This window comes from Phalacrocorax aristotelis, chromosome 5, assembly GCF_949628215.1.
Source record: "Phalacrocorax aristotelis chromosome 5, bGulAri2.1, whole genome shotgun sequence".
NCBI lineage: Eukaryota > Metazoa > Chordata > Aves > Suliformes > Phalacrocoracidae > Phalacrocorax > Phalacrocorax aristotelis.
The window spans coordinates 31,377,992-31,653,353 of record NC_134280.1 but is presented as its reverse complement, the minus strand read 5'-3'; the positions used below and the strand labels follow the sequence as shown (position 1 = coordinate 31,653,353).

Genomic DNA, 275,362 nt, shown 5'->3' with positions numbered 1-275,362 from the left:
TGGGAAAACTGTCATAGCCTTTAATGGGAGCAGACTGAGTGCAACTTTTTTGCTGCCTTTGAAGTTATTCGGTTGGAAATAGAGGTGAACTAAAATTAGATATGCTGTAGTTTCTTTTGTGTACCATATCCTCCTTACTCTGCTGTCACAGAACAGGACTCTTGAGAGTGAGCTTGGTACTGTAGTGCTCAGGACCTACGAGGGAAAGGAGGAGAACAAAGCAAGCCAAGTGCATGTGGCAAGTAAGGTCAGATCACAGTAGTGTCAGGTTGTTAGGACAAGGTTGTCCACATTGTTGAACCTGCCTTTTTGGCACTGGAAACCTTCTATCCCCGATTTGTTCCTGTTGCACCTGGCAGAGGAGATGGCATTTCACCAAAGATGCAGCCCTTTGCCTCAAGGACATGGGAGATCTGGTGAGATAGGGAAACAAGTGGTGACTTGAAAGTTCCTCTAAATTATATTTTGCAGTTGACAGTAACCTTTTATGTAACAAGCTATATTTCTACTCTGATTTGTGTGTGAGGGAAGGATCTAAGTTTCCAAGAGTAGAACTGAAGCCCAACCTTAAGTTTGCAAAGATTTCACAATCTGATTAGGGAGACATGGGAGAGGCTGCCCAGGTAAAGCTGTGATAATCAGAGCCAGATAGAGGCTGTCTCTGCCTTACACTAATTAGCAGCTGGCACATCCGTAGAAATCACGAATGAAAAAGGGAGGGGAGGGAAATGCCTTGATAATCCTTCTCTTCTGAACTTCCTGGAACCACTTGGCAAGTGCAGCATCCATAACTTAAGTACCAGCTGCCAAGTCTGGAGACTAAAGCTTCAGTGGTGCAATTTGAGTATGTGGGTAGCCTTGTTAAATCCCGTGGATCTGTCAGAACATCACTTTCTGTGCTTGCTGCTGGTGGTGCACTGTTTGAGGACCTTCAAACTTCTTATCTGCAGTACAGCCAAACAAGGTCATTGCTTGTGATGTTATTTTTTGTAATGTGTATATTATAACCTGAGAACTGGTAAATATAAATAACGGTTTGGGGGATTTTCTATATATACTTTCAGAGGGAACAAGGTTGAGAGACTGCAATATAAAGTGAAGAGCAACCTAATGAAAATGAATTTGTGTAGTCTGTAACTCATGTCATGCAAAGTATTGACCATTAAACAGATGAGCATCTAATAGCTTCTGGCTTGATTGGGGTGGAAATTAAAACATGAAGAGATCCACATTGGATTGGCAGCTGCCTGAAATCTTTCATTTCATATGTGTTCAAAGTACATGTATTATTAAAATCTGTACTGAGCTCAGTCAGGCACCTTGTGCTTTTTAATTACCAGTGGGGTGACTGTTCCTTAGGTCTACCTTAGGCTTAACCCCCTATAGTGGAATCAGCTGTGAGCCTGTTCTACATTTTTGTCATTAGTGTCATTAGTCACCTTTTTTTTTTTTCTTTGAGATAAGGTATTTTTCATAAGGCAGAGCAATAGAGAAATCACTGATCCTCTGGGTGCAGTGCGTACTGCTTCTTGGTATAGATTAGGATTTCGATTATTAATACACAGAATTCTGTATGGACTTCTGAGAAGTGATTTCAGAAGGCATCATTCCTGCTGTTGTAGTTCAGTCTGCGCCTATGAACGCATGGTACAGCTCACTGGTGAGAGAACTAAATTGTGTGATTTCACTTTTGCCGTAAGGTTCCAGCCCTCTGTCTAAGAGGATAGCAAAACACTTGCACAAGTACATGTAAAGATGGTAGACTCATTGTGTCTTAGGTTATAAACTATTAGATTGTGTATCTACTTAAAAGTTTCAGAAGCGAATCGACAGCCTTCAGCTGCAATAAAACAGTAATTATAATAAATTCTTAGGTAGTGGGATTTCTACTGTAAGGGTGGGCTTTTTCTGTTATCATTTACACTACTCTGTGGTGGTTTTTGTTTGCTCGTGTTGTTTTTTATTCTCTCCTAAACACCAGCAGCCAGTCAGGGCTGAAGAAAGCATTGCATTGCTGGGAGGTAGTATAGACACCTAAGGGAAAAGTGGATTCTTTACCCAGTCAGTCATTCTTACATGTTTCATATACTTCCAGATTCTGGGTTGGAAAGGAGGTTTTTTTTGAATGCTGGATTGATAAGGTTCGCTCTCTTTCTCTGCAGTGGAGGCTGTCATTTCCTGGTGGATTCATCTGTGTGTATTGTGCCCAGTTTTTTGCCAGTACAGTGTTACTGAGTACAGCTCGTGCTGCAGGGTCTCCTGCAGCATACAGTTCAATCTCTTGCTTTCATTTCACTGAAGTGTATGGGTTTTGGCTGAGGTGAAAGTTAGTGCCTGCATTATACTGAAGATCTGCTCAAGTGATCTAGTGGCTCTTTCTGGAAAAATCTGTGAAATCATAATAGCAGAAGTAGAGAGAGGAAGGGGATCAAAGGTGGATTGTAATGCAAGATTCATATAAAGAGGAAGCTGTGTTCCTGCCTCTTCAGAGCAGAAGCTGTAACAACTCTGAAATGGAAGTAAGTTTTAAAAAAATGAGCAAAACAAAAATATTGTGAGAGGGTCAGTGTTCTGACTGGATGTTGTTCTCTAGCTGCTCGTCTCTGCTAAAAGGTAGGTGAATATTAATTTTCCTCAGAAATTTCAGTGTTGTACTTGCTCTTGTCAGGACACGGCCTCAGAATCCTACAAGAAATGCTGCTTTCCACTAGCATATTGGCAACCTAGTAGGCAATAGAATTTGTCTTGATTATATGATAATAGAGGATAATCTGCATTTATTAGAAAGAAACTAGGTCTAGAGGATTTACAGTGACTTCCCTCCGTTGTGAGGAAAGTCCTCAGAAAACTTCAAAATGTGAAGGCACATCTGCTGAAGCCTTCATTTGCAACACCCCAGGTTACTTCTTTTTAGCAGCAGTCAGTGCCTTCTCATGAGACTGATATATTCAGCCTGCAGTCAAATAGCCTTCTTGCTTTTCTCCTTACTTACTTTCACACAACCCTCTTTCCTAACCTTCTTGCAGATCTAGCATTTGTACAGCAGCTAATTCAGGAGGTTAGCTGGTGATACTTGTTCGCAGATAGTGTAAGCTCGTTGGAGTCTCAGTATCATTTGACGTCTTTTCTCAAACAATTCAGTGCCTCTAATAGCCTAACCAGAGCTGAGCACACTACTGCAGATGAGCCTGCTGTATCTATCTGGTGCTGGAATAATTTCCTAATTCCATACTTCTATTTATATATCCTCAAGCTTGGTTTGCAAGATCTCATTTCTGCTCTTAAGCATAGTAGCAAAGAGTACTTGAGATTTCTCCCTAGCATTGTTTCTGATCCTGTGTGTGACCAGTAAGGATTTTGTTCTTTGGCTTGGTTGGTTTTTGGGGGGGTGGGGGGTGTTGGCTTGGTTTGTGTTTTTTTGTCCAATGACACATTACCACCATAGTCTCTTTTCACTTTGTTTTTAAATCTGTGTGTTCCTAGTGCTTCTGCTATATTCAGTATGTTCGTCCCTTCTTTCTTGTTCCTTTTGCTTTCTTTATGGTGCATTAACCAATGATTTCTTTCATCCTGTGCCCAGGAAAAAAAAAATCTATTTCAAAGATTGTGTCCAAAGCTAATAAAAATAAAAAGTTTGCTGAATCAGATATTCAAAAAATGCCAGAGGAAGGCCAGCATTAGTTTCCTGTTCTCAGGTTTTCTTGAGCTCTTATCTTGCTGCTTGTCTGCATGTCTCTGCTGGGACAGGCATAGCTGTGTCACTTGAAGTCAAGGCCTGTCTGGATGCAAGTGATTCTGAAAATTGACCAGGGTACCATGTGGCAGTGCATGCCCCTTCCTGCACAGGTCTCTAGTCATATTCTTCTTATGTAAATCGATATCCTAACTCTCAATACTGTTTATTTGATATGCAAAATTTCTGTGTCCATTCAAGCACTAATCCAGGGAATTGTTTGAGCACAAAAGGCTTAATTGTTTGCTTTAGCTTCTGTGCTGCTTTACTAAGACAGTGCCCCTGTAACTTACATTTACATGATCTTTCCTTATCGCTAGAATTTTTCTTGAACTTTCACTAGACATCTACCTAAAGAACCCTTCCTGTACCATTTGGGTGTAGAATGAGCTACAAAGTAAAGAGGATTTTAAAAGGATTCAATTAGATATATGGTGTTGCTTGCTTGCTTCTTAGCTGGTTTGCTGGACTTTGTGGTTTGTAAGAGCTATTGTGGGGGAGTTTTGAATCCCTTTTGCATCTCTCTTAGTTTCTTGTTTGCATTCACAACAGGCTGCCTGTTTTAGTAGTCTTCTATATTTCTCCCTAGTGGACTATGTTTCCTGTTTTCTTTGTGAACAGCACCATATGTAATTGTTTTACCATTCTTGCTTTCTTCCTGAATGATTTGGGAACTATTTTGGAGCTTTTATCCAGATATACATCCCTCTCCCAAGTGTGTTAGTTCTCCGTGTTCCCAACTTAGTTCTGAACAAGACTGGTTTGAAATCCACATATGCACTTTCATATATTTCCATTTTCCTTGCCCATGTTTCTGCTGCATTTCTGTGTGAAGTCCTGACAGCACTATTGCAGTGTCTTTACTGACTCCACAGCAATTTGGAAGATACAGGTGTCTGAGGGAAGTGGCTTGACGTTGTCGCTTCAGGTGTTCTTAAACTAGTAGTCCTGATTATTGATTAAGACCACATTTATTTTTCCCCAAATGCTGCATCCAACATGATATTTCATAAAGTAAATCACTGAATAACTTAGTAACTTATGTCATCAGGGCCCTAAATGCCTGAGGTGCTTCCTGCTGTATATTCACAGGGCTGAAGTTGCACATAATTAAAATCCTGTCACTTCAGCATGAAGTATTTTATTAAATCATATTTTATTCACATGCCTTTTCTCATTCAAGGTTCTCTGGTATGCATCAAATAGTTGCACATTAGTCCTATAGTCTGCTGTTAGCAGCTTAGATTAATTTCTTATGCTCCTTAGTTTGTGAAACAGCTCTAGCTTTGAGTTTTAGCTTCTATTTTCCACACTTTCTCCTCCTTTGTTTTTTCTTTCCCTTAGAAATTGTCCAGAAGGACTGTATTTTCAGTGGATATTTGAATGTGTGGCTCCTAAATAGGAAACACTGTATGTGTTCAGGTGATTTAGATGTAGCATGGTTACTATCACTTTATAGCTTCCATCCCATTATTCTCAATGCCTTATTCCATTCTAGTATTCTTAATGGTGATTTCCACCAGTGCAGACAAGAGCAACACCAAGTAAACGTGGAAGGAAAGTAATTTTGTGAATCAGGGGTATTGTCCCTGGTAAAAGAGTACTGAGGAGAGAGATGGATTTGTAATTCTTCCCAGGCAAGGGTGGACTGTGCTGCATAGAATTTCTTCAGACACTGTGCAAGCTACTGCACGATTAATGTTATACTGGGATGAGTCTGCCAAAATTCTTAAACCATGCACTGTAGAGCTGTGTGCGGGAGTCCTTAGAGGGGTCAGAAGGCATGTGTAGATATATGACATGCTGGCAAAATAATCTTAGTGTTTATTGTTTCCATTTTGCTCACCTTCATGCTTAGTTCTGGGTTCAACTTAGTTCTCAGAACAACTGTCCTTTATGCTTGCTGCAGTGCTTCATATTTTCCTGGATTTATGGCTGTTTAACCAGCTCACAACCAGTGGTTTAATGGTGCATATTATGCACTAACCCCTCAGTGTATTTGTAATGAGTATAAGGTACAGAAACCTAAAAATGTGTTGTATACCTAGAGAAGTGTTAACGTATGCGTGCCCTATAAGCCAACCATTGGCCTACAAATCGCTGAGAAATAAAAAAACGGTTTTGCATGCAGGTTTCAGAACATTTTATTTAATATGTTCATTTACAGATGGAAAGGAGGGGTGGGTGGAGGAGGTCTTGAATATCTAGGTTCCCTTGCTGAGCTGAGGAGAGAACACAATTCTCCAGTCTCAGCCTAGCACAGTTTCTGTCAGGTCACGGTCTACCTCCAGTGTTTGTGCTTCATTAGCATGTTATTTTAAAGCATGCATTTTGCTTGTTTCAGGCCTGATGGCTCTATTTTTCTGAAGGCCTGAGTACCTAGGGTTTTTCATTGACTGAGTGAATGGTATTAGGCAGTTGCACTGCTGAAGTCATAAGACATGACTCAACCTATTAAGTCTTATAAATGACTCCCTTTGATTTTAGCATGCTTCAGAATAGGCTGTGATTCACTGAGGAGCCTGGACACTCAACAATATAAGGTGCTGCTGAGTGTACTAGCACCAGGCCTACCAAATGTCCTGTAGAAGTACCATGGATTGCATAGTTTTACTCTTGCATTTTAAGTGTTGTGGATTTCTAGGGAGTTTGGTTTTTTGGTTGTTTGGGGGTTTTTGTTTTGTGTTTGGATTTTTGGGTGGGTTCCCCCCCCTCCCCCCCCCCCCCCCCCATTTACGACCAGAGTGCCTGTCACGTTGCAGACTTCATAATTCCAGTTTTACATTCCTTTTATAGATCTGTGCCTCAGTTTACCAGTTTGGTAAGTTTTTCTTAAGAACTACTTGGAAGATGTTCTTGAGTATTACTGGGCGTGTTGCTTTGTCACAGAGCAGGAGCAATGACTTCCCTCTCTTCCCTGAGTGCAGCCGTCCAAAGCCCAGTTTTGCATGAAACCAGACCTGTTCTACCCTAGCATGGTCTTAGAGCAGTAAAATAGCCTCTATGGCAGCTATTATGGGGGGTTATGTGGGGGACAGCCTGGCTGCCCAGAGCAGCTGTGTGCTGCCTCCATCAGAGCAGTAGAGCTCCCTGAGCCAGCCCTCTCCATGAATCAAATTGCCCGATGTTTGTGCTTCGAATACTTCCCTGACCTATATAGCAGACTAAAGCTTCCTGTTCTAATATTGATTTAAGAATTAAGTATCAGTGGATTATTTTTCTACATTATAATTCTCTTTCCTATTTAACAGTCCTCTGGGATATGCAGAGGGCCAAAGTCAAGTCAGTCCTGGCAGTCAAGATGGTGGGGTTGGGGGAGGAGGCATGTGCAGGATATTGATGAAAAGAGGCAGAGCTTGAATTACAGTGCAACACAGGGTATTTTGGTTCAGCAATCAAATTGTGTACTGTACCACTTGCCAAAATAAAAGAAACAGCTCTCATTCTCTTGCAAGCTCTCTCGTGTATTTGTTAGCTTACCTTTAAAGCTTCACCTTATTTGTAATCTCTGACTCAGACTTCTCATTAACTGTTCCCAAAACAGTAGAAAAGGAAAGTAGAAGATACTTCCTGCTTCTTGTAGCTCTCTTAAAGAAAAGAGAAAATAGCCAGTAGTGATAAAAACTGACCGTGCTCGCCCTCATGAGTAAAGAGTACTGCTGCAGCATGTGCTGTTGCTCCCTGGGATCCTCATATGTTAGCAGTCAGCCCAATGATCCTAAGTGCTCCACACTGCAAACAATGTAATTGTGGGCAAAAAAAGGCTTACTTCTCTCCTTTCTCCGTCTTAGCTACCTATTCCCTCGGTTACTTCTTTCCTGGTTTTAAAAGTGTCCTAGACTGGGCTCCCAAAGGATTACAGACTGCCTAGAATTCATTGGGTTCCTGGCTCAGATATCAGCCTGGTCCGGTAGTTGTGAGCTTTGTGGAAGTGTGAGAAATCATTTATATTCCACCTCTGCATGTGATCAGCCCTACAATACTGGGTTGCAGGATTGTGCCTTCTTTCAGCAGCAGCTCTCCCTTGTGCAGTTGAACCAGTGCCCCCAAATGAATCTTATGTCAGACCATCATCTGCATAGTTGTTGGTGTCCTGGTGTTACATACTAATGTTCCCCCTTAGTTTTTTGCTGTTATTGTTCTGATACAATATTGCTTACCACAAGCGGTCGAAAATGACGGTAGTGGCTTAATATTTGTAAAACTTAATTGTAAAACAAACTAAACTCTGAGATATGACTGCTTTTAGTTTGCTTTATTCTGGCTTTCTGAGCCTGTATGCTCATTAAAGGCACCTCTTTTCTTGAAGCGTTTCTCTGTGTCGTTGAAGACTAGGAGTGTGTACCTTCCAGTGCCACCGAGACTGTCCCCAGTTCACATGCTTGTAGGAAATAGGAGTTTAGGATCCATGCGAGGCATGATAACAATCACTGGCGCCAATAACAGTGCTTACTCATGTTTGTAGGTAGAGATGATACATAAGCATGAGCTAGTTGACCAGCTGTGCCTGCGAAACAAAACAAAAAAAAAGGGCCTTAGGTCTTTTCATCTGTGTGTTGGCATTTGAGATCCTCTTTTACCTTTTTGTAAGTGGCATATACCTTACTTTAAGGAGGTGGTGGCATTCTTCGCGAAACTGTATTTTGTAAGTCAAAGCAATTTAAATGCAATTCTACTAGCTGCTGTTTCCGAAGACTTAAAATTTTCCACCTTTCTGGTTAAGGGAGGTTTTAAAGTACTATAAGGAGTTTACCCTATGTGCTTTCTTGAGCCCTATTTAGGAAGGGAAAGCATTTCTAATCCTCCCAACCCAGGAGAATTTGGATGCACTGGGAACACTGACAGTCTCTCAGTACTCCCATTATGTGTGTGTGTGTGTGTGTGTATAAATATACATATATGTAAATATATATAATAAACCTTTTAACAAAGCTCCCTACTACTTATTAAAATTACATCTTCCAAAAGGCCAGAATTCATAATAGTCCCTTGAGTATAAGCAAGATCAGTAGCTGACCCGTTACTTTTTCTGGTATGAAGCTCACAGTGCAGGAGGATGCTCTTGTATGGCGAACTGTTCCTCAAAATGTTTTATATATGTACAAATGAAAAAAAGGATGCATTTATATTTAAATCACCCAGTTTGTATTCTCCTATCTAGAATATTACAGACAATTTTTGTAATCATTAGAGAATGTGTCTCACTAGACAAAAAAGTAGCCTATGCAATGAAACTGGATCACTTTTTTCAATGAACAGAAAATCCTCTTGGCCAGTTTAGTTCCTGCCCTACAATAAAATTTGTATGGTTCACCTCTACTCATGTGTGTATATACACTTACACACATCTGTGGAAGGTTGGAGGAATTAATAAGGATTCTGAAGTAATGTAGGGAATTTTTAAGAATTAATTCCTAATGCTTAGCCTGCCTGTTACCTGGAATTTGTTACTGCTTCTAGAGATTTGACTGAAAGAGGCAGGCCCCAAACTGAAAAATGGTTTATTTGAGCTAGCTTAAGGTAACTGGGATCAAATTGTTAAGGATGTTATTATTGGTTAACGTGACTGTTAGAAGATCTGGAAAGGGGTTATCTTGATGACCCCAAGGCTGTGCTGCTGGCTGCCTGAGTAAGTAAACATCTCCATGGAGGTCCATGTGTGACTGGTTTAGTTACAATTGAACTTCCAGTTGTAAATCTCTTCAGTGTCTCTCTTCAAAAGCCATCTTACCTTCATTCCTTTAAATAAATAAAAAAACAAACCAACCCACAAAACAAACCACCACAAAAACCAAACCACAACTTTTTTCTACAAGGCAGTGACAGTCTTTTATGGGCACTAATTTTAGCATTATCCATTTAAGATGCTTATGGGAAGGGTATTACAAAGAAACAGTGGATGGAAGTGTTGGTCTGAAAGCTATGAGTCATATGCAGTCCTAGGTTTTGAGATGCAAAGTTTAAAGCTATGCAAAAGCCAGACTCTCTTCTGACCGCTGCCAGCCAGGCCCCCACCTTGTCTGGATGTAATAGAGGGCGTCAGAAGAGACATGGCACATCTCTTCTCCCTGAAGTGATCGTGTTTCACATGGAGAAGCAGAGGAGACAAGGATTGGAGCAACAATGTTTCAGACAAACTGGCTTGGGTTAGGGAACCTTTCCTGGAAGAATCAAGGCAGCACAGGATGTAATGAGCATAGCTCATTGGAAAGGAAACTGCTTCAAAATGCTGCAAGGAACAATGCAGCACCAGTTCAGGCAGACATTTTTGCATGCTTCTCCCAGAAGACTCCCTGTAATTAAACTAAACTGGCTCAGGCTGAAGAAGAAAGAGAATCTTGACAGACAGTGTTGGAAAGTTTTTATTGTTTCTATATGGAAAGCATATGTTTTTCCGTAGCATCACATTTACATTCTGTGAGTCTGTATGCACTAACTTGAATTGACTATTTATGAAGAATATTAAATGCTCCCTGGTGGTAGCATTTATCCACTCCCTGTTTTCTTCCTGGGAAATGAATTGCCTTTCTAGTAAACATTGTTTCTGTGGCTGCAAGTATCAGGGAAAATGAGTTTGTGGGTGGGCTCTTTGATATTCCTTGAATCGGTAAAATATGTTTGTGCCACATGCCTAAAAGATTCTATTTGCCTTCTTGTTCAGAAGGGAAAAGGGAGGTTTTACTCATGGACAAGGAAGAGCTCTCACAAGGGTGAGGAAATATTACAATGTAAAATATCTCTAAAATGACAAGACCTGGCAGTGAGGCACTAAGGTATTTGTCCTTCATAATGTCATGGTTAATTGCTTAGGATTATGATGTAAAGCTGTTGTAAACCTTCTGCCAAGGTTTTTGCCTAAAGTGGTGCTTTTGATGCTCCCAGTACAAGCTATTGTTGTGAATGTTGTACGGTCATCTATCACTTAAAAGCCTGAGGAGCACTATTGGCTGTAGTTGTGAACAGTGACGCTAGCATTATGAACTGTCCAATGCTAAGTTGTTTTGTTCATTTGCTTGCTTACTTGCATTACAAGCTCAATGAAGTTAACTTCCTTAATAAAACATTTCTTTCAATCAGGCAGAAGGCACCAATGCTGTCTTTGACTTGAAATTTCAAAAATATTGAACTCTGGATGAATAGATGTGTACATGACTTTTTAGGGTTTTTTTTGCATTGCAATTAAGGTGGTTTTAATTTGGACCAAAATAATCTTTGCCGTACCTTAAAGATATCTTTGGCCTTGTATATTTGTGGAATTAGCCTGCTGCACTTGCAATGCTTGTTGTAAGGCTTGTCCTCCATTGGTTCAGGTGGTTCCTGCTATAGTAATTGCTATAGCATGAAACTGAAATCATGGGTTACACCAACTTAAAGATCTATCCATCACAATCTCCACCACTGGTCCCTTTGGGCCAGACCATAGGGTTTAACATCACAGTCAGTTCCTCCCCTTGCCCCTGCTATGGCTTGGACTTAAGTCCACAGACTGAAGTCCCTTAGGGGTGTTCCTGCTCCAAGTAGAGCCTTATTTATGAGCCACAGACTCTCCAGGGGTATACCTACTGCAGAACAGACTTTTCCACAGCCACAGTTGCTTTGAAGTACACCTGTTCCAGCGTGGCCTTCTCCATGGGCCACAATGCCTTCAGAGATACACTTGCTCCAGCGTGGCCTTACCAACAGCCACAGTCCCTTCAGAAGTAAACCTATTCCAACATGGTTTTACCATGGCTGCAATCCCTCCAGGGGTGTACCTGCTCTGTCGTGGTCTTATCAATGGCCACACATTTTGAGGTGCTCCAGCATGACCTCATACACAGCCGCTGATGCGTCCAGGTGTACCTGCTGCAGCATGCTCTTATGCACAGCCACAGACGCTTCGGGGTCTATCTTCTCCAATGTGGACCTTTCCCTGGGCCACAGTCCCTTCAGAGGCATACCTGCTGCGGCACAGACATAACCGTGGCCACAGACACTTTGAGATGTACCTGCTCCAGCATAGGCTTATCCATAGCCACAGGCGCTTCTCAGTGTTCTGCTCCCGTGTGGACTCATCCGCAGGTCACAGCCCCTTTGCCTCATGTTCATGCTGGAGTTCCAGCCTGTCCAGTACAGCAGCATGGAAATAGTAGTGATGCCCTAGCCATCTGCCAGCCCAGGCACATGGCCATTGCTGTTATCAAATGTTCCCAGACACAACAGAGTCAGATGATAAGCAGTACAGCAAGCAGCGAAAGCAAAAAGCAGCGACTAACGAGCACTGGACTCTAACATACAGTAAAGCAAGCAAACCCCACGGCAAGCACAGCAGCCTGCTGATTAATAGCTAAATAGCAATAACAGCTATAAATTCGATTTAGAATGTTCCGATCAAATCTGTCATTAATCTTGAACCCTCTAGGCCCCAAAAAGGACTGTAATGGTTTAACCCCAGCTGGCAGCTAAGCACCACCCAGCCGCTTGCTCACTCCCCTGCAGTGGGATAGGGGAGAGAATCATAAAAGTGAGAAAACTCATGGGTTGAGATAAAGACAGTTTAACAGGTAAAGCAAAATCTGCGTGCAGAAGCAAAGCAAAACCAGGAATTCGTTCACTCCTTCCCATCGGCAGGCAGGTGTTCAGGCATCTCCAGGAAAGCAGGGCTCCATCACTTGTAACAGTTACTTGGGAAGACAAACGCCATCACTCTGAATGCTCCCACCCCTTCCTTCCCCTAGCTTTATATGCTGAGCATGGCCTCTTATGGTGTGGGATATCCCTTGAGTCAGTTGGGGTCAGCTGTCTGGGCTGTGCCCCCTCCCAGCTTCTTGTGCCCCTGGCAGAGCATGGGGAGCTGAAAAAGTCCTTGACTACTTAGCAACACCTAAAACATCGGTGTGCTCTCAACATTATTCTCATACTAAATCCAAAACACAGCCCCATATTAGCTACTAGGAAGAAAGTTAACTCTACCCCAGCTGGAACCAGGACATTAATTCATGCTGATATTAGGGAAAAATTACACAAGATCTGATGCAGTTTAAGCAAAAATAGGTAACATAGTTTGCTGTTTTTATAACCACCATCTTTTTCCATCACAGTGAAGAATTGTCTTATGAACCTCTGACGTTTGGTCACAGTGTCAAAAGCCTTGTGGGATAAGTAAAGCAGATGCCTTAACTTTTTTGTGGTATTTTCTCACTTATCGGCATACACTTATATAGAGAAAAAAATGTAACTCAGATATATTTTAAAGTTTAACTATTTGTATGCACGTCTCTGCCGATCAGATGAGACAGTAAAGAACCTGGTTTATGGTTAAAGGAAGGTAATTTGTTTCACTGTTCCCTTCCCACACCAGCCACTTTAAAGTCCTTTATGTTACTTCCGTCTGCAAAGTTGTCGATATCCAGGAAACAGAAATACTATAATTTGCTTTATCAAGTGATGTGTCACAGATGACAGATAATTGTTAGTGATCTTGTTACCAGCAAGACATGGAACAAACAGTTTTGTACATGGACAATGTTGATAATATATTTATGTAAAACATATTTAATTCTGAGAGAATTCATGAGCAAAAGAAAACTCCAACCCATCTTCTCCATGTTTTTTTTTTGTTTTGTTCCAAATGACTTGTCATAGCTGTAGACATTTGCAAAACTGTTTATAAATGGCTACAAATTAATACTTCTTTTCTTACAAAATTTTATAAGGATGATTTTACTTTGATCTTGGAAATTTTTTAATCACTAAAGTTCATAGGGATTATTTCACCTTTCTGTGTGAATAATATTAGAAACAGTTTTGTAAAGCAATGCAACTGTATAGAAAAGGAAATGCTGTCTAATCTTAGAAATTGTAGGCAAAATATAAGTTGGCAGGGAGCTCTCAATGTAGCTTGAAATGTGGCAAGGTCACTGTGTCCTTCCGGCCTATGATTTGCTGAAAGACTAATTCCTGGAATCCTTGATTATGGTCAGAACCATGAACTTCTTATCTGAAAGCCAATATGTGGCAGTGTGATGCCTTTAACATTATGTTTTGTGATTAGATCTTGGTGAAAAGTGAGAAAGACGTAAAGACTCATCTTAATAAAAAGGTTTCATGCACTTTTTTTCCCCTGATATTTGGTCAAATGCATTTCAAAATGTCTCTAACTAGAACTCGTATTCCCTTGTAATAATGTATTATAAATAAACTTTAAAAACTCAAACACTAGGGAGGAGAGCAGGCTTGAACAATGACCAAGTGTTTTTGCCTTTCTCTGGGTTTATGTGGAAGAAGTATGTCTATTGCTCTGGATCCATATACCTGATAACAGCATATAAATGTTTTCTAGGAATCCTCTTCAGAATTGCATGTTACAATTGCATGTTCTCAAACCCTCACGAGCATAGGAAATGAAAGGTACTTCCACCACTCTCTGAATGTTAGTAAGGATTATGGTGGACTAGTACGTTTCATCACAAGCCAGGAACCAGTTCTAGAGGCAGGCTCTGAGAGGAGGCTCAACGTGTGCCAGCAAGTTTGGAGCACATGGTGCCTCTTTAAAAATCCCTTCTCAGAGAAGAATGATGCTTAAAATAGACTCCTTTTCTGTAACACCATATGCAAGCCATTATCAATCAAAACTTTTCCAAACTCATCATTGAGCATTCTATAAAGGGGACCTTCTCAAGCAGCAGGGAGCCCCTACCTCATGAAATGCAGAGGAAATGTGGTCAAAACAAAGGAGTCCTCCATTTTAAAACTCAAAGAAGGGTTTGGAGGTACAAGCAAACAAGTTTCTTATGATTGTGTTTATGTATTTTATATCTCTATCAATGTGCCTTTTAAAAAACATAAAATCACATGATGTTTTGAAGACGAGGGCTGTCTTGTTCTGGTTTTTTTTCCCTATGTTTTATAATAAGCTAGACAGTGGCTGATTATTGAAGTTAACAGAGTAACTTCATAACAATAAAATTTTCCTGATTCTTTAAGCACAAAGCAAGCTCTTCTACCTGTTCAATACGAAAGCATACAGTTTATGAAGCTCTGATTCCTTTGTCTTACACTGGTTGTCTGCATAGTGTAAGCAGCACAGAGAAGCTAGGCTGTCTGTTGGCAGTACCTTGAGGCCACCACCATGCAGAGTCCGAAGAGCAGCTCTGGCTTAGCAAGCAGTTCTGAGCACAGGGCAGAGCTGGTAATGGCAGCTGTGCTGCCAGCTGCATCATGAGTAGCTTGGGACCTTCAAAGGGATCTCCAAGCTTCTAGAACTATTGCTGCGGTATTTTTTCTTCATGGTTGCGGTAACAATGTTTATTTCTGTCTTGGAGGTTTGCTGCAGAGGAAGCAATATTAAAGGCATCAGGTAGATCAGAATAGTCTCTCACGCTGTATTGCATAACTAAACTATCATTTATCTCTTCTTGATGAAACTTGCAGTGCAAATATTACCCTTCTCAGTGAAATGGTGGCTGAGTTGCAGGTCTAGACTTCAGAAATATCCAAGTGTTTCAGACCAGCATTCCTTTTTTCTGCTTTCAGTCCTGGCTTTTTTGGAGGTACATAAATCCCTGATGCATTAAATTAGTGTCCTTTAAAGCTGTGTTGCTACAAACACGTAGCATGTCCTTACGTGATCTGCTGTCCCAGAACTGGGCAGAGCTTGCACAAGGTAAGCCTTCTGAAGTTACTAGGAAGAGTCAGTTTGCAAGACCATTTCCTGAAAATGTGTTCTGATCACATCTTAGAGGTTTCTAGGACTCTGGGTAAATACTAGGATTTGGATATATTAATTTTGTGGGTGAATGACATTTTTGCTAGGAACACTAGGGCTTTTAGGACGCTTCTCTCAATAGTGTGTGTTGTCTGGCATGTATTTAATCTTCAGTACGATCTCTGTCCATGTTGCATACTGTGAAAATTAATAAAGAACAAAAGGCAGAGTTTCTTTGCACCAAATAGTATGTGCTCAGACCCTCAGACTCTACAGGGCTGGACCACGCTGGAAAATAGAGTGTGGCTGTCTGCCATCTTCTCGAGACAGGAACATGTATAAATACTCAGTTCAGCTTTTAGCTGTGAGACCTGAAGTTGGACCTTACACACTACTTGGTCACAGAATGAATCTGATATTTGCTTAGTAAATTTTTTAGTACCAAACCTGGCTAAGTGCTCTTGGAAAACTCAGAAGATATTTAAACAGATTTGTATGACCAAGCCCCTGATCTTTGGATAGAGGCAGTAGGGACTTGCACTTCTGTATTCAAAGACCCTGGGCTTGGTATTGAAATTATGTCATCTGGGACTTCATTGTGTAGCTCCTGTGAAGTGGCTAATGTCTTGAGACTTTTTTTTTTTTTTTTAAAAAGTATATATAGAGAGAGAATTATTATGCCAGTTTTTTTAACTCTTTGATATTGTGTTTGGATGATACACTGTGTGAAGGTGTTAGTTTCATTAGTTCAGTTTTGTAAACGCTGCATTAGCTCTAAAATGGGACATGTAACTCTTCAGGATATATTTTCTAGAACTGCTCAGCAAGCAATGCCTTTGAGACTGGTCTGATTTATGAAGTGGTCTGTGCATATCCACTAGCTTAATTCTTTGAGTTCTTGATAGATGGTGACTGACATTAGTTACATGTGCCTAATGATCATCCAGGAAGCATGCCTAATCCAAGAAGAGGGGGAGAGAGGCGTGAGAGGCTCTGTCTGAAATAGCGTACTAAAAAGCTTCTGGCTGAATTTTGCCATACTTGCAATCAATGTCCTGTAACACACTAAAAACTGAATCTACTGAGGTTGGGAACAGCATTTCAAAAATAAAATTCTGAGGTTTTCAGGTTCATGTCAATGATTGATTTAATTATGACTGCATAATAATGCACTAAGAACTGAACAAAGTCCCATGCTCTGCGCACCGAATCTGAACGGTTGCAAATGAAAAAGTAAATTCACTGTTGTAAGGAATCATGCTTTAAAGCTGCCACTCCACCCTTTAAATGAATAACATTTCATTACTTTTGGAAATGGTGAATAATAAAAATAACAAATTTGGTCAGTGGAGAGAGTCCACTTCCAGAAAGCTAAAAAGGGAAAATAATTTGGCTCAAGGAAGTTCTTTAATACATTATTTTGGACAGCAGTCCAGTTAAAAAAAAAAGGATCAGATTCACAAATCAGAATGTTGCATTCTTCCACAGAGCTGAATCCCTGCAAAGAAAGAAGAGCACTCATGGGTTGGGAGTACCTGTTTTCTCTCAAACACTGCTAGTCTTCTGAAAACTCCAGGGCACACTTCATTTTATTGCAGATTTCATTGGGTCCCTGCAGGATTTCACTAAATCACTAATCTTCCCTAAAAGGAATTTTTCCTTTCTGATCTCTGTTATAAGCAGTTAAACCAAATAGGGGTTAGTAATGGGAGCTCAAGACTGATGATGGAGCACATTATGGGGCTGGGCTAGAAAGGGGAAAGTACAGGTGTTCTGGATACAGTTCTGACCATCCTGTTTGTAGCATCTGTAATCTAAACATGGGTGCAAGTTAGCCAGGCTGGCTGTCATGGTTGGGGCAGCTGCAGGAGGCCTGGCTGGCTCCAGTCATGCTGTAGAGCGCTGGATGGTGCTGTGTGGGCATGTCCCACTGTCGGTGCTGAAACTTTGTGCAAAGAGCAGCTGTGGCACAACCTGTGCTAAGTGATTTGGCAAATGCGCTCCCAGAACTGATCATCTTGGTCCTGGAGACATTTGGGACACTGGAGAGATGACTTAGAATATTGAGCTGTAGCCGGAAGTTGTTATCTGAATAATCACATGTAGTCCCTGGCACTGCCTAAGGCTACACCTCCTAACTTGTAGGACTCTCTTACTAAACTAGTTGTGGGCTTTTTCTCCAATAATATTAACACGAGAGTGTTCCAGATCTTTAGCAGGTGCTAAACATTGAGTATAAACATTGCTTGGCTAATTCTGCCCTGGCATCACCTCCTTTTCACTGCTTGCTGCACCTTGAGTACAAGAATGAATCTGTCTTCTTGAGATATATTTGTGCACCTTCAAGGAAGCACAGATGGTTGTGGGTCACGGTATGGATAGGTTGGGTATAATTGGGACACTTCTTTGATGTGGACCGAAGACTAGTTTAAAAAAATCAAGCTTCTGTCTCCCTTGTATAGAATCATAGAATCGTTAAGGTTGGAAAACACCCTTAAGATCATCGAGTCCAACTGCTAACCTATCACTGCCAAGTCCACCACTAAACCATATCCTCAAGCACCACGTCTACCCTTCTTTTAAATACCTCCAGAGATGGAGACTCCACAACCTCCCTGGGTAGCCTGTTCCACTGCTCTGTCAGCCTCACAATGTCTTTCTGGAAGCTTTTTGAATGCTTATCATTAGTCTGTACATTTTGGAGCCCAGAAATACACTTTTAAAAGCACGAAATAACTTGCTGGTTGAGCTTTTGCGTTTGTTTGTTTGCTTGTTTTGGGATTTTTTGTTTTGGTTTGGGGTTTTTTTGTGTTGGTTTGGTTTTTTTTTTGTGTTGGTTTTTTTTTTTCAGTTGAAGCCTGTATTTTGCATAGCTGATAATTGTGATCAGTTCTTGCCATTTCAGTCTCTGTACCTTTTTCCCTTTCTCAGCCAAGGCACTTAGGATTCCTACAAAACCTGCAATTACAGGGAAGGGGAGTGAACAGAATAAGAAGTGTTTCTATAGGGGTGCTGGATCTTATAATAAGTCCTATAAAGATAAAACAGTTATAGCTGATTTTTGGATGTGTGTATCAATGTTCACTAACATGTAAACCCTTTGGTTGTTTAGTTCATTGAGCATCTCTAGGTTTATGATTGACGCATCCCTGTATTCAGTCACATGGCCATATGCCCCAAACTTTGTTGTTTTGCAGAATGAGTGGTTTGATAGTACTGCTCCAACATTGTGTGGCCTTGTCTGCCCACATGTGCCTACATGTACAAAGCCAGCTGTGTGCAAGCTTCTTCATGTCACGTGCCATGTTTTAAGGACGGTGTCCTACTGACATGCCAGTTCCACTCGTGGCCACCTCTCTTTCCAGATGGATTGTAGCTTCTCCCAGTGGTGACCTCAGTTGGTACTTACGTAGAAGAATAGTTAAAAGTGTTTGATGGGGCTTTGGCTGCCTTTAGCACAGCAAGCAATTTGTCCTACTTGAAGAAATTCCACTCTTTTTTTTTTTTTTCACTCCTCTTCTCAAGACTGTTTCCAAGCAATTTGCACATTCTTCTACTCCTGCTTAGATCTGCAAAAATCACAGGTAGAGCTATGGAAAGCAATGAAGTCATATAAGAATAAGCTAGGAAGAATGAGAGTAAGGTCTGTACTGTGATGTGTCCTTTTCTTGCCAAAGCAACCTGTATGGGCATTGATTTCTCCCTGCGCCTTTCACTCTGATCCTATGAAGTGCTTTTGCTGCACTGGTAGTAAGTAAAATTCTTTGAATGTGAATTTAGGTTGTGCAAGGCTCCTGCATATCAGAAATATAAACTAAACCAGTGTGTGCCTAGTCCATCACAAATGCAAAGTAAAATGACTTAGTTCAATCCACCATGAAGGCACTTGAGCAGAAGGTGATAGTACCCTATTTATAGGCTGTAATTCTTTTACCATCATGGAAGCCTACTCTTCATTTGCACAGAAACCGTAAATACTTCAGTCTTCAAAATATAAACCATGGAAATTAGATGGCTCAAGCTACATAGCTGACATTTGCTCTTTGTTATTGATCAGTTTTTTTAATATGCAGAACAAGGAAAACTAACTCAGATCATGTATCCTTGCTCATCTGTAAAGGTTCAACCTTCTTTTATTGCTGTTGATTTTTCTCTTTTTCTTTCAGACATTTTTTTTTCCCAGCAGCATTTCAGCAAACTGTGCCCAGACAGATTTAGATCTCTAAGGAGTGAGAAAAATGTCCAAAGCTGGATGCACATTCGCATTCAGTGGCATTCAATTTATAGTAAAATATGGCCATTAATGAGGTGATAGAGAGCAGACGAAACAAAAAGGATGCCTTCTCTTTTTCAGTCGCCTGATAAAAGCATGAAGGCAGTATAACCCATCCATCATGGTTGTCCTTTGACTTTATAGCCAGGTCTCCAGGCTGTAATTGCTGAAGATTTTGTGGCAAGAAGTCACAGCTATTTTTGCTCACATAATCCTCAAGCCAGTCAGGACTTCTAACTACCTGTAAATTAGAGCAGGTCTGAGGCTTGTTTGAAGGTACATTTGCTGCCCACCTCGGGGCTGCACGTCTAGCTATGGTTGACTGGAACATTCCTCCTCTGGACTTGATGGGAAACGCTTTGAGCTGAAGAAAGTAGGCTGTATAAATCCAGGTCTAAAAATATGTTGATAACTTTTGACTAAGTAGAAACTGTACAGAGATCACCTGACTCTCCTGAAAAGAGGTGTCATCAGCGAGGAGTCAGCTTATGGTCCCTGTTGAAGTGAAAGTTAGAAATACCAATGTAACTTGTAGCTTGCCAAATTAAAATTTTCTTTCCAAGAATGCACATTTTTCTGTGTTTCACAGGGGGCTGTTACCAGCTTTTTATACGCACTGGATATTTAAAGCAATTTTTCTGCTCATTAAAAAAAAAAATGAAGAGGCTGACAGCAATAGCCAAGAAGTGCATAATGCACACTGCTTGTCGAAACACATTCCTCCTAAATTACACCATGTCCTTTTAGTCCTTCCTAGATCTTGTATGAATGGATAAAGCAGGATGGAGGTAACCAGCACCCTAAGCTTTTTCCAAGAGAACTTAAACTGCAATTCTACCACCAGGACTATTCATTGGAGTTGGCCATAGTGAGAGTGCGAATGCAGATTCAGCTTTGGACATTCTTCTCACTCCTTAGAGAGGATCCAAAGTAAGAGTGAGAGATTCTTAACTTCAAAGCAAAACACAAAAAAGGACTCCCTTGGGTAAGCCTAAATAATAGCTCCTCTGAAGTGATTGACTTGGGATTGCTAGTAAGGCTAATTCTTGTGATTAAAATCAACATCTGAGAAGAGGAGTCCTGCCCAGTGTGTGACAGGGAATAAGCACTTAGCTCAGGCTCAAGTCAGAATTTTGGTCACGAGTAGACAAGATCTGTGCTGGGATGAATCTCTGCCCAAAATGAGCTTTCCCTTGGGGAGTTATGATGAAGACAGTGATGGCAGCTGTGTGATGAGCAAACTTATTTCCACTTTCCATCTATCTGAATGTATTTCCATGGGCAGGCAGCTATGCCTGTACAATATAAATTAAATGTATCACCACTAAGCACATGGCAGGAGTAATTTTGTTTATGATAAGGAGAGCAAAAAAGAAGTTCCGCTAAAGTCCTTAGAAGTTTGTTTCAGACTTCTTGCTCTTTTTCCCCTTCCCACCCTTCCCCGAATTCAGTCTAAGCCAATTCCATGATGGTTTCCTTCATAAATAGTCTTACTCTTTTTTGAATGCTTTTTCTTCATTCATCTTCAGACATAACCCTCAGATTGTCACAGAGCTGTATGTATTCATCATTGTGGCATTTGGAGGTATGTAAATGACTTGCAGAAGCTCTACCAGACTGTAACCAAACTTGGCTTGTGCCAGTTTTAACATACACATGACAAAACCACGTTGGCTCTGAACAGGACTCAGCATAATAAGCTCTCTAGGTTCTCATTCTACATAAACACTTCTATGTCCTTACTAATTAGAAACAAGAGCCTGTTTCTCTCAAAGTTCATGTGATAGCAGTCAGGCCGAAGACTGAGGCACATGCAATATCTGAAGGTTTTTATAATCATATTGCCAGGGATCTGAAGTTTGTTTTTTGGGAAATATATTTTTGTGTGTGTGTATGTAGGAGTTAAACAAGCATAACCAGTGAAGCTTCCTGGAATATTTAATGTGGTAAACTTACAGTTCATGCATTTCAGTATATATTGCACATGGCATATCATTGACGTTGAACTTCAGTGAATATTTTCTTGCCCTTATATCTTAATGTCTTTCAGCATGAACAGATCTTGAAGCTGCTTTATGAATTGGCAACAGCACTGTGGTTTACTGAAATAAAAATACGAGAACAATCTGTTATTAATTATAAAAATCTCCACACAAAAAGTCCTTCGAGTTGGCTGTATATTAGGAGTATATATCAGTAACTTTCATCTTATAGTGCTACTTCATAATATGGCAATATTTGAACATGAAGTACTTAAAATAGCTGTAGCTAATTTAACACTGGACAAATGGGAAATAACTTCATTATTGATCATTTATTGACAGATAAACTGGCACAAGTAAGTAAGGACATGGTTTGACTACAACAGTCCCATTACTTAAGAATTTCTTGACAAAAATTACTCACCTGTGCCAATCAGCAAACAAATAATTTTAAAAATTTCCTTTGATTATAAATCACCACAAACTGTAACTTTCTGTGCACTGATATCACATGAGTTGCAGACTGGTAGGTGGTACATAAACCAGGAAAGAGGATGGAGAGAAGGCAGGTGGTAATGAAGAAAGTCATCTCTTGCATGAAAAGGTGTGTTTACAAACTGCAGTGATGATGAGTGTAATGAACAGAGATTTCATCTCCTTAGTAGACCCATCTCTTGGGGCTGTAATGTTGCTGGAGAAGAGTGGTAAGTTCAGAGAAATGTTGTCAAGAATTCCCTAAGCTGACTGAAGAAGCCAGAGATGTTGATGAATTGCACACTAGTTGATGTGGACTGCTTCATGAAGCTAAAGATGCTGCTGGGCTTAGTACATGTAGGTGAATCTGGTTCCTTTCAATAACTCATCATGATCTGTTTCAGTCCTGATAGCTTTCCATCTCCAATTTATACCACTTCAAACTCCCCCAAAAGACCAGATCAATATTTTCTTGTATGAGTTTCCCTTCCCACCAGAATCCCACTCCAGTAGAAACAAATCCTGCTGCTTCTGTCCTGCAGTAAAATTTATCCCAGGTGAACTTCTCCATTTAACTTTTTGAATTACTTTACCTGAAAGGATTGTGCAATTTTTTTCAAAGTCCTAAAATTCAAGCTCTCTTGTTTTTCAGGAATATTATTCCTTGTACTTTGTAATTCACCTCTGTGCTTCTTCAGAAAGATGTAAAAATAGCTGTTTCATGTAGCTTGTTCAGTACACCCGTGGGAGCTTCTTTCAGAATCTGGGTTTACTGCACTGTGTCCACCACTGATGTGAAAGGGATGATTCTGTCAGCTACCTGCCCTTCTCTTGACTATAATCATACACATGAAAAAGCTGTGTATAAAGATGTGTTCTTACCATGTTGTTGTTATTCGCAGGTTGTCTATCTTCCCTGTCTTTTCATCTCTCTTTTAGAAAGAAAGTATTTCAAGTGCATTCTGGAAACTAGGACTGTGTTTTTCTCCCTTTTTTTGACTGTGTAATTAAGAAACACTGGCTGTGTTATCACAACTCAATTTACGGTTTTCTTAGTCTGGATTGTGGCATGTATGTAATACAAAGCCTTGAAAGTGAGCTAGCTGTGAAGTTGCAATGCTGGATCAGAAGAATCTGGGTTCAGTTTCTGCTCCTTCTGTAATTTTACATGACCTTGGATAAAGTGGTTGCATTTTTATGCCTCTCGTCCCTCCAGACACTGAGGACTGACTGTTCTGCTTGTCATACAATACTTAGTGTGTATGTGTGCGCACATGTGCTTAGTTCCAAGCAACAGAGCACTTAGAAGTGAATGTGGCTTTATTGATTCTGAAGTGCTAAGATAACTATGTGTTTGTACAGCACCTAGCAGTTGAAAAGCAGAACATCATTTGGGACATCTAAACACTATGATGGCACAAATAATGAATGGTACAGTTTACCATATAACAGAGGGAACATGTACTCTGGCAGTGAAATATCTTTTAGATAATTATCTGCATAGCAGATTGAGAAGAATTTCGATTAGCTGCAACATATAAATTGAAAGGCATGACACTTTGACAAGGAAACATTAATTTAGGAGATTAACCTGCAAGATGGATGTTGTCTGTAATTTCTGAAGGAAGCAAAAAGGTCAATATACTAGAGTTGGTACAGTGTTAAGATAATTAGATTGAGGTATCTTTATTTTAAAAAAAAAAGTCTTTTAATAGCAAGATAATATTAGTTCTGCAAAAACTGTCTTACACTGAGGTCAAAATATCATAATTAGGTTTTTCTTGTCAGTTCAAAAACTCATGCTGGATAGAAATCATTGGACAGGAAACGAGGTGGCTGAGACACTCAATGGTGTTCAGACATTGTACTATGCTGTAGAATTTGTAGGGTTTTTTCATCTTCAAAAATATCAAGCTCTCCCTCCCAATGAGCTTCTGCTGTTCCACTGTTGCTCCACTGCTATTTAAATAAACATCCATTCTGTGCAAACTACAAGAAGAATAAGCATTTCTTGGAAGTCTCTGGTTAAAGCAGAATAATGACTGCATTTTTTTCATGGTTTGATTCTGTTTGTCATTTGTCCCTGGCTCTAATAGATAACTGAGGAGAGAGCCTCATGTGTCTAATGCTAGTCAGCAAAGTAAACCCTGTGTGTCATAAGGGATTTTTTTTTTTTTAATTCTACCTTTGTAGGTGGAGCCAAAGAAATTGTGTTGTGCAAATAGAACCTAGAATAGCATGTATCGCTTTCCGTTTGTACTGGGTTTTCTAAGTTGAAGTACTCACTTTTTTATTAGTGTCTGTCTCTTGAGCAACAGAAAATTAACCTAGATTTTCTGATATTAAACAAAGTTTTGTTTACCGCTTCTTTGGCATTTACAGTGGAAGTAGTATCATCATTGCCTCAGGGTTGAAGCTGGAATGCAGTTAAGGCTCAGACACACTCTGTACCAGCTTAGCGACAGCAAATGAAAGAGGGCACAGACACTAGGTAAAAAGCATGGGCCTAAAAATCAGTAAAAGCAGTTCTAAATGTTGTTTTTCTTTGTGCTTGTTGATCTGCTTACAACTCCTACTGCTCTTCAGCGTGTGCCTAGTCATAGCAGCTGTGGCAGTAACAGGGTTGCACTTAGCTCCTTCCTCAGCATTTCCTGTGCTGGACTGTTGTTGTCCAGGGCAGGTGTTTCTCTGCAGTGCTGACACTTGGTATGCCAGAATAAAAGTTCTACTACAGAGTGTCCTAATACAGCATTGATAGATTACTTGCTCTTGACCTAGTTAGTGGTGCTCTTTGCTAGTGTTAGATGCTCATGATATATTGTCCCTCTTTTGAACTCTCTCTCACTGAAGAGAGAGCTCTCTTGTGGGCTTCAACCATGGTTTGATTGCTACTTGCTGCAAGGCTTTCAAGGATCCATTCACCTTTCCCTCCTTTACTTCTTTTTGTCTAGTCAGACTGAAAGTCCTCACTCGGATAGGCTCTGTCTCTCATTTGTACAGGTAGCAGTTGGATTAACAAAGCAACTATGTGGTACTGTGGTGGCACTGCTTTTTCAGGTCCAATTGGTGTATTCAGAAGCATGGGCATCTTTGGACAGACTCACCAAATGGTACTCAGGGACATCCACCTAGTCTTGAGAACTCATCTGCCTAGGTGACTGTAGTTTGGGTTCTGTGGAGGAACTTTCTGCTCTGACTTGGCCCTCAAACATGCTTCTCTTCACTGATGCTAGACACCAGTCAGGTAAGGTGACATAAATGACTTTCAGTGCAGGATAGTATTTTATGTCATTTGGCGTTAATTTTGGTACCCACAGCAAAAGTCCCTGTGGCCTGATTCACTTTGCAATTCTGTATCCTTTTCATCCCAACAACCAAGTGCTTTGAATATGTTTTTGTTAGTGCAAAATACATTTTTTTACCTGAAAGCAAGCATCTATTCAATCCTGTGCTAAGGTGCTAGTAATGGAAAGAGTGCCCAGAGTCATGGATGTCTGGATTTACAGGTGAGGTTTTCCATTCGACTTTGATCAGACCAATTTTGCTTATATGGCCGTGTTTCTAACATAGCATGGTCTAGCTGTGGGCCAGGTAGCAGAGAAGATTATCGTCCCATAATTTATTTTTATAAAGATGGGTAATTTCAAAGGAAAACAGAGCCGATTCCCTATGCGTTCTTCTACAGGTCATAAAAATACTCTTATGTAATAATTAGGTACCTCAGCTCAGTTTTGAGGTAAGCAATAAAAAATGACAAAAAATCCTACTGCTTTTTGACACTTACTTTCCATGGTAACAGTGCAGATAGATAGGCAAAAGGAAATTTTGGTAGACAACAAAGGACACTAAATATTTTTAAAGTCTCAGCTGATCCAGTGTGTGAAGAGCTACCTGTCTGTGCTCAGTCCTCTCTCCATCTGCATCAAAGCACAGTCTTTTTCCACAAAACAACTGATTCATGAGACAACCTTACAGGAGTTTAATTAGCAAAGGAGTGTGCAATATGTGGCCATGTTAGATTTAGCAGGTGTTTGGAAAAGAAAACCTAACAGATGTTTGATTCAAACGTGTCCAGTGGAAACATGCCACAGCTTATGCACTTTCTCAGGCTGGGATAAACCTGGCTGAAAAAAGCCTTTTTGTTCTCTTTAGTGACCTGCATTACTGTGTGTCCAGTTTCATCTCATTAAGTACAGAACACAGATTCTGCAAAGGCAGAATCTGGCTCAACAACAGAACTCAGAGGGTCATGATCAATGGAGCAGAGTCTGGATGGGGGCCTGTCACTAGTGGTGTTCCCCAGGGGTCTGTGCTGGGTCCAGTCCTGTTCAACATATTCATCAATGACTTGGATGATGGGATAGAGTGTAACCTCAGCAAGTTCGCTGATGATACCAAGCTGGGAGGAGTGGCTGATACACCAGAAGGCTGTGCTGCCATCCAGCGAGACCTGGACAGGCTGGAGAGCTGGGCCGAGGGGAACGTCATGAAATTCAACAAGAGCAAGTGCAAGGTCCTGCCCCTGGGGAGGAACAACCCCATGCACCGGTACAGGCTGGGGGCTGAACTACTGGAAAGCAGCTCTGTTGAGAAGGACCTGGGAGTGCTGGTGGACAACAAGCTGACCCTGAGCCAGCAATGTGCCCTTGTGGCCAAGAAGGCCAGCAGTAGCCTGGGATGCATTAAAAGGAGTGTGGCCAGCAGGTCGAGAGAGGGTATCCTCCCCCTCTACTCTGCCCTGGTGAGACCACATTTGGAGTACTGTGTCCAGTTTTGGGCCCCCCAGTTTAAGAAGGATGTGGAACTGGTTGAGCAAGTCCAGCGGAGAGCTACAAAGACGATCAGGGGACTGAAGCACCTCCCATATGAGGAAAGGCTGAGAGATCTTGGGTTTGTTCAGCCTGGAGAAGAGAAGACTGAGGGGGGACTTCATCAATACCTATAAATATCTAAAGGGTGGGTGTCAGGATGATGGGACTAGGCTCTTTTCATTAGTGCCCAATGACAGGACAAGGGGCAATGGGCACAAGCTGGAACACAGGAAGTTCCACCTCAATATGAGGAAAAACTTCTTTGCTGTGAGGGTGCCAGAGCAGTGGCACAGTCTGCCCAGGGAGGTTGTGGAGTCTCCTTCCCTGGAGACATTCAAAACCTGCCTGGATGCGTTCCTGTGCCCCCTGCTCTAGGTGTGCCTGCTCAAGCAGGGGGGTTGGACAAGATGATCTCCAGAGGTCCCTTCCAACCCCTACCTTTCTGTGGTTCTGTAATGTCTTTGCACTCGGTCAGGACCCACCAAGGCAGGCACCCTTTCCTCACAGAAGGTTCTCCAGGGTGACTTTGCAGGCCTGGGTTTGTGATGGGCATCTTCTGACTTAGAGAAAATTGAGATGTATGAGTACCAGGAGAAAGCATAATATTTTTGCTTTTCAGCATCATCTATAAGCTTTACTCCTGACACTAGAAGAATGACAGTAAAGTGTGCATTAGATCCATAAACCCTAGTTTGAGATCTTAAAGCCTTTCCCCAATATCTTTTTATAACACAGAAGTTTAATGAAAAATAATATATAAATAAGACTGTAGAACAACTACTTTCCCCTTGTGCTTCAGGATACAAGTTGCTTGTTCCACCACAGCATCCTGATACCTCAGTCGGGCAGAAGGACAGCAGGGCTCTGACATGTTTTCAGCCAAGCTTGAGGTGCATAAATTCCTGTCTGAAGGGTATGTGGCACTTTCAGCACTGAAAATGCACAGTATCAGGTGAAAATCAGTAAAATAACCTTTACCTAGCTCTTCATGAAATGCTCCACTTTTCTTCTTGCTTGTAGAACTTGATTGTTTCTCTAAAACACATAGTCCTGTCTTATAATTAGATGCCTTTATATGATCCCAGGGTCACATATTTATGGAATATGATTCTAGTTACTCTGACAGTGATATCAACAGTTATGCTGGCAGCAAGCTCTTCTGTTAGTTACACACCCACATCTCGGAGCAAGGAAAGCTAGCATGTTTCATTACCACAGACAGCGAAGAAAACACTTTCTCCTTTATTAATTCAATGAAATTCCATGAAGGTGAAGGGCCAGGTTAAAGTGAAAGCTGAGTTAAAATAAGAATTCAAGGGAGAAAGGAAGCTGGTGCCAGGAATGCTTGAATAACCTTTATCTGCCTCAGTGTTTGTACCAAAGTAACCTCTTAGCTTCTTAGGCAAAAAGGCTGTATTTGTTGCTTACCATTCAGTCACTTAGGGAAGCATTTAGTCCCACATTTCACATGTGCTGTGATACAGTAATAGGATTTGTGTACCACTGATAAACCAATGTGGGAATAGTGTCCCATCAAGAAAAGCTTTGAACTTCTCTCTTCCTTTGGGACAAAATGAGCAACTGAAGTAACAAATCTGGTTCCTATAGATTTCTGCTTCATGATTTCTGCAAACTTTGACTTTTTTACAGTTCCAAAATTTATAAGAGTAGTCTTCCAGCTGTGTTCTCTGATGTCTAACAAAAGCTGTTCCCTCAGTCAGATGCTGAAGATAGTGTCCTCTATCTAGCTGCCTGTTTTCTCTTAATTATTTCTGAATTGCCTACTCCTCCGTCAACTTTGTTTCAAATCTGCTAATAAATTTATAACTTACACAGGATGTGAGCCTACATGCACAAAAAATTACCTCTACATTGTGACTGTTACAGTCCCATTTCCCTTAGGAATCAGCTGACTAACCCAAAACAGAGAGAACTCCTTGAGCTGTCAGGAGATGCTTTGTAGCCGAGAGCTAAAATTTGTCACATGGCTTTGCAAATTAGTTCTCTCATACCAATTCAGTGACTGAGGTCAGGTTTTTTTGTTTGTCTAAAGGCTGGGTTGTGGGATGTACATGGTGGTGTATAGAAAAAACCTGCATGTTTGTTGTGGAAGTAGGTCCATATCTTGTGACAGACTCATTGGAAAACAGGGCTCCAAGAGAACACCAGAGTCTCACAGGCCATCCCTCCCACCTCACGCTGGGCTGATACATGCTTATATCATGGTTTGCAGCAGTTTGCCTTTCTTATTCTGAAATAACTCCATTATCTCCCCAGGCAAGATATTTTCAGAACTTCCCTACTGTTACCAGAAGATTTTGCTAATAATTAACAGACTTTTGAAAGTTGCAAGCTTTACTATGAGTTATAGCCAAGTGAGAGTCTGTTGGTCTCAGGGTCATAGAGGAAGATATAAAGTATTAACTTATCAACTGTGGTTAAACCACTAATATACACCATCCTAGCAGGGCACCTATAGATTTCTTCCCTATAGTGAGGCCTGTGAAATATCATCCAATTTCTGTTCTGCACTCCTGGTTCTATGCCTCTGGAGGGGAGCAGCCTCTGATGGACCCAGGCTTTTCTTTCCACTTCTCGTCAAAGCAAATTCACTTTTCCCTCTTGTGTGTCCCTCTGTGTACTCATCTGCTTCTCTTTCTCTTGCCCATGCCAACGCTTTCATTCCTAGAGCTCTGTTGCTGTAACAAAACAAGTGGGCTAATGATTGAGGTATAACTACACATTGTTTTAAAGATACCTGCAGCAAGCACAGACAATCACTTGTGAAAATGGCACAATAAAGATCTCACTGGTTTCTCTTCTAGATGAGGTTATTCTGCTTGCTCTACAAAAAATGCCTCAGCTATTACCTCAGACAGCAAAGCTGAGAGAGTAACAAAATTATTATAAACATCTACTACACACTCCACACAAACGTCTAAACCTTCTGGTCTGTGCCCTGTGCTAGAGATGTGAGTTCATAGGGGTGCCAGCTCTCTGAATTTCAAGAATAACCTAATTCACAAGGGCAGAAACGTGAGAAAAATTGCTGTGCTAGCCCTGATAGGAACGTCCATCCTGCTGGCGGAGAAGGTTGGTTTTGGTGGTCAGTGATATCTTTTCCCCAGAGTTGGTGGCTCATAATCTTCCCTAAAGCTCAGATCAAGCTACTCCGTGGAGCCAAGGAGGTGTTTGCTGCCTGCTGATGCATCTGTGAGTGCCTAGTAACCAGCTGATCTGCAGAAACTCATACAAATGAAGACCTTTCCACGTTGCCTGCCTACATCATTCTCTGGGATTCCATCTGGATGTTATTCAATGATCCTTTGAACATCTCTTTGTGTATGGGGGTTGTCAGGGTTCTTGCCCTCAAGGTGTACAGCTGCTACTCTTGTGATCTGCTGTCTCTGCGCTGCTCCACTGACCACCCATACGCAGATATGGAGCCTCCTTTGTTAAGAGCTACTTGTTAAGAAAGGGACTGTTGCATAACAAACAGTTGCTAATATTTCCTGTCTTGCATTATCAATCATAGTAACTTAGTTATTGCTACCTCATGTACAGCTTAAATATTACCTGGGAATACCTAACTGGACAGATGCCTCTGGAAAATCTGAACATCCCTACCTGTCCGTAGTGTAAAACTTAGAGTTCTGGAGAAAAGCATGAACTTGCGCGGTAGAACAGGAACTGAACGCCAAAATACTTGGGTACTGTTACAAATCTGCAATGGACTTATGGATAGATCATTTTGCTTCTTGGATGCTCTGTTTCCCTTTACCTTTTGCCTGTTTAGATCATAATTTCTACGAGGAGTGTGGTCCCATATAAAATATGTTATCTTACTTCTCTCTCTGCTATAATGCAATTAAATAATACTTTTTAGTGTCTGCAAATAAGCTGAAGTACCTAAGTGTTTAACGGTACTCCTTCAGTGATAAATGTACAGTGGTCACAGAAAAGCAAGGTTAACTTCAGTTAAGAGACTAGCCAGAATTATCATTGCCTCTTGTCAGTCAATCATTCTTGCCTACATAGCTGCAAATGATACAAAGCATTCTTACACTGCTGCATCCTTCAGGGTGAGTAAACACATGCCTTGGAAGAGTAGTTTTGGCCACTTGTAATTGGAGGCCAGCTCACTGTAAGGTCATTTATTAAAAAGAGAGTGTTCTGGTACAGGTCTGTCCTACCTTGGCACCTCAGAAAATGGGACAGGTGAGTTCAGTGGCTTCTGGGCCAAATCTAGGACTGCTAGAAATGAGTTCAATTCTGTTGAGACACATGGAGTTATAGTTACTTGTTACCATTTTTAATTAAACAGGCAGAGTTCATTATTGCAGTGCAGTAGGGAGAAATCTCGAAATTAAATAGGCTCATAGTTATTAACAGGTTAATGGCTTTTTAAAATAAAATTGCCATGTCATTAATTCATACGTTACCTCAAGGTTATTGTGTTTTGATGCAGGTGTACTTCAGAGCAAGAGTTTTGTCCTGTGCAGTAACCTAGTTATGTCACTTAGCACCGAAAAGTATGACAACAGTGGTATCTGACGTATGAAAAATATGCTAGAGAACAAGTGTGTAGAAAGCTGATACAAAGTGTGAAAATGTAAATCAGGTGGTTGCCAAGCCAGGACACGTGCAAAACAAATGTTATAGCAGTGGCGCTGACAGGTGTTAGCAGCAGCCAGCGTGTGGGGTTTCTGCTAGTGCTTTTTATTTACATCTTTCTAAGAAGTGAATCCCAGCTCTCACTTTGACATGTGGAAAGCTTCTGTCCTTTTATTTTTTTTGTATAACAACATATAGGTAATGTAGTGGTGTCTGGTTCTGGAGCTAGTCCAGGCCCTGCAGCCTCTGGAAAGGGGTGGGGGGTCCTGCCTTCCTGCCTGCCTCTGGCTTCCTGTGTAAACCTTGAGAGTTCATCCATCCTCACTAGCACAGAAAGAAATGGGTTAAGGTGACTGAATGCTGACATGAAGTACAAGTTGTGTTAGGTCTGCAGATGTTGCGTTGTGCATCTCAAGAGGGTCAGCTTCTATATCAAGAAGCAGAAAGCTATGTGGTGAGGCAGGTGGGAATGAATTCTCTGAAATTTTGGGGAGGGGATGGGGAAAGAAAAGGCACAGAGACATTTTAAACCTCAGCCCGGCGCATATATTTAGAAAAATACAGAAGGAACACAGGAAGCTAGAATGGGAGCAGGACATAGGGACAAGTTGATGGAGAGATCTGAAGGTAACCTGCTGGTTCCCATTGAATTTCAGCGCCAGGTTTCTGCTTTTTGAGCGTGAGCAGGAATGTGTCCCCAAAGGACACTTCTATGTACAAACATGAGACTTAATACTCACTGTCTCTGAGCCTGTTGCTGTGTCATCTGACTCGGTATGAAATAACTGAATTGTTTCTGGAAGACAGGAGGTAGTTTGGCATTGTTCATATACATGGCCCAGCAAAATCTGAAGTAAAGGCAGTTAGATACAGTGGTACTAGAGAGTCTTGCGCCTTCCATATCTTAACCTGAGGAAAAAGACACCTGTGGCAGTTTAAAATGAGAAATGAAAGCCGTTCTTATGCTCTGCAGTCAGACTTCTGATGAGCACTCCCAGAGGGCTGGCTCTGGAAAGCCCTTCAGGAAGAGCTGGGGCTGAAATACTCTTTTCCGCTGCTGAGGTGGAACATCGGTGTTGCCCATGTTTTTTCTACCCACTGGTTCATGATAAGGGATTTCTGACATCAAGGTGCTGAGACCTGAAGACACACAAGGATCTTCACTACCCAAGCATCTGCTCAGAGCTTACTGAACCTGGTCAGAGCTGGTACAGTGCACACAGAGCAGGATATGCCTGGCATGAAGTCTGAGTTATGAAAAAAATTCTGGGTAGTAAAAGAGGAGAGGATCTTTGACACTGTGCAGTAGAGGCTGTGCAGTCTCTAGGGATGATATGTCTGCAAATGGATCTCCTAATTTACCTTTCTTTTTGTGACTCTCACCTTTTCACCAGCAACTTGGTAGCCAGTGGGAGTAGACTGTAGGTGTGATGGTGTGATGGGAGCGTTGCAGGTGATATTGGATATCTGTGGTGCAAATGATGGAGCAGCTGACTGAAAGCCATACATTTACAATAGAAGCTAAGGTGAAAGTCTGTCCAACTAGTTGGGCAAATAAGGAGCTGATTAGCCCCTGACAAGTACCTTTACAGAGACCACAGGAGGCTGGACTGGATAATCTCAGCACAGAGGTAACAAGTCCTGCTCTTGCGCTTTGTTCCATTGTGTTGGCAACAGGATTTTGTGAACAGTTTAATTGTATCTACACAAAACAAAGGTGTCCTACACCTTTGCTGCAAGATCTGGAGAATTTTCCTGTGTACTAAGCAGCTGTGTGTTCCACTTGCAATGGCTTGACAAAAAAGGGCTAGTTGTGGTTTGTGGTCTTCTGAATGTTGGACTAAAGCTATTCCGTTATCATGTGTAAGCATTGCAATGAACTTGGAAGTCATTCTTCTGTCTCAAAACTTATCTGTTGTAGTCAAAGGTGACAATAGGAAGTTTTTGAAAAATGCTTCTCTAGAATATTTTTTTCAGTTAAGTTTTCTTGCATTTGGCAAGGATCAAGATGGTATTGGACAGGTGTTATCCTGTCCTGTAGGGTTTCCTTGGGGAGGAGGAGATCATACCGTGAAATGCAGGGTCTGTGTGTTGATCAAAATTCTCAGAGCACTGTGTTAAGTAGTACTGGAAGGGACTGAGGGTCCATCTAGATGAGCAATTGCATATGCATTCCCAGCGTGATTCTGCAGCTCCGTGAAGTAGAGTGAGTGTTGTACGTGTAAGGAAGGAACATCATGTAGTTGCAGGGAAGAGACATTAGTTATAAAAAGCATTAGCAAAATCATTCCATGAATAACTTGTCTGGGTCTTTGGTGTCCATGCATTCAAAAGTCTGATGGACATTTGGAATACGTGTAGAAAGAAAAAATTGTTTGAGAGCTAGGAACAACTTTGGGTGAGGGATTACTAAGTAGCTCTCAATTCAGCAGAGGATAATATTTAGGATCTAATATTTGGAAGCTAAAGCTAGACTATTTCAGATGAGGACTATATCACAGGATTTTAGCTGTGAAAGACCAATTTACTTGGTATGTGATGGTCTTCAGGTGAGAAGTATCTGGAATCCCAAACTAGATTTCCCAAATACCTACTCTAACTCACATGAAAGCTAGGTATATAGATGGAAAAAAGAAGTAGAAAGTAGAGGGGGAAAAAATTAAAAAAACAAGCAGGACATTCCAGCTGAGGCTTTCTCGGCATGAGAGGAACAGAGTATTTATCCCATGCGTCATGTAAACTGTTCTCCTCAGTGTGTGTCCTCAATGGGTGCATCTCGTTATCTGATCAATGCAGGCCTGAGGTACCTAACCCAGCCTCTGGCTGAGGAGACATAATCCATTAGGGTTTTCCTCAAGAGCATTTGCTGACAATTTAACTCCCTGTCTTTCCAACAGGACCTTGCAGTAGGTTCAGTGTGATTTTCATCTCTAGAATCTTGTTCTGTGAAATGCAGGTTGTGGCTGCAACCTGCAGAAAACAGAAAATGGCTGAGCTACTGTCATTTGATGTTTCTTGGGTTGTTACTTATTAGGCTGTTATCTGCCTTTCTGCTTGTTTCTTCCCAGTTTCCCTATTCAACTGAGCAAAAACATTCCCTCATTTCAGTACGTGGGTATAGCTCTAATAGACGGGTCATTATTCATAACCACAGTGTTGCCCCCCTTACTTATTTTAATTATTTGCTGTAGCAGTCTGCAACCTTGTCATATTTCCCTAAATTGCCAAAAACATAAAACCAAAGCTGACTGACTCTTTTGGTATCCTTGTAACTCATCTTAAATGGCAGTAACATTACCTAGAGAAAGAGTCAACAGAATAAAAGAACACCTTATGAGCTCTTCTGATAAAAAACTGCACCAATTTTTGCCATATGAGAATCCAACTCATTGTATGGGAATCTGTTATATATTTTTCTAGATGTATGGTAAGGCCTGGGTCCTGTGGACATGCACATGTGTGTAATTTTATTTACTGGTTAGTGCCATTGCTTTTGTGATTGTCGGTCCCCTTATTCAAACAGGATAATATTAGAAAAAGTATTGCTGAATAAAGAGATGTAAAAATCTGCATTGGAAGGGGTATCCAAGCTCTATTCCCCCCAAATTATAGGACCCATCCAAGTCATATAGAAATGCCCATGGTCATTAAGTCTGTTGTGTGAATTGATGGATGAGCACACACAGAGTTAGGTATTCCATGCTTTTTAATATTCTCAGTTTGCCACAGCTTTTGTCCATGGGCACTAAAAATCATTGTTTAAAAAGATAGTTTACATTGGGAATAATTAAATAAGGTTACTGTTAGTGTCGAAATAGAGTTGATTATGTTGTAGCATGAACCCGATTTTTCTTCTTGTGGCAAGACCCTTCCAGCTTCAGATTTAAAAACCTTAGGCCCTGATCCAGTCTTTCCAATGCTTTTGCTGACAGCTGGAATAGGCCTCCAGTGCTCATATGTTGGCCCACTACCTGCTAAGTCCTTGGCTCCTCCATTTTCTGGCATCTTCTGCAATAGATTAGACGATACAAAAAAAATGCCTTGGCTTCTAGTTGCAATTTCACATATGGTAAAGTGAGCTCAGCACTTAGTTACATTGGTCTTGTTTTTTGGTTTGTTTTTTTTTTTTTTCTCTCAATCCTGCCTCCTGGTGACGATTTCAAGAGCATATTTGGAAAATGGAAGTGGAAAATAGGAAAAACTGAAGCAAATAGTGAAGATCTGAAAGTAGGGTGGTCTTGATTCAAGCATGATATGTCAAACATAAAAACCTCTTCAAACCACCTCTGCAAACTCACAGAAGAAAATATGATGCATGGGGTTTGTGCCAAAGATGAAGAATCTGGAATGTTAATGCTCTGAGCTAATTTGGAGGTATCTCTGCTGCCCTGATGTAGAGGCAATAGCACGAATGAGAAGGATTAAAACCTATTAGTTAGCCAATGCTTGTTGGAAACACAGAAGTTGAGTGAAGCATTAACAGAGCCAATAGGACAGGAAACATCTGTCATGCTGGCACAGTCAGCATTGTATCCGAAAAGGACCTTACCTTGCAGTCTTTGCTAGGACAGGCAGAATAATTTACAGTTGAACTATATAGTGAACATTTTAGAGAGCACATTCCAACTGCTTGCATCAATGACAACTATGTGTTATTTTAAGCTCATCTTTGATGAACTGGAACTTACTTATTTGATCCTGAATATTTGGTGGGATCTTTTTAAGCTATCCTCTTGATAGACCACTACTAAATGTCTTCCTCACTCATACACACGTTTGCAGTTCAGCCACTGAATTTAAAAAAAATCTGTAGTCCTGACCATTATGTCTAAACATTTATCTGTTTTTAAATGCTTCCTAAAGTCAATAAGTGGGGGTCTTTTTAAGTGACAGAAAAAGCAGAATTCCTGCTGAAAGTCAGGCACTGAATTTAAAGAGATATGTCAAAGTACAGTAACCACAGTGAGTCCAAGTCCATCATCAGCTCCACTCTGTGGGGTAATAATAGAAAGGAACTTGCTTGTTAAGACCATGTGCAGGTGGCATAACCAGATCACTTTACACAGGCTTACTGAGCTATTATCTCAGCTCAGTATGTAATTACCACTCAACTCACAGCATCTGTCAGGACATGCATGTTTTTGACAAAGCTTATAACAGACATATCTGCCTTTGAGCCCACTCTTAATTTTCTTTTCATCCCTAACCACTGCTGCTGGTTTATACTGCAAGATCATATTGCTGGAGCTGAATGTAACGAAACTCACATCAATACAGGATTTGGAAGAATAAAAGAACTTTTCAGATTACAAACATCGAAGAGCTGATAAGTGCTCCCTAACAAACCTCTCCTATGTAGCTTTGTTTACATGTTTCATTTAATGGGCAAATGATTAACCAGCTGTCTGTATCAAAAACCTGTTTTAGTTTGGCTTGCTCCTACTGGTTTTCTAGTAATTTAGGAAAGTGCTCCTAGCCGTTCTGCAAAGCTGACAAAAGAACAGACCCATGAGATTTCAGAGATACAAGCAAGTTCCTGGTAGCTTGAAATAAGAAATGTGTTATAATGTCTTCACATTAGGTTGTATTTAGAGTTCCAAATATATCACTCTGTGGGAGATATGCACCTCCCCAGGGATGCTAGGCTCTTCCAAGGTCACGCAGTGCTTTCACTCTTGCTCTGTGGTGGGTTTTCCTCACTGACATGTAGTGTCAGCACTCTGCCCACAGCCAGGCTCTGCACATACCCGAGGGAGAAGCTTTGCTTCTGCACTATGCTGTATGGAGTTGAATGCTTTAATGCACCCTGGCGTGTTGGCATACCTCAGACTTGTCTCTGAGACCATTATCTTTGATGGCACACTCTTGAATGCAAACATCAAACAGCAATGATACCAGCTGGGTAATTCTTTTGAAGAGGAGGGTGCTTGGCTCCTGACGAGACTTGAGACAGCTGAATCTGTTGGTTGTGGATACACACAAACACTCTCTTTGGGGGAAAGGAACTGCATATCGGTGTAACCGGTGGGGCCGCTACCACAGGGGTCCATCCAGCAGACGGCTTCCCCAGTATAATTACATTGGTTGATGCAGCTGTGATGTAGATGTAGGTATAAAAGAGGTCTGTAATGTCACTGTAGCATGCCCCCAAATGTCCTAGGAGTATGTGTCCCATGTGACACGAGCTGAGAGGGAAGGGACAGCCTTCTCAAATCCTCTCTAGTAAGTCTGCCCCTGGTATGGGACTCTGGCTAGATACTATGGCTGCAGTGGATTTGTGCTTGCATTAAAACTAACCTTTAACCCTTACAAGAGAATTGGGTAAAGGAAGCAAAAGCTTTTTGATCCATGAAGTCCTTTATTCTGAAATCAATACCTACATTTCCTGGAACCCCTTGGCAATGATGGCTAGGGATTTCTTGAAATTGAATCTTATCAGCCTCATATTTGCTTTTGCTGAAATAGTATTACATAGGTGCATCTTGGGACCATATCTTTCTTAATAATGCAAAAATTAAATCAGACTGATGCTTTTTGAACCAACATTTTTATCTGCATGTTCCCAGTTCTCAGTATAGCATTGGCATATGCAGTGTGATTTTTATTCATTTTCATGAGAAGAATGGTCCAGCGATTTGTGGGACCTTAGCAGGACGTTTTGCATACAAACCTCTTAAAATACAGGAGTTATTGTTCTTGAAGCTTATGATAGCTGGAACTGCCTGAGATCAACTTAAGACTAAGCTTGTGGCCTACTTCTGCAGCAGCAGCACAATGAACTCTGTTACCTCTATTACCTAGCAAATGTTGGTTGTTTTAAACAGGTGTCATTAGCATCTAATAATTATTAAAGTTTTTGTGATTATTGTATATTCAGATGGAAAAGCAAAATTTTGCCCTTGAAAATTGTTCTTTGAAATTAATGATATAACGGATAATTGCTGGACTAGTTAAAAGAAGTGCGGGTACTGATAACACTAGAGTTGAAGATTTTTGTTATGGCCAAAGTGATTCAGTTTTAAGTGCTATATATTTTCCTAATGTGAGATATGTTGGTATGTTTGATGCATCTGACAATGTATTGAAACCAGTAGGGAATTGTTAGGATACAGGTTGTGTTTAACGGGTCACCCAGTAAATGGCTGGTTCCTGCAAGGACTTGATGACAGAAGACGACTTTTTGTTGCATGGGCTTACGCAAGGTATCTGAATTTTTGCAGTGTACTGTGGTACAACTTTGTGAAATGAGCCACTAGTGAAATGAGTTCTGAGAATCTATATAATTAAACTGCTGAGTGCTGTAAAGCTGCTGTGTTAAAGTACAACATGTACTTATTGTAAAGGAGGATCTGTAAAGTTTCTGGAATAGAACCTAGCTATAAATTGCCAGTAGTTCTTTAAACTCTTATGCAATGTGGTTTCATATTTGGAAATTTTTATAGTTTGGCATTGATAGTAGCTTTCTTTAAAAATTTATGCGTCTGTCCTCTCTTGATGCAACCTCTTTATTCACATTTATCTAGTGAAAGTTAAAACTATATAAGATAGGAATCTGAGGCTACTGCTCTTGCTTCTAATGTACAATAAGTTTTTGGTACAACTAAACCATAAAGTGTTAGGTTGTAAGGTGAAACATCATGAAGTATCTAAAGCTTTGTCATGAATTGCTTTGTATATGGACCATGACTGATCTTCCATGGTGCAGGTGTCTGACATGGAAAGAGGTGGGGGAATGAGGCAGATCTTTCCTGGCCTGTGACTGTGGATATGTAGGAGAAGGCTGTGGAGATTACTGGAGCCATGAGTACTGAACTGCTTAGCAAGTAGGGGAAAGGAGCATTCGCCATTCCAATTCCCTGAAATAAACAGAGCTTATTCAGGTTTTTACACAGGAAGAAGAAACGGAATCATTTTTACCCATACAGCAACATTTTATTGCTTTTAGAAACTGGATTTTGCCACTTTTACGTGCCACCAAACAGTAACAAATCCCAGGTTTCCAGTAAGTCAGTTCATGGAATAGGACACAATCTAAGACATGTGCATTACTGTAAGTCTTGCCACTAAATGTTTAACAGAGGTTTTAGATAAAAGGTAACATATATGTAGTGAGGGTACCTTGTTTTTCTTGCGTCACAGAACTGGAATAATAGGATGTTTTTGTCACCATCCACTGAGCTGCTCATTTGCATGTGGAATTCATTTGCATGCCATTGACATTTTGGGGAGAGTGCTGGGAAGCGTCTGGGAGAATGCACACTTGATGCAGAACAGATCTCTGGCTGCAGTTGGATGGGAACAAAATTAGCTTGACCTGTGGGAGAAATTGACAAATTAAACTTGGCTTCATGAAAATGTTCCTCAATTGTACATTTTTGTTTGGAAAGACGCAGCAGTGCAAAGTAGGTAAGGCACAGATATTAGGTATTGGTAGGAAGGAGAATTTCATTGCAAGTCAACTTCTGGGCTGCATAGCTACCTTCCATCTTTGAGAATTTCTTGGGGATTCAATTTTTCCATCTTCAAAACACTTTTCTGTTTTATTGAAAGGCTCTATAGAGTCCAAAGTTCTGTTCCTTACTGTGCCAACCTGGTTTGTGATCTTGTATGAAAGAGTCTTTTTCAAAGATAGCTTGTGAATGCTTTCTGGGGTTCTGAAATGAACCAGCTACACGCTTGTGTTCCTTTGGTTTAATGAGTGCAGGAGCCAGGAAAATTTGTCCCATGTTTACCAGGACCAAACAGTCTGGTGGAGTGAGTATTCAAGGTAGTGAACCATAGCTGGAGTGAAGGAAATGTGTGTGGACACCCACAAAGCTGCTTTTCTGCTTGGGGTGAATGTTAGTGACATTTCCATGTTTCATGATGCATTCATTCAGATGTTAAGTCACTGGAAAAAAATACTCTTTGAAAAATATGCACATGTTCCTGCTGATTCAAAAATCTTGTTATAGCAGCATGCTTACAAAAAAAAAAAAAGTAAAGCTGTTGTTATTTTGTGATTTTAAAAATCAAATATTGCCAGAAAATGCCTGGATTCTGACTGAACACATGATCATTTCAGCTTGTCCAGGACATTTATCTTCCCTGTGGCTCGGTTAAAGACTAGGAGCTGGGATGTCTGTGAGTGAAGGAAGCGGCCCCTGTTGCCTATAACCACCGAGGACTTTGGAACAATTGGTGAAGTTGGACTGGAGAGAAGATATTTGAATTAAATTACTGTATTTGGTAAATCATTCTTTTTAAAAAAATATTTTTCAAAGATGATAACAGGGTGATGGTGGTGATTTCATTGATTTACTTACTTCTATAATTGCTTTAATTTCTAGACTGGCACTGAAACTTTATCTAATCTTAATTAGTGAAAGACTACTGTCAGAGCAAACAGAGCAGCACCTTCCGGGACTGTACCTGAGGTGCATATATTAGGACATTTTCAACACAGTCAATCAGTAAAGGTAATTGCTCAGCTTGTGCAGTTGTGGTGTGAATATTCTTGGCAAGGAATAGCCAGCTCTGGATTTGATGAGTCTTCTTATATGATTTTGGTCATCTTCTACTTGATCTTTCTTGCCTCAGGTCCATCTGTTCAAGAGAATAACCATTCTTCTAGATTTCACAGAATCACAGCCTGTGCCACTGCTCTGTCACCCTCACAGCAAAGAGGTTTTTCCTCATATTGAGGTGGAACTTCCTGTGTTCCAGCTTGTGCCCATTGCCCCTTGTCCTGTCATTGGGCACTAATGAAAAGAGCCTAGTCCCATCATCCTGACACCCACCCTTTAGATATTTATAGGTATTGATGAAGTCCCCCCTCAGTCTTCTCTTCTCCAGGCTGAACAAACCCAAGATCTCTCAGCCTTTCCTCATATGGGAGGTGCTTCAGTCCCCTGATCGTCTTTGTAGCTCTCCGCTGGACTTGCTCAACCAGTTCCACATCCTTCTTAAACTGGGGGGCCCAAAACTGGACACAGTACTCCAAATGTGGTCTCACCAGGGCAGAGTAGAGGGGGAGGATACCCTCTCTCGACCTGCTGGCCACACTCCTTTTAATGCATCCCAGGCTACTGCTGGCCTTCTTGGCCACAAGGGCACAGTGCTGGCTCAGGGTCAGCTTGTTGTCCACCAGCACTCCCAGGTCCTTCTCAACAGAGCTGCTTTCCAGTAGTTCAGCCCCCAGCCTGTACCGGTGCATGGGGCTGTTCCTCCCCAGGGGCAGGACCTTGCACTTGCTCTTGTTGAATTTCATGACGTTCCCCTCGGCCCAGCTCTCCAGCCTGTCCAGGTCTCGCTGGATGGCAGCACAGCCTTCTGGTGTATCAGCCACTCCTCCCAGCTTGGTATCATCAGCGAACTTGCTGAGGTTACACTCTATCCCATCATCCAGGTCATTGATGAATATGTTAAACAGGACTGGACCCAGCACAGATTTGTTGGTTTGGTGGTTCTGTAAGGATCACATGTTCTTCCAGGCAAAGCTGTCTCCTTCCTACTCATTATGTGTATAGCAACTGGCACGGTATGTCCTCATAGGTGCCACTGTAATATAGAGCTCATATATAATATATATAATATATAGAGAGCTTATTAACAGTTCTAAAGAATCTCCATTCATACTGGCAGGAACTGAGCCTCAGTAAAACCAGGGAAAATGCTTGATTGGCCTCATGCTAGTGTCACCCAGAAAAATGTTAAGTGGCTGCAGCATGAAGCAGGGCTGGACATTGTGTAAACCTCCAGGATTTTTTTCGTGTGAGAAAGGTTCAGGTTCAGGATGAGCTTTAAATCCTACATTTTGTTCAGGCACCTGGAATGTTTTATCTATGGTGCACGTAGTAGCTGTACTATGAGGGTTTAAGGGAGTTCATTTTAGGGTAGGAGTGGGAGAGGAAGAACTACAGCTATTGAAAAGTTTCTCTCCATTTCTACGAAGATGCTGGTCACAGGACCAGTGGCTGACACATCCTATAGAGGGGATACCTGCATATGTGCTTGTATATGAGCAACACCAGCCCCCCCCCCCCAGATGCTTTCTGCTAAGACATGCATAGCAATATGCTTAAGCAAGGAAGTGATAAATCCATCACAAAGTAGTGGCTTGCCATTTTCTCCTTGCAATTTTTTTAACATGAATGCATGTTGTTTATATGCAGCAATACATAAGCTCATGTGCAGTTTTAAGCATGTAGACAATACACACCAGCTTACAAATCAATTCAAACCTAAGTGCTTGGGTAGAATCAAGGTTTGAAGGTTAATTTGCAGCAGAAGCTGCTGCTAGCTGAACACTGAAAGGAACATTAGTTTCCACTTTCTCCTTCAGTGGGTACTAAGAGGAACATGGATCCCTCAAGCCTGACATTACATAAAATTGTTTTTAGGATGTGGATTCCAAATTTTGTGCCTTTTGGGTTCTATTCTTTCAGATTTAAGCATATAAAGCCAGACCTCAGAAAAGTCCGATTACATCAGTTAAGGATTTGGTTCAGGAGGCACGTCAGCATCCTGACTTGTACAGATTCTGGTATGAAGCAGTTATCATCGGTTCCTGTATTCCTGTGGTGACTAACTTCGATTTTCACAGAGCACTGTAACTGAAATGTAGTTCAGAGTTAACTCAAAGTAACTTCTGAAGAACTTTCACAAGGGAGTTTACTTAAGTCTGAAAGACATACAGGCACTTAGGAATGGCAGGCAAATCCCTCATTGCATTTGAAAATCCCATTTGGTGCTTATTCCCTGTTGACTTCCATGGGAATTGAGCTTGTCTGTGGTTTTGAAAAATCCCATGGGTAGTTATATACATCTTTTATCTGCTTAAAAATCTGGCTAGCAAACTGAAGAGTTGATTTGTGTTCTTGTCCTGGATTTCAGTGGTTGCTAACATGGTTCAGTCTACAGGGTGTAATTTACTCTTTAGTTTAGGATTAAGATTACCTTCTGGCAAATGCAAATTGATTGTTTTTGGTTTTTGTTTTTTATTTATTTTGCATTTGTGGTATTTCTTCTGCTGTGTTTTAAGGTGTGTCAGCTACGTGAGACAGAAAGGATTTCTGCGCCTGGAAGTTAAAGGCATACAACAGAAGAGTGTTTACATATGTGGTTCCTATTGCATTAAGCAAATTTTCACAAAACCAGAGCCTGACCTTTAGAGTTGACAGCACTTTATTTAACGTGCTTGTAATTTATTTGAAGGCTTCACTGATTTTTTTATTTTAGCTTTTAATATCTGATGCGTTCCCATTACTAAGGGATTCTGCCAAAAGCAATCCAAATCACAGTTAAAAAGGAAAAGGTGCAGAGTCGAACGCCTCACCCCCGTTCACTCTTCATAGAAAATCTGTATAAATGGAGATATCAGGTATCTCCCTAGGCTGAGGGGGTGGTGATTTTTAGAAAGAGTATCAGCCAGCTTGCACATGTGAAAAGTGTCTCTTTTCTAAAGGTCAAGTAAATAACTAGAAGTGCAGGGTGAATTTTACGTTATGAAGTGTTGATAGTGAAGAAACTGACAGATCATGAAAGTCATCAAGTAAAACTAAGTTGGATTTCAGTAATTTATGAAAGTTAAGAGTAATTTGTTCATTGAGTGCTAGCAGGAAGCAGTAGGCATGGCTGTTTGTCTTGCTGCAGTGATACTCTGCAAGAATAGGCAGCCAAGACAGGATGGACAACTGCAGCAGATGCTGGCTGCTTAGTGAAAGAGCTCAGATGGTTTTTAGCCCTCTGGATAAAGTTTTCTTGCTGCAGTTCCAGACCCTGAACTGCTTTGAGACAGCAAAGCTTCAGCAGGAAACAGAAAGTCACAAACACTGCAAATAGGAAGGCATCACCTGATCTCCTGCTATCCTTTCTAACAGGGAAGGTCTGGAGGCCTTGGAGCAAAACAGAAGAGTTTTTGCATCTTTGTTGGGTCTCACCAAATGTCTGTCTAACCTATTACTCTTCTTGGCCTTTTGGCTAGGTTTGTCATGTCTGTTATTGTCTGTTTAATATCTCATGGGCCTTTGCTGTGAGGGCTTGCTCTGTCTTCCCTCTGCACTAGTGGCCCATTGCAGTAGAGTACAGTAGGAGAACAAGGTGAGCAAGGCAGGGAGAACACTGCTTCCCTGGATATTCTCCCATCCTCCATCAGTTTGGAGCTCAGGGATTTCCTAAACCAAAGTTGTATCCTTGTGGTTAGCTCTTGATGGAATCTAATAGTCATCTTAACAGACTCTTCATCTCTTTGAGAAGCTGGGATACACGTGGTAATCAGGAACAGTATCTTTTGCTGTCTTTCTCTCTGGACCTCAGTGGATTGCTGAGCTGCAGCGCTCAGGTACGTCTGGGTTGCAGAGGCTGACAAGAGCAAGCTTGAAGGTGGATTGTACTAAGCACCAGAGCCATCTGTGGGATCTGTCTCTGAAACAAAGGCTGAGCTTTCTTTTAGCACAGCAGTGCTTTGCAGACTGTGGTCACAAGGATTGTTTGCAACAGAGCTGCTAGTTTATAAACCTACACGTGGCAGTGGGCAAAAAGTGAGCCAGTGGTACATGAGGCAGCTGTGAGTAAAGTGGGAGTGTCTGGGGACTTACAGTGTGGGCGAGCTAGAAGGCAGAAACCGGAGGCTGGAGTGCCTGTTACCTGGACAGAAAACTTAAAAAATGTGGTAGAGCAAATGAACCCCACATCATGCAGTATTGCTGACTGACATGAGAGAGTTATTTGGCTTCAGAGATGAGTAAGGCTGCGAATACAGAAAAATAGTGCTGAAAATGGAATTTCTGCCAAATTCGAAATTAGCAACTGTGAGTGACAATTGTTAGCAGATGTCAGGTTTCTATTTATTTACTTGTTTTCTGGAACATTTATAGGTTTCATTTTCATCTTTTTTTGTATGTTAGTCTTTCAAATTTTTGTCATGTGAGGTGCAGAAAATTTGCATACCAGCTCTTTAAAATGGCAACATTGAGGTATCTGGGTGAGATTGTATATGACAAGGAAAATTCTGTGTATGTTTATTGCTGCTGTAGATTTTGTTTGTTTACAGAGTGAAACATTATTGAACAACTTGGGTGATAGGCACAATAATCAGTCTACCCTCTCTGGGCTAGTGTTGACCATTATCACCCACCTATCTTCTTTGTAGAGCCTGCTGATAAAATTAACATCCCTCCAAAATATAAATAGCTGTCAGACAAGAGTCTAGGCCCTAGCAAGGCAATAGCAAAACTGTTCCCCTCCCCGGAAGAGAAGAGCAAGGACTTGAACTTCAGCATGCCACTGAGCCACAGCGGCTTGGTGCTCTGGAGCCATCCAGCGAGCTGGTGTCCGCAGTGCAATTGCCAGAACAGTGGGTCTCTCTGCTGATTCTTCACATTTGCAAGGAAAACATGAGGGGAAGAGGAAAAGCTGTATAATTCTCATTCCCAGATAATTATTTTCACTCAAATCTATTGACACTGTTCTTTGTCCAATGAACACTGCAGAAATCCACGTTAGCAGCTGTTTTCCCTATCAAAGCATTTTCGTTGGATGAGAGTGTCAGCTGGCTGAAAACTGTCTCCAACCATTTGTCTTTCCATGGTGGGGGTGGAGGTGGGGGTGTTCCTTTTATCACCAATAAAATATGAGAACCTTTAGATGTGGTATTACCTGGCTTACATATCCTGGTAAAATTTCCAACAGCTCTTTTTTTTTGTGACTGTCAGCTTAATTTAAATCTCCTAATTTTTTTGTGCAGGGAAATAAGCAGAAAAGCTGAAGGGTGGATTTTTCAATGTGCTTCTTCCCCAAAAGGGCATGCATTTTGCATGCTGAGCCGGGGGGGAGAGGGATCGGGACGAGTCAGGATGGGGCACAAGCTTACTTCTCTGCAGTTTCAAAGGAAACTTGAAAATTTATTCTCAATTTATGTGCAACTTCCTTGTGCAGGCAGCTAGACCCTTGGTAAGGATTTTGTGTCCTTCTTCACTTCAGGAGTTTTGAGAATTTTACTTGTTGACTCTCTGGTTTTGTTCCATTTTAGAAACATATGGAAGAGGTGGGAAAAAAAAGTTCAACAGCCTACTTCAAGAAACCAGAAAGGTGGACTAGAGAGGACAGTATTCTGGGAGGCCAGAGACATAGGTCCTATCCCCATATCTGTCATCTGATGCCTAATTGAAGGCAAATCACTTTAGGTCTCTCTCATGTTTTCTTCCCGTGCTTTTTTCTCCTTTCCTATTGAGCCTTGGAAAGCACAGCACCTTACACATAAACCAGAGGCCTGGGTGGGGCTGCCATTATCGGTAGTCATGATGACAGTGTCTCTACGATGTTTCAGCTGTGTAACATCTGCCATTCCTTACCCATTCCTATTTGGCAGTAGCAGACTGGTTTTCTTACACGTATTATCTGATCAAAAAGGTAAATTTCAGTGATCTGGAAAGTTCTACAATAGTGAATACTTTGGCCAGCCTCCTGGATCCAGATAACTCTGTCTAGCTTTCCCATGCTAGTTAAATTGTCCTCAGGCTTAACCTGTCATTTACATGCTTGTTGACATCTTGGTTCTCCTGGATAAAAGGTGTTATAAAGATCTCCTAGATACAAAGGTGTTACTGAACATATGCCCAGTTAGCCTCTCTACTACAAGTACTACCATGTGTTTGACATTGCTGTGGAGTATATGGAGAACAAGTGGTATGCTAGAACATTATGTAATTTTCCTGAAGCCTCTTTATGAAAAAATATTGAAGTACTTCATAATGCTCCTTTCTTTTGGTGGGCATTGAGAAAAAATGGTGGAATTAACATTTGATAAATACCTTCTTTCGTCTTGATGGGTGAAATCATACCTCCAGGCAAGACAGCAGAAGATCTGACAAAGACTAAACTGGCAGAAGAGCTCACCCTCTGATCTAAACCTTGTTGCAAAAAAGAATTTTGGATTTCAGGCTGCCTGCCACTGCAGCTCTTGCTTATTCTGCTTATTCAGTGCTCTAATATCCTGCAGAGACTGGAAGATAGTTACATATTTTTCAATACACAGGTACTCAAAAGCCTGTCTTCATTTCAGTGCTGGCATGCTCCCAGCCATAGGCAGGGGTGCCATTGCATAGCATTGTCTGCACCTGCCTGCAGAAAGGCATCTTCCGTCTGTGCTGTCAGGCTGCTCTGCCTAGTTGGCTCCGATGGTTTCAGGGGCCTCCAGTGAGTTACATCAGAGATGGACTTTGTCCAGGGATTCAGCCTTAACTTGAATTTACCATGTCCACTCCCAGAAGCTAGGCTCTGAGATTACTTTAGGAGCGTATATGTATGTGTGATAACTCTCATGTGTTTGCCTCAGCAGGGTCTGATAGACTGCTGTGCTCTTTTCTTTATTTTCCATCTTTGACATAATGAATTGTAGCCACAATTGCATAAAGTCATCTACTAACTAATTTTTTCCAATGGTGACTTTTTTTTCCCAAAAGGTCATGGACTACACCGCAGCTCACTGTTTACATAAAGAGAAAGAATGTAGTCACATATGTTCACATATATAAACCATAACTTGTCGCATACTGTACTGTGTTCAATGCTTTTTTAAAATAACTGAAAACAGAGCAGCACATGTAGCTTCAAAAGTGGAGTGTACAAGGAAAAATGAGGAAAAAAGCTGAGGTGGGTTTGGTTTTTTTTTTAAATCTTTTACCAAGTATTGTGGGTGCTGCAAAGCAAATAAATGGGTAACTTATTTGACGTTTCTGCCCAGTCAGGATATCGCTAACTGATAACACTGAAACCCTGTTGTAAACATTTGGAAAGACAGTTATACTGACATGAGATCCCCTGGTACAGCGTAGCTGAAGCGTATCTAGCACCAGTGTTTCTGAACAGGGCAGGGATGGCTTTGTAAAATCCTGCTTCACTGGTGATTTTTGAAGAAAACAGGCCAGAGACTCTTGATGGTATTCTTATTAAGAAATCTTTAGTGCCTTAAGATAACTTCAATGCTTAGCTGAATGGGCTTTGTATCTTCCTGCCAGAGGAGGCATGGCTTTCAAATTAAAGTGAATCACACCAGTAAGTGATTCCTGAGGTCTGAGTTATGACAGCTCTGTTCCAAAGGCTGAGGAGCACATTTCCAGCTATCCAGCTCTCACTCCAGGACTGTCAAGTAATTTGACTGGTGTGGTTCCAGGGATCTGGCAGAAGCTTCTTTGCTGAAAAAATTTGCTAGCGTGATTGCTGTAGCTTTTAGTGTAAATTGCAGGACATGAGATGGACTGTGCAGAAAAACATCAGGTTATGGATAAGACACTGAGCAGGGATGAGGAGGAAAATAAGCCACGAAATGTTGTAAAGGAGTAACATGGACTAAACATGGGAAGTAATGTGGGAAGAAAATAGCCCATCATAATCTTTGTCTACATTCAAGAAAAATTTGGTGTTGATTTATCAGAGCCTGACCTGCATCCCAACCGTGGTTTATTCCATGCATTATGTAATGCTCAGGGGACATAAACCACGCATCTGTGTGGTTCTTGTGAAAGCTTCTGAAATGTCTGGTTCCTCTCCTGGTAATTCACAACTGATCTGCACATGCAGACCTTGCTGCTTACATCATAGTATTGTCATGTGAACTCTTCTTGTTTTGCTATCAAAATAAGGAATGAGAGTTACAGGAGTAAATAGGAGACCTAGTACAGGTCATTAACTAATTTTCTATTCCTGTTTTTCCAAGGCTTATAAAAGACATATGTGTGTTGAGATATGCTAAGTACATTACATGGATGTTACAAGTGTATACACAGCATATCAGTGACCATCGAAGTGTGCAAAAACTTATCCATACTCAGCTGAGAATGCACTTCACTAGGACCATGTACCCTGGCAGTAATGAACATTTCCTGCCTGTTTATCTTATCGTATCTGAATTTACTTAGATTGCTTAGTGTGCACACTGAAGAGAAATTAACACACTGATGTCCTCCGAGTATTCACCTTCCTCTGGATTGAAGGGTTGTGCTGTTGATAGTGAAATGATGCACAAGGACAGAGAATGATCAGTTAAAATCCAGTTGGAGTAACTGATAAAGCTTAAGAATGCTGGATTTGATTGACAATGTCATTTAATGATAAGCACAGAGGAGTCCATTGTTGGACTGGGAACTATGCAAAGAAGATTGCTAAGTGATGTGCACTGTCTTTCCTCTCTGGGGTAGTTGTGAACAGACTAAACTAAGACTAATTTTGCTTCTTCTGAAGACCTGAGAACAGGATGTATAACTAGCATAGGATTCTTTAAAATAGCAGGGAAGAATGCGTCCTTCAGATAACCCTCAAAACTTGCTGAAGGACAAAGGGCCCTTTTACATACCAAGGCCCAAAGTATTGTAGGACTCTGGTACATACTTAGTTATTTTGTCTTTCTCCTTCCAATTTATGCACTGTACTTTCCTCTGGTGTGTTTATTTTAAGTTGTCCATCACACAGAATTCCTTGTAACTAAGTAAAATAGGTTGAGGCTTCTTCAGAGCTCTTGGCTATCTCTCTGACTATAAGGGAATTCAGTGAAAAATTAGGGCCATCAAGCCCGAACCATTCTTTCTCTGACTCCAAGACTTTTCTTTTTCTCTGGATGCTGTGCTTGGGAGAAGTGTTCCTTTGCTGTTTTTTAAGGGATTTCAAGGAGAATTTCAAACCAAATACTTACTAAAAAAACCCCAAACCATACATGCAAAACACTTTCCTCACTCTGCTGTGAATATTATGACAGTGGGTTTAGCAAGAAAAATATGTGCCCATTTAGGGAAGTAAAAAAGGAAGGCATTTAGCAGGAATCCATTTGAACTTATAAGAATATAGAAGGAATTTCTTCTTTGAAACAGGAGTAATTGTGCTGACAGAGGGAGGCTGACTTATTATACCCAACTATTTATCATGTGACTGCATTACTCTATAACATCTCCTTCACAACTGTATGCAATATGATGCTGCAAAATCAATCCTTTAGTTTCTGTATGCAATGTACTTAATGGCATTAAAAAACACAAAAGATTTTGTGTAAAATAGAGAATAACTTTAAGTCAGTAGAAAACTAAACACAGCTTACAGTGTCATCCAAGGTCCACTGAAAGAAATAGCATGGTTTGTATCAGGCCCAAAGTAACTAACTTCAATTTATAGGTGACTAACCTGTCAATTTTCTTACTGACTTTCTAATGGAGTACTAGATTTTTCCAGTAAAACTGAAAACTGACGTAATTGTTCTACTCATGAGGGGGAAAGAAGAACCTCAGGTTACACATTGATTTCTGTATGCATAATGCTACATAGTCATTTGAAATTACTAAGCATTTTCCATAGAAAAAGTGCCATTCACATGCTTAGAAAGTGAGACAATTTTAAAGATAATTTACCTTCTGTCAAATTTAAAGAAGAAATCCGCAACTGTTGTTAGTGAAAAAAGAATAAATAATAGATGAAGAAGACATTTAGAAGCATAACATTCTTATTCCACATCATGAGCTATAGTTGTAAAAGGCTGTTAAAACAAATCTGATTTCTGTAAATGTAAACCAGCCATCTCATGACACATTTTTCAACTGCAGTTTGTAATCTAACTTTAGGCCCAGTTAAAAGACTGATTTAGCAGTAACGTAACCAAGGTTACACCATATGTGTGTACATAGTCAATAGATTCATAGTAAACTGCGCTACATAATACGATGTGGATTACTGTGAGTTTGGCAACTACGAGGAATGTAGCTTAAAACAGAAATGTAAGCATTGTTTGATACTGTTTTGGATATGTGTGTCTGTGACCTTTGCAACAGTTTTGCTGGAGGACTGTTAATTGTTCAGCTGCTGTAAATCTACCACATTCCAAAACCATCAGTGCATCTGCATTCTTTTGCACAAGTTGACACTCTCTCAGAGGTTTTTATATTCTCTTATCCTAATACTAATAACAAAAGCATGTAAATCCATTTATTAAGGGGAGTAGACTCATGAAAAAACTGTTGGATCGCATCCTGTAAAATTAAATTCAGCTTAACTAGAAAAAATAGATCATTGTTTTCTAAAATGGATACTTAGCAATAGAGTATGATATTCATATCTGGGCAAATTCTGTGAAGGAAGGTGCTGAGAATTAAATTCTCCTACTCATATTAGTGGGATTTCTACATACGTAGCATACTAATCTGCCAGGCCATGCAAAAAAATAAGAGTGCTTATCCTTCAAGAAAACAAGAGCTGGCCCTCTTAGTGTAGTTCCTTAAGTTCAGTTTAGTTCACTCTCCTCGCATTGTAGGACAGCTGCTTAACATTTCCGCTTGTTCTATCAGTGTTAGTCAACAGTGTAAAGTCATTTCACATTCACAGGAAATAACATTTAATTCTACAACAAACACCAAGTATCTTACACTACTATAAATTGCAGTCTATGAACCTGAGACTGATATATGAAGCAAGAGTGGGGTGGGAATCTGAGAAACAGTGAGCAATGGATAGGTTGTTTGGCAGTCAAAGAAAAGTACTCGTGATTCTGCCATCAAAGGAAGAAGCTTTGTCTGTATAAGCAGCCCTGAATCCTTTTGAATGAGATTCTGCAGTCTCCACTGTAGTTGAAGTGGCAGCAACATTGGGCCTTCCCCCCAGCAGACCTCAGCCAGGTGAAGAAGCCCTATGACTTCTTCCAAAGCCAATTCTTTGTGGAGAAATTTCACTGGGCTTCAGTCTCTCTTGCCAAAGGAATATTTTGAACTACTAATTTTTGCTTAGTCAGTTAAAAGTAACCTAGAGTGAATTCATGGTGTTGGGCTGAAAGTAAGTTGATGCTCTTTTTCCACCTACACATTACATGCCATGTTGCAGCAGAGGCAAAACCAACATCCCACAAACGCAAAGTGAAGTACTGCAATACAGTAAAACCCTTGCTGAAAAGGCACTAAAACATTAGCCATGGCTGTTTTCTGTTCCAAAATCTCAGTACCCAACAGACTTGCAGGAAATATGCCACTGAGCTATGGTTAGCCCACCCATTGTGCCCTGGCCTGAGAGCACCAGTGGTTCAGTGAGCAGAGCAGTCAGCTATGAAAGGCAAAATTTTCTGGTTTGAGTTTGATCTGTGTTGACATGCAGGATATGCATGCTGTAAAGTAACCCACTGGTAAGCAGTTCCACCAAAATGTTTACAGGCATTATGGTGTTCTCCCATCAGCCAGGCATGCAGCGAGTCCATCACTAGGAGCTGGAGCATGCAGAAAAAGGGAGGGACCCTTTGTGACACAAAGTTGCTGTACCAGAAGATAGAAAGATAGGCTGTTTATGAAATTATGTGAGTTGTTTGGATATGAAATTAGCATAATCATTCATTTAGTGTCATCTTTTCCATCCCTAATAGATTGTAGTTATTAAATATTCTCATTTTGAATTATGTATATTTTTTCTATATAAAATTCATTTGTTCATATCACAAGTACCTCTCCAAGTTTATCTGCGTATTCCATTATAATTCATGGTTTTCTACTAAGATAACCCGAAACTCATCAGTACTTTACAAGCTAATCAGCTCATACTGTCACAAGTGGCATAATGCAAGTAATGATGCTTTAATTCAACTTCTAAACAAGGAGGAGGAAATAGCAGGTTGAACAGAAAGAGGCTTATCGTGAACTCATTAATTGATAATCATGATTAATGGGGGATCTTCTGGGGAAGATGTGGTTAAATCTCCTGCCTGTGACCCTTTCAATGGGCGTGGTGGAAAAATAAGCACGTGTATGTATGTTGACCCAGCCAGCAGCCAAGAATGTGTTATCTCCAGCATCGTCTCCTAATTAAATCTGTTATCACTTCCGTGTACTAAAAAAGTTATTCTCTCTTAGACAATCTCACTATCAAATATATATCTCCTGGTTTTCTATATATCACATATTCATTTGTGTGAAAGGACAGACTGTTTCTCTAAAAATGCATAATTATGACAGTGAGTGAGGATTTCCAGGTCCTGTTCTTCACTGTGTTCCTGAATCCCAGTAAACATATGGACAATAATTCTGTCTGATATTTATATTGAGATCTGCAAGGAAAGATGATATGAGCACAAAATAGTTTTGCTAGAGAAGCTATCTTTAGTAGGGCTTTGTTTTAGAAAAATGCTTTTGTGGTTTGGCTGATAATTCAACAAGACTGAAAGACAAAACCTCTATAACCTTGCCAGACAAGCCAGGTGTGAGGGGAACGTTTGAAAGTAAAGGGAAGTAGTAAAACTTCCACCTTTGTGTCAAAAATGAACAATATAGTGCCTACTGTGTCAGAAAACAAACCAAATAAACCTTGTTTCCCTGGAAAATACATCAATATCAAGCCAGAAGTTCCATTTTATTTAGCACAGGTATGAATTATTTCTAACTTGTGCCCATTAGGCTACTTAGAAGTCAGCCACTAATTCAGTTAGAACTTCTGTTGCATTAAAATTGGTGTTTGAGGAATAGATGGATTAGACTTCACTTGTATAGTTGTCTTTGCCATTCTGCAAAAATAATGAATGGCTTAAAAAGGGTAAATTAGGATAAGACCCAGGCACACACAGTCTGTCAGCTCTGCAGTCTAACTTCCTTGGAAATGAAATTGAGATCCAGCGTGCCAGAAGAGAGCACGGGGTTGCAAATGCAAACACTTTCCTATTTCTCTAGACAGAGTCTAGTGTAATACTCAGGATTTTTTCCTGTGCCAAGAAATTCTGCATTATATTGTTTTTTCAATCTTCTTATTTTCAGAATTTACTTATCCTCTATAAACTAAAAGAACAGAACTACAGTTATCTGATGAGACTGAAATCAGCTGTTTTAAACCAGTTAAAATGAATATGCTTTTGTATAATATATAGTGTCTTTTGGCAATGAGTTCCATCAGTTTAAGTCCCAGAGATTAACAGGATTTAAAAATCATTAAAATGTAGATGGTGAAATCAAAGGTTACCTAAGCTATTTAAGATGAGGTTATATATTCCTGAACCCTCCAGCTGGAGGCTATGAGAAGAAATCTCACTTTTATCAGGTCTCCATTAAAACCAACTGCTCAGCTAACAAGACTAGAAATGGGAGAACTTGGTTTTTCTTCAGGAGTTGGCGATGCACGATCTGAATGTGAAACGCACTGCAGAACTGAACACCAGCCTCCATTTGCTGCATTCAGCAAGCAGCTGGGGGCTTGTCTAGGGTGCCAAATGTACATGACCTACATTAGTGGCTTGAAGGTATTTGCTGAAATGAAATCTAAGATGTTGCATCTTTTCACTTGGACTTCTTTGAAATTATTATATATAGAAAAATGGTGAAACAGATTATTACTTCTCAGTCTCTTATCTTTTAAAGGGTTTATTAGTTTGTGATACCTTCCCCCCCTTCTTTAAATCTTCTGCTCTGGCATACTTTCTTCCCCTTTTTGCTGCCAAATATTTTCCTGTTCAAAGAATAAACACTGTATTTCTTCCTTCTCATCACTAAAAAAGTGTCCCTGATGGCTCTGGACCATGTCATGCTATAAATGTTATTCCTCCAATTTGGCCATTGTAAAGAATTTTACTGCTTGCATTTCAAGGACATGAGCTTAGTCGATGAGATATTTTATTAGTCTTTCTGTATTTGTAATTTCCTTCTACATGGGTGATACATTCATTGCTTTTCTGGAGAATGAAATAATAACTGGAGAATAATTTGATTTGTTGATTTATGACTTAGGGTTTTATAATAGGCATATGTATAGGTAGAGTACTCTTAAAACTACAGTATTGGATATTGAAGGATTCTTGAACTGTGTGAAGAAAATCCAGTCAGGTTCTGTTCTGCCTGTAATAGTGGTTGCAGGTCTGGGTAGTTGGAGTAAATGCAAACACTGCAGTTAGAATTTTTTGTTTTCTTTTCTTTTTAAAGCCAGGTAAGCTCTGTTAAAGCAAAGTACTAAAGTGCCTCATCTTCTAACCAGCATCTGACCCCAGCTAGCAGCCAAGCACCCACACAGCTGCTCATTCAGTCCCCTCACCAGCTCCTCAGACTTGGGAGAAAATAGGAAGAACAAAATCAAGAAAACTATTGATGTTTTGTTAAACAGTTTTATAGGTGAAGAAAAGATGGTGGAAAAAACAAGCAAAACAAGGGAGATGGCACACCACCTCCCACAGGCAGAGCGATGCCCAGCCAGTATCCAAACAACAGCCACCTTAGAAACAAAAAAACCCCACCTTCTTCCTCTACCTCAGTTTTTATTGCTGAGCGTGCGAATACGTGGGGTGGACCATCCCTTTGGCCAGTCTGGGTCAGCTGTCCCAGCTGTGTCCCCTCCCAGCCTCTTGCCCACCCTCAGCCTACTGGCTGTCGGGGTGTAGTGGGAAGCAGAGAAGGCCTTGACACTATGCAAGCACTGCTCAGCAACAGCCAAAACATTGGTGTGTTATCACCACTGTTGCAGCCACAGATCCAAACCAGGGCACCATATGGGCTGCTATGAAGAAAGTTAACCCCATCCCAGCCAGACTCAGGACAACCCCAAATAATACTACTCCTTTTTTTCCCCTTTTTTTTTTCTTTTTTTGTTTATTTTTGCATATCCCAGTTCACAAATTCCAATTTCCCATTTTCTTTGGGATCATCTTCTCACTGTAGAGACATCAAATACTCAGTTTACCTCAGGTGTTTACCACATTTCATTGCTGCTGTGCCTTCTTGGCCTATTCACTTGTCACGTTATTATTTCTGAACTGTTTTCCACCAGCACACTGGGGCCCCTGTTTCCTTATGTTACCAGCAAAATCTGTCTTGCTTAGCCTGGCTTTCATCTTGGTGTATGTGGTAGCTCTTCACAGGTTCTTCAATACTCTTCATATAGGGCCAGTAAAAAAAGTTACTAGCCCTCTTTGGTTTATTCAGTCCCAAAATGTCTTTAAAATCTCTCTCTTTTATGATTCTTATCTATCTAATATCTCCAGATTATCTCCATTAAGACAGACATCCGCCCCTGTCTTGGCAGATCATGGACTTGCAGGCACAGAGAACATACTTGCTCTATGCCTGTTGTCAAAATCATTATTATGAGATTCTGGGGCTATGCTGCATCCCCGTTTACAGTTTACTACTAGACAAGGTATGTCTTTTTTTTAATCAAATTGCCATGTATAATGTCTAGGTGTAGACTTTGCGTCACTGCATGTGCATATCATCTGTATTTTTCTTCGGGCATTTTTGAGCAACTTACTTTTATCCTTACTGTCATGTTTCCCCATGACTGGAACCCACTTAATTCCTTCAGTTTCTCAATGTTTTTATTAAAGTTGACAGCCCACATCCATCATCATCTTTGCACAGCATTTCTTTCAGGTTACTGGATTGAGCAGCTGGATAACAATTTCACTAACTAATTCACAGTGTTATGGAGCCTTTGTAACCCTTATTTGCCTGTGGGAGCAACCCCAGCCTTGCACTGACCCACTTATACCTATTACTGTGCCAAGGTCTCCCTGCTCAGATGTTCCTCGTGGCCTTGGAACAGATGGCTGATTCCTTCTTCTTAGGTGAGTTACAATCTCCCCTACAGCTTTTCTGCATTTATTTTCCTATCTTTAGGTTAAAAAACATTTATTATGGTCTGTTTTCACATGGAGTGAAATTAGTCGTACAATTTGCCCCCTTCATCTGCATTAGGTGAAAGATACTGCACATACTTGTTGGATCTGTGGAAAGGACATCTTTTGATGTCTTCTCCTTTCCTTGGCATCCATGGCTCAGGACTTTTGAGCTACTCCCTAGGCTTCTGTCTGAGGAGAAAACATTTACATTTGTTCCAGATTTCATCACCTTTATGAGAAAATGAAACATTCCAGTAACTTTAAAATGTTTAACATTCAAAACTGCTAGTGATACTATGCATGGATTTTGAATATTGTCTTAAATGTGGAAGGTACATTACAGAAGAGACATAAATGAAGTTCCTACACCAAATGTAATTGGAAAAAAATACTGCAGGACAAGACAAAGATTGTTGTGGAGGGATTGTGAGTCTTCTGGCAGTGATGAGATTGTTGACTGACAAGTTAATATAAATATATTGAACTGTAATCTTTTTTGATTGATTTAATGTTGTGGTGCTGTTTATACATGTACTTCTTTGGGTATTCATATATAAAGTAGGTCACCAGTTTTTGTGAGAACTGTACAAAGAACCTGAGCCTGGGGAAGCCGGGATAATAACGAAAGCTAATAAAATACAGCTTATAAGATAAAGCGAGGGAAAGGGACTTTTTAGTCTAAAAAAGAAAAAGCTAAGTGAAGATACAAATGAAAATACAAAAATTCTTCTAAGAAGAACAATGATAAGTTGTCCTTCCACTGGACATGGGATAATTAGTTTAATTTACAACAAGGAAAACAGAAGTTTGATATGAGGAAAGATTTTCTGACTATACAGGCTTTGAAACACTGGAGTATTCAAAGAGGCTGAGGAACTTCCCTCAGCAATGTTTAACAGATATCTGCCAGGATAGACTAGGGCTGTTCTGGGAGTCTGTTCTGCCTCCCATCTCTTTTTTCTCACACTAACGTGACTTTTAATGCTATGGTATAGGCAAAATTATTCCTATTTTTACTCTCATGGAAAGCTGATTCTTAATAATGTTAATGTTTGAGTAATAACAACAGTATAAAACTTCCGGTTTTCTAATGTTCCTATTTTTTTTTCTAATTTTTTGATGCTTAGCTCAGGGATGCTTCTCTCCCCTCCCTCCCCATTCAGTTGTGTTTTTCCTGAAATGAGTGTTTCCGTTCATTCTCACAATTTTTATTTTTATTTTTGCAATACATTACACTTTTCTTCAAGTTCCAGCTCCTTGCCAGCATATGATTAGGCAAAATGTTGCTTCTGACTTTTCTAAACTAGTAAAAAAAGTTATTCATCAGGGGAGTGTTTGAACCACAGCAGAGACTCAAAAAAACTAAACGGTAAACAAATTATTTTTGAAAGATACTACAGTTCAAAGACAACCTCATACTCTTGGGTATGCCTGTATCACTGTTTTTGAGGTAGACAGTGCTGAGCCTGTCTAGACTGTGCTAAGTTATTTTAATGTTTTTTTCCCAGTGTTTCAGAGAGGAGAACTGACTGGCACTTACATGATTTCTTGTGTCGTCGGTTCCTATGCAGCAAACAGGAAATGTCTCTACTTTGTGCAAATGGCAAAAGTGCCAGCTTTTGTTAAAGCAAAAGAAAAGATTGTCAGGACAAGGACTTTGTAAATGGAGAGAACTTTATACTGATACAAGTTGCTTTCACTGAAATCTCTGGGTAATACTGTCTTGCTGAGAGCAGCTGTCTATTTGATTTACATAATTTGGCTGTTTCAGTTGTATTGTTTGTTTGCAGCATACTGCCTCTCCAAGCAGCTTTCTCCATGAATAAATAGCAGCACTGGATTAGAACCACCTCTGCTATATTGAGGTTACATTTTAGAGGGGAGAAAAATGGGAAAATAACAAATTTTTTTGTATGTATTGCGAATTATTATGAAATATTTCTGCCCTGCATATGATGAAAAGCCAAACCTGATGTGTTTGGCTCTTTCCCTGGAATTTGAGTATGTAATAGTAATAATTTCCATTTTCCTTTAATTCTGTGTATACAAATTTTAGGTTAATATAGAAAAGTATAGAAAAGTATTTCTCCCCTTCATCTATCTCACACTCAGGACAATATTTTTCTGACTCATTTTACCGATGGCTTTAAAAAACATCTATTTTCTTCTTTGCAGGAAGCTCTGAATCCCAGACTTTTTTTGGTCTCTCAAACCTGTATTCCAAGAGGCAGTACAAGACATGATTATTCAATAATTAGTATATATTTAGTGTGTTCAGGAACTGGGGATAAAATTCTCCCTTACTAAAGTCAGTTGCCTCCAAAGGGGTTAGATTTGATCCAAGAAGCTGGGTTATTTCCTTTCCTAGGATTGAACAGAAGTATGTTTTCCTTGTGAGCTTCATTAACCTTAGGGTGAAATATTATAATGCTTACATAAAACCTTGTTAAAGTTCTTTTGAAGTTTGCAGAATTAGAATGAATAAGATCTCCAGAGTCTGGCCCAGTGTTTCTCCAGAATATACCTTTGAGTACAGATGGCTTTTGTAAGTATTGAGAACATAATGCGGTTTAGACTTGCCTTTTTTCAAACTCTGGCAGCCTCAGAGTTAAATCAGCCAAGACTAAGAAAATGTCCTCCTCCTCCCACTGTCTCTCAAACTTTAATGTTTCAGTTCTGCAAGTTCTTGATCCAGGCAACTATTTGGACTTTGGGAGTTGTCACCCATATAAAGTGACACACTCAAGTGCCATTTGGTATTTCCCTTGTTCAAACCCTGAAAGATTAAGATCTCGATCCTGATAATTTCTGCCATGCCAGAAGAAAGGTGCCCAAGCTGCACATTTCTGGAAACTGGGAAAGTTTAATGGAGAAGCCGTGCTGTGCGCTTTCTCTCTTGTCACACTCTTTCTAAGCGTCAGTTACTGACTGTGACTCTGAGAGATGTGACACTGAGGTCAGACCTGGTATCTGACCCCGTACCACTGACGTTAAAAAGTTCAAGTGCTCTTTTCTGGCTGAAATGTCACTTCCTCAGCTGACAGGAGGTAAGTCTCTTCATCTTTAAATTCTAGAAATGAGCGTGCTTTACTTTACCAAGCAAATAACATCTGAAAACCCTGAGACTGACAAGTATGCCAAACTGCCAGGTTGCCAGGGCACAGAAGGTGAAATCCTGGTGGCACTAATGGCACTGGGCCGATTAGTTTTTCTGTATTATTTTCAAGGGACCAAGTGTTTTAGATGATAGGTTCAAAATTTTACTGCCTTACTTATCTTTTAACTCTTCTATTCCAAATAAAAAGTGGGAAACAAGTACTTTAATAAAACATATTTTGTAGGAGATGTGAAATACTAAGAGCACTACTCTTATCAGTATGAAGAAATCTTCCACTGCTCTGAACCACTTGTGAGTATATTTAATGTCAGTGCTATATGTCTGATATGATGGGAAAAGATTTTGAGGTCTTAAAGTTGCTGGTTTCTGCACAGTTAATATTCTTAAGATATGTGTTTTTCCAGACCTCATTTCTGGAGTGATCATTCTAATCATTGTTAAATGCGAACAGTCAGAAAATGGCAATAAATGTAACTGTAATGAAAGATTGTTTCAAGAACGCTCATAGAAACTTCTTGGTTCATTCAACTATCAGATGAGCAGGTTGGCTAGCAATAATTCACACTTTTTAAGTGACAGTAGAATATATTTTATTTGGAATGATATTTAATCAGGCAAGGGTAAAAGTTGTCAGAGAACATTACATTTAATTGATACATCAAATGATTAATAATGGGTGAAATTTGGAGGGGTTTTGATTCAGTGCTGTACTTTAATGGAAGTTTGCCTGAATAAACATTAAGTAACAACTGATTCTGAACCTCAAAATGTGACCCAGTAATACTTACCACTTATGTTGTGCTCTAAACTTTCAGAGCTCTTCTGTGGGTCAAATCTTGAACACAAAGGGGCTATTGAAGTGAGCATGATTTGGTCAATTAACCTGTTAAATCTTTGTGTGCAAAGCAGTCAGAGGCCCACTGTGGTTTTGGAGAGGGGTTACTCAGATCCAGCAATTTACAGTATGTTGAGAATCCCATAGAGGTTGTACCCAAGTAGGGGCCTTGTCGGACCCGTGCTCCTCATGGAATAATGAATCACATGGTACTTTTCCAATTGGAAAAACATATTAACACGTCTGCTACTCCATCTGGAGAGAATAAAATCATAATGGTTTATGATAAATTGCATAGATTTCTTGTATCCATACCATTTGTGAAATATTTTTCTCCTCAAGTTGAAACCACAATGACACATAGAAAGGGTTCTTTATAATGCACCATCCATGCAGACTGGAGGAATATTAAGGACTAATTAAAAGCATAAGTTACCGAAGTTGATTAGAATACAAACTAGGCCTCATTTCATGCCAGATCCATTAAAGGCAGGCAAGGTTGTAGCTGAGAGACAAAAAGGCTGAAGAGGAGCTGCTATATTTAGATTTAAAAAATGAAAACTAAAGCCAAGAATCCCACAGATAGGAGAGGAAGGGTCAAAGTGACAAAGGCAATAGGAAGCAGAAACCAAAGGGGGGAATACTGTTTCTGGATTTTAATCACACTGAAGGCTTCTCTGAGGGGACTTACCAGCGCAAGCTATGCAGGGTTTGGTCAGAACCTTGCTGAATGTCAGACGGATCCTGCTTTCATGGAGACAAAAGTCCCAGATTGCTTTTGCACAGACAGTCCACGCCGTGTAGCAGGCAAGATAGAGCTGAAGTGATAGCTGTGGCCCCAGGCGAAATCAATTTTGTGTGACAGTGGTATTCCTACTGCCCACCCACAAAGGCCTTCTCCAGTTAGTTTGAATTGTCCAGCACACTGATTCTCTGAACACTCCTACCCTGAACATAGCCTGTGACTGTAGCTGCTGGAGGCTTAGTTCTTGTGAAAGCACTAGGTGTAGGGCAGCAATGGGGAAATCACTCACATTGCTCAGTCTGGACCTGGACTGACATTGACTGGGAAGAGAACTGAGTTTTTCTGCCCATACCAGGTGAAGAGATGTGTAGACACACCTTTGTTTAAATTGGAAGCAGCAGGCCCAAATATTTCTCCTTCAAAAACCAGCACGACATGATTGGGTTTGTTTTTAATAACCCTTTTGATATTATTCCTGTGTTGTGGTTATTAGCAATTACCATGCTGCTTTTCCCTTCATCCAAAGCTTTCTACACGCTGATAGCATCTTCACATATTAATTCCTAGCACCATCCCTGCAGCCAGCTGTGTCATCACAATCGCTCAGCCATTCAACTCAGTGTGGTTATTGGTTTGATGGATTACAGTCAGGGTTTTGATGTCAGAGTAGCTTTGCAATAGCAATGAACGCTGAGCATGACAAATGATACCTTCCTGAACCCACATTTGGCTAACCGCCAGCATTTCATCTTACTTGACCACTGTGTAGCTTTCTATCTTGTTAATCACAACACTTCACTAAGGGGATTGTAGCCAGTTGTTGGTATCCCTGGAAAAAGTACCAGAACTGCATTTTGCTGTACCTTTAAGTTCCACCTTCGTTTTTATTCTAAATCTGGTGTTTCCTCCCTTCATATAGCCATTTTAGAAGAAATATGTAAAGGCTTGTCTTTTCTTCAAAGCCTTTTGTTGTTTAGGGCTTTGCTCCTGGAAATGCAGCTGTTCCTTTATGTAATTTAGTTAAAACTAACAACTGCTTCCTAGCCTGTTTCATTACAGCTCTATACTTCTGGGACTTAAGGTTTGATATTGCATGTAGTCAGCTTTGCAATCCTTAAATTACAGCTGTTACTTACAGAAACACAAATACACAGCTGGCATTTGGTGAGGTCCTCTTCATCATCCATTGATGTATACAGTAGACACAGACCTTTCATTTCTCATGGAGAAGGTAAAACTTTAGGAATTCTGACATAGATGTAAGTGCCATCAAATCTACAAAGTTCTGGAGATTTCATAGGTGGCAAGGGGGAACCTTTTAAATACTGAAGCAAGATCTATACAGTAGAAAAAAAACCCAATGAGGTTCTCCCATTGTTCTCTGTGGACATTACTCAGCATTTTGATAGCTCTGCTAAGGATGCCTCTTCTTCAACTTTCTGTTTTTAACAAAAGAATAGATTGTATGGATTTGATTGGCAAAATTGCCAGACTTCCTCAGGTAAGTGCCAACTTACTTGGCATTTAGAAAGTTATTTGCACTTCTGCTTGATATTTGTAGTCTAATTTCACCAGGTGTAGGAGACAGAAGAGGAGAGTGCTTTGAAACCCAGTTCAGCAGCTACAGCATGTATTTGCTCATATGGTATATTCTCTTGTGTGCCTCTTGAAGATCTCTTTGACAAGTGAAGCTCACAAATATGGTACATTATTTTTTTTCTGTAGTTAATTCAGACCTTTCAATTGTGGAGCTATACCATTCAGCTTGTGGTTTGTAGTGATCAAGGTAGAGTTTCTGAACTGTGCCTGCAGAACAGTGTCAGCTGTTAACTGTAGCACTTACTACTGCTGCAGCTAGTTAAGTGTTGGATGCAGCATGGAAGCTGTGGGAATGGTGGGGGTCTGCACATAAATTTTCCACTGTTTTTTCAACACTGAATATCCAGTTTAGAGTTCAAGTGGAGTCATTTTTGCAACCATAAACAATGATGCATACTGAAAATCAGCTTTTTTTTGACATAAAAACCCTGTTCTACTTCAAAGGCTTTATTTAAAGCTGGGAATCAAATGGCATAACTGTTGCAGCCTGCAGCTTTGCTTTCTTTCTGTCTGTCTGCCTCTGTTCCTGTGGGGAAATTAACCCTTACTTTGCTGTAGACAAAACAGTTTATGTAGTGCTTGTGACATAATGTGGGGAACAGCTAAGTACTTTGTTATTTTGTGGTCAGCTCAGCAGGGTGAACTCTGATGATGTAACAAGTTTTACAAGAGGAAACAGGTTGTTCAGGTAACTGTGTCTTCCAAGACCTACCTGAGCAAACTGCAGTGTTGGGTGGAGAAGACCATTCTGGATCTCTCAAGATGTTCGCACACACACACTGAACCTCTTCTCCAGGAGAGTAAGACCTGCTGCGTTCTGCTCCCCCTGCACCCTCTCTGTCTTCTCATCCTTCCATTCCAATAGTTTTCCAGCCTGTTCGTGCCACAGTTCTGTTTCACTGAGCCTTACTCTTCTGACTTCTCTACCTCCTTCTAATTGTTTCTACCCAGGAATGGTGGGAGAACTTGTACCAGTAGTTTTACTCACGCAGCTTTGGTGACTGGGATTGGAGGAATTTTTTTAATGTGAGAGGGACTCCTTAATTATTTGACCTGTGTAGAGCTAGATAAAGAGCCTGAATCAGCTCAGAAGTGGTCATATTCCTTATGATATTTGTCTGTAGCATTCTCTCCCTCTGCTTTTTATTCTTTAGATGTGGCCTGTGTGCAAAGTGTCAGAGTAAGTCAGAAAATGCAATTCTGATGCTCTAGCAGCCTCCTTCTGCACCAGCTGTCATGTTAATATTTATAATTTATTGGATATGCAAATCAGAACTATAATAATGGCTGGTATGTTACATGTTTTTGACTACTCCTTACTCCCCAATTACTCTTTTACACACTTCCCTGATGAACCTACTGTCATTTCACTGTACCGTGCTCACTCTTGTTGGACATACATGTCCTGTAGGTAGCAGCAACATGCCGATTCCCGCGCTTGTCTGTGAGCAACAAAAGACGATGCAGGTAGTTTTTTGGCACATTTTACCACAGCAAATGCTTGTTTTGAGTTTTGTGTGATTCTTTTTATGCATGTTGTACTGCAAACAACATTGCCTCCTAATATTCAGTTAGCCTTATAAAAGGACAACCTTTTGTTCCACTTTTCCTTTTCATTAAATTTCATATCAGATCAAGCTTTTAGGACACAACACAAAATCTGGACTCAAACATTAGTTTGAGTTAAGATTCTGAATTTAGAAGTCAACTGGCAGTTCTGCTGAGGGAGGAATGGGGCAGAACAAAATGGTCTTTGCTGCGCTGTCATGGTAATGGCAGTGAAGTGCTGATAAGCAACAATATGCATCTGTGTACGTTAACTCCTTACATATCCTTTAGGGAGAAGTGCTCTGGCATAGAATAAAGATATTTTTCTCACAAAATTTTGAGGCCAGCCTAAGGATTTTAATTAATAAAGAATTATATTCTTGTATAATAAAATGGATTGCAAATGGGGCAAGCTCATTACATTCTAGAAGATTTGCAGACCATGTCTACAGAACTATTTTCTGAATTTTGTTACATGCAGTAGGGCACTTGTACAAAGGATGGCCCCAAAGTTGGTGGTTCTTTTATAGTGTGTGTGTATATGTGTGTTCCTTTTTCACAGAATCACAGAATTACAGAATGGTAGGGGTTGGAAGGGACCTCTGGAGATAGTCTTGTCCAACCCCCCTGCTTAAGCAGGCACACCCACAGCAGGGGGCACAGGAACGTGTCCAGGCGGGTTTTGAATGTCTCCAGGGAAGGAGACTCCACAGCCTCCCTGGGCAGCCTGTGCCCCTGCTCTGGCACCCTCACAGCAATGAAGTTTTTTCTCATATTGAGGTGGAACTTCCTGTGTTCCAACTTATGCCCATTGCCCCTTGTCCTGTCATTGGGCACTAATGAAAAGAGCCTAGTCCCATCATCCTGACACCCACCCTTTAGATATTTATAGGTATTGATGAAATCCCCCCTCAGTCTTCTCTTCTCCAGGCTGAACAAACCCAGGGTCTCTCAGCCTTTCCTCATAAGGGAGGTGCTTCAGTCCCCTGATCATCTTTGTAGCTCTCTGCTGGACTTGCTCAACCAGTTCCCTGTCCTTCTTAAACTGGGGGGGGCCAAAACTGGACACAGTACTCCAAATGTGGTCTCACCAGGGCAGAGTAGAGGGGGAGGATAACCTCTCTCGACCTGCTGGCCACACTCCTTTTAATGCATCCCAGGATACCGTTGGCCTTGTTGGCCACAAGGACACATGTTGGCTCATGGTCAGCTTGTTGTCCACCAGCACTCCCAGGTCCTTCCCAACAGAGCCACTTTCTAGTAGTTCAGCCCCCAGCCTCTACTGGTACAGTTTTGTCTTCTGTTCTTTTAATATCAGCTCTGTCTTCTCCTAGCCCATGAGCTGTACTTTCTGGTCTTTAAAAGTAGCAAGCTGTGTTTGTGCACTAAATCAAGTAATTGCACCTGGGCAGATTTTGTTCTTGTTTTAGCCAGAGTGCTATTTAAAGCAGATTTAATTTTAGGGTAACTTTCAACAGCTACTATAAGGTAGGGTCCTGCTGGAGGGCTGCGTTCAGTCCTTGGTTCTCACATAGCCTTCCCATGCAGCTACTTCTGAGCAGGGATTCTCTCGCTGTTAAATGGAGGTGCTGCCTTCCGAGCGCACAGAGGCATGGAGACACTTTCCTTTTGCGGAATTTGGATTCTACTGTGTTGAGCTACACTTGAGTCTTTTCAGAGACAAACTAAATCTGTGCTTGGCATCATTCCAAATTAAACCTTAAGTTACCTTGGTAATTTCTGAATCACACTGCTGGCGTATTTTCTGTTACGATCATGGTACTTCTAAAGCATACTGCTGGTTGATCAAACCTTGTTACTCCTTGGTTTTTTGATACCTTTTAGTTTCTTCTGTCATTATTACCTATTTTTTACTACTTTCCTTTAAATCCCTGTGTGCTCGTAACAACACTGTAACTGTAATCCTCGCATTTATTGTTTTTTCCAACTTGATTATATGTTTCTGGCTGTTGACCAACCCTTTTTAAAAATACTGTTAGACATGTCACTGTATCAACAACTGCCAAACTCCTGACTCGACTAGTTAAATAATAATTTAAATGTGCCACTTCCATTATTTACATTGCTTCCCAGATAAGTTTCATGTCGAATTCTAGATTTTGAAACCGCACTCCAAAGCACTGAATATTTTTGCTCTTCCTGTTTTCCTTCTGGCTGGGATTATCTTGTGCAGATGACTTCCTTTGATGTGAAGGAGACCAGAGTAATGTCCATATGCAAAGCCAGAGCCCTCAACTGTAGTCCCTGCTTTGCATCATTCCCTGTTATGCACAATTGTTCATTACACCAATGTAAATGTCAGTAACTCCCATACATCTCCAAATAGCAGTGGAATACTTTGCTATCAGATTCAGTGTTTAAGGGAAATTGTCTTAATTTGTGTGATCAGTAAATGATATGGCGTTTTTTACCTCAAGACTGTTGTTTGAATTGAGCCTAGCTTAGTAGTAGCAGAAAGTAAGTTGCCACCTATAAGTTCACCTAGTCCCTGTGGAAAAAACTTCAAACTGTTGTAAATTATTTTTGCTAGCAGAAAGGAGAAGAGGGCAAGGGCTGAAGTACCATATTCTACACCACCTAGGACAGAAATCTTATGCAGAAATTGGAGTTGCCACACTTTTTGTGGAACTTTTTTTTTGTCCAGTGGTGTGGGAGAAAGGATGGTAAATAGTTTCTACCATAGATCATCTTGCACTGCAAAACTTGGAAGCAGATCTACATCTTTTAGATGTCAAGTTTTTTCATCTGCATCTGTCCTTAGCTCCCACATGAGATTAATCAGGCGCTAGGAATGAATCCACTTTAGAGAAGTGGGACAAGATTTAATAAATAAATAAATGAATTAATTTAAAGTTGTGGAGCACAAATTAAAGATTCTCACAGAGTTGCAGCATTTTTATGCCCTATCTTCAAAGCTGGAGTAGTTTTCTCATGGGACTATGACACAACACTGAGTTCACATGTTTTAGAATTGCAGTGATGTGAGAGAGAAGGGCTTCTTCACTAAATTTTGTTCAGTCAGTGTGTTTGCTTTACCATCAACTCTCCAAGTTGGCTGTACTTCTTGTAAAGCTGCAAGGGGAGAAGTGACCTGTGTCAAAAGAGCCAGGTCTCACAGTACCTTACTTACTTGTGCCTGGAAAGACTGGACTGCTGGTTATAAAATGGAGACTGTAATGTTCAAAAGCTCCCATTTAGCTTACGAACCTCAGATTTTCTGCTCACAGTATCGAGTCCAGATGGAGGACAGCGATCTACAAGCGCTACCAGCTAATGGAGGTTCCCTGTTCTTTTGTTGCTGGAGTTCTGGGGGTGGACCAAGCCCTTTTGGAACATAACGCAGTAAGCTGCTGGAGTCAGAGAGTGGCAGAGTGCCTCTGGGTTACTGAGGGTAGTATTCCTTACAGGCAGGTGCTGCAGGAAAATAATGCAAGTAACACTTAACTGTTTAGGTTATCCCTGCACTGGAGTTCTTCACAGTCTAACTTCAGGCACCTAACTCTGGTAATTATGAGGCTGAAAGCTCATGTAGAGTCAGTGGGACATCTATAGCTTACCTGACAACCTAGGCACCAAGGCTGCTGGCTTAGGCACCCAAGTTAGATGCCTGAATCTAAAGAGTGTGACTAGCCTTTTTAGCCCAGGGTCTAGTCCAACCACAGAGCAAAAGTCTACCACTGCTAACTAAAGGAAGTACCTCTTCCAGTGCTGAGCACATACCAGCACCCTGAATGCATGGTGGAAGTCATCAAAAGACGAGCATTAACACAGCTTCAACATCCTGGAACTGCAAGCCATTATCAGAAACTCTTCCAGCCAACCACAGGCTTCTTTTGGATTGGCTGGTGTCACTAGGAGCTGTCTCTGTATCTTTCCCCTCCTTTTTGGATGCCCCTGCAGGAGCAGGAAGGCTGTGGTCTCAAAGAATCCCATGTATAAGTATAGAGTATTTTTTCTTCCTATGCCTTTCCACCTATTGATGAATTAAGAGCTTGTGCAAAAAAGAAACACCTATGATGGGAGTACCAAAGATATGAACCCTCATCTGTTCACACACTCTGCTACAGCCCAGAATCTGCTGCTATGCAGAGTGCCCCTCTCTGGAGTCCTGGGAACCGCAGTGAGGAAGAAGATGAGGTTGCTCACCCTGTATGTTGCTTGAGCAAGAATAGGTGCCAAAGTCAGAGTCAGAATCCCAGGACCTGATATATCATGGTGTATTGTTAGCTGTGTTTGTTTTGGGGGCTTTTGGTAATTTTTCTTCTGGGTTTTTGTCTCTCTATTTAATTATCCTTTTCATTACTGATTTCCTGACTTAATCTGAATGTGCATAAATCTCCACCATAGATTTATCATCTCTATAGAAAGCGCTTTCAGAGTGGTTGTGCAGCTTCCCAGAAAAGGGACACTGTTGGAAAATGAAGCTTTCAGATTCAACAATAAGCCTACTATTATGCTGATTTTTGCCAAGCTTTCCCTCACTTCTTTCCCATTTACTACAAGAGTGAGCTCAAGGCTTCTTTTTGTTTGTTTTCGAACTTCAGTCATTCTTAAGTGTTTACCACCCTGCTCAAGTCCACTCACACTGAAACATTAGACACCATAAGACGCTGCTGCACTGCTTCTGGAATCAGAAAATGCTCTGGTTCTTTTTTCAGTTGCATGTTTCTGTGAAGGTTTTAACCAGCCTGTTTGCTAGTCTTAAAGTAAAACTAAAAATCTTTCTTAGGCTATTGTACTTCGACCGTCATTTGAAGACATTTTATTTTTAACCAAATAGGAGATCTCAGAGCAGCGGTTGAAATTATCTTTGATATAAATGATCTCATTGCAAAACAGATTTTTGTTTATATAGTATATAGTCTGCTTGCTTATAAGCATTTAATCAAATTCAGGCTTTGTCTGAGCAAACATAATGGCCATTAACTTATGTGTGGGTTGTGAATTATCCTTTCTGAATTTGACCTGTAGCTTTGAGAGCCAAAAAAGCTGCCTTCCTTGATTTTTTTGTTTGGGATCACACATGCAAATGCAGGGGCTTTTTGGTTTCTAAAAATTTTCTGAATGTTGAATACAGCTTTCTGCTGATAACATGTAGAAACCCAGCCTCGCTAGGTTTTTGGTCCATTGTGACTGAGTGGCAGAATTTTTGCTAGTTATCATGAATCTTCTTTTTCTTGCCATGTTAATACTCTATGTAATGCTGTTTATGGCTCCACACAGGTCCCTTGAAAGGACCTTCTGTCTTTTCTTTGCTTGGCAGCTTTCTCCTAAGCCGAGCATGTAAACATCTATCTCCTGAAGACATACTCCTGTTAATCACTTCTGGTGCCTGTCTTTGAACTTCTTTCCATTAACGCTGCAGTTTTTAACTGCAGTTAACAAAAGCCAGGATAAAATGTTATTATCAGCCCTTCTCCTGGCTTAAAAGGGCCACGTTACATTTATGCCCTAGATTAGCAACTGCTGTACAACATGAGCTACGTAATTCACTTTTTTCTGTATCTTCACCCTCAGATCTGTTGCCAGACCGCTGTGACTGTACCAGTTTATTTTCAAATTTCTGTGTTGAATCAATTTCCTCCTGTTGCGAGCCAGAAACAGTTTTGTGCCAGGGGCATTTCAAATGATTTAATTTGTTGCTGATTAAACAAACTTTTAATAACTGATTCTGGTATTGAAGCCAACAAACAAATACGTACTTAGAGAGGCACACCTCAGCTCCCCTCCAGATACCTCTCCTCCCTGCTCCTTGGTCTCCAGTCCTGCCACCGCACGTGGCACCCTGTCCCTTTGGTGAGGCAATGGGCCTCACCAAATAGGAGGAGGTGAGCCTTTGTAGCTAGTGCATTGGGCAGGACTCAGAAGACCTGTGTCTCATTTCTGCATCTGGGAAGTTCTTTGCACCATTTCTTTCTGTGCTGCTGTCTCTTATCTGTAAGCCAGGAAAAATGGCAGTGACCTGCTTTTGGGTAGTACTGTGAAACTGATTGCCAAGAGCAGTCCAAGAGGACATGGTGTTCCTGATGTAACTAAAGCTTTGGAGTCTGTCAGTCTTGTGGGAGTTTGAAGAAGCAAGGAGATAGAACAATTACATAAGGATATTTAGATACATAAGGATATATTTTATGACCTTTGCATTCAGTTGGTTCCTGTCCCATCCATAGCCCTAAGGAAAGCAATAGCAATCAAGTGGAACAAGTTACAAACTCATATGTGGTGGTGTGTTCTTCCCCTTCAGAAACAATGAATTTACAAATATTCTGTTATGACATCCCTCTGGATTATCACATCACAAATATGACTACGGTTGTATAGGAAATACTGTGAACGGAGGATTTAATGCAAAAGCAATAGTGCTCTGACCAGGTCATCTCACTTCTAATATATCCTAAGATTCCATCTGGGACATTTAATTGTTGTTGATTATCATTTTACCTTGATCAGTGAATAACCTCTGCATAGGAACCAAACACTGCAACATGTGTTGACCGTAAGGTTCATACTGCTATTTGGCATAAACAGAAGATGAGGACTAAACTCTGGGCAGCTGGTGTCCTCTTTTTGAACATGTAGGCTCAGCATACAGCCAAATATACCATGAGTCAATGCAGATCTGCACGTTTGCTGAAAAAATTAAAAAGCCGGTGGAGTAATGCTAAAACTCCTTCAACACTGATGTAGAATCTGTGGCACCTCGTCTGGAGATCAGCCTCTACATGTTAGCTCTTTAATCCCTAGAAAATGTTGGCAGATACTGCATCAGTCTCTGTATGAAGGGCTCCTGTTTCTTGAAGGTTCATCTGAGGCAGCCATTCATGATCCTCACTGCAGAATATTCATGATCCTGTCTATGTTCCCATTCTGGCCTCTACTTTCAGTTGCTGTGGATGGCAATTTTCTTGTGGCAGCTTTTGCATGCACCTGCAGGCTTCCCAAAGCCATTATTCCTTCTCTGATTGTTTACAACTCAGCCTAGTACTTACTATTTTCCTCACTTGTGTTTAGTGCCCAGACAACTTGCCTCAAAACTGTCCAAATATATTATTTCTCACCAACAGTGGTAGATGGAAAAAAAACACACCAGGAATTAATTAATTTCAGTGTACACAGGGTACAAAAACTTTTTTGGAAAATACATAAAAAGTAGACTACTTAATTTTTATTTAACTTTTCTAAGTAAATTTACTGTTCATCTTAAATAATTAACTTTCTTTAAGTCACTACTTTTTAAAAAATCAGAAGTAAAGATATGGCATGAAGTTACAGCTCAGGTTTTTCTTCCCACCACACTGTCACAGAAAAACCTAAGCTATTTCTGGCTGTTTTTATTTTTAGATTGTTCTTCATATACCATCTACCATCATTTAAATTAATGAGAAAATAAAAGGAGTGACCTTTGACTGAGCACATACAGTTTATGCATGAGCTAAACAGCAGGATCCTTTTTCATTCTTCTTTTTCCCACATTCTCTTTCTCTCTGCTCTCCCCCATCCAAATATAATTTGTAAAGCCTTTAGAGCCTTTCATCCTATGTGTTTCCACTGTGTTCCTTTAGATGAGCCTCAGGTCCGTGATTCACATGTATTCTCTTGTGCTGAAAGGTCAGCGGTACCCTTGTTTTATGAATATAATGCACCGTTCTCTTGAACTTCAGGATCGTTTCCAGAACTCCCCAGCAATATTTGTACCACTCAGGGTGCAGATAAATGGCAGCAATACTATAAAGAGCACTCTCAGCACACAAATACGAGCCTGGACATTCAAAGTTACGTTGTTTAAAATAAACCTGCATTTACCTAAGATCTGAATAGTTTTGAAGACACAATTCCAAATGAAATGTTAATTCTGAACCTGTGACCTCACCACAACGTTGAATAACTAAATCAAGCTCAGCTTTCTGCAGCAAGTGGACACGTATTCAACAGACACTTGTTCCACGGAGCCACTGCAACTGAATAGAAACTGCCCAGCAAGGCTCACCTGGGCACTACCATTGCAGAGAACTGCGTGCTATCACACTGAGGCGGTTCTCTGCCAGCCCACCTGCCTGCCACAAGGAAACGCTGCCTGCTCTGCCTGGTTTGGAGGGTGGGTCGGATACATACTCATTATAAATCTCACCTTGAATTAACTTCTATGCTGTGGTTTTGGAAGCCTTGGTTGAAAATAATAAGGATTGAGCGTGGCCTCCAAACTCTGTTTGAAGGTGTAAGAGGTTATTTTTCTGGATGGAGAGTAGGGAGTTCAAGGAGAGGTGCTTTATGACCAAGAGGGTCTCCTTTGTGTTAGCTGGAAAAGAGGTATGCAATGATTTTGAGAGGAAATGCCATGATTTTCCAGCACTTGTGGCTCACGTTGCTAACAAAAATAACTGATATGCGTTTGGGTAAAGGGAAGTCCTGATGATGGTGTAAGGCACCAATACCAATAGTATATCCAGATTACAGTTGTTTATGGAAAACTTGCTCTGATGTTTTTTTTTAGTTTCAAGTGTGCGGTTGTACCTCCATGTTCTAGCATTTAAATTTAGAGTGGATAGTTGTTTATTGCTCCTTTAGCTTTGTGTTAACAACCCTGACTATGTATTTTCTTTGGTGCTTTTAGGTAGTACTTTAAAACATTGATTACTGAAAAACGTGTGCTAAGTTTTTTCTAGCCTGGTTGTTTGCTGAAAGTATTCACAGATGGGAAGATTCACATGCGAGCAGTTATATATGTTTCCCGTTTCATTTCACTTAGTGAGAAGTTCTTGACTAGGTCTTTACGTGAGGACCAGTGGTGTCACCGCATTTATTTGTAGGTGGCAAGAGGAGCACGCATGAATTATGAACCTGCCGCAGGAGTAAACCACGGGAGCCCCGGGGGCTGCTCTCCGCCCCCCGTAACTCTTTCCCTCCGGCACCCGGGAAGCACAGGACAGGCCCGGGCCGATGGGAGCTCCCGCTCCCCGCCGCCCGCGCCTCTGGCTCTTACGCCGCCTTGTGCCCCCCACCCGCGGCCCCGCGGCCGTTGCTGTGGGCGGAGCCAGTTGCGGCCGTTACTGGGGCGGGGCGCGCGTGCCCGCGCGCAGGGGCGGGGCGCGGCGCGAGGCGTGTCCCCGCGAGCGGCCCCACAGCCGCCACCCGCTACCGGCCGCTGCGCCCCGCCGGTCTGCAGCTGCCTCCCCGCTCTCCTCCTCCGCTGCGGCGGCACGGCCGCTGTGGCCCGACGGCTACCAGGTAAGGCGCCGCCCTCCCCTCTCCTCGGCGGCACCTGCGCGGGGCGGCGGTCGGGCGGCGGAGGGCCCGGCGGGAGTTTCCTGCCGAGGGGTGCCGGGGAGGGGGGACGGTCGCCGCGGTCCCGCGCGCCACCATACCCGCTGCTTTAACGCTTACGGGTCCCGGCGCCGAGACCGGGCGGAGGCGGACGAGCCCCTCCCGGTGGCGCGGGAACCGCAGTCGGCCTCGGCCCCTCGGACCCCGCCCGGCGTGCGCTGGGACCGGCTCTGCCAGCGCCCGGGAGCCGCTCGCCGCCGCGCTCCCGCTGCTCCGCCGGCTCCCAGGCGCCGCCGGAGCCGAAACTCGGCAGTGCTGTGCTGTTCAAGGCTATTCAGTAACAGCCCTGGTCATAAATGATTAACTGCCCACCCAGGGAACGGGGTGCTGGGTCTTTCCGAGCGCCGCCGTTCATCCCCGTCTGTCTTGGTGGCCGGGCGCGCTGAGCCAGCGGTACGTTTGTTCCTGAAATGCTGCCGTGTGTTTTCGCCTGGGCTGTGAAACGTTGCTGCGAGTACTGACATACCGCAAGTTAGGGGCGAGGGTTGCTGTGCCCTAACTACTGTTTCTGGGCAAATCCACCGTTTGAGGATTTGTTTTATCAGCACCGAGGTAAAAGACCGCTAAGGTCATGTCTCGTCTCGTTCGTCGTCTTTCTTACTGGGCGTGAAAAATGTGATCATTAGGTGTGCAAGTCGTTGATAAGCAGTGGCAGCTGGCAATATTCTTTTATTCTCCTTCAGAATGCAATGCTTCCTTTGTTGAGCTGTAAATGAATAGTGTAAGCTTCTTCCTCAGCCTCATCGCCCTGAGATGTGAATCACTTGTACTACCAGATTTATTTTCTTCAGGAGAGCTAAGAGGCACCACAGAAAATCCATCTGTTTTATTCCCAGTCACATTCCCCTGGATTGATTTTGTTGATTCCAGCTTGAAAACGTGCAAATGTTTCACATACTTCAAGGCAAATAATGATTTTCTGTGGGAATTCTTTTCTGTTAACTTTTAAATTTTAATTACCAGAGTATGTATAAAGTATCTTTCTTCTGTGTTTTTTTTTTAAAGCTCCTAATGCACTTAAAATATTTTCCAAAAGGTGACGATTCAAGGAAGGTAAACTAAAAGCTTTCTAAACAGAAAGTAGAAAAGACTGCTGCATGCGGAAGGTCAAGGTTAACCAGGAACATTTGCACTGGCCATGAAAGAAATACTGGGTGGTAAACTGTTGAATGGCACTAACTAGAGCCTTTAGGCTGCTGCGAGCAGGACACTGCGCCCTTGCCACAGTTGTTGCTGTGAATGCCGTCAAACTGTGTAAACACGGAATGATTTCCAGGTCAGAACAGGTTGATGAATTTTGTGAGGCGCCATCACGACCTGCTGGAGCTGAATGCTGCTGTGAGTGTTCTCCCACTAATTGTGTTGCAGGAGTTGAAGGAGTTTGACCCTTTATGAGAACAGTAGGATCTATTAAATGTAATGAGACACCAATCAAGATAAGGTTTGTACTGTGTCAGGTGCTGTATAAACATGTAAGGAGGTAAGGTTACAACTCTGGGAAATTTACTATGTAAGAAGGTGTTGCGACTAAGAAGTAGTAAATTAAGTACCCTTCAAAATGTTGTCCTTAAGTGAACGGCCTGTTTCCACGGTCCTTATGCCCAGGCAGATGCGTGAGAAGGAACATGTGCTTGAGGCTTATTGCTTTGTCTGATATATAGTAGTGAGCTTCAGAATTGAACACAAGCATCTCCAAGTACTTTCTGTGTTGAGGGAGGTTTGGCTCTGAATCTAGATCAGTTTTTCATACCTAGTCTGTCTTGCTTGAAGAAATGGAAATGAGGCCTTCCTGCCACTTCCCAAATTTTAAGGAAATATCTGTCCAGAACAGAAACCTGCTTGCACCTATTTTTAAGATAAAGCACAACAAGATTCCAGTGGCCTGCAATGTATTTTATATTTTCAGTTTCTTCTAGCAATGGTGGAAGTACCAAAGCTGTGCCTGTCAGCAGTTGTAGGCAACCTGTACTTGGTATTAATTCCCCAGGCTGTTACATTTGTGTTCCTTTTCACCCACACACATTGCCTCTGTCATTCTAGGGACTGTATTTCCTACTGTGTTTTCAGGGCCTGTGTATTAGAGGTCTTTGGACACTGTTAAGTAGTGCTAGTCATGCAGAATATGAAAAATCCTCAATTGTTTTCTCAAAATAATCTGGTGTGGTGCTTTACACATCCAAAGGAAAGGTCGAACTCCACATTTCACTGTGTGCCAGAGGACAAAAGTAAAGCTATGTAACAATTTGGAGCAGAAGACCCAGGAGCAGTAAGGCTTTGCACAAAGATCAAGGGAAGAAAAATAATTTATAGTTAACTACAAGTTAACTACAATTAACTGTTAATATTAAGGATTTTTCCATGTTACTCTGGGGAAATACGACCCCATACCTATGGCTGGTGCTACTGCCTTCTCCATCCTCCGTGTATTTCTGCACTGTCTCAATCCTTCAGTTTCTCTCTTCTTCCTCCTGCCTTTTCTTCCGTCCTCAGATGCTTCACCAGCTTTCTCTTGCAGTTTTCTCCTTTGTGTACAATAAGAAACAGTAGTGAAATAGTTAACTTCATTAGGATAGTGCCTTTATTTTAGGCTGGGCCCCTTCCCCTGCTAATAGTTTTTTTTGAAAGCAACACTCTGTGGCATTATTATGTCAAAGAATTTGGCCCTGAACTTCACTGAGGTTAACGGGGCTGTGCAGTTTGCATCCCTTTGCCCTGGTTGCTTCAGAGCACCTTGAGCTTCAAGAAGAAGGTCCAGCATTGTTTTACCTCTACTTTGCATTTGCAAGATTCTCTTCACAGCCCTGAGGACTATAAGCTGGTGTGTTACAGAGCGTGAGATGATGGGGTATGTAGTTACCTTGGGGGTGTATTTGGCATGGCAGGACTTTTATTTTTGGTATATATCTGAAAGTGGCATTGCGGGTGATTCCCGCAGCAAAGATTTTGGCTGTGGTAGTGCTGTCTTGTAACACACCAAAGACTAGCTCCTTGCCTGATGTAATTTGATAGGGTGGTCAGGAGAGCTAAATGCAACTGCCACCTTGACCAATGGTGTGTGCAAAATATACTGCTTCATTTCAGGAGGGGTTGTGGGAGCACAAGGAATTAAAATTCTGGGATGCAGAAAGAGGCTGGAGAGTGAAAACTGACATTTTTTTGACTGTTCAGTTTCACAGATCGTGGGTGGAACAGATGGGTGAAGAGGGCAAGTCTGACAGCTGTGACTTTTGTGTAGTAATTCCCTAGTTCTGGATATGGATTAGAAGAAATCTGGTTTTGCTTATTAGCCCCACTGTCTTTCCTGCTGAAAGTTTGTCCATGTAAAGCTTGTTTAGAAACTCTGTCAGGAAGCCATGCATGCAAATCCCATTTTGGAGGTGTGTGCATCTGAGTGTAAAAGCTGAGAACCGAAAATATGATTGGGGCGGGTGGAAAAGTTAAACATTTCTTACTTCTGAGAAGTGGTCAGCAGATGTAATCAACCCTTTTTTGTGAGAGGCTTCAGAAACGGACTTCAAAATGAGAGAGCCAAATGCTGGTTTCTCAATATAAAAAATGTTGTCTTGTTGAATAGACCGCCATATACTTTATGGGTGATGGCAAATTTGCTCACTTACTAAAGTGGTTATTAAGCAACAGTGACAATACTTTCAGTTGTAATCCCAGTGTGATTGTACTTGTACTAGATCTTGTACCAAAAAAGCTCCTGTTGCTTTTCTGTTTAGACAAGACAAATAGTGCTGCAGACCCTGATCAGGGTTTTGGAACAAAGTCAAAACTCTGCGTGTGTGTTAAACTTCTCTCATAAAACAATAATATAGAATGCCTGCCCATCTTTTTGTAATACAAAAGGACTAATCTAAAAATATTCTCTGCATATACATAGTAGGAAAGGGTTGTGGCATAACATTTTCAAAGACTGTTCTTTTCTTGGTTTGCTCTTAACTGAAGCTATACAGTTTCTTCAAAAAACATGAGTTACAAATGAATCTGCAATACTTTGTGACTCCTTGTCCTTTTCCTTCAGACAAAAGGCCCTTTCAGTCCATTGTGGAACAGTCACCGATTTTCATGTGGTCATTCAAGAAAAGGATAGTGATTGGCCTTCATAATAGGCCTTTCAGTACCCTCTCTAGTGGTTTGCTGACTGAAAAAAAGGCCTATGGCTGTGTACTGTGTCCAGTGTTTAAATTACTGATGAACCTAATCTGCTAAGTATTGAAAAGGTAAGAGTTCAAATGGCAAAGAAGCCTCACCTGTTTGTGAATACCAGTGTGCTGCTGCTCAGTGTTGGGGACAAATTTTGGCAGTGTGAACTGCTACAGTTCATTGAGTGAAGGTCTGGTCTATTCCTTTTTTTTAAAAGTGGTAACTTAAATCTGATGTTTCCATGAAATGTGCTTCTAAGAGGACTGATGCTGTTTTATATTCTGAGTGTTGTTGGGCTATGTTACCTGTTTGTGCTGTGCATGGCCAAGTGGCCTGTGAGACAGATTTCTTGGGAGGTGACTATCCTTGAAAGTTGTTGGCCTGTTTTGAGTTAGTGTTAAAGAAGCTGCTACTGCTGTTGTGTTGACAGTGCAGTCTCACTGAGTTGTTATCCTTCTCTGCTGGTAATGGCCAACCTGTCTGGCAGCATTTCAAAATAAACACTCCACATTCAGGGCAGGTAGGCTGGTGTTTGTTGTCCCAACCTTATGCAAAATCCATGCAAGGACTTAGGGTGTTTGAATCTTAATTGGAACAGCACTAAAAGATAGTGCTTGTGCTATGAGATGTTTCTAAATGATGGTAGCTCTTCAGGGTCCTGGTTGGTTTTGTTAGAAACCTGTGCAGACCCTGCCCTGAAGGTTCAGCGCTGGGGTGTTCACCTGAGTGCTCTCTGTGGCATGTGGCTTTTATCGCTGCTGAAGACGATGCATGCTGGCAGATCAGGACTTGAGGCTTTCTTACTGGTTTAGGTACAACTGCCAAGAAAGAGTATTTGAGCTTTGGATGAATCTAAGCTCAAACATGTACTCAAATGGTCATTTCAGACAATTACTTTTTCGTAATGTAAAAAAACAGCTTTCAGTGTGTACTGTCCTACATGGATCCAGTTTGTGGATTCCACTTCTGCACTACACTTAAACGGTCCACTTTTAGTATTTAAATTATAGTGCTGTGTATGGTTCTCTGTGTAAAATTACATGCAACAAAAGCCTTGCATGTGAAGTCTGGGTGTGGTGGTACTTTGGAGTGGGAATGTATTCAGAGACTGTGATTTATACTAGCAGTGGAAAAACCTGTAAGTCCCAAAATTTCATCGCTGTGGGACTTCTCCTTTCTGTGTTGATGGAGGGAGTAACTATCTTGTGCAGTAATACTAGCCTGTACAGAATTTGATTTAGTGATCTTTAGGACTTGGTCTGAACGAAATGTTGCCTTACTTGTAATTCTGTTTTCCAATAATAACTTAGTACTGGCTAGAAATAATTTTGAGTTGGCTGGTTTGTTAAGCTGCTGGCATGAAGTTGTGCTTTGTTAGGATCAGAGCTTGTGTTCCTTGCTCTGGAGTAATGAGGAGAGGGATGGTGTGGAGATAGACTGCTTGCACAGCACTCAGGTGGAGAGAGGCTTCCCCATCTGTTCCCACAGCTCCTGAGGTTTCCCATGTACTGTAGCCACTTTGTTACTAAAGTGAAAGAAAGAAACCTACTTCTCATTAAAATCCTCAAATAACTTGAGGGTTTCTTCCTCCACAGTAGCCAAATTATGTTGTGTACAAACACAGTGGAAGCCAGAAAGGGTTGGATGATTCATCTTGCCAGCAGAGAGGCAGCCAGGTCTGAAACATAAGGAAAGAGCAGCAGAAAGGAGTCAAAAGATCAGGTGTACTATTAGATGGACAGAGCTGTAGCATGAGTAAGGGCAAGAGGTGTATCTGCCAATGGTGCCCTGAAGCGAAGAGGTCTGCAGTACAAGGCAAATACAGGTGAAGTAGAGCAGCTGCTGTGGCTGTGTAAGAAGAGTGCCTGGAGGCTTCTAGTAGTGAAGAGAGCAGAAGATAGTGGTTCAAAGGAGCCCTGGTGAGGAAGAAAGGTCAGCAAATATCCCAGGAACTGGAAGGAGCTCTGGCAGTCAGAGGGCACCAGGTTTTTGTCCATGTCTGTTTAGGTACTCAAGTGAGTATGGAAGTTTGTGAGGTGAGGGTGAAAAGGGGCAATTACAGGGAATATTTGTTGTGTATAGTGGTAATACAAGATCAGGGCTTCCCTGGCCCTGATGGGGTTTTCCACAGGTTAGGGCCATTTGGTTAAGGATCTGGTAGAAATGATGGGCTTGCAGCAGTTTGTATGTTATGGATTTAGAGTGATATTCTCCTGGGGCTTATGCTCACTGAAATCCACAAGTACAGAGCTTGGCCTGTTATCATTGCTTCCTTGTCACTCAATAAAAACAGTTGTGCCTTTATTATCTGTTGTTAAAAACCACACACCTGTTTAACATCTGTCCTCTTGTGCCTTGTTGACCCACGTATGCTGATTCTTTACCGAATTGCTGGTGGATTGGAAGGTTTTGCAGAAGGCTAGAGAACATGGTTGGCATAGAGTTGATTGTGATAGCTGCACTGACTTTTTTTAATTGTGGTAATTATTTTTATCCTAAAAGAAGTAAAACAAATATCCAACTAGTGATGTGTTGGGGAAACCTTAAGCTGAGCAGACAATCAGCTTTACATCAGCTCAGCTCTGACTCTCTAGTGTTTATCTTTGTGTGAAAGGGGACTATGGAAAATGTCATAATTTTTCTGGCACATGCTGAAGACAGGAAATACTCAACATCAGTGGAGTTGTACTTCTGTGATACTGGTGTAAAATCAGTATCTTGCCTTATGATGTTTTTAATATTAGTCTCGGGTTTTGTTGTGTAGTTATTTTTTTTACATCAAGTTTACTGGGCTTTTTGATACAAGATGATTCTAATGGTGTACTATTGGGTCTGCGTAACAGCACGGCCTGTAACCTCACAATTTTTTCCCGTCATGAGACACAAATCCTTCACATGTCTGAAATAAGGGCAGTCTGTGTCCTCTGCAGCTTAGTTTCTGGGGAACAGATATTTCAAACTAAGGTCCTGTCAGAGCTCTCTCTGTATTAGAAGTTTTGCAGCACACTTGATGTGAGTAGGAGTTTGGCTCTATGTCATTAGCCAAGAATACAGCATGAGAGAGACAGCTGTGGAGCAGGCTGCAGCAGTGTGCTCCCTTTCACTCCACTAGTCTTGTGTTTATGTAGTGCTCAGTACTGAAACTTCTGGCAGTTCTGTGAGCGGGTTCACAGTCCACAGAGTGTGTCGGGATGAAGAGTAATCTATGATGTGAAGTGTTGTATTTTATTTTGTAGTAAAGAGAGTAAGCCTACAAAACCAAGGAAGTTCTGAACAAGGGCAGGCATTTGGCAGTCTGGAAGGGCACTCTGCTATTCCCTAATCGGGCAACAGATGGTCATGTACGTAAATTCATCCATTGCACTGCTATCACTTGACAAAGAATGATGGGTTGCCTTTCTTTATACTAATGGGAATGAGCTGAAGTTCCCCAGTTAGCATTTTAACAAGTGATGCCCTTCTCTTAAGTTACGCTGTATCCAACCCTGAATATTTTGCACATTACCCTATAGATGAGGAAAGGTTGGAAGCTTCTAATTGCCTTGCTACTGTTGGATTTTCAGAGATGGTGAGTGCAGAAAGTTCTAACTGGAATTGTGTGCAGTCAGGTCCTCTGAAAATCAGGCTGTAGGTGAATGGTGGTACCTTCCAAAGCATTTTAATGAGAATTGCCAAAGAGCAAAACCAGATTTATTAAGCTATAACAAGGGGCTTATTAAATGGAAGAGGGATCATCTTGCAGTTGCAAGGTCTATTAAACTGCAAAAAGGTTAGTCATTACCATTGTTGCATCATATTAAAGGAATGAAGTAACGTAAATGAAATAATTAAACTGAATAGAACACAAACTATCATTCACGACTAAAGCAAATATCTTCCTTTTGGAGAGCAGGTTAGCCTGATATTAAAGGTTCCTTTTCTGTAAATTAAAAAGAAAAAAATCAAGATTACTGGTACTTAGGACAAAAAATAGATATTGGTACCATGGTAGAGTGCTTATCCTGGGCTGAACTCAGCCTATGAGGCTCAGCATCCTTACTGAGCTGCCTGTGAAGTTGGAGCCCAACTCTTCAGAAGTGGTTTAATAGAGGGAAATGGTCAAATAGCATTGTAGCAAGGGCTGTTTGCTGCAGTGCCAAAAGACCTGGGCATAACTCACTTTGAAATCTTGGGCTGTAAGGTAGGAGTGTGATGAAGGTGCTGTGCCACATGTGTATGGGAGCAAAGCTCTTGCGGAGCTGCATTCTTGCTGCAGGCCTTATGGCAGGCACAGAGAACTGCTGGAACTGGCGCCAGCTGGCAGCTGGAATGGTTTGGGATGACTGTTGCTGAGTGTGCTGGTTTTTTCCTTAAACAAATTTGGTACCAGACTTCATAAAAGGCTTCACCTTTTGCTAGTTTAGGATTTTCTGGGAGGGACCTCAGGGACTGTTCCACACTACACTTTTTTGGACATTTTCACGTTGCAGAACTGGCCACAGGAAAGAGCTTTGGGAAGGAATCTGCTGTTAATTGAAATGGAAAATATAGGGATACACTATATAGGCTCTTGAACAGCAGACGGACTCCTTAAGAGACAAGCCATAAATTGTTAAGCCTCCATGTTAACACAAATATAGAAAGGTACCTTCTAATGGATTAAAGTTCAAAAACAAAAACAAAACCTCAACTAACCAATGTCCCTCACCCCCCCCACCCCCTCCCCCCCCAAAAAACCCCAAACCCCAAACAACACCACACACATACACAGAAGTATACAAATAAACTGTGTATTTAAAGGAAACACCCAAAGAGCTGTTGGATGGTGGCAATGGGATGGGAATGTATCAGCCACTCGTATTCTGCACTATTTGAACTCTGCTACTTAAGCTTTTCAGCACATGTGATACAAGGAAGTCTTAAGAAGTATGTGTATGATCTGTCTTGTTATACATACAGAGATAAAGATAGTATTTACTCTGGTCTGGCTCTATGCTTTCTTATGTGACAGGTTTAAATTTTTGTGTAGCTTCTTCCTTGAAAGAGTCTACCAGATTAACCTCCCACAGCTTCATCCTGCATCAGGATCAACCTAGGAAGGGGAGTCGGGCCCAGTCCTTGCCTGTTTCTAGCTGTCTCCCCAGGTTGTTTGGGATGCTGTTTCCATATTCAGAATATAGGCTGAAACCTGGAGCCATCCCAGAGTCTATTTGCTTTTGATTAGGATTTTTTTGTTGTTTTTAAAACAAAATATGAAAAAAATAAGATGTTAATTTTTGCCTCAAAGTGGCTAATGAATTCAGGCTGATAATTTGTATAAAAGATTTGGCCTGAAATTGTGTGAAGTAAATGAGCTCTCATAATTCCTTGAAAGGAGAAGCCAAGAAGAGAACTGCTAATAAAGTCCTAACCATTATGTGTTAACAGCCATGTGATAGTATTAATGTGATTACTGACAGATGTGAGCATTCCTCTGTGAGAAACATAAGGAGCTTAAGTGTATTGGACCTCTCATCACTACAATGACAGGCCATATGAAGAACACTTACACAGAGTGTGCATCTTTCAGAACTGTTACAAAATGGCTCTGTAATTCAATTTTTCATATGCAGTTTGTATGTAAACAGTAGGGCCAAAGCAACACCTCAACCTCTGGAAACTTGTCTGTGTTGCTATGAGTTGTAGTTTCTTAGTAATGATTTTTCTTTGGGCATTAATTCTTTGGAATTCCCGTTCTAGTTGTATGGGAATTGATTTGGCAGTTTCTAAGTTTGTCTCTTATATAAAACATGAAAAAAATACATTACTTAACAGTGCTCTGTTCTACTGGTTTAGGTAATGTTTATTAAGCAACCTGGATTGCAGGTCCTGCCCAGCCCTGGCTACATTGCCTCTCTCATCCTGGCTCCCTTGCTGGGGCTTTACCTTGGTCAGGTTCTGAATTATTATTTGATTTATTGTTGGGTTTTTTGTTTGTTTTTCCCAATGGCTCTATTCCTTACTGCCCCATGATACCATAGTAGTCAAATTTAGGTCAAAGTAGTATCCTAAGGAGAGGCTATGTTTCCAGAAGTCTTCTCTTACTCAAATGCCCGGCTGGTGAGAGGAACCAGTTAATGGTATTTCTAGTAAACTGTTGGACTTTATATTCTAGTACCAGACTTTATATTCTAGTTCTACCTTCAGGCTTTAAAAATATATTTTAAAAATATTTTGATTTTAAATAATAAATAATATAAAATAACGATATATTTATATATTTAGACATAGGTAAAGTTTGAAGGTTTTTTACTTAACCATAAGGCATCAGTGCTGAAGAAAGGCAGAGTGGTTCATGTTTGTTCCTTAGCAGGCTAATGTTATATACTGTGTTTGATGATAGTTAATGTTTCTGTTTCGTGTTTGCAGCATGTTTATTTTTGTGGGTGGGGAAGGAGAGATCAGTTGTGCACCAAGGTTTTTTTCTTTATTCCTTGCTTTATGCTGGAAGTTCTGACAATGATCGCAGGGAATTGGGTAAAAAAATGGCCTAATAAAATGAAGAGTGGCTGGTTTGGTTTTATCTGCTACACTTTTTAAAATATGAGAGATTAAAATAATTTTCTCACCTACTACCCCCACATATAAAATGTCCTTCCCATGTGAAAAGTATTTGTATTGCCTTAAAAAAAAATCTTAGAAAAAATCATGTTTCTTCTCATGTCCCTTTACTTTCTCTTTAGAAAAGATCATAGAATCATAGAATTATTAAGGTTGGAAAAGACCTCTATGATCATCAAGTCCAACTGTCAGCCCAACACTACAATGTCTCCTAAACCATGCCCTGAAGCACCACGTTTACACATTTTTTAACACATCCAGGGATGGTAACTCCACCACCTCTCTGGGCAGCCTGTTCCAATGCCTGACCACTCTTTCAGTAAAGAAGTTGTTCCTAATATCCAATCTAAATCTCCCCTGATGCAGCTTGAGGCCATTTGCTCTCATCCTATCACTAATAGCTTGGGAGAAGAGACCAACACCCACCTCACTACAACCTCCTTTCAGGTAGTAGTAGTAAGCGATAAGACTCTCCTCAGCCTCCTTTTCTCCAGACTAAACAACCGCAGTTCCCTCGACCTCTCCTCATAAGACTTGTTTTCCAGACCGTTCACCAGCTTTGCTGCCCTTCTTTGGACACGCTCCAGCAACTCCGTGTCCTTCTTTTAGTAAGGGGCCCAAAACTGAACACAGTATTCGAGGTGCTGCCTCACCGGTGCCAAGTACAGAGCCACAATCACTTTCCTACTCCAGCTGACCACACTATTTCTAATATGAGCCAGTATGCTGTTGGCCTTCTTGGCTACCTGGGCACACTGCTGGCTCGTGTTCAGCCAGCTGTCAACCAACACCTCCAGGTCCTTCTTTGCCAGGCAGCTCTCCAGCCACTCTTCCCCAAGCCTGTGGCATTGCATGGTGGTGTTCTGACCCAAGTGCAAGACCTGGCACTTGGCCTTGTTAAACCTCATACAGTTGACCTCAGCCTATCAATCCAGCCTGTCCAGATTCCTCTGCAGAGCCTTCCTACCCTCAAGCAGATCTACACTTTTGCCCAATTTGTTGTCACCTGCAAATTACTGAGTGCACTAAATCCCCTCATCCAGATCATTGATAAAGATATGAAACAAGACTGATCCAAAAACTAAGCCCTGGGAAACACCGCTTGTGACCGGCCACCAACTGGATTTAGCTCTGTTCACCACAGCTCTCTGGGCCCAGCCACCCAGCCAGTTTTTTACCCAGCAAAGAGTGCACCTGTCCAAGCCATGAGCTGCCAGCTCCTCTGGGAGGATGCTGTGGGAGACAGTGTCAAAGGCTTTGCAAAAGTCCAGCTAGATAACATCCACAGCCTTTCCCTTATTCGCTAGGCAAGTTACCTGGTCATAGAAGGTGATCAGGGTAATGATGTTAATAAGAGTAATTAAAGCATATGTTTTGGAAGTCATCTACTCTAAATAGGGATTTAAATTAACATTTTAGAAGTCTGCTTTTTTTTCTTTCTCCTAAGCTTTTTCCTGGAAATCATGTCAAGCCTCCAGTCAATTCTGCATGCATAGTAGCATGCACTCAGCACACCATTTCTCATCTAGTGGGTCTCATAGTCCTTTAGGTATGTCTGCTCCCTAAACGGATACTGCTGGCAAGAAATAAATGTGAGGAGTGACAGCAGTGAATTTTCAGCCATGCTTCAGGACTTGATAGTTCACTGTTAGTATGGTTTGTGTTAAATGAGGCATTTCAGTATATACAAGATGTGAAAAGATGTAATTGTTTCACTCTTATTTTGTTACTTTGTAATTCTGCTTTTAATGGCCAACATTTACAATGTGCTGTAGTCCTCAACCTACATCAGGAGTTGCTCTTATGGCTTCTCAAGTTCATTGACTTCAGTAATTCCCTAGGAGAAGAGATGTAGTTCTGTACAAAGGAGGCTAAAATAAATTTTATTTTTTAACTTATTGGTCATCAAGGTGGATATGAGGTGGTCCGGCAGTGTGCATGTTTGAAATCCGCAGGGGTGGATATTAAGGTATTTGCTGACATGTGAAAGCTTCAGTTGATTATACTGAGGACTAGAGTTAAAAGGATGATGTTGATCTCATGGGTGATGTGAGCAGGACCTACACCATGCAGGACTGTCTCTGAAAGTCAGGAGACCTTGGAAACAAAGGTAGGTGTAGCCATATTCGTTTTTATTGTGCCGCTCCCTTCTTTTACTTAAGCAGCAAATTTTAGGAAATAAAATGGAAAAATAAATAACATCTACATACTGTGAGTTTGCAAAGCTAAAACAGAAGTCTGATAGTTTGCAAAGCAAAGGTTGGGTTAGAGATGGTAGCTTGGCCACGTTGCATGCACATAACGTTTTCCATGCAACTTTCTGTCATTAACTGTAACATGTTACTATTTTCAGTGTACCATAAAATAAGCAGACACTATCTTGTGGGTGAGTGGGTAATACTGGAACAAACTTTAATCTTGGTATCTCAAAGGTACTTGGAGCAGAGGTGCCAAGTCATCAGTCAGTTGCTGAGGCTCAGCATCAGCAGTAAATAAATACAGACAGGAATTCTGAATAAATGATCCCTACAGAAGGTGCTATGCCAACCAACTGAGGCAAACTGACTTCCTTTAGCAGAGGGTGTATCTGAGTTCACTGAAGGCATTCCAGGTTTGTACCATCATCACTCACTTTTATCCAAACTCATTAGCAGAAAAGACCAAGCTGTATTTTTGCTTTATATTAGCCAAATTCCTTCATAAGTAAAAGACTGCACAAGTATTTCAGCTGAAGCCCAGGCCAAAATGTTTTAAATCATCAAATAAAGAGTAAGTTCCAGCGTGAGAAGTTTGCTTCAAAACTTTGGGGATTATTTTTGTTATTTGTGTGTCATTCCCATGAAAAGGCTGCTTTGACATACAAACTAGTGTTTCATGAAACCACCTGACTCAGGGCTCAAGAGCTCTGCATGATTTCCTTTGTGATGTGAAATACCGCATGGGAATGAGATCTTGTTTACACCCATGACTGAGTCTGACCAAGATCCCCTGGGTAATTTTGCTCCTCCTTCCTATTAAAACTTCAAAAGAGACTAGAGATATATTTACAGTTGTAAATTGATTTCATTATTTTGTTCATTATGATCCCATTCTTAGAATTTGTATGCAACAAGAAAAGAGGGTATTACCACATTCTCAGTGGAGAGAAATAAGGATTGGAGTTTTATATAAGAAGGAATATATCTCATCCCGGGAGCTCTATATTATAAAACATGCTTCGTGGTTGTGTTCAGCTCTCTTAGGGCACCAGGAAGGAGAAGAGAGTAAAGCTGCTTAGACAATAGCTGGCTTGGGAGTTCTCGGTCCTTCTCCTTTCCAGAGATCAGGTCAACTAGGATGGAGTGAGGTGAAATCAGACTTCAGGATCCTGTTGCTGCTGTAGTACTAGATGCTGGGCAGAGTGGGTGCTCTCTGAGCAGGGTGCCATACTTTCTCCAATGGCTGATGCAGCGTGTACACCCCTCTGCTGGGCTACCTTCCAGTAAGGATTCCCAAGGCGATGCTGTCTCCTCCTTTGGACTTTGTGTCCATTTAACGTTGTTATAAAGGCAGAATCAACATTGTCATTATGACATGACAGTGTTGATGAAAAGTTCTGCTTTTTGCATTCATGGTGTGATGGCTTTTTTTCACAAGCACAGTAAGGTTGGCAGTAGACCAAGTTCACTGACGCCCGCTTATCTCTGTGTCCAAGTGTAACTTGAAGGGACGTCTTTAGATGTAGTCTCCAGTTGGGGCTTTTTCGTGATTTTAGTTCTTATTTATCGTAGTCTCTGATATTGGGTAGTACACAGTAAAACCAGTATTGACTGGGTATCAGTATCAGGAGAAGTTGTAAAGCTGTTCTTCAAGATTGAGCTTTTTAATGCACTCTGCAGATTTCACAATATCTGCATGTTCCATGTGTAAAGTGTGTGTCTGCTACAGCTATACTGTGTTGCTTTTGGTACTGATATTAAGCTGCTGTAATGCTGTCTGCTAAATTGCAGCATAAATTCAACATCCACAGCCTTGATGCATTATCCATCATGCATTATGTTCTGTAGATACCCTTTGTCTCCTAAAATAATTCCTCATTTGCTTGAAAGTGTATACACTCAGACATATTTTCTCTGCCTACTGCGTATTTGGATAAGCAAATAACTTTAACTTTTTTAAAAAAGCATCATTTCCATACTTCTGCAGAATATGATTATGTCTTGAAATGCCTATTTTGGTTTTGGAGCAGATAAAAATTGCTTTCTAAAAGTGCTGAATAAAAAACATTTGACAGAGTGAAAGCACAACTGACTTTGCTTAAGTGTGCAAAATATGAAGTACTACTTCCTTCAGAAGCTTCTGTCCTTCTGTTGGGAGACCAAAGACAGATTACAAGGAGGATGTGCCAGTTTTAAAATAGAGATGATTGCACTTTAATTGAAAATGAGTTATTTCAGCTGTCATTAAATGTAGAAGCTGTAAAATGCTTAATTGTTCTGATTTGCTAGAGATGAATGGGAGGATAGTTTTTGCCCAGAAAATGACTTTGTGGATATTTTTTTGAACTTTGTTACGCTTTTTTGGATCATCTTTTAGAATTAATTACAAGGTCATGTACTGTGTAAACTAACATACTCAAATTTACATGGGTCCACACTGAATTTTCTATTAAATCTGTGGAGGTTATTTTTAACTTATTAACACTTATGCTGTCTGCAACACAGTATTTTTTTTTTAGTTCCCCAGCCTCAGTAAGAGGAAGCTTTCCTGGCAGATTAACCTTTCAGTGTGCAAAAATAGTGAGTAAAACTCACAGTGGGCTCCAAGTAGCAGCAGAATTCAATTCAGAGGAGGCAGTTTTCACCCAGAGGCATGGAGAGTCCATAGATTGTGCAAAATCTTTTTCTCATTCTTCTTAGGATCTTGTGGCCCCTGAGCTGTACAAAAATGGAGATCCCATAGCTCCTCTAGGCACTGAACTTATACTGGCTCATCAGGGTATCAGCAATTGTCTTAACCAGGGCTTTCCAGCTTTGTGGTGTTGCTTGGTTACCATCATTCCCACAACTCTCAAATAAAGCAAAGCAAATGTAAAAAAACCTGGTTTCTATTTATGGGCTAGGCTACTATACAGATCCAAACAAAACAGAATTGTAAATCCTCTACAGCTTCTTTAATGATCTTTTTTTTTTTTTCCCCCTCAAGTATTCCACTTGGCTACTCACAAAGGCTTTCTATTTTAAATATGTTTTTTCAGTATATTGGGCTACTTCTAGGATTCTGCACAAACTCATTAAGTTCAGAAGCTGGAATCCTGACTTGGAGCAAGGAATAACAAATAATGGTTTGTGTCGTTGGGCGGTCTTGGTAACTCCAGCTGGGATACTGCCTCTTCAGATATACTTTATGTGCATCCTCAGTTTAGGGCAGGGAAAAGGGTAAAGCTTAGCTTGGAATGTGTTAGGGAATACTTTCTTTAGTAATTACAATAATGAAGAACTGTCATAACAATTTGGCTGAGGATCTCCTGTGATTTTGTGAATATTTCTGGATGTAGCTTCAGAAGTCCTCTCCTGCCCTTAGGGGAATAATTTTGGCATGTGGGCTCATGTGTTTCAGGGAAAATTCTCATCTTAAATCCAATTCACTAATCTTAACAAAGTATACAGACACTTTGAGAACTGAATATAGCATAGGTGCCTGTGTAGCTATTCCATTGTCATCCCCATTCCACGGAGGAATTCTGCAAAATTAAAAATATCAATTTTTTTTATCACCTTCAGGCTGAAAGAGATAACTCAGAGATAGCCATTCCATTGATATATTACAAATGAGTAAAAGTTTATTTTAATGAAGTTAATTCCCATATAAGGCTTCTCTGGGAACATGTGGGTGAGTTTCTTGGTGAACAGAGAGCTTTCCATAAATCTGCTAGGGTCATTAACAGTGTACCTAGAGTCGGTTACATAAATCCTCTTACTGTTTCTGAGAGTGGAGAAAACTAAAATAAATGGAGATATCTGTGAGTCAGCCACAGATTGAAGAAAAATAAACACATCTAAGTAAAACATTCCCAGCTGTGGAAAAAACTATTCCCATCTATCAGAAGTATGGAAAGTGCAGGAAGCAGACAGCAATTCTTGTAGGAAGTAGAACTTCTAAGTGTTGTCTTATGCTTATTGTTTGACACCTAGTGCTTTAGTGGGGCCCATAACTCAGTCCTCTAACCATTCTGGGTTTCCAGTGGGTCTGGTTCTTCTGACAGCGGACTTCTGAGCGAGATTTCTCATCCAGTGAGATAATAGGTATTTAACTGTGTGGTGTTGAATTTCCGGTGCTGTGGGGCTCATGTATGTGTCTGTTACCGGTCCATTCCAGCTTCAGTTCTGTCAGTAGGAATTGGATTAGGCCTTTAATGCTTTGGGAGGAAAATGTTGTCTGGCATTAAGTTAGGAGGAATAACAGATGGAAATAATGGCAGAACTCTTAGAAGAATAAAGCTGTTTACAGACTCTACATGTGGAGCTGTTTTAAAAAAATGTATAGAGGCTGAGGCCCATCCTGATGCTCTAGCTCACACAAAGTTCCCACACAACCAGGAAGATTTTCATAGGCTAGAACAACTGGATATTCAAGTCATTTAAGACATATAGATTGTAGTAAACACCGGAGTGGGTTTGTTTTTTAAATCATGCTATTTCATGCTGGCTGAAACTGAAATGGTGCCAGTTGTATGTCTGATTGCATTGCTAGCTCTCTGCTATGACAGCCTTCAAGAACAATTTTTCTCCTTGACAAGACCACACAGCATTTACAGGTTTTCTTCCTCATTGCAGCTGTTGTTCATTTACTATAATTCCCTCTTGGACCAGTGTTGAACATGGATCCTCTCCTTTGCCCTCCTGTGGTATTGTTATCCCATTTGTGTCACTGGACAGAAATCTGGCATAGGATGAGAGCTGATCCAATCCTGAAACTTTTATTTGGTTGTTTCCCAATCCTAAAGTCAACAGATTTTTATTTTTGCTATAAAATCTTTGGCAAATACCAAAGTTTTAGTCAGGGAGCTTGTGCTGCTTTATAATCATATGCATCTTTTGTTGTAGTAAGAAATGCTCATTGTAAATGTCCATATAAATTGTCCTCTGAAGGCTGAATCCAGCTGATCCTTAACACTGCATTCCCTAGCTGGAGTTAGAAACTGCACAAAATGGAACATGGTGGGTTAGTTGTAAAGGCAGGCAGAATTCAGCTTTGGAGGATGTTGTTATTAATTGGCTGAATACTGAGATGCAAAACAGGAATCTTGCAACTGTGTTGAAGTGTAGCACTGACAGGCAAGGAGCACCCCTTATTTACTTAGGGTAAGTTTGAGACTAAGTATCTTAAGGTTTGACTAAGTGTCAAAGACACGGAGGTTTGCTTTACATGTGCTAAATAACTGCATTGGTAACTGGAGAAGTGATTGACACTAACTCACTAGCTAGGCCAAAATCAAAACCCCAAAAAGTCCAGAATCCTCACCAAAATCTCACTCTTTGTGTGTGTGTACCAGCAGACTCCGAATAGCCTATGCACTCCATCATGTCAGCATTTGATAGAAGATCCTATGCCTTTTGTTTTTTTACACTAGAAGTTTCATCAGTGGCTTCACCAGAGAAATATCCTGGAATGAAAACTAGCCATAGTCCATGGTATCCTTGTGTTATCGGCATTCATACCAGCTCAGCATGCCTGTGATTCCAGAAAAAAAAAAAAGCTTTTAATTTTTGAAAATAAAAACCACCCAGCCCAAAATAAAACCCAAATAAACTATTCCTAACATTAAATGTAGAAGTGACAGGTAAAGGCGTTAGAATTAAATGTGAGCGTTGGAGCCTGCAAGCTAGCAGAACTGTAGTCTTGCACTCTTCCTTATGGTAGTCTTTAGCTGAGCTTGTGAATATGTAGTTTTGAGTTCAGTTTAATGTTCAGCCCTGCAGTATCTCTCTGCTTGTATGCAGGCTACTGCAGGCAGGATCTCATGGCTTCTGCTTAAATCTGGAGTTGTGTTGGATGATAGCTCTGCTTAAGTTGGGGTTTTTGTTTAGAACTGGAGGACTTTATTTTGCTGCTGGCTCCCACAAAGGTAAGAGCTGATTTAGACACAGTCAAATAACTTTCAGTTAATTTCAGTGCTAATCTTTGTCACCGGGCTATACCTAACACTGTATTTTGGACTGTGTTTAGGTTATGTACTCAGTAATGGAGGGCTGAAGGTTATGTTTACTGTTAGGCTCTAGAAGGCTCATAGGTCTACAGTGGAATTAGCAGAGTGGAGTGTTTAGTTTTTTGATCTCTTCTGCATGACAGGTCTGTTGTGAAACCTTAGGTTAAGGTCAGGGTCAGGGCTAGGTATCAGAAGAGAAGTGGTCAAAGAGCTTGGTTTAATCTTCCAAACAGTAAAGATTATTCATATACGATTAGGACTCATGTCCAGAGTGTTATATAGCTCATGGTATGCTTTGATTCTGCTCTTTAGATTCATTAAGGCCCCACCTCTATGAATAGCTGTTGTGACCTAGATTTAATCTTAGTATCTGGTTCTGGTGCTCGTATGTGTCATGTGTCACAATAATAGGATTAGGGAACTGTTAAAAAGGTGAGAGTTCAAGATGGGGAGGGATTTAAGTGCTTGGTTTATTTGTATGTTCTCCAGGGCTGTAGAGCTGTGGTGAGCACTGAGTCCTGCTGCTTCTTTTGGCTTATGTTAGTTTTGGTGCAGTGGTTTGTCACTGAGCTCTGTCTGATGTGAGGTTTGGGGATGTGCTATCTGAATCCCTGCTTTTTTTCTCTTCATACCATGCCATGGGGGACAGTAGGTTGAAGGTTGTAAGAGGGTGTTTCATGTTATCTCCACACACATGGCCTTCACTGGCCACAGATATGCCACAGAGGGATATGGACCACTGTGTTTAAAGTCAGTACTTTTATCTGCAGAGTCACAGCATGCTTTCCTATTTCAGCATCTTTTCTGCATGAAAATAAAAATCACTTTAAGAAATGACCTTTTGTTATGATGGGAAATTACCTTAAACATTTGCAGACGTTAAGCATTGGTATTTTCTTTGATAATACAGAAGTGTAATAAGTTTCCTTTTAAGTGTTGTACCTTTACTCTTGATTTCCTTTCTCCTCCCTTGAGTCATTATTTCCTGCATAATGTTTTCTTTGATAATATGCCATGGAACATTGAGTAAGGACAAAAAGGTGAGTTAGGAAGGTAACCAAATTATGGAGAGATGTCCCATAAGAATCCTTTTCTCTTTTTTTTTTTTTCAAGGTATTACATCTCATCTGGTCAAACTTGATAGGTGTGGTATTGTTTAGAAAGAGCAAACCTTTACAACATCCAGTAAAACCTTTCTTTTTTAATTTTACATATGATATATAGCTGTCTTGGTTATCTGCTTTTTTTCTTTTTACTTTGTGATGCAAACCAAAAACTTTTGATTTAGTTTTTTTGCTTGTGTTCCTTTGTCTTTTAAAATATTCTTTAATAGTAGCAGCCCTCAAAGTACAAGAATTACAATTCTAGCATGAGTAATTCCATATCAGTGACTGTATTTCATACCTGAGACCACATGAAGAAAAGGGATTCTGAGATTACCTGTCACTTTGGCCTTCAATATTTCATGAAGTTCAAGAGGACAAAAATGGTCAGAATTCACAGAGCAGAAAAAAAATATTTTTTAAGTTGTAAAACTCTTTCTATTTGATTTTTCAGTTTTTAATTTTCCACTGAAGTTGGAGAGGAAACACTCCTACAATTTGGGTTGAAAAAGATCAAAACTGGGGTTTAGCAGATGGTGTGTTAAATGGTGGAGAAAAGCAGAACCGGTAGGATGCCTCAGTACAGTAATGTGCAGGATTTAATTTGTTCTGTTTAAATCTTAAAAATACCACCTGCAGACTACAGACATTACTGGAAGGAGTTAGCTGTCCATATGTCGGTATAAGAAATGCAGTAACTATTAGGAATGTTGCTGTCTGTCTCTAGTCAGGTGTTCACTAGACAAAAGGCATGCACAGCATCTCCCTCATTCTCAGCCATTCCTTGTGACCCATTGAATGGCATGAATAGCCAAGCCTTGCCCTTGCTTGAACGAAGTACTGGTAGGGACATGGCATAGGTCTCTTCCCAAGCTCTTGGTTAGGGTATTCTGCCCAAAGTTATGGAGGTGCGTATGCTTCCCTCACCAGATTTCCAGCCCTTCTATTCATCTTGTGGATCTGTGCCTGTTGTGTAGATTCCAAAACTTGGAAGTGCTCTTTTAACACTGTGACATGTGTGAGTATTTGTATTTCATCATTGAAGCATCACATTTTAAATTGCTCCATTCATTCCTTTGATTTTGAACATATCTGTGACTCAGCAAGCCATGCGGCAATGTGTGTTTAGATTGCAATGGACTTTGGGACCTAAGCTGTGAGCCTTTGCTGTGGGAGTATTTGCTAAGTGAAATGCTTTGGGGAACACCTGGCCGTTTAAGGTGCAGAAGCAGTTAAGAGCTTTCTACCTTGCTTTAAAATAAAACCTGTGACTCTGGCAGGACTTTTGCACTCTAAAACTTCACTTTGGCTTTGGCAAAATTTGTAGTTTCAGTAAGGATGGAATGGATTAAGCAGGACAGCAGTCACAAAATTCAGAGAGAATGAGTATTTTGTAATACAGAAGGAAAAATAAGTCTGCAAGACAATCCAGTCATAGTGGCTTAGTAGAGGCTAATTTCAGCAGTCAGGATGTTCAGAAATGTTATACTTCTAGGGTTAGCTGAGGGACTGCTGAACTGGTCTTAACCCAAAGCAAACAAGGACCAGTGTGCAACTCAGGTAGCAACTAGAAAAGAATAATTCCTGTCTGGCATGCATGGTTAAATCATAGACCTGTTTATGACTGCCTTCTCCTTGCAACTGCAGAAAAAAGTACAAAACTTACCTATTACTTCTTCCCCCCTCCACTCTGCTGTTGAAATTGGGAAATCAGTTTCTGTTCATCTGTGTATGGACATAGGCACTCAGCTGTCCATGTGGTTCTATGTCTTTAACTTTGGGGACAATTCCTCTGAAATTTATGTGCAAATCAGAAAGGCCTTGTATTGCAGGCAAAGTGCTTGTGTCAGTCTTTGGGCTTCCCTTTGTTTCAGCTGAGTTAGTATTCTTGAGACGATAACGTTGCTTATTGGAGAATGACCACACTGAAACTGCACTGGTGCTGGTGAAAGGGATTTGACTAGTAACTGGTGAGTCACTGTAACTTGCACCTACATCCCTTTTGCATTAATGGGTAGAGTGGTATTTTAAGGTTTATCTTTCTGCACATCCCAGTGTGGTGGCTAGTTTGAGTTTAAAATATGAGTTAATTTTTAAAATGAGTTTGTTTTACTGTGCTAATTGTATGTCTGGTCAGGAATGGGGCTAACAACAAGCAATAGCATGCTCACATGACAGTGAAGATAAGCCCTGTGAAAATTGGTAAGGGCATCTATCAGCACCCTTGTATGTTGACCAAAGCAGTAAGGGAATGAGGGATATTTTTTCACAAAAGTCTCCTGTAAAGAGAGCAGTAAAGTAAATCAAAACTAAATTAACTAATAACTTTCTTTTTAACTTCCAGCTGTTTTTGCAGGAGATACAGTCTATTGGAGAAGATAGAAAAATAAGAACAGAAACTGGAGTCATTCACAGTGGTAAGATACCTTTTGTAGCTCTCTCTGCTCATCGTTGTGACTGGCATGTGACTGGGTAAGTTCAGAAACTTGTAAGTCATGCTTTCAACCTATACTTTACAATTGAGTTCATCAGGTTTCTTGAGCTATCCTGCTAAAGCTGATCATAGTTCCACATGCCACAGTGATCACAGGGGAAAAAAAAAAGACAAATGCAACAATTAGTAAAATGGTGCTTTCTAAATTCTTTACTGTGTAGCTTTGACTTCTTACAAAGACACAGGTTAGTGGGTAAGTGTGCCTGCTTTCACATTGCACATGTGTGTGATGGATAACAAATAGGAAGGTATGTTGTTTGTAGATCTGTCAGTGTGGGGCCAAGAAGCCAGGAACTCTGGGGGCTTCTTTCACCAGGGCAGTGCAGCCTATTTGAGCATCTCGAAAGCTGCTTTGGTTCCTGTTTTGTTTGCAGTCTGTTCTTCACCACTCTAGTTAAATTTCTCCTTTATCTTCTTTCTCTGTGTCATTAAGTTGATCAGCTCATATTGTATTGTCCTACTGCTTCTCCTCATCTTTTTTTAATTGTTCGAACTGGTGTGAAGATGTATTTTGGTTTGCAACTGAAAGTTCTGCTGAAATGGTGTTCTGAAACATCTCACACTAAGTATAGGGTCCAAGGTGATGTTCAGAGGATGGTGGGAAAGGACAGCTTCATAGTAATTAAAAAAAAAAAAAAAAAGATAAACCTGTAGACTGCAAAACTGGGTCAGTTCCTGACCAGACCTTGAGCAGTCAGAAATAGATGGCCTACCTAGAGAGCAAGATACCTTGGAAGCATCTCATCCCTGCTCAGCAATGTTACACAGCACAGGGATTTCTCAGAAGTATAGTGCTAGTGTTCAATAATTTCAGTGAAAAGATGGTAGTTTTTCAGCTGTACTTGGTCTTGCACATCAGAATAATGTCTCGTGGCTCTGAAAATAGGGAATTTGTTGCTGGCCTGTTAGTAAAGGTCCAGATTTGTGGACCAGATCATGTACTTGGAGGGTCAGTAGTAGGGAGGTCAGTAAAGCCCTTGGACTTGTAAAGGACTGGTTTTCCAGCTCTGAGGAACCTTTAGGTTGTTAAAAGATAGCTGGTGTGTGTAAATGTTCTTTCTGGAAATGAGGCCAACATTTTTAATCAACTCTGAAAATGTTTTGCTATCGTGTCTCTCCACTTCTCTACTCATCAGTAAAATGATAATACTAAATGCTTCCCCAGACTGTAGAGTTGTGCTGAGTATTATACTCAGCTCAGATATTTGGATGTAAAATGCCATACAAATATGGACAGAAATAATAAAATATTGTAGACACTGAATAGTGGGGCAAGTTCTTCATTGGAATCTGAAAGGAGTGTAGTACACCAGTCTGGAATGGGTTTTCTATATGACTTGCTGTGGTGGGTCTCCCCTGGCCAGCAGCCGTGCAGCTGCTCTTTCACTCCCCTCACCAGCTCTCCACAGTGGGACAGGGGGAGATAATATAATAGGAGGAACAAAATCAAGACAAGTTTAATAAGTGAAGAAAAGACAGGGGCTGGGGGAGGTGGGAGGGAGAACCAAGGAAAGGAGATGGCACACCACCTCCCACAGGCAGAGTGATGCCCAGCCAGTATCCAAACAACAGCTACCTTAGAAACAAAAAAACCCATCTTCTTCCTCTACCCCAGTTTTTATTGCTGAGCATGCGAATACGTGGGGTGGACCATCCCTTTGGCAGTCTGGGTCAGCTGTCCCAGCTGTGTCCCCTCCCAGCCTCTTGCCCACCCTCAGCCTACTGGCTGTCGGAGTGTAGTGGGAAGCAGAGAAGGCCTTGACACTATGCAAGCACTGCTCAGCAACAGCCAAAACATTGGTGTGTTATCACCACTGTTGCAGCCACAGATCCAAACCAGGGTACCATATGGGCTGCTATGAAGAAAGTTAACTCCATCCTAGTCAGAATTAGTATGCTTACCTACTTTTAATGTAGTACTAAAAAAAACCATCAGAAGAACAAAATTCTATTATAAGATCTTAAGAGTTTTCTTGATTACAATTGTTTTCTTGCATGTGCAGATGTGACATTGTCATTAGTCCCGTGGGCCTTTCTGAAATGGTTCAAAAAGACCCTAAGTATGTGAAGTTCATTTTACTCTGAAAAATGTCTCAAAACATTGAAGTTTCATGGAATTCAGGAGTACTTAAGTGCTTTTCTGAATATAGGGGCTGCATGTTCAAGCTGCCTCTGTCCTGCAAGAGCAATCCTGAAGGAAGGGCTGATGTTCACACTGGGCAAAATATCTCAGAAATGGGTAGTTCTGTAACTACCTATAGATGCATCTTGTTACTGTCTGTATAAATATGTAAATTTGTACCTTAAAATAAACTCTAAAAGTTTTCTGAAATGAATCGTCTGCATTTATCGTGAGACTGGACAGATAAAATGCTTTCAAAATTAAAGCATTAAGAGTCAGAATTATGTGATTATCCTAAGAGATTGAAAAATAAATGAAAGAAAAGATCTGACTTAGGGATGAAATCTTATTTTGCTTCTGAAGAAAAAAAAATTTAGTGAATCACTACTGGAGGTGTCCCTGTTCTTCCCTGTACAACTTGATTTTTGATCATGTATGCTGCTGTCAATGAAAAATAACTGGCAGCTGTGTGACGCAAAGAGCTCAAGAATTAATTCAGATTAGATTTCACTGATTGCTTTGATCAGTATCAAAGTCTGAACCTGAAAGGTTGAGCTTTCACATAATTTTCTGAGGAAATCAGCGAGGTTAAAGGAGAATCTTGGGTTCTTGAAGAGATTCTTTATTTTTAGGATGTTTGGACTTCTCTGTTGTTACTGCTGGCCCTTTTTCACTTCTGTTAATATTAAGATGGGTAAGCATTTGTGATGAAAAGCATCACAGTCTTTGAGCGTAAGCAGTGTGGCTGGTTTGAATGTAAGAGTTCGAGGTGGCCATCTTCAAATCTCTTAGTGGATTTGTCAGTTGATGCTATCCAATTCCAGGAGAGAGATTACATTATGGGATTTGGTTGGTCATGTGGTAAGCACAGTGAAACTGAAACTTTAGTGTCTTTGTAAGAGTTGTTATGCAATTTCTCATGTCTTTTCGATACTGAAGTGCTGATTTGAATGAAGATTTCCTTGAATGATGGGGAAGAGTGAACATATTCATAAAAAACAGCCTACAGTGAAGGCAGGACATAATTGCCCCCCTCCAGTATGTTCTGAAATGTTTCATGCTGTAAAGGTTCCTGATGACAGCAAGTGGTTTTTCTTTGCTAGTGGTAGCTTGCATTTTTGTTCTGTCTGTGGAGCATGCACTTAGAGTAGGTTAGAAGAATTACGGGTATCTTTATCCTCAGCAACAGAGGAACAAACACCTTCTCTAAGGGCAGTAGGATGGAGTCTTGTGTTCTGCTACAATGGAGAACCAGGGCAGTAATTTGTGCCCTGTCCAAAAGCAGGGTGTATGTGGGGATAAAGTGGTGAAAGAGTTCTTGTATTTTTTCTCCAACTGCATAGGTCAGGCAGTTTAAAAAGAGCCAAAGCATTCCCTGTTTGCTGTGTTCTGATTGTGAGCAAGGTGGCTAGACTGTCTGGTCTCAGTTAATGAGCAGAACCCCTGGTAAAATAATGATGGATAAAGTTCAGCTCTTGGAACAACTCTACCTGTGTCAGTATTATTGGGAACTCTGCCTGTTTAAGGAAGACAAGCCAGTGGAGCCGAATCTCATCCTGTGTAAATTGCTTCTCATATATGGGTGGGTTTTTTCGTTGTTGTTTTTTTATTGGTAGAGAGGAGAGTCCAAATATTGAGCAACTGTAGAGCCAGCTCTCTTCAGCCAGAATCCTTGGTTCTGTGGATGCCAGCAACAGAGCTTTGTTAACCACAGAATCTAGTCACAGCTCACATCTGCTGCCTGCAGAGCCAGTCCTGCGCATTTTAGTATGTGGCTAAATTGGAGATGTGAATTTGTGGCCATTCTGACTGTGTGGCTCTGTCTACAGTAAGAAATCTGTACAAATGATGACCAGAACTGTTCTTTGTGAATGAAGAGGATAACTTTGTGCACGGCTTCATGAAAATATAGTCAGAGACTTAAAATAAGACTAGCTGTTCCGGAAACACCTTTGCCTTTACTTGGGGTGGCTCTAGAAGAGCGAAGGAAAGGCATGACTGATACAGGGCCTTACCTGACAATAAACACTGTGGGCAGCTCTTCTGTGACTGCACAAGTCACAGTAACTTCCTGCTTTGATAAGTTGAACTTCTCTTATCCCAAGTTTTTCTGTGATTTCAGCTCTCTGGGGAAGGATAACTAGCTCACAGGGAATTCGATTAGATTTTTTGGAGAAACCTTGTTCAGCAGATGTTTGACAAATGTTTCGGTTATGACGAAGTAACTCAATCCACCCCAACAAAACCCCTGTTTGATTGGAAAATTCCTAGCCGAGCCAGTTTATTGTCTGCCAGTTCTTACCACTTACAGGATGGCTAGAGCAGTTGAGATACTGAGAATTTAGCTTGCTTAGTGTGGTAACTGTTAACTGGCACCATTTCTTTGGTAGTGTCTACATGCAATATATAGGAGTTTGTAAGTACTATTGAATGTTGCTAATTAACAGCAGTGGGACGAGGGATTTAGCAGTTAAGGCAATTCTGAAGTTCCCATACAAAACATGTTTTTCTGTCCACTTATCTGAAATGTGCTGTATCCATGTTTGCCCAAGTAATGTGGATATGGCATCCTTTATCACACTGACAGTTTGAACAGGTAGAGCGTTGCTGGTAGCTGCAAATGAGAGCTTAATTTGATGCTTTTGAACACTAGATTCTGTGGAGCAAATAGCATGTTATTTTATCCTACAAAGCTATGCTAAACATTAATTTGCAGAAATTCTGGACAGATGTAAAGTAAAGGTCTGTCTAATGTGCCACAGATTTTATCAGTTCATGGATTGTGGCATGCCAAAGATCACCTCCAGCGAACTGGCAAAAACAGATGAGCTGAGAAATGCTCTAGAGTATGTATTTGTGCTGTACTGTGTAACTGATCTTACCTGTCTTGGAGAAAAATACACTCAAAATAAAACGTACATTCATTTTCTTGAAAATGTTCCCCGACAAATGAACAAAATACCTTCTTTTTATTCTGTTGATAAAATTACTCCATTTGCTGTCCACATGTTGCGTTCATTTCCGTGGCTAGTCAAACAGCTTTCTTTATCAGGGTTGCCCTTGCCAAGTTAAGAAATCTGTGATTTTTTTTTAAAAAGCTTCTTATATGGCTGGCTAAACAAGGGCCTTCGTTCATGCATGTCAGGCAACACATCATATGCTATTGACCTTCAGAAGCAGAAAGTTTTCTGGCATTGTCTCCTGGCTATTGGGATGGGGGTGGGAGAGGGGGCTGCTTAAGGTGCCTTTGCGTATTTTTGGCAGTACACAGTCTGCATTGACTGACTGTAGTTTTACAATTAATTTTGATGTACCTGGGTAGTGTGGGTTTCATCTGAAAAGAATAATTTTTTTTGGGGGGGGGGGGGGGGGGGGGGGGGGGGGGTGTTTCTCTAAAAAAGTGTAGTTCAAAGTCCAATAAGTACTGTAATAGTTACTTACTTTAATTTGTAACAGCAATTAGGTTGAAGTGCTATATGAACAATTAGAGGTTAACTTATTTATATGCTTTTGTTGTTGTTTCCAAGAATACCTTTTGTTAACATAGGAAATCCTTGGGGGTAGGAAGGTGGGGGAGGAGAAGAGGAATGGTAGCATTTGTCGTAAATCTGGGTATACCAAAATGTCAGTGGTATTGCTTCCAGTGTGACTCTATGGGTTATGTTAACATGGGAATACAGCTGGGCCTGTGTCTGTTTGTCATGGGTATACATTAGGTCATTTTAATTGAGGAACTTGTAAGCATTGGTTAGGGGTTTTATGTACATTTTTGTGTACAGGTACATATATATCTATAAAAATAATTTAAAATACTGTTTAAGGAAAAATATGCATCTTCTTCAAAGGACCTATATGGTGTGACTTGGTCTTAGAAAATGAAAGGCTGTATTTAATTTCAGTGTCTGGTTTTGGGAGGTTCAGACTGCTCTGGCACATTTAAATCAAATACTTTACCTTCAAGTATATGCATAACCTCACTGACTCATAAAGTATGCTTACATTTGCTTTGAACATACGTTAGTCACTTGAAGCTTAGCTGCATTAAGACTTCTTTAGGTCTGTCTTGCCTCCAGTTGAGTATCTGGCTTTATCAGGCTTCATCAAAAGCACTTCACTTCAGGGAGCTCTCTTGGAGCCCTGGTAAAGTTCCCTTTCCCAAGCTCGCTGTAAACTTGCCAACTCATCATCGTGAATGCAGTGCTTCCCTGCATTCTCAGCCAGGGCAGCTCTGACGACTGCGCAAGATGCCACTGCCCAGAGGCTTCTTTTCTATGTCTGCAGCTATGGTGGGGGACTCTGCTGTCCTGTTCTGTGGCACCAGCAAAAAGCTGGTTAAAGCCCATGTAGCTCCTTGAATTCGAAGTTGTTGTTCCAACCTGTATTTGCTGAGAATCAGTCCTTCACATCTAGGAAGGGTAAACTGACTCTTCAAAGATGTCTGAGAAGGAAAGATGGTGTGGACTTAAAACACTTAATAGAAAGAAGGCTGAAAGGTGAATAGCTCCAGGACTTTCTTTGAACTTGAGATTTATTCCAAGATAATGAGAATTTACTGTAACAATTATACAGTACCAGTCTGCTGGTAGAAGTTTGATTGCTTGTGACAATTTTATTGCTTACCATCTAAAAGAAGTGTGAATTCAAACACTTCCTGACATTGACTTTTGTCCCTCTATTCTTTGTCTAGAGAAACCACTGTGACTGAGGCAAGGTATACCACTACGTTACATACTTTGCTATTAGCATGCCCATGCCATACCCTTCTGGCAGTCCACATTTGGGCAACCACAGAAGCAGATTAACTGACACTGTGTCTTGGCATACCATTCTGAGCTGAAATAGGAGCCAATGTAAATTACTTAATGACTCGGGCCCCTGGCAAGAATGACTTGGAAGATAATACTTAGTTTTTTAAAACTGAAAGTTAACCTTTATTTTGTTTGCTTTTTTTGCAAGGGGTTCATGCAAATGTAGAATTTTAGTAGATTGCGTTGTGCTATTTCAGTGCTCTTTATCAGTATGTTTGGCAAGATTCCTTCAGGCACTTGAGGATGAGCAAGATGGTAGTGTTTATTTTGGCAAGCATTGCTGTGGAAAGTGCGTTTTCTCAGTCTGAAATTTTCTTTCCAGATCCCCCATCCCTACCTTCTGCATATCAGAGAGGACCATTTTACTGGCCATGTAGCTGAATTTAGCTATTCTGAACTGGGCTCATATCTACTAGTGAGATATATGTAGTAAAACTGGGAATTTTGGACAGCTTCAGTTTATGCTGAATCAGTGGTGCTCTTCAGATGCTCCTCTAGACTGCCAGCCAGCAGAACATAGGCTCTAGGCTCTCAGCAGTGATTCTGTTGCAGTGTGGGGAGGGTGATGAGGGAGTCTAGGTACGTGTAATGTGCCTGCCTCTGTACAGAGAGATAGAGATACATACCTCGGCAGGTACATACAGACTATCTACTTTGTACTGGTACCAGTTTGTTCTAACATGGATACATTGTTCTGCACAGGATGCGCGTCTCACCTTCTGTGGCCCAATTCTTCATTCCAATAATTTGCTGTAATTAATGCAGAGCTGGCCTTCTGTCAATGTTGTGATTCAGGTGTCTCATATGGCAGAGTTCTTGGATGTTTCATTACAAATACAGTAAGAACAGGGACCACATTTTGCAATGGGAAAACGCAAGGAGGTGGCAGAGATGGCTTTAGAATTCAGCTTTAAGCATTAGTAAAAAGAAAAGTAATTTCTAATGTTTGGTATTATTGAGCACATTAGGTTAAACTTCCTGAACAAACTGCTCAGAAGTGCAAGAAAAGATCAGCAAAATGTTACCACTTACTATCTCTTTTTTTATTATTAGTGCAAATGCGGGCATATATTCTGCAGCTGTCTCTGTGTTTGGCTGTTTTCCTGAATTTTCTGCCCTTGTGAGCCAGGGGCTATGAGAATAACTTTGATTTATTTCACTGCAGTGTAATGCCACTTACACTGTATTTAAGCTTGAACAGTATTTGCTGTGTAAAGGCTGACTCTGAAGGTACCAACATCTATACTTTCTTAGGGTTTTGTTGTTTTTTTTTTAATTGGTCTCCACTGCTCAGATGCAGGGATGGTGTTAATGACCTAAATATAAGGAACTGTTTTGGTTCCTTCTCAGCTCAATGTATATTCTACAAAGTTAGCAGATTCTTATACATATTTGGGACGGTAACTCTGGTGGTAACTGTCACATGGTGTCAATCACTTGGCACAAATGAACATCAGCTAGTACAGTGACACTCGATGATCTTCTGGGGATGTCACGCTGAAACGTGTGTTAAAGAAGAGCTTAGCTTGCATAGGACAGACTGAGCATTCAAAGACTGTACAGCAAGAGGGTTTGCAAGCAGCCTTTTTTGCTGTAGTAACAAGGGTGTGTTGTTTGTCGACCAATGACAGGAAATAACAGCCAGAATCTTTTGTCATATCTGTATCAAAAGATATGGTCATATCACTGAATACTTGTAAGCTCTTTGGTTGAAATATTAATGAAGTTTGGGGAAGATGCCAGTCAAGTAGCTTTCTTCTGACCCTCTCTCAAACTGATCTTGATAAGGGCTGGAACATCCCTCTGCCCGACTCCCTTATAGTGGGGGCTGCAGCACCAGGTGCGTGGAGGACCTGAGGATCCACCACATGCCACATCATGCTCTTTCCAGCATGAAAACACAGATGCTTGTGGAGCCCACATATGTAGTAGCCTGGCTTTGCTCATGCACTGGGACTGGGAGAGGGAAGTGAGCTAGCTGACAGGAGAGGGTAAGCCCAGGCTCTGCCTGGGTTATATTAATAGCACTGTTTCTGCTTAGGAAGAGGAGAGCAGAACAAGACCAAAGAGCAACATGGCATATTATAATGAGGTACAGGACTTACTGGTGCTTAACTATTTTGTTGTGGTACTGGTTGGACATCACGGTGTTACTGTGATACCTGCCTAGAACCACTTCTGCCCTTGGCAGAAATCTGAGGATAGTAGACAGGCTTCAAAGGATGCTGACCTAGGTGCTAAGGACTGTCCTTCCTCTCATAGCCCACTCTAACCTCTGTCCCTTTTCTGTTTATAGAGGATAGGTCCATGCTCTCTCAGGTATGGATTGTATAGTGTTAAATAACATAGCTGAGTTCCTGATGCACCATTGCCTGTTTTCCAAACTTTTATGCCTTACTACCTGTTTTCAAGCAAGCAGTCTGCAAGGCTGTAGTATCTCTGAGATCTCCTTTCTCAGATTGTAGTGTCAGTCATTTCAGAAATCCTCAGGGAGGAAGTGATAAACAATGGGGGAATATAAGCCTCTTTTCTGTAGGAATCCAGACCTATGTATGGAATCAGTGAGATGTTTTATTTCCTGCATCTTGTTTCTGGCTCTGCAACCAGTAGGTTTCAGGCAGTGTGGCGACCATCAGGGAATCAGACTGCATTAACTGAGCTGAGCAGAAGAGAGAATGCAGAGCCAACTGCCGTGTTATATGGTTGAGACAAGCATGACCAGGGCATGGTAGTGGGACTGGGCCCTGGAAATGGGGAATATTCTGGAGTGTATAGGCACTCCAGTACATGTATTTATGCCTGCATTTAAAGGAAAGGATACTAAAGGCCTTGATACCGTCAAATTTACCTGGAGACACTTAAACCAGGCTGAAGTGGCTGATCTCAGACTTCTGAAAACCAGGAAATACAAAATCATAGTGTGTAAAATTTCTGGATACAATCTTTAGAAAAACAAAAACAGTACTGGAAAAATAGCAGTTCTGTGTTAATTACACTTTACGTTGTTTTTACTAAATGTATTCATTTATACTGACACAGAAGGCTAAAGAGACAGCTAGGTGGACACTTGTTTAACATGTCCTAGATGCATAAATATAACCAGTGTCAAGAGCATTTATTTTTTAGTTATTATGTTTATCTTTAGACAATAGACTACAGCAAATAGAAAATCATACCTGTTGCTAATCTCAAGATAGTGAAGACAAGTGTCTAAATCTAATGCAGTTTTGCAGCCATGGTGGCAGGGCTTTGTGCACAACTAAGGACACTAATTTTTCTAACTAATAATTATATGCACGCTAATGTTTCACCTTTGACCTAATAGTGTATTTTTTCTTCTGCTATTTAAGTAAAATCTGAGTGAAGACCAGAAGAATTCCTTTCTGAAAGACTTGAATTTTGGAATCACAGTCTTGCAGTCTTTCTGATACAAAAATCTTAACTTAAAACCACAGCAGAAAAGGTGTGTTCATCCCTGCCTTCATCTGCAATACACTGGTAGCATCTCTTTGTAATAAAGTCAAATGTGGAATGGAGGCCATGTGTCTTTGATTTTGCTGGTTTTGCCTTTACCTTAGGGCATGTGGAAGTCTGCAGGCAAGACAGTGTAATATAATACACATAGATAGTAACCCCATTTAAAAATGAGATGTAATTCTGTAAAGGAAGTAGAAAGCAGAAGATGAAAGTATAGTGCAGACTGCTACAATCTCATTAGATACTTAGCATTTACCTCTTATTTTTTGAGGTTGACTCTAAAATTGCATTGTTCTGTACCTTGCATGTTAGCTTTTTGGAGCTGGGAGATTTTGAAATATTTTGAAATGTGTAAATGATCCTTAATTAAAAATATCCACATTCTAGCACTGATCTGATTTATGAACATACTTGAGTGACAAAATTGTAAAGTCCCGTTGCTCTGTTAACAGAGGAAGCTTACTCAGTGACTGAGTGTGTATAGTCTTGCTTAGTAGGGCTGATAACAAGTTTATCAGTGATAGGGCCATGTATCTATTTGTCTTCTGCCTTGTGTTGCTGTACTGTCACCTATAGTGAAAAGGTTAGTCATGGGACATTTGAAAGAAATTAACACAATGAAAGGAAGGACTGGGTTAGCACAAGGTGCAGCAGATGACTGCAGAAGCAGATAGGAACTAGAGAAGCAATGGCAAGGGTCAAGTCAGTTAGACCTAGGATTCCTGTTGTGCTGGGGTGGGGGGAAGCATTATGAAAGGAAACAGTTGCAGTGGGCAGATAAGGAAATGTTACATTTTTGGTGTGTAGGAGGCTTCATCCATAAACTTAGAGATGGGAAACCTTTCCAGCACACGGATTATTCTATGCTGTTTCATGGGGAGTTTTCTGTTCCCTGCTGCCAAAGATAAGTTGTATCTTCAGATGTCAGAAATGGTGGAACAGGTGTCACGCACAATCTCCTCCACTCTGATAGAATTTACTGCTGGGGTATTTTCACAAACTGTATCTTTCTGGCAACATTTTCATAAACTCCTTTCTTTTTCTGTGTATTTGCTAGGAGATTCTTTTTTGTTTTGTTGGAGGGGAGCATGTTTCTTCTTTTTCAGATATGATTTCTAAGTCTGCTAGGTTTTTAAATATGCAAGGTGGAAATTGCCAGGTTTTGCAGTAGGGATAGGGCACAGACTTGGTCTTGTGATTCTCTGATGCTTGAGATGCAGGCCATCCCACCCAGGCAAAGTGCCATAGAAAATTGAGTGTTTGTCAGCCTTACCCCAAGATCTGTCTAGCTGGAAGGTGTCTGAGAGCCAAACACCTCCAAAGGTGGTACTAGTGGAAAGGCGGCAGGTGTTCTTTGGGAGCTTGAATGCAGAGCACAGTGGAATTTCAGAGCTGCTTGAAGACAGAAAGTAAATTTCTGAATGGGCTGGGCAAGCAGCCGCATAGTTAAGGATGTGACAGTTGTGAGCCCTGGCATACTTTGCTGCAGTGGTTAAAGACTGTTCCTAACTGTCTGCCCTGCTGGACATTGCTTGCAGTAAGGTCAGCAGGACAGAGCATGTGCCAGTACCTTAGCTGCCCTGGTTCAGTTTCATGTTAGCTTAAACCCGTTTAGAGTAATATGAATTGCTTCATTTGGTAGGGGAGAGAAGTAAGATTCTACCAAATTTAATCCAGCCTTCTCTTCAGCATTCCTTGAAATGCCTGTAGTATATTTTCTCTTTTTGTTGTATTGAATTGTTTCATTTTATAAGGCAAATAAAATGCCTTGTTTATATACCTTATTTAATGGGTATAGAAATAATACCCTTCCATCAGTATTTGAGGTTAGGATGTAAAAAGCAACTGAAAGTAATCTCCTTTTCCAGGTCACACATTTGGAAATTGGTCTAAGAAACTAATGACCTATTTACATAAGGGATTCTGTAGTATTTTTTTTCTTCCACTCCTCTTTCATGGAAGTCCTGTTGGTACGCCATGCAGTGACATTTCAGAAGCATGAACACAAGCAAGAGATGTGGAGAAGGACAAAGCATGTAAGCTGACATTCAAGCTGAGAACCTCTCATGTACAGTATGTTTTGTGCATTATAAATTCAGTGCTTCTGTTAACTTAATCTCAGCCACTGCAGAAAATCTTCTGTAACAGATTTTCTCCAAATGTGTGTTTTGTGTGCATGTTGTTAGTGATATGCAAAGCACTGTTCTCCCCTGGCTTTAGGGGGCTTTAGGGCTCAATTGAGGGCTGTATTCTGATGTTCCATGGCTCAGTGGAAAGAAGCTTCTCTGAAGAGTTCAGGAAGAGAATGTAGCAGCTCAAGTTTAGATCCAAGGCTGGGGCTAAAGCTTCTAAACTTCAACGGGACTATTTTGTTCATAAAATTATTCATGTGCTATAATCTTCTGTCACAGGAATAGAAATGCAGTAATTGTTCAATACAAAGATTAAAATATCATCAGAGGAAAAATACCAGTTAACTCAATAAATCAGTTTGTGCTAACAATGAGAAAATTAAATTGATTAGCTGTGAAGTATAGCCATAAAGGATATATTTAAAATTGGTGCTACATGGACATTTTCCTTTTAATATATCGTTTGTATTTAATGTAACAAGCAGTGCTGGACTGAGTTATATAAATGAGCAAGTGTTTTATGCAGGTTATTTCAATTATCTGTCCTTGGAGAAGGTGAATGAAAAATAGCTCCAACTCAGTTTTAGCATCATCACTTTGGCAGCTGTAATATGCATATTAATGAAGAGTCTAAAGTGTAGAGGAATTAGTCCATTTGTAAAAGCTTGTGTCCTCCTAGTTCTTGATCTTTAAAAACAAAAAAGAGGAAGAAAGAGGGAAACCAAGGGTATGTTTTGAATGGCTTGCCAAGTCTTCTTGAAACAGCTTGCAGTTGCAAGCTATCTGAATTGGTGCCATGTTCAGCAGCAGAAGCCTGTAATAGTAATACCTGAAGCATACAGCAAAGAGACAAGTCAAACCTGGCAAGGTGTTGTATGAAGTTTTTATGTCTGACTTTGAACTGAGTCAGAGCATTGCTACAAAGAGTAAATTTGGTTAAGTAGGGTGTAATCAACAAATTGAATTTATATTTGAAGAATTACTTAGCTACATAAGTAGCTTTGAAGCAACATAAATTGAAAGGTGTGGGGCTTTTACAAAGTATGATTATTGGAATTGATTTGCTTCGTACAAGATCCAGTTTTAAAATGTACAGTTTTGGTACAAAATTAGTAAAATATATGCTGAAGGAGCAACACCTGAAATCTTAGGGTAACAAAGATATTTTCCTGTCATTTATTGTTTTTTACAGATTAATAGACTTTTAAGGCCAGAAGGGTTTGTTAGCTATAATCCTTATTGTACTTGTTTCTGTGCTGTGTGTTGGTGCCTCAAGAACATTTTTTTCCTATTTTTTGTTAATGTTGTTGTAAGGTGTTGGATCAGATTAAGTGTATTTAAATAGGTATGCAAGAGAGCAGGCTTCTATCAGTTGTCTGTAACATTACAAAAGTTGCCAGATAGTGAATATAAGGGCAAACTAGTCAAATTCTTTAACTATTCCTTAACACAAATTATGTATTAAACAGAGAATAATATCAGTCCAGCATAGTTTTCATGTCTCTAGGTAGAAGGCATGCTTTTCTTCATCTCCCTTACCACTTTTCAGACTTAGAGTAATTTTAGAGCTAAGTTTTCCTGTCTGCATGGGAAATTTGATGACCTATATATCTCATGTTCTGTGCCCATTTGGCATGAGAAATAGCTAACAGCAAAAACCTAGTAGTACATTAAAAATGTTACAGACTACAGTCGTTTCTCAACACTTTCTTTTAGTCGTTGGAACACACTAAATATTGGAAATGGAGTTGCCCCAAGCTCGTATGCTATGTGATCTTCCTGCCTGCTCTGTCCACACATTTCATAACTCTGCTTTTAGCCATTGGGTAGGTTTGACAAAGAAACTAATTTGAGCTGTTTCATCCTTGATTTAAGGAGGGGCAGGGAGGGGACCCTTCTGATCTGAGATACCCGTGGACAGTAGGCATTCAGAGTGGTCTACTTGCCAGGAAGAAGTCTTATCGGATGTAGTGAGACCCCAGCTCAGTGTCTTGGCAAAGTGCTTAAGCTACTGACTAAAGACAGATTTAAGGCATTTGAGTTTTAATAGAGAATATCTATTCATGGTATAATAAAATAGTGATGGCGTGTGGAACCTTAGTCATTTCAAGCTTTTTTTTTTAATGACTGACAATGGAAAGGGTTACTTTTTCTTCTGGCCCCCTGTTTTTGAGGGTTTTCATATTTCAGTGTCTGTTCTTCATCAGACCAAAACTCAGAAATGCATTCCTTTTTCTTCTTCCTATCATCTCTTCCCCATACACCACAAAGTCACGTTATTTTTGAAAATGTTCTTCCTTGAATCCCACCTCTTTAATTAGAAAATGGATGCATACAAGAATTAGTAACATGATTTAAATGCTATCAGTGGATACTGTAATAGCACTTAGTTTCTGGAGTTTGAACTCCACTGAAGTGCTATGTTTCAAAGCAGGACTTAAGGGAGGATTGTTTAAGTGCATTAAAAGAGATTTAGAAGAATTATAGGAACTGTTATATCAGTCCACCTAGCAAAGGGCTCAAATGGCAAAAAGAAGTGTTTCAACTTAAAAACATGGAAAGAACTAAGATTTCATTCTCATTTATGTACATCTATACCTTCTTACTGGTGTACCATAGAGTTAAATTTGGTGGCCAAACCAAGCTTTTATTCTATTTGACTTGGTCTTTGCTCTATTCTTTGACTTAAAATTAAATGTGAAGATTCAAGTCTCTTCCGTATGGAAGTCTAAGGCAGTTGGTTTTGATGGAAGCAGGATTCGGCAACTGGACTCTCTTCCCTGTGTTAACTCTTCATGTGGTGCAGTGTCTCTCACTCAGCCACATAACTGGAAATAGAAAACATATCGCAAGGTTTCTTAATCACATGCAAATGACATTCATTTGCCCAAGTTTTCTGAGCAGACTTGGAGATTTAACTCTGCAGACCCTGTTAGTTTCAATAGGAGCTGCGTGGCTAGTCCTCTGATTTAGTTTTTTTTGGGAAAAAAACCAGCCATGCAGCACTTGTCAGCCTAATCTCCTGGCACATTTAGCTGCTTTTTAAGGTGGGATCTTCAGACAAATTTTCTGGCAAAAATTGAGGTTGCTGGTGAATGAGAAAACAGGATCTGTTGAGTTCGTCTAAGGTATACCTCTGAGGCTTTAAAGAAAAGGAATCAAGTAATAATGACTAGGGTCTAAGAGACGTGGCTGGGAGAAGCACGATACCACTTCTATCCAGATTCATACCTATGAGGCATTTTTCAAATGTATTTGCAGGACTAATCTAGGAAAAGTATGACATTTGGACTAGCTTTTCTTTTTGGCAAGATTGAGCACTGCTGTGCAGGTCATTGTGTTCTCATGTTTCTCTAATGCTTATAGGTAAGCACATACAATTAGTCTTATAGGTGTAGCTTTGACAGGTTCGAATTAAAACCTTCAAATTAATCTCTTTGGTTTTCTTCTCCTTTCACAGACAATATTCTCACCAGAAGAGGCATGGCAGAAATCAATTCTCCTGTAAATATCAAGGAAAAGGTAGGTTAAGGTAACAGTACAGTGCAAACCAAAATGATATTTGCATACATATTTATCCTTGTTCCTTCAAACACCATTCACATACTTAACTTTAATATGGTTGACTCTATGCATGAAGTTAAGTACACAGGCAAGTATTGATAGGATTAGTGTATTAATCTTGGTTGATGAGAAGCATTTTTGCTTTTCTGCAAAGAGACAACATTTTGTCGGATAGAATTCTCTTATTCCTTTGTGATTCCTGTGCATGCTGATGCTGTGGAGAATAGCACTTTGATGATTGCTGCTGTACAAAATGCAACCTTTGAAGAAACACACTCTTTAGAAATTTTTCGGACCAAAAATGTCATACCTATACTACTTAAAGGCAATTCTCAACATTACAGAGCCTGAAAAGAGTAGGGCTTTTTCTCCCCTATGTAAGTAGCTCTGCTTTTAACTGCGTTCTTTGTGCTTGAGTATGTCCTCTCCATATCCTGGCTACTGCCAGAGCCTCACCACCCTTTCAGGAGCAGTAAAGGATCTAACGCTAACTAGTATACAAATATGAGGTGGGTGAGGAGATGTTTTGTGACTCCCAGCAGGCTGATGAAGTTTGTGGATGACACCAAATTGAGTGGGGAAGTAGACACTCCAGAAAGGAGAGCTGCTCTGCAGGAAGATCTGGATAGGCTGGAAGAGTGGACCAACAAGAACCTTACGAAATTCAACAAGGACAAGTGTAAGGTCTTGCACCTGGGAAAACATAATCCGGGAGTGCAGCACAGACTTGGATCCACCTGGCTGGAGAGCAGCTCTGTGGAAAGGGACCTGGGGGTCCTGGTGGACAGAAAGCTCAACATGAGCGAACAGTGTGCTGCTGCAGCCAAGAAGGCCAACAGGATGCTGGGTTGCATCAAAAAGGGCATCAGCAGAGATAAAGAAATCATTATCCCACTCTACTCAGCACTTGTCAGGCCACACCTGGAGTACTGTGTACAGTTCTGGTCCCTGTGGACAGGGTCCAGAGAAGGGCCACCAAGGTGATCAAAGGACTGGGAAGCCTGCCATACGAGGATAGGCTGGGAGCCTTGAGAAAAGGAGGCTTAGAGGGGATCTCATCACCATGTACCAGTACTTAAGGGGTAGCTACAAAGAAGATGAGGTTCCCTTTTTACAAGGAGTCACATGGAGAGGACAAGGGGGAATGGATACAAGTTGCTCTTGGGGAGATTCCAATTGGACACGAGAGGAAAATTTTTCAGTGAGGGCAGTCACCCATTGGAATAATCTCCCCAGGGAAGTGGTTGACTCAGCCACATTGGACACCTTCAAGAGTCGTCTGGACAGGGTGCTGGGCCATCTTGTTTAGACTGTGCTCTTCCCAGAAAGGTTGGACTAGATGATCGCTGAGGTCTCTTCCAACCTGTGATTCTGTGAGACCTATAGATACTGCCCATCAACATAAGTAGGAAACCAAGACATCTGCCAAAGAATAGGAAAAAAGGAGAGAGTGAGAGAGAAATGGGAATACTGTAGGAGTATAACATGATGGGGTTGTATTTTAAAAGAAGTTGATTTTGAGAATTTGCCTGAATTGTCGTATTTATAAAGGTTTTGTTCTATTTCATGTTTGGGAGGAGAAATGGAGCTTTGCATTTAAGAAATTCAGAGAAGACTAATGAGTTCCTTGATTTACAGCTTTGTTAAGCTCAATATGGTGCTGTGATACAGATTTTTAAGGCAGCATGATAAATGTTGAAGCCAGAATCCAATTCTGTCAATGAGCTCAAGTTTATCCAGGTATCAGTGAAAAGTTGATTAGGTCCATTCACTTCATGAAAGATGCACAAGGAGAAAGGATCAAGACTGATTAAATATCAAGGCAATACAGAACAGTGAGGGCAATGTGAAACTGAGAAATGCAGTAATCTCCCACTGTATGATAAGACGTGCCTGTGGCACATTATAGACATCCTGCAGGGCAGCAGGCACATGAAATATTCTCTTCTCTAAGTCTGTCAATGGAAAAGGAAAGAATAAAACTTTGTGTATGATTCTGTGGATAAACTCTCTTCCTGAACTGACACAAAAAATTATTCAGCAGGAAAAGATTGGCCTGACTTCAGTTTTGCAATTCAAAACTTATGTTTTGCAATTAGGTGGACTGATTGATATCAAGGAAAAAAATCATTTGGCCTGAGGAATGTGTGGAAGTTACTATAAATGTAGCTTTCCAATCCAGAAAAGTCCCAAAAAGTGTTAGAGAATTAAGATGTAATGTAACACACCACAGCATGACCGAGAAAAGAAATAGCCTTGAACTAGAGGTCAGTGGTCAGATTTTTAGTTAACTTGCTTTTTTACTTCTGAGTTCACAAATAATTAACTTTTCAGTCGGGTAATGTATTTCTTAGAACTGATCATGACTAGTAGTTAATGGCATTTGGTTCATGAGCTGCTAGGAAAATCAGACACAATTAGTTCAAAACATCTGGCAAATAAGGTATGACCTAAAAACATGTATAACCTACCTTATACCAAAACCAGTCAGATAGCTGGCTTCCTCCCACACAAAACTCGTGTCTTTGACAAATACACCAATACACAAAATCCTTTCCCTCTGATACAATCTGGAGGTGATTAGTGCACCCACATAACATATACTCATGCTATCAACCCATGCACCACAATTCCTCAGGGTCAGCCCTGCAAAGACAGGAGGGTGAGCTGGCGCTCCACTCCCCTCTTTTCTGCTCCCATTGTGGGAAAACACTGGTGGAGGTATCTGGAGGAAAAAAAAAGGGGGGGGAGCCACAGGGACCTGGCTGTCAAAAGAAGACCTGACTTTACCTGCAAGAATAAACAAGAGAGATTCTGAAAAAAAAAAGTCTAACCAAACTCCAGAAAATGTAAAAACTGAAGAAGGCCAAAAAGACAGGACACTACCATGCAGCAACCGAGACTGCCCAACAGATGAAGCCATGAAGATGAGAGGTCCCACCACAAAAGCAGCTTGAGACCCTTGAGCCTGATTACCTACAAAGCCCCTCTGGGAATTACAGCAGCAGTTGGCCGATGGAAAAACCACAATGGTGTGACATGGTGACTCGGATCTAAAACGGACACGACTACAGAAACTGGTGCTAAAAACACAATAGATGAACAAGAGAACATAACTGCCATCACTGATACTAGAGCAAACCTCATTGGACACAAGGGAAAAGGCAAAAAAGGGAATCACAGAAAAAGCTTGCATGTCTGGGACTGCAATAAAAGACAGGCTCCTGGCTGGAGATTTACAAGCACAAATAATACACATCCTCTTCTCCAAGAAGTTCCAGGGAAGACAGTGACACAAGCCTGCATTGGAATAAGTGACTAGTTAATGCCTCTAAGTAACAATGACTGTGACATACAGATGGACTGTGAAGGGATGGTTGCAAAAATTAAGTCAGGGAATGAAGTACATAAAAGGCACAGAGGAAGGGAGACCTCGGAGTTCTGGAGCATGCATTTTAATGTACCTTAATGTACCTAATGTGTTCTGAGATGAGACTTGTCTGACATTCAGCCTTGCATGTTGCAGTGCAGAGGCCCGGACAGTTTATGCTGCATCTCTCGTGACTTTGTCATGACCTCATGTTGGCTGCAGAGAGATAAAAACAGAACAGACCTCATCGACACCTAAATCCAATGGCAAAACTCACCTGAGAAAAGCTGATGAACCTGCCTCCCTTTCCCAGCCATCCCCTGGTCCCAGAACCTTAGAAACCCCATGTCTTTTCCTGAACTGTCAGGGAGGGAACCCCACTCCTTCCTGACAGCTCCTATTCTGTATTTGCACACCTAAAGCCCTGTATCTGTCGCTCCCTGATAGCTGCTCTTCTGAACTGTGCCCTGCATTCTGTGAGCGCTTCCTAGAGGCTCTGGGCTCTGCCACAGTCCCACAAAATAAGTGAAGTCACAGAATCACATAATGGTAGGGGTCATGAGGGGTGTCTGGAGATCATCTTGTCCAACCCCCCTTGCTTGAGCAGGGTGCACAGGATTATGTCCAGGTGGATTTTGAGTATTTCCAGAGGAGACTCTACAACCTCTCTGGGTAGCCTGTTCCACTGCTCTGTCACCCTCAAAATAAAGAAGTTTTTCCTCAAGTCCTGATGCTTATAATCTATGAGGGGTCTGCTGCAAGCTGTAAAAATTCTAGGGACAATATGATACTCTGTGGGCACTTGGGAAGGGCGATGAGCCATTCCATACCCTTGAAGACACTATGCCTTACATCTCTGCTGCTTTCTTCAGAAATGCCAAAACTCGATATACAGATATCACTGTATGGTGGCTCTTTCTGTCAGCAACAAACTGAGTAACTATAAAGCAACTGTAGTTTTAGAACCTACTGAGTAATGCCCTAGAAATACAAAGAAAGGGTTGAACCGGTAAGTCCTGTAAGGCTCTGTAAGACCCTACCCCTAGTTTGAGTCATAAGAGAATGCTACTGTAGTACTGATACTTGCATAATTCATTCTTGGCATTTCAGCTGAAATAGTTCATAAATGCAATAGATTAAACATTCTGTTTTCTCCCCCTGCCCCCCCCCCCAAGAGATTTATATAAATGTTGGCCTGTGATGTCAGGAAGGCTAATGGAAGTTTCCATAGTTGGCAGAGGCTCCTGCAGCTGTGATACTCTTGTGGGGAGCCAGGACTGTTCTGATTACGATATTTTCATGCATATTTTCTGGAATAACACAAGTTCTGCATTTCAGCAGCCGCAAGGGTCGTTACATGCCTGCATAGCTAGTACAACCAGAAGTTTACTGTCAGGATCTCAGAATAATTACTTCTGCCCTGATCCTTGCTATAGTCCTCCTTCACTAAGCCACTCTCCCTCTTGCCTCTGATTATACTCATCTGTGCCTGAAAATGGAGTATAACTAAGAACTTGTTTTCTAGTATCAAGATTTTCAGAGGCTGAGTGTTATACATAGGTCATATGAGCACAAGTTCACTGGATTAAGGGATAAAATTGGCCAAACTCATTGTCTTAACTCCAAAATAATTTCATAAAATCAATGGAGATATTCAAGCATTAACCTAGTACATCACCAGAAGAGGTACTGAGATCATGAATGACAAGGCCTCCAAAGAAGAAGCAGTTGGAGTGAGGAATACAAGTGATGTATTGTCTCCTGCAACAATCAGACCCTCTTAGTTTAACAAGAGAAGGGTGAATATCAGGCACTCCCCAGGATAGCCATTCAGCTCTGGCATGTGATTTTGGTTTTGATTCAAAGAAATATTGGGAATTGTTCAAACTTCAGGACTTGCTGTTGGGCCTTTTTTGTTGTTGTTGTTTTGTTTTGTTTTTTTTTAATTGTGTGTCTAAACATGTTTGAACAAGTGAGATCTGGTGTGAGCTGGAACTAGGAAAATACTCATTCAGATTAAAATCTTCCTCTTGGGATTCTGTTAGGAGTGAAGTTTTGCTGAAATTCTTCTGAAAGTCTTATTTTTTCATTTGTCATTTTAAGTGTCAGAGCTGTAGAGGCAGATAGGCAGGTTTCTTTCATAAACTGCAAGAATGAAATTTTATTCAAATGTGTTTTGGGGGATTGCAAGTTTTGTTTACATTACACCATAACTGTGGTTTTCATAAGTGATAGTCAGCATGCAAGGAAATAGTAGGATTCATAGTGGAAGGAGTGGAAGCAGTATATAAATTTAAAATCATACATTACAGAGGCAGATAGATAGTTTCCAGTCTGATTTCACTAGGTCTCCTTAAAGTTGACCTTTGTAGCCGTTCATTACCCATTGTTGAAGTAGATGAACTTAGTCCAAAGACCATCAAAGTTGGTCAAAATGCACTTGTGTCACCTGATGAGCCATTTAACTTGGGTTAAAGATATTATAGATTCAGGTCTCTAAATACTGCTGTCATTCAAGCAGAACAGATCTTACAGAGCAAAACTTTTTAATATGTTCTTTCAGGATTCCTGAAATGCCTGGCTGTTCCATTTAATTAGTTTACAAATCTGGGGGATGGGGGCAACATAATAAATCCATTATGATTGCCTAAAGTAGTTTACTGCAGCAAGTAGAATTTGTTTTGTCCTTATTGGGGATAAATGATCTGAAGATATCAGTGTGATAAATAGGTCATGTAGTGGAAAAAGAGGCGCAGACCTGATCAAAGCTGTTATTTTGCCCAAAAGGGATGTTAACAACACTTGTTCAGTGTCTCGTGATGAACTTGGTTAGTAAAGCTTCTGGAAAAATGTCTCAGAAGTAAGAAATAGGCTCTTAATGCAGTGAAGTCAAATATATTTATGAAATATATTTGTGTAGGAGTTCTCAAAAACCTTAAAAAATTCTGCCATGAATTATTTTTAAAATACATTTTCCTGCTTAATGTAGCCAGGACATATGCTAATGCTAAATTCCTAGATTATAGAAACCAGCAGACTTCTGCAGATAGCCCTCCTTCTTCTTACAGGATTCTTACAGGGTCAACCCCAATTGAAGGTGTAATCTAGTTGAATGTGGACTACACTGGTACCTGTCCCTTGATTGCAGTGGATATGTGGTGTATGTGTGTACATAAAGATTAGCTACTGACATGCCGTAAAAACGAAGTAAGGAAATGTCTGGGTATTTGTTGATCACCATAATTCTAAATGAATTTAGCTCTCAACATAGAGAAAATCTCTTGTTCTTAATGTTTAGTACAAAGCGAAGGTGGATCTGCATTGGTGTTCCTAACCAAGCATAAGTAAGAATATTTCTAACTGAATAAATGACCATAATAGTAACTTACTTGAAGTGGCAACTGTGTTCAGGGGTTTCAGAACAGCCGTGAGCTTTCAGCAAAGGCTAATTTGTCACTATGTCAGAAATATATAAACAAATTCTCTGAACCCCGGATATACTACTTACTCACCAGACACATCCTCTCTGAGATGATGCCAAGGGGGAGCAGATGGAGTAGAGCAGCAAACAGGCAACCATTGATTCCATGTTGTTACAGTTGCCTGGGAACCATTTGAAACTTGACAGAGAACCTGAAGAACTCGGAGGAATACACAGCAATGTCACCTTGGTTCTGGGTGTGGAGCAGGTAATCTGCTGTCACAACTTTTCAGGCAGGCTGTGTTTCATTTTGAGCTTGACTTATCAGGAAAGTCTCATGAGATGGATGTTCATGAAAGCTTCAAGTAAGATACCATGAGAGGTTAGAATTTCAGTGTCTTCCACTCCTCTGTGCCATGCTCCTCAGAAGTAACCTGTTACTGAATTTGTTTATTTGGGGGGGGGGGCAAGCCAAAAATTTTCCCCAAGTGAGATTGCCTATAGTTTAACAGTAATCCTCAGGAAAAATAGTCAAGTGTATCTGAGCAGACCTTGGGGATTTTATTTTGGGGTAGAACCAGCTTATCAGAGGAGACTTGGAACCTTTTTCAATTTTGATATCAATTCTGGGCAGTCCTCAGCAACTTTTATGAGAGACTGATAAAAATAACCTCATGGCTGTGGAATTCTTTTCCTAATGAGGCACAACCTGGCTCGATGTAGCAACTTTAACAGGGCTTGAGCAAGCTTTTCAAGCTAAGTGTGTGCTTAAGGCTTCAGCTCAGAAAAGTGGTTCTAAAATCTTCTAAACTTTGAACTAACTTTAGCCTTATCCAGAAGAGTAGTTAGGTCTGCAGGAATTAAATGCACGCTTGCAAGTTAGGTCTCTGGGATCATGGATTTAAGTGGAGGTGGATGTGAGTTCTGCCTTCCATGTTCTTGAGCATACACAGTTGTTTTCAAGATCACAGCTTTATATTTTAGATCTGTGATTGCTTTAAAGTAGCTTTTGAAAGCTGAAATTCTGAGCAAGTCATCTTAGTAGTAAACAAAGAAATGTGCTTTCTGGTCAGGCTACAGGAGGGAAAGCCTAGGAATTTAACTACTGTCAGTGAAGGCTTCTCGACTAATGCTGACATCAACAAACAGTACAATTATCTGTGGTTCAGAAGGTATGTTACTGAATTCCCTTCATGTCCCAGAATGTTTGTCTAGCATCCAGATGATGACAGAAACTCACTGGGAATCTACACTGGGTAAAGACAGGATGATTCACGAAATCATTAAAATAGTTGAATTCCTTGTAGTCTGTCTGGTAATGTTGTTCATCCTATGATCAGGTTTCAGCAAGTAGGAGGAAAATGTTTTCTCCCACATACACGGAAATAAATCTAATAAAGTAGACTGCTGTGAGTTTGTTCCTGCAGACTGTTAGGTATTAATGCAGTATCACTGCATGAGAGGCGATTCTTTGGCTCTTGTACTTTTTTTTTTTCATCCTTTAGGATGTTAAATATTTTTAAAAAGGAATTTGTTGATGAGGAGTCATACAATATTGGATTATTGTAGTTCCATAATCTGTTGCTTACATGTTGAGAAGATGGACCTTCTTGGAGAGTTTGAGGACTGTAAGTTTAGAGAAAGTTGGGAATTATCTCCTGACCTGGAATCACCCTATCATACCCTTAATAAAAATGAGCTCTATATAGTTTTGTGGGTTAGGAAGTAACTGACTTCTCTCAATCAGCTGGAGACTTGTAAGCAGTTGAGGTGTGTAAAACGTACTAGCAAAAGGGCTGGTTTATCACCTGAACTAGTAGGTGAAGCAGAGGGTAGCCAGCATACCTGGGCTGTTCACATCCAGCCCTTTAATATATCTCCTGCTTGTCATCTTGTATTTGTCAAGCATTCCTGGAGCTTTGCTGTGCCTCTGTTCGTCACACTCTGTGATACATCTCTTATGACCTTCAGCTGTAGAAGTGTATTTGTGTTAGGTTTATGCTGTCAGGAAGGTTGTCTACCCCTCCCTCTGTCATTTTCTTTTGTATCGCTGTGTCCCTTTCCAGAGATATATGGGACATGTTTTGCATGTGTGGACAGACCTGAGCTTCATAGAAATCTACATGTTTTTGAAATCAGGGTGAAAGGACTAAGAGGTGGAGTATCGGGGACCTCAAAATTTGCATTTCTAGGCTAAAAGTCTGTTGTGACCTAGTCTCCCTCAACATGCCTTGTCTTCTTCCCAGATACAGTGTCAGCTCACGATTTGGGGCTTGCAGCCATTTGTCAATAAATTCTGGATGTCCAGAAATTGCTGACGTTTTCATTGCCTGTGAACAACAGTTCCAGTGTATTCTGGATGAAAGCATCAAACAGTGCATATGTTGGAGACCTGATGTCTGGCACACAGATGTGTCTGTCCTTGAAATTCTAGAAAATTCCATTTTGTTCCTAAAAATTTTTAAGAAAAAATATTTTATTTCAGAGCAAAACCTTTTGGGATTTCTCTTCTGAAATTCTGGGTTTGTGTCTGCTTTTGATGTTTCAGAACAGAGCAGTGTATCTATATAATTTTTCCTAATATTGACATATCCTACTGGTTGCAAATTTTGGTTTTCATTTATCTTATCCCACATAAGTCACTGCCGAAATCTGGAAAGCAGAAACACTAACAACTTGTAGGTATCCCGGATATCATAGCATACATATACAAGAGAAAAAGATTAAGATCCAACTTCTGATGTGGAATTTCCTAAGTTCTGGATACTTTACTTTGCAAGCTGATGTTCTTTTCCTGAGAAATTTTTTCATGAAACTTCTTAACTTTTCTGTTTTCTAAATGGAAAGATAAACAAATCTATATTTTGTACAACGGTCAACAAAGGATGTTGTTGGGTTTTGGCAGTAGAACTGTTGAGCTCTGCAGTATGTTAATGTTCCCTAAACGAAATTTTTATATAATCCCACTAAAATGGGACTGTGTCCAGTGTTGGTCATATGCTTAATTTCTTCTCTCTGTATTGGCGAGTATTCCTCCTAAGATCATAATCTTGCCTTTTTTTGGGTTGTCTTCACAACTAGAATATTTCCATAACCTTTTTGTATTTAATCAAAGAACTAGTTGGACGAAGCACAGTTTAGCTTTTAATTCTGTTTTTTCTATTAATCAAAAATTTCTTAACAAAGACCATACAGTGCAAACAAAGTCTTCAGTAGATTCTGTAGTCTAAAACATAGTCTGCCTGGTCGAGTTCTTGTGTGTCAGTGGTCTCCACCCCACAGATGTTCTTCTTAATGTCTTTAAGAAGTTTCCAAACTGCAGTGTGTGGCGAGTTGCCTGATCCATCCTGTGGTCTTGGCCTCACTTTGTTGTTTCCAGATGCTTCTTGAGGCTTCCAGACCTTTCATAGCAAAAAAGAACCTAGAAGCTGTATGAAATTCCCATGCTTATATTTAAAGATTATTAGAACACACTAGATATTTCCTTTTACTATTTTTCCTGTAAGCAGTTGCCACAAGGACATTACGTAATTTTGAGTAGGCAGAGAGATGATCCACATGATTGTGAAAGAATAGGGGAGGTTTTTGTGAGAATGTGAAGATGTAATCCACATGGTGGAAATGTTTGGCAACTACCAGCTTGAACATAAAATGGACTGCTGCTTGTGGTCTGCTCTGTCCTAGTGTCTTTGCCAACTTTTATTGTTATGGAGCCAGCTCAGTTCATACTTGTAGCTTTATCAGTTAATAGTGCGCCTGTGCCCACAATCAGAAGATAAATAAAATTGCCTTTTCCAGGGCTTTCTCTGCACATCCTGTTGATTTGGGTTGGTTTTCACTTGAATGTCTGATGTGCATAGGGAGCTACGCTCGTTACTTCCCCCCACACACATACATATCAGCTGACAAGATACACTTGAGCAGACAGATTTTCTGGATAGTTTCTGGCCTCTGGTTCAAGTGGTCCAGTTGACAGTCTAGCCTGTCTGAACTTCCAGCATAAAGTTACCTGTGTTTACTAGAGACTCCAAAGCAGCTAGCTGTTGGGTTGGGACCTAGCTTGTGGGCAAGCTTTGTCCAGTCATAGGGTGCCAAATTATTAGATAGGCCTTTGGAAAGGGTCCTTGGGAAGTAGACAATCAATTTAACTCCACTGCCCTCCAAATTATGGTTGCAGCCTGAGTTAACCAAGGCTAGACTTGCCATTTGAAATGTGTTGTGGGCAAATATGAAGCTGCAAAGAGATACGTGCTAAGATGATGGACAGAAGCAGAGTAAATCGTACTCAGTTGATGTACTAAAGTTGGGTGCTTAAGTTAGAAAGTGGCCTTCCTTACACAGTGGAAGAGATGAGATCATCTAGAAAGCGTCCTCCAGGAAGTTTGATGCTGTGTGGATTTAGCTGAAGCAAGTATCAACCTTTTGCAGTGCTGACGCTAAGTCCAGCAGGCATCATGAATCAGAGCCCTCAATCACTACGTTAACAGAATCTGAGTTGAGTCATGGCTTACGTTAGTATACAGGACAGGGAAATAACAGTGGTTGAAGAGTGGGGCGAACATACTACAGCTAAATAGGATTTTTGGTTATAAATCTGAGCATTTAAGTGTTCTGAATTACCTTGTGGTGTATCCACTGATTGAGACACCATAAAGGGAACCTAGATAGATTGTTCTTTAGCTGAGACAACGTAGTGCGAATGTTCTCACCATGTAAGCCAGCCTAGTTCCCTTAAACAGATCTATCTTCACATATTATTTTTTCACAAATTTATTTCACAGTATAATAAAATGACCACCAGTGCTTCATAATCAGAAATTAGTGTGATGACATTGTGATGCAGTAAACAAAGTACACCCTAATCAAGGATGTATTTCCACAGAAAGATGGCAAAGGGTGCCAGATAAACATTTGCAGTGGAATAACAAGTTTCTAATAGTAAATACATGCTGGATAGTTTGACACAGAAGCTCACAAAGCTGATCTGGAGCAACTAGACTGGTTTTGGCACCAATTCTCTTGTTTTTTTTCAGAGTACTACTGTAGGCTTTTGTTAGTTTTGCTAATTATATTTAATCAAGTATTTTTATTTTGGTACTACCTAGTAAACCTTATCTAGCATTAAAACAATACTATAATTAAGTTTCATGTAACTGTTTACTTTCAGCTATATTACATGGGCATGAGAAAGTAAATCAGCAACATGATTCCAATAGGAATATTTTATTTAAAATATAGGACTTTGAATTACCATTTGGTATAAGTGGATACTGAAGGCAATGCAGCAATAGCAAACGCTGTGAAATTGAAGCATGGCATGCCAGAATCACTGTGGGTGTAACACCTCATCCATCAGCAGAGCTTCCTGAAGGAAGCATTTCGTTTCCCATGTCCTTTTTTCTGGATTTTGTTATACAAGCTTCCTGGTCACATATATATATGGAACGGCAAACCAAAATTGTGCTGAGCAGCCACTAGAGCTTTTAAAAATCACACTGTTTTCTTTTAGCTTCTGACTATTTTCATTCATATGGCTGTTTTCCAGATGTCAAAAAGACACAGTCATAACTTGGATGTAGCAAGGCCATGCAGCAGCCTTGTTGAAGTAGTTGTGTACTCCGTAAGTTTGTATAGGTGGTGTGTCTTGTTAAGTTGCATGGCAGCAAATGGAACATTCGGGAAAGAAGCATAAGGCCAAACTCTGTAAGTTTAACTAAACTAGTTCTCCCACTGTGATTGAGGGTAGGACTTGGTTCAAGGCTTACTGGCTACAAGTTCTGTGATTTGGTCTCTTGAATAAATTGTTTTCATTAGTTGTATGGGCCAGGTAGGGAGAGCATGGGTATTGCTTCATACAGATACATTGTTGTATACTTGTACGCATGTTGTGTATAGTGTGCATTTATGTAAACATGCATTGGCACAGAGGTACTTTGTTTCTAAAGGAGTATGATAAACCCATATATTATTGTGTTCCATTTTTTTCCTTCCAGATTAATGCAATCCGATCAATTGTCCCGAACAAAAGCAATAATGAGATAGTTCTGGTGTTGCAGCAGTTTGATAACAATGTAGACAAGGCTGTTCAAGCTTTCATGGATGGTGAGTACAGTGTACCTTTTTCACTAAGGCATGAGGGATTCAACTGCAGGCTAAAATATTTGTTGTCTCTAGTGGCTCAAAATACATTCTGTTGTTCTGTTGAAATTCAGATGATTGTGGTGCTTAGAAAGTTCATTTTTTTTATAACTGAGCCTCCTGTCTGTCATTGCTTCTTCACAGTATGAATTTGACATGGCTGTACTACCTGACTTTGCAGTTTTTGGTGCCATTCTTGTTGCAGACCTTCTTTATTCTGCATGAAAGTTAATGCTCTTTACAGTAAATGCGTGAGAATAAGATTCACTGTTGAAGATACAGTAACTAAGATGAATTTGGGATAGTTGTGAAGCAGATAACCAGGCCCATAAACCCTGAACTTGATGCATACATTGACATTCAAACCTCAATCTGAATTTTGTAAATAGCCTTGACATTTATAAGGGCTGAATCAAGACTCCATTGAAAGTTTGAGCCATTCTAAATCTGGATCTGAGTTTGTATTTTGCATCATGAGACCATGAAAGGTCACTTGTATTTAAATAACATTTTTCTGACAAATATATAATGGCAAGGATTTTGAACTTTCACCAAAGTCTGTAAGAACCCTTTGCAGGAATAATAGCATACCATGAGCAAATCCTTTCAAAATCTTTGTAGCTTTGGGCTGCTTAAAAGATACTAGAAGTTCAGTGGTCTCAAAAGCTCTGTGTATCTTAAAAATGCCTCATAGTGTTGATTTGCCATCTCACCAAGCTGCTTATTTCATATGTATTTTACTTCAGAATAGTTCTTGGTTGGGTTTGGATTAATTTTCTAAAATGTATCAGCCAAAAAGCATTATGATGTACTAGGAATTACTTACCAATATACAAAAAGCAGATCTAAGCATACTGGACTATTTATAAATGCATCAGAATTCTTCCATCGGATCTAAATGGTGCCTTTTGATTCAAACATCTGCATAGACACATTTTGATAGATGTAAGGAAATCAGAGTCTGTTCACACACAGAGAAAGGAAAATGCAATGCATCTAGCTAACAATAATTTTGTTTTCCTGTAATATATGTTGGGGGAAAGTAGTGGAGGGTTGCTCCATGATTATTCAGTAAGTTCCTTTCATTTAGTTTATTTTGTCTTAAGTTGCCATTGCTTGCTTGTGGTCTCTGAGTTGTTTCCAATGGCTCCTCAAAAGGGGAAGTGCTTTCATAGCCATGCGTTGTCATCTGCTATGAGGAAGAAACAGGGCAAAAGCAAGCCTTGCAAGAGTGCAACAAAGTCTTGAAGAAAAGCAAGCTATTGTAACCCAAGGTCAAATGATCTTTGTTTGAAATTCACCAGTTTGATCATTGTGCCTTGAGTTCAGAAGTCTTTGCAAGTAAGCATCTGAAAACAGCTAGTCTTTCTTACTGTCTAGAAACAGTATGAGAAAAGACATGTGTCCATTCAGCTGCCACTGTGGATAAAATTAATCTAGCACTTTGAATATCTTTTTCATATGAAAGACAAAAATGGCTAAGATTGAAATATCACAATTGCAGAGAATGCATTTCCGCATGCAGTGAAAAACACAGGGATGGCCGTGCTGAGTGAAAAGGCTGAGCACACCTCCATTTAATGCTTCTCTCAGAGGTGCTGCATGCAGAATCAAGAAAAGTTCAAATTTAGTTTCCTGAGACCAGCTCCTGTTTTGCTTCATATCTGGAGTGGCATATAGGTGATATCTCTATAATAAATTTACTTCCGTATATGGTATTTGAGTAAAATAACATATCAGTTCAAATGTTGTACTTGCTGTGTTAGTGTTTACATAATTAAGCATAATCAGAAGGTCTGTTCAGCTGCTTTGTAGATGTGTTCAAGAAAATATACTGGTGGGTTCAAGTGGAGGCTTTGGGACTTGCGCAGTTAGTGCATTTCCAACAGGAGGAAACTGGGGTTAGTTGGGTGAATCCCTAAAATAGCCCTCACCATGCATAGTATTCACAGGGAAGCTGAAGGAAGCAAAGCTAAGACAACACCAGCCAACACAGAAAGTGCGTTGGACGATACTGTGAAAACAGTTAACAAAGCTGTCAAGGGAAATGGCATATTTTCAGCAGCATGGAGTAAAATGGGCAGCAAATGTCTGGGTGTTTTTCTACATACTGAAACGTGGTGTCTGCCAAAAGGTAGCATACCTTTAGGAGAGGGGATTCTATTTATATAAGTATGTATGTGTATAACTAAATATAGATATATATAGCTATACATAAAATAGTTTTCTTAGCCTTCTGTCTGTGTTGTCATGTCCTAGGAAACAAAATATGGCTTTGATAGATTTCATACATGTTTTTTTCACAATTTAACAAGTTAGGCTTAGCACTGTTAGCAAGACATGTCATCTCTTCTAATGTGCCTGATAGACTCACCAGATAATCTTGGATCTGGATTATTGTGACAGAAAAATAATTTTGGTACATTTGAAAACCTTGCATGTCTTTGGCTGACTACAAGTTGATGACTCATGGTCTGAAAACAGCATTACTACTTCATACTAATATCAAGAGTTCACTGAAATGAGTGAGAAGAATGGCTGAGTATGAAACACATTTGGAAAGGATAATAAATTAATATTTACTAGAATTATGCAGTGATGGTAAAGTGATTTTTAAATTCAAGCCGAAGACCTTTAACCTGGTTGTGATTAAAAGGGTTATCATGGCAGATACTGCCATAGTAGTTTGGATGATGATTCAGACTGCATGCTTACCATGAGTGTCTGTCATCAGCTTTAGGGCCCAGGAGAAAAAAACAATGATGTTAACTAGATGCGGAAGAGTTTTCTTCTAATGTGGCAGCTGGTGCTGGTCTGACCAAGGCTCTGCTTGCTTTGTTCCATAAATTTATCTAACCAACTCATTAGGGCTGGCAGACAGAATTTCAAGTATACAAAATTCTAATAATTTTTCAATACAAATTTTAACAATTTTTGTCTGCCAGGCCTAAGTTTACTGTGTCTGTGTGATGCAGAATTTCTGCAGGAGTCCACAAAATTACTCTTTTGGATGCTAACTGAGTCTTAATTTTTATGTTCTTATGTCTTCTGAATATGACAGATAACATATAGGAAGAACACAATAAAAATGCCAAAGGATTTTAAAACATGTGGAAGCTCTAGAGTCAGGGTGGACTATCTGGTTTACCCAGTGTTTATACTAGGGTGCTGAGAAGCTTCCCTTTTCAGGCAAGAGATTTGAGTGTTGATTTTTCTGGGGCTTATGCTAGTGATTTAAATTAGGCACTCACTTCACTTTGTGGAATGAAGGCCATAAAAAGCAATACTGTAAGTAGTGCATCCAGTAAATCCACTACTGTAAGTAGTGCATGTAGTGTAATCAAATAAAACAGGTAACTAAAAAGGAGAAAGCAGTTCTCATTTTGTTCTCCTCACATAAAAGAATTTGGAACAACAAATGGAAATGCTGCCCAGCTAGGAGGCTAGAAACTGTTCTTGAACACATTTATTCTTTTCATAGCTGAACTTTTCTTGAAATGTGTTATCTTTTCTTTCTCCAGGCAGTGCAACTCAGGTTCTAAAAGAATGGAACATGACAGGGAAAAAGAAGGTAAGAACTTGCTCTTGAGAATCAAAGCATTCAGACCATTTATCACCTGTTTGTAGTTGAATGTAGTACTTTTATTTTGGCCAGTACTTTGTCTGCCTTTGCTAACATAGTTGACTTCATACCTGTAGACAGAATACTTGACAGCAAATGTATGTATTAGCTTTAATCCTGTTCATCTGTTGCTATCTCTCTAGCCCAGTGTTCTGAGAGAATTTCTGGGACAGCACATGTGTGTACATGTGTGTGGGAGCCAGACCCTGGACAAGTACCGAACAAATCCCAAAACAGCCCATGTGCAGAAACACTTTTAGAAACCGATTGTATCCTGCATAGTCACAGCCAGTTATAGTGCTAGTTTTTGCTGTATAGCACAGCATGGCTTGTAAACATCATTACACTGATGTCACCTGTATAGCATTTAAGAGCATGGACAATTTACTGATTATATTTTGAGTTTATATGAGTTGTACTGAGTGATGTGTCTGTTTTTGCAATATTTCTCCATTTAGAACAATAGGAGAAAAAGAAGCAAATCTAAACAGCACCAAGGCAATAAAGATCCTAAAAACAAGAGTGGTGGAGCTGAGAAGGCGTCTCAAGAGCCCCAGGGAGTATATGACTGCCATCTGAATGGATGCTCTAAAGACAGCTCTTGCAGTGGTTCTGCCAATCAGAAACTGGAAGCCACTTCTCTTAAGAACAAAGGCTCAGGATTTGTAGACTCAGCGCTGCTCTGTCCAGAAACCACAGGTCAGTTCATCTGACACAAAACACCTTTTTAACTGGCAATAGCCAAGCCCTCATTTACATAAAGATAATGGTATTTTTATTGCCATGAAGTTGAAAATGATAAAAAGAATTTGGGGAGAGGTGTTTGTGCAAAATAATGCCCATAGCTATTAAAGTCATGCAAGCAGATCTATATCTGGGCACAATTTGCCTTGCAATATGTTTCCTTACAAAATGTCTTTTTTTTTTAGAGGCAAAATGATCAAATTATAATTAGAGGCCCAGCTGATATAGATTATTACAGGTATAAATACAGAAGAATGCAGGGTTAGAAAATGGCTTGACTGTAAAATGGTGACAGAAGTGATAAAGTCGCTCATCTGGAGCAAAGTCATTTGAGCAGTATGAGCTTGTGGCATATTACAGTATTTCTTTATTACCTAGTCTAGACTAGTCCATTTTTTCTTTTTCACATCTTCTCTGAATAGGCTGGTCACAGTAGATCTCTGCTGGCTTTCCCTAACAGGAAAGGGAGGGCCTTTGAGGAAAGGCAGTCTAATAGCCTCTTAGTACACACACGATTCTGCTAGGGTCTAGATACTGATCCTGAAACTCTGGGGGACAGTAACACAGAGAGCTCTTCCCCACTGGGTTGTAGTAGATACAGAGTTATGATTATAGCAACATCAATTAAAACAAACCTGTTCTGGGGGAGAGGCTCTGTGAAAGCTTTTGCCTTCAAGTATCCTTTTTTAAAGCTCATATTTAATTGTACTGGTAATGGTTTTTCAGCGCTTTGCATGTCAAACTTCTGACAGCCCGAGATTATTGCTGCTGTTGGTATTTTCTGCTTTCCTACCTGTGTCTTAAGAAGTATAGAAAACTGCCTTAAAATAACTTTTCTTGGAAATCCCTTTTTCCATGGTTGCAAATACAGTTCTCAAACCTCATTTTAAAGGAATGTGCCCAGTGGATAATTGTCCTGAAATAAATTCTCTGCTGCTTCCAGATGACTTTGGTGGTGCCAGCCTCTGGTCAATTAAATGAAAACACTGGAACATATAGCAGCCAAAAAAATTAACTACTTATCAAGAAATTTTGTCCTAAGAATTTGGTGCTTTGCAAAGGATCAGAGATACTCTTCCTGCCCTTGCTAAAGGTTCCCACTTAGTTTAGATAGAATTTGCCATAAGTCAGAAAATTCTGCATTTCCATAATAATAAAAGCATTCTTGTCACTTATTTTGAGAGGTGTAAACATTTGTGGTATAAATATATATCTAGCTCCCATGTCAAACTTCTTAGAGTTGCTTTTTTTGAAACAGTACCTGCATGAATAAAGGTACATAGCCTGAATTGTCCATGCACGGGGAGTGTTTTCTAGGGGACAACAGACCTGAACACAAGACTACCCATGCTCTTAGTGATCTTTTTCTCTGGCATTAGGATTGAGTCCTTTTTTTTCTCTTTGATGTGAGAGTTGTACATACCAAGGGCAAAAAGTACCTCAGAATTTTATTTTGCTTTTACAAGTGACAAATGAGGTATTACCATAGCTTTGCACTTGTTATAAACTTTTACACATATCCCGTTTCAAAAACAGGGTAGAGAGGAGAAAATAAAAGAAAAAGGCAGAAAAGAAAGGAAAGGAAATGGAGAGAAAGGAAGACCTGAAACTTTAATATTAAAGTTTCCTTTGCATAGTAAAATAAGTTCCTCGCAATTTGTTTAATACAGAGAAGGAAAGAGTTTCTTCTTCACTTTCAGTTGCACTAGAATCCTCGTCTTTGCAGCCAGTATGATAGCTACTTTCTTAAGGTCAAAAGCCACCTATGTACATATTGTTAAATTTGTGCTGAAATGAATGGCACTAATTAGAAGAGAAGGGTGATGCAAATCCCTCAGGGGCCAACAGCTGTGCCCTTGTAGTTTCTGAGCAAGTCACACAGACTGTTCTAAACCAGTTTGAAGTGCTGAAGCGAGTCCAAAGTGCACCCATTTCATATTGCTCCCCTTGTGTTGTAATCTCCTTTGTTTTGTCCTTGTCTGGCTTGTTTGTTTTGGTTCCTTTCCTGTCAAATTAATGTTACTGTAGTCATTTCACCATCACCTTCAGAAAGCTCACGGTTCAGAACGATCATGAGAAATGAAGCACAAAATTCAAGGCCCTGGAAAGCCAAATTGCCTCATCATGGAGGGCCTTAGGGAGCATTTCAGGGGCTCTCCCTCTCAATATCTTGAAGAGGAAAAGGCCCTGAATAAACCAGATTACTTCAAAATGATGACCAGAACAAACCCTCCAACTCTCCTTAAAGTCCTTGGCAGCACAGGATCTGAAGGACGTGCAGCTACCCTTCCTGTGCATGCCCTTATAAAGAAGGGGCATGAATGCACTGAAAGGTTATTTAATACTGCCTTGCCATGCTATTACTTTTGCAGGAACTTGGGTAAAACCACACACAAATCAGATACTGATCTCTTTCGTACTTTTAAAAATTGTTTTTCATGTAGGATGATTTTTGGTGAATCCTTCAAGCTTCCTGTTTATATCTCAAGAAAGGTTTTTCTCTTCTTTCAGCCAAAGAATCCATTGAGGTTCACTTTATTTAAAAGGTTTTGAATGGCAAGCTGTTACAAAAAGATAAACCGCTCATTTCACAGGTGGCAGCTCAGCAGATTTCAAAACAAGTTTATTTGGGCTGCTGCTATTATTGACAGGTCTGGTAATACTTAATGGTTAATACAGCCAAGGTCACACGTTAGACTAGTGCTGAAGTTCCAAGCCACCATGTACCAAACACTGTAGCAGTTTACTTGTAGGTACTATTACCCAAACCTTTGACTTCTCTTTCAAATATTTGAGAGAGACTTTGTCCCTAGATTTTGTTATATGTGTTTCTTAGCTGGCCCAATTCTTCAGAGATTTGATGCAGACTTTCTCAGTCTATTTTTAATTGTGTTGATTGTCCTCAATCAAATTTGAAAGTTCAGTTGCAGCATACTAAGGTATTGTTTGCTAGCTATGTTGGTGATCTTGCTACTGGGTTTCAAAGTAGCTTGTGTGTCATTTTGGAAGAAATAGTGTCAAAGTATATTGCAGACAAAAGATGATTAAAGAGCTTTTAGAGTATAACCATTGCTCTAGATTACTTTCTTTAGGCAAAAAGCTGTCAGTTTGTCATTTATCTTGACAAGTATACCAAAGCTTCTAATTAAATGCAGTAAATAATTATTTTGCACTTTAACAACAAATTTCACAAGATCTAATCTTGGGGACAGAACCCAATGTCCCTGGCCTTTCTCTATATCTTGGCTGATAGACTGCTTGTTTCTAACTATCTGTTGGAGTTATTTGGCAAGGCCAGCCTCAACTGACCATAAAAAGAATGTTCTTTATGAATCAAAGCTATCTGCATTAGTGTGATGTGCAGCCAGGGTTGCACAAAGTTAACGGCAGTTATCTCGGAACGGAGTTGCTGGCTATGTGTAGATCCATGTGTAGTAGCATGTGCATAGAGGCTATGTGTAGTCTCTATGTGAGACTGGTAATCTGCATTGAACCTTTGATATGTTCAGAGCGCTGTATACCTGGTGTTTCTTGCTTTCACAGATACACAGGTTTCTTAAACTTCTTTAGCTATTTTCTTAGATACTGTTTTATGTAAGATGATACTTCTGCTTGCAAAAGCTGTTTTAGATATTTGGGCACTAATGTTCCTCCTTGTTCCTTTGGCATTATATGATTGCCATGAAAACATACCAAGATGTACTTTACACCCATCCAAGAGCCTAGCCAGGCCACAAAGAAGTCACTAGTTGATATCTTGGAGCTGTCCAAGTGGTATCCCTGAGTCCCAGCAGTGTTAATCCCACTCCATTGGCTATAATCCCATTGTTAATCTGGCAAGCCCCTTTTTCCAGACACTACACAACATCAGTTCAATGAAGTGATGCAAAAAGAGCATCTTCAGAACAAACTATCATTAATTCATCAAAGTGAACACAAAGATTAGAAAAATGAGTTAGCACAACAAATTCTTTTCTATACATGTTTCCTTAACTAAAATTCACAGTGGCAGTAATAGCTGGCCCTTCCTGTCAGTTTTCATAGCCATTCTTTGGGTGTTTGTCCCTCCGTCATGATGCTGATATCCCTTTGGAGTCTTGGAAGGAGTAAACCGGGTCATCTTGTGGCAGCCAAACAGGCTCAGGCATTGTTATCTTATCCCTCTGAAGCTGTTGAACCCAGGAGCCTAATCTTTGACATTTTTCATTTCCTGCTTGGTCCCTCTTAGCAGCTGCTTTTCATAGAAATCTGTAGTAAGGTAAGTATTTCAGGCAGGAATGTTTAATCAGTGGTTGTAAAATGCTGAGTAAATGATGAACACTTTTTGTGTGTGTCTGAGATGTAGGAGATACAGATATAGATATATATGTATCGACATTAAAGTTTCATGCTTTCCATAGCTGACTTCCTCTCTAGTTCTGTTCTCTAATACTTGGGCAAAGATTACAATTGGTAGCATGCTTTCTATGTTATTTTTTCATATCGGCATGGAATAGTTTATTTTTTTAATGGGTTTTTCTTTTTAGACTGTTGAAATATAGATGTGTTCAGATTGGTGTTTAATAACCAAAACCATTTTGTTCTGTCATTGCTTTCCAGGGTTCTGTAGAATGCATGCCAGTGGAAAAAAAAAACTTGGGTTTTCCAGTGGATAAACATAAAGTTATTCAGACTCAACAGGCTCAATAAGGCTTCATATCTATCTTAATCTTATAGCTCCCTGTTTTCTACCTTAATGTTTTCTTGCAGATAAAGAAAGAGAACACCAGAGAGTATCTGTGGAATTAAACCCAAAGACTATGAATGGAGTAGAACAGCATGAGTCTCTTCAGTCATCCGTTCAACTCCAGTGTAACCTAGGCAGGCCAAAGTCAAAATCTTCCTCAGTTAAATCATCCAATGCTACAACCCAACCTGAAACAAAGACAGATGACTCAGTCAAAAAAAGAGGTAAATTGGATCCCTGGTTGCTGTTTGCTGAAGTGATCAGACAGCTGAGGCCTCTAGGGAATAAAATGGAAAGTGAGAGCAGAATCACGTTCAGCATAATAAAAATTAGTAGAACAATTTATGGTCTATTTAAGATATTTAATGAGATTTCAAATAAATAATTTGAATTAATATTGCTCTTTTAACATTGATTTGGGGAACGAATATGAGCAAACGTGTTTAGAAGCTGAAGAGTACCATGGAAGGACTATGGAAAATTGGATTTATGGATTTAGTGGGTAACCACTTGATCCTAATCTGGGCAAATAACAGGTTGAACTAACTAGTTCTTCTCCCTCATTCAGAAAAGCCAAAACCAGCTTTATGACTTTTGTGCTATTTTGTTTTCTATTTTAGGCCCGAACATTGAAAAATCAGTAAAAGACTTGCAGCGTTGCACGGTTTCTCTAACCAGATATCGTATGATGATCAAAGAGGAAGTGGATAATTCAGTGAAGAAGATCAAAGCTGCTTTTGCAGAATTACACAGCTGGTAGGTAAATCTGCTTGAGACATCCATCAGCACCACCTGAGAAAAGAGGGGCGCATTAGTAGGGAGGGGCCACTTCATTGGTGGGGCCCACATCGTTGCTGGGGAGGGGCTACTTACACCCTGTTTGTTTGCAGCATTTGGTTTCATCAAAAGCATACTTCTTGGTTGGTGATGATGGCACCATGTAATATATGCATAAGTGTACATTTACGTATGTACATAAAGATAAAGGGGGACAAAACTACAGTTCTTTGGAAAAAATCTCACTATGTTTTTTTCTTTTTCCCCTAAGTGATCCATCATAACCTAGTTCTTTTGTATCAAGTTCAGTGTCAGCGTATCTGAGAGTATGAAAGCTCTTCCAAAAATCCAGTCTATGGGGTTTTCTGAAGTCTCTTTTAACTTCTTTAAATCTCTTCTTTTTATACTTCTTCTTTGATCTTTACCTTCTTTGGAAGCCAGTCCTTTACTGTCTCTTCATTTCCCATCATCTTTGTTGCTTATCCCACCATTGTATTTTTTTTCTTTGCCTCATAGTTTCTTCTAACTTTCCCATCTATCACTTAATTTCCAGTTCCCTTCTCTAGTTCATTCTTTTTCCTCATTCTTTTATGTCTTTTTTCTAAATTTTTTCCATTATAATTTTGGTTATTCCTGATCTTCAGCATGTATGTCTATGCCCATTGAAAATCTGTAGCAGAAATAATTGCTGTAGTAACATGTCACATATTTTGCATATACTTGTCATAAAAACGTATTTTCTGGTTAAAGTTTTACTTGGCCTTTTGTTAAGCATATATGTTATATAAAATCTGTGTATTATACAGTGCTAAACAGAAAAAAATTATATTAAACTACTCAACCTTAACTTGTCCACAATATTTGTCAGTATTTTTATGAGCATATCTTATGAAAGTGCTGTAGTACTGGTAGAAGTTTGTTAACTCTGGACTTCAGTGGTGTATTCATTGTCTTCAGTGATGCATCTAAAGTGACTTCAGTGCCACTGGAGCTCTGCTTCTGTATGGGTAGAAAGCCCAAGCGCTACTGAGCTGATTTTGCAGAAGATTCTGTTGCGCTGAGCTGCCATTGTACCTTACTGTCTAGCAGGGAGAACTTTGTTTCTGTCTCTGTACTCCAGTGAACATGGGCTGTGATCACCAGTTGTACTGAACTGTGTATTGTTGTCAGGAGTGCTCTGGAGCCAGCATAGTGATGTTTGCTTATGAACTAAAATGCAGTAATTGTATTGTTGGTATAGAAAAACTAAGTAGAGTTCATCAACCCCTTGCACCATTTTTTGGCAGTTCTTAGAGGTGGTTTTGAGTGATTTTTAGAAAACTTAAAATATTTATGGTTTCTGCTAAGACCTTTTCTCTGTGTAAACTCGTAGTTGGGTCTCATTTGCTGTGTAGTTCTCATTAAAATTTTTTTGTCACTTAAAAATATATAATATCCCTTACATGTCTAATCTTGTTTGCAGGTGGTTACAGTCAATTCAGTCGTTAACTGATAGTCGCTGTGGTCATGGAACAGGCTTAGATCTCTGTCATTATCTAAGAATGAAGGGGGAGGTGCTATATTAGTAAATTCAGAACAGAAATTCTTCATTTTTCATGTATTTGTGTTTTAGCTTGAAACACACTGAAGTGTATTGCCTAATGCTAAAATGTGTTACATAACAGGTGAGCTTAATAGAGGAAAAGAGTATCTAAATCCAAGTAGACTTAATGATGAAAAATAGTAGCCTGGAAAACTTCTGAATAGGCTTCATATAACTCTACTTCCTACCAGCTTCAGTGCCTAAATTATTGGAGTGGAGTCTGCCAGAAGCTCTAGAATGTAACAGATCTGTGTCTGAATATTGAGGCCTTACAAAGCAATTTCATGCATGACAATAAATTTGCAACAAGGACAGTATAATGTCAGGACGTGTTTATTGGAAATCTCCATGCAGGCTACATTGCTTTGGGCTACTGGTAAGCCTAATATTTAGGGTTTTATTTTCCAAATGAATGAAGGGGAAATCTAGTTTAAACAGTAAAATGCATGACTTAACACCTTATTTGCTAAAATTAAAACAGTTTTGGGATATTTCATATGACCTTGTGGCTTAAACTCTGAAAATGATGGAAAGAGCTGTCTTCAGTGCTTAATTTACAAAAAAAAAAAAGTGCTGACAACTGCTGTAGGTTCACTGGATTTGGGTAGAAATCACCAGGACCAGTGTTACATGCAGCTTCAGACCTCATAGTCAGCATATTGTATTCCTGGGCTGAATGGTTTAGGTTCTGTTATTTACATGGTAGTTTCCTTGCTTCGAAGTTGAACAAAGCATCACTATTGGTAGCGGGAGGATAAGGTAATTAAGTGAGCACTCAGCCTCTTGCATATTTATTACTTTCCTTGAGCATGGGAATTTTGCTGTGGCACAGTCAACTTGTCTATCAAGAGAAAATGAAGCAATTCAGCTAAACTGTTGCTCCCAGAATGCTATGGAGTAACCAAAAGCAAGGGCATGACAATGGTATCTGGTCTCCTTTGTGATAGTTATTTCAAAGCTTTTTGACAGTTCTTCTCCCAGTTGCTGCTGGAGTATTGACTGGTTGAGACGCACAAGAGATAAACATACAACAGCAACTAAGCACTGTCTGTGGTCAGAACTGCAGGGAATACTTGAATGGGCTCAATACTGTAACTTTGGTGGGAGCTTAACCGGTTCCTATTACACACAGCTGTCACCACCTAAGGGGTTTTAGTGAAGCTAAATGAAGTCAGAAGCTTTAATCTTGCGTTGCAGCTGAATGCTGAAAGATGTACTACTTTCCTTTGTCTCTCTGGGTTTGTTTTTCTGTTTCTTCCTTTGGCAATAGGATAAAAGACCTTTCTTGTGTTGTTCGTTTTGCATTTACTATCAAGGTCAGAATCAAAACTACAATTCAAGAGTCAGTAATCTTTTGGACTTTCTAATAATCTTTTTTTATCTTTCCATTATTTTACCAATCACAGAAAGGATGAAGAGGTGCAAAGATAACATCATGTTATCTTCCTCCTACCTCCAGATAGCATATGAAACCATTATTATGGAGACAAATGAATAGCACATGTGGCCTAAAATGTCCTGAAAGCTTCAGCAGAAAGATTCACAAGAACTTTTCCTTTTAGGAGCAGAAACTGCTGAGTGATAGTTGCCAGTGGAAGTCCATGTCTCTGTCTGGGTCAGTATTTCACAGCTTGACCTAACTGATTAAGGGAAGTTACTCTTGAACATGCTTAGTCAGTACTATGCCACTATTTAAAAAGTCACCTATCTGGCAAAACAGTGCATACCTCCCTCTCACAATCTCAGAAAAGGAGTGCTATGGAGTAGGTGTGCTGTGAACACCTGTAAATGCTTAGAAAAAGTAATGCAGTGCTTGCTTCCAGATTTAACTTTTCAGTGAAATGGGGCCAAAAAACAATCCCAGAAAGATGTTTATTTACAAACACTGCTGTGGGCTCACTTTCTTAAAGAGCGTCCCAGGAGTTACTGCTCACTGGAGTAATTCCCTGCATGCTCAGAACAAGTGATAATTACTTGCTTTTATCCAGTGCTTTTCAAGCCAGAAGACACCAGAGCATTTTATAGGCCATGGGCTGGACCAGGCAGGGTACTTTGCCCCACTCTGTGAGAAGTCTTTTGCAGTCGCATGTGAATTGTGCTTCTGCTGTGACCTAGTACTTTCATCATCCCTGCTTTTGCAGGGCTTTCTATGACGTTGCTTTCCCCAAGACTATGAGCGCTGGGCAGAGCAAGCTGAAGGGCACTGTTTCTCAGACTCCTATGTGCACCTGAAAGTTAAGAGGAAGATGCTTCTAACAGTGCTCCCTGAACCAGTATTTCTCCTTGTTGCATCCAGCTTTGGTGTGTGGTTGTCAGGAATACCTCTGTGTGAGTGAGAACATAAGCTGCTCCACTTATTGCTTGGATGTAAAACATGTCAGAGCATAGCCATGTCTCTCAGTAGTGTAGGGCAAGGAAAAGAAGAATACCAAATAGTGCTTAAGTTGCAGGGGAAGGTCAGAAAAGCTAGATGAACTCCCCTCTCACTAGAGTGCACTTGAGACATTTGTTGCCATGGTTAAAATCCATATGCCATAATTGTGTTTCACTTTTCCACGAAGAGGCTGAATAATGATCTTGGGGATAAAAAGAGAGCCCCAGGAAATCTGAGTGAAATGTGTAGAACACAAAATTAGCCTCATAACCCCTCTTGCCAGAAAATCATTTTCACATATTGGGCATCCACACAGTCATATAGAGAACTAAAAAGAAACATCTGCTACTTGCCCATACAGTCTGCTTCCAACCATGAATGGAAAATAGTCTGTAGAAAATAGTAAGGGCCATGTTTAATTACACTGCATGCAGAACTGGTCTGAAGAAAGACAAGCCTCCTCTACTCTTTGCATCTCAAACACATTGGTATGTCCAACGCTTTATGAAGAGTTTGAAAACCAACACAGTTTTTCTGAGTGAACAAAAAGCACTTGAAAGCTCTACTATAGGCTGGATAAAAAAATTGACTTTGACATAATGCTGGAAAAATTGAGTTTGGCAATACTAACAATTTTAAAATATATTAAAATACATTCAGGGAACAACTAGGAAGCATGTACTCTATATTTGGGGAAGATAAAGCAGTTTTTCTATTTTCTAAGTTAAAGTCAAAGCAGAGGAGTGGCTGAGTGGGGGAAGAAGCCATTTAAAAGAACATAGTTGTGCCTGTATTAACTCAGTTGTGGGGTGGTGAGCAACACTGCCAGAACTCACAGTTGAAAAGCAGTGAGTGAAGGGGGTCATCCCCTTAATGGGACCCCTACTTGGCAAACTGTAAAGGTGATGGTTTTCTGCTTCCCATAGCCCAGAGTCAGTGGCACCAGATGAAGAGCTACCTTTCTCTGTTAGTCATGTGGTAGTTTAGAGCATGGGCAGATGGCTGGAAAGGACAGGACTGGTGTTGCTTTACACTAAACAGAGTTCCTGTGCTGTTTCTGTCTGCGTTCCCAGGCAGTTCTCATTAGCTTTCTGTCTGTCTGTCTGCCAGCTGACCTTTGGTAGTCCTTATGCCTCTAAAGCACAGATTTTCAAATCCCCTTGCAGTTGGTTCTGATAGTTGTTTGCCCATCAGTCACACAATCCAGTCCATAACCTTGCCAGTGCAGAGAAGTGGTTTCCCAATCATTCAGGTTTCCTGGGCCCAGCAGGTGCCTGCAAAGACCAGTGCTTTTACTGAGGCCCCTGGGCCCTGCCCCTACTGTCCCGGGGGTCTAGGAGGACCTGATCCAACAGCTCTGGCCTCAGGCTGGCTACTTGCCTGCAGAGGTGCAGCACTTGGGAGAGGGGCTTGTTCTTGCTCTCTTCTCTCAGTCTCCAGCAGTTTGGGATTACCCTTGCTGTGTATTAGTGGAGAGAACAGATGGAGCTCATGAAACTGGGGGGGAGGGTTAGGTTTCAATGAGATACATAATGTCCTACTTCTGGCCCCTTTGTCTTTTACAGATATTGCTTCATCCCCATATTTTTTACTAAGCTTGCGAAGATGGATTACAGAGGTCAAATCCAAAGGTGGATTACGCTGTCTCTTAGCCTGTTGTTCATACTTTATGGGCTTGTGTCTCCCCTCTTCCCTCCCAGTTGTTCTTAGGTGTGTTTGTCATCCTCAGTAAAGCACAAGCATGTGCTTTTTGGAGCCATGCAGGGAGATTGTTTCTTTTCTGCATGTTATTGTGGATGAAGAGTGAATATATTCCTTCTGATATAATTGTTGTCAGACTACGGAGAAATCTAACTTATTAAACACACATAGGGAATAATTATCTCAAATTTTCAACAGGTGTTAGACTGAAGAGCAAGACTCCTTCTGCTGTCTTTGTGGCCATTTTCCAGGATGCTTTTGGGAAAGTTCCCTCTCCAAAAAACAGGGTCTTGCCAGAGTGTGTTCAGGCTAAAATATATAAAACCAGTAAGATACTCAGATACCTCAGGAGTCAGATCAGGACTGAGACTCAAATAGGAAAGAAATACTTTACAAATTTGTGTAAAAATGTGCAGGATGCTAACAAGCCATGGTACAACTCATACAGTTGTTAAAACTCTGCTCAGTAAAACACAAGCGTGGTACACTGCAGAGGGAAGGGTTTCAGTGAAATTTATTTAGTCTGTCTTTCGTTTTTCTGCTTATTGTCAGGCTGTATTTGTGGTCAGAATGAAAATTCATGTAATCTGGTTTGCTGTGTAAACATTGTGCATATGCTACTACAGTGATCAAAAAACAACCTTCAAGCATCATGAGCATTTAAATACTATTGAGCTAATACTGGGAGAATATAGTTTTCTGAGACATTGCAAAGTTTGTAACCTAACAGCAGCTTTTCCTACATGTTTGTTAATATAAAGAAAACCTGAAGTATCATTTCTCCAGTTACAAAATAGTATGGCTATTCAGTACCCCTATGAAGCTTGCAGTCACCTGTTACAGGTGATTGGGCTTTATATTTACATTCTTGTCACATCATTCTAGTTGTTTGTGCTGAAAGTTTGACAAGGACAGTTCTGGTTTTTGGATTGGGGGGGGATTCTTTTGTGAAATACACAACTGGCTTAGAGATTCTTATCAGTTGTCTTTTCACCCCACCAGTGGGTCAGATATGTTCATGCTAGAAGGGATATGGGTACATGAAATAAGGCATAATGCTTAAAGACCAACGCTGAGATTATCAGCCCTATCCCATGAATTTGCATGTAATCTCTACTCAGTTATAGCAGAGACCATGACAGTACTAATGTCCCTCAAACTTGCTTGAGTTTGTCAGCATATTGTTAACCAGTGCAACTTTAAGGAGCTACTGGGGTCTGTTCCAAAGCCCTCTGACAGAACAAAGTCACTGGAGAATAGTGTATTGTATTTTTTGAAGCCTAAGCTGTCAGACTCCAGCAGTGTCTCACAACTAACTCCTTTCCTCATGAAAAAAGGACTTAGAGTTGTACCTCAGTGTTCCAGCATCTCACCCACTGAACCAGACCCCAGAGGCTGCCCATGAAAAAATGGCTCTTTCCCTTTTCCAGATGAAGAGCCCTGCTGCAGTCAGTCAGAATGCCACAGCTGACTGTCTTCCTCAGTCTCCAAAATAACATTCATATGCAAACTGTGCATAAAGTCGGTTGAGGGGAGAGTGAAGCTTATTAAACACCTTAAGGAAAAAATTGGTATTTTGGGGGGCTTAAGAGCATTTTGAAAGGACTCATTTGAATTACACTCTTAACAGTAACCTCTGTGACTTACCTTTATGAGTTGTGTCAGCATGTTTGCCCCCATGTCAGATTGGTCTTTTTATTTCCCCGTCTCTTCAGGCACAATAGGTTTATCATAATGCCTAGAAGAGGCAGAAGAAAGAGAAGATTCTGGTCATCTGGAACCCCTCTGATTCTCATCAGTAAAGCTATAACTCAGCCAGCCTGGCAATCTGAAGCAGCTTTTCTGAAGAGGCACTAATAACTTTAATCATTTTAGTGGGATTTTGAGGTATTGCAGCTGACTGAAAATATCTTTTTCACTGTCCGAGTGCTAAATTTCATGCAGTAAACTAGAGGAAGATTAATTTGTTTCCACTAATGTCAGAACAAATTCTGAATTTGTTCTGAGTATGAAACTGTGAAACGAGGCAGCTGTCAGTATAATTTACCCCCATCGTTGCTGTGCTGGCAGCTCATTGCAGTTTGGTGTTTGCAGCTCTTTTCCAGTTGTATACTAGTGTGAATTCTGCCAGCCTGTGTAAGTCCAAGGCACAAGTACTCTCCATTTGACCAGGAATAGGACACATGCTCTTGCCTTCAGAATTGCTCCAGCAAAATGAATCCTAGAGAGCTGCTCTCTCTCCTGCTACATCTCATATCTCTACAGCACAAGCACTGGCTGTGTCCTGGCCCCATTTGCATGTCTTCTACATTAAGCCTTTGCCTTGCTGTGTTCCTTCAAAAAAATTGTCTCCTTCCTGAACCCCACCTCAAAATTTCATCCGGATTAAAATGAAACAGTGCTGAATCTTGCGCTCCCAACTACAGATATTCACCTGCAGTGAACAGTGATACAACGCTGATAGCTTGAGTTTGGTACCCAGACCCAGATCCTGAAAAAGTGAGGGGTAAGAGAAGAACAGAATCAGTCCTTTCAGAAGAGAGGTGTTGCAAGGGGAGACAGAAAAGAAAAAGGTAGTAGTATTACTCTGTTTTGGCTCCAGCATCAGCCATGCAGTACAAGACTCACTCGATTCAGATATGTCCTTGAGCCTGGTCAATGGGAGAGGGAATTTGAGTCCCAGTATTTGCTCCAGTAAGTATTAAAAATGTATCATAAAAACCTGAATACTTATAGCAGAACTGGCAAATACTGCTACAGCAGGGGATCCTGCAGACTGATGATTAGGCATGGATTCAGGTACACTGAGAAAGGGAGGTGGCAGTACTGAGTTGTGTGTTTGTCACAGCAGTCTCAAATGGTATATGGAATATACTCAATAGGAATATACTTAAGTGCTGATGTTGGAGGGAAGGAGAAGGGATGGCTGAAGCCTGATAGAATGTTAGCGCTGGGAGTAATCAGATAAATTGATAAGGGTAGGTATGACCTCTCCAGAACCTCAGCTAAAGAAGCATGTTTATGATTTTAACCCTGGTTCCTAACATCTACAGAAGACCCAAGGCTCTAGCATAACTAGAGAGAAAGGAGTTAGCAGAATGTTTTCCCTGAGGTGTCTGTAGATCTGAAATGCATTCTGTGCCTTGCTCTGCTAGAGCCCAGATCTGGTGATACATGAGTGTGCAGAAAGATCCTCTAGCACCCAATATCCAGGTCTCTACAGCACACCAATGGCTGCAGGCTGTGCACTGGAGTGTACCAGCTTGATAGAACATTTTGGTATCAAGTGGAAACTGAGAAGCATTGAAAGAAAATGCATTCCCAGGAGGCATTGCTGAGCTGAGCTTGGAGCAGTTCTCAAAATGCTAGCACTGTGGTCTGATCATGATCATTCTGTTGAGGCCAAGTAGGGCATTATTCCAGAAAATACATTAAAAGTACTTAAACTCATGAGTTAAGCTGTTCAGCTTAAGTGGCTCTCTGAGCTTCATGTGAAAACAGTGGGATCTTAGCAGGAACAAAAGACAAGATTTGATCCATTGAGTTTTCCATGGTGTTCTTGTCCTTTCTCCTTCTATATCTGTTAGCATTTAGTGTTCTCTTTGTATTTGTGTTTCGTCTTTTTTTTCTGATCCAGATTTCCGGCTTTCTGTAACTTCTGTTTATTTATAAGTTTGCCAAGTTCTTGATGGAGGAGTTTGTCAGTTTTGCACTGAAGTGCTCTATATGACTAGAAAGTAAAAAAAAAATTGATTCTTACTCTGTTTCCTTAATAATTGACCCTTATGTGAACTAAGAAGAAACGTAGCATTTCCTAGCACTGGTTGGCCTATGACATTCCTAAGGAAACATTAACTTCCCCCATTATTCCATGACATATGGTGGTTCATGATTTCCAAGCTGAGAAATTCCAGATGAGAATTAGTACATTCCTTTCCTTTCATTGAGAGAGAGACCACGTCCTCAGCTGGCATAAGTTACTACAGCTGCATTGTTTTCAGGGAAGGGCAACCCCATGAAGATCAGTCTGTTAAAGAAACTTAGTTTATCACATTAGTCTCATATTGACAAAGACACCAAACACTTTTTCTTTTATTTTTTTCTTTAGTTTTCCCAATGTTAGTTTGTAGATACAAGGGAAGTACTTCAGGTGGTTTTTCTCCTTCAAATTCATCAGAGTAGTGGCCTCTACAGCTACAGCATCCAAACACTTTCCTGAAATGTTCATCAGGGACCACACTAAAACATTAGGAGTGGAAATCCGCCTAGTAACAGATGAGATCTGGCTATAAAATATGATAAATTTAGAACTGCTATGGCCTTGTTCTTATTCTGGTATTAAAAGTGGTTTTGTTTGGCATGAAAATAAAATGTTAGGGGCCATGCAGTTTAGCAAGGATCTGTTGGACCGGGGAGAGGACACTCATGGAATGAACAGTGCCAAAACACAGTTCTGATGAGCTCTGTTGTTGTGAGCTTGTTCCTCAAATATTTTTTCCAGCCAAAAGTTTATGTTTATATAACATATGTAGTACACTAGGGAGGCACTTTTGTAACGGAGACAGCAAAAGTGAAAATGTGAAGACCCTTTAAATTTAGGCAAAAATACGTAAGACCATTAAAATATCTTTTTTGTGGAGGGTAAAAACAGGTGAGAACTTTCAAGAATCATTTCGGCCACCTGCTGTGAAAGCCAAGGAAGTTTATTATACCATGTAGTGTTAAAAGCTAATTGAAAATAGATTAATTCTTAAAAGCTATCACTACTTAGATTAGCAAGCTGGAATCATCACCTGCCTGTTTGGAGTCCAAGCTTAATGCTTATGCCTGGAGAATATTGAGGGCCAACTGGAACAAGTGTGTCGTTTCATTGTAAGAGTATGCCTCTTACCTGATTTGCTCTACTGTAAAAAACCCTGCTGTTCATTTCCTCTGATGTGTAGGTCACACAAAATTGATCTGGCAGGCCAAAACAATTTTTTCAGTCTTGTTTATATGTATGAAATAGAAAAACATGTTATGCTGCAATTTTAATGTCTTGCTGCATCTGTGCCATCAGCCAACCTGCCTCTGTCCTTCTTGTTGGCTGTTCGGAGGCAGTGTGAAGGTAGTAGCCTCTCCTCCTCTAAGGGTGGCATGGTTGATCGGTAAAACCCGAGGGTAGGGCTCTGCAGAACTTCTGTTGCACACCTCCTGTATGACCCTGGTTAATTTATGGGAAGATTTCAAGGAAGGCTGCATGGCACTTGAACACATTCTAGCTGGTAAATTTCTGGTTGAGCCCACTGTAACCTGCCACGTGTTCCTCACACTGCCCACTCCCTAATCTTCCCTTGTTTTAGTTAACAACCCGTCAGTTCTCTCCTCTGCAAGTCTTTGCTGCCCACTGAACTCTGTAGGATCTTTCCTTTCTTGCTAAGGGCATTCTAGACAAATGTTTTGTTGTTGAGTTAATGTCTTCCCTCTGATGGAGGCTAGCTCACATAAAACTCAGTGTCTTCATGGGGTATGGGTACAAAAGCTTACGTTTAAGGATGATTTTACTGAAAGTGTTGAGAACTCCGCTCTTCCCTTGAGTGTGTGCCTGGATTTACTCCTGGTGTTTGACCTATGTTTTGCAATTTCCCCCCAGCTGATGAGTTTAGTCACTTACACAAACACAAAAATTAACATTGGTGGTGTTTATTAAATGTGAACGTGACTAAGAATAATCTAGTGAGGGGAAAATGGAGTGGCACACCAGAGCACTATGCACTGGAGAGCATTCTGCAGTGGTGTTATTTCGCTGAACAATGTTGCTGTGTTGATGATGTGAACAATTTACCAGACCCACTTGATCAGTTTCCACTTTGACAGCTTCAAAACACTGTCAGGGATGGCTCACCAGAGATTTGTAAAAGGAGAGGCACACAAGGCTTTTAGGAAGGCCAGGTAAAAGTGGAACAACACCTCCCCAGTCCTGGAGAAGATGGGGGGCAAGGAAGCTGACCTCTGATGTGGAGATACATTAATGCTTATTTATATCACAAACCATTCTCTTGTTTACCCTGACATATTTTGCAATATCTCTATTTAAGGAAGAGAAGGATCTCTTTCCACAGAGCTTTGCACTGAGCGCTAAGCTGTATTAACCTGGGTAGCAGCAATGGTATATCTGGCTTAATTAGGAATGAGACTGTTTAGTCATTTGAGGACTGCTGTGCCTAGGCAGAGCTGAAGAGGTAAATCAGAGTGAATTCCACATCTGTGCAGACACATGGACAAGCCAATGAGATATTTGTGTAAATGAGCATACACTGATTATCACTAATTTTTTGTAGTCAGTTTGCTTAGTTGTTTCTTCAGCTTCTATTTTTTAAGCCTTATTAATTTCAAAACTGCCCATAACTAAGGTCTGAATCCTTTGTGTAATAATAGCTTCTGATCATGATGGAGTTCTAGCATGGATTAAATTGTGGTTTTATTCTTTCTTTTTCTTCCTTTTTTAGCATCGTAGACAAAGAAGTGTCATTAATGGCAGAAATTGATAAAGTTAAAGAAGAAGCCAGTAAGTAAAAAAATACCCAGGGAACTTTTGAAATAGTCGTGGAAGCATTTGTTTTCTGTGGCAGAAAATTACACAGTACATAAATTTGGTTAGGAGCATTCCAGCATATTTTATTGTATATATATACGACCAAATAAGTCTTTGATGTTCCAGGATAGCTTCTGTAGTTTCTATCTATAAAGATTGTACATCAGAATTTCAATATTGTGAAATTAAGGTAAACCAAAAGTTCATATGAAGTTAGATTTAAATTATTTATTGCTTCTGCTTACTTGATCAGCTTTTTTTTATTTCTATGGTTTGTCAGTTACTTCATTTCCATTTCTTAATCACTCTTTGCTTGCTTATATTATATATATGAGTTAGAACACTGGAAATTACTAGGGGAATAGGTTATTGTGTGGCCTTGCACAGCTCTAAGGGATAGTGATCAAGCTTATGAATTAGAACAATAACAAAATCAAAAAACAGCTGTTTACTGGAATCTGTTTTCATAATAATCTGCGGGAGTTGATCTGATTCCAGGCTTTCATGTCATCTCTGTTTTTTGCAAAGGTAAGGTATATATATTCTGGTTTGGGGGGAAAAAGAGCAAGATGAGCAGTGTGTTAGGGTACCGCAATATCTGTCTTATGCCCCAGCTGAGATATGGTGTTCATGGCCCAGTAATCAAGGGGATGTGTTTCAACAAAAAGCACTAAGCAAGAAACTGAAGAATAACCAAAGTATTGTTAGAATTATATTTTGCCTGGCAGATGAAAATATCAGTGCTATGTATGCATATAATCCTTTTATTGGTTTGTGAATTTAAGGTCCTTCCAAGGAGGGTCACAAATATATGTAACATTCTTGAATGCTTCATTTGCATTTAGAACTCTCAGTTCACAAATGTAAACCAGTTAAATTCTTCTTAAAAAAAAAAATCTAAATCCTCCATTGCTAACTAAGTCTCTTGCAGTTGTATATGCATGGAAACTAAAAGGTATGGGTTGTTACAGCAAAGATTGGCATTAGTTTGTGTTTGGAATTGTGTCTGCTAACTTTTCTGGTAGTAACACAAACTAGATGTGGATTTGGAGTTCTGTGTTATTCTGGGGAGTTGTGGATGGAAACATATCAGTATCTTTTTGGTTACCTGCAGAGACCAGGTAGCCATAGTCACCTACAGGGCATGCACTCACTCCCAGGAAAACTAATGGTAAAATTCCCATTGATATCAGCAGACCTGGATCTAAGTCCTAACTGCATAAACAAAAACATATTTTGAAAATCCACCGTCCGGGACTGATGGTATCATAGGACCCCTTCATTAATCCTGGCCAGATATAAGTAGTAACTTTTGTGGAAAGTAAACCTAATCCTTATCTACAGGCTCACGAAGTGCTGCATTTGCACATGGCAGGATCCGTTTCCCTGCTTTCATGCCGACTCCACACGTGACACTGGATGACCCCTGTACCTGTCGTTAACAGTGTAGTTTCTGCTGTCTCAAGGCTGGTGTAGGCTTGTAAAGTTCCTTCAGAACTTTAGGCAGAAGTTGTTATAGGACTGTAACATGCTAACCAAGATTTACATTATTATTTATTTTCACATCTCTTTGCTGCATTGGAGGACTATTTTACAGTGGGTAATCTTACTCTTACTGTCAATACTGGGAAAATTTCCAAATATGATAATTTCAATTAAAAAAAAAAAACGGATATTTGGCTGGCATCTCACACGGAAATAGGTTCCAGTATGAGGTGAGATCGTATGGTTTGGGCAGTCACTTCAGCAAAAGGGATGCTGACCTTGGGGAGTAACGATATTAGCATATCCTAAAATAAGCAATAAAGTAGAACTGTTGGACAAAGCAAAAAGAACTAGTAAACTGTTCATTTAATCTGATAAAAGTTACTCACTTGTAGACCATATTCCACAAAAATGAAATTAAAAGATCAGCTAGAGAGAGACATACACACCTGTTCTTAGCATAAGTAATAGCATAGGCACAAATTTACCAACAGGGCTAAAAGAACTGTAGACACCCTCTGCCTTCCCTGCCCTGTATGACACATGCTTCTCTATCATACGGTTTGGTTGCTCCCACACAGCTGTACAGCCACAGCTCTGTCCCCCTGTGCCTGCTGGACCATGCTGTACTTGGTGAAACACTGGAACGGGTAACCCAGGGAGCTGGTAGATGCCCCATCCCTGGCAACATTTCAAGGTCAGGGTGGAGCTCTGAGCAACCTGATATAGTTGCAGTTGTTCCTGCTCACTGCAGGGGGGGTGGACTAGATGACCTCCAAAGGTCTCTTCCAACCTAAACTATTCTATCATTCTGTAATACTTTCAAAAGAAGGTGCCATCTGATTAAATAAATTATAATGGGTTGAGAAATAAACTCTCTGTGAAATATCATTAATTCTCACCCCTAAAAATGGCATTACAAAGTATAAGCCTGTTAGGTGGCTTGCCAAGTCTGCTCTGGAAATTTGTGGCAAAAGAAGACAAAGCAGCTAAAGTCTCCACAGCTGTAATGGAGTCTGGCCTTAGGATAGTTTACAACAACTACCACTCACCCTGCATGTAGACATAAGCTCTACTCAAAAGACTATGATTGTTATTATTTTACATTTATATACTATCTTTCCTCTTTGCCATAACTGTGGATCCCACCAGCCAATTCATCAGTTGTTGCTTTTACATTGAGTCACCACATAGGTAACAGTTTGCATATATTTAATTTTCCACCAAAATTGTAATGTTTTAATATCCTTCATGTAAGTGGACTCCTGCTTTGTGGTTCAGAGTTAATCTTTTCCTATAAGAACATAACTATTCACTCCTTCCGTATAGAAAATATACCAGGCGGGAAGTAGTGAATATTTAGTATTTTTTCATGAAGACTTTCGCCTTTGTAATGCTGCTTTGCAGCATTGTAGAATTGGCAACTGTGTACATTCTGTACTTGAAAGCAAAATTGATAAAATATAGCAAGTCAACAGGCTGTTGACTCAGTGTAATGCTTCTTTCCATGTCTCCATGGAAGTCTCCCTGGTTTTGTGCTTAAAAATAAAACACTAGAAAACTCAGAACAACATGTCTCTGCCCCTGTTTCTCTAAATGTTGAAGGATTGGTTTAACTTTGGTTTTTGACAGCTATCCCATTTCCAGATCTTTTTCAACATCAGTTCAGTTAAATATGCTGATTGACTTAATCTATGCAAGCAGCATACTGGAAGTCCAGTTGCAGTTGGGGGTCTGAGATGTGTGTATTTGTCTCACATGTGATGTACAGTGTTAATGCCCAAAGAGTAATGAATTACAGAGCAATTTACGTTCCTAGCATTAATTAATGACTATTGGTATTTGGCAGTGGAAATCCTGACTGCTCGGCAGAAAAAAGCTGAGGAGCTGAAGAGACTGACGGACCTAGCCAGTCAGATGGCTGAAGCACAACTGTCTGAACTCAGGGCTGAAATTAAGGTCAGGCATTCACTTTTGCTTGGGTATTTTAGCCATTTGTATAAATCCAAGAAAGAGCTGTCAGGTTAATGTGCCCAGGCTGTGCATTCCTGCTATGGCTCAAAGGGTAACTAGCTTTCTAAGGGGAAAGCATACCTTCCTAAAGCATTATAGCACCTCTGAGCAGTGAACCAAGACACTGTCAGAGAAGCATAAGCTATCCCCTCCTAAGTGGAGCAGTGGGGAGTTTTGCTGTTTGTGTATGATTTATCAGACCCAGTTAACAAGTAAATCTGATAGCTTCAGGTTCAGTGATCAAGTGCTTATACTGCAATGAAATGACCCACTTCCCAAGTGCGGGAGTGATCCACCCATTGCTGAGCTGTCAGACATGTAATTTGGTAAGGATGGGAAAATACTTGGTTCTGCATAGAGACCCTGTGTACAGGGCAGGGTCAAGAGTTTGCTGAGTCTTAAAAGTGAACTTAGGATAAGCATTGATTGGTTTCTATGCCATCCATATAGTCTTTTGCTCAGAATGCCAATTGCTGTTAACTTGTCTGTATTGTTGCAGCACTTTGTGAGTGAACGGAAATATGATGAAGAGCTGGGCAGGTCTGCCAGATTTTCCTGTGATACAGAACAGCTGAAGACCCAAATTCAGCTCTGTGGAGAAAGTAAGTGCTGGTGATTTCTCACACCAAAGTTCTCAGAACATAGTGTTCCACATACCTATTCAGGAAATGCCATCAGAAAGAATGGCATGTGTACTGCCAGCGTGTGTGTGCCGGACACGAGTGGTATATCTGGATGCAGCAGGCTTGCCAACATGCACAAGTCAACTTTGCATGTTAGACTCTGTACATGTGCTGCACAGTCCACCCGCATGTGCACAGTGCCCTCTTTGTCAGAGATTTCCAGGGTATTGCTCAGATTAGTTGGAGTTTTCCATCTGAACAGGATTTCCAAGTGGAACTAAAAGTCAGATGGGGGACCACTCAAATTCAGTAATTTATGAACAACTAGTAAACTGGAAACTTCTCTGTGTGAGCATAATGTTATGAGACCAAATCTCTCCTGCTAGGAAGTAACTCCCCAGCTTTATAATAGTATTCTGTGGGTTTTTCAGGAGCTAAAGGTAGTCCCAAATGTTCCTGTTTCCAAATCATCTGCCCTTCTACTTGGAAATTCAGGTTCATTTTCTGCTCCAAGTATCACGTCCCTGTTGCAAAATAGGAGATAGCCTGTTTCTCATCTCTGTCATGTTTTTTTTCCCTAAAAAAAGTAAATGCTTTGCCCCAAATGTTCCGCTGTCCCATGAGATCCCATCAGTACCATCTACTCAGAAGAAAAACGGTTAACACAGTACTGAACTAGTGCATCCTGGAGGAAGAAAAACAATTTCAGGAAGAAAAATAATTAACATTTTTAAGGAGTTACTAGAAATAGGGAAAAAAAATGTCACACAGTCTGCCAGTACAGTCTTCTGACTGCATAGCTAAAGAACTGACTCCTTTGAGGCGTAACCAGTCCAATTCACTAGACCGTAAGAATTGCTTTTGCAGAACACTTTGAAGATCCATCTAACCCCATATCCTGTTTCTCACTGAAGCCAACCCAGGATGTTTCAAAAGAAGGCATAAGCTTCCTAGTAATGCATCTAATTGTTCACAGTCACCTCATAGACCCTATCTCATACCCTGAAGCTTAAGAGATTGAAATTCTGTAAAGATTATCCTGGCTAATATAACCACAGCTGCTATTGATACAACTATAGACTATTTTTCTTTAAACTCATTGAACTACTTTCCTAAATAACTTCCAGCTGCAGTTAATTCTGCAAGGTAATTATTTATACCTCATTTCAGTAGGGCATTACTTAAGCATGGTTTGATGCAGGCCTGTTGAGATCAGGTCAGTGAAGTCAAAAGAACAGCTATTAGCCAGGAAGCAGTGTCACCTTACAAATGACTGACAGTGCACTGGCTGTCTGAGGAACTTAGCTCTAATCTGCCCTCAGTGACCTTAGATGGGCAACTGATGCTGTTGGCATGTCTTTGATAAGAGCTCTTCAGTGCAAAAGATGTTTCTTTTTGGAGCATCTCACAATGAGGCCCCATACCTTGCTAGGAGCCGCAAATACTCCTCAAACAGAGATTATACCAGGCCTATAGCTAAGAACAGCCACTCTTGAGGGCTTTAACAAAAGCAATAACTAAAACCACAGAACTTGTGCAAAGAATGCCTGACAGTGGGCTGTACGCCTTCCTTGTACATCTTTTTTGTTAAAAATATATTTTTATGACAAGCACCTGGATTTTTATATGGGGTTCCATGTACAGCAGTCTGTTTTAGACAAGAGAGAGCAGTAGAATTCAGTGACAGCTGGGCTCACTGAACTTAGGACAGAAAATTCAGTTCATTGTGCAGATCATTGTGTTGGTTTTCTACCTAGTGGGGGAAATAGCTGATGTTGGTGCAAGTGAATAAGAGCCTCAAAAAAACTAAAAGATGATGCTCAGTTGATACAATTGTTCCGCATCTTTCTCTGTATAAAAAGTGGAAAAATAGAAATACCTCTTCAATAAAACAACAGGTGTCTCATTGAAGTGAGCCTCTGGTTTGTCATCTGCACCAGAAGGAAAGAGGAAAATTCCATAATCACAAAAATCAGAACAGCAGATTAAGATCAAGAACTTTACTTCAATAGCGTCAGAGTCGTCTTTGGGACTGACAAGGGGCCATTGCACAGAAGCAGGCAGCTTGAAGAGCTTGTGGAAATGCAGAGAGGTAGGAATCAAGGGTTTGTTCGGTGCACTTCACATCCAGACATGGAAGTGAATAAGAAATCAGGCAGTCTCAAAATACTAAGAAGTACGGAGCAGGAATATACTGAGATGAGCAATAATGGTTCCTGACGGTGCTGACTGTTGTGATCTACATGAAGTGAATTAGTGCACTGCATTCAGTTCCAGTTTTTATAGATATTCATGGTACAGAAGAACCTTTGTTAACCACCTCTTTAGCGACAAATGCGCAACATGCACTAGACTTTTTTTTTTTCTTAAAAAATACTTCAACATACTAAGGAAGCTCTCATGGCTGTTACCTGTGTTGTAGCTGTGTATAGGCAGCAAACGTAAGCCTCTTCAGCCTCCCATGATAAAAGAATAATTTGGAATCGAATTTAGTCTATGGTGTCTGCAGGCACTACTTCCTTTGGCCTCAAGCAGTCAAGAGAGTTGCTGGCGTACCACTCTTTTCCTTCCCATGTTTCTTCCTTTGTTGCCTGAAGACTCCCCCTAGGAGCATTATTGATAGGACAGCAGTGCGTGGGGCAGTCCTGACAGCACATGTGTTCAGCTCAACTGGTTAAAAGTTCACAAGCAAACCAACAGGTGCAATGAATTTTGAAAAGTTTTCTTGGATTACCAAAGCCTACCCTTCTGCCAGGCTCCTTCCAGTTTTAGCGCAGTTCCACCACATTGACTCTGTTGTTTCCAGAAGTGCTTCAGGTGAGGCAGTTTCACAGAAGTAAAACACTATGGCCTAATTCCAACCCAATTTATCTAGCTTACTTCATTATTTAAAGTAAGGCTGGAACAATCCTACCAGAATTAACTGTAAGCAGGGTAAGAATACAGCCTTATGTTTAGATGTTGATCATATAACTGCTAACACAGAAATTTTTTTTATAGTTTCTCACCCAAAGAACAACTATTCCTCAAGAACACCATGTAGTTCAGTGCTGTCTTCAATGACCTCACATGCAACAACTGGCAAGCAAAATACGCACACCCGAAAGTCCTCTAGTAATGCCAAGAACTCTGATAATAAAACAGCCAGCACTAAAGTACAAAGTCATCATTCTTCCAATCCTACAGAATCTTCTTCCCAAGGAATTCTGACAAACAAGCAGGTAAGTAAATTATTTTAAAAATTTCAGAAAAAGATGCAGCATTGAAAGTTGCTAAAATAAAATTAAATACTGGTTTGCAGTCTGTATACTTCATTAATAATTTTCGAAAATATGCAAGTATATGTTTTCCAACTTCATTTTCAAGGCAGTGTGAACATACAAAGTGGAACTACCAGAAATGCGAACCAGCAAATACTGCTGTGTGGTGTTCCGAAATGACGAGTGGCAATAGACGGAAAATTTTTAAAAACCCTCCATAACAGCCAATTGCCCTACATGCTACAATGGAGAAACATTTATTCCTGATCCTTGACAAATGATCTGTTGATGTGCTGTTGAAGCATGATTATTAGATAGACTTTGAAAGTGGAATCCTGCCAGGTTTAAAAGCATATTATTTCAGAAGCTGAATAATACAGCATATAGTATTGTGCTATACTGGTAGCTATTTCACTGTAAGAGCACCTTAGAATGTCCTTGTACTGTTGTGCTTAGGTAAAGCCGCCACTGAAGCTGGTCTGGATTTTGTAGGCTCAGGTAGGTGCCTGCAGAGAAACGAAGGAGCACTATGTAATGTCAGTGCATGTATGGAATCAACTGCCCTGGCAGTCATGCAAGTAAAGCAATTCAGCCGCTTCCCATGAAGGATCAAAGCTTCCTCTGAGTAAGCTATCACAGTGGACATCTCTCCCACCACGTGGATTCTAAACTTGACTTTAATTTACATGCAAATTTCTGTTCTTCCTGCAGTCTTACTGTAGTATTTACACAATACTTTCCTAGGAAAGGTATTTTTGAGATTTTGGAAAAAATAAGTCAGTATCAAGTTCTTCAGTGCTTCTTAACTGCTGCTGTTGAGATGTCTAGTATTTCATCCCCTTTTCTGTATTCTCTTGAATCATGGCAGATTTTAACTTGGCATCAGTGGTGAGCCTGCCATCAGTATTTCCAGGCTGCTCAGATGTAGCATGTTACTCATAGTTGAGTTTTTAAGCATTATAAATAGGGACCTCTGGCAACAATTAAAACTGTATCGTGTTTTGACTCTCCTAGTTACACTGAAAATTTTGTTCTGCAATTTTTGTTAATTCTGATTGCTGTTTTTCTTGTCATGTTGGAAGGGTTCACATTATCTAAAATCTATCCAATTTCTTTCTGGGTAGAATGGGCCTTCTAGCCAGAGACGAAGATTCAACCCACAGCACCAAAACATCCGGTTCAATGGATCTCTTAAGTCACAAGGTGCCAATAATGAGGCAGATCAAAATAATATAAAGAGTGGTTCCAGGTCTGAACACAGAAGACAGCAGCACAACAGCTTCAGATCTAAAAATAAAGGAGCTATGAAAAATCAAGAGCAGTCCACAACTACAAGGACCACAGAGAATCCAACACATTCAGAAAAGACCCGACGAAAGCATCATACACCAGACACCGCAGATCACAGGCCTTTCCAAGGCAGCGTTGGCCGGGTGTCACAATGCAATTTATGTCCTGCAAGGATGGAGGTCTCTGCTGATGCCGCTGTTCTTTCAGTGCCAGCTGTGACTTTGGTGGCTTAAAATGTCATGGTGATGGCAGGCAGAGAAATTTCATCTCTTCATTTTAGTTTCTTGCTCAAGATGCTTGTTGGTGAAGAAAATAAGTCAGAACATAGTCATTTTAAATCTGTTGCTGCTTAAAACTTGTTGGTATCCTTATTACTTACTAATTATCAAAATTAATTCATACTTTCAATGCTTTGCCCAATATGTTCACAGTTCTTTTGTCATGGCAGTACGGAATCTTACCAAAGCAGCATTTACTTCTTAGAAAAATGAAACCTAGATTGGAAAAATAAATTGATAATGAAATTCATAATAGTAAAAACCTGTTGTAGATATGTGGTAATACCAGTCAACATTATTGTTTTTTAGAGCAGCCTGTGTTAGAAGGATCCCAGGAAGTCTGTATGCTGTGGTCTGCAATGAAATCAGATAATCTTGTAGAATTTTTCAGCAAATCTCTATACACCTCTTTCTTTCTGTGCATGTATACATGTACATGCATGCACACTGTATACACAGAGAGTATTGTTATATGCAAGAACATTTGAAAAAGCAGTACATTTTAGCTTATTATTCCATAATCTGAGATCTTTAAATTCAAGTATAAATTGTATTAAATGTATTACATATTGGTATTTTTCATTGACAAACTATTTTTATGAGGCCGAGGAAAAAAGCTCATTTCTTAAGTTTGGAATGTATATAGTCACAGCTATTCAGATGCACAGCCCTATTCTCCATCCTTATCAGCCACTTTTCTATGACTAGTTGGATTTATTTTTTGCATATGAAAAGTTGCAGGTGTTCTAGACTTGAATCCAAATTATTTTTCTATATTTTTGCTGTAGGAACCATCTGTCCATAACGAGAGCTATGATTAATAAATTTGTTACAGCAACATGCAGGAGAATGTGGAGGTACCTATTTGAGCAGATACTACATCCTTCCAAGTTTTCTATTAAAATAAAAATCTTACTTAGTCTTAATGTTCTGATTCTGTATTTCAGAAAACCTGTTTCTTCCAAAAAATTAAAATCTTCTTTCTAAAATATTCTGGTTTTTGCTGCTTTGCAGTGCCTAACCTTTGTGATCTTACTCAAACTGTATTTGCTTAATTCAACTGGTATCAGTGGGAGGCTTTCAGCTGAGTGTGCATTGGATTGGGCTTTTGCTTTTAGTTAGGTTCTAATGCCACAAGTGCATGGAACAGAACCTTCCCATGAGAGCTGCCACTTCCCTCCTGGGCATGCTTTTAATATAAGTTATTATTTAACATAGTGAGGTGTCAGAATCCAGACCTGGCATTGAGTAAACTAGTGGCCTAAGTGTCAGAATCAGAAAGGTGTAAACAGTCAGTAAGACTGACCTCCCGCTGAGGTCAGGAAGAGCAGGACACGTATCTTTAAAAGTTTATTCCTAGGTTATTGGTTGCTATTGCTTTTTACCGATTTCCTCTGCCTAATTTCTGTTAGCTGACTGCACACTTCCTTAGTAGTGACTGATTTAATTTTCCTCTGTGGCCCTTGAAAAATAATCTCAAAGTGTAGAGTGAGGTGCATTGCTTATGGGTGATTTTGCTTATTTTTTATTTCTTTTGATATGTGTATGCAGTTTTCCACATGTCAATATTGGTAAAACCTGATTCTAAAAGGCAAATAACTCATCTTCATCTGGAAGAGTGGTGAAAGAAAAATAAACAGGCATAGGTAAACACTGGCTTTCTTAGGATTGCAAGCACAGCTTCTATCCTAGTTAATTATCTACCATGCTTTTAAGCTGAATGTTTTGAGTAAATGGAAATGAAATTCCAGAATCTGTGTTGTGCCCACCCATCAGATAGGTAGCTTTTCAAAATTCATCTGCTGCCTTACAGTTTGACCTGTAACCTCTCTGTAAGAGATGTAAATATAATTTCCATGCAGATATTACACAGGAATCTTCTTACATTGTCCTTAGATAAGTTGTGAAATTTATGTCTCTTCTTATAACCCCTCCTAAAAGAAAAAAAAAAACGTAACTTCTCTATAATGACTTTTACTCCTTCCTTAGAGCTTCTCCACTTGACAGGATTATTGAAAGTTGTTTTATTCCCCAAGTCAGCTTCTCACAAGCAGGCTTCTGCAAATAAATAAAATCTGTAACGTAAGTCATAACTCAGCACAACAGGACCACCAACAGTACCAGCTAACCTTTGATGTATTGGAGGTTCAGAATGTGACAGACCCAGGACTAAAAGGTGAGACACAGTATTTCTCTTCAGACTGTGGTGCAGACACATTTTCTTTGATGAGAGATGCAAGAATGGGTTTGGTTGGGCTGGAGAACGGGCTGGTTCTGGGAACGTTGCAGTCTTAGCACGCCGAGTGTGGTTTAGTATTGCAGTATGCGTTTTTGACTACATTATGTGGCTGTGCTCTGAAGCGTGGCTGTGTCAGAACAGTATCTCTCCATCTTTCATTTCTTATGTGTCTCTGTGCTTGGAATTATATCCGCCAATAGCTAGGAGTGTTTTACTGTTCACAATACTTGTAAGTAATCAGATGTTCTTGGTCCATCTTCAACAGAACTCTTTTTTTAATCTTCTAATTAAAGAGCTAGCTACGTGTGATACTCCTTTTAATGAAAGGGATTTGTACAGGAGTCAGTGAGGGAATTACAGACAGGACACAGCTTGACTTTCAGGCCAGCCATCTTTTTTAAAAAGCACCCTCCATTTGCGAAGCAAATACAGCTGTTTGGCATCACTCAAACACAGACATGGAATTCCTACTGCACTTTGTACACTCTTTCAAAAGCGGAAATGCACCTTAAAAGGCAGTATTTTGAAGCAGGTTGGAACTGTTTATCTTCTGTGTAAGATTATGCTCAGAGTAAGGGCAGAACTCAGCAAATTAAAGGACCAAATATGCAGTTGGAAAACCAAAAAGAGAAAGTCACTTAACACAGCCAAGCTAGTTGGAAAACTTATTTAGGCATGTTTGGAAAAAAAACCACATTAAAAAAATAAAATCACTTAATGTGTTTGAAAATGTCACCCTGAAAGAGAAACTAATCATTCTGGCAGGGAAGTGTTGATCTTGTAGCACTTTCCTGGACCCTGTTGTAGGAGAACACCTCGTCTGAGCTTGTATGAGTGGCAGTTCTTAGTCTGAGTCTGCTTCCCCATGCAGTGACTGGGCTGCATCAACGTTTTATAATCAGCTACATCCCTCCTGTTCATATACTTGTGACTACAGCAGATGCACCACGGGACCCAGAGGTCTCAAGTCCCAGTACCACTCCCAATTACCCACATGAGCGTGTAATAGAAATTTCCCAGGAATTTGAGACATACAGCTATTTTATTATGGCAAACTACTAAACCAAACTATACGAAAATGTTCGCGTATGTTGTACCAGAGACGGGGGGGTGGGTTGGGAAGGGGGCAATTTTGAAAAGAGCCACATCCTTGATGCAAATTCTGGGCAGGCCACACAGCTGATCATGTGACCCTGTGAATTTGCAAAGTAATTTTCAGACAAGAGTGATCAATTCTGGTATAAACAACCAGACTTTTGGCAAGAAGAAAATTCTGTAAGAAGAGATATCCAGAACGCTTAGAAAGCAGCAAAGGTCTGTACTGTCAGCCTTATTTGTTTCTACTGCTTAACATCTTTTATTAAAAGCTATTGCCCAGAATTAATCTAGACTTTTGTGGGACTTTATTATCACAGAGTATTTAGAATTTTACTTCTAACCACACTTTGAGTCTGTAACTGCAGCTGAGGGACAGACAGCTTCACTCCCAAGTTTTTGATGGCACAACTGGCCTCCTGTTTTTATCAGGTGAGAATTTGTCCTTCGTGGATTGGTAAGAACCAAGTAAATGAAATCTGCTTACTCCTGGGTAATGTTAGTGTTTCTTTTTAGCCATAGTAAGGTTTAAACTACATAATAAATATTATCTAAGCAATTTAATGGTAGCTGGTTTAAAAGAGTATTTTTCTGCTCTGGAAGAACTGGTACGGGAATAACTGGAACTGTTTGAAAGAAAAAAAAGAAAGAGGTAGCTTTGGTATTTCCTTGGCTTTTCAACTAAAAACAAGCCTGATGAAAACTCTCCCTGAGGACCAGTGGTAACATATGCCTATCCACGAAATAATGTCTGCTTGCTTACATGAAGTACAAATGAGTTCTCCATACTCTAAAGCATGCAGATAGAATTACATCTATTTGAATTACATCTTAGTGATAATAGGCCCTCTGCATCCCAAGCTCACTTTTCACAGTAAATCACTGAATCACAGCTTATCAGTGCAAAGGCAGTACCAGCCAGTACTTCGTGATCCAAGTTAGACAAGTGAAATGGTAAGAAAACTGCAGACTTTCAAGAAACTGGGGAACATAGACTTTTGAGGAAGTTTCAACCTGCAGGTAATTCAGACTTGCAGTTCCTTGTTCCAGGCCTCAAAAATCAGTCCGTTAACCAGGTTGAGGGATGACTCGTCCTTGGACTGGCAAGTTTCATCTGTTTTCAGCTACTGGCCTCCCATAGAAAAGATGAAATTCTGTTTTACAGCCACATTTTAAAAGGCTTTGGGTAGATAAGGGCAAGGCTATTTTTGTAGTGAAAGTCACCATGAAGGTTAGCTATTCAGCTATTATAAAACTGTTTAATATCAGTCCCTCAGTTAAGAGAAACTTAGCAAGATTCACAGGTATAAAAAACCCACACCAAAAGTGCCTACCCAGATAAGTTGAAAGGCCATGTTTGCACATCATCCAATTAAATAAATAAAATCAAGTGCCTCAAAAAAATACATCAATCTTGCTCTACCTCTTTACCACAGCCACCTTCCCGTTTCATCTCTGAAATTCAAGGGAGTTGGTTTTTTGTTTGTTTGGGGTTTTTTTCCCCTCTTTTAACCACAAGCCCGTAGGTCTAGGACAAAGAGAAAACTCTCATTAAAACCACTGTAATGCAAATTACATGCATGTTACTCAAAAAATATTGTGCTACCGGAATAATTAAACAAACACTGAGCTAGTGCAAAGTCAGAGTCCTGGAGGATCATTCTCAAAGCTTTTTCCTTGTACGCGTGCAAAATTCCATACTTTTTGTGAACTTTAGTGTGATGTTGGACTCAAGGGTCTTTTCCAACCTAAATGATTCTACGATTCTGCTATTGTATGTTCGTAGAAGCCTTCGAAATTCATCAAAGTTGAAGAGGAAGAAAATCGGCTTTAGGAAGTATTGTGAAAAGATTTAAAGGCGCATAGTAAAGTGCCTTAGTTATTCAATAAATAGTGAAGTCACACAGAAGATAAGTATTAAAAACTGCTTTTCAATCAGATTACTATGAAAAATAAATTTCACTAACTTAGTGCGTGCTCAAGGAATAGGAGATTACATTGTGTTAGTATCTTTCCATAATTTTTGCCTTGTTCTTTCTTTAGTGAAATTTTGTTGGGATAGGAAAAGCCTTGGAGATGTTGCTCTTTGGGTTTATTTTTTAAGAAAAACCATTAGCTTAAAGATTCTAAAGGTAAGCTGGTCTTCAATATACATCCCGATAGCAGAAAATTACAGTCACCTTTATGGTGACTACTGTTCTTGCCAAAGTGTCTCCTTAAAAATACATCAGTACATGAAAATTTGGGGTTTTCACTTGTGCAAAAGTTTCAAGTCCTTGTGGTTAGGAGAAAAGTCTGAAAATGTGATGGCTTCTAAATGATCTAGAAAGTAACACACTTAAAGAACCCTCCTCTAATTCTCATAGTCTCAGAAATTTAGAAACATTGCATTTTGGCAATGTGATATGACTAATCGACATTTAGGGACAGCTGTATTTACTGTGCTGGAAAAGCAAAAACAGTAGCAAAACCAACAAAAAAAAACCCCAGCACCCAACTGTAAGCAAGTAAAGGCACAGAACAAAGCCAGGTTTCGTTCACCGATTTAAACTAAACGGGCTTTTTAAAATCAGTGAGCCCAGATCAGCTTTCCTCTGCTGACAGAAACATAGAGCAGCTCTTCACTTGAGCATCATTACTCAGAATTTACCCTGGTACAAGGTCTCCTCTATCCTGCTCAGGGGAAGGAGGGGTTCTTTTAGCTTTCTTCAAGCCAGGGCACCTCTGTTAACACTGCTCTGCTGCACAGGAGTTGAGGTCATCCCCTCCTCATTTGAAAGGACCTGCAGAAGGACACCGGAAGGGCCTGTGAAGTTCCCTGCAGCTGCAGAAAACACACCTCACAGTGGTGCGAAACAAAATGCCAAGGCTGCACCGGCTGTCTGCAGCAGCCTCACCCCAGTGGCAGGTCACACCCTGTTAGGGAAGTAGTTATGTGTATGTCTCAGGTCTATGGAAAAAATTGCCTTGTTACTCGCTAGGGGTGCTTCTTACCTTCCTGTATTTCTGAATTTTTGCACTGTGTATAAGCATATGTGGGCCCTTTCATTGCTGTTAATAACACAATGGTGACTTACCCTCACCAGCAGTACCAGTAAGTACATTCATTCAACTTCGGGAATCTTCACAGTACTCAGTATTTTGCATACTTGTGGCAAACTTGTAGCTAATAAAAGCTACTTACTGTTATCTGTTTTCCCCCACTTTTAAGATACAAACTAAGGAAATTAACTCTAGTTAATGTTAACTAGTTAAAGTTGATAAAGAGGTCTGCTTTTATGCTGTGCAAGTACTCCCTTTAACAAGATCAGTTGTATTAGTACAGCCCGACCAAAATACAAACATGAGATACTGTGTTATTGGACTGCACATGCTCTGTGTTTGAGGGGTTTTTAAATCCATTTTTCTTCCTCCCTTCCCAACATCTAAAAAATATTTAGAAATAAAGCAGAAAACAGTGCTCACTTAAAATAACTTCTCCCTGTGTTTTTCACAAACTACATCATAAACTTTTCTACCAAATCTTTGAATAAATGACCACATGAGACGATGATCTCTTCTTTGACCAGATGATGCAAAGCTACCCAGTTTGCCCGGCTGAGTCAAACATTATCCATCCACTTTATCATTCTTAAGCTTAATACTCTCTGCTAATACAGCTGGTTCTTTCTTGTTTAATACCATAGAAGCAGCAGGAATTTCAACAGCAGCTCTGTCCTCTTCACTTGTTTTTCTGGATACAGAAGATGATGGCTGAGATGGCATCACACGAAAAAGTGGAGTTCGCTTCAGCTTTACTACACGGTTGCTGACGGGCTTTGTAGATGCTGCTGTCTTGAGTGTCATTTGACATGGTGCCCCATCATCAGCACTCTGCCTTCCACAGGGCGCCTGGGAATTGCTGGGCGCCGACGTGCATGTCGTGGATACAGTTTCAGAAGCTACTTTGTGCAGCGTCAGACTTTTGCGATGGGGTCGTTTAAGAGTCACTGCAGAACATGACGCATTGCCGGCAGCTACATTTAATGAAGCTGAATTCTTAACTTTGATATCGGTACTTGTTGAGGGACCTGAGAATCTAATTGGCTTGGGACCTGCTTTACATGGTAAATAGTCTTCCTCTTCAGTAAAGTCGATTAATCGCCTGTAAAAATGAACAACTTCAATTAAAGAAACAAAGTATGTTTATAAATTATTTTTATAACATTCTTACAAAACAATCTGCGACAGCCATCCACAAATCTGAAGTTCCTTTAATTTTGGGTTGTTCCAATATCATTTACGGCTCACAACTGTTCATTACTGCAATCAGGCTTGCCTTTATATGAATAGTACCATCAGTGTCTTCTACCTGTGTAAGTAATATTACACATTAAAAACAGAGAGATATGGTGCACAAACTGCTAAGTGGAAGTCAGTGAGAAAGAAGGCTGGAGGAGTTATAGAAAGGAGGTAGTTAAATGCTACAGATTCCATCAGATACAAAATCCACTAAACACTAGTCTGATGTGTTTTGAGTTATCTACAAAAATGTAACACCCAACTGCACATAAACACAAAACAGAGTTTCACAGTATGTAATTTGGGAAAAGAAGAAAGATATTTTTCTTTATTCCTCCCCCATTTCTTTTCAATACACATGATTACGGATAATCTTTTAAGATAAAATGTTTAAAAAAAAAAAACAAGAAGAACTTATGTAAGAAAGCCTATGGAGTCCCATGGCATCTCTCACAGGTACAAGTAGACAGCATTTTAAAAGTATTACACAAATACTATTTCTCAGTGTTGGCAAAGACAAAGACACCTAGAAGATTTTAATTCCTTAAGAAAATAAATGATGCCATAGAAATTGAGGTCACACTAAAACAGCTGAACAGGACGTTAGAAAACCTGAAACCCAACAAAACAAAAGCTAGGCCAGGCCAGGTCAGAGTGATGATCAGTAAATATAAATCAAAATAATTTTTTGGGAGATGGGGGGTAGAGGAAAGTATACAAAGACCAAATTAAACTCAGAGAATGTTAACATATTTGAAAATGTATCAAAACAAACGCTGTCAAACCGTGGCTTTACTGCTGGCTCCTACATAGGGTAAAGCTACTAAAAGCTGGTAGTAAAAGAACACGTATAAATCAGATTATACCTATCTATCATAAAACCTATATATATCTCGGTTTTGAGCTGACAAAGAAAAGCTGTAGCTTTAACTGACCTGATTGTCAGGAATGAAGAAACATTTAGCTGGCAGGTCAGTGCTGTAAACAGGGTATGAACTGTGTGAGCTACTAAAGAACAGCTTAGAAGACACACTACAAAAGCGCTGATATTCTTCAGGGTACTTGCATTTTGGATTTGGAAAGATCTGTGAAATGCCACAGGGATTCGTACCGAAAGAATAAACAATATCTGAAAGTAATATTTCGTATTATTGCTCTTCGAAAACTGGTGACACTGTTCAAACAGAAAGCCTGTAAATAACCTAGTACATAATGAGTCCAGGGAGGCTTTCCTCCGAGCCATAAGGTGAGAACGTATTCTCAACGACTGCACATGCTAGATCAAAAGAACCACTAAAACAAAAAAGAAAGCTTAAACATTCAAAGATTTGGTGCTTTAATAGTAGCAATGAAGTATAGGTAAAATATAATCAGTAACTAGGTTCACTTACAATATTTCAAGACAGTATATGGTCTCACCAGGATCACTGTGGTACATCAGGAGTTTTAGCTGAAACCTGAACATAGCTTTTTTGAGGGTGCAGAAGAACAGAGAAGACAAATCAAAGCAGACAGATGGAGGATTAAACAGGCAATGGTAGTAGAGGAGCATTCAGGAATGTATGTAGGCTGTTTGGCAATCCAGGGATGAAAAGATCACAGTCCTTCTGATCTGAGCTATGAAAAGCAGAGAATGTGGTATCAAAAAAAAAAAAAAAAAAAGATGGGGAGATAGGAGTTTTCAGTTGGGTCATTGTGCTGATGTGCCTCTGTGGCTGCTGCTGAAATGACAGTGTGGCCAGGGACAAGGAAGGTCAGTGAGATCCTCTTCCATCTACCAGCAAAGCGACTGTAGGGTGGCTCAGATCAACTGTATAGCTGCACCTGCAAAGGCTGCTTTTAGGTAATGTATTGAGAATGGAGGTATAGTCAAAAGTGTCGCTGTAAAACTGCAAAGAAGAAATTCTAGAAATTCCTTCTAAAAAGAAGGCATCTCACATGTGAAAATCAGTTAACCATTTAAAGTTCTCAGTTACATTTCTTTTTCAAATACTGCTCTCTACTTTTTGAAATTACTCCTTCCCACTCTAAAATGATGTTTTAAAGGCTGAAGAAGTAGAATAGAATAGGAAAGAGTTTCAGCAGCCTAAGAAAGGTAATTTGTTTCTAGCAAGTTCAGTGCAATTAAGCTCTCTAAGACATTTTATAAAAGTGTAAATAGAAAAAACAGAGAATGCTCACCATTCATAGATATTTCATTCCACCTAAAATTATTAAAAAATATATCTATCGTGCAGTGTTTCTGCTTTATTTTAAGCCACCTATGCAAATCAGCAAACCTTTTATGAACTGGAGGCATATGATGCAAACTGCCTTTCAAAGGGCGCTCTTCAAGAGTCCAACATTCAATCAGCCCCTGAGGCACTCTCCAGTAGCTGACACCTGCATTTCAAAGGGACATTGCATTGATGAGCTGAAAGAACACAGTGAATACTAAGTGTATATACAGCTGACTAAATGAATACATGTATTTTATTATGTAGAATTTCAGCTTTGAAACTGTGCTGACATGAACACTGCTTACAGCCAACATGTACTAGGGCTTCCACCGGAGTGCCCAATGCTAGCAGGCTGTCGGCCCTTGCATGTGGTGGCTCTCGCTACATCTGTTCATTCGTGTCAACTCATGTCAGCTTCTTGGAACATCCCTTAAGACTCTTCCCCCACCCCACCCCCAAATAACCACTACTATGGAATATTTTACATGTTACTAAATAAATGAGTGAAAACATATGCAGAGTTTCTATTATAGTTAATTGGCAAACATTCTTCTTATTTTTCTGTAAAGTAGTAGTAGTACTGTAATAAAAGAAAAAAATATAATACTCTACCTCTCCCTTCCCAAGCATCGAAAGCATCCATCATCTTTTTCAACTCAGCTACTGCGTAGTAGCTCCAGATGTATTGGACATTATTTCCAGCTTCTCTAGAAATATTGTTTTAAAGGTAGCAGTTATGTGGTAAATCTAGCTAAGTCCTTAAAAATGTACCACTGATAAAATGTATCATTCTTTTTATCAAATCGTAACTATAAGGACTTAGTAGTAAATATTTTGTGAAGTAGAAAGGAAAATGTTACTTAAATTTCATTTTCATTTGTATAAGAGGTTCTAAATAGCCATCCTCCTGCAATCTGCATGCCTGCGAGCACCTATTGCTAAAAATTGGTATTTATGAAAGAGCAGATGTTCATAAAAGAACAACATAATTAATGGTGTAAAATCTATTCTTCTAAATCTCAATCATTTATTCAAAGGGAAAACACAGTAGAAGGACAGATACCTGATACTATGTATCCAAATACTCTTGGAATAAATACTAATGTTCCCGGCCTAAATTTAGGAAAACAAGCATCTTAATTATAAAGATGATGAAACATCAAAAGCTCTCTCTTAATCACGTTTCAAAAGGTACACAGTGAAGTACACTCCTGACACTGTACTGTGGGGCCAAGAGAAAGACAAATTGCTTCCAGACACTCGGAAGTACAGGTCTACCAATAATTGCTGTCATAAGAATACATTAATAGTGTAGTAGAGATGTACATGTCGTTTAATGAATTAAAACCATTTCCTTTCATCTTCAGTTCTTTTCGGTGTTAAGTATTTCTTTCAGCTGTCTTAGAAGACCGCACAATAGAACTGCATGAATCAAAACCAACTTGTGAGTATTTCTGGAACTTTTTCTGGAAGGGGATTATTCACTGTATTTAGTGTAAAAATCATCCTAAATTAGAAAGCAATTTTAAATGGTTGAGACATTTTAAAAACAGCAACAAAAACATAATGAGAACTTACAGCAACTGCATGCTAGCTACATTTTGTGTACTCTCTCAAATTCTTGTACTCCATGCTTCATTTTAATTTTCTGTTTGTTTAACATGACCATTGTATTACCCAGCTGTTTTCAAAGATGGAAAGAATCTGATTCCTTCCACAGATTTAGAGTACAATAATGCTATATTATGCCACATATAATAATATTTAGGTATTATTATAATATGTGAGTGTTCATTCTCACTTCATAGTGCTTTCATGTGTTTGAAAGTCATCTTACCTTTTGTAAATGCTTTTACTATGAATTTTTGTTCCTAGCGCCTTATTAATTGCATCAGTCCCATCAGCTCTTGTGGCATACACACCAATAATTTTACTTTCACAGCTTGCTCCAGAAGTGTTGAGATAGTGCAGGACCCAAACTGTAGGCTTGGTACAAACTAAATCATAAGAATCGCAGAAATCTAACAAAGCCTGGAAAAAAACATAGAACACCAAATACAGGATATTAATAAGAATACAGTATTTTTGGTCGAATAAGCTTTCACATTTAAGTTTTCTTAACTGTAGTGGCAAGGTCTTTTAAGTAAATCAAGGATGTAGTTTATCTAGAATAATGTGTGCAGTATTTCTTATCTGATGTTAACAGACCATTTTATAAAACTAGGAGAAATTCACAGAAAGGCAACAGAAATACTTAAAGGCATGGCAGATCCCTAATATGAAGAAAAACTGAAAGGCCTGGAAATGTTTTATGCTTTTCTAAAGGAAATTAATAAGGGAGAATGTGAAATACATGGAACACTAGCTTACTAAGAGAACACAGATGACTGTCAGGACTAACACAGCCATACCTGGTAATATGAGTTAATTTCCAATCAGTTAATTAGGATTAGCTTTAAAGTTGAAATACTCTAAAATAGACAAACCTTAGGATTTTAAATAATATAAGAATTTTTGTTTCTCCTTTCTTGTTCTAAAACAATGGCAAAGTACATTTTATCTTTCCAGTTTTAGGATGAGTTTGTAAAACTGAAAAAAAAATACTCAAATATCTTGATGGGAGCAAACCTAATTTCAAGTAAAATTTGAAGCCAAACAGGGAACTAAACAATGCCATTCCTCCTATGCAAGTTGTACAGCAGACTTGCATGTAAAACAGACTCAGATTTAAACTGTTGCTGTACTGCAATGATGGGAAAAGCCAATGTCCTTAACTGCTATGACTGCATTATCAACTTTAGGATTTCTTAACATATAACTCTGAATTTACTAGTGATTTAACGTGCTGATTAAAAAGTGCTAAATAGCATATACTGTAGTTTTAGTATCTGGTGCTAGTGAGTGGTGTGGATTAGAAAGTACATCTTTAAAAATTTAAGAAATGTCAAGACCTTTTTAAGCTCTATATTTGACCTTAAAGAATATGTCTCCATTTCATTGGCCAAATGGTCAGACAGACTGTATGGATAAGGGATGCCAAAATAATCTGCTTCCTCCTGCAGTGCAATTCGAATTTGTTCATCTTCAGGAATCCGAACTTCTCCATGAAGGTAATCCAAAAGATATTTAAACAGGCTTCCATCTCGATCAATTAGACATGCTCCTGAAAGCATAAATAAAATTATTTAAGATACTGTTTCCAGCAAGTGAAAACAGACTTGTCACATTCTACCAGATTATCAAGTAATGCCCTTATATAAAACTTTTGTACTAGCTTTACTTACTTAGAAGGAGTAAATATACTTTCTCTATTATTTTAAAACTACTATTTTGTTTCCCTGGAATATTTATTATTTGCAGATAAAATTCTTAGTGCAGCCAACATTTCTTTGGAATTTCAGTGAAATCACTAATCTGCGTAGGACCATGCCAACATACAACCTCAGCTGTACTGCATTCCACTTAAAATGCTAAAATCTAATTCTAGATGCATTTCTAATTCTAACTGCAGATACGTCTTTTCTCACTATTGCAGAGTTTTTTTCAGTTTTGGATATAGGCAATTTAAAACAGTTAAAAGTAACATCAGCTCCAGTACACACCTAATCAAACCTTCCCTGAATATTGCTCAAGTTTTAAAATACTTTTTTGTTTCTTTTTCTCTCCTTTGCCTGCTGGGCTCAAGGACCACTATGGAAACTGTCTGAACTGTACACCGATGTATACAATAGGCTTTTCACTGCAACTGAAAGATGGTAGCAAAACCCTGCCCCTAAAAATGTTAAACATGTCAGATATTTTAAATGGTCAAAAGTGTACAACAAGGAATTACTATTCTCCATCCATCATATCTTTAAACTGGGCATACTTTGGCAGGATTTCCAAGTCACAAGTATGAAATTTGACCGATGAATAATAGTTTTATTCAAGCCTTCATATCAAGCCATGGTGGTGAAAAATGCAGCCTTTACCGGGTAATGAAGTATTCTGAAACAAATATCAGACCAAGATCTCCCGTAATGAACAGAGAGAGTGAGATGCCTCTGAAGAACATAGGGTCATAACTATATATATATATATATATATATATAAAACATAGTGTCAAAACAGGATCCAAGTTAAATGCCAAACACTCTGCCAACTTCAATTTTAGCTATTTTTGTATTCATACTGAAGAAGTATGAAGGCAGGGCTAAGCACTGTACAAACATGTATGCTTGCAAACATGAGTACTCTTGTGGAATTCAGATTAATTACTCATAAGTATTAAGTCATGCATGCATAATTGTTTTATGTCCTGGAATTTAAAAAGCCAGCTGGTGCTCAGCAGATTGGGAACAGAGATATACTATAAAATGTATACATATATATAAAAGCACGTATTTGCCACAGGGCTCCCTGATCAAAATGCCACATTTACAGCTTGAACATATTTACCTGATTCATCTACTTTTAGAGGAAAGCGTCCACTAAACATAGAAGCTAGCATTGAATCCTTAAAACGGCATAAAGACTCATGCCTGGCTGTATATAAACATCCTCGCACATTAAGTCGTAGAATACCCTGGACGTCTTCAGTCTTGCCCTCTTCCATTGCATTTGCAAATGATTATGTTAATTACCAGCTATTCAAACCTGTAACAGATAGAAACAGAAGTAAATCTAATGCCAGTTAAGACTGAACATATTATATACAAGGCCTAAGCATTAGCTCAGCTCTTACATGTTTGTTACACAATACAGTAAAACAGCTTTGAAAACAGTTCTGGAGACATATTAGTGCAAATAGCCAAATATTCTATACCTTTACTATAAAAAACTATGGCATTTTACTTTGCTAGGAAACACAGAGGTTACTCTTTTGAGACAAACAAGCAGAATTATGTGGTCAGTATGGATGAGCAGAGCGCTGGAAGGACATTCTGGGAAATCTTGCTTTGAGTATAGTTAAATGCACTAATTTTGTACTAACAACAACTTGCCTTCTTTAAAACGCTATCTTTCACTAGAGGTGCTTAATCTAGTTGTTGAAGCTGTCACGTCATTAATGCCACATTGCCAATCAATAACTACTCTTACTTGTGCCTACCTTTAACTCCCTACAGGAGGGGGGGCCCTGTCTAGGCACAAAAACATTGTCACAAGAAACAGAACAAAAATCTCCAAAACGGTGGGGTTTTCCCGTACCACGCCCTTTGAGGGGTACTAACTCCCACTCCACTCCGCACCTGCTATTGTTTCACCAAAATCAACGGAGGAGCTCGCAGCCGGCTGGGGAGCCGGCCGGGAGATACACCCGCAACAGGCAGGGGCGCTCCCTCCCTTCCGCGGGGCGCTGCTCCGCCAAAAAAGGGGAAGGCTCCCCTCCCCCTCTCCCCGGGAGCCAGCGGGGAGGGCGGCTCAGCTCCCCACCCAGGGCCGCCGGCGGGCAGCGGGTCCCGCCGCGGGGCGGGGGCGGCCGCCATCCCCCGTTACCTGCTCCACCATGTCCCGCAGCGGGGCCGCCGCGCCGGGCCTAGAGCAGGCTGGGCTGTCTGAGGGGCCGCCTCGGCTCCGCAAAATGGCGGACGGGCGGCAGGAAGAGCTGGGCTGGCTGGGCCGCGCCGGAGCCGCGCGGCGAAAGGCGAGGGACAGCCTGTGTGCCCGCGGCGCTATCTCCCTCCTCGGGGCTCCGCCGGCCGCCCGGGCTTCTCTGCCCACGGGTACAGCCGATCAGCCGGGCGTAGGGACCCCCGTGGATCTGCTGCCCTGGCTTCCCCCGTTTTACGCGGGCGGGGTCCCTCAGGCACAGCTTGGGTGTCTGCGTCCTCTGAAGTGAAGCTGACCCACGTAAACTCGGGTACTCTGTAAGGCAGAAACCTTTCCTGATATTTTTTTTTTCTTTAAATTACAAGTAAACGTTTACTCTAAGTGGGTTAGTTGAATTGCTTGTTCTGTTGGCTCAAGAATATCATAGCTTGAGCTATTCTTCTAACCCGCAACGCTCCCGCTTTATTTCTCGGTGGTCTCGGAGCCTTTCTGGTCAGCCAGGGCAGTGGCTTTGGCCCAAGGTGGAAGCTCGAGTGGTGGGCACTGTGTTCTCATGCAGCTGCACATCCTGACTTACAGCACTGAGACGGGTGCTTTCACAAGGATGTGATGCTGGTACATGCTCTGAGTCTGAAGACGGACAGGCCTACTGTGGTTAAAATGGGGGCCAAAGGCAGAAAAAATTAGCCTCAGGTCAGTTGGTGTTTTCTGGCCTCTTTTGACATGACTGCTTGTCCCCTTGAGCAGATTAACTCGCTAGCTTGTGGGCACCAGCAGAAGTCTGTTTAGTTCTACCTAATATTGAATGCAGGCATCATAGCTTTTAATTTGTTTTCCTGTTGCTTGCCTGTGAAATAAGGGGTGTGGGGGGTGTGTGTGTGTGTGTGTGTGTTTTCTTGCTTCAGACTTGCATGCATTTTTAGAGCAAACTGTTAATGCATTAAAATAGCATGGATGAATGCAGGCAAGGTGCTTCACCCTCATACAGCCATTTTACAGACTTGCAGAAACAGTGTCCTGTTAAAAGGAATTGCTTATGTCTGACACAGAGTTGCTTGCTCACCAAAATGCATATGTAATCAATGGAAAGGTGAAAAAAAATTAGATCCTCATTATGCTTTTGTCTCGGCGTCATTATGAAAAACTTCTGCACACATGAAAAACGGTTCTAACATGCAGCCATATGAAAAAAAAGGTTTATATGTCTAGTTCCCACTTAATTTGTAAGCAAATAAACAATAATCTCTTTTTTGCTATAACATACAGTAAGAACCTATCCCTATGGGTACAACTGTCAGATAATTAGTAGTGGTGTGCAAAAGTTAACAGGGCCAAACTCTAGGTTTCTGCAAACTTTCTCAGGTTATAAGCCAATTATATGCTTAGAAAATATAATAAGAGATAACTAAATCCCAAATGTTAACAATATATTTTTATTGCTATCTGAAGTCCAGTAAAAAGCCAGTAAACTGTACACTGCACATATAAGAAATATTGTATTTAAATAGTTTTTCTGCATTTACCTTAGCAAATTAACTTGGTTATAATTCCTATTGATTTTTTTGTCTTGTATCGTCTTTGGTTTTTTACTCACTGTTTCCCTTTGGAGGTGTTTTGTTACCATGTTTAAAACTTCAACTGCAAGATCACTTGTTAAAGGGTCAAATCATAGAATCACACAGAATCACAGGTTGGAAGGGACCTCAGGGATCATCTAGTCCAACCTTTCTAGGAGGAGCGCAGTCTCGACAAGATGGCCCATCACCCTGTCCAGAAGACTCTTGAAGGTATCCAACTTGGCCGAGTCAACCACTTCCCTGGGGAGATTATTCCAATGGTTGACTGCCCTCACTGTGAAAAATTTCCCTCTCATGTCCAATCAGAATCTCCCCAAGAGCAATTTATATCCATTCCCCCTTGGACTCTCCATGTGACTCCTTGTGAAAAGGGAGTCTCCATCTTCTTTGTAGCTACCCCTTAAGTACTGGTACACGGTGATGAGATCCCCTCTAAGCGTCCTTTTCTCAAGGCTGAACAAACCCTGTTCTCCCAGCCTATCCTCATATGGCAGGCTTCCCAGTCCTTTGATCACCTTAGTGGCCCTTCTCTGGACCCCTTCCAGCCTGTCCACATTTTTTTGTATAGCAGGGACCAGAACTGTACACAGTACTCCAGGTGTGGCCTGACAAGTGCTGAGTAGAGCGGGATAATCAAAGGATCTGTAACAAATAATCACAGAGCAGCCACAGTTCCAGCTGCATAGCTTGCTGTATTCTGGTCTGTTACTACATTTTGATTTTGAGTATACATAAATATTCATAGGCTACTGTGTTTTCAGTTACCGTTTAGAACCATAGACTTGTAATTCAGACTTCTCTTCAGCCAAATGAAGGGCATTAAAGGAAAGAACCATCTAAATCATGTTGCGTCTGGTCCTAGTAGAGAGAGAATAAATTCTCTTTGAAACTGTGTAATTCTGAGTGATCACTTACTACTTAGAACTCACTTCTTTTTATCTCAATGACGATTTGCATTACAATGGCAGTTAAAGTTACGGTAAAGGCTTCAGATGTTTCATTTTTCTTAGCAACTAAGCATGCTACAGTTGCAGCAAGAGAGGAAATGGCATGCCAAGCACTACGGCTCTCATGTGCTCTCTGAATAGTTCTTGGCAAAGAAATGTACCCAGAAGCCAGGTGTCTAATTAATTAAATAAGCACACAAGTTACAACATGCCACTGAACGCAATACAGACTGATAATTCATGGATGTTGGACTTACTATAAAATAAGTGAAAATAAGTATAATAGATCCATTTTGTGGAATAATGCTCTCTGGTTTAACTATATTTTTAGTATTTTTTGTGTGTTGCCCCTTACTGGGAATAGTTCATACACGGCAGCTGCAACTTAAAGGTGGCCACTGTTGTCAAATGTTACAATGTATTTTAAGTTATAACTGCTAGTCTTTCTCACTCTGAAACATTCACTTAATGAAGCTGCAGCTTTCCATGCTTGTTTTCTCCTTTAAGCTGGCTTGGTTTTGCCTCAAAAGTCTGAAAAATGTTCCTTCATGTATTTTTGCATTTGGACACCAGAACAATGTATATGGTTTCAGCTGGGGAGGGGGTTGGTGTCAGGTGTATACACATGCACACACACCCTCCCACACACCCCAGTCTCACCAATACATAAGTTTTGGAGCTCAGATTTAACCATGTGGAATATCATTACTGTTCAAGCTTAGTACAGCATGTACTTGGTATAGAAGCATGCAGCATAACCAACCTGCACACGCAAAGTGCCTTTTGAGCTGCATGTTCTTGGGAAATGAACACAGGGAATTTTTGGTTTTTCTTTAACTAGTTTCCAAAGGAAGCCAGGCTTACACACTCATCCTCTATATTTGTGTTTCAATTTACTAATTCCAGTCAAAATTGTCAGAGGGGAAGAGATATTAAGAAATGAATTTTCATCAAGCTTGTGCTTGAAAGGGTGTGATTAGAGGAAGATGTGTTCTTAATGCTATAATTTCAGGAAAAACTATAGCATGAACTCGAGTCTTGTTGGACATCAGAGAATCCACAGAGGGAGAAGCGGTTCTACGTCATCTACATACTGGAGAGTGCTTTATTCATAGTTTATGCCTTGCTAGACCCTATGGAATTAGCTGCTCAACCATGATTTTTCTTGAAGATGGATTTGCAAGTATCTAGAAAGATACAAATTCAATACCACTCTTCCCACATTCTTAGGGTTTTTACAACAGGTCTGTCTGTCTTTCCCTCACTCACTCTCATTTCTCTTCAGTTTAAAGACCAGTCATAGGATTCCAAATGACCAAAAACCAGAATTCTGCTCTTAATATATATTTAAGATATATAGGCTGTGAAACTTGGCAGTGCTTTAATCTCTTCCCCACTTTGACCGGATGGCAATTAACTGGAGGTTTTTACATGTGAAATGTTACAGTGTGGGAGTTCCTCAGCAGAGTGTAAAGTATGACCACAGGTGAAAATGCAATACTTGATGTTTTGTTTTATAATTATTGCCTGCAGTAGTGACATAAACATTAAATGGAAGAAAATTGGTGATTGCCCCTTCAGGACTTGGGACTGTTGTAAAACTGGAGGAAGCGAAAACTCATGGTTGGATCTGGAGGAAAACACTGTGTTCTGGAAAGAATAAGGAGGTAAGATTTATTTGACTAGATTTCTATTTTTAAAGTTATGTCACGTTATTTGCTCTTTTATTTGGCCAGAGTTTTACAGTGGCTACAGTCACTTCCAAGTTACCTTGGAAGCAGAAATGTACCAAAGGTATATAAGGTGTGCTGGATCAAATCTGTATTTTAAGGGGATTGCATAGAAGCACAGGGTTTTGCTGCTTCAGGGGCACCCTGAGAAATTGTGCCATATGTCATACACAAGTTAAGAAAAGGTAGAAAAGAGACTCTCCAGATGCTGTTTACAGCAGATTATGAAAATAATAAGTTCCTAAAGATATATTTTCAAATACTACTACTGATACTTATTGTGCAATTCCTTTTGATTTTTTAAATTCCTTTATAGCATATTGTAATGTTAGCATATGGAAACATAAGATTTTTGTGGTGATTACTGCATTACAGAACCTAATGCTGGATTTTATTTCAACCTTCCACATCTCTTTAAATCTTCAATTAAATGAAAACATTAACTCTCTTTTAAGATTTTCACAAAACTGTTTACTATAAATTTACTGATTCCTGGATCAGATTTAGGAACTAATGTCCACCTGAACTAATGGTAAAACTGGGCACATGTAGCCAGTGAAAGAGAATGTATGTGAGGGCAGTCTTAAAGAGCAAGGGCTTTTGGGCTCAGAACAGATTTTGAGGAAAAGCATTTTACTAGAATAAATACTTGCAATTGAATTGAAATTCCGTGCAATTTCCAGTCCTAATATTACCTAAACCAAACTAAAAGTGGGCTTGTTCAAGTTCTGACATTGGAGACTCCTACCTTTACAAGTTGGTAAGTATGCAGGCAGCATGCATACTTGCGATTATCTATTGATTTTTAAATGTATCGTTTTTGTTTTCATAACTGTCTTGATAACTGTCTATTAATTGTTTATTATTTCATCTATTACTAATAGCTAAAGATCAGCCAAAAAGAAATTTAACTTTCTACTGAGAAGGAATTGCATGGATTTCTCCTTTTAACCTAAAGGCACTTGTTGGAGAGAAAACCTCAAACTCTTCCTAAAAATCTCTGGACAGCCAGGTGGAACATCTGCAGTTCCCTACTCCCTACCTCACAGTGTACTGGGATTGATGCTAAGTGTGTACACAATCAATATTTGCTTTTAATTTTAGCATTATTAATCATTGGTATTTAAAACGGTTTTGCAAAGGCACGTAGTTGAAAACTCTCATGCATCCCACTCCTTCTTTTTAAAACACCCAGGAATGTCGCTAAAGAACTGGAACTGTGGATTAAAGGTTAATGACTTATGCATATCCCATTTCTGAAAATGAATGTATGTGGCCATATGTGAAGAGTACGTGTCAGCTATTTTACCATGGTTGATTTTGCACGTAGGTGACAAAACTGCAACAGCGCCTTTCCTGTTTTATCAACAAGGCATCAAAAAAGACACAGCAGTGGATGTTGGTTGTGGTATAAATCCAGCTGCAGATATGGGTGGGGTTTGTGTCCATCAGTTGCGGCCTAGCTATGCATTTGGTCTTTGATTTACGAAGCACAAAGTCTGAATTCTAAATATCCCTTCACGCAACGCAAAGCGCGGGCGGGGACCAGCCCGCCCTCCCGCCGCGCGTCGCCGGGCCCGGCCCAACGGCCGCCGCCCAACGGCCCGAGGCGGAAGCCTCGTCCTCTGCGGGCGTGAGGGAGCAGGGGGGCGGCTGGCGGCGGGGCTGCCTCCGCGAAGGTGTTCGCCGGGATACCGCTCTTTCTGCTGGCTACGCTTGCCAGCCGGCCTCGCTCCATCGTTATTTATAGCGTTTATAATCCAGTTCGTTTAAATGCTTCAATTCAAAATATGTCCTAAGAAAGCAAAAGCTGGTCTGGTCATATTGTGAAGTGATAGAACCTTGGGGTTTTTCCCTTTTAAGTGCAAATTTGGAGACATAACTTGAGGGAACAGGCAAGATAAAAAAAATCTGCTATCCTTTTAGCCTTCATGATTATTAAATATTTTGCTGCTCTGTGATGATATGACTTAAGTCTCAAGGAACAACTCATTAACCTGATTGAATTGATTAACAAAGGTAAAGACTGAAGCAATTTTCTCAACTTCAGAGATAAAAAGTCCTGATAAGAGGTAATGAGACTTAAAAAGTGTGAGAAAGATCATGTATTATTTGGGCATTCCTCTTAACCGTATACAGATTCATTCTTATGATGGATAAACAGGCAGCTTCTAAATCATCTACCATTTTTACCTCGGATGCTGTTAAAGTACATCTGAAGAAGAGGGATGGAACATTACAAGCTGCAAAACGGAATGCTTCTGTAGCATCCAAAATCAAAACTAAATTAATAAGTAAGTCAAAATAAAACTGAAGCCATTTACTGTACTTAGAATGTATGACTTCAAAAGGAATTGCTGCCTGTTAAAAATATTAATGTAGTATGCTGAGAATTTTAGGAGAGTTGGAAAGTTAAAACACACAATTTTAAGTTGTTTATTTAATTCTCTGAGTATTTTCAGTACTTGGTCTTTGGCATGCCAGGGTTTTTTTAAGAGTATACTCAAGTGCATTTCTAACATCTATATCCATTTGGGGCATCTAAAAACCTGACATACCAAAATGAGTAAAATCAATGACCTTTTAAAATATAGTTGCCATAGTAAAATAGCTAGTGTTCCCATTTTCAAAATGGGATTTATATTAAATTCTTCATTGAGTCATTTACTGAATTGAGGAAAACTACAAATATTAATCTGCTGATTTAATAATTTGCCAGAAGTTACTTTGTTTTCCCAGTAAGTCAAGATTAAATTCAAACATAGGTTTGTCACGGTAGATGGCTGGGTTTTGTTTCTTGTGCTGACAAAAGCAAAACTATGGAACATCTCAGATCATCTTCAAAAGGTAGGGAAACTATACATGTAGTGAAACACACTATTTCAGAGTTCTCTCATTCAAACAGCATGGTAAGTGAATGTTGACTTCTGCTTCTCTTTCTATGATTGCTGTGGCAAGAATTTTTGTTGTTTGTATATACATAATATATTTACATATTTTTTGCTGTTTGTATATATTTGAACTTACTGTGGCTTTATGTCAAAAACACTATTTTTCAGTGAAAAATAAACAGTGTTACTGAATAATACTCATGTTCTTTAGAAATCTTCACACTGCAGTAATGCAAATAATTCACTAAACTGAATAACAATGTTTGGATTAACAAGGTTCCACTGTTGTTGCCTGTTTCCCAAAGCAAAGAAACAAGACTTTGCAAATTTTGGATTAGAGATTACAGAAGTAATAACTTAAGACAACAGAGATGTGGTTGGAGCAGATTTCAAGCTAACCTAGCTTCTTTTTGTATGGTCAGACTTGTCTCTACCTTGGGTTCAAGTGAGGCAAAAAAAAATCATCTCAGTAATATGCAGTGTCACTGGGAAAAAAAAGGACTTAAGTTCCTAAAACATTCTGTAACAGATATGAGTAGGCAGGTTTTCATTAGGACAGTGGAAGGTATTTTTCTAATTTAAAGCTTTTTCTGTTGTCAAAACTCACATTTATGCTCAAAATGTTTGAACTTTTTATTTTTATTTTAGAAGTCTGGAAACATTTTCATGCCTGTGAAACTATCAATTTTTAAATGCTTTCTTCTTAAAATAACTTTATTTTTTAAAAAATCCAGAATGGAGCAGAATCCATGCATGAAATAAATTTGAACTTGAAGCTGACGGAGTAGTCATCAGAATGACAGCCAGCAGAAACAGTTTTACATGAGACCTACTGATAAAAATGTTGTTATATAGTGATAGTTCATGCAGAGAGGGCCTGCAATCAAAGCTGTTGAAAATAATATGATTTTGTCTCCTTTAGATAACTCATCTGTGTTTAAAGTATCTTTAAAACAAAATAATAAAGCATTAGCTGTGGCTTTGAGTGTGGAGAAAGAAAATTCTCGGAAGCTAAAGAATGAGAAGATTTTTCTTCAGAAGGAAGTAGAAAAGCTGCAGCTTCACAATATCCTGCTTCGTCAAAAACTAAACTCTTTGGTATGCTGCAAATAATATAATTTAAACTTAGATCAGCTAAACCAAGCTTTTATCTTTTTTGGAAACTTAGTATTCCTTCTTAAAAAGGTGATTTAAAATGTACATTTCAGATTTGTGAAGTTCTATCATATGATAGCGTGGTATTCAAGTGGGATTTATCTTTCATAGGGATTTTTTTGTACTTACTATTTTGTCCATCAGTCTATCCATAGCTATTTTAGGGTCAGCTTCACCTTTATGGGTATTGAGATGGCATTAATAATCAGTTTGAGGAGAAAACTGAGTGTGTGTGTGTGTGTGGACATTACAACATAGATTCACATTTATATCTTGTCTTTTCTTAAGCCAGATGCCACTTAAAATATATATTTTTTAAATTACTTTTTCTTTTACATGTAGAATAAAACTCTAATAGAAATAGAAGCATTTTTGAACGATAACCTCTTAACCGCAATAGAAATAAGCAGTCCTTCTGAGGTAAGAAGTTTTTTGAACTATTACCATATTGAACCCATTTTCCAGGATAATATTTTCCAAGCATCTAAATGAGTGCAATGTTGAAATCATATAAGCATCTTAAAACATTTACCCCAATTCCGTAAAACTTGGGATAAAACCCAAGTCTAGTGAAATCAATTACATTTTGCTGTTGCTTGCACTGAAAATTTAGGGTTTAATCTTGTTTACAAAGTACCCAAAAGTTAAATATCAGTTAGCCCTGATGAAGTCATGGGGTTAAAAAAAAAAAGCATAGTACTTCACTACGTGGTATTCTTCACTAATGAGCAAGCTACTTGCCTTCCTTGCTTAGTGCTGCAATAAATATCTTGCATGTGGAAACTTCATCAGAAAACACAGTCCATGTTAGTCCTTGTGTTGTGGCAAAATTACAGTTAATTTAAAAAATATATTATTTTTATTTTCTGTTCTAAACAGATGCTTAGTGTTGCTTTGTGCTTCTATATCTATAATGCACTTTGGATTCATTGTAGCTACATTTAAGAAGTCCACACATTGCTTTGGGAAGCAAGTAGGTTACAGATTTTTATAAGTTTTGCTACAAAATATTTTTTTCTAAATTATTTTGTGTGTTTGAATATCATGCACCTTTCATCAGTACTTTTTTGCCCTTACATTATTTTTTTTTCTTGTGGATATTTCTGATACTTAAAACATATAAAGAATAGCGAACCGTTTGTACTTCCCCACTGTTGTTCTTTTGAAAGAATCTTCAGAGTTCTCTTCCTCTGCCATCTGGTCCAAGTAGCCCTGCTGATGACCACCAGTTCAAGAGTGCCTGTCAGTTTGCTAGGTAGGTGGTTATATTAAATGTGGAAGTTGGTAAGTGTGGATTTTTTTACAACTAATCTTTGTATATTGCCTTAGGGATTTTTGAGGTAATGAGAAACAACTTCCCGTCTAATTCAGAAATTACCTATTTGCAGCTTGGAATGTCTATATACGTAAAGTGGTAGACAAAACTTGCATTTGAATAACTTGCTTCTTTCTTCACAAGATCTCACCAGCACAAAGCAGGATTCTCTATCACATAAAATACATTTGCCCCTAAGATAGAACCAGATTTCATACTTGTGTTCTTGTTTTCTGCTTTTATACATTATTAAGGGAATATTTTAAACAATTGAATGTTGTAGCATAAAATGCCATTAAAATCTTCACAGTAAAATTTCCTCTTTTCAGATCTGTAGAATTGCCCATGAAGCCTCCTTTAACTGCAAAAGCTAATGCAAAACAGCAAGATAGCCCTTCTGTGTGTGAAATACCGAATTTTTATAAGCATCCCATTATTTTCTCAAAGGAAATGCATTCAGATCAAGTCAAGTTTGCATTATCATTACCTTCTGGTGCAAGTAATCAGAAGTTAATTGAAATAGACCCAGTGGAAACAAGCGTTGACAGAAATTTATTTTTCAGAGGTATGATGTATTTCTGCACAGGTGATGTATTTTTCAGACCTGTCTGAAAATTAGTTTAATAATTCATTACTTGGTGACAGAAGGTGTAGTAAGATTCCTAAACTGTAATAAACTAATAAAAAATAGAATGCTCACCCATAAGTAGAGGTGTCCTGGCAACTACTTGTAGAAAAATGTTCATTGAAATAACACAGCTGAAACATAATAAAATTAATGTGAACAGAATAGAACTTTGATAAGATAACCAAATAATAACTGAAGAAGTTATAGAAATATACATTTTTATTTATACCCAATTTCAGAAGTCCAACTTTGTTAAAATATTCCATTAGGTCTAGTTAACTAAACTTTTAAGGACCAAGCACAGAATGTGTGTATTCAGTAAAAAAAAATATACATTTAAAGTTGCAGTTTGTAATTTTCTATGCTTCTAGTCCAACCTTCAGTAATCTGTCTTATTCTGATAACTATGCTCTATGCTCTCTTTCCCCAAGCTGCTGAAATTTTTCTCTTTGCAGAAAATCAATTATGCACAGAACTAACTTGCAATAGTGCCTTCCTGACTCATGTCAAAAATACAGAGTCTTTAAGACAGTCTGAGGAGCTTACAAAACAATATAATGATAGTTCATTGTCATTCTGTGGAAATGTGACTGAAAGGAAGAAACATGCAGTACTTTGTGAGTCAGAAACTCAACCTAATATAAAGGATTTTGATAAAAAATGTAGCTCAAATAATCTGCCTCATTATGGTATCAACAGCAGCAGCAACACCAATGACATGAATTTGCAGGAAAGTTCCAGTAACTTGTCTCGCATTGTTCTTTCACCTCTTGAATTTAGCAATGAAAATAAGACAGATTTTAAGAAGATGCTTTTTACTAACAAGATGAAGCCTGAGGAAACTGTTTATGATGCTGATATGGAGTTGACTACCAGTGATGTGGGTGAACTACTCACAGTTACAGCGAAAGACAAAGATAAATTACATCAAAATAAAAATAGTAATGCCAGGTCTGATAAAATATTAGGAAATTTCAGAAAAGTGAAATATTCTAAGAAGGATAAAGAGAAAATTAAATGCAAGACTGAAGACAGTTCAAATCTGTATTCAGAAGAAAGGCACACTAGGGCTGACAGTAGTAAAATTTCAAAAGCTACTGACTCACCAACTCCACTAGTACAAAGTCAGAGAGAAGAGCTACCTGCAGGAAATCCTGTAAGGAACCAGAGTTTGCTAAATACCAGCAAATGTTATCAAGCACAAAATTGTCCAAGTAAAGCTAAAGATACAAGAAGGACATACCAGGTTAACTTAAGGAGTCCAAGAAAACAGGAGACAAATAAAGAAACTTTCTCAGAAACGTTTGAAGACACGGAAAGCAAAACACATAAAGCAGACTCAAACTCATCTATTAACAAGATCTCACCAGAAGTTTATTGTGCTGAAAATTTACCATTCCAGGAGAACGCTTCTAATGTATTGCCTTTGCAGTGGGACTTTGTGCATACAAATGAGAAACGTAGTGGACCAAAAATAAACCCTTCTAAAATGAACACAGCAAAATACTGTGGAGAGGAAAGTGGGCAGCATGGAGAACATATTTCAAAAAAGCCTCAAACAGAGATACACCAACATGACAGCAAGAGAAAACAAGACCAGAAGCATATTATAAAGAAAAAATACAACAAAGAGAGTAGTTACGGACAAAGTGGAGAAACTGAAAGTCACAGCATTCATAAAATTAGTCAGAAAGATGTCCAGAAGAGTAGCCATTTTTCACACAGAAGATTAAAACGTACATTGGCAAAGGCTAGCCGGAAAGCATGTATAATACCAAAAGAAAATCTTACACAGTTATCACTTTGTAAAAATGAAGAATTCAAAAATAAGGATGCCTTGCATGCAGAGGCTGATCTCGGAAATGAAATAACTGAAACTCAGCAAATGCAAGTAGCTTTAGTTACTCAGAATTGTGTAGCTATGAATACACCACAAGCTAAAGAACAAGTTGATGATGATGCTAATTTGTTAAAGAAAGTAGATTCCTCATCAGTGGCAGATAAAATCCCTCACATTAGTAATTCTCCTGATAATCATGTAAAGTGCAAACAGAGGTTTAGTTCTGATATTACTGAAACCAGACCAGAGGAAAATTATTTCAGGCGTATTGATCAGGGGGGGCAGAATATTTTGGATAATGAGGAAGTCCCTCATGAGGTAGATTCCTCTATGAGCAAGCTAAAGCCTATGGTTCAAAAATCAGAATTTTTAACATTCTTACCTGTCGAATGTTCTAAGAATAGTCCATTAAATGTAGATAGCTTTTTCCAGGAAGCTTGTTCTAATGTGGAGCTCCCAGCTCTTGATAACCATAATGCTTCCATGAACTTCTCTATACTGGAAAACTCTGAAATCTGTGGGGAAAATGGTCATAATAAAGCACTGGATGCTGGAAAAGCAGACCAAAACCTGGATGATATTTCTAAAGAGACCTACAAAAAGACTCTGACACCTTATCATGGTAAGTGTATGGGTGAGGGAAAAAATGGTATTTTGAATTAAGTAGTGCCTGAAATGGTGGTAAGGTATCTTCTCTTAATACTGTCCTACTCTTATTGCTTGCTTAAAGTGGAGGAAACAGGAATGGAAAAAGGTAAGACTGAAGATTACTAAAATGATTTGTATTCTATATCATATATCAGTCACAATATATTTTTTGATTGTGATAACTAACATCCTTGTTACTTTTCAGTATATTCTAAGATGACATTTAGTTGGGCAGATGTAAGTAGTCTACATTCTTGAGGAGCAGTTATAGTTGGAGCCTGTATTAGTTTTTTTAAGAATGTGATGGAATTCAGGAAATTGGGCATAGAAAAGATACGATGGCTTAAGCTTTTATACAAGGGAAATAAGTGTGAACTACACTGTTCCCTTCATAAATGAAGAACACAGCTGGACTTAAAGATTTAATTTGTATTTATTTAGAAACACTAGTTCAACAGGAATTCTTAGATCTAAAAAAAAGTACTTTGAGCAGGTTTTCTCTAGAATCTGCCCATGAGCAAACTTTCATATGGCAACCTCTTCTTTAAGTAAGATACATTAAGTTAGAAAATAATCTAACTTTAGCGTAGTCTGGAACATAGGTTTAGATTCTTCTATCAGACAGTGAAATTACTGCGAAGGAGCTAAAGGAATGTATGACTAACATGTCTATGCTACAGTTCAAATATGCTTTAAAATGTAGCTTTGAAATTCCCTAGCATGAGGGATCTGTTTTGTAAACATGTTTATTCTCAAGGAGTTCATATTTACTTCATTGTCTCTGACAATGTCCCAACACCTAGTCAGTTTCCTAGCTCAAATTATTAGTTTAAATCCCAAACTATCAAGCAAATACTGCCTTGGCTTCATTTGAATGCTAGGACACAATGGCCAAAAAAAAAAAAATCTATTTTACACGACCACAGGATAGCAACACTGGCAGTTTTAGGCCATTGTGAAAGGTATTAGTCCTGGTAATTTGCAGTTGCATCTTCTCATCTTCAGTTCCTATAATTTTATTAGCTTTAATGATAAATTAGTAAACCCTTGTGATCAGCAGTATCAGAGACTACTGACATAAAAAGCAAGCTAATCATTTGATCTTCATCCATTAAAGCATAGATCAAAAACCAGTTCATTTTTCATCCTACATCCAAATCCATATCCTGAATTAAAAGAAAGCAAGGAAATGCCATCATTTCTGATGATGCCAGCTCTTGTGATCACTACCTTGAGCTGTCAATAGAAATATACCTTGAAAGTCTGCTTTAATTAAAGTCTCCATATATAGTTAGATCTACGTGAACATAAATATTCACACTCAAAGGCATCCAGCTTTCCTAAATAATGCAGAGTCACAGAAGTCTCAGGACTCTTGCTGCTTAAAGAGAAGCTGACCTGATCTGTAACCTTAAGTTTTAGGAAAAACTCAGAATAACAGTTTACTTTCACTTTAAAGCTAATACAAATCAAGATTGATTTGTGAGGCAGCCAGACTTGGGAGGTTTTTCATGATTGGAGAGCCCTCTCATTTAAGGAAGAGCAATGCTCATTTGGTTTAATGAACTCCTTCAAAAGACAATGTTTTTTGTTTTTCCTTCATAAATCAGGAGGGATTTGCTTGAAGCAGCCCAAAGTCACCTTAACATGTGTCTCATTCTTCGAAGTAAAGTTAGCAGAAATACAATGAAGAACCTCTGGCTTTATGTCTCTGCTTAACAAGTTTCAGAAAACTATTGATAAAATGATAAGTCTTACCCACTGAGATATTTTACTCGATCTCAGCACAGAATTCTACTACCTGGAAATAGTAATTTTGCACTATCAGCTTGACCATCAGTTAAGAGTGTGCGTGCTAGACTGTACAAGACATTCAGATGCTATAATAAAGAAAACCCTCACTTTTTTGGCAGGTATGTAAATATACAGTAATATAATTTGTTAGTCTCAAGGTAGGCACATCAAAAAATTCAGCATTTGTCCTACATGTGTATGAATTTCCTCTGTGAGATCAATAGCATCCATTTGCTGCCACAGACAATTTAAGGTAAAGCGTTCAAACTCAAGAAGTGAAGACAAGAGAGTTTTAAATTCAGTTCCTTTGAAAAACTACATTCTAAATGGATGCAGTAAACCTAAAACTTGACCTGTATCAATGAGGAATGTACACTTGTGGATGAACTTTTAAGGAATGCAGATCAAGACTATTTCTTTAATCTTGGATTGCTGTCTGCATTAAATCTTAGTGCTTTTCAGAGTGACTGTGGTCTATAAATATTTTCAAGTTTTTTGAAATGTGGGCTAAATAGTAATTTCAATATTTCTTCCAAGTTATCAAAAGATTTGTCTACAAATTCAATATTGATTGTTTAGTCTAGCATTCTGAATTGGTTTTAAAGGATTACAGAAAGCTGACACAGAGAGTACTACTTCTACCAAGGCTGATTACTTTTTTTAATGGAGTATTCCTCTTGGGCATGTTCAGTGGTTCAAAATACAAGCCATTGTAAATAGTTTGGTAGGATATAGGTTTGAAGATGAGGCGCACCTTGCTATGCTCATTTTATGCGTGTATGCTCAACGAGCAGGTATGAAGTCAGAAAATGCAGTCCTAGAGAACTCTTGTACAGGTTGAGTCTTCAGGTTGCACATGTTTGCCCTCCTCTGCATTGAAGGCCATGAGCTGTGTGCAGATTTTTTTTTCTTTTTACTGTAATAACTCTTGGGAGTCTTAAGCAGCTAGCTGCAAGTTACAGCACTTATTGGGCTTTCTTAAATTGTCCCAAGAGCCATGGCAGACCTCAGACAGCCCCAGATTTGGGTAAGTTGAAAGCTGCTCTAGTGGCATTTTCTTTGGTCATCTATCCCATTTTTTGTTGAGCATCTTTAGACTAAGAGCAGTAACCAAAGTACCCAAACTAAGAAATGCTAATTAAAAATAATTAGGAACTGAGAGTTTACTTAATGATTCAGAAAATATTTAAAATGAGGCATATAAACTACTGTATTCACAGGGAGAAAGGCTTTGCAAGATCTGACAAATACTAGTATATGCTCTCAGACTTATTTACCTAAACCGCCCAAAACTTCAGCAGAAGACTCCACAGCACCATCTAGACGAGTAAGAAGCTCTATTTGCTACAAAGAACCCAATCTAAACAGGTAGGTATACATAAATTAGGGCTTTTGGGTTTTGTTTTTTTTTTTTGAGTACATAACAATCCCCAGTAAAGATTTGATATTAAACACCCAAATAAACAGTGAACTATTTCTTTCACAAATCTCTTTCACAAAGATACTTCAGTGTTGATATAAAACATTTCCTGTTAGTGTGGCAGGATGTCCAAGTGCCAAAGACAGACACCAACAGTATTGAAGTCTCAGAAATGAAATATAGCATAGAATATAACATTTTATACCAGTAATGAATAATGGTGTATTCTTAATGTTTATCATGAGATAAATCCCTTTAGAGGTGGATAATTGTAAATGTTATACTTAAATGTAAACCCATACCATAATAATGTCCTTGTAACATTGTCAAGTGGCAAGATAATTTATGCACTAATATTATATAATTAACTCATTTTGCTTTAACTAGCTGTATCTAATATAAGAAATCATAAGATATATTTATTTTATAATTAGTTATTTACCTCTCAGTGTTCTCCACAAATGTAGTGGGACAGGATTTCTGAGATTGTTAAAAGACAAGACATAAATTGTATAATAACTATTAAAATTTAAGAAGAGGATTTTAAAGGCAAACTTCCATTAAGAAAACAAATATATTTGCACTTACGTGAATAGATCTAAATCCCAATGGACCTTTAAGTTGATAACTTCTGAAAATATTTTTTGCCACAAAATTCGTGAGGCTTTTTGTTTTGGTTTTAAGTATAATATTAATTTAAGGAAAAATTATGCCATGTTGTATGTGTATTAGTAGAATGCATATTCATGAGGTAGAGTATCAAGATTTCCCACTAATAGTGCTGAGAGTGAAAGGATTATAGCGACTCACTTTATGACAATGGTGTAAAAGGAGTATGTCTTCCTTTTCTGGCAACACTGGGAGGAGAAGAAAATAAGCCCACAAACTAAAAAAAATAGGACAATATTCTTATACACCCTCAAAATATTTTTGTTTACCTCTAAGCAAGCAAACAATTAATTGAAACAATGAGACTGAGGACAAGTAGGAGCTAAAAGTAATGAAGGAAATATTTATACCAGATAGATTGTAAAAGAAATGCAAAGGCATTAGTAACATTTTTCTTTTACTAATTGAATTGGATGCTAAAATGCTGTAATATTATGCTATTGACACATTCTCCTCTTTTATCTCACAATGATAACGCTCTGTATTTCTGGAGAGAGACAGTAACTAGTAACAGCAAATGATGTGGATGTCACTCAAGATTTTAGATTCGTGTCTCCTACGTATATTTTATTTTCAAGTACACTGTCCTGAATGGATACTGTTAAGCTCTTGGTTTAAATAATTTTTTAGTTTTGTCTTATAAGTTATGATTACTCACATATTAATATGATACAGGCCACATAAGACGATTATTATTTTAGCGTTGTTTTGAAAAACAGTAGTTATGTATGCTTTGCTAATTGAGATAGATTTATTTTCCAAACATTTAATTTCTTTAGTGTATCAAGTTTTCATTGAGAGTGTTTACCATTTGGAATTGTTATTTTAATTACATAATTATTATAGATACATAGGTGCTTGGTGATATTCATACATGATGTCTTATTTCTTTTGTTTACAGCAAATTAAGGCGTGGGGATCAGTTTACAGATACAAAATTTCTGGATTCCCCAGTCTATAAAGTAAAAAATAAAAGAAGTTTTAAAAGTAAATCAAAATGTATTTGAAGACGACAAGAGATTTGCCTTTATGAACAATACTTCTAAATGGGTACAATTTTAAAATATATCTAGAAATGTTTAGCAGTGTAGGGTGCTTATTGTTCTTTGCTTAGTAAAGGTCTTCCAAAGTGGAATTTCCTGGAAAGGAGCCCCTATATAAGGGACACAGACACTTTACTGAAGAAGGCAAATACAGGTTAGGCTCCACTCTTTTGTTTTGCATTTCTGGCCAGTAATTTATGATCTGTTCAAAGGGTTTGCAGCACTTCTTAATTTGTAAGAAAAGTGTATGTTTTAATAAGAATTAAAAATAAATCACTTTTGGGAATTCTAATGCGAGTTTTTCATATTTACCACGTGTAGAACCATTTCTCAGTGCTGGTTGGAACAGACACAAGCATCCAAAATCTTAATAAATGTTCTGAAATAGATGGAGACAATCCATGGTTTTTTAATAGTTGGCTTTTGGATTTGACAGAATTGTACTGAAATTTGAATGAGGAACTCTCATTTTGACGAATAGTAGAGAGAAGTCTAGGGTCCAGAGTATGTGCCAGAGGCAGCCAGAAAGAAAATAGCACTGCAATAGAAATTCAGTAGTAAATAGGATCCAGACAAAGCAACACCTTGAGTTTCCAGTTGGGAGAGTGCTAGTGTGATGACAAATACAACCACATCATACCATTCAGCTGTCATGTGTTTGTACTGCTTTCCCGTCGGATTCTCATTAATCACTTCTGCATTCTGTAATGCAGTGTCAGCTGACAAACAGTTTTCTGGCATTATCTGAATTGCAGATGCTGCCAGCTGCAGGCTGTAGCTCACAGCCCACACAACTTTTACAAATTACATTGGATAAGGTTCAGGTTCATTTTGCAACCAAGATAACCATAGCTTATTTTTAATGAGATACAAATAAGTTAACTTCTTTTGGTTATAAAAGATGTTTCTTCACACAGATGCAGTTATGCTGAGGAATTCCTTACTACATGAGTAGATGTTATTGGTTTACATGGGATTAAAAAATGATTGGACAAATTAGTGGAGTTAAAATCTGTGAGGAATCACTAGAAACACCATTTTGGGAACAGGATGGCCCTGACCTGCAAATTGCTGAAGCCTGGAAGAGCATTCTGGAGAAGTGTTACTACGCATTTGACCAATTTTTTTACTTCTTCCAAGGGCATTCGCTGTTGAAACCTTCAGAGACCAGTTCTTTGGTTAGCTAGACCTTTGGTCTTATACTGTTTTTAAGAGGTGTAAGTGATACTCTTAAATTTATAATGTATTCTTAAAAATACCGAACCAAACTGTACTCTTTGTACTTCATTGTAGCTTCCATTGTAACCTGGGAAGGTGATGGAGAAAATAGTCCTGGAAACTGTTTCCATACATGTTAAAGACAAGAAGGTGATTGGGAGTAGTTGGCATTGATTTACAAAGGGGAAATCATGCTTTATTAACCTGGTAGCCTTCTACAGTGAGACAACTACCTTGGTGGGTGAGGGGAGGCCAGTAGATGTTGTTTACCTCAACTTCAGTAAGGCTTTTGGTATTATCTCTGATAACATCCCACAGACAAGCTGAAGAAGTATGGGTTAGTTAAGTGCACAGTGAGGTGGGTGGAAAACCTTCTGAACCGCCAGTCCCAGAGGGTTGTGATCAGCAGCATACAGTCCAGTTGGAGGCAAAACACTAGAGCTCGCTAGGGTTTCATACTGGGGCCAGTATTGTTTAACATCTTCCTTCATCACCTGTGTGATGGGACAGAGTGCAACCGACACAAATTTGCAGTTGACTGGGAGGAGTGGCTGAAACACTGGATGGTTGTGCTGCCATTCAGAGGGACCTGGACAAGCCGGAGAAATGGGACAAGAGAAATCTCATGACGTTCAACAAAGGGAACCTACATCATTCTCCTGTGAGTTGCCAAAGTTTCAGCTGTGTATTTTGACATAAAAATGAGTCATACATACCAAAATGTACACCTGGATATAGCTTGCAGGTGTGTCCATTCTACATGCAAGTCTTGAACTACAACCATAAACAGTAAGAGGCACAAAAGTGTTATTTACAAATATTTAAGTAATACAACTGTTTTCTGTTGTGTGTTTTTTATGAAGGTCTGTAGCCCCAAGGCAGCTTCCCCAAGATCCTGTAGAACATTCCATGTATGAATTTAGAGTTAAATACGCCACTAGTGAGACAGTTTGCATAAAGGACCTTTATCCCCTAAATGGAGATCTTGGCTAGCTGTGGTGACCAGTCCCAGAGGCCACACAAAATTGTGAATGTACAGCAATAAGGAGAGCAAGAGGTTTTCATACAGAACCTCACCAGAAAAAAAGAGTATTCCATCAGTGTGAAAATTCTTCCAATATGAAACTTACCTTATCACCCAGGCAACATGATCTGTATTGCAAAACAGAGTTGTTAAAATTACTGTCTGAGAAGTTTCAGCAAACAGACTTTTTCTTTCTGAAGCATGCTGTGAATGTGACTACATCCCCAAGACCATTATGAAGAGGTGCAGAAATGGTTGGGAAGAGAGATTCTGTACTGATTCAATATTATTTTAAAAAGAATTACATATAGAATATTTTTATACATTATTTCTTGTATATTTTTATGAAGTTTGTAATTAATTGGGTATTTTTAAATTGAAATGTTCTTGCTAGCTTTCACTGTTTCTCAACCTCACCAACTGTGTCATTAGAAATCCAAAAGAAGTATCTTACAGCTTGTGTTCCCTGTGCTGGCACCGCTGCAGCAAAACAGTGTTTTTTAAATAGTTGTTTCTCTCTATTGCCTGTGGTTTGAAAGCTAGGAACAGAAGCACATGATTCATTTTCTCAGAAAGAAAAAAAATCTTTTTGGACACGGTCTTAATTATTTTTTCAATGAAGGTCCTGTTGTTCCACACAGCCTCAGGTGTTACCAGCTAGACCAGTATGGTGTCCCAAATGAAGTATGTGATTTGCAATAAAAGTACAAGGTCTAGGGCTTTCAGCCTTGGTTTTTTCCATTTCTGTATAGATATCTTTCACAGTAACAGTGGATAAAGCAAATTACCTGAAGATGCATAGAAGTTACTTAAAATAACTCTGAAATCACCTTATTGTTGCTACTGCCCTTCTTTGCTTGTTTTCTCCATCCTTACTGGTTTTGTTGCTCAACTTGATGTTCTAAGCACAGAGAAAATTTACTTTGTTATTTTCTAGGACGCAATTCTTTTAACTGTTCTGCAAAAATGGTCGCTTACTTCAGGCACTGCATAAATAATGTTACATTGTCTGTTGAATCTTCACTAAATGTGCTTCTTTTCCCAGATCAGCTGATATATTAGCTCTTGCCAGGAAAAAAGATGGAAAAACAGCTCATGATATTCCAGTTAAAAATTAATCTGTAGCTGTCACAGGGATTAAGATTATTTTGCTGAGGTTAAGGTAATTTGAACTTCTTTTTATAGCTCCAAAGTTGCTTTTGCTCGTGTTTATTCAATCTGTGGGGTGGCTTTTTTTTTGTTTTGTTTTTTTTACATTTAATACTTTATTTTACTACTAATAAAAATTGTGATTGTTTTAAAATTAATTCTATACATCTAGATTAAACAGGAAGAGGAAAAAAATTATGGTCTGTAAACCCTTGCTTGCACAAGTAGCCCTTACAAATGCTTATAATACCCGGAAGTTACTGCCCATTATTTTGTGAGTGCACATTTATGCATAATTCCCGATGGGCTCATGATCACTACATTGCTGGATTTTATCACAATTTAAAATTACCTTTGGGGATAGTATTGTTAGAAGGTAACAACAGTTCACATCGCTAATGTTGGCATTTTGCTCTGGAGGAACACACGCGTCCTTAGAGAAAGTGTGAGGTACGCCTTAGTGTTCGATTATACTGTAAAAGGATCCAGTAAATGTGTTAAGAACAATTGACTCGTAACTTCTCGGGGCACCGCAGCGCCGCTTCGGTCCCGCGGGCCCCGCCGCCGCCCCCGCCACCGCCCCCGCCGCCCGCTGCGGCCCGCCCCCGTCCCTGCCGGCCGCGGGCTCTCCGGCTGCGGCTGCCCGCGGCCTGCCGCCGGCTGCGGGGCTGGGACACCATGTCTCTGCGAGGGGCGGCAGGGGCTGAGGAGCTGATTTTCTATGTGAATGGGAGGAAGGTAAGTGTCGCCCTGAAAGAGCGTTGAGAAAGGGGGGCTGCTGCTCCAGAAGTAACCCCTAAGAGTGTTGGCACAGATTGGGTTTCCTCAGGCTTCTTTCTCACGGGAGTATAACCGAATCCTCACGCAAGCCTCCCGAAGTATTCCTTCCCATCTCGTCCGTGCTGGGTAAGAAGTGAATGTGACTCCAAGTATTACTTAAGTTAGCTAAGACTCTTCTGCGTGCAGCAAGTGCCGTTAGAAGGGGAGAAGCAGCAGAGGAGGATAAACATGATTATAACATCCCATTTTAGCTAGCTCTGCTGCGTTTGGTGGGCAAAACACATCAGAGTGAAATGGACTTTCAGCTGGGTATCAAATTTGGCTGGTGAGCAAGTTAGTTTTTCTTTTGTACATGTCTGGCTTCTCATCTTTGATGGATCAGAGAAGAGACATCAGATGGTATCCGATTTTCAGAAGCACAACAGAAAGTCAGCAAGACTCAGGTGCCAAAATATGACCAACATAGAGATAATAAGAACAAAATTAAGATTGATTGTTGATTCAATGCAACTGGAAGGAAATAGTTGATTCTAAGCAACAGAGTAAGAGATACTGCAATCAGTCAACAATGTAGGCATTTCTGTTGCTCTCTGTTGTTAGTCTGTTATGGCAAGTGAAGGTTTATATGAACAAACCTACATGAAAAGTGGTTCCTGCTGATAGGCTTACAGGCTTCCTCTGGTGTTCATCCCAGAAGGTTAAAATGCTAGGGAGACTCTAAAATCTGCAAATCATTCTTTAAGCTATGCTGCTTCTATTGTGGCAAAGTTCTGCTGCATTTTTATTTCTAGTGTGGCTGAAGGTAAATTCCCTCAATATGACCTTTCACTGAGCAGCAGTTATTTTTAGTAGCTGCAAGAGGCCCTGGCACTTCTTTCCTGGAAACATATCTGTCTGAAACGGAATTTCCAGAAGGAGCCCAAATTCTCCTATTAGTGTAGTTCTATGAGACGGAACCAGAGAAGGATTCTCTTCTTGGCTTTGTGGGAACATAGTCTGTGCCCTGAGTTCTGAAAAGCCTTGGTTTCTTATTAAACCTTGTTTTTAATTTCTTACTGCAGATAATAGAGCAAAATGCTGATCCTGAACAAATGCTGTTGTCTTATCTGCGAAAGAGACGTATCCTTTTCTTGTCTGTTCCCTTAAGTCTCTCAATTGAAAATCTTATTCAGCCAAAGTTCTCATAAATGATAATTAAAAGGGGATTTACCAGGTTAAAGTTGTGAATCCCTTAAACAACCATGTTAAATGATGTGTGTGTCTTGAGCCAAATACTCTTCAGTCAGTGGCTGTATTTTTAGCCTAGTTTCGTAACACAGTTGCACAATCAGGCATAATGTGTGTGTGTATCTGTGTTCCTTCCTTCCCAGCTGTGTCTAAGACCACTTTGTTAGCCAAATAGAACTGATTCTTTTCATAGCAAGTCTCCATATATAGTTGAGTTAACATAGCTAGGGGGACAGCTAACTTTGGTAAAGAGAGAAAAATTAATGCCAGGGAACGAAAATGTGGGACAGGAATAGCTTATGCTGATGTTGCCAAACTCTATAATGTGAAATGATTGCCTGAGTGAGCATGAAGAACTTTAGCATCTTCCAGTAATGTGTTTTATAGTTGCAAGGTACAGTATAATACCTCTCTAAGCATCCTGCCATCTTTTTTTTTGAGGCTAAATGCCATAGGAATCAGCACATTAGACTGCTGTTAATAACTGAAAGGCCCATTGTAAATTAACTAGTGAATAGAAGCGCAAGAAGGGAAGAAACTGTATCTTAAACTGTATTTGCTTTATCTGACATGTTAGGATGTCTGTGAAAGGGCTCAGTAAAGCACTTTACAGTGGAAAAAGTGGTAGAGCTTAATTAGATAAGACCTTAAATCAAAATACACATCTCAAAGCTTTATTGTAAGTGAAGAGTGCTAACCCTCACATTGACAAACATTTTTTTCTTTTGATGATGTGGTGTGAAAAGAAGGCGGCCTGTTTCCCCTTCATCAATCCCATTCCCCTGGTAGACAGGTCTGTTCCTGCACCTTGTGCCAGCTGTGGAGTTCCTCAGCCCTCTCTGTGTATTAATTCCACTCATGAGGCCAGCAAAAAACTAACCCAGGAAAAATAGAGGCTTTCACTGGATTAGGGACTTGGTTGCTAATTAGTCAACTCATGGAAGTGACTGGTAAGAAAAAGACTTGGTGCAAGAGGTCTTGGGCATTGGAGCAGGTAATGGGAAGAAGAAGGACAGAAGAGGAAGAAGAAATGGGGAGTGAGGCATCTTCCTTTTGGTGGCTGTAGAACATTAAATTAGGTGTTTGTTGATTCATAGCTTCAGAATGGCCACTGTTCCAAATTCATAGAAACAAGCACTTTTCTCGTGTGATCTTTCAGATGGGGTGCAAGGTTAATATCCTGACTCTAAATGGGCCTTCTGCGAAAAACTGGGGCACTGGTTTTAGTGTTCCACTGGAACTTCTGATATATAGCTATTTTGCCCATTACACATTTTTTCCTTTCATATTTTCACTTGGAAAACTATTTTTCACTTCCTCTGTCTGTCCCAACTTACTCCTCTTCCAAAAGAAGTCAGAGCCAAGTTTTCTGTTTTCTTGGGAACAGGATTTTGGTCATGTCATTCCTTAGCTTCAATCTTATTTTCACTGAAAATTTTAATCCAATATAGAAAGGAGTCTGATACACGTGCTACGATACCAAACCAATTCTGTGTTCCTTAGCAGTTCAGCAAAAAGGGTGGCCTCAAGCTTTTGAGCAGAATAAAGACCAAAGTGAAACCTGCTAATTTTATCTTTTCCCTAATGACAGCATTTTCAGTCCATCTTACAGGAACTAAGTATGGCTGTGGAGGAGGTGGCTGTGGTGCCTGCACAGTGATGATATCCACTTATGAGCCAGCTTCAAAGAAGATACGGTAACCTTAACAGAAAATTTTGAAAACGACACAGAATTTTATGACTGTAGATACCATTTCCACATATAAAACTGTAAAAACAAAGTTGTAAAAGTTGTACTTAATACTAAAATAATGCAAAGGAAGGGTCACTTTAATCCAAAAGAGAATGCTGTAAAAATACTGTTCATTCAGCTGTGTTCTAAATTTGCTGAAATATCATGCTCAAATGCTTAATTTGTTCATATACGCTGACAGATCCTGCAAGGAGTTTTCTCTTTAGGAGGCATGCATCTAACACCCTTTGTATTGACTGCTGGAATGTGGCTCCTACCTGCAGCTCTGTCATATGACTGATAGGAAGATAGGGCAGGCAGAAGTTTCAGTCTTACCAGCCTTTTAATACTGAACTCCCTCCCTACACCCCATCCACAAAAAGGAGGACTTTGAAACTCAAAGCCAGAGTTTTGTTAGGCTAAAAATTGGAATAAATTACTTTTAAATTGAGAAAACTCCAGTCAAATTGTTAAATGGTAACATCTCATTGTCAATTGAATATTTTTAGGTGGGGAAAAAGTAAAAATGTTCCAGTTGTTTCTTCTGACAATTGCATTACATTGGAATGCAATACAAATTAAAATCTTTAAAGTTATTATAAGGACTGAAATTAAAACAGTCAGAACAACACTTGAAACATTTCAACTATAGTAAAACAATACATTTTATTGCTAAAGATGAAGAGCTCTGAGGATTTTTCATATTGGTATATTGTTCCTATTTAGAATAATATTTATTTTACATCAGAATTTCCTTTGGGTCTGAAATTTGATGACAAATTTTCAGCAGTAACTCTTTACTTCCTGCAGATGACTACACCAACCCTGCCTTCCCCATCTTCCTCCTCCAAAACACACTTGACAGGTTGCTTGTGTGCAATTGAGGGCAATTAGAAAAGACTGAAGTGTTAAGGAAGACATAAATTCTACAAACTGTCCTCAAAGATACAGTTTTTATATTGGGGACAAGAGACACAGCTAGTAAGTGAGCCCCTCTATAAAGCTTACTCTCTTCTCATTCCAAATTATTAAGATGATTGCTTTGTAAGTATAAATTATGTCTTGATTGACCACAAAATAATATTCATGCATCTTTATTATAATAAAATAATATTCATGTACTTTATCCTCCTTTATGTTCCAAAGACATTATTCAGCAAATGCATGTTTGCTTCCCATTTGCTCCTTGTATGGTGCGGCAGTCACCACAGTGGAAGGTATTGGAAGTACAAAAACCAGGGTTCATCCAGTTCAGGTGAGAGTACAATATCACCGGGTAAGAGGATTACTGATTTCTTCTGTTGTATGGGCTGGCTTGAGTGGCAGTGCTTCTAGGGCATGGGAATTTCACATGATGATTATTCTTTCTGCTAAATGGTAACAAAAGACAGCATAGGTTTCTGATTGTTGGTTGATCAAGGCTGATGAGATATGGCTCATGATGGATCTTGCTTTAATACTGACAGGTGGATCAAACAGTATGTAAGAATTGTTGGAGTAGATCAGGCTTGTGCTCTATTTGGGCTAACAGCACATCTTGGACAGTACCCCTTTAGCTGATGTTTTAGTATGAATGCAAAAAAGACAGAAGTCCACTGAAGGTTAATTAAGATGTGCCTGGGCATCACAACCAAAATAATTATTCTTATTTGAGATTGCATAAATTGTTTTACTCAAAAAGTCTGATTTACTATGAAGACAACATTTAATATGGTGTCTCCTGTTTAAGAGCGAGTCCATTAGAATGGTGATATACACTGGAAGGAGTGCTATTTGTGGTGTTTCATTTCAGGAAAGGCTTGCCAAGTGCCATGGATCCCAGTGCGGTTTCTGCACCCCTGGGATAGTGATGTCCATATACACTTTGCTAAGAAACCACCCAGAACCAACTTCAGAGCAGATGATGGAGGCTCTGGCTGGTAAATATTGTCACTTTTTAATTTGTAGGTATGTCCTTGAACCATTTTATTCACATACTTTGTATATGTGAGTGCATGTCTGTATGGGTACACATGCACGCACATATGTATGTAGTCTATACAATTGGTGCTTCCTAGCAGAGCTTCTACTCGATACATACAGACTTTGTATTCTCTGTCATCCTTTTCTCCTGGAAAATGAAACATGGAGCTGTGGATTATTTCAGGGACAGTGTTCAAAACACCCCCATACGTGTCCTTTGAAGTGCTTTAAATCAAATGTGCAAACTGATGCCATATTGGAGAAGTAGCTGCATCTGAAGGTCTCTGAGATCCTGTTACATCTGGAGTTGAGAATGTCATTAGGCTCACAGGAGAGCCCCTTTGTGGTAGGAATAAAACAGTCAAATCAGGTAGAGGGATGCAGACCATCTTCACTAAGGAAAAGTGTGAGCATTTACTGCAGGTAGAATAGCTGCCTGTCATCCCTTGTGCTCTAGAGTCACAGTGGACCCAGAGGTATTTCCTGTTACTATGAGATGAACTTAGATGGAGTTATAATGCTAACCTCCTTCACTATTAGAAAAAAGTCAGGGGGAAGGAGAAAAACATTTTGAGTGTGTGAAGAATATTGTACAATCTCTTATTCTCCTGCATACTAAGGTGTAGTCAGCATTCCCCTAGTGCAGCTCTCAAGTATTTCATACTCTGCTTGAAACAATAGCCTTTTCCTCAGGAGCTGCAGGGTCCTAAGTCTTGTGACACTGATCTTTTTTGTCTTTTGGAGAGCTAACACTTCTCCTTAAGCTTCAAAAATGCAAACCTCGTATAAAGACATGATATTTTAAAGCCACATGCTTTAGAACAAAGCTTTTTCTTACCGATTTCCTTTTTTCAGGGAACTTATGCCGCTGTACCGGATATAGGCCGATCCTAGATGCCTGTAAAACCTTCTGTAAGGTAAGAAGTAGTGATGATAGGAATACTAGATTGTGCCTATTAGCGTATATATGTATACAAACCATCAGCATTTTCATTAAGATCACCTCTTTCCTCTGTTAAGAGAGTTAGGTCTAAATAAGGTAATCTGAAGTAACTCCATGTGTTTTACTGTGAGTCAGTACCGGCATAAATAAAAGCGCAATTTGGATCAATGTTCTTAGTAATTTATCATGTAATGCAACATGTCAGAAGCCTACAGTGAAATAAACAGGAGACTGAACAGTGGGTAAAAGAAATAATGCAGACCATCTATGTGTGGTCTCACAAGGTCAACAGAATTGCACGCAGTATGAATTGTCTCATATTAAGGACTTCAGCATCTGATTATTTTAAGCTGCTTTTGAATATCACTTCTTTAACACATAATCCTTCCAATGTAGCTTATTATTAAACTTCATCTATAACTTTATTAAAATATAAAGTGACACTCTTATTGGCTTAAGCAGGCTTCAGCTCATTGCCATTCTGAGCAATATTTCACTAATGGAGTATTCCTACTTCAGGAATCTGTTTGTTGTGAAAGGAAAACAAATGGAAAGTGTTGCTTGGATCACAAAGATGATTTGTTTGACAAGGAAGCAAAGGTAGGGTTTTAAGTATTTTACCTGTCCTATTTAGATATAAAACTTATAGAAAGAATGTTGCATGGCTTTTTTTCTTGTAATTAAAGTAAATGCAGTATACTTCACCATTTTTATCCTCCACCTTATTCACCTTACATAATATTATTTGTAAAATAAGATATTTTATTATTCCTTGCAAGAAATTTGGAGATATTTCTACAAGTTAAGGATTGTGTATGTTTGTATGAGCAGGCAATGATGTGGCAGGTAGTTGGTATAACGTAGTTTGGATCTCCAGAGCTGAGATTTGAGCAGTTCTTCAAGTTCAGGAATATTAATAGTCTCAGCTCTGCTCATACAGTGATCACCATACTGTGCAAGAAATCAGGACGTATCTGGAACTGCCTTAAATCAATGATCAGTGATGATCTGAATGTAGCCACTGATCTCTTACGAACCTAACTGCTGGCTTGAATCTGAAGGACTGATACAGTCAATATTCTTTCAAAAATATCTGGTCTACCTCTTTGCTTTTTGAGTACTGTAGGTTGGTATGAAACCAGCTACTTTCTTATAGTAGGACTGCAGGAATTATGCAGTTAGTCTTTCAGTTGCTTGCCTCTACACTGTCATTTGTGTTAGCAGTGAACTTTGAGAAATTGTTACGAGCGCTTCCTTCACCTCAGCAGCTCCAAATGCTGCATGTTTTTTTAACACCAAATCCAAATTATAATGGAATTACTAATTTTCTGCTGACTTCAGTGGGACTCTCATGGTTTGTTTTTCATTTTGCTTTTTTTTTTAAATGGGATTAATGATGACAGAAAAATTTTGGTCTCTGCTTGTTTTCTTTTTTTTTAAGGTTTCCACCAGACTATTTTCAACAGATGAATTCCAGCCCTTAGATCCCACCCAGGAGCTTATATTCCCTCCAGAACTAATGGTAATTTTTGCTGCTTACAGACTATTATTTAGCTCTGCCTTTTCCTTAGTAGTCCATAGTTCATAACTCATTCTGAAGCCCTGCTTAGCAGTAATTTATCAGAAGAAATGTCATAACATTTTAATATAAATTCAAAATTATATTACTTTTTTTTTCCCAGTGACCTTATTGAATATTCAGATACAAAAAAAATAATCATATTGGGAAAATGAAGTTGCAGAGTTAGGTATTAGGTGAGAAGACAAAAGAAGTAACCTAAACTCAGTTTTCAGTGCAGCAGCTGAAGATACAAATGCTTCTCAGCAAACTGAATGGCAAACACTTTTTAACATTGGCAAAAAAATGCATTTTCCCCATTTTGTGGCTTAATAGTTTTGTTGGTCTTTTCTGTCAAAATGTCAGCCTCAGATAGCCCCTCAGATGGCGCAGTGTTTAGCTCTAGTGACTAAAGTATGGCAAAAATCTAAGCAGCTGAAATAAGGGCACTGGAATGGAAAGTTCAGGCATCCTTAAATACTGACAGTGGTATTTCCCCTAGAAAAACTGAAAGCTGTTTGCTTTACATTATTGTCAGTCTATATATTCAAAGCCAAATTCTCTGTAACTAGCTGGTTGCTAATGGAGAAAGGTTGTTAATTTGGGGACAGGGATGCTTGACCTTGTATTTCTACTACCACTAGTTCACAAGCTATTTCCAAGTGATCAGTTAACAGTGCTAGAACAGCAAGAGATATCCATATGCATGCTTAATCTAGAAAGTGATGCTGCTACCAGTGTCTTCGGTGACATCCAAGCAAGCTAAGTGTGCAAACACCTCCCTAAGTATTTTTTAATTGCTTTTATAATAGTTTCAGCAATTGCAGGATCTATTACTCCATTTTTTGCTTAGGAGCTATTTATTATCAATCTTGTTTATTAGCCCATTGGAATTAACTGAAGACACTTCACCCATGCAGTCTAGGAATTCTCCATTGTGCAAAGAGGCAGTATAACAGTCCCATTTCTGTCCAATTTTGAAGGATTAAGTAGAACTGCCATTGTTTAAGAACTTCTTTTCACTTTCAGTCTTGTCTATTAGACCTTGCACCTGTCCATATGTCTAAACATTTAAATCTGCCATATTTCCCCACCAGAGAATGGCTGAAAATCAACCAAAAAGAACTCTGTTTTTTCATGGGGAGCGAATGACATGGATTTCTCCTGTCAGCTTAGATGAATTACTGGATCTGAAAGCTGCCTACCCCAAAGCACCTCTTGTGGTTGGGAACACCACTGTTGGTATGTATACAATCAGAATGGCTCCTGTTGCCATAGTTCCAGTGTGCTTGGGAGGAGTGGGGCTATGTTTATAATTCCTTTTGCATTTTTGTCCTTAAGCTTACTCTCCACTATGTTGGAGTTGTCATTACGGAAAATGTCTTTTGTCTAAGTCTATTCCTATCTGGTAGGACCTGAGATGAAATTTAAAGGTGTGTTCCATCCAATTGTTATTGCTCCTGCAAGGATCCCCGATCTGAATGTGGTGAAATGCACGGATGACGGTCAGTAGACTTTACTTCATTCAGACATAGGAGATTCCTCTGCAGTAGGAAGTGCTGCTCCATTGCATAGTGCTGAAGGTGTGAAGTGCTGTGCAATGCGTTCCTAAGCATGCCTGGTTCTTTCCTAGGTCAAGGTGGCTGCTGCCACCTCCCAGTGCATGATACAGTTTTGTCTTCATGACACATTGCAGAACTGACCAGCAATATTTTCTTGGGCTGCATTAGTCATTATAGTGCAAGGGTAATTATTCTAGTAATACTGGTTCTGGTGCTAAGTCATGTAATATTTGCTTTGTGATCTCTGTACCATGCTATGCTATATAGCAGAGAAAGACCGATACAGAACCACAGAGAGAGTTAGCAATATTGCATGCTTGTCTATGCTAGAAAAAGGGCTGTGATTAAACTGGCATAGCTAATATGTATTAACTAATCTTGTTCTCAATCATAACAACATTAATTATTGTAGATTAATCATTTTGTACCTCAGTTGATATATTTAAGATAAGCATAGGTTTCTTTTAGTTACTTACTATAATATCCTAAATTAATTCTGTTAGCTGTTAGCTCAATTCCGTCATTTAATGAAATTTTACCCTCAGTCTCCTGAAATGAAAGGTCACAGTGCCGTTAATATGTAAAGGTCCCTCTTCTTATATCTGCCTGTATTCCACATGAGCGGTCCTAGGTCTATAGTCTGAACATTTCTTTATTGCCTGGGTTTAAACCTATGTGCACATTACACTTTCATAATATTTTGGTTACAGGATTAACTCTGGGAGCTGCCTGTAGCCTCTCTCTAATGAAAGACATCTTGACAAATGCAATCTCAGAGTTCCCTGAAGAGAAGACAAAGGTTTTCCGTGCTGTCTTGCAGCAGTTAAGAACTCTGGGTGGAGAACAGATAAGAAACGTTGCTGTAAGTTGTTCATTACTTGCAATAACAATTGTAACTAACTGTAACAACTGTGAAATTCTCCTGGCCACATGTAAGACTTGCATTTTAAATTCTGTTTTTAGCAGAGATTTTTCTATCAATAGATCTTTTTTCAGCTTTCAGTGTGTATACATTTATGTCTAGTCTGCATGTAATATTGTTACCTAACATACAAATGTGAAGGTGATGGAGAAAGATGACATAAATTTCTTTTTTTCAAGTCATTAGGTGGAAACATCATAAGTAAAAAATCAACCTCAGACTTGAATCCTATTCTGGCAGCCAGCAACAGTATACTCAATCTGGCTTCAAGAGGTAAGTGGAGATAGCCTGCCTCTGTAGTAGTGCCAGAGGTACAGGGTGCTGTTGTATGGGGAGAGGGGAAATAACAACCAGTGAGCATTTCTTAAGGAACCCTTTCCCCACTCTCACACAAGATCACATCTGCAAGAGAAGCAATTTGCAAACAAAGAACGTATCAAAGATTCTCATGTCAAGGGTAAGCATTCAGACCAACCAGATCACATGTACTTCTGTGGGCAGGGAGTTACTATAAACTCTCATAAAACCTCACAATTTGAGTAGTGGTATACTACCTCCCCACCTTCCTGGCAGTTTTTTTCTGTAACTTATGCTTTGCCCTGGTTTTAAAATCACCCTCTGGCTCTGAGAAATTTGGCTTCTCACTGCTCACAGATACTTACTTCTGATACAGGAGCCACTAGTCCAGCACCTTTTCCCTACTATTTTCACTAGTTGAAGTACTCAGTTTCCTTCCATCACTGTACATATACACCCCTCTACCTGCTTCTTTTCTTGTGCAATACCTTACCGTTGGAAGGCTGATGAAATTATTGGTAAACATGAGCTATCAGGTGGCCTTGGAATTGCATGCTCTCCCTTCTAGAAGGCTTACGTCCTTTTTGCCCTTGATCCAGACAGGGTGCATGCTGCCATTTCAGACCATGTAATGCTCCACTCAACACCCTGAAATACACATTCTTTAAGGGGTGGTTTCTGAGCCAGGATTTCTTGGAACAGATAGACAAAAACTTATGCTGTGGATTTCCATGACTTCTTCCTGCATAGTTTGGCACTGAGAGGAAAAATACCTGTCAGAGAGTTGTTCTGACAAGTGGAAGTATGAACATTTGCATCTTCTTAACAATTCTAATGGTGTGCCTACTTATTTGAGTGATGAATAGGATCACTGATGGATATCTCGTTCTGTAAACCTGGCAGAATTTTACTGCTGGGAGAGAGTTTTAGGTGTTTTCAAAGGTTTTTAACATATTTATTTACCGAATGGTAGTCAGTGAAACATAGGAAAAGTGGACAGTTCAAGAAAAGGAGGTTGCAGAAATACTTTTAGTTCTCAGTATTTATCTTAGATCACAGTATAAGAGAAAATGGACCTTCCTAGATCCTGGCAGTCTCAGAGGTGGGACTGGGCAATAATCTTTGTGTACGTAAATCAAGTGTATTCTGGATGGAATTGCAAAGGCAAAAATCCAGAAATGCCAGTGCTGTTATTCTTAACAGTGTTATTTTTAAAATTCACACTTCAGCAAAACAAAATTCCATTACTAAAGTTTTGCTATCAAACTAGTTACTTTTGACAAATGCAATTTTAATGCCAAATGATATTCTACGATGAACAGATTACAGTGTCTTCATCACATGTAACATGAAAAACATGAACTAAATATCTTGCTGTAAAGCAGCCAGTCTTGAAGCATAATGTTCATTGAATGTGAGGGGATATTTTAATACATGAACCTGTTAAAAATGGCACAGAAGATTATCTGGTTATAGAAAGTCTTGGGATAGGTCAGGGCTACTGCAAGATAAAGAGTTTCTAGTAATAAGAAACAATTTCTTTAAAAATGCATTGGACCCTTAGGTAGCATGTGAAAAGTACAAAGGACACAGACAACTAGTAAAAGATACACTTTGACCTAGTCTGTCAAACACACACGGTTAAATTCCACACTGGTGAATCACCATGGATTTCCATCTGTAAAATATTTATGCCTCTGTATTCTTGCAGAATGACAATGCTACTTGACAATTGTGTTACTGCTACAGTTGCAGTCTACCAACAAAACTCCTTGAGCCTATGGAGCTTGTTTAATTAATAGAATCAATTATATGTGTTAAAATGTTGCATTTCCAGAAGGCTTGCTAGCTTAACTGTGTAGTGATATTGGCAAACCCGATGCAGCATAGATGAAGTTTAAGTGTTCAAAGGGCTCTTACAGATTTAGGGTTCCTTGCAGAATTTTGTCCTCTTCCCTTTTGAAAATCCTGTCTTTAATAGTATATATCATAGAATGACAAATGTAGTCACTTTTAGAATAATCTACCAAAAAGAGAAAAGAAAAGGCAATATCATTTATTCCCTTCTGGACTCTTAGAATGTTCAGAATCTCAGGGGAAAAAAAAAAATCTTACTTTTGGAGCAGTTCTCTCCCATTCAGTTTTCTTCCTTATTCTTTTTGTTTTAGAAAGAAAGGTAGTGATGACAGGAGCTGCAGAGATTTGGAACACATTGGCAGGTGTGGGGATGGGATCATTGTGGCAGTATCAGAAGGGAAAATTACAGAATGGGCACTTTCTTAGGACTCTGTTGTTATGATACTATGGAAAATGGAGCAGACACCTGTATTTATAGAGCATACCGCTGATAATTTGCTGTCTAAACTCAGCAGTTATTATTTACTCAGGAAGGCTGTAGGTATTTATTGCCAATTAAAATATGATCTATGTATGTTAATTGCACAATTATACAGAAGTTTGTGGATTTGGGAATTTTTTTTGTTTTTTTTAGGAAGAAAGCGACAGATTCCTTTGAGTGGTATTTTTGCAGATGGACTTGGTAACAATGCCATTACACCAGAAGAGATCTTAGTATCTGTTCATATTCCCCATTCTAGGAAGGTAAGTTTCTAGTTTGTTTAGATTTGCTTTATGCAGAGTTAAAGACTATTAAATAAAGGGCGGAGGGAGTGTGATCCCTATGTTTAAAGTAACACTATTACCTCTCACTTTCTGAATTCCTTACATTTGATCCTGTCAGTGCCATACTATCTCCCAATTTCAGCCAAAAAACACAATTCAGCTGGTAGCTGGTGATATATAAACAGTGATATTCAGACAAAATTTACCCTAAAATGATGAGGGCAATAGCAATTGCCTAGACACCCTACAGAAAGGGGTCTTGAACAAGCTGCCATAGTCCTCACCAAAGCAGGCTGCTTACCTATGGTATGGTTGGCTTCAAGCAAGAAAAGCCTTGTCATCTCTTGAGGATTTTTCTTAAAATAAGATAAGATTGGACGTGTGTGTGTTGCTTCCATAAATGTTGCCAAATTTAATAATAGTCTTTAACTGGTATTGTGTTTGCAAGAGTAGATATGGGATCTTATAAGAGAATTATAGGTCACATTATCTGAGTACTGAACTTTGGCAATACTTTGAAGCCTCTAAGCTTTTTAGCTTATTATAAATGCAGCTCTACTCCACAATATCCCTGTCTTCCATCTACCATGAAAAAATCTAGGTCATCTGAACTGTGTAGATGATGGAGGATTTGGTATGGGCTGCTAGAAAATCAAAGATGGTAAAGCTACTGAAAGGTCAAGAGAAGGAAGTGTATCATCTTGAATGCTCAGGAAGTTGAATTTGTGCTCTTCATTTTTTTTTATGCTCTTGCTTCATGCAGTGCAATAACAAATTCTGCTTTCAGATACTTACATGTCTGCAGGTTACCCGTTTCTGTCTGATCTTGCTCAGGGAGAGTATATCTCTGCATTTCGACAAGCACCGAGGCGGGAAAATGCTCTCCCAATAACCAATGCTGGAATGAGAGTCCTTTTTGAAGAGGGTACAGACATAATAAAGGACTTAAGCATTTTCTATGGAGGTGCTGTTTCAACCACAATCTGTACAAAACAAACCTGTTGGACACTTATCAGAAGGTAGAATTTTTCTGCCTTCTCTGTATCTCTGAATGAAGGGACTTTGACGGCTTGGGTGTACTTTCTTGGAGCATGGAAGTACAGAAAGATTCCACTTGCCTGGCTGATGCCATGTATGTTCAATTGAATGATCTGCTCAAACCTTAATGATGACTTTTCAGGATTGTTATGGAGTCTGCACACAGGTGAAACACCAGTGTGAAGTATGCAGAGAAATATGAGCTATGGGCTATGAGACAGGTAGATGAGATATACATAATCGGTTGTGCACCTGAGCCCAAGCATTGGCAAATGATGCTGTATCCTGTAGGTTTGATAATCCCCTAGTGTCAGTGTTCTTGAGTCCTTCAGTTTGGCTCTAATAGACACAAAGTTTGAGAACTTCAGACGTGCCAAATAAACTTAGGAGCACAAGTCAAGCCTCAACCTTTTCAATAGCTCTTCATCTACAAGATCCTAATAATCTCTGAAGTTAATCCCTGACATTCCATCCCATGTTGCAGCATCTTTCCAAGGTTTGGAGAGAAAAAATTGCAAATCAAGCAGTATAAACCCATTTATCTAAATGGAGTCCCACTGGACTGTTTTATCATTTAATATGCAACTGTTTAATTAGTTGAAGTACTCATTATTTTTTGCTCCTTTACATGATTATATTTATTCTAACATGTATATTTTGATATCTAGGGTTGTGTAACTATGGAGAATTAACTGTGTTGAGATACTTCAAGGACACAGCCTTTTCAGAAAATGTAACAACTATCCAGCAGTAATCAGATCCCTTGAAAGCACCTGTAGTTTGCATCAATATTGTTATCCATCTTTTCTTTAAAGATAGGACAGTATCTGCAGATTAGTGATAATCTGTAAGACTGTTAAATCCACTTTAAAGCTGTAATAGGTTTTATTAATTAGTTGATTTTTAAAAGCCTGGCATAGTACTCAATTTCATAGACTTAAGGGACCTCACTTCTGTGAGCAACATTGACCTACACCGTTTTCAAAATTGCAGGCCATTATTAGAAGCAATGTTTTGGCTTCATTGTGAGCAGGACTGTGTCTGTTGTCCATGGTACAAATGTATTATTGCAGTTTGTATTTATTTTTTTGAGTCCTCATCTGATTCTATCTATTATTCTTCCTGACAGACACTGGAATGAACAAATGTTGGATGAAGCTTGCAGACTAATTCTTAAAGAAATTGCTCTTCCATGCTCAGCTGGTGGTGAAGAAGTAGACTATAAGAAAATTTTGGTAGTCAGTTTCTTCTACAGATTTTTTCTGGAAGTATTGCAGTCATTAAGGACAACGGTAAAATAGTTCATGTCTACTTTTCTGCAAGCAAATGGAAGGGTTTTTTCTATCTATTAATGCTTTCAATTTGTACAATGTGCTAAATGTTGTCTTTGGGGTGAGATCTACAGAAGAATGTAAGCACTTAACTCCCAAAGAGATTGATGGCAAGATGCCCATTTAACTTTTAGATGCTCAGATATCTTTACCATGGACGTTAGGCTTTAAAAAAAAAATTGATCGATGTTAATGCAACAATATATCAGTATAGAGCTCCCAGGCTCAAAGAAAACATACATGAGGTTTTACTCCATCTGTCTGTAGTTCAAAACATAAATAGACAGAATAGAATAGAATTAAAAGCTTTGGAAAGCAACTGTAGGTGTTAAACTCTAAAATTTCACTTCCCAATACATTCTAGGTGTAATTCACTTATTTTTGTCTTAATTCCATTCTTATGAGGAAAAATATCCCTTTTACCATTTTATTCTGTGTTACCTCAAGCTCTTTTCTCAGAATTACCATTACCAGGTAATTTATTATTACCAGGAGTGATTCTGTGCCACTTTTGATCAGACCCCAGATCAAAGCTCTTCTGACTATCCCTTCTTTATGTTGCTTACTTTAAAGAAGCATATTTGTTGAATCCAATATATTTTAAAATATTATTTAGTGAAATACCAAAATTCTACACTGTTTCAAAATTGTTATTTTAAAGCCTTTCTAACTTGTGAGACTCTTGAAGGACTCTCCTGTATAAAGAGTTTGTATTTGATTATTTTGTTGGTTAGCTTTTTTAATTGGAGTGTTCAAAATGTGAGTTTTAGTAGTACTTCACTTCCTTTTCAGGATCCTTGCCACTATCCTGGCATACCTATGGAATATAGGAGCATCCTACAAGATTTCAAAACAAAAATGCCCCAGGGCATCCAAATATACCAGGCAAGTGATTTTATTCTAAGATTGTTCTGTGCTTTTAAAAGCCACAGTTCAAGCATGACCCTTGCTGCGAAGCTCAGGTACAAATTTTCCAAAGGGCTGAAGGCAACAGTCTCTTAGTGGTCGATTTTAACTGCATCTCAATTAGAAAAACCTTGTCTGAAAAATAGACTCATGCGGATGTATGCACTTCTTCTAAACTGTTCTCAAAAGATAAATGTGCTGAACAAACTCCGTTGTCACACTGCTTAAACTTGGTATATTGCAGTGTGCAACCCAACTGGAAAAAAATTAGAAGAAAATGAAAAAGATTGAAGAGCACAAGTCTATACCTAACACTATAGTATTCTTGTCTCAAGATACACTTTTCTTAAGATCTCAGAGGGCTCTTATGTCTTACTGTAGATTTAGGAATCAAGACGGAGTTTGTGATGGCTGGCTGATCAAATTAGCAAGAGTATTCAAGGAGAAGTCAGCAGTAGAGGGCAGCAAAGAACACCTTCTGGATTTTATGAGCTAACCCTTGTGACTTGATCATGGTGGGAACTCTTGCAAAGATTTTGGTATTTTGATACCCTCAATACACAAGTAAAATCTCAAGTTTTTTAAAACCTCAAGAAAATTAAAACATAATGTAGATAAACATCTTTTTTCATTTTTAGATATTCTTTAGAATTGCATTTTAGCTTTAAATACTTCAAATTTGTTCAAGTTGTTATCTTTGGCTAACTTAAGAGTTATCATAATTTAAAAAAAAAAAAAAAAAAAAAAAAAAGACACTGCAGTCATATAAAAGGGGCCAGTATCAAAGAAACTAGTTCTTTATGTCTTTCAGCAATTTATTCCCCAGCTGCAAGGAAGTGACTAAACAACAGAAATGGAAACAATTTGTTATTCAGATTGGTCAGCACTGAGCAACAGAAATTATTTAGAACCTCAGAAAATCTGGGTTTCACGTGAATTTCTACCTAACTTTTGCAAGTCCCTATCGTTTGCCTGGAGTTCTTAATCTGAACATTATTAAGCATTTAATCTTAAGGGGAAAAAAATAATCATATCCTGAAAAATAAATACGTGGTCATTCTGCTAGTGGAAAAGTTGAGGTAGTTGGGCTGAGACAGCCATTTGAGGAACTGTAGGCAATCAAGTGAAAAATATCTGTTCTTGGCCTTGGGCTAATAGCAGTGTGCCAGAAAGTGCGGGAGGTAGAAATATATAGCCAGAACACCTGTGTGATAGAAGATATAGAAGAAAAAAGGTATTAATTTGTGAGCAATTAACTAGTTCTAAATGTAGAAAAGGAAAAAGTTAGTGCGAACACTGACCCAGAAATTGGAAAAGTGTTCTGGAAGCTGGCAACAATTAGTTGGTGTGGCAGAATTAACTGGTAACACTGAATTAACTTTCAGGAAAGACTTAGCAAAACAAGGTTAATAAGGCACTAAATTAATACATAGGTGCAAGGAAATAAAATTGGGAAGGAAATATTTAAACAACACTTTCTCACTGATTTACACTGATGAGTTGTAATCTTTCAGCAAGGAAAACAGGTCCTAGGAATCACTGCAAATAGCTCAAAATATGACACCAGACACTGGTAAAATACAGAGCAGAATCTTGTGAGAGTAATTCAGAAAATTATCAAAGCTTCACAAGACCAATCAGTAGGGGAGGAAACTGTCCTTCTGAAAAAGTAGTGCTGTTTGTATCACTTTGATGGTAAACAGTTAAGGGAAAAAATCCAAGTAGACAAACCTATGCAGGGCTCTCAGAAGGCGACTTAAGAGAAGAAATTGAAAAAATCCCCAGGCCCTGCATCCACGTCTGTTTTCAATATTGAATGAGAAGATGATAATATGAACAGTTGTTCCTTCATCTGATTTTCTGATTACTGTAAGAATAGAATGACTATTATTTTTTAACTGTTTGGGGGTGGGGTGTGTGCATTTTTGATTGTACAGGACATAGAGCCAAGTCAGTCTCCCCAGGATCCTGTAGGACGGCCCATTATGCACCAGTCTGGAATTAAGCATGCCACTGGTGAAGCAGTTTACATTGATGACCTTCCTTCTGTGGATGGGGAGCTCTTCCTGGCTGTCGTCACTAGTTCCAGAGCTCATGCTAAGATTGTGTAAGTGTTCAAAATATATCTGAAGAAAGTGTTATTATGAATTGCTGTCTGAGATATTTAGAGCAGACTAATGACTTATATGTATACAGAACAGCACACCTGATACCCGCACTGGCTCAGGTTCTAGAAGCAATATTGTCGCTCTAGTAGAAGGCTCTGGATTTGAGTGTCTCGCTCCATATTACTGTACTAATAAGGCTGAACTGTTTCTGGTCCATGAGCCAGCCTAGAGCTAGCCTAGGTACCTCCACAAAGTGCTGAGCTGTGCAGTGCAAGCAGGCACCGAAACTCAGCTTTACCAACACAGCTTTGAAATCTCAACTCCTACAGAGAAAAAAAATTGTTCAAAACGTAGCAAATAGTGTTGTAACATTGCAGCAACAAGGTAGCAAAACACATATCAGGCATTATGGAAGAGCAAGATGGGAAGAGGATTTTATTTTGAAAGAACTGTTTTCACTTATGTTTTTATACTGCCAAGATACACCTATTCCAGCAGTTTGTACAACGTTCAGGCACCAAAATGCACATATCCAAGTTGCCTGCCCAGCATTCAGGCACTAAAACAGGTATTCACATCAGGTGGTCTGGTCAGGATTAACTGTGATGACAGAGAGGACAGGGACTGACAGCTCTAGAGTCCTTGTCATATTTCCTGGCTTAGTCTTAGGTTGGTGATGATAGGTTGGATTTGGATGTGCTCTTTTTGGTACCATCAAGTAGCTGACATCACCGTGTAAGTCTGTAGGATTTATTCACTCTCCTTTGCCTTCTGATCTGGGTGTCCAGAGAAGACACCTATAGATGTGCTGGGATCTTGATGACCTGCTAAACTAGGTGCTGTAAAAACATGCCATTCTTATAGGTCTTCTGCCATCCTTTCTGATCCTTATACACCCAAACATTCCCATTCATTGCCCATTTATACTGGTCTTGCCATTTTTATTATAATTCTCTACATGAACTCTCCATTTCTAGATCCTTATTTGTATCAGTTTGGTATCTGTGTAGGCTGTGAGGTCTTAGAAAGTTGCAATTGAAGCATCATAATTGTGCAGTGTTATTTATTAAATCAACGCAGTTCAGGCAGTCTAACAGGCCAATGATTTCCCTGTTGCATCTAGAGTATTCTCTAGAAATGAAACAGGTCAGTAGAATTTTTAAATTGCCTTTTACCTGCACTTCTTCACATCCCAGAGATAGAAGGAAAAGACATGTCTGAACCTATGAGCAGATCCCGGCAGTACAAGAAACATACCTCTGTGTTGTGTTCCCTTCTCCTCTGCAATGCTTTGCAAAACTAATGAATTACACTCTCTCTTCCCATATCCCAAACAGATCTATAGATACCTCAGAGGCTCTAAAAGGAGCAGGTGTGTTCGATGTCATAACAGCTCATGATGTACCAGCTACAAACGAGTTTTACTACTCCGATGATCCGGAGATTATATTTGCAAGAAATGAGGTATAGCTACAATCTTTTTAAAATGGATTTTCTTCATTTTTACTGCTATTCTTCAGATTTTTATAATGAAATTTTACTTGCTGACTCTTGAATTTCTGTCATGTGTATGTCAGGAATCATTTTAGGCATATAACAAGGGTAAATTCTTACTATTTTTTCCCACTCCCTTTTCAACTTGAAAATAGCTGATGTGCATTACATTCTGCCTAGAGAGAAATATATAAATCAAAAGAATAGATATTAAACCTCACAAAACCATCTGAGTTGTTGGAATAGTATATTTCATTGAAAGATAGGCTCCCAAATCACTTACCCATTTTTGAATACTGTATTTGCCTCGATTCCCCAGTTATACTGGTATTTCTAATAATTGGTTAGCTTCGTGAATGATCTAAAAAATCCAAAGATCATAAGTCAAAACAAAATTCTAAAAATGAAACATGAATAGTGGTTACGTGAAAGAAGAATATCAGCATCAAATATGGGAATAATTTGAATCCACTGTTCTATTAAATAATGTATATTCTACAGGTGATTTGTGTGGGTCAGGTTGTCTGTGCTGTGGTTGCGGATTCAGATGTTCATGTCAAACAAGCAGCTGCAAAAGTGAAGATAGAATATGAACCGCTGGAACCAGTGATCTTAACAATTGAGGTAGTAATAATTTCTTTTTTCTTGCTTTTTAATTGTTTTATCTGTATAATTAATGGAAGAAGCAGTTCATGCTCTTGCTTTTTAAACATGATTTTCTAAGGAAAGAAGGTGAACATGAACATCCAATTAAACAGTCGTCAGTCTCCCTATAAATAATTTTTCAACCTTTTGGATAATTTTGACAACTTGTGATAGATAGGCAACAGTCTTAAAGGTATTAAAGTCCCACAAGTTTCATAATAATAAAAGTAGAAAAGAATTATTTTAATGTCCCCAGTGAGGAAAAGCGAATGAGCACACTCATTGTTTATAATTCCTTTGGTAGCTGCCAGTTAATCAGGGTGTGTATATTGGCTGAACAATCAGCTCCTGGATTATATGTAGCATTTTGTACCTGTTGTCAAGGCTAGCAAGCCAACAAAGTTAGGCTGGAGACATAGGAACTGTTAGGGGAATGTGAGGGAAAAGGTGTTAGGATATAGGTGTTAGGTGTTAAGATATAGAACATTTTAGAAACGTGATGTGGGAGTCATAGGGGAAATGGACTTACGCTGGGTTAATGAGGTGAGTGGAAGTAAGGGACTAAGGACACATTTGCAGGGAAGCGGCATGAGTTCTGGTTCTCATTTTACAGCTTGTTTCCATAATGCATGTGGGGTGTAGCAGAACAGTCCTTCTGGTACAAAAACAGAAGTAGTCTTTTTTTAAAGACTGGCAGGTTTTACTAATATTTCATTACAGTTGAAACTCCAATGAAGTCTTATTAAAGATAAAACAAATAATATTTAATAAATATATTCTACTTTTACTTAGTCCTTGTGGTTTCTTCCCCTCTTAATGGCATCACTCTTTGGATGGTGGGTTGCATTCTTAATCTGTGATCTCTTTGTCACTTGCAAGATGAATGAGATGGAAGAGCAGGTTGAATAAACTGAGTGCATTTCCTTGAGAAACTGCTGTCATCAGTAACACAAGATACATCGGGAAAGAATTGCTGGAACTGAATGCAGAAACTCATCAACAATGACAGTAAAGTGATGAAATACAGTTGTTCGTTGACTTTGATAGCTGAAGGTTCAAGTCACTGAAGAGAAAGGTGTTTCTTCTGAGAGTAAAATGCCACAACAAGCTAAGAACCCTTAAAAGACTTTTAAAAAAACCCCTCTTTCTCTTTTCTCCACTGCAGGAAGCTATAAAACATAACTCATTCTTTGAGCCAAAAAGAACATTAGAACACGGAGATGTTGACCAGGCATTTGAAACAGTTGATAATATCATTGAAGGTAACCTTCAGAATACATTTGATGAGAAGTTGTGGTCAGTATTTTTGGTTGTCTGTCTGTTCTTCAAGTCCCAGTTCTACCTTTTTTTCCATATAGCCATTAGGCCTGAGAAAGCTCTTGGTCACCTGGAAGAAAGTGTGATTAAACCTAGTGGTCTTTTGGTCCTGCTACTACATTCAAGCTTTCTGCATACTTTGTCCTTGAAACAGAATCACAAAGTAGTTAGGTTGTAAGGGGGTCATCTAGTCCAACCTCCTGCTTAAAGGAGCTGCACTTTGAGCAGGTTACTAAGGGCCATGTCTAGTCAGGGTTTGAATGCCTCCAAAGATGGAGATTCCACAAACTCTACAGGCACCTCTTCTAATGTCTGACCACTTTCATGGTGAAATTTTTTTTTCTCACATTGAGTTGGAATTTCTTGTATTCATTGCCTCTTATCCTTCCACTGAGCATCTCTGAGAACAGTCTGGCTCACTCTTCTCTACACCCTCCCATTAGATAGTTGTAGAGAGCAATAATATCTCCCCTTAACCCTTTTCTTCTTATGGATGAATAAATCCAGTTCTTTCAAACTCTTATGACACATGCTGTGGTCCAGCCCCCTGACCATCTTGGTGGCCTTCTTCTTCACCTGGTCCAGTATGTCCATGCTTTGTTTAATATATCTATGTTTTATTTAATATTGTCACCACTCGTAGACAATATTGTCTGCTATTAACCAAGTTCCGGTGATGCTACTGGAACAAGATCAATTTAATCCTGCAAGGAGTTACATCCGTGTTTTTATTTTAGATGTTGCTCCTTCATACAAGAAGCATCATAAGATTTGATGCTGATTACCATAATTTACATGACAATGGGCAATTAGTTCTTTCCTGGTTCATTTCTTCTGCCCTTTTCCATCAGTAACACTTGTGTTTTTCTCTTTGGATCAGGAGAGATTCGCATTGGGGGACAGGAACACTTTTACATGGAGACTCAGAGTGTGCTTGCCATTCCAAAAGGAGAGGATAAAGAAATGGATGTGTATGTGTCAACACAGCATCCAGCAATTATTCAGGTAATACAGAGCGTTCTTTTTTAAGTTTGGTTTACAAATCTGTCTTAAGAGTTTAGAAGCAGTAGGAACATGAAATTGCACATCTGGATTATCCACAACAGCTGCTTTCTAGTCCTGCTGTATCCTGATAAACACTGACTGTGAGGATAAGGAGGAAGTAAAAGTCCCTTATTTTCCTTTGAACAAAGTACCTCATGCCCCACTATTGTAGGCATGAAAACCTCCCTATGAAGTTCTGAGGCGTCTCCATCTCCATTAGCTTTCCACTGAGGAAATCAGCACCCTGCAGAGTCTGAGTCTGCTGAGGGTTTCAAACAGAATCACAGGCTGGAAGAGACCTCAGCGATCATCTAGTCCAACCTTTCTAGGAAGAGCACAGTCTAGACAAGATGGCCCAGCACCCTGTCCAGCCGAATCTTAAAAGTGTCCAATGTGCCAAAGTCAACCACTTCCCTGGGGAGATTATTCCAATGGGTGACTGCCCTCACTGTGAAAAATTTCCCTCTGGTATCCAATCAGAATCTCCCCAAGAGCAACGTATGTCCATTCCCCCTTGTCCTCTCCATGTGACTCCTTGTGAAAAGTGAGTCTCCATCTTCTTTGTAGCTACCCCTTAAGTACTGGTACATGGTGATGAGATCCCCTCTGAGCCTCCTTTTCTCAAGGCTGAACAAACCCTGTTCTCCCAGCCTATCCTCGTATGGCAGGCTTCCCAGTCCTCTGATCATCTTGGTGGCCCTTCTCTGGACCCCTTCCAGCCTGTCCACATTTTTTTGTATAGCGGGGACCAGAACTGTACACAGTACTCCAGGTGTGGCCTGACAAGCGCTGAGTAGAGTGGGATAATGATTTCTTTATCTCTGCTGGTGATGCCCTTTTTGATGCAACCCAGCATCCTGTTGGCCTTCTTGGCTGCAGCAGCACACTGTTCGCTCATGTTGAGCTTCCTGTCCACCAGGACCCCCAGGTCCCTTTCCACAGAGCTGCTCTCCAGCCAGGTGGATCCCAGTCTGTGCTGCACTGCCGGATCATGTTTTCCCAGGTGCAAGACCTTACACTTGTCCTTGTTGAATTTCGTAAGGTTCTTGTTAGTCCACTCTTCCAGCCTATCCAGATCTTCCTGCAGAGCAGCTCTCCTTTCTGGAGTGTCTACTTCCCCACTCAATTTGGTGTCATCCACAAAATTCACCAGGCTACAATTGATCCCATTATCCAGATCACTTATGAAGATGTTGAATAACGTTGGGCCCAATATCGATCCCTGGGGGATGCCACTTGTGACAGGTTGCCACTTTGAGAAAGAGCTATTTACCACCACCCTTTGGGTGCGGCCTGTCAGCCAGTTTCCCACCCACTGCACAGACCACTTGTCTAGGCCATAACGCATTAATTTCTCCAGAAGGAGGCCGTGGGAATCCATATCAAAAGCCTTGGAGAAGTCCAGGTAGACAATGTCCACACCTGCCCCATGTCAATCAGACAAGTCACTCTGTCATAGAAGGCCACCAGGTTTGTCAAGCACAATCTGCCCTTAGTAAAGCCATGTTGGCTTTTCCCAATCACGTGCTTCATTTGACTTGTGATGGCCCCCAGGAGGATTTGTTCCATAACTTTCCCTGGGACTGAAGTAAGGCTGATGGGCCTATAGTTACCCGGATCCTCCCTCGAGCCATTCCTGTAGATAGGGGTAACATTTGCCTTCCTTCAGTCCTCTGGGACATCCCCCGTTCTCCATGACTTCTTGAAGATGATGAAGAGTGGCCTCGCAATGATGTCAGCCAGCTCTCTCAACACCCTTGGGTGGATGGCGTCAGGGCCCATCCATTTGTAGTGGTCGAGCTCCTGTAATAATTCACGTACTAACTCTTCCTTCACTGATGGTGGGTCTATGTTTGGATCAACCAGGAATTTAATTTGATCAGTGCTAATAGCTGTAGGTGAGACTGCTGCTCCATGCCAAAATCATAAACATAGAATGGTTTGTGTTTGAAGGAACCTTTAAAGATCATCTAATCCAAACCCCATGCCATGGACAGGCTTATCTTTCACTAGATCAAGCTTCTCAAAGCCCCATCCAACCTGACCTTGAACACTTCCAATGATGGGGTGTCCACAACTTCTCTGGACAACCTGTTCCAGTGTCTCACCACCCTCACTGTAAAAAATTTCTTCCTTATGTCCAATCTAAACCTACCCTCTTTCAGTTTAAAACCATTGCCCCTTGTCCTGTCGGTACAGGCCTTGGTAAAAAGTCTTTCTGTTTCTTACAAGCCCCCTTTATGTATTGAAAGGCCACCATAAGGTCTCCCTGGAGCCTTCTCTTCTGCAGGCTGAACAACTCCAACTCTCTCAGCCTTCCTGCGTAGCAGAGGTGTTCCAGCCCTCTGATCATTTTCATGATGGTAAATGGTAAAGCAAACACTGGTGTAGTGAGTGGTATACATAGCAATAGCTATGGTGCATGAAACTGATAGTATTTCAGACTCAACACTGGTATTTCAACACAGTTCAGCTCCTTTTATCATTTCCATTATTATTGTATTGGCAATAGCCAAGAAGCATGAAGAACTTTGTGTTTGAGAAAATTATTTGAAGCAAGAATATTCCTGACACTAGCAAAACATTAGAAGATTATTAAAAAACAAATTGTCTTATCTGAATTAAAAATTAAAAATCAAATTTTTTTTCCTAGTAATAAAAATAATAAAAACTGTATTCTAGTCCCTTTTTCTTAACCCAAAGCTTCTTACTGTTCAGGTAATAAAATCCAAGGGTATTATTCTTCACTTCTGTCATGGCCATTTTAAAGTCTCCATGGTAGCGATTTTAAATGTGAACACTGTTCACATTCACTGTTTGTTGCTATCTTTTTCTTGCTTTTTAACCTAGGGTAAAGGAAAAGTTATTTTAATCTGATTAAAGAAAAAAACCCAAACAACTAGAAACATCTATGGAACCCTCTTCTAGAACATAACTTTTAAGCTTAGTTTGAGTTGGCATAAAAGATTAAAACTGGTTTTACAGGAGATGGTAGCTGCAAGTTTAGGTGTTCCAGCCAACAGGATCATGTGCCATGTTAAGCGAGTTGGTGGAGCTTTTGGTGGGAAACTCCTGAAGGCTGGGTTACTGGCATCAGTTGCTGCAGTGGCAGCAAACAAGTAAGTGTGGTACATGTTTATTGGTATATGAAGAGAAAATGGGGTGAACAAGTTTTGCATTTTGGCTAAAATGCTTTCTCCTTTCCCAGAGTTCCTAGCCAAAAAGTCATAAAATCCTGACTGTAAGACTATTCAGTGCATTTCTTTGTTTTGTTTTGTGACTGCTCACGTTAAGCAGCTCTAGCCTCAACTAAATTAATGGGACTTGAAGAAATTGGTATTAGTATAAGTGTATTGGTATTAGTATAAGCCAGAAATATTCTTGAAACGATTGAGCATTTCAAAAGGACCAGTCCCCAACTACCAAGGCTTTGTATGTGTCTTCAAAACATGACATTAACCACCCAGGTGTGAACTTCACTGGCACAGTAGGATGCAGAAGGAAGAGTTCATGAATGGAACTGCTTTTAAGAACAAGTAATTCTAGTTCAATCCCCAACATCTTTCAGATAAAATTAGCTTAAATCTATTAGGTATCATGTTTTTGCTAATACTACTTAGTTTAGGAATCTTATCACATAAAGCTCCATCCCCTACCCTCCAAATTTGGCAGGACAATATTGCCATTAGCTGTCAGGGGATAGTAACCTCTTTTATAAGCATAGCTGATTTGCTGCAGAATGCACATCAGGCTACATCCTGTTTTAGTCAAAATTATCTTGTAATCTGAGAGGTTAATGCGATGCATTTCTCTTGTTACTACTGTCACTGTTGTACAAACTGCTCTTTTTTTGGTTATTTTTGGCCATGTTATCTGTGTTTTGAGGCCATGCTAAAAATACTCCTTTTTTTAATAGTTTAAACAATCTTTTTTTATTGTTAGGACTTTATTTTACATCTTATGTCCATTTTTTCAAAAGTAACTGATTTAAATTGTATATGCATTTGTAGACTAATTTTCCTATTTTTATTATTATCTATGTTTTGATTTTATTTCACGGCACCCCATGTCAGTACAATTCTGAATAGCTAAGAGGTAACTATTTCTTGCTTAAGGTTGAATGCTAACTGCTATTAGCTCATTACACAGTTCAGTCTTAATACTGAAATAACAATTTCTTCAGAAGTTTGCACTGAGTTATCTTGCTGGCTTTCAGGAGATGAAATGAAAATTCTGACATGATTCTAAGTGCAAAAAATATGAACTCTGGATGTAGCTTTAAGCATATATTTAAGCCTATTAAAGTTAAGTTTAATCTAAATGCATGTTTATATGCATGGCTAGATCTGGATAAGTGACGAATAGCCATCTTGTCAATAACATCTCTTGTTTTGACTGAAATTTGACTTTTCTTCTGTTGATTTAGAACCAACAGAGCCATCCGTCTTATTCTGAGCCGAGGGGATGATATGTTAATCACTGGTGGCCGACATCCTTTTATTGGTAAATATAAAGTGAGTGCCACAAGTATTCAATGAAAAAATATCCGCCCATTTTCTGTGAATAAGTATTTCAGCATTACTGGTTAATATTTGTTCTATTAATGAAAATGAGTATAAACAATTCAATTTTAAAACAAAACTACTAGCCAGAAAACCAAGATATAAAGTTGCTGCACAGCCTTTTCTCTGCTTCTGCTTCTCTCTCTGCAGGTTTTTTGTTTGATTGGTTTTTGTGGTCTCTTTGTGTCCTTTTCCTTTTATATCTCTTTCTTTTTCTTTCTGGGAATGGGAAGCCAAACTAGCTCAGACTTTTTCTGCAGAGGTTTATTTTTTACTGTCCATACGGTTAGGTTCACACAAAGAAGCAGCTAGTTTTTCACAGAAAGTGTCATATGGGAATACTCACCCTATGGAGGAAACTAATCTCTTCCCTCCTCATGCACTGTCATCAGTCGTAACTATCCATTAGGACAATATCTGCTGCCCTTCCATCTCTACTACATAGGTAAAGTAAGAGAGGTTTTATAAGATGCTTCCCTGAAGTTGGACATGAGCTGTAGCTTATGTGGAGAATTCAGGAACTATTAGTGACAACAGGTGAAAAGAGGGGTGTGAGATAAAGGTAACATTTCTTCATTAAGAGAAACAAATGCCATGCTCCATCTGCCAGACACTGTTCTTGCAGTCAGGGCAGGATTTGACTTTATCTAGTTAACATTCCTAGATGACGCACTCATCAGCCATCTCAGGAAATCCACAGGAAGCCACTGGGCTTCCCTGCTTCTTCCTTTCCCAATGGGCTGGTGTTGCTTGTTATATGCTGTACCTATACAGATCACAGGTGCCATGTGGGAAAGCCAATATCCTAGGAACACTATTTCTTTCTCTTTGCCCTTCTATAATTTCAGTGAATGCTGCCCAGAAGGTAATAGTGAGTATGACTCTAACTGTGTGGGTTACATTCTTTTGCAAAATATACAAGCACTGAAGAAATAAATGAATGCCAAAATCTAAAGAGGTTATTGTTGATCATTCTAGGTTGGCTTCATGAATGATGGTAGGATCAGAGCTTTGGATGCCAAATATTACATTAATGGAGGATGCACCCCTGATGAATCTGTAGTGGTAAGGATTTTATAAGCTGACAAATCTTATAATATGGAGGAATAATTAGCTGGAAAATGATGAAGGCCAAATTCCCTTGCACGTGTATTGTTAATCATATAGCCTTTTGATGTAGGGATTGTGGGTTTTTGGAAAACCTACACCTAGTAGTTTAACCTTTCCTTATTTAGTTCAGTGAAGCACTATGCTACTTTTTGACATTTTTCTACATATTCACTTCATGACTGTTTTCTCAGGCTTATTTTCCCATTATAAACATGGCAGCTAACAACATATTCCTTTTAAACTACATAGTACCTGCATTTGTGCCTGCCTAAAGCTTTATGTCTACAAGGCTTTCTTAGCCTTCAGAAAATTCATAGTGATCGTTATTCTGTTACTATCTCTATGCATTTCTGTCCTGGGTCTGCATTTATTGTGCTCTATACCTCAGTTCCTTTCTTACAGGTCTTCAAAGAATAAAATGTTCCTTGCTTTAATATCACTCACTAGCTATTTGTGTTTGCATAGGGTATTCTAGCTGTAACTGAAATGTTTGCTGAGGTTACTACCCATCATCTGCTTGTCATTGCCCCACCTATAGGTATTTTCTGCAGTCTGAAATCTGTCAGTGTAACTGCCCATGCTATTGCTGCTTAACCTGGTTTTGAAAAATAACCTGGGTTAGAAAAAAATTCCATTATTAAAAGCATGTACATTAATGCAGATAACATGTCAGAACCATCTTAAGATGAAATTCTACAATGATACAGTGAAGCTGGTGTACCTAGAATTGGAGGTAGAGATAGCTGAGTAACCTTTCCACCCAACTCAGCTGCAGCTGGAATAGCACATGTGATAACAGTCTAACCCTCTAACATCGCTCCCTAATTAATTAGATCAATAACCAGTGGTCTAGCTGTGTGATTTCATTTGGTTCTATTAGTATAGCATTAATAATTCAACACTTCTAAAAGCAGAAATATGTTTATTAGAAATAAAATTATAAGCTTTACCAAAGCTTATAATAAGTCCCCATTTATTTCTGAGCCAGTACGACTTACCTGTGTGTTCCCAAGGTGGTATTTTGGGATTTATTCTTTCTTTAGAGAGGGCTTAATTGTATGGGAACCTGGCCCTAGAGAGCCAGGATGCTTGATGCTCATTGTAATAAAGACTGGTCTTCCAGCATGGGCGCTGAATACCAACAATCTACGATTAACTTAGTTATTGTTCAGTCAAGAATTATTAATTTATTTTAACTCTCTGTGATTGCATCAAGGTTAGAACAGACATTTCTGGGAAGAAACTTTGGCATAGCTAAGAGTTGTATTATAACAACACATTGTATTCACTCTGATTTACCAATAACCCTCTTAAGACTGATCAGCTTCATATATTCACATACTTTCTCTGAAGTCCATAGAAGTGTGGTCATAATAAATAATTTAAAAAGCCCAAACAACAAAATATGACTCTTTTTTCTTTTCATTCGCAAATAACATTTCAACTTATATTTCTTAAGTGAAAAGGTAGCATTATATGACATTATTCATATGCATAGTTATTAGAGCAAAACTATCTTCAGTTGTTTCTATGCAGAAAAGTTTTGAAGTTTATTGTTTAGAGCTCAGTGGGTACAGTAGGAATACAAGCTTAAAGTTGCTATTCTGAGAAATCTACTTAACAATGAAGAGAGCCTGTGGCCTCTTCCTGAGGCATAAAAACATTTTTAAACTTATTTATTTATTTTGATACTGCATCCTAGAACCTAATTTGAGGGTTTTTTTAATTTTTCCTTTTCTTGGGTTTTTGTGTTTGTCATGTGAAATCTCTAAAAGAAAAATGTAAGAACCGGAAGACATGGTAGACTGCAGTACAGGTGCTTTCTGGTGGAAGTAAATCTGAACTGTGAATTTCCACAGGATGTGATAATTCAAAATGTTTTCATCAGTTCCCTTCATAGCTTCTATCACTTTAAATCTAATCGTTTTTAGTTCTGTGTGGCTTTTCACATTGAAGTAGGAGCAAAATAAATTGTAAAATGAAATATCTTTTACATCCTTAACTACTCACCAGCACTCAACTACTAGTAACATCAGCTGTGTTCTGTGAATATCAAAAAGGAACTGAAAACTAATATGCTGCCTGAGAAATGTACAAATGAAGTCTGTTTGTGTGTGTCAGAGAATTCTTACTACCAGTGACTGACAGAAACCCAATTTTAAAGCTAATTGTCTCAAGGTCTTTAAATGAGGTGAGGAAGATGTAAATGTGAATTTGAAAGAAGCACTGTTCTGACATTTAACTATACCTGTTTGTCCCCTACCTCAGGTGGCAGAAGTATCCTTATTAAAAATGGACAATGCGTACAAGATTCCCAACTTAAGATGCTGGGCTTATGCATGCAAAACAAACTTGCCATCAAACACAGCATTCCGAGGGTTTGGCTTTCCCCAGGCAGCACTGGTGACAGAAACTTGGATAACAGGAGTTGCAGATAAAACCGGTTTATCACCAGAAAAGGTGACAAAATGAAGGCGTCTTCTCTCCTGAAATGAAGTCTATGCAACTGGAAAGTTAAAACCCTTTAGATTAGCTCAACTGTTTGAACAAATCTTTTCTAAGTCAAACATAATTTGTGCTAAAATTCATACTCTTTTTTAATCAATGTCTGGTTGTTGAATGAATAGCATGCTCTTACAAACTGAACCAAACTGGTAATTGTTCAAAAAATATATGGTAATCTTCTTGTTGTTTACAAGTCCCTGCAAATGGTCAGTCTGCCTTCAACAGGACTGTGTGATAGCTGTTAATTTTATTATTTCAGATTAGGGAAATAAATATGTATAAGGAGAACGAGCAGACACACTTCAAACAAAAGCTTGATCCACAGAACTTAATGCGGTGTTGGAATGAATGTATGGAGAAATCTGCATACTACAGTAGGAAAACAGCTGTCAATGAATTTAACAAACAAAATTACTGGAAGAAAAAAGGGATTGCCATTGTACCAATGAAGTTTCCGCTTGGACTAGGCACGCGTTATCTTTCTCAGGTTAGTTTCTTTAAGGAATAAGTGAGCTAAACTTTTTATCCATAGAAGATTACAGTTACTCTACCTTAGGATGCAAAATGTGTTATCTTTCACCTTCTGCAAAACTATCATCCTCCTAATGGTTGTTCCCTGAAGGCTATGCTAGCTTCTAGCTGAGATCAAAGTTGTTTGGTTTTCAGGACCCAGGCAGCTTGGACCCTGCTTACTTGGTCTAGGGTACCTATCTAGACCTACTAGTCTATCTCTTGTGATGCAGAATTGGTATAGATGAGTTGAACACTTTTATGAAAACATTTTGAAGACTGATGGCAAAGTGTCATTGGGTAAGTTATCCATTCTAGATATAGAACTGAGCTTACTCTTTCTGAACATAGGGATGCTATGGGATGCTGTTCTTAAAGACCTAACCCTTTGATGTCATCGAAGACTAAGTTTAAGGAAAAAAAGGACAACAGTATTTTTGGTCTTTGTATTTTGCTTAATGTAGGTGTCCAGTATTTCTGGAACAGACAGCATTTTATCAATTGAAAATTAATTGACTGGCTTGTATCATATCAAGCTGGCTGTCTCTAAAGTCACGGGGTCTTGTAGTCTACAGTGCTCCTTCCAACTGAGTCCAGGAGGAAAATCTCAGTCAGAACCTTCCTCCTGTGTCTAATGCTGACAGAGCCTGCCCATGCAGTTGAAAAACCTGTGTCCAAAGGCTCTCAAACATGGAACTTGCAGCAAAAATGGAACTTGCAGCAATTTGCATGTACAGCCACTAGTGTGGGACATCCTCCAGCTTCTTCTTGGACCATTGAGATACTGTTGCCTGATGTAGATTTATTTTAGGATCTAGTAACAGAAAAAGAAGACCTCCAAGGATTTGTATCTTTTTCTTTTGAAGTTCCTTACAGATTAAAAGCAGGGACTAGCGTTCCAAATTTAGCCTTCTATTCAAAAGCATTAAACAGATAATTTGAAATAAACTTCAAAACTATGTCCTTTTTGATTCATCAGTTCATCACAGTATACAACATATCTCTCACTAGTCTAATCTTGATTTTGTTTTTCTTTTTTAGGCTGCTGCTCTGGTTCATATTTATACTGATGGATCTGTGCTTCTGACACATGGTGGAATTGAAATGGGGCAGGGTATTCATACAAAAATGATCCAGGTAACAGGTGATCCAAACAAATACTACCTTATGCTTTATCTGTCACACAGTGTGAAGTGTGACAGTGTGAAGGCTTTCTTCTTGGTTAGTTAGTGTACCAGTAGGACAGTTTATTTATCAGCATAGCCACTGCTTCTTTGTATTGATAGAATTAGAAAGCAAAGATGACTTCATTAAGAGTCATAGAGACAACAGAAAGAAAAAACAGATTGTTTTTTATTCTTCCAATGGTATGTGAAGAGGCTTATTAGAAACAAGATTTTTTGGGGCTGATGGATAAAACCCATGGTAAAAAAAGACAGTCAGTGTTCAGATTAATATACAGTCCAGAAGATATTATTATGATCATATTTGTTTAATAGATAATTGAGAGACAGATCTGTAAAGATATTTATCGAGTCAGTGAAAGCTTTGGATCTGGGCCTGCATAGTTTGCCCTAAGTCATACAGGCCATAAGCAGCAAAATCAGGAACGAAATGTCGGACTCCAGAGTCTCAATCCAGAGTTTGAGTACAGCTAAAACATTGGCTTTCTTTTCTGTTTCTTTGAACTGACAAACTAGGCAGAATTATTTCAACTGAAGGTTGGAAGAGGACTTGCTAAAGCTTTATCTTTGCTGGTATCACTGACTTCTAGCAAGTACTTGGAAACTGTTGGAGTGTTTAGAATGCTTCTAAAACAGAAAAGAATATGTTGTTGTTCTTCCTGAAACAGGTTGCTAGTCGGGAATTGAACATCCCTATGTCATACATTCACTTCTGTGAAACGAGCACAACAACTGTTCCTAATGCCTGTGCCTCAGTAGGATCTGCAGGGACAGATGTCAATGGCATGGCTGTGAAGGTAAAAAGTAGTATTTAGTTTAACAAAACACCCTGTCCCTCGTGGTATTTAATGCCTGCCAAACTTTAAGCAGTAGTGATCCCATAGAAAACAAGTTTGAGATTACCAATAATACTACTGGAGATTGCCAAGAAGAAATACGAGTTGTTGACAGTTTCTCAGTAATGGTGCTTATGAGTTTTCAGAATATGATCTGAGCTTTCCCCAAAAGGCTTATGTTTGACAAAATCCTTGTTTCATCTAACAAATTAACTAGTCCCATGCAAATCTTGTATCCTGATCTTGTTCTAAATCTACTGATTCACGCAGATTCCAGCCCTTGTAACTTAACCCTCCATAAGGTTTGTGCCTATGCAGTTAAAACAACATCTCCTACCATACCTTTTCAAACCAAGATGACAGTAAAGCATATACTAATTAAATACTAACTAGAACATATCTTGAATAGAACCAAACATATCTGTGTTAATTTTGTGGTATATTCTCCTGACCTCTCACCAGGATGCTTGCCAAACTCTTCTGAAACGTCTGCAGCCTATCATCAACAAGAACCCAAAAGGGACTTGGAATGATTGGGTAAGACATGTAAATCCTATAAATGTGTTTTGTGTGCTTGCAGACACTGTGATATATGTATTGTAGTCTATCAGTCTGCTCAGCCTAATAATTGTAAAGTTAAAAACTACAGGAACAGGTTATTTCACAGACAGATGGAGTGTAGGTGCTTGGTTTAGATATATGGGAAACAATCCCCAGATCATACCTAGTTGGAAAGAAGGGGAAGCTATCAGTGAAGTCATGTTTGGAGGCACAGAAGCTTTTAATATACCAAAAATATCAGCTTGTGCAATAACATAATGCAGCCCAGCTTATGCTCAGACAAGCTGTTGCCAAAACATTGACAGGGTATATGTGTACGGTGTCAGTTTTCCTACATAGCTGTTCTTTATTTTACCTAATCAATAAAGAGAAGCCTTCTCGACCTCTTCCTCCCATCTCTCTCCCATATGCAGTATATTACAGAACTGCAAAAAAGGTAGCAGGAATCCTTGCTCCCATTGGTCTAGTATGTAATTAGTTATAATTTTAGTTATATTTGCAGTAGGGTAGTACTGAAGTAGTGCTAAAGCTATTTGTAGAAATGGCCCCTGTCTGGTGCCCACTTGAAACTGGGATAGAATTTTAGGGCTAGAAACTAAATTTTCTTAACTAAAAGCTTTCTGCTATAATATCAACTCTTTTTATGAAGATATGTCTAGGAATCTAGTCGTCTGTATATTGAGATGTTAACAGAAGACCTGTTTGTTATGTCTTCTTATCTAGTATTGCTTGTAATTTGTGGCCTAATGAAAAGGACAATCCCTGCCTTGAGGCATTTACAGATCCAGTACGCTAGGGTATTTAATCTCAAGCGATTAAATACTATAATAACTGCAAAAATGTAAACACTTTCTTGGCAGTAGTAATTCCTAGCAACAGCAAATAATGTTGAAATACATGTGGTCACTTGATAACTGACAACTATGTATGCAAAGATTAAATCCAGTTCTCCTCTAATAGGTGCCAAATTAATTTGGATAATTCAGACACACCCAAAATATTAGCAGAAATAGCTGATCTAAGAAAGAATGTTAATATATGTAGAGAAGTAGTTTTATATCTTGCAAAGTCAGTAAATTACAATTAAGTAAAAGTATTTAAAAAAAAAATTATTGACTTGCAAACTGAGTAAATCTAAGATGAGAATCACTGAAAGGGAACAGATTTAGGACCTCGCACTGTCATTTTTACCACTGGCAGAAGAACACTGTGAAGAACATTTCTCTTGTCAACTGTCATTTTTGTGCAAATAGGTCATGCAGATCTTTTATCTCAGTGACTTATAAACCAGATCTGTTCAATTAATGAAGAGGGGTCTGTTGCTGTTGAGGTTGAGCAGAAAAATTCAGCAGGGCCCTTTCTGACTATGGCATTACCAGTAATAAAGATTCTGTAAGAACACCATTGTTGACAGGTCCATTCCTTACTGTATTGCCAAAAGGATTCAGATCGCTCATCTAAAGGGGGTTTAGTTCTACAGTATTAGGCCCCATGTGGAGCTAAACACCCTTAACTCAGCTGGTCTTCCTTTCTTTACAATTTGTTACAGTTAGGTTTTTAAGGAAATACATGTCAATATATGTAAATTAAGGAAATATATGTATGCTGTGTTCCTTCCTGACTCCTTCCCTGGTTTATCACAAACACTGCTGTATTTTACAGATTAAAGAAGCTTTTGAACAGAGTGTGAGTCTGTCAGCTACTGGCTACTTCAGGTAATATATTTTTCTTCCTTAAAAATGCATAGGTTAGATGAGGACTGACTTCTGAAGATAACCAATGCCTTGAAGTGAAGATCCTGACCAATAGTTCTTTCTAGTGGCTCAGTTTATGTTTTATGTAATTTTTTGATATATGGGGGGTGGAGAAAGAGTTTAAGTGCTAATTCATGCCTAGCTCTGTATGGACTCTCCAGAAAGTATCAAAAGAATACTTTGTCCCATATTTTCTCTATAATTTGGCCATTAGCAAACCAGAAAGCATCAAGAAAGATACTGCTCCCATAACAGTAGGTGTGCAAAGTGGAATGTAGCTTATTTAGTGGAGACTGTATTGCTATAAGCTATAAATATTGTTGTACTACAAATTATTTACACTTTTACCCACAAACATGGTCACACCAAGTTGCATGACAGGAAGAACAAGTGGCAGCATTAAAATATTTATCCAGCACACACCTGTAATTAGGAACCAGGTGCATGTGGAAAATTAGAACCATTTAATTCTAGATTTGGACCTTAAGGTTATTTCTCTTTAGAGGAAGGAGAATTTAAAATGTCTGGTTGAGTTTAAGAGAAAGCTGATGGTAATTTATTTCTTTTTTAAAAACTCACTCAGGAATCAGATGCCATGATTCAGCACTAATTGAAAGCTCGGGGGAGACTTAGTGCTCACGTTGGAAGCGGGGTTGCTCACTGTTTTGGAGTCATTGTTTTGACCTCTTTGCTTCTTGAGGCTCAGAAAATTCCCACCTAATATACTCTTAGATATAGATATATTCACAACAGCATACTGTTGTAGGACACAGTAATCTTAAACACAGTTCCCACTGCTCTCTCTCAGTGCAGTCTCGTGGTTCTTTTCCTCTGAATTCTTTCACAGTGTTTATAAAGAACCAGAAAGGAAAATTTCCTGTGCTATAACTCAGGTGGGATTCAAATCAAAGCCTCCCTCTTAGCCTGCCGTGCCTTTTTTCTTCTCTCCCTCCACCTCTATTTACCTATTTATCAACAGCAACTTTTCAAGTGTTCAGGCAGTATGGAGCAAGTTGAAGAGTCGCTTCACAAACCCGTACTTATTTAAAACACCAAGAAAAGCCCAAAGAAAATGTCCCTTCCTGCTGTGAAGTCTGTTCAAGTATGTTTTCTGCTTATGCAGCCCTTTAGGAATGTTGATATCTCCAAAGCCATGAGCAACAGTCATACTTTGCTATTGACATTTGATGGTGTCCAAAAACATCTGCAGATCCCTGAGCCTCAAATCTGTATTGATCTGGTTCTTATCCAGTCATGTTCCAAGAATCTCAAAGCCAACTGAGGTAGATGGGATGTGAGAAGTTGAATATGTGGATTTTGTGTATCCCTTTTTCAGTGCATGGTTCAATGCTCTGAATTATACTATAATGGTTTTATGGAGTATAATATATGCTCAACAAAGACTTTTCAGTCATATATGGTCAGATAATATGCCTTGGTCACATAGCTTACAAGGTTGGGAGATACTGCATCTCACTGTCCTCTTGTGTCTGTTGAATTTACCCCATCAGTCCTGAGTACTATAGTCTCCTCAGTTAGTCCCAGTCCCTTTAAGTAATTACACCTTTATTTCAATATTCCTGTTTTAACCCTCTGACTCATTCTGTAGGCAGTTTCTGTGATTTTAACTCTTTCATTTCTCTTGTAAATTATTCTTTCATTGGTCCTGACCAGTTTTCCTCCTTTTTTCTGAATTCTCTTATGTGCTATTACCTCAGCAACCATTACGTTAAATTTGTATACTGTGCTTGATTACCGTTTCTTTATTAGTATTTTTCTGGGATTATGCTGGTTATAGACTCTCCTGAACTGAAATAGCTTGCTTGTCTGCTAAATTTTGTGTGAATACCAGCTCCATCAAACCTAAACTACTAGTGCTTTGTAGGTTTTCATGGAGCTTAACTGTTGGGGTTCTGTCCTATTATTTAAGATTTCATTTGAAGTAGTTTCAAACTTTCATGTGCTCATCTGCTTTGTTATGATGCAAACGTTCATTAATTTTCTTCTTGCGGACTTTGTTTGTTCCATCAGAGGTTACAATGAAAACATGGATTGGGAGAAAGGGGAAGGGCAGCCATTCACATATTTTCTTTATGGAGCTGCTTGTTCAGAGGTTGAAATTAACTGTCTAACAGGGGATCACAAGGTAATAACTGAGTGTCATAGAAGTTTTGTAAATAATGTGAATGAGGTTTGTTTGTATCACTGGATGCTCCAACAACCATTCAAGTTTTGCATTAATAAGTCACCTGCTTTCACATGATAGTAAATATAACAACAGTGTAAATGCGAATTACAGGTGGAGCAGAATGAAAGCTGTGCAGTGTTAACCAGCTTTTGGCACTTCTGTATTAATGTCATATGGGTTCACCTTTGGGTTTATGACAGACAGCTGACATGTTCTTCGCTTGTTCTCTCCCTGTTTGCCAGCAAACAAATTACTACAGAGCTAAATATTCTATTTCCAGGCTTTTGACTATCTTGACAGCTAAATGTCACAGGCTGCTGATCATATGCCCTCTATCTGTACTTATTTATGGGGGGATTTCCTTGTGCAATGGGAAAAATCTGGCAGAACTGTCTCTGGCTAAACTTCCATTAAAGTTGAGACAAACTGTTTTGCTTGTGATGTGGTATTGGAAATTCCTTTGAAATTGTGTACATGGAGGGGCCTCTGTCTTAGCATATATTATTCCACTGAATACCAACTCTAACCCACATTATATTTTAATGCCTCTGCTCCATGCGTCTCTCTCAGTAACATGCATTTGAATTTTACTGACAGAACCTCAGAACAGACATTGTTATGGACGTTGGATGCAGCATAAATCCAGCTGTGGATATAGGACAGGTATGTGGCAAGAATTTCCTGCTGTCTTATTTCTTTTACACTGATAGCCTTATCTGAAGTGAAGATTACCCCATTAATTCAGAAAAAGTTAATTTCTTACTAGATAATGTTATAAGTCATAGATCATATTAAAAGGTCCTTTACTTTTAAACTTGTTCCAAGTGAGTCAGTGCCAGAGGTTTTCAGATGTCAGTGAAGCTTGAATTTTACCCATGGTGTTAACCTATAGGACTTCCTGTATGTATATATGCCCACTATCTGTGCGACTTAAATCCTGTTTGTGATCTACAGTCTCCAGATTCTCCTGTTTGACTTGCCTTCCCACCTGATAGCAGGGAAACACCTTTCTTCTTTGCAGGCTGGTCCACAGATCTCATCACTTCAACATGAAAGCATTTGTCTCTGTCTGGAATGAGAGAGGAGTGTGAAAGCTTTTCCCATCACGGTAGCCCCAAAATGTTGAAGAATCCCATTAGGCAAACAGGAAAGAAAATGATCTTCTAACAGCTAGTGATACAAGTCAGTTCTTGCCAAAGTTTTATGCATTTTACCAAACATGAGAACATAAATGCTATTTCTTTTCTTATTTAAAGATCGAAGGTGCCTTTGTTCAAGGCATTGGACTGTACACAATGGAAGAATTAAAGTACTCTCCAGAAGGAGTCCTCTATACTCGTGGTCCAGATCAGTATAAGATCCCTGCTGTTTGTGATATTCCAGAACAGTTTAGTGTTTCCCTGCTGTCATCTTCCCAAAATCCTTATGCCATCTATTCATCCAAGGTAAGCAAACCATCACAGTGCCAGATTCTTAGATCCCACAACAAACAGAGAATTACTCTGATATAAAACATATAGAAGTTTTCAGTTCCTCTTCTTTTTTTCCCAGCTGTTTCAAGGATTAGGTATGCTTTTAGAATACAGTAAAATAAAACAGCATGACAGGAGGAAAAAGCATATTTTATAGCAAAAGTTATTAAAGAACAAATAGTTCCTTTAAAATTATTTAAAGCTGTCTCAGTAATATATAATTAGAAAAGTGTTTGAAAAAAAAATATGATCTAGGTGATGTATTTACATAGCTGATTTGGAGCTGATGTAGAGAGCTGGTATTAATATGCCTCTTCAAACCGAGCTTTTATCCTTTTCTGTGAATTAATCTCCTATATTTACCTTAAAATTCACTGTAAGAAGGTGTGATTCTGACTTCATGCACCATGTTTGGGGAAGACATTTGATTCTCAGATTTTAGCAAGGAGATATTCAATTGTGATATCCCAATCCAGTCCAAATTAAAATGTTCAACACAACAGCACTGAGAGAACTATGGAATAAGGGTGGGTTTGACGTATCTTTGAGATAAGGAACAAATGTGAATCTTATATCAGAACCAGTGAGAAGATGCCAAACCCACTGAGGTCAGTGGTGATTGTCTGTAGGGAATTATCATGAGTTCAGGCTTTGTTGCTATGTTGTATCTGTACCTGGGTTTGGATTGTTTTAATTTTATCTGCCAGTTATTCTAAATTTCAGTTTAACAATGAACCAAAAAGATTCTAAAATCAATAGCCAATATTTGAAATCAACCTTTTTATTTCCCTGGAGGCAGCCACCATCAGAAGACTCGGCATGATCTAAGCTAGCTTCCACTAAGTCTAAAATAATCTTCCTTACTGAAGGACGAGCCACTTTTCGAGTGACTGAATTCTGAGCATTTTAGTTGATGCTGGTATGGCATGTACTCTTCTCATTTGCTCAAAACCTACACCTATTTGACTTTTTTTTTCTTTTTCAGGGTATAGGTGAGGCAGGACTTTTCTTGGGATGCTCTGTGTTCTTTGCTTTGAGAGACGCAGTAACAAGTGCGAGGAATGAAAGGGGTCTAAAAAAGACCTTTACACCAAACAGCCCTCTGACCGCTGAACAAATACGGGCAGGCTGCATGGATGACTTTACTGAGATGGTAATAGGAAGGTGAGGGAAGGGTCTATTTAAGTATCTCTGGGTAGAAGTGCATACTGCTTTTGGCACCCTTGAATGGTGGGGTGTCTAATGATTTCTCTGATTGGTCACACTTTGTATACAGTAATATCATATGGCTCCTTGTAATTGAAATGTCTGGTAACAGGTCTCACTCACACAAGTTATTCAACAAATGCCATTCAAGCATTGTATTGGAATTTCGCTGATTTTGTTTCTTTTTTTTTCTTTGAAATTTACATAATTTTTACAAACCCTCTTTCTGTGAAGCTTCCTCCTCTCTTCTGTATGTCACATCCCATGGAGATTTAAATAGCTCCTCTTATTGACATGAAATGGATCAGCCTCCAAGCATCATCAGTCTCCTTCCAGGTGCTTTCCCCCGCTGACTTGCCCTCTGGCACTGTCACCTCATTCTGGTGACCTTGCTATGCCTGGTACCCTTTGGGAGAAAAATAATTAACTCAGAGCTAACAGAGGGATACAGGAGAAAAAAAATGAGGCAATACACTTCTTATAATGCTGATCCTTCATGTTTTCTGCAAACGTTCACTGTAATCATGTTCCCACTGCTATTACAATTCTTTTTCTGTGTAAGCTTTTATTCAGCCTACAATACCTGTGAAACAAGGTCCTTGCCAGCATGTAAATCCATTCTGTGCCCTGAACCTCTGAGGCTCTGCCCTGGAAGTCCCTGCACTCTCACTCACAAATTACTCCCATAGCATTTCTGTGGTTGTGGTGGGGCATCACTGGACCCCAAATCAATAGGTTCTTGGGCTTACTCTCATCACAAGATCTTGTGGGAGGTGAGGTCCACCAGTGCAGAGACCATGCTTCTCCATCGCTGTTTGGCCCTGATCCCAGTTATCACTGACTTTCGTTCCAGCCTCCTTCTGTGGATATCTCCTGTGGAACACGCTGCTGAGTGACTTGGAAGCACCTGATAAGGGCTATATTGGGAGCTGGCCAGTCAAATAATATTAACAAGTCACTTTTTAAATTTCTTGCTGGTTCTCTTAGATGACAAATGACAAATCTGCTTCATCCACTCCTCAGGCCGTATCTGTGTGAATGACAAGCCAGAGTGCACAAGACCTGAATGGAACAGAATGGAATGAAGAAGTGATTTACTGCCGCAATACCCACTAATCAACACACAGATAAATATATTTTCTCATCTTCAGAACAGAATCAGCTACCAAAAAGATGCATATTTTATCTTCTATCCCTATCTTCATTCTCCATCCAGTATATTCATTATAGTACTTAGCCTAAATTACTGCATTTAATTGCTACAAATACATCTCCTGCCATTTGAAGCATATATAGTCAACAGAAAGATCTGCTGAACAGCTCAGCTCAAATGCTGCAGGAGAAGAAAGTTAGGATGAAGTGTAAAGGTATGTTAGATAAATTACTGCCACTTACTACACTTAAAACTTTATATGATAAATTATTTTTAAATGACTTCAGCTAATTTTCTAATTTAGATGTGAGCCTTGCAGTGGAGTGTGAGTGCAGAGATCTTTCCCTGTTGAAGAATCAGAACCTTGTTTGTTGGATTCTGTACCTTTTTGATCAGAAGTGATGCTCTGATCTGTAGTAAAGCTCCTTTAGATTCTTTTGGCACAGACATCTTTGTGTTAAAAACATGCAAGAAACAAGAGTTATGTTTTTCTTTTGCTATGCCAGGCAAATTGCTATGGCTGACTTACATTTATAGCAGACTAATTTTATCCCAAAAGTTGTAATCACTTAGTTGTAATTTCTACTGAAAGGTTTGTTTTTCTCATGGAGCAAGCCAAAAGCCTCTGACCTTAATGGGAAAACTCACATGGCGTTTCAGTGTGCTTTGAATAGGAGACTGGATGAACCTGTCTCTGGAAAGGATTCTTAAGCAGTGCTTAATCCTGTGCTTAGGACTATAATGAGCCATGAAAGTACAGTCATTAATTTTCTCCCAGCCTTGGCCACTCCTATGATAAAGAAGATAGAAAAAACATGAGATTAAAAGATGATCTGCAAAAATCAGTCACCTGATGCTGCCTAGGGTACAGTGAGATATGACCACACCCAAGTAGTAGCAGCTGGAGAAACCAGGAAAATATAAAGCAGCTCTGTATTAAATGGTAACAGAAATTCTGCTATTATTAAATTTGAAGTATGTATATATTTGTAACCTAAGATGAGACAAAGAAATTACATAGGATATATCAAAGTTAATACATTATGAAAGCTCCAGCCACAATATTCAGATTTCAGCATCAGAATCCACAATATCAAACCACTGAGAACTTCAACTTTTCTTCCTCTTGAAGTGCAAAGCTGCAATTTCAGTTCTGAATGCACACACACACAAATACACAAATGTCCATGGTGTCTAAATTTGAGGCTTTGATCTGGGATACATCCTAATCCAGAGAAAACACATTTTTAGTGAGTCTACAGAAGTTACCCAAAGTAGCACCTGAAAAATTGCAGCAGGTTCTTTGATAAAAAAAGTAGAACTGGGAAAATAGGTAATTTGTATGTTCAGTGTGTGGTTTCAGTGAACCTCTGCATCAGTTATTCCTTGCTGAGCATGGTGATTGCTCTTCCAGTTACTCGTAGGTCAGATTGCTCCAGAATCACAGAGACTGCCATTTGTAATGAAAATGTTTCTAATTCATTTGACATGTCAGCCTGCAGGCTCTTAGTATTACACTGTTCCTCAGTTTTCCACAGACTATTTTCTCTTCTTGCTTTCCATCCCTTTTATGAGTTGATTATCTGTGTCAGAAATCAGATTAGTAGTTTAAACAGGGTTTGTATTGGCTATAAAGATATGAAATCTTCATTGTTTCAATTTGTTTGTCTCTCTGTAACCTCTATGAGTACGTGAAATTCAGCTGCTTAAACATAGGTGTCTAGACCACTTTATATGTCATAAGGCAGCAGAGACATGGGAGAACACAGAACTGGAAGATACGACATAGCAACTGGAGGCCAAGTGGGTTATAGCAAATCACTAGAAGTGTGGTTTAGGCAGCTGAAGCCCCATTGGTTTTTACTTCTTTTTCTTCACTTTCTTTGTATTACTTTGGCTTTTATATATTGTAAGAAAGTCAATAAATCAAATTAAATGTAAATGCTGCTGCCATAATTAGTTTTTCCTGATTTGAAACACCTTCTTAGTTTCACTGCATGGGCTTGTTAATGACAGCTCACAAACCCATGTGTCCGTAACAGCCCCAAAACGTGGTTAAATCCTGGCATATGTTGAACCAGGGAGGTCTAGTGGATTGGGGAAAGTGCATAGTCTGTTTGTTCTCCTATGTACCTATGCATCAGCGCAGGTGCTGGTGAGTTCCAGACAAGTCAAATCTTGTAAAAATCATGGCCCACCCCTTGCAGGCAATGACGTCTCCCCACCTGCAGCGCTGACGGGTTTGCACTCCTGGGATTCATCATGTTCTAGACGTCCACCTTGTTTTCTGCAGTGCAGATCACACATCTGCTTGTCAGTATTTCTCAATTCTTATTAACAAAGATTCCTCCCTGCCTCTTTACAAGTGGCACTGTTGTCTGGTTGTCTCAGTAAAATCTATATATGTACCAAACATGAGTTATTGGGTTTTTTGGGGGTGAAACATTAAGTAGTCTCCTGGAAATTAGGTGTTTGAAAAACTGCACAGAAGCTAGAAATATCAGAAATTAAACATTCTGACAACTGACACTATGGCTACATGGGATACTGTGAAAGAAATTTTCTTAGACTATATAGGCATTAAAGACGGGGGATTTGTTACATTTTCACTATTGTTTAAAATGTGCAGACTCAGGGGACTAGATAAGCAGGAAGGTTGGGGCTCCAAAGGCACTGACACATTGGATGGCTATTGACACATTCATGTGCACTATACAGAAACACCCAAACTGGAGATGGTTGAGAAGAACCCTTTCTACTAGTTTTCTTCATGAAAGAAGTGTTTTAATAACTATCCACTCTCAGCACTCCCATTCTGTGTGTGTGTAAACTTGAACACCTAACATGAATACTAGGTTCTGGTTTGGAGGCCTTGTACCCTGAAAATTAAATATTGGACACCCAAAAATCTAGTAGTGGGTCTGGTTCTTTCTCTTCTTAGGCCTTTGAACCTGCATCATTGTATCTACAACATATGAGGAATACTACAGCAGTGCTGCAGTTGGCAGGATCCGTTAGGACTTTCGCATGCAGGACCTACTGACTGACCGGTGTCAGTCACTTCAGTGCTTGTGTTGTGGTAGATCTCAGGCATACGTTAGAGGCTAAACACAAATGAAGCAGCATACCTCTGCTGAGAATAAGTTTCCTTCCTTCTAATAGGGAGTGGTAAAATATCTGTAATGGACTACTTTGTGCTGCAAGCCTACACTGACTAAATGAAATAGAGACCTTTGCTGTAAAGTCAAAAAATGGTAAATGAAACAAAAGAGATGTACGTACACAATGGAGACTTTTGAAAGACATATACACAAGTTCCCTTTAAAAACAAAATAAAGGCCAGTTCTAATAAAGCATTTAAAGATTAATGACCTTGTTTTCTGCGTGCACATCCAGAGAAATGCATAAGAATCTTGAATCCCAACTCAGGATTTGGGATTTCTCTCTCTAAGAACATGGTGTATATATAGGGTATGGTCATCTTAAACTGGCACTCACAGCAGTCAGGGTATAGAGCTGCCATTGCATAGAGATCACCAGAAGGAAATTGTAGCTCAAACCCAGAAGTCCCTCCTAACAGTTAAGTGCCTTATCTCTTATGTTACAGGGTTAGAATTAGAGGGGCTCAAATTCTTTCTAGATCATTTCAGCTCACCACAGAAAGTGAACACGCATTAATTGCTGAGAAACGGCATACATTACACTGGCTCCTCCCTATCTACTTAATTTGATGCTCAGTCTGAAAATAAATTCTGTGGGACAAAGCAAACTTAGTTGACCTTTAGGAGCATATAGGATTTCATCAATTTCTCTTGATGTGTAAAGCTTTATATTTCAGACTTCAATGCAAAAGCATGGCTTGCCCCAACAATCGGATGAGCTTGTCTTTTTTGTGAATGGCAGGAAGGTAAGCTTTTAATGCTTCTTTTGTTATGTTTTGGTTTTTTAGCAGCAGTGCTTTAATGTTTACTATTCATATTCAGGAAAGCTGTTATTCTGGAGCAACATTTTATTAATGGATAATCATCTTTTTTTCTTTGATCTTCCTTATAGCATCCTGCTTTTTACCGCAGTTTTTACATAGTCTGAGAGAGTTTGTATCACACTTTATACCACAGAATTTTTAGAATTATAATTAGTTAGCTGTTTGCTAAACCTTACACTAATATGCTCCTAATGTTGATGTAGTTGGAGTAAATACAACACTAGTAAAAGAATATGCTGCTTACTAATAGTTTCAGTAATTAATCAAAAGAAGTGGTTAATTTTTTTCTGTTCTTCATGTCAAAAGCTCACATTTCATTTTCTAAGACATTTTGTCACCTTCTCTTACTTTGCAGTTCAAGTGAATAAGAATTCATACTAACAAACACATCACCCAAAATATATTATAAGCTGAAATGAAGGGATTTTATTTCCTTGTTAAAAAAACAAACCAACCAACCAACCTTGCTGGTTTTTTTTTCTGGAGATTTTTTTCAGGTTTTTTTGGTCAACATTTTAATACTCTATAGAGAGGGTACTGGCTTTTTTTTTACCAGGTGAATTAAGGAAAAGTAATTCAATTTTTTTTTTTCTGCCAGTTATGCTTTATCTGTCATTATATGCCGACTGTGCTTAAATGCATACTCTGAAACCTTATTTCACTCGCAGTTCCAAATAAATTCCTGAACTAGTTCATGCTGGTTTACACCTGGTAAATTGGAGCATGCTGCTGGTATAGCAGAACTGTTGAGAGAAGCCTGAGGTTCAGTCTCTCTTCATTCTGCAGCAATGGGTACTAAAAATGTGTTTAAAGTTGTTGGTATTATCTTGACTCCAACAAGCTGAAGCATGCAATGATACAGCAACATTCTTGAGACAAGGCTAAAGCAAGGCCTGCATAAGCCCCACTCATAAACATTCAACTTCATTATATTGAAAATATACCTAGTTACATATCCTTCCTACTCTTCTTACACCAAGATTTTCCTTGTTGATGGGTCTCTGCAAATGAAAGGGTTAATATCAAGGAGGTAAGAATACGCAGAATTCTCACACACACAAGTCCATGGCTTTAAAATGAAGGGATTTCTGATTCATGGTCATAAGAATCAACAAAGGATCTAGCCCTAAGACACTTTTTTTTCTACTCTTGTCCATCCAGTGGTTACTCAGCCTCTCTTCCCTTTCAGTTCTCTGAGTAAACTATTATTTCTTTTACTTTAAAAGGACATATTTGACCAATATGGCCTGACCCATTCATTTATTTATCTGCAGATTGTGATCAAGTGACAGGATCCTGTTGCTGAACAAACACACTACATTAATCCACAATCACTGCACTTCAATACCATAGTTAATCCTTGTAAGACAATTATATCAGATCCCTCTCTAACCCATAATATCTTTTTTTTTTTCATAAGGTAGGTAATAGAGAGGCAGGCAGATCCCAAAGAATTGCTGCTGTATTATCTAAGAAAGAAGCATATCCATTTTTTTGAACTTTGCCTTTGAGTTCTATAATTCTGCAAATTACTGCAACTGGAGATTAAGATCTGTTTCACTTTTCTTTGGGAACTTGGGAATCTAAACAGAACAATAAGTAGAAATAATACAACTCACGTTGCATTTGTTCTCAGCAGAGCAATCGAGTGCTGTATGTGCAGTGTGTGTATTAGTTATGTGGGTATAACATTGTGAAGTTTGAGTGTAACTTTTCTAAATACTGCCCAAATCTTTACAGCTTCCCAAAGCACGAAAAATCTTCCAGTGATGAAAATAGTTACTGAAGAAATCAACACAGAACTACTTCCATACTAAACCAGTCCTTCAAAGCGTTTTGTGTAAGCTTATTTTATTATCTTTTTGTCATTTGAGACTCTTGAGGTTGCTAACTTCTGTCAGGGCTCTATTGTCTTCAGTGGCAGCTATCCCAGCTAAGAAGCTGCCATGCAGGTCATAAAGTTAAGTAAGTGTATTTAGCTTTTCTGTTGAGAGCCTTCTACACTGGAAGAAAAACAAGATTAATTTAAGGATTAACTGGAGAAGGGCAGTAGTGGAGAGTAATTTATTAGCTGCAGCTTCTTTATTAGCTTGGATTGTGCATTGTCCAGGCATTCAGTGGAACAAGTAGCATCTCTTTAACAGTCAGGCAGTGTGACACGATTAGTCATTTATTGATTACCAGTGGGAATGCAGCAGTGGATAGAATTGCACTGGATTTAAAGACATCTAGAAACATGGTGAAATCAGACGGAAGACACCATCTAGTACCTACGCAAAATGGATGCAAATGCACACATTGCGTGGGAAGAACAATAGGACTATGTATCATTCTGAAAAGGAGCTAAAATGAAAGGAAATGGTAGATTACAGTGGACTGCAGGGTGTTTCGACACCAGGAGGAGATGATGGTGTTTTGAGGGTGGAGTCTTTATATTGAGGCAAATAATGGAGGGAGTCCTTCCATACAGAATTTAGGTGTGTGCACTGGGGTATTGTGCTCCATTTTAAATTACTGTACTCCCTGGATGTTCAGGAAGCAGTACTAGAAACATATTGAGTCTGCTGGTACTGTTTTGCAAATGCAAGATGCAGATAATTACATGTAAGGATTAGGAAAGTATTATGAGTAAGGCTAATAAGAAGACCTATTGCTGTATTTTTTCAACTCATCCCACTTACAGGGTCCTGATTTAAGTCTTTTGGAAATTTACTGGGTAGACTGTTGAGATTGAAAAACTCTGTATTGGAATTGCACCTCACGCTCCATTACCCTTCTCATCTCTTTATGTGCTCTGTTTTCATATACCTTGTATGCATTTTCTTGCCTCTGGAGCTATCTGTTCAGAAGATCTCTCCAATTCAGCACATGCACATAAAACAAGGGAGACTCAGAAGAATCTAAAGAAAAAAAACCACCTCATGAATATTGAAACCTTTTTTCTTTAATGGCCTCCTTTACAGTCCTTCTCTCGGGTACAAAATATGGCTGTGGAGTAGGAGGCTGTGATGCCTGCACTGTGATGATATCCACATATGATCCAGTTGCCAAGAAGATACAGTATCCTTGCACTATTTGGAAATAGTAATATAGTGTTTTGAGAAAACTGACATTCACTGAGAAATATTTGGTTTCTTTCCATTTAGGTGGATTTGGGGGAGCTCTGGTACATATTAAAAAGCCTTACATATTAAAAAGTAGTCTTCCTCTGCAAAGGTGATTATACAGTTGGCCTCACTGTCACGCAGTAAGAGAGATTTACATCTCTCTCTTCAATCTTTGAAAAAAAACAAAACAAACCAAAAACCCAACACCAACCACCTCCAACCCCCTCCTGCTGCCCACTGCCCCCAAGCTTTCTGGGGAAATGATGTTTTTAAATTGTGTTCTTTATGATTTGAGATTTCAGCAGCCCTTTTGTCATCTGCCTCTCCTGACTCTTTTGTACTTATTGAGGATATGTCACTGTTAATAATTCTTCACTAGATGTTTCACATGATCATTGATAAAATCTCCAAGGTCTTCAGCAATAGACATATTACATTGTAATTGTACAGTACAGTTTTGCCCACAGCAAAGCTAGCAGTTTGTCATGGTTTTGGCTGGGATAGAGTTGATTTTCTTCACTGTAGCTGGTACAGTGCTGTGTTTTGGATTTAGTATGAGAATAATGTTGTTAACACACTGATGTTTTAGCTGTCGCTAAGTAGTGCTTATACTAGTCAAGGACTTTTCCAGCTTCCCTTGCTCTGCCAGGTGCACAAGAAAACAGGAGGGGAGGGGGCACAGCCAAGAGAGCTGATCCGAACTGGCCGAAGAGATATTCCATATCATACGATATCATGCTTATTGTGTTGACTGGGGAGAGTTGGCTGGGATAAGCAGTGATCACGGCTCAGGGACTGGTGGCATCGGTTGGTGGGTGAGTGACGAGCGGTTGCATCACTTGTTTTTTTTTCCTGGGTTTCCACTCTCTCGCTAGTTGTTTTCCTTTTTATTATTATTATTATCATCATTATTATTGTCATCATCATCATCATCACTGTTATTATTATTAAATTGTTCTTCTCTCAACCCATGAGTTTTCTTACTTCTGCTCTTCCAATTCTCTCTCCCATCCCACTGGGGTGGGGGACTGAGTGAGCAGCTGGGTGGTGCTTAGCGGGGGGCTAAGCCACGACAGAGTTCTACTTTCTTTCTCTCTGACTCTTGAAACTTTGTTCCATTAGAAATGCTGTGTCTGACTTCATCACATCTAGCTCTAGACTTTGGGTTTTAACAAAACATGTTGTACTTTTTTAACTTAACCTTCCACTCCTTTAATTAGGAAAGCTTATCACTTAATGCCTAAGTCCCAGCCGCAGGAGCAGGATGCACAGTCCAAGTGCAGGATTTTGTATTCTTGCATAGCCTTGTCCCCATGACTTTCTGCTCATTCTGAGCATTTCTAGATTAGCTGGAGTATATATCCTTTGTTTCCTCCTCCATAGACCCATTTGACAAAGCTATTTAACACTACAGTTCTCCTTCACAACTCAAAGACATCATCCTGCCAACTCCTGCCCTCTCCCCATATGCTCACAGCACAGTGCTGCTCTCACTACTGTGGAAGGGGTTGGAAGCATAAAAACCAGGATTCATCGAATTCAGGTGGGAGTAAGCTGGGCTATGCAGGGCTGCAAGATAATCACATTTTCCTGTCCTATGTCTGTAATGAAGTTGGGTATCTGTGAGAAGGTGCTGTGAGTCTATGCAATGAAGAGTTTCTGAATGGATCTAGAAACTGTGAGTTTTGTCTAATCTTTTTAGATGAACAGGTAGTTTAGTAATTAATCCAGCAATTGGTGGGTTGTGATTGGCCCTGTATGGAACATGCAAGGAGCTCCTCCTAATGTACTACAATGAAGGGAGCACATCACAGTCTCCGGAACACAGAGCTACCCAACCATATGCCATTTGGATTCCAGCTTTCAGAAGGGGATGGGGAAGAACAAAGAGCATCAGTCAGTTTAATTTAGTTGCCAGCATGGCATCTGTCCACCTCATTGAGGACAACAGAGTGCATATGTTGTACTAAGGGATGAATGACTCCAGGTGGCAACCAGACTGACAGGTTTTAAATTAGACATATTTTCCCTGTGTGCCAGAGATTTCTCTTGGATTAGGTCAGCTCTTTATTTCCTCCACTCTGGCCTGTCCCTGAAAAGCACAGCCTGACCACATAGATTCAAGAATGTTTTCTAAACATCCTCTTTTTTCTGATATTATTTTCCAAGGGTCTTCACTCTGGCACTGGTCTGTGCTGAAGCCCTGGTTGAGGAGACGTTCTGTGTTCTGTCCTTCATGGTTAGAAACATTTAACGTATGACTGATGTCAAAACTGAAAGTCTTGGGCCTTATTCTGCTCTCGTATCAAGGAATTAGGATAATAAGGGTCTAAACTGGAGCAAGTATTATACTTTAACTAGGTGATCTAAGCATTTTCCTCGTGAATAGTCATAGCGGGATAGTCAAAAAGCTGCTACTGGCCTACAGCCAGTAGATGGCATACCTGAAGATGGCTACTCAGAAAGCCAGTGAAGCCATATCCTAGATTCAGGGCCTGTTGTTCTATCTTGTTCTAGGAAAGGCTGGCCAAATGCAATGACTCCCAGTGTGGCTTCTGTGGCACTGGAATGGTGATGTCCATATATGCTTTACTGAGAAATCATGTGGAACCTTCCATGGAACAGATAACTTCTGCTCTGGATGGTAGGTTTCAGGCAGTAAATCGTAAAAAGTATAATAAAGGGATAAAAGTTTGATTGCCAAGGTCATAAGTATGTTTTGACTCAAAGAGCAGTAGATGATGTTCCAAGGTGGTATTTTGTCATAGCCATGGTGGTTTAATGACATCTCAAAATCATAAAAAGGTGGTTGTCATGGTTTAGCGGCAGCTCAGCCCCACACAGTCGCTCGCTCACTCCCCCACCGGTAGATGGGGGAGAGAATCAGAAGGGTAACGCTCGTGGGTTGGGATAAGAACAGTTTAATAATTAAAATTAAAAGAAACAACAGTAGAAATGCAATGTAAAGGAGAACAACGAGAGGCCCAAAGCCCCGGGGGAGGGGGGAAGGGAGGGGAGAGGGGGAACGAACCGCCGGAACAAACCGCACGCGCCGCAGCCGCTCGCCGCCCGCCGACCCGACGCCGCGCCGCCTCCGCGCTGCCACTGCTCCCCCTCAATATATTGGTCATGGTGTCACATGGTATGGAATGAACCTGCCATTGGCCAGTCGGGGTCAGCCGCCCCCACCACGGCCCTGCCCCTCCCAGCCCCCCCTGCCACGCCACGCGGCAGAGCGCGGGAAGCTGGAAAGGTAGCCGACCCCCACAGTGAGGAGAATTAACCCCTTCTCAGCCAAAACCAGCACATTCTCCACCCCTTATTCCATACCATTTACACCATGCCCAGGTCCCATATGATGCAATACAACCGTACCAACCACCACCCCTCCCCTTCCCATCCTTTAACATAATACACAGACATCATTCCCTTAGTTCATGGACCTTCCCTGTAAAATGTCCATTAAAATGTCCATTGAGTTCACCCAGTCCATGACTCTGGGCTCCATCTGTTGTATCAGTCTTTCAGGGTGGGAGAGATGGTGTGTGGCATTGGGTTGCTGCATACCGAGTCAGTCATCGTTCCATCACTGCTGCACGGCTTGTTTCATAGTTGATCTTCCATGGGTTGGGAGGCTCGTACTCTGATATCATTGATACAACACAGAGGTGACACACAGTATTATATAGCACTTCACATTGTGCCATTCAGTTCATTGACTGTTTTCACCCAAAATCAAATCCCCTTGAGGCACACATCGGATTTCTCCATCCTCCCGCATCACCCACCAAGTGCACCCAGGTCCTCGAGCAAAAGCAATCCCACGAATGGGTTTCCCTTTGCCAGAGGCAGGAAGAACCCAGACTGTTTTGCCCAGCATACTTTTTGTGTGCACTACAGGGACTCTATCCCCTTCCACAGTATGTAGGATTTCTGACTGGGCGGGGCCAGCTCGGTTGGCAGAGCCCCTCGTGTTGACTAACCACGTGGCTTTTGCTAAATGTGTATCCCAGTGCTTGAATGTTCCACCCCCATTGCTCTCAGTGTAGTTTTTAACAGTCCATTGTACCGTTCAATTTTCCCAGAGGCTGGTGCGTGATAGGGGATGTGATACACCCACTCAATGCCATGCTCTTTGGCCCAGGTGTCTATGAGGCTATTTCGGAAATGAGTCCCGTTGTCTGACTCAATTCTCTCTGGGGTGCCATGTCGCCACAGGACTTGTTTCTCAAGACCCAGGATAGTGTTCCGGGCAGTGGCGTGGGGGACAGGATATGTTTCCAGCCAGCCAGTCGTTGTTTCTACCATTGTAAGCACATGGCGCTTGCCTCGGCGGGTCTGTGGGAGTGTGATATAGTCAATTTGCCAGGCCTCCCCATATTTATATTTCAGCCATCGTCCCCCATACCACAGAGGCTTTACCCGCTTCGCTTGGTTGATTGCGGCGCATGTGTCACATTCGTGGATGACCTGTGCAATAATATCCATGGTCAAGTCCACCCCTCGATCACGAGCCCACCTGTATGTTGCATCTCTCCCTTGATGGCCTGAGGTGTCATGGGCCCACCGAGCTAGAAATAGTTCACCCTTATGCTGCCAGTCCAGATCCACCTCAGCCACTTCAATCTTGGCAGCCTGATCTACCTGCTGGTTGTTTCGATGTTCTTCAGTGGCCCGACTCTTGGGGACGTGAGCATCCACATGCCGTACCTTTACAACCAGTTTCTCTACCTGGGCAGCAATATCTTGCCACAATGTGGCAGCCCAGATGGGTTTGCCTCTGCGCTGCCAGTTGCTTTGCTTCAACTGCTGCAGCCAGCCCCACAAGGCATTTGCCACCATCCAGGAGTCAGTATAGAGATAGAGCACTGGCCACTTTTCCCGTTCAGTGATGTCTAAGGCCAGCTGGATGGCCTTTACCTCTGCAAACTGGCTCGATTCACCTTCTCCTTCAGCAGTTTCTGCTACTTGTCGTGTAGGACTCCATACAGCAGCCTTCCATCTCCGGTGCTTTCCCACAAGGCGACAGGACCCATCAGTGAACAGGGAATATTGCTTCTCATCTTCTGGCAGTTTGTTATACAGTGGGGCTTCTTCAGCACGTGTCACCTCCTCCTCTGGTGATAATCCAAAATCTTTGCCTTCTGGCCAGTCCATAATCACTTCCAAGATTCCTGGGCGACTGGGGTTTCCTACTCGAGCCCGCTGGGTGATCAGTGCAACCCATTTACTCCATGTAGCATCAGTTGCATGGTGTGTAGAGGGGATGTTTCCTTTGAACATCCAGCCCAGCACTGGCAGTCGGGGTGCCAGGAGCAACTGTGCTTCAGTACCAACTACTTCTGAAGCAGCTCGAACACCTTCATATGCTGCCAATATCTCTTTTTCAGTTGGAGTATAGCGGGCTTCGGACCCTCTGTATCCCCGACTCCAAAACCCTAGGGGTCGACCCCGGGTCTCCCCTGGTGCTTTCTGCCAGAGGCTCCAGGTAGGGCCATTCTCCCCGGCTGCAGTGTAGAGCACATTTTTTACATCTTGTCCTGCCCGGACTGGCCCAAGAGCTACTGCATGGACTATTTCTCGTTTAATCTGTTCGAAGGCTTGTCGTTGCTCAGGGCCCCATTTGAAATCATCCTTTTTCCGGGTCACTTGATAGAGAGGGCTTACGATGAAACTGTAATTTGGAATATGCATTCTCCAAAAACCCACAGCGCCCAAGAAAGCTTGTGTTTCCTTTTTGCTAGTTGGTGGAGACATGGCTGCTATTTTGTTGATCACATCCATTGGAATCTGACGACGACCATCTTGCCATTTGATTCCTAAGAACTGGATTTCTTGTGCAGGTCCCTTCACCTTACTTTGTTTTATGGCAAAACCAGCTTTCAGAAGGATTTGGACTATTTTCTCTCCTTTCTCAAAAACTTCTTCCGCTGTGTTGCCCCACGCAATGATGTCATCAATGTATTGACGGTGTTCTGGAGCTTCTCCCTGTTCCAGTACAGTCTGAATCAGTCCATGGCAAATGGTAGGACTGTGTTTCCACCCCTGGGGCAGTCGATTCCAGGTGTACTGGACCCCCCTCCATGTGAAAGCAAACTGTGGCCTGCACTCTGCTGCCAGAGGGATTGAGAAGAATGCATTAGCAATATCAATTGTGGCATACCACTTGGCTGCCTTGGACTCCAGTTCGTATTGAAGTTCTAGCATGTCTGGCACAGCAGCACTCAACGGTGGAGTGACTTCGTTCAGGCCACGATAGTCTACTGTTAGTCTCCACTCTCCATTAGACTTCCGGACTGGCCATATGGGACTGTTAAAGGGTGAGTAGGTCTTACTGATGACTCCTTGGCTCCTCAGTTGGTGAATGAGTTTATGGATGGGGATCAGAGAGTCTCTGTTGGTGCAATATTGCTGCCGGTGCACTGTTGTGGTGGTGATTGGCACCTGTTGTTCTTTGACCTTCAGCAACCCCACCACAGAAGGGTCCTTTGAGAGACCGGGCAAGGTAGACAGCTGTTCAGTTTCCTCCGTCTCCAAGGCAGCTACACCAAAAGCCCACTTGTAACTTTTTGGGTCCTTGAAATACCCTCTCCTGAGGTAGTCTATGCCAAGGATGCACGGAGCCTCTGGGCCAGTCACAATGGGGTGCTTCTGCCACTCATTGCCAGTTAGGCTCACTTCGGCCTCCAATACAGTTAGCTCTTGGGATCCCCCTGTCACTCCAGCAATGCTGATGGGTTCTGCCCCTATATAGTTTGATGGCATTAAGGTGCACTGTGCGCCGGTGTCCACTAAAGCTTTATACTCCTGTGGGTCGGACGTGCCAGGCCATCGGATCGACACAGTCCAGTAAGCCCGGTTATCCCTTTCCTCCACCCGGCTGGAGGCAGGGCCCCTCTAGTCCTGATCATGGCAGTCACAACTCACTTCCTGTAAATGTGAATCAGGAGTCCCTCTATTACACTTAGAAATAAAATCTGCGCTTCTACTCCTCTGTCTGGGGACTTGCTCGCTGGAAACTGGAGCAGCAGCTCTCCTGGAAGAGCCTCCCTGAGTGACTGTTCTTCCTTGCAGTTCATGTACTCGTGCCTGTAGGGTCGAAGCAGGCTTGCCATCCCACCTCATCATGTCCTCTCCGTGGTCACGCAGGTAGAACCACAGGGTGGCCCGTGGTGTGTATCCCCTTCTTTGAGCCAAAGGACGCTTATTCCTAACAGCTGAGACACTGCTCTGTCGAGGTGGGGAGTAGGACAGATCTTCTTTGAGTTGCTGGACCTCTTGGGATAGTTTCTCCACAGCAGAGACAAGCAAGGAAGAGATATTTGTGTCGTAATCCCGGAGTCTATCAATCACCTCTGCCACCGTTGGTGTCTCGTCATCTTTCCAGGACATCACTGCCAATGAGTTTGCATGCGAAGATGGTGCGCTCCGTACAAACTTCCGCCACATGGGTCGTGTGCACTCGGCTTCATCTGGATCTTTGGATGACCGTTGATCATCCAGGTCACCATAAATCACCTCAAACAGCTAATTCCCTGAGATACTGGATGCCTTTCTCCATAGTTGTCCATTTTCCTGGGCGATATGTAACATCTTCTTTAAAGGGATACCTTTCCTTCACTCCAGACAGGAGTCGCCTCCAGAGGCTGAGGGCTTGTGGTTTTTTTCCAATTGCTTTGTCAATGCCCCCTTCCCCAGAAAGGGATCCCAATTGTTTGGCTTCTTTTCATCGGAGCAGCCAGGTGACAATGTGCTCACCTGAACGACGGCTATAATCTTTTCGCATATCTCGCGACTCACTTAAGGACAGGGATCGGGTGGTCTCTATTTCATTTATTACTTCTCCCTCCTCTCCCCGCGATGGCCCTGGTTCTTCATCATCCCGTTCTAAACAGGTTGATGTCCGCTTCCAATATTTCGTCTTGTGTATGGGGGCAACTGACACTGGTACGGGTTTATTTTCTGAGCTAGCTCCGGTACTTGTTGTGGGGGTTTGAGTGGCTGCAGTGCCTGTTGTCAGGGCTGGATTGTCTACAGTGCCAGTCACTTTGCATTTCAATCCAGAGACATTCTCTTCCCCCTGGGGGCACTGAATACTGTTGAGCAGGGCTCGGTATGCATGGGCCAGACCCCAGCATGTTGCAGTTATCTGTGTCTCTCTGGAGTTCCCAGCGTAACAACATACTTTCTCCAAATATTCTACTAGTTTTTTAGGATTCTGCACTTGTTCGGGGGTGAAACTCCAAAACACTGGGGGTGCCCACTGCCCTAGGTATTTGCCCATGCTATCCCACATGCCCTGCCACTCGTAACTGTCAAGCCTCGGGGCAGATTTCTGGGTGATGTTCTTAAGTTGCTTAGTCAAAACCAAAACAACATGCCCAAGAACTAACAATAAGTGCACCTTAACCACCCAAGGATGTTCAAGATACAAAAACGTTGTTGTAACAAAGGCACAGACATCATAGAACAAAGTTGCAAAGGTATTACTCTGTATTTCCTCCGTATAAAATCTCTCAGAGGAGGAGGTATAATTGCTAATTGCCTCAACAAGGTGGTATCCGAAGTACAGTAACGGTTTCAGCAAAAACCCCAAATACCAGATAAAGCTGAAAACGAGTGTTTGTATAACAAATCTTGTAGGCAAAACATTACTAATCACAGCAGACTCAAACAACCAACTCCGATTTTTAACACCAACTGCAAAAAGGACAACATGGTGCTGTGACCAGCAGCTGTTGTTATCTCCAACCCTTGAGCTCCACGTTGGGCGCCAAAATGACTGTCGTGGTTTAGCGGCAGCTCAGCCCCACACAGTCACTCGCTCACTCCCCACCGGTAGATGGGGGAGAGAATCAGAAGGGTAACGCTCGTGGGTTGGGATAAGAACAGTTTAATAATTAAAATTAAAAGAAACAACAGTAGAAATGCAATGTAAAGGAGAACAACGAGAGGCGCAAAGCCCCGGGGGAGGGGGAGGGGAGGGGAGAGGGGGAACGAACCGCCGGAACAAACCCCACGCGCCGCAGCCGCCCGCCGACCCGACGCCGCGCCGCCTCCGCGCTGCCACTGCCCCCCCTCAATATACTGGTCATGGTGTCACATGGTATGGGATGAACCTGCCATTGGCCAGTCGGGGTCAGCCGCCCCCACCATGGCCCTGCCCCTCCCAGCCCCCCCTGCCACGCGGCAGAGCAAAGGTAGCCGACCCCCACAGTGAGGAGAATTAACCCCTTCTCAGCCAAAACCAGCACAGTGGTTCACACTGGAGACCTCAAATGGAAAACACAAGTGGATAAATATTTCTGAAGATCCCTGCTGTTGCACAGAATACAGGTCAATTATAGACAGCTACACATCTTTTGCTAGGATAGGTCAATATTTTCAAATGCGTTTCTTATTTTGGGACAGTTGGTGGTATCTGAAAAGGCTGAGCTTCCCTGGAAGTACCTACCTGGAATCTAGCTTCATTTGGAAATTCTTCTTGGTTGACTCTTTGGAAAATCTGGCTCTTTCAGTTTTGAAATGTGCTGGGCACTTACAGCTGCCATTGACTTTAGGTTTACATGTACCCCTGCAGTGCACTTAAGAATACTTTGCATCAGTTCCAATGACTTGATCCAGGTACTACTGAAAGAATTTTGAGTTTTTTCCATTTACTTTATGGATACTTGGGTACCCAAAGGAAACTCACACCTAGGGAATCTATGGTTTAAGAGGTCTCCTGAAGCAACTTCAAGTGACTGAACAAATCTGCTTTGGAATAGGAAGAATCAAAACATTAATTTACAAATAAAACACAAAGCTGCCTCATTGCTTTTATAGAGTAGGATATGATTTCTTTAGCAGCCAAAATGTTGCCAACTCAGAGGAACTGGACCATATTGCTTGGATCAGGAAGAATGTGTGTATTCTTCTACAGGAGGTCAGGTAAGTTACATTAGATTTTTTTCATTATCTCCTGTTTGCATCATAAAATTTGCAGAAAAAGGCCATCTTGAACTACAGTAGCAGATACTTTTCTGTCCCTGGGCATTTAGCCCAGACTGAACTTCGTGCTCTGTGCTCTCTGTGCTGCAGAAAGGTAGCACAAGCATATCTGCATTGCTGTGTAGTCAGAATGCAGACAGGTTTGACCTATTTAGTGACATTTTCCAGTAAGAGTGTGAATCTCAATATTAAACATTTAAGCCTATTTTGTTTTGTGAGGAAGAAAACTTGATCAGAGATACCCTTCTTTAAAAAGGCTGTCTGGTCTTGATGTGAAGTTAAACTCCCTTAGAAGAAGTTTTGCAGCCATCAGCATAGTTTGTTTCTGTGTGCTTGACACCAACTCTGAATTTCTGAAGATGAAATAAAGCTATTCCTGTGCAATGTCGGTTTGTACTTGTAAAGCCTTTCATAAGCATTACTGTGTGCTAGTGGCTCTAAGATCTTCAGGGAAGAAATGCCTCATTCTTCTGCATTCTATAGTAATTGATATATTGGTATTGCTTCAAAATACATTGTTTTATTCTCACTCTACATACGCACATTCTAAACTCACATGTTACCTCATTCGTGTTTCTTTTGGCAAAGATTCCACAATTATTGTGTATAAGGGTACACATGGAAACTCCAGTAGAAATAAAGCCTTCAGAAAGGTTCTCCATTCCCTGTGTGCATCTCAGAACTTGTTGTCTTCATCCGCCTGCAAGAAGAGGCCATAATGCCCTAATATGACTCCATCTTACTTCATGATGAGGAACCGAACTCCTTGGATAAGTTTCCTCTGACTGAAAAACTTTAAGGAGCCTCTGAAGTAAAATGTCTTTGGTGATTGGAGGAAAACCTGTTTTGACAGTGAACAACCTTAGAGCCCCAAGGAGTGTAACTGGATGCGTGTGTACTTTTGTGCACGTTGTATTGTCTCTGCCCCTTTAAGAACTGAAAATTTTTGGCCAGCTGCTGCCAGGGTTTTTTGAAGCATGAATCTGGCAATGCCACAGTTGCCAGTTACAAACCAGCACTTACTTTGAGGGTCTTTTATTTGGCTTTCACTGATTTGCATTCCTCGTAGTTGCTTTCATCCAAGTTAAATAGCTTGTGCCTAAATATTGTGAATATCAAGGGAGAGGCAGAATTTTTTGCCATTTCATCGATGGAGTCAGTCAGTAGACAAGGTCATGCAGAGCCAGATCTTACAGTTGCCACAGCCACAATCTGTTCAGAGTGCCCAGAGAAAATGACTGTTTGGGGAAGTGATAAGAATTCAGAATAGGATATGTCAATCTCTTTTCCTATTCAATATACTTGAGGTTTGCTGCCATCTGGTTTGATAAGATTTTTGATTCTGAAAATAAATCAGTGAGGCAGAAAATACTAACCAGTGCTAGTAACATGGCATATCCAGAGCATCCTTTCATGTAAGCTCATGAAAGCTCAGAAGATGCATAGCCTCACAAGAGGCCTCAGCAGAAAAAAGACATCTGTAAAAAACAGAAAAAGCTAATTTTTATAGTGTGCTGTCAGCATTCAGTTCTTGCAGTGCTTATGCAAGGGTGGAGAGGCTCTTCTTAAGCAGAAGTCTTTCTGATCAGATGGACTGCTACATTGTTTGTTGTCATGTCAAACTCTCTGCCAGAAAGCTCAACAGGCACAGTTTATGAAAAGAACATAACTATACCACGCAGCACTGCATTTTCCCACAGTAGACTTTTCACCCAATGTGGCTGCTCTGCATTTGTTATGACCAGTTTCAGGAAATACTGCAAGATCTTTCTTAAGCCTTGATGTATTTCAAGCAAAGGCTTGAGAGTGATTAGTATGACAGTCTCCTGTCTTCAGAGTAGTTTGTGAATAGATATAACAGAACTAAACATTAAAAATCAATTTGGGCATCTTCAATTTTTGACTGCAACTCAACCTATAAAGCGTCAAAACTCTATGTCACCTCAGGAAAGAATCTCATCTGGTGACAAAGACTTGCAACTTACTCTGAAAATATGCATTCTCCTTTCCCCCCCCCAGTTTCTTTGCAGACTCATTCAGGTCTCTGCAATCCAGAAGAATTCCCACCTGTGGATCCAACACAGGAATTTATATTTCCTCCTGATGTAATGGTAGGCCTTACTGACTTTTGTTATCACACAAGCATGATTGAGTTCCTGCAGATGTTGAAAACATGATGTTTTTGTTAAGCTGAAAGATCTATCCTCAGATAAACAGAAAGGATCAATTTTAGTCAAACATAATGAGACATTTCAGTGTGGATAATGTACATCTTGTCATTATTACAAATAGCTCATGTTTTCAAAAAAGAAATTGTTTGCCTCTCCAGAACCAAAACTGTGTTTCGAGACTTTTCCCAAAAGAGCTCCTTACTCAGAACCATTTCATTTCAGACCAGTTGGCCTTTTTTGTGGAATACAGTATTTTCTTTGAAAGTTCCCAAACGAGCTTCTCCATCTTTTCTGTCTTGTGATTCTCTGTTGGACCCATTGTTTCCTTCCAGCTGGTACACAGGTCCTGGCAACCTGAGACTGGACTTACACATGGAAAATGCTGCAGGTCCACAGGAAAGGCAAAGGACTTGAAGAGGAAAGAAGAAGAGGGTTTACTGCAGTAGTTATTGGAAAGTCACAGAAGGACAGATGGAAACTTGAAAGGAGGAGGCATAAAGTGCCCATGATATGCAGAGAGAGGCAAGAGAAGAGAGCTGTGAAAATGGTAGTGCTGGATTTAACCAGACCAGACTGAGTAGAATCCAAGCAGGCAGGTCCAGGCTGATTTTTTAATCCTCAGTCATGTTTCAACAGCTTCTTGTGAAATTCCTTGTTTGCAATTCTTTTGCAAATATTTGTTGGATCTTTTGCTGATATTACACAACCACCTCAGAGGCACAAAAGTTCATTTGACTTCTGGGAAAGCATGGCATGGTTCTTTGATTTGTCACTGCATTATAGAATGCTATTTGCTGCAAGGCAGTTGCCTTTGTAAACATTTGTCCTTCTTTAATGATTGCCTCTCAGTGAACAACACGCATAGTGAGGCATAAACTCCTTTACGAAATCACGAAGTGGAAGGCAGACTTGCCTTTCTGCTACTTGACTTGCCTTTAAGAGAGTCATGCTTTAAGAATGCAAGTATTAAATGGACATTTTGCAACCCTTATACTTGGATTAACGATCTTGGCTAAACTGCTGCTGGCTCAAAAAGCTGTTCAGCCAGAAAGGAGGTGCCGTCATCTGTTCTACATGTTCAGATCGAGTTGCCAGGAGGAGTGAACTGCTTCTCCAGGCTACAAAAGGTCTTCAACATGACCTTGATTGATTATGCTGAGCTTATTCAAATCCCATCAGAGGCTGTTTCAAGCTCTCAGTAAACAGGTTGGGCATTAAGCTCCACATTTAGAAATTAAACCTGCTTGGTGAATATGCTTTAAACATCTGGAGTAGTGGGAAAAGCATGTGAAATGCAGCTTTGAAGATACCTAGGCAGTAATACTTAGTGACAGATTCTTCTAAGCAGAAGCGGTGTCCACACCACTAAGATTATGACTGGTTCCACAGACATATAACTTCTTTTTCCTGTTTCAGGCATGTCTTTTACCTAGAAGGCCCATCCATAGTTGCAACAGTTCAATGGCTTGTCCACTGGTCTGTTTGTTCATTGCATTGTCTGCAAAGACAGGTGTTTCTCAGTGATTGCTTTTGCATATTTTGAAACTATGATTCCACACGGCACTTGTGAAATATGAAAAGAACATATATGGTATTCTCAGGGGAAAAAAAATTTACATCTTTAGTCTTGTGAGACAGGAGGTGTCTGAAAAACTCTTTGAGCAAACAAAAATGTACATACTGATCAACCATCCCAAGAGGACAATATTTGTGAAAAGATTAATCCTTGCAGAAATATGGGAAAGTAGGTACTTCAATTTAAAAAAAAAAAATTTACAGATTGTAGAAACTAGTCTGAGTCTAGTATAGTAGATGTAAGACACTCAGCAAATGGGGATCCAGTGATCATCCCTGACTAAGAGAATACACTTCTTGTATCCTGTCACATATGGAGTGAGATTCTGGCATCCTGATTTACCACAAAGTCCAGTCATGTTTCTTTATTGTTTACATCATATACAAAGGGTGTCACTCAGAATCATCAGAGCAGGAGAAAGGAAATCATAAGACTAATCTTGTCCTACCACTCATTTAGTGTGTTTCTTGCTAAGTCATTTAGTTGGTTCTCGTCTCAGTTTCTTAAGCAATAATATAGTTACAATAAAAGCTCAGCATTGTACAGCACTTCAGGAACCTCAGATGAAAAGCCCCATTAATGTCTCACTGTCTATCATGACACAGTGTCCTGGTTATCAGTACGGCAGTTTATATTGACATTAGTCAAAATTACCAAACACAACACTTGAAGACTGCTCTGCAGGCTTACTCCAGTGTTCACCAGACGTGAAGTCCATGGTAGTGGCTTCTCTGATACCACTGGAACTGTGACTGAGTGTTTGCAGCTTGGTCTTGGAAGATTCCAATAATTTGGAATCTTTCAACCTAATGAGTCAACTGTTGTTCATGTCTTTGGGGATACGCAGCACAAAAAAAGAGATATGCATTGGTGTCTGCAAATACCAAACGTGTATTTGTCAGGTATGTGTTTATACTAGGAACCTTCTCTGAATAAGCAAATAGTGGCTGCGCTTCTTATTGCATGTCATATAAAATGGATCCTACTGTAATTTCTCCTTGTCTTCCTGTTGACACAGCTGTGTACAGAAGCAAATCCTTAGAGGCCTTATCAGCTATATATTGCATTTATATTGTGGAACTATGATTTCACCGTTTAAACTAATTCAATCTCAGGGCTAGTATTAGGAGCTGCCTGCGGCTTGGCACAGATCAGAGACATCCTCATGGAGGCAATCCCAAAACTTCCAGAGAAGAAAACAAAGATCCACCAAGCTCTGTTGCAGCACCTGAGAACTCTACCTGGAGAACAGATCAGAAGCATGGCAGTATATATTGAGCAGTGGCAGTAAATAAGCCAAAACTACAGGCATATCTGTGGGAATGTCACTTACAAATATATGGAGAAAATCTGTGCGAGGCTGGGATCATGCCTTGTAATGCTAAATAGTTAATACGATCACAAAAGTTGTATGAAACAACTGGGAGTCCTATGCTAGTTAGCAGGGGCAAATATTCAGAGAACTGTAACCAGAGAAACTCATGGTATCCCTGCTCACTGGCTGAGCAGAGAAAAGAGAGGTTTTCTGGTGAGGTACTGCACACCCTGCAGCCAAACTTACTTCAGCTTGACTATCAATGCATAGCTGTATCATGTATTAGGCATCTCTGATCTTGTCCCTGATTTTCCTTTAGAATACCCCTACATCAACACCTTGTATTTCTTCCTTTAATTAAGGGAATGGCCATCTGTTAGAAGGGAGGCAGGCAGAAAAGTAAACCTGGTCTCTTTCAACAGAGATTATATGAGACAGGACTTCGAAGGGAGCAATAAATTCAATCACATTAAGAAGTACAAATGTAGAACCTCAGTTAAGATTGAACAAAACAAATATAAGTTTTTCCCATAGGCTTCCCATGAGTTCTTCTCATTTTATTCACTTAAAAGGTGAATAAAATGAGATTATGATACAGATCCCTGTTAACTATAAGAAGGGCAAGCCTTAAAATAACCTAATTGTTTGTTAAAAATCTTTAGAAGGACACATCGTGAGCAGGGGATCGACCTGGGACTTGAACCCAACCTTACCAGTTGGCAAATCTGTCCTCAACCTAGCATCAGAAGGTAAACTTTGGACTCCCTGACAAATATCTTTGCTGGATAGGCAGAACACTGCAACAGAGACTATGGCTATAGGTAATAGTTTTCACATGAAACACTGCTGTGAACTCCTAGATGAATTAGAATGGTACATTCATTGCTGAATGGAGGACATTATCGTGGTGTTCACCTGTCATTTTAACTAGCAAAAAGTGTCTGCCAGTAGAAAACACTGTCTTTCCGTTTCACAAGGCAAAATGAAACAACATCTAGCAATCTCATTAAATCAAGGTGGGCAGGCCTGACAGGTAGAAAGTTCTCCTTTCTACACTGCTTTTGGCTATATTGCTCCATTTATCAGACAGGTTAGCTTTATCTTGTACCTCCACCACTGTTTGCTTTTATTGTTTATGCCTCTCATTTTAAGAAAAACTTCTGTTCATTCTCTAGGGCCATGCACCTAGAAACTTCTCTTGAAGTCACTGGTACTTTTGTGCACATGTGTGTATACATGTGCATCATGTTTAAATAACGCTTCTAGTAATCATGCACAAGCAAGTCCCACCCTTGTCACACAGAATCCGTGAGTACTTTGGAAAATCTTGGCAACAATTTCTACTGTCTTTGAACTAAAGATGTACAGGGCTGATTCTCCATCTCATTGCAGTGCTCAATAATTTCTTAAAAGCTTACTATATTTTAATGATTTAGTGGTCTAAGAGCTTTTGAGCAGAAACAGAATAGCCATATTTAAACCTAAATCACTGATTTTCTGAATATTATTAGCATTTGTAAGACATGTTTTCTAGAAAGTATGAAATACTAAGTTATTTATTGTGTGATGGGGACTGTAGCATTCAAATAGGGAAATATATTGCACTTAACATGTATGATAAAGATTGGCCTTTCCACTCAAAGGATTTTGCAGTCTAAGGGCAGATCCCGAATGGAGCTGACTGTACTACGACCATATTGGTCTTAATATATTCTTTTGCACAGATTCAATGAAATTTGAATATGCAACGCAGAAATGTTTCCTTCTTGCTCCACATTTAATAATAGACTACAGTTTTCTCCAACAGATGGTAAGCAGCAGATTCTTTTATATCATCAGTTTCTTGCTGGCTGTGAGCATGCAGGCGTAAAGCTCAAGGAGGTCACCGTTCCTGTTCTCATCCCATACTTTATGAAGGTAAGACCCCGATGTTTCAGAGGTTTCATTCAGGTTCCAGTGTAGTTATTAGGAATATTTCCCTTATCTTCAGTAGGCATTGAAACATGCAGGTTACTACTGCTTTGGAAGTAGTTAAGAAAGCTTTGTCATCCCTCCATCACCCCTCCCACTTCTTCCAGCTGGCCATCATCTTCTAGTTCTTTGGACCTCTTACTGTTTTTAACACCGCTCTTAAATGTGCATGTGTGCCCCTTCCAGACACAGAAATTTGGGCTGCCCGAATATTCCAGGAAAAATGCCATATTATCACACAGTCTTTAGCAATAAAGCTCATTTCTGGCCTCTCCTCACTAATTAGCGATTTACACTGAACAGTCCTGACCTGTCCTTGCGACTACTCACAAAATAACGTCCTAACTACTGTGACCAAAGGTGGCAGCATGTGGCTATAGGGGGTTGGGGCAGAGGAAATGGTGTCATTGTTACTGTGTTCTTAGATATCCCTCTAGTGGATGTGAGGGGCAACTAGAGGAAGACTCGACCACAGTCTAGTATGCTGTGATTGACGTCAGTGAGGGAGTGACCACGGGAGTTTCTGCCAAACTTTACATCAGAGGGTCAGTCTCCAGAGTAGCTGCGCATTGCAATACAGCATACTAAATATATGTGGCCTCATGCTGGAGGAGTGCTTCTGCCCATGAGTGGCTGGCTGGCCATGGCAGGTTTCCCATTGAAAACAACAAGATTCCCATGGGTTCAAAGCCTGCAAAAGCATAATCTGTGCTGGCAGCAGCAACAGTGCTTCTGCTGCCCAGAAACTTTGAGCCTTAGCGGTGATTTGAGAGACAAACAGCCTGGAAGATAAATTTAAGGAGGAATGGCTTAGTTCCCTCCACAAAGTAAACGAAAAAAGAAATCCCAACCTGCTTTGTCCCGTGACAAGCTGTGCCACAGAACTAAACCTATCACAGAGGGTATTTCAGAGTCTTGCCTTTCAGAGACAGTTGCACCTAAGAACGAGAAGTGGAGACAACAGATGAACAAAAGACAATAGCACTGCTGGCAAACCCAAAAGGTCACTTCAAAGAGCAGGAACATTATCTGTCAGCCATCACATGAGTAACACGTGAGATTAAGCAGTGTCACCACAGGAAATTAACCCTTTTGGGAGGGGGAGGCTACTTCTGCCACTCACTTCCATGCTGAATCGCCTTTTGTATTAACTCTGCTGACACAACAAAAAGGCACATGCACACTTTTTATGCAAGACTTCTCAACAGAAAGTGTAGTTGGAAACCTGTTCTCCCTCTCGTTCCCATCAGCTGCTGGCTTTTGGTTTTGGGTAGCTTGATATGAATGTTGCTTCGGTGAAGCAATGTAAATCCTGTTGAGAGAATTTGCCATCTCTGACAAGACTCACTGTTCAACATGAAATCCTGTGTTTTACATTTGTCATGAGAGTATCACATACTCATAGTGTCCGATCTAATCTGCTAACCCTTACTTTAAATGTTCTGTAGCTGTCTGAATCTGAAGTTTCTTTCTGGGGCTACAGAAAGGATGCTTTATACACTCTCCACAGAGGACTTATCTATGCCTGATCATGAACAAAACTGCTATTTGTTTTCTTTTAAAATATGTGGATTTGTTTCCAGAACAAAATATTTCTGACAATAGAAAGCCCAACTGTTTCTAGCACCTCCATCTGTAAATGCCATTAGCATAAAATGTAGAATCTCTGAGTGTAAAATCTTCACAAAATCAGCTTCCTTAGCACAGTGCGGCCTCCATGTCCTGGAGAAGAAAACATTATTTTCTAAGCTGGAATCCAATGTAAAGAACATACCAGCCATATATGAAGTGGCTTTTACCAGGACTGTTTTTCCAGCACTCTGAAGTCATTAAACCACTGATAAAAGTTAAAGTTTGGCACATTTACTTACACGTAGATAACGTCAGATAATGTCCCCTCTTAGTATGTCTGTCTATGATTAGCTTAGTACTTCAAGAAAAATAAGAAGTTTAACTGAAACAGTAATTCTTGCAAATGTTCTTTAAAAATGCTGCTTTTTTGGACAACAGTACCACCTAAACAGACGGAATAATAGATTTGTTTTCTTTCAACCAATTTCTGCCGCTGATGGAACTTTTCCTTCCTTTTTTTCTCATTAAGATGACTTTATTTCAGCCTTCAGACAGGCTGAAAGTCAGAAAAATGTGAGTTTTGGGGATTTTGGAATTTGAGTCCTCTTCAGTCCAGCCACAGACACAATAGATCTGACTATTTTATATGGAGGCATTGGCTCAACCACACTTGGTGCAGGAAAGCCCTGTGAGAAGCTCATACAAAGGTACTGAATATCTTAATGTATTTAAGCTAAATGCAGGAGTCATGGTGTGATGCATGGGGCCTGCTTGATTCTGCCAGTGGAGATCCCACTATCAGCCTCTCACAATCTGTATTTGACCTGTCCTCCCCAACAATAGGTTATTTCCTGATATAACTTATGCTGATTCACTTACTACTTCCCACATACCTCACAATAGCTTTATCTGCCTGTTATTTACAAAACAGTGTATGTTCATGTTAGTCTATCTTTCTACCAGGCAATGGAATGATCTGATGCTGAACTAAGCTTGCAGAGTGGTGCTAGAGGAAATTTTTCTCCCTCCATCAGCTCTGGGTGGAGAAGTAGAATATAGAACTCTGCTTGTCAGCTTCCTTTTCAGATTTTACCTGGAAGTGTTACATGGTTTACATCAGACGGTAAGGACTGGACAAGAATTGCATACCCACATCAGCATACAAGCTGCAGGAAAACTCTGCTTTCTAAAGATTTGGGGATGTGAGAGGAAAGGATAAAGGTGCTAGGCTTTACATCAAAATATGTGAGGGGAAAAGTTTTGTTTTAGAAATAAGGGTCTGACAACACTGCTCTGACATCACCTTCCTGTCAATACCCATTCAAGTATGCTGAGCTCTCACATGAGAGGATGAGAGCTTTGGGAATGTTACAAAGTGGTGTTCCCCAGGGTATCCAAATCTATCAGGTGAGGTGTGTTTGTAGCTGGGACTGCCACAGACCCTCTATTTTAATGAGTATTTTAACCTTCCAACTTTTCATTCCTAAGCCTCCACCAATTGTAATGTGAACCTGCTGAAACAGTTGACTCTGTGGGAAATCTTTTTTTGTTTTATAAATTTCCTGGTCCCTCCGGGTGTAGATGCACTCCTTGCCCTCAAGGTGTTGTGCAGCCTCAGGCTGTCCTGCTGCAGCTGAAACAGAGTCACAGCTTTCAGCTATGCAAGAACTCAGTAGAATTTAAACTCACCAGTGGGCCTCAGTACAAATAAAAGGAATAACCTACTGCAGAATCTCTGTGATTGTTCAAGCCTCATTTATTTGCAGAGCTACAGTGTGAAAGGGAGAGGTAGCCGGCATATGAAAAATTTTGTTCAGGAGATGTCAATTAAAAAAATGTTCAAATTTCATCAAGAATTTTCACTCATATTTTTGTTTTGTTGCAAAACTGAAAAACTTTTAAAATCAAACTTTTGCTGCTTCTATCAGCAATTCAATAACAGAGAGCACCAAAGCTGTATTTTCATAAAGTATGTTTGAAATGCTTCCAATTCCAGCCTGTCTTTGATGTAATAGAGGGGATTGTTGATGGGAATTTAATTAGCAAAAACCTGGATGAAACCATTTTTTAGTCTAGTCACACTGAGCAGAATATTAATTTACCTATCTATTTAGAAAGATGGGCAAGAAGGAATTAAAAATTATCCCTGAATGATATTCCTGATTTCAGGTATGTTTTCTCTAAACAATGTGAAATACGATTGTTTGAAGCAGCGGTGACGCTGAAGTCTGTTAAAGTGTGGCTTGCACAAGGGTGCTATCAGAAGCAGTATGGACCCAGCAGACAGGCTAGCTATAAGATCCAGAAGACATTAGCTCTTGTTTGTAATTTTTTCCCTTTTAACTCTCTCTTTCTTGATTTTTTCTTTTTTTCTATTTATTTACTGCAATCTTTCTGCAGAAGAGACTGCCATTTACTAGAGATGTGAATGGTAGCTAATGCAGTATATTTCTCAGACCTCTGTTAGGGCACCTTGGTGCCAATATAGCACAAATTCTAAAGACTGAATTAGTCCTTTATAATGTCTCCCACAAATATTGTCATAAAATCTAGATGGTTTCCACATGGGTTTTATGATCACAAAATATCTCAGAAAATGTTTTTAAGTAAAGCGTTCTATAATCACTGTTCTGGCTTGAGGATAACCTGTTCCTATTCCACAGGATGTTGACCCAGGACCATCCCCACAAGACCCTGTGGGCTGTCCTGTCATGCAGCAGGCTGGTATTAAGCATGCCACTGGTGAAGCAGCTTACATTGATGACATTCACCCAGTGGATGGAGAACTTTCACTGGCTGTGGTCACCATTATTAAAGCCCCTGCAAAGATTATATAAGTAAGAAAAAAACTACACGCACGTACGTATGTTAATGAGTATTTTCTATTCTTATTGTCTGATTTTGCTATATAATAAGATATGCTTTACAAATGAGGTAAGAATTTCTTTACTGTGTGCTTTAAATAGTGTTGGATATGGACAGAAGAGCCCATATTAATGCATTCACCACTTTTAGTACAAAAATGTAGGAAGAAAATATATTCTTAGATTTTGTATGTACTGAAACTAGAATTTAAAGAGCTGCTCTATGCCATGCATGCACAGATGCTCATGCTTTCCCTTTATTTTTTCTCAATATGCTAATCAACACTTTGCCACTTTCTTCTCTATGTAGAGATCTGTGGTGAGAATACCAAGTGGATTATGCTTCTGTCCTGAAGTTCACTGAATTACTTCTACTAGAGATATTTGTACCATGTACTGTACTTATTTATGTGCATGCTCTCCAGATCAATTAATGCATCAGAGGCCCTTCCAGTGCCAGGAGTGGTTGATGTAGTGACAGCAAGAGATGTTCCAGGGGAAAATGGCAAGGATGAGCAAGCATATGCAGAAGATAAGGTATTTCTTGCTTCTGGAAGAGTGTCTGGACTTTTGGCTTCAGTTATTTACAAAAAAAAGAAAGTGAGTTTGCAAGTATCATGTTAGTGCAATGAAATGAAAATAAGTGCAAGAGCTATTAATGCAGTGCCAGGCAGGCTGGGCTGAACAGAATTACCATTCCCCAGTGAGAGAGAAAGGAAAAGCTCCCTTAAATAACTTGGAATGTAAATGAATCAGCCATGACTTCTTAAGGGCTGATAAATGAGTGATTGCCATGCATTCTGAGAAAGAATGAAATAGCCATGGCACTTGAGTTTTTCAAAGATGAGACAAATAAAATAAGAATCACCCAGTTGGACCCAATATGAAATTAATTGCCTAATTATACTATAGAATATAGCAATGGGAAACAACACTCTCTCTTTTTGTTGAGTATCAACGGAGCTAAGAAATTGATAGGATCCATGCAGCCCGCCGGGCTGTACAGAATGTCCCAAGCCTCATGCTGTATCCATCACAAGTGACACTGTTGCATGGTATTTGCAATGGGGCAGGAATAATTCCTAATGTGTTGCTCCTACCTCTCTATTCTTTGTTGTCTGAATTTCCTTCCCTTCTGAGTACAGACAAGGAAAGCAGTCTGTGCCAGATGGGATTTTTCTTGGCACAGTATCTGGCCACCTCAGGACGGACACAGCGGAAATGTTCATAACTACGGAAGTCAGCAGCATTTCTGATGCCAGAAATGTTGCAGCAGATGAAAGATGCTAATGGACTTCTCACCTAATGAAGATAAGTCTGCACTGGGATAGTATTCTTAAAGAAACAGAATATACAAGTGGCATTTGAGCAGAATCTATTTCCATAAAACACTCTCTGTACAGGAACTTAACCACCCCTGTGTTTTTTTCCTTGGGTAATACATTGGTGTGTTGCAGGTGATTTGTGTTGGTCAGATAATCTATGCTATGATTGTGGAGTCACTCAGGCAAAGTGTGTGTCTGAAAAGGTGAAGACAGTGTATGGAGATCTGGGGTCAATTCTGACGACTGAGGTAACAGTCTGTCTCCTCTTCATTGTCTGACAGAGCTATTCATTCACCTCACTCACTATTTACCTCCTTGTGTAGAGCTCTGCCAGGTTTTGGATTCTTTTTTATTTTTTTTTTTCAGGCATAAGATGTGACTTTATTGGTTCTGAAGTGTAAAAAGTTTATAAATTGCCTCCGAAGTTTTATTTTTAGAAACACAAAACAAATCTTATCAGGTACCTATTCATTCAGTATGTTAGAGACTGGGGTTTTTTAGATCGAGGACAAAAGTGCTAAAGAATATTCAGAAAGTTTTAAGTGAGCAATTCCACACCTCCAGGAGCCAAACTCCCAGCAGGAATAGGTCAGTATAGAATTAAATTTGAGAGCTTACATTTGTGGAAGTTCTGGAATCACACATCCTGCATCCCTGTTCTGAAAATTTTCAAGTCTGGCAGGATTTCAGTAGCAAGCAGTCTGATTCTGAAATATTTTCAACAGCTCTGAATGCCATTAACAGACGTTTAGTATTTCTAATCTGGGGGAAGAAGAGAGTGATATGAACTACGAAAAATGAAAAAGCAGAAACTCTCTTTGGTGGTGGAAGGGGAACAACAATCCTGCTCCTTCTAATACTTAGTTACAACCATCTGGTCATCTGAAAAAGGATTATGTGGATGATAAAAGATTGTACTATATAAAAACCACCTGACTTTCTGAATTACAACTAACTTGTTGTCTTGTTTGTTGTTTTGTTCGGGTTTTTTTGCTGCAGAACACAACAGAACATAATTCATGTTTTACTGAAGAAAGGAAAACAGAAAAAGGAGATATTGAGAAAGGATTCAAGTCTGCTGATGAAATCATAGAAGGTAGTTCATACATGCAATGCATCAGGCAAGAGAGGGGATTTATGCTAGTTCGGAATCTATTTCCAGCTGGTGCCTGAATTTAAATTTCTATTCTCTTCTCAAACAAAACCTTCCTTGTTGATTTTTTCCCCTTCACTGGGAATGGAGATCAAATAGTCACATTTAAAGGAAGCTTATCTAACACCTGCTATCTCACGGGGACTAAACTCTACCATTTCCTTGTCTTAGAACTCAGCTAACTAAAATGAAGTGCCCTAATCCTAGGGCAAACGTTACAGCTAAATAAGGCTTTGTTTATAGGTGTTACCTAACCTAACTTATCCCATTTTAAGTTGACTGCTTGATTTAAGGCTAATCCAAGAAAAAAGGGGATCAGAGTAAACTGGTTTGGAATACCACTCCTACAGTCACCAAATTCACTGTCTTCAAATAGTAAACATGTCCCAGTAGTCCCTGAGCATACTCTGTGCATAAGCATCAGACCTGTGTTTAAGCATTACCAATGAAGAATATTCCACAAGATGCTACTGTAATTAGCTCTGGAGTTTACTGTCCTTATAAGTAGAATGCTTTTTTTTTGTAATACCTAATTTAAATCTCCCTTCCTGCAAACTTTAAAGGTTCACCTTCTAAACAGAGTCTTTCATCTTTTCCCTGTAAGTCATGTCTGCTAACCTTTATCATTGCCACTGCTCACTTCTCCATTATCTCTAATTTCATTACATCCAACTTCACTATGGTAATATTTCAGATCAGGTTTTACCAATGCCAAGGGGAGTCTCCCAGAAATTCTCTATAACATTAGTATCACAGAAAGAGATTTGAGTTGTTGTGGTGTCATCAATTATGGATATATAGTCAGGTTATGCTCCTCTGTAATCCCTGCTTAGATCTTCCTCAATAGTTCATTTTTGAATTTTTTCAATCGTGCTATCTCAAGTACTGGCACTTACCCATACTGAACTTCACACCATTGATTTTACACCATTTCTCCAATACAGAAAAATCACTTTCAGATCTGACCTGTCCTTTAAAGGGCTTGCAGCCTTTTCCAGTTTGATGTTATTTGTAGTTTACTCATTAACTATTAAACCAAGCATGGGTAACACTAGGCTCAGAAGAGATTCTTCTATGATTCTACATGCATCATTTTTGCAGCTTGACAGCCAGTCCTGTAAACTGCCTTCTGAGTACAGTTTTCAATCAGCTGTATCCCTGATTTTATCTGGATTGTACTTCTCAACTGGCTTATGAGAGTAGTCTGTAGGACAGTATAAAAAGACATTAAAATTGAGGTATATATCAAGATATGCTGCTTTTAACATTGGCTTGGCCAGTTTTAATATTTCCCCTAATTCTGTGTTTCTAACGCTTGAACGTAGCTCTGAAATTTGTTAGTGAGCACCTTATAAATGCTTAGCTGACTCACGTGTGCTTTTCTGATTGTCCTCTCATGACATGTATCATCACAACTACCTTCTGATGTTATCACTCCCCAGATCTCTTCAGCTGAGTTTTTCTCTCCACTGAATACTAACTACATATGAATTGACACCTGCTTGATCACAAGAGGGAATGTAGTGGACCATCAGCCCCTTTTCCCTTCTCCAACATCAATTCAATCTGTATCATCTTTGAAAGAATTATCAGGTTTATCTAAGTTGTTCCTGCAGACCCCTGAGCATAAAGACTCTGCAGTCTCCCCAGGATATTTTCTTCTAGTGTTTCACCGTTTCTGTCCTTAGAAGGATTTATCCTCATTGCTAAAAACTTGCTACAATTTAAGTACTGGTGTGCTTCTTGGTCTCTCTATTGTGAGCATATAGCACAGACTATTCTCTTCCTCTTTGCAGCAGCCTTCCATGGATTTCAAGATTCATGTCTTCCTCCACCTTTTTGGGCTGAGCCCCCTCGGTTCTGTCAGTGTCTCCATACAGGTTCATGACCTCTGATGATTTTTTTTCTGCTCTTCTTTGAACTCGTTTTCCAACTGTTTCCTATCAAATGTCATGTCACCCTCTAGTGGGTTCAGTTCTGATTCCTAACACTTCTGCATGAACCAGTGTTTCAGGAATGACTGCTAGGGAAATACTGTTAGATCCAAGTTAAGGTTACACGGAGAATTTAGAGACTTATCTTTCATGCTGTGCCGTGCTGACAGATTTCCCTCTCTGTAAGGGAAATGGTACAAAAGTAAAGTGTTGGGTGGAAATGTGTAGAAAGGGCATTACTAATGGAAACAGCATAAGAAAGGGTGAGGAAGGCTGTATTTTCCCTCACAGAATGATTCAGAAGACATTATAATCCTGTTATAGCAGAAGAGATGTAACCTCCTAAAGAAGAAAATGCGTGAGATATTGATACTAATCTTATCCTGGAGAGGAAAAAAAACTTATACAAAGATTAAGTGATTTAATAATTTCCTCTCAATAAACACAGGTCCCAGAAGGTGTAAACCCGAGATAAAAAAGAAATTAAAAACCAAATTAAACTGGTTTTCTTCTGTGACAAAACTCTTTTTCCCTGCCATATATACATATACATATATATAGGCAAATATAAGTTTCCTTGCAATTCATTTGAAACCCAGCTTAGATTTTCCTATAATTATATACGTAACAGGTGAATTGCACGTGGGATGATAGGAATATTTTTACCGGGAAACAAATAGTGTGCTTGTTATTCCAAGAGTGGAGGATAAAGAAATGGACGTGTATGTGTGTCAGTGCAGCAGACAGCAGATGTACAGGTAAAACAAAGTATTAATTATACCTATTTCTTACCTTCTTAAATAAACTTAGAGCTGAACTACATGGCCAGGAGTTGCTTTCAGTCTCCTGCGCTTCCCTTGAAACTCCCTAATGGTGTTCCCGATTCAGATTAATTGATTTGAACCTTTTTATGAAAATAAGAGGCCCGACTACTAATGATGAAGCTGAAGGTAAAGTAGGTCTTGTGCTATTTATATTATCCAATGCAGTGCAGACACAAATGAGCAGTATTACTGTGGGATGAATAAAAGGTATCTTGGATAGATAATATGGCTGCAATCTTCTTGTTGAGAAAAGACTAATTCTGTTTTAGATATATTGACCAAATCCTGCTAAAATCAGTGAGAATCCTCAGTACAATCCTGGACAATCACTTTTTTTGCGGCAATGAGTCTCTTCAGCTCTAGAAAGAGTATTCAGGCAAGTTGCATTTTTTGTACAAGTAGGTCCATTGATGTTGATGGGGTCATAATAATGTGTAAAGAGTGATAAATGAATATGTAAATAAAAACATCATACAAATCATATGAAATTATGTGAAAAAAGTGTTAACAGGTCCTAGGTAACATCAGAATTGGATTGTAGGCCTGTAGAAAACAATAATTTCAAAGAATATATGTTAATATCTACATGTTAAGGATTATCTTTTGCAGTTTGGCACTGGCTTGCATTCTTTAAGCTTTCCCTGTCAGCCTGGCAAGACACACCTCTATTTGCATCTCTGGAAGCATAATCAGAGGAGATATTTTCAGAATGCAATGGTTTGTCAATATTTTAGCTATACAGTCTAGTGCACTGTAAACAATCACTCTGTTCCATTCAGCCTGTTATTTTAGTGAATACTTTATCTTGAGACGCAGGTGAAACCTGCAGTTCTATATAGAGATTGATATATTTGGCATCAGATAATGGAACTAGTTTATGGAGCTATTTTTACATTTCCACTATTCTTTAAGGACTAGATTGTGCATTCATTAGCATCTTTACTTGTTTCAAATATTTTTTCTTGTTGTTGTTGTTTCTATAGCAACTCTGGTTTTCTGCCCAGGATTCTTAAACCTGTTAGCTTCTAATATACTGTTAGCCATGGAAAATAGGCATTTTTTAATGTACTTTGGTAGGTAACAATTCTCAGGAAAACCCTGGACGTTCACTTTTGCAGGAATTAGTGGCTTCAGCTCTAAACCTCCAGTCCAATAAAATTATGTGCCATGTAAAATGTGCTGGTGGAGCATTTGGTGGGAAGATTACTAAACCTTCGCTCTTTGTTGTAATTCTAGCAGCGGCAGCCAACAAGTAAGTTGATTTAACTAAATCAAATGACTGATTTAACTAAAACATATTAATGATGACAAGACTGAATGAAAAAGGAACTTTAGTCCTGAACCCTACTTGGGGGCATTATCCTGTTGATATCACCTTTCTTATCTCTTTGGCAGTAAATCATGGGTAGAGGCTTGAAAACTCTCTGGGCTTTTGGCAATGGAATTCATTTACTGTCTGAGAGCCAAAACAAAGGCCCCATGCAGTTTCTCTCAGGGCTGATCTATACAAATCGCAACCATTCAGGCCTTTTCCAGGCATAGTGCCTTGAATTTCAGTCTAGACCTTCAGTGAAAGCGTTCTTTAACCTGATAGATAGGTGTGCTCACATCAGGCCTTTGTGCAACGGCCCTGCTTTACTCTGGCTTCCTTGCCATGTCCTGTGCATGCTCCATGGAACTTGCATCTCCCTGTTGAGAAGCTAAAGGAAAACCACTGAAAAGCTCATTTCCTCTACTTTGTTGCTGTAGCCAAATCAGCCTAAACTCAGCCACGGTAGGTAAATAAGAAACTAAAACATAGAATGGACTCATTTATTGCCACCACTAGGAGTTTGTTCATGTACATGTAATGTCTTTGCAATTTGCATGAATAGGCTGTAATGAAAGTGTATTTTTTAATGTTCGTTTTAGGACTGGGCATCCAGTCCATTTTGCCCTTGAAAGACAAATATGGATATTTTAATCACTGGTGGACAGCACCCTTTCTTTGGAAAATATAAAGTGAGTGAGAGAAGATATTCTGCACTGGTAATACTAGTCTGATAAACTGGGTAATAGTTTCTTCTGAGGCAAATCAGCATCATTTCATTCACTAGCAAGATGCAGCAAGAAACCAAACTCCTCCTTTTCTGAAATCCTAACCTAGCACTAACCTTGCCCCAATCCTAAGAGTACCCTGACAAATACTATGAATCAAAACAACAGCTATCATACTATTTCACAATATCCAGAAAAAGCAGAGCTATCCATCCCTTTTCTTACTCCAAAATACTGCTAACATCAGCCCTACCCCATCCTCAGATGACAAGTACATAAATCAGAATTTAATATGAGCCACTCCTCAGATACAAAGCCAGCCTGCAAAGTAATGCAAGATTCAGCTGGTAGCAAAACTCTTCCTTCTGACTTCAAAATCCTTACATTAAAAATAACTGGGTTAACAATGGGTAAACAATGAAATGAGCTTGGCAACTTGTGGTAGCAGGGGGAAAACCCTTCTCTTCAATGTTGCTGTATGATCTGAGCACACTAAAACCCTCTGGGACAGGGCTTATAGTTCAGTATGGTTTGGATAAAGAAGGCCTGAGGAGTTGGTTTTCCTATTGACTCTTGCATGAGCTGTAGAGTTTGGCTGACCACTGTTTCTGGGACAGACTGTACATATTTTTAATTTTACTGAAGATATTGCTCACAAAGATACTGTTAGAGTCTGGTTATGATTAGACTAAGTTTAGAAGTGGTTCGGGAAAAGAAAGGAGAAAAGTTTTGGGTTTGGTTAAATCTTATATTAACCATAAGACAAGGAACAGAATTGTGACTGACATATGTCAATAGCATATGTATTTCATATTCTTCTGGGTATCCATTACCTGATTATGGTTGAATTTATTGTTAGAAGCAGGTTTGTTAGGAGCAGGAAAAGTGGTTAAACAGTTGGTTTATTAACAAGCCTTGCATGGACTTCAGGAGTTAAGATGAGGGCTAGCTGAGTGAAAAGCTGCTATAGCATGTGTAGGTCATCTATATATATTTGATACTAGGAATAGTGTTAGGATTGTGGCTACAGAAAAAACTGAAGGAGAATTTTGGTCTATTTCTCAGTCCTGCAGGGGTCACAGGTCTGTGTAATTGCATGTACTGCATATGTATATATCAATCATCCAAAACTTCCAGGCTGGGCTATTTCATATAGCTGTTATCTGAAATATTTGAAGATAGGCCTGATATAGCCAGTTTTGTCCTCAGCCTGAGGTGATGGTGATGCTTTAAGTGACAAACTGTTTATTTTAATTTCTATTTATTAATAGGTTACTGGCAGATATGGATAACAGTGGCATTATTAATATTAGAATTTAGGTTGCAGATATACATAAAGAAAAGAAGGAACAGAAAGTGATTTTTCCTGCATCATCTATGAACTTTAAAATTCTGATAAGCCTTGCTTTTAGAGAAGGAAAAGGCTTATATTTAGTTTTCATGCAACTTCTTATTCCCTGGATATCACTGACGGTAATGTTACAGTTAGAAACAAAGTGAAGAAAACAAGGGCTGTTTTCGCTGAGTTGTTCCACAGGTACCTGGGATGGGTAAAAAGAATGAAGGGAAGTCCTCTGTTTAATTTTGATGAAGACACCGGCAATATTTTCAGGAACTATTAGCATTGCAGTAAAGTTTAGGAAAAAGAAAAAATTAGAATCTTGGGTCTTTCTTGGGTCTTAGGCAGGTACCAGGGGTAGGAAGAGGGCTAGAGTCGATAGATGTTCCTGGCTTATGTTTAGTTTTACTGAAGGAATAGAGTGCCACAGTATTTCTAAGGCCAGGATTAGGCTCAAGGTTTGAATGAAAAGTGTGATTTTTTTATTTTTTTTTTTTGTAACTTACATGGGTCCCTGAAGTACTATGATAGCTATCTTGGGCAGCGTTTGGCTTATGTTTCATTTCGGTTCAGTCATCTTTTGACTGAGAATCCCCATTATAGGTTTAGATTTGCATTAGGGAACCCATCTATGTCCCTAGGAAAATGAAAGCAAGAGGACTTTGTCTTCTTTCTAAATTTTACATGGACCTTCAAGCTATGATAAGGACAGGTCATGCCTTATATTTGACATATATTTCAAACCTTCAATTCAGATATCATTTATTAAGAATTGCTTAGGCCAAACTTAGCCTTAGAGGAATGTTAAAGAAAACAAGCAAAGATGAGTTTGTTGAGTCATCTATAGATAATAGCAATATGATTTTCTGGTGGAAGTTCTAGTATTTTTCTTATTTTTGCACACATACTGGTTACCTGAGGATTCTAGAAGCTGGGCCAAGGTTAAGGTTACTGGTTTTGAGAGGAAATGTTCTGGAGTTTGATTTCCTAAGTTACACTAGTGTCTGAGCTTGGAGGAGAATAGGTATTGGAAAGGAGGTATGCTTTATATTTAGTTTTGGTGCAGATACTGTTTACCAGACTATTGTAAAAGCTAGGGTTAAGGTATTGCGGGGGGGAAATTGTGGAAATTTTTTTTTTACAGTCTTTTATGAGCTCCTGAGCTACAAAAAGTATTTATATTGAATGGCATGCATGCTTTATGTAAAATTTTTGAGCAAACAATTTTTACCTAAGAGTTAGTAAGGCTATTTTTATAATTGTGAGTGTTGGAATTCTCAAAAGACCTGATGAGGAGTGTTACTTCTTAGAAAATACTGTATAGGCCCCAAGGTTTGTTGGACGGTATTGAAAGGGTCATATGAGCTCGTGGTTCATTTCAGTGGAGAACCTTCTTAACCAGGGATCTCTGAGGTTATGACTACTGCTAGGGAAGGTAAAAATAGATGTCAAGACTTTGTTTTCTCGCTGAATCGTCTATGAGTCCTAAAGCTACTGATAGAGGCAAAAGCTTGTGCTTCCCTTGGTTTCAGCTACTGGTTATCTGAGTGTCTTATGATGGATATTAGAGGTAGGACTAGGCTTGGATGAAAGAAACAATGGAGAGTTTATTTTCCTGCTGTCCAATCTTACATGGGGCTAAATATTTAGGTATGGATTTAGAGCACCAGAAAAAATTAATTCATTAATCATATTAATTCTGGTGCCATTATTCATTAATTAGCTATCTTGAAGCTAGGATAAAGATTATGAATTATGACTAAGGTTATGCTTTTAGAGAGAAAAAGGAGGAATTATCCTTCTCACTGAATTTTCAATAAGCCCCAATGGACTTACAGTTCATGTTTCATTTTTATGTAGTTACAACTTCCCATTTTTTTTCCTGAAGTTTGGACAATGGTAACAATTTTGAGGGAGAAGGAATGTTGATCTTCATCTCTCAAATCCTAAATCTAACCCCAACCCTAATCTTTCCTTTACTCAAGTGCAATAACAGCAAAACCTGTGTCAACTGCTAACTACATTAAGCAAAAAAACCACTCTCCCTATCAGTCTTATCTCTCAGCCTATCCATGCAGCTATGCAGAATTTAGCCAGCAGTAATATTTCTTATTTCTTAGTTTCTTATCCTTAATCCTGATGGAGCCGCATCAGTTTACATCATTTAACAAGCTGGTCTCCAGTTATTTTACAGTTTTCTGTGATTTTTTCCTCTTTAAATGTTATTATATAAACTATTAAAAATATAAACCCATATATTATCTTTTTTTAAAAAGTTGAAGAGGAAGGAACCAGAACTAGAATTAAATAAAATTTGGTGGATATT

General features: G+C 39.8%; 4 protein-coding genes across 25 annotated transcripts; 3 read left to right on the top strand and 1 right to left on the bottom strand.

Moving 5' to 3' along the window:
• The first annotated feature begins 74,069 nt into the window (after window positions 1–74,069).
• On the top strand, window positions 74,070–157,924 carry SPATS2L (spermatogenesis associated serine rich 2 like). 8 transcript variants are annotated; one of them, XM_075093829.1, is made up of 14 exons: window positions 74,090–74,243; window positions 96,703–96,830; window positions 107,133–107,245; window positions 112,852–112,913; window positions 125,740–125,848; window positions 129,406–129,455; window positions 129,965–130,205; window positions 135,000–135,200; window positions 135,597–135,732; window positions 147,899–147,957; window positions 151,319–151,428; window positions 151,982–152,084; window positions 155,106–155,326; window positions 156,490–157,924. In XM_075093829.1, exons 4-14 carry the CDS (start codon window positions 112,875–112,877, stop codon window positions 156,886–156,888), a joined length of 1,668 nt encoding a protein of 555 aa, XP_074949930.1. In that variant the 5' UTR covers window positions 74,090–74,243; window positions 96,703–96,830; window positions 107,133–107,245; window positions 112,852–112,874; the 3' UTR covers window positions 156,889–157,924. The 8 variants fall into 8 exon arrangements, with proteins under 8 accessions (XP_074949927.1, XP_074949929.1, XP_074949930.1 ...); XM_075093826.1 differs by lacking the exon at window positions 107,133–107,245 and having other exon boundaries at window positions 74,070–74,243; window positions 96,703–96,775; XM_075093828.1 differs by lacking the exon at window positions 107,133–107,245 and having other exon boundaries at window positions 74,073–74,243.
• A 5,679-nt stretch (window positions 157,925–163,603) lies between these two features.
• On the bottom strand, window positions 163,604–172,371 carry KCTD18 (potassium channel tetramerization domain containing 18). 4 transcript variants are annotated; one of them, XM_075093842.1, is made up of 8 exons: window positions 172,243–172,371; window positions 171,205–171,402; window positions 169,719–169,930; window positions 168,605–168,798; window positions 167,380–167,474; window positions 166,828–166,930; window positions 165,940–166,005; window positions 163,604–164,411 (listed from the first exon to the last, which is right to left on the bottom strand). In XM_075093842.1, exons 2-8 carry the CDS (start codon window positions 171,359–171,361, stop codon window positions 163,877–163,879), a joined length of 1,362 nt encoding a protein of 453 aa, XP_074949943.1. In that variant the 5' UTR covers window positions 171,362–171,402; window positions 172,243–172,371; the 3' UTR covers window positions 163,604–163,876. The 4 variants fall into 4 exon arrangements, with proteins under 4 accessions (XP_074949943.1, XP_074949945.1, XP_074949946.1 ...); XM_075093844.1 differs by lacking the exon at window positions 172,243–172,371 and adding an exon at window positions 171,996–172,104; XM_075093845.1 differs by lacking the exon at window positions 165,940–166,005.
• A 121-nt stretch (window positions 172,372–172,492) lies between these two features.
• On the top strand, window positions 172,493–190,245 carry SGO2 (shugoshin 2). Its single transcript, XM_075093825.1, has 10 exons — window positions 172,493–172,613; window positions 176,354–176,487; window positions 177,234–178,844; window positions 180,364–180,539; window positions 180,939–181,016; window positions 181,766–181,851; window positions 182,241–182,476; window positions 182,995–185,001; window positions 188,042–188,189; window positions 189,812–190,245. Exons 3-10 carry the CDS (start codon window positions 178,700–178,702, stop codon window positions 189,915–189,917), a joined length of 2,982 nt encoding a protein of 993 aa, XP_074949926.1. The 5' UTR covers window positions 172,493–172,613; window positions 176,354–176,487; window positions 177,234–178,699; the 3' UTR covers window positions 189,918–190,245.
• Window positions 190,246–193,772: 3,527 nt separating this feature from the next.
• On the top strand, window positions 193,773–237,815 carry AOX1 (aldehyde oxidase 1). 12 transcript variants are annotated; one of them, XM_075093818.1, is made up of 35 exons: window positions 193,773–193,794; window positions 195,186–195,243; window positions 196,952–197,048; window positions 198,230–198,338; window positions 198,876–199,002; window positions 199,901–199,962; window positions 200,508–200,588; window positions 201,430–201,510; window positions 202,644–202,788; window positions 202,959–203,051; window positions 203,819–203,970; window positions 204,210–204,303; window positions 206,819–206,928; window positions 207,784–207,968; window positions 209,117–209,279; window positions 210,111–210,203; window positions 212,162–212,331; window positions 213,670–213,796; window positions 214,328–214,450; window positions 215,637–215,733; window positions 216,669–216,793; window positions 219,818–219,951; window positions 221,259–221,346; window positions 222,373–222,459; window positions 224,773–224,964; window positions 225,269–225,496; window positions 226,561–226,656; window positions 227,372–227,500; window positions 228,002–228,076; window positions 229,763–229,815; window positions 231,886–232,000; window positions 232,640–232,705; window positions 233,299–233,487; window positions 234,500–234,678; window positions 235,574–237,815. In XM_075093818.1, exons 2-35 carry the CDS (start codon window positions 195,216–195,218, stop codon window positions 235,614–235,616), a joined length of 3,936 nt encoding a protein of 1,311 aa, XP_074949919.1. In that variant the 5' UTR covers window positions 193,773–193,794; window positions 195,186–195,215; the 3' UTR covers window positions 235,617–237,815. The 12 variants fall into 12 exon arrangements, with proteins under 12 accessions (XP_074949919.1, XP_074949917.1, XP_074949920.1 ...); XM_075093815.1 differs by lacking the exon at window positions 193,773–193,794 and adding an exon at window positions 193,949–194,082 and having other exon boundaries at window positions 234,500–234,667; window positions 235,744–237,815; XM_075093814.1 differs by lacking the exon at window positions 193,773–193,794 and adding an exon at window positions 193,949–194,082 and having other exon boundaries at window positions 235,744–237,815.
• The last annotated feature ends 37,547 nt before the right edge of the window (window positions 237,816–275,362 follow it).

What these genes read in the sequence shown, in the direction of transcription:
- SGO2 (XM_075093825.1), top strand. Translation starts at nt 178,700, where the DNA reads ATGATGGATAAACAGGCAGCTTCTAAATCATCTACCATTTTTACCTCG. An exon ending in AATCAAAACTAAATTAATAA is followed by an intron (nt 178,845 to 180,363) that starts GTAAGTCAAAAT and finishes TGTCTCCTTTAG; the next exon opens with ATAACTCATCTGTGTTTAAA. An exon ending in CAGAAATTTATTTTTCAGAG is followed by an intron (nt 182,477 to 182,994) that starts GTATGATGTATT and finishes TTCTCTTTGCAG; the next exon opens with AAAATCAATTATGCACAGAA.
- SPATS2L (XM_075093826.1), top strand. Translation starts at nt 112,875, where the DNA reads ATGGCAGAAATCAATTCTCCTGTAAATATCAAGGAAAAG. An exon ending in CTGTAAATATCAAGGAAAAG is followed by an intron (nt 112,914 to 125,739) that starts GTAGGTTAAGGT and finishes TTTTCCTTCCAG; the next exon opens with ATTAATGCAATCCGATCAAT. An exon ending in GCTCTGTCCAGAAACCACAG is followed by an intron (nt 130,206 to 134,999) that starts GTCAGTTCATCT and finishes GTTTTCTTGCAG; the next exon opens with ATAAAGAAAGAGAACACCAG.
- KCTD18 (XM_075093842.1), bottom strand. Translation starts at nt 171,361, where the DNA reads ATGGAAGAGGGCAAGACTGAAGACGTCCAGGGTATTCTACGACTTAAT. An exon ending in CAAATATAGAGCTTAAAAAG is followed by an intron (nt 168,799 to 169,718) that starts GTCTTGACATTT and finishes GTTTTTTTCCAG; the next exon opens with GCTTTGTTAGATTTCTGCGA. An exon ending in ATATACTGTCTTGAAATATT is followed by an intron (nt 164,412 to 165,939) that starts GTAAGTGAACCT and finishes TCATTTTTACAG; the next exon opens with GCGATTAATCGACTTTACTG.
- AOX1 (XM_075093811.1), top strand. Translation starts at nt 194,023, where the DNA reads ATGTCTCTGCGAGGGGCGGCAGGGGCTGAGGAGCTGATTTTCTATGTG. An exon ending in AACAGATAAGAAACGTTGCT is followed by an intron (nt 203,971 to 204,209) that starts GTAAGTTGTTCA and finishes CTTTTTTTCAAG; the next exon opens with TCATTAGGTGGAAACATCAT. An exon ending in TCAATGGCATGGCTGTGAAG is followed by an intron (nt 227,501 to 228,001) that starts GTAAAAAGTAGT and finishes ACCTCTCACCAG; the next exon opens with GATGCTTGCCAAACTCTTCT.